General features: G+C 37.7%; 2 protein-coding genes across 2 annotated transcripts; one reads left to right on the top strand and one right to left on the bottom strand.

Moving 5' to 3' along the window:
• Nucleotides 1–76184: 76184 nt before the first annotated feature.
• On the bottom strand, nt 76185–182635 carry NLN (neurolysin). The gene is made up of 13 exons (XM_063086787.1): nt 182441–182635; nt 141798–142057; nt 138111–138259; nt 128376–128483; nt 125919–126021; nt 125110–125270; nt 118719–118854; nt 116136–116502; nt 108806–109007; nt 96066–96252; nt 95452–95580; nt 94142–94278; nt 76185–78124 (listed from the first exon to the last, which is right to left on the bottom strand). The coding sequence occupies exons 1-13, from the start codon at nt 182479–182481 to the stop codon at nt 77990–77992; spliced, it is 2115 nt and encodes a 704-aa protein (XP_062942857.1). The 5' UTR covers nt 182482–182635; the 3' UTR covers nt 76185–77989.
• A 134-nt stretch (nt 182636–182769) lies between these two features.
• Nucleotides 182770–224141, top strand: SGTB (small glutamine rich tetratricopeptide repeat co-chaperone beta). The gene is made up of 11 exons (XM_063086009.1): nt 182770–182916; nt 184050–184171; nt 194680–194783; nt 198149–198218; nt 201909–202008; nt 212172–212276; nt 216357–216495; nt 216598–216660; nt 220159–220196; nt 220438–220521; nt 222070–224141. Exons 2-11 carry the CDS (start codon nt 184072–184074, stop codon nt 222179–222181), a joined length of 915 nt encoding a protein of 304 aa, XP_062942079.1. The 5' UTR covers nt 182770–182916; nt 184050–184071; the 3' UTR covers nt 222182–224141.
• The last annotated feature ends 1366 nt before the right edge of the window (nt 224142–225507 follow it).

Here is a 225507-nt window from a genome sequence, read left to right as displayed (position 1 = left end):
CCTGCCGCGCCCTTCGCCCGCGTAGCCTCCGTCGCCGCCGCCACCACCGCCCGGAGCCGAAGGGCCGGGCAGGCTCGATGGCGGCCCCCTCCCCGGGCCGTCCGTCGGGCCGTCCGTCCTTCGAGCCGTCCCTCTCCGCCTTCGCTACTCGTTCTCAAACCCTCTTCTCCCTTTCCCGTTTTCCCGCCGCCGTCCCTCGGCTCCCCTCCTCGTTCTTCTTCCCTAGCGGCGGTGGCTCCCCGGAGAAGCGCAGGGGGTGGGGGCTGGCGGCAGCTTCGTCTCCTCACAAGCTGCGGGGCCGCGGCAGGGGCCAAGGCTGCGTCCCGCGCCGCCGCGCCACATTCACTCCAGCGAGAGACAGCGAGGGGAGGAGACGAGAGGGAGGGAGAGAGAGGAGAGAACGGAGGAGGAACGGGGCAGGGGCGGAGGGGAGTTACTGCCTCACAGGCCTCGGCGGCAACAGCGCCACCGCCCCGGCGGCGAGGGGGGAAGAGGCTGCGCGCGGCGACTCCGCGGCGGGGGCGGGGCGGCCTCCCGCCGGCTTCACCCCAACCGCCAACAGCCGGGCTGGAGGCTGGCGCGAGCCAGTCAGCGCGCGCGGGGGCGGCGCGGGCCGACGTCGCCGGCGGCGGGGGGTGACGGGGGGAGGGGCGCCCGTGGCCGCGGGTTCGCAGGCGAGGCAGTGCGTGAGGCCCCTTCTGGTGCAGGCCCCCGTACGGGCCCCAGCCGGCTGCTCCGCACATACCTGCTCCTGAGCCGTCCGAGGTGGGACCGCTGACGACGCCGACCCCGGCTGGTTCCTCGCTGCCCTGCTCCCAGCTGGGGAGGACAGGGTGCACAGGCCTCCACCGCCCTAACGGGTTGAGTTCTTTGTACGACAGTGGTCGGTGCAAAGGGGTTGTTGGAGTCCAGCCCCGATTTTAAGGCGGCAGGTATCTCTTTCAGCTGCAGCAGTCCAACTTCCTCTGATGGCACGCTCAGGTTGCAGGAAACCACAGCGCTAGCTCAGGGAGCTTCCCACGCTGGCCCTTACTCCGAGCTTGCTGGCACAGCAACGCAGCTGGGGCTTCTCCAAGTTTCAGCCTCACACCGGCGAGGAGACAAAGCTGGCGCTGGGACGGGAAAATGGGCCGCGAAATTGCATCCAGATAGTGCCTTTGTTAGAGGAAACGTTAGATACATTCCGAATGCGACGTAGGCTTCCAACCCCAGAGGTTTCAGTGGTGCAGTCATTGAATCCTGCTGGCCCTAATAATTCAGCCTGGCAGGGTTTGCGTTTATTGCAGAGAGAGACTCTTAAGCATTCTGTCAACACATATGGTATATAGAAAGCCTCAACCATAACATTGAACAGTTTTTGCAGTTACTGCTTTAAATATGTTAACAGACAAGACAGCCTTGTTTTACCCGGAGAAGGAACGTAATAGATACGGAGCAAACCATCCTCCACCCCTACTCTTTGCTGTACTTAACTGTGTACAGTGATAGTAATTAGCCTCTGGGTTTGATGGTAATTAGCCTCCGGGTCCCTAAAGTCACTGGTTCAGTACTTCCGTCTGTATTCCAGAGATAATTATTACCAAGTTTGAATAAAAAGCTATATGCCCTACAGATGATTTTTGGCTTGCATCCAAAGGAAAGAGTTCACAAAGTCCACCAAAGAATTATTTACCAAAGTGAGTTGTACACTAATAATAAACACTTGAAATAACTCCAGAGATATTCAAGTCATTTTATTAGGGGTGGAAGAATTTTAACTACTTCCAGAACTGCTGGAATTAACACAGGTATTAGTTCCTTAGCAGAACTAATTCAGTGCTGAATTAGAGGTAAGAGCATTAACTGGAAGCTAAAAAACGGCAGGTAGGTTTACTGGTAATACCAAGCCATTTTATGTGAATACGAATCTTAACCATTGCATAAAAAGCTAAAGTTAGAATACTGTACAAGTTATTTTTAGTCTTCGGGAGAAAGATTTCTTACTGCACTTTCACAAACTGTTTTGAGTCTGATCAGAACTCAGCGGCATAGCTCTGAGCTGAAAGGGCCACACTCCTAAAGCATCCTAGGATAAACTATCTCCCATACCAGTGGAAAAACAGCTGGATTCTGGAATTCCAGTGTTGCATGTAATCTCAGGTTGATTCAAGACCTCTTTAAATGTGGTACCATAGATTCAAGTAAGCCTTACCCTCCCCTCCAAGCCAAAGTAAGTAGGACCAGACCACCTCTCTAGGCTAGGACTTGCCCTGGTCCTAGCCTTTTTGGATGTGAACTAATACTCAGGACCAATCTGGCTGACTACCATTCAGACTAGAAAAGTCCCTATAACTAGAAACTCCTTTTCCAACTCACCTGATGTTCTGACATTAGAGTTTTATCCTTTAAGTAGTTTATTTCTCTAGCAAAAAAAAAAAAAAAAAAAAAAAAAAACCATAATCCTAGGAAAGGTAGTATTTTAAGCCTCAGTAGTCATTTATACCTAGCTCATCGGATTGTTTCCGTAAATCAGCTTTTGATGGAAGGGGGAAATGGAGATAACATATGCTGATGCTGAGTAGATAGGTGAGGGAAATGGGATCTCATTCCTTGGAGCAATACATTATCAGAGCAGTACAGATGATAAAATGACCCCCATTTGATGTTAAATAAGTCCTGCTTACTCATACTGTGAGAATGAGTCCCAAAGCACTGGCCTTAAGAGGGTGGAAGCCAGGATTCACTTCAATAGTTAACTTTTGCCACATATTTATTTAATAATCCCTTTATAAAGTACCTTCCCAGGAATTCTGCATCTATCCTCATACAGAAGGGTAAGATGACAGCTCTACGATCAGGGTATTAAATAATCGGAAAGAATGATTCATCTTTGTTATTCATTGCTGACTGCTTAGTTCTAACTCATATGAGCAGCACACACATACACAGACAAATCTTCCATTTGTTCTTTTTTACAAAGCATTCTGTTCCATGCTTTACAGATTAGTTTCCTTTGCAAATCTTCCCACAGGACCTTGAACTAAGATGGACTTAACTTTTCAATTATAATTAAAGGAAGAACTAAAACCACACCTTAAACAAGGCTGCCTAACTGTGATTCTGTAATGATTAACTGAATTCCAGGACTGCCTTACAGAGTAAGCTAATAAATGTTTATTGATAGTATAACTTCATCTTCCCCATTGTGATTTATTGTGAAAGACAGGGAATCTTGCAATTCTCCTCAATAGTTGGGCTCAGGAAAGAAATCACTGTCTGCTGGACAGAAGCCACTACATCTGAAGGAAAGCCTTAGGACCTTAAGCATTCCAGGGATTGTACACAGCTTCCATCAGAAAAAAGTGCCCTAAGAGAGAGTCTATCCACTGTTTTAAAAAGGGTGCCCCTATCATTTCCCGGTGTCAGCCAAGCAGCTGCACAAAAGCATTGGAGAGATAAAGATAGCAGAGGGCAAGGAAAAGTTTAGGATGATAATTCTGTTCTCCTTTTCTCATCCCCTGGTAAATAATTGGTCCCCAAAACCAAAATTTTTATCCGAAAAATGAATCTTCTGGCTAAAATAGGATTAAATTCAAAAGAAGGCTAGAAACATTACGTCAATTAGGTCAAAATGCACTATAACATGTATTTTTAATAGGATTTGACTTCCCTAATTTCACTTCCGCCTTATCCCCTTGATAGAGAAAGCAGGAGATTAGGGTGGCAAGTCTATGGGAAGGTGATGCTTGGGCTCAAAAGAGTCAGTATGTGCAGGAACCAATATTAGGGATTTTATAATATTTGGGAATGGAATCGCCCCTTCCATAACATGTTTCTACCTTTCAAGCATATGTTCAGTAATATTTTATAAATCACAGGGAAGGTCTGCCTCTATTTGTGAAAAGCTTTCTGAAAATATTTGAAGTCCTTTCCTGCTAGTATATGCTTGATAATCTTTTTATCTGTCCTACATATTTTGTAAACTATCAAAGTTAAATTTCTTTCAAATGTCTTATGAATTTTTTTTTTTGGTGACCGGTAAGGGGATCGTAACCCTTGGCTTGGTGTCGCCCACACCGCGCTCAGCCAGTGAGCACACCGGCCATCCCTATATAGGATCCGAACCCACGGCCTCAGCACTCCCAGCACCACTGTGTTCCCAGCGCCACACTCACCCGAGTGAGCCACAGGGCTGGCCCCTTATGAATTTTTAAAATGTGGGAGAAAACAAATAATACATGGTATGGCTTCTGAAACAAGACTGCTTGAATGAGAACTTGGCTAATGACTGACCTTGGACAAGTTCCTGAACATCTATAAACGTAAACTTAAGCTTCCTCATCTCTAGAATGGGGACTGTAATACTAAATGCTTTATACATTATACGGAGGACTAAATGGGATAATGCTTGTAACACATTTAACACATTGCTTGGCAGACTGAAAAGTGTTCGCTATTATAAGTAGTGCACTTTTAAGTGCACTGCTAATACATACCATGCTTCCTTCATTTCTGTAGTGACTATATCATCCAAATAGGACACTTTGAGAATGAAAGAAAACTATTAATAATTACACATGGACAACACATGTAAAACCAGGACTGTACTGGAATAAATGGTCACCCTAATAATTTCCAACTCTGTTGCCTTCTTCTGATCCACTTCCCCTCTCCAATCCTCCCTAGTGTGAATCATAATCTATTTCCATCATATTACAATATGCATACCTCTTTCCAAATCAGAGTGGTATTAAAGCAAGAAAAGAAGTTTAAATACTGGCTTTTATTGCCCTTCAATGCAGATTTTCACTTAAGAATCTTACCTTTCTCTGTGTAACAAAATTATTCTTTTCCTAGTTACTTAAGCCCACATTTAATAAGTTTATTTTTTATAGTATTTTATTTTTAAAAACTGTTTAGAATAAAAAATTCTGTGAAAATAGCCAATACATGGGTATTAAACATAAATTGAAGTATAGTAAGAGGCTAAGTGCCCTGCTCTAAGATGCCAGCTTTGTTACATAAAAACTTCATTTTTTAGGGCCAAGCCCGTGGCGCACTAGGGAGAGTGCGGCGCTGGGAGCGCAGCGACGCTCCCGCCGCGGGTTCGGAATGGCCGGTGTGAGCGCCAGTCACGAAAAAGACAAAAAAAAAAAAAAAAAAAAACTTCATTTTTACATAAGCATCATATCATTCTATTTTGACAAAGACTACCATATCTAATTAGAATACTGGATAAATCTCACCTAAATCTAGTTTATCAGTATCTGGAAAATGATATTTCTCAATTGGATTTTCTAAAATAATTCCGAATACACCTTAACACTCATGCTTTCTTCCCTTGGAAAGAAATTTATTTTCTAGGAATTGAATGTAAATTTTCCTCAAAAATCCTGGCCTAAATAATAACGTAATGCTTCCTCTCTCTTGTTTTTCCCCAGTCCAATCCCTTTGTTTTTATGACATCAAATTAATGTCAACCATCAGATCGATTTATGATATTTTAGTTTTCTTAGTTTTTAATTACTTCTAATTTTCTTGTTCTAGCTTTCCTCTAAGATGGATACTGAATTTCTCTTCTTTCTACTTCTTGAAAATCCCTTTGAGGCTTTTTGTTTTATTATACAAAACTTTATATAGTATATCTTTCATATTTCCTACTATAAATCATACCAAATTATTAATAGAAATACCACTTTCCTTCCAAAGGATATTTATTTGTACTTCTTTAAGGAGAAATAAATGTATAAAAAGAAATCGTTATCATAGTTTTCAAGTATTTTATTCTATAATTTTTCAAGATAATTTTTCTTTTTTCTTTTTGATATTTTATTTACCTGATTTCTAGCTACTGTATCTCATAGATAACTGGTATTTTTATTTTGTCTTCTGTAGTGTGAAACCTAATCAATAAATTCTTTCTAATCAGTGTAGTCATCTTTCAGAGAAGTTCAGGCACTGGCATTAGCATTTAGTAGCCGATGACCTTTGATAAATCATTTAATCTTTCCATGCAATAGTTCATGATCTATAAAATGGAAAAAGAAATCTTATCTTGTCTAGCTCATAGGGCTATTGTGGGCACCAAATGAGATGATGAACAAGAAAGCACACTATAAACACTGTATAAATAAAAGCTATCCTTTTTTCTCTTACGTCAGCAGGAATACAATTCATTGTTTTCATCAGTAAAAGATCATGAGCCAGATTAAATGTCTATTGACTAGCTGCATAATATGTATATTTTAGATTACATATTAAATGCAGTGTCTATTCTCCATAAAGTATATAACCTAAAAGAGAAGGTGGGTATAAACTCATGAAATTTTATGTAAAAAGTGATTAATCTAGATGCCAAAGATTCAAGAAGTTTTGATAATTAGGATACTAACTAGATTTTACACTATGAAAATGTTGCTAGACAAATGAGAAGTGTTAGTTTTAGAAAGAATATTTGACCTTCTTAAAGAAAATAAGCTTTCAAAATTCTAGTCCGAGAATTTTCAGTAGTGGTTGAATATGCAGGAAGAAACCTTAGAGATTTTCTTGTTTCTAGTTCAATTGCATTTTACAGGTGAGTGAACTTAGGTTTGAAGACTTGCCCAAAGTCACAGTACTGCTTAATGGCAAAACCATAATTAGAATACAGTTCTCTCCCATTTCAGTATGTGTTCAACGATATCACATTGCCACCACACAACAATTCAAACATGGAACAACCCAAAAACCACCAAAGAAAAGTTTGTCAGATAGAACTACTTAAATTTTTTAAACTCCTGTAGGCAAAAGACACCATAAACAAAATTAAAAGATACACAGCAGTCTAAGAGAAAAGAAACAATATAAGAAAAAGTAGTTAATATCCATAATATGTAGAGTGCCTATAAGTCCAGAAGAAAATAACAATTCAATTGAACTATTACAAAAGACTTAAACCATCAGTTCACAAAAAAGAAATATAAACAGCCAATAAACATTTGAAACATGTAAGGGCTTTAAAAATTCAAGGAGGAAGTAACCCCATTTTATTTATTTATTTATTTATTTTGTCTTTTTGTGGCCGGTAAGGGGATCGCAACCCTTGGCTTGGTGTCGCCTGCACCGCGCTCAGCCAGTGAGCGCAACGGCCATTCCTATATAGGATCCGAACCAGTGGCAGGAGCGCCGCTGCGCTCCCAAGTGCTGCACTCTCCCAAGTTCGCCATGGGGCCGGCCCGAAGTAACCCCATTTTAAAACCAGAATAACAGAAACTCTAGCCAGCTTTTGCTGCTTTTATTGTAGTTGGGGTGGTGATTGCTTTTCAGTTCTCTCAAGCAAAAAGAACTCCACTGGGCTATAATCAAAGGATGCTCCTGTGACCTAGACAGAAAGGGAAGTGAACCAATCTGATAACAGTAGGTTGGAATTAAACCGGTTTTAACATACTCCCAGAAACTAGACACAGAGTCTTTCTGGTGACCCTCTTCATGATCATCTGTAGGGAAGTCCAATGGCACCACCTTAAACAGGTCAGGCCTGTGCATATACTAGTGAGCCCCTCCTGTGCATATTCCTCTAGGCCAGACCACCAGGCTTCTGGGTATGTATTTGCCAGAGTTTGCCCAAATTCCAGTGACTATATATTTTGGAAACCATGGATTGTAAGACACTAGTTTTCCTCAAATAAAGGCTGAACAGTGTAAGATGGTAGCAAATTGTTCTGGCAAATCAAAAGTGCTGTTTGTGTAAAGAGTTTAAGGCCCCATGGAGAAGGGGACCAGACACACTCCACAACTAGGCACACTGCCATCGCCAAGTAGCATGCCAAAGGCATCGCCTCCATGTGGGTGACCCACTACAGCCACCACAATAACCATGGCTGCCGCAAAAGCAGCTAGACACCACAACCACCACTCAGATGGTCTGCCAACCACTGGAGTGCATTGATACAAGGAGAGTCACCAGCAGAGATAAAGAAAAGAAGAGGATGTCTCTCTCCACAAAGCCCATTCCAGAGTGACAGAAGAAACATCTGCTCTGTGATAATATTGGGGGACCTGATCACACCTCTCAGCATTGGACAGACCATCTAGGCAACAAATCAACAGAGTAACCATTTTTTCTTTCAGAAGGAGAGAAGAAATCTAGGGTAATTAGAGAGGCGAGGAGGGAGGGAGTGGGAGTTGGGGAGAGATTGGACAAAGGGCATAAAGAATAATTACAATTAGTGGGCCGGCCCGTGGCTCACTTAGGAGAGTGTAGTACTGATGACACCAAGGCCACAGGTTCAGATTCCTATATAGGGATGGCCGGTTGGCTCACATAGGAGAGCACGGTGCTGACAACACCAAGACAGAGATTAGGATCCCCATACCAGTCATCTTTTTACAATTTGTAACTCTATATGCTAGTAATATTGATTTGATCAACATATCTCAATGTTGAACCCCAAAAATATGTATAATCAATTTTGACTCAATAAATAAAATAAGTTGAAAAAAAAAAAAAGAGTTTAAGGCCCTGAAGGGCATTAACTTTCAAATTCCCCAGGCTAATGGATTAAGTTTCTGTTGGAGCTGGAGAATTGTGTGGAAGAATCCAAGGAGGCAAGGGCAGGAGAACTGCAGGAGTTGAAGAGGAGGAGGAAGTAAGGCTCTTTCTGCCTTTGTTTATGACATGGACTTTCTCCACTCTACACTTCTTTGGATTTGCTTTCTGCCAACTACTATAGACACAAGTAATAGAGAAAGAATATGGGATCGGGTATAAGAAGAGGAAAAACTAGGCTTAACATCATTTTTTAAAAGATAGGTTTTAACAGACCTAAAACTAGGAATTGAAATATTTTTAAAAGATTGAAATACATTTGTAGAAAACAACAGATGAGAAGAGAGAGAAAGTGAGAATTAAAAATCACTAAAAAAAACAAACAAACCCAAAAAACAAAAAAAACAAGTGGAGAAAAAAGATTTAGGGTTAAACTCTCTTAAAAGTCAGGAAATGAGATAGATTTCAATATATTGTATATATGAGAAAAATTAAGTAAAAAAATTAAAAATGAATGACATTGACATTAAGAGAAGTATGGATAAAAAATGTTTTTAGATCTATAATATAAAAAAATAAAAGAGTAATAGCTCTGAATTAGTTAAAAAGAAAGAAAACAGCTAGAGGTTATTTAGTTTCTGAGTAAGTCTGATTTCCCCAGGAAACAGGGTCCTGCTGCCCAGGAGCCTCCTGGATAGAAAATGAATGAAACAGAAGGCCATTCTTCTGAAACTGCCTTGGACCTTAGGCTCAGAGTTCCCAATGTCCTTCTAAGCTCCCCGTGGAAGCAAGTATCTGACTTCTGAGAGCCAAAACTTCTGTAGCTTATCCAAACAGCCAGCCTGGCCTCTATAAACTTCTCTCAAGTTCTCCATTCCCTTCTCTTTGATACATCCTTATCAGAGTAATAAATTATGATGCTAGTTAATAGATAACCTGCTTGTAAGATCATGTCACTAGGAAGTTGCAAAGCTGGAATATGAGCCCAGCAACCTGAGCTCAGAGCAAAAGTGCCAACCATTTAATTATATGTAATCCTGTAACTATTTTTAATGCCTATACAAGTAGATTTTCCACACCATATATAAGCCAACATTTTCACTTTTAATCATTGGAGATTTTTTTCATAATCCACAATCTGCTGTCAAATAAAAACAAAAATAGTTTTAATTTCATCTTGAAATACTTCCTGTTTCTTTATCTTCCTCTCTGCTTTAAAACAAAGCTGGTCTCTTTTCTTTTTTCTCTCTCTTTATATTATAAAGGTAATATGTGTGCATTGTAGAAAATAAAGAGTTTACAAATCATACAAAGGAGGACAAAACAATTCCACTAAGTACAAAAAGCTAAAAATAGAACCCTGTAATGGTGTTATTCGAGTGCCTGAGTATAACTGTATAAAACTAGGTGATTTCAAGGCCTTTTCTCCAGAACATAATGCTCATTTTTGGGTGGCAGCAATAAATGATTGTGCTAGGTCCGTTACTAGAGTCACATCTTCTTTTCTCATGGAACTAAATTAAAATGAGCCACTCCAATTAGGTTCTACAGAAGTTCACCTTGATGTAAAGATATGTTTTCTTGTAACTTCATTTATAATCATTCCATTATATTTTACCAAAAACCATTTGTATTGGAATCTTGCTGGTAACTATTCTTCACGTGCATATGGAGTATAATCAAAATAGGGTGAGCGCGGCTCAGTCAGTACTGATTTTCAGTACTGATATACTAAGTGGTCTCTAAGATCATGGTGTTCTCTTTTCCTGTAACGTATGTAGAACTCATGATGCTTCTCAGCCACTGGTGGAGAAGGTAGTTTAAAAATGATTACCAACATAAATTTCCCTTCACAGACTCTACCTTTTACTTTCTCACACCACCTCATTTTAAGTCTTTTGTGTTTAAAAGTATGTATTAGCCTTAAAAGAAGGTATTATGTGTTTCATTTGTTATTCCAAAAGAAGCAAAAAACTAGATTATTAACCCGCTGTGTAATCCCTGCATAGACTACAACGCTTTTCAGTGGGAAGCCAGGCTCTGCCAAGAGTAGGGAGGATTGCAGTCTAAACATTACAGGGTCAAGTTCAACATTTGTTCCATTCACAGAACTCCTACTGACATCAATGGGAGTTTTGTACAGAGTAGAATTTCTTTCTCAGTTAAATGATTTCTATAATGCCTTCTATTTTGCTATAACGTATTTCACAAAGAATGTAATAAAACATATGTAGTATTCCTCTTTATTTTTTAGGCCTTTTTTTTTAAAAAAAGTAAAATTATATTTAATGTTTTATTCAATATTCACTAAATGTCATAACATTTTAAAAACTATAATTGCAATAAATTTTCTTAATGAAATTTACTTTGAAATGCTTTAAATTATTGTTAGATGTTGGGCTTTAATCTGTGTTTTTTGGGGGGGTGTTTTCTTATTTAGGATAATTAATATATTCAACATTACATAATATAATCATTTTTTGTAGCCCTTTACCAGTTTCTCACTAACCTTCCTTCATCTCCCCCTTTCTCACCTCTGGTGGCCTCAGTTCTGTTTACTCTTTGAAAGTTCAATGAATTATTGTGATTGTTGTGTCTTTCTTCCCTTCTTGTTTTTATTTGTTTATTTTTTTTAGCTCCCACTTATGAGTGAGGACATGCAGTATTTCTCTTCCTGTGCCTGGCTTATTTTACTTAACATAATTTTCTCTAAGTTCATCCATGTTGCTGCCAATGACAGAATTTCATTGTTTTTTATGGCAGAGTAGTATTCCATGGTGTATGTATACCACAATTTCCTTATCCAGTCATCCACCAATGGACATTTAGGTTGGTTCCAACTCTTGGCTATTATAAATAGACCTGCAATAAACATGGGAATGCTGGTATCCCTCCAAACATGATGATTTCCATTCTTTGGGGTATATATGCAGCAGTGGAATTGCTGAATCATATGGCAGTACTATCTGTAGTTGTTTCAGGAATCTCCATACTGTTTTACATAATGGTTGCACTAATTTACAGTTCCACCAACAGTGTAGAAGGATTCCCCTTTCTCCACATCCCCTGCAGCATTTGTTTTTCTATCTTTTTTTTTTTTTTTTTTTTTGTCGTTTTTGTGACCGGCACTCAGTGAGTGCACCGGTCATTCCCATATAGGATCCGAACCCGCAGCGGGAGAGTCGCCGCGCTCCCAGCGCCGCACACTACCAAGTGCGCCACGGGCTCGGCCCTTGTTTTTCTATCTTTGATAATGGCCAGTCTCACTGGGGTGAGATGATATCTCAATGTGGATTTGATTTGCATTTCCCTGATGCTGAGCAATGCTGAGCATTTTTTCATGTGTCTGTTGGCCATTTGTATCTTCCTTTGAGAAATGCCTGTTAAGCTCCTTTGCTCACTTTTTAACCAAGTTACTTGGGGGTTTTTTTATTGTTAAGTTGTTTGAGTTCTTTGTGTATTCTGGATATTAATCCCTTGGCAGAAGCACAGTTTACAAATACTTTCTCCCATTCTGTAGGTTGTGTTTTTGCTCTGTTAATTGTTTCTTTTGTGTACAGAAGATTTTTAGCTTGATATAATTCCATTCATTTATTTTTTTTCTTTTGTTGCCTGTGCTTTTACCTTATTCATAAAGTCTTTGTCCAGTCCTGCTTCCTGAAGTGTTTCCTCTATACTTTCTTTTAGGAGTTTTATAGTTTCAGGTCTATATTTTATTCTTATTCCATTTTGAGTTGACTTTGATATACAGTGAGAGGTATAGGCCTAGTTTCATTCAGTCTAGTTTCATTCTTCTGCTTATGGATATCCAGTTTTCCCAGCACCATTTATTAAAGAGGCAGCCTTTTCCCCAATGTATGTTCTTGTTGTCTTTGTCAAAGATCAATTGGCTGTAAATATGTGTGTTGATTTCTGAGTTCTCTATTCTGTTCCATTGGTCCAAGTGTTTTTATGCCAGTGCCATGCTGTTTTGGTTACTATACCTTTGTAGTGTAACTTGAAGTCAGGTAGTGTTATGCCTCTGGTTTTATTTATTTATTTATTTATTGCTCATGACTGCTTTGGCTATTCAGGGTCTTTTGTTGTTCCATATGAATGTTAGGATTGTTTTTCTATTTTTGTGAAGAATGTCATTGGTATTTTGATGGGGATTTCATTGAGTCTATAGATTGCTTTGGATAGTATTTTAGACCTATTCTTAATTTCAATAAAATGCCATCTACAAAAAAGCATTTTTCTCATAGGACATGATTTAGAAGGTAAATAAGTTATTTTGTAGAGAATGTGAAGAAATTTTACATCATTCTAGACTCATCTGTTCACAGTTTTTGAGGTTTTGTGTTTGTTTTTTGGGGGGTTTTTTGCCTGTGATGTGAAAAGCACAATTGAATTTCGTCAATAGCCTTTGAAACTCTGAAATTTCATGCCCTATGATATATCATAATTGACAATTGGGAAAATGGAGTTCTTAAGCTTATTAGACCAAGATATGTGGAATAAATATCAATGCCACAAATATTCCTCAGTAAATGAAGGTTGCTAAATAGGATAAGTGAAAGCACTAAAATTTATATAATTGCTGGAAGGATAGGTAATCTGTATTAGGGAAGAGTTGGAATATTATGTTGCTATTTTATTGATGTTAAGTAATATAGTATCATCAATGAAAATTAATAAAGTGCTTCAATAAAATTAGTAAGAGTATTTTAATAACTCAATCTATAATTAGCCCATTATTTATGTGACTTGTAATTTTAAAGAAACTTTTAGTTTGATGTAATATTAGATTTTCTTTCTTTGAATAGCTATAGGTATTATCTGATTAACATTTTTATCAGATTGGGAAATTACACATTAATTTCCATTACAAATGCATTGCAGTGTCTAACACCATAATTTAAGGTCATCTTTGATTTTTAAGGTTTAGAAAGAAAATCTGAGGTTTCTTATAGGCCAAAGAAATACTCTAGACCCCAAAATCTGGTGTGTGTTTCACTTAATCTCCAGAAATATTTTAAAACAGATTAGATTCTAAACATCATTAGTATTCTCTAAAAAGCTTTGGTATGATTCATTCATACTTAATGTTAAGAAGATGCTCCCATTTTTCTGTTGCTCAGGAAAGTTTTTCAAAAGGCAATCTGGGAAAGAAGAAAGCCGATAGAAAGGAAAAACAAAATAGAAAACAAAATAGGCACTCTGGCCTATGCAATGATTCACTCCCTGTTATCACCAAACATTGCCCCACTACAACATTTTATGATAAATTTTAGTTTTCTAGAAAGGTTCCATTCTTCTTTCAAACTGTAACTGTGTCAGGTCTTTTGGAGAATCATGACTTCACATCAACTACTATTAATGGTATGCTCAATTAGTAAAAACTTCTGAGGAATTCAAACAAGTATCAGCTATCACCAATATTTACAGAGTATCTATTATGGACCCAGTACTAGGCTGGGCATTTCACATGTGATTATCTCATAAAGCAATTTAAGAGATACCCAGTTATGAAGTTTTAGATAAATCTGCAAGGTATACAGCAATTCTAGGAGGAATCAATTGTTCCATGGGCCTGGGAATCAGGAAAGTCCCATTTTGGTAACCATGATAGGTAGACTGTCAATTCTTTTGTGGCCCTTTGAGTTGGGAACTGATCACCAGATGTGTGAGGTTATTAAGGACGGTGTGGCAGTTTTAAAATATGTCCATAAATTATTTGGCCTCACCAAGAGGTGCAATCTATGAACTCTCTCCTTGAACATGGGCTGGCTTTTGATTCTGCTTTAACCAGTAGAACACAGAGGAAATGACACTGTGTGACTTCTCAGGTAAGGGAATAAAAGGCAATACAGCTTCCCCTTTGTTCACTGGAATAGTTGCTCTTGAAGATGTCACCTGCCAAGTGAGCATTCTTTCTGGCCTGAAGCCATTGTGTATGAGAAAGGCCGTATTAGCCCACATGGAAAGATCACATGAGAGGTCCTGTGACCACAAAAGGCCTTGTGGCTACATACAGGAATTGAGAGAGGGAGAGAGGGAGGGAGGGAGAGAGAGAGAGAGAGAGAGAGAAGAGAGGAGAGAGTGCTGCCTGGCCAGCCTCCAGCTGCTCCAGCCTCCCCTTCCCATCTGCCTTCCCCTTCCCCAAAATATTAACAGCTCCAGCCACTATCACATGAGAAACTTCAAGATCTAGAACTGCCCAACCAAGCCCTTCCAAATTCATGACCCAGATAAAATATGAGATATAATGAAATGATTATTGCAGTGTAAGCCAGTAAGTTTCGGGGTGATTTGTTACACAGCAGTAGTAACCAAAACAGATATCAATTTTTTAGTTCAGAGAATTTTTTATTGAAAAATTTCAAATATATTCTAGAGAGACTATACAATGAACTCTCATGTACGTTACCTAGATTCAGCACTTATAAAAATGTTTGCCACATTGGCTCATCTGTTCCTCCTTTTTTTCTTTGCTGAAATATTTTAAACTGAATCCCAGATATTTTGTCATGTTATATCATATTTTGTTATGAATATCTAAAAAATACAGACATTTTCTTATATAACCAAAATATCATTGCCATACTTAAAATTATAATTCTCTGACATCATCTAATATCAAGGCCATATAAAATTTCCTGATTGTCTCAAAAACATGTATTTACCTTTGTTAGAATCAGGATCCTAATAACATCCACACACAGCATTTGGCTGTTGTGCTTCTTATCCTCTTTTAGTCTAAAACAGTCATTCCCTCTCCTTCCATCTTTACCCTGCCATTAACTAGCAGTAGAATGTAATGCCCGAGGAATGTTTGCTTTCTTGTGGTGTCATTTAACTTGCTCCTTTATCCCCTGTAACTCCTATAAATGAAAGTTGGCTCTAAAGAATTGGTTAGATTCAGGGCCAACTTCTTCCCCCCACAAGGATACTTGATAAATTCTGTGTGGTTCATAATGCATCACATCAGGAGGCACACATTGTTCTATTTGTCTGGATGCGAAGATTAATCAGTCACATGTTGACAGCCTTACCTCATGCTAACGTTCCCATCAGCATTTCAACTGTCTCATCCAACGACGATTATTGCCTGCATCAATTATTTCATCATTGCTACTGTGTTGTCATTGCTTCTAGGTCTTTTCAGTTGTTAGTGCCAGGAAAATCGCATATTTGGAAAGAAAGAAAATGACTACAGTAATGATATTTCCAGCTCAAAATTATAACATTGTAACAGTGTAATCCTACAGGATTTTTAAACTTACATTCTTTGACTTTCTACTTGTTTCCCTTATGCTGAAAATCTTTGTTCCTAATATCAATATAATCACTTATTTGCATTAACCCGCAGTATAGTTTAAATAGTTTTGAAATAATAATTTAGCAATATTACCTCTAACTATTAGACTACAGGATACAGTTTATGATTTCTTTGTACCTGTATTTGTTCTTAGAATATGTTCTACTTAAGGTATATCCTGAAGTAATTATTTTCTTTGTATCTTTTTAATTGTATCTTTTTGTGTTACTAGCTTAATAGTTAAGTTTATTTGTTTCAGTTCTCTCGCTTCACTTCAAGTGAGGTCCATTTATTTCAGTTTGTTTAAAATTTTTATAGATTGCTTTTAAACATTTTTATTTAATATGTGAAACAATTATGTACATGGCCAAACTATACTCATATAACAAGATATATTCAAAGAAGTCTCATTTCATTCCTTTTCCCACCACCCTGTTCCCCGCCTTTAGAGACAGTCATTTTTATTAATTTTGTTTTGCATGTTACAATTTTAAAAGATTTTCACTTATGTTCATTTTGAGACACCATGAGGGAGGACAATTAGGCTTTAGACTGAGTTGCCACAGTAAGTCTTAGGATTGTGACAGTTGTAGATTGAGGAAGAATTAGTCTTCAGATGAAGGGGTCTTAGTAAAATAAATCATTTTGGTTTTTCTCCTCTCATTTCTTCCCCACCACAGCCTTCTTAAAAGAGAGAAGTAGTTCTCTGCTGCTCTTCTTTATGGTTATTTACCACTTCTACTGAAATGTGCTTACCTAGTGAAAAAAATGTTTAAATGGTTAGAAAGTAGAATTCATAATAGGATTCCATTTTACGTGCATATGTTTATGAGAGGAAAACTAGTACTGGTGCTATTTATTTGTGGAGAGTGAAACTATAGATGATTTCATTTTCATTTTTATTTTTATCTGTATTTTCTTTCTTTCTTTTTTGGGGTGGGGGGCGGCTGGCAGTACAGGGATCTGAACCTTTGACCATTTATATTTTCTAATTTTCTATGTGATGATATATGTGCATAATATTAAAAAGGAAATATGCTTTCCTTTATATAAAAAGATGAAATAATCCTTTTTAAATAACTACATGAATGTAGAATTATTGTTTAATGGGTACAGAGTTTCTGTTTGGGATGATGAAAAAGTTCTAGAAAGGAATGGTGGTGAAAGTTTCACAACATTGTAAGTGTATTAATGCCACTGAATTCTACACTTGAAAGTGGTTAAAATGGTCATTTATGTTATGAATATTTTACCACAATAAAAAAATAGATTAAAAAAATTACTATAGATTATTCCCAGTATTAAATGAAATTATTAAATTATTTATTATTGCTTAATTATTAAGTTATTAAGAACCATGACCTTGACATGTTTCAATTATGTTCTTTAGACAGGTGTTCAAAACATTATTACTGCTTGGTATATAAGACTAATAAATAGAAACTAATATTTATTTAGGGGCTGAGTTTTTACACAAAAAAAGTGTATACATTTTATACACAATATGTTATTTAATATTCACCCAAATCCATAAGATAAGTACCATTATTATTTCCATTTTGAACATGAAGAAACTGAGGCTAAGAAAGTTTAAGTAATTTGCAGAGGCCACTTGGCTAGTAAGTGGCAAAACCAGGATTTGACCCAAGGTCTGTTTGACACCAGATCACTGCTCAGCACCACCTTGTCATAGCAGTTTGCCTACACCAGCTGTATACACTATTGCCATATAGAGACTTGTTACACAACATCCCTGTGGTTATAAAAAATTCTTTCATCACTTTCTAGCTATAAGTTTACTTAAGATGTCTGCCACGTTTACTTTTTAACTTTTGTGTTTCCACTGTTTTAAAAACTGGTTAATAGAGTTTTCATGGAAATCATTTCTATGATTATCATTATTATTGAAAAAAATCCAGCAACTTCAGAGTCTACAGGGTCTGGTCAGAGGACCAGGGTTTGGGTTAGGCCTTAGTTTAAGAAACATAGTCAGCTCACATATTTTTTCTATTTGGAAGCAAAAAATGCATACTTTGTTAGTATACTTGAAGGGTAGCACGCTGGCTCTAAGACCCACTCCTTACTTCTTCCTCATACTCCAAGGATCTCAGGACTGAGTGCTGGTTAAGGGTTGATGGAATTTAGACCCATTATGATCTTCTGGCATGGCTTAGAGCTCCTCAAGTAGAACCAATCCACTCCCTTAGATGCCATTATGAGTTTTAATTCTGAACCAGACATGTTGCCACACTCTTAGATGGACAATTAATAGGAGCATGTTTCTTTGAGCCCCCTGAACTGACCCTTCAGACACCAAAGGCTCAAGTCTGGGATGCAGTTAGCTACTCAGGGTTTTAAGTGCGGGTAACCAGCCATGAAATGGAAAAGTGTTTGTATAGAAAGTCTGCTTATAACTTTGCATGGTATTGACTTAATTTTACCAAATAAAATATAACAATGAATTCATTGAAAATAAGGAATGCTGTTTCAAGAGCTGTCAAGACAAATGGAAATTTAGGGGCTTTGCAAACTCACTACTGAAAGAAATGTGAAAAGCAATTAAAAATTATCAATATTAACCATACTTTTAGTATGAGGATGAGAAAGTAAATTTCGTGCCAAGAATTTGTCCAGTCATGCAGAACCGAAGTTTGAACATGCAAGTAACTCAGTTAATAAGAATCAAAGGAGTAATGAAATAGGCCTATGAGAGATATAATGAATATATAAAGCTCAGACGAATACGCAGAAATCAAAAAATCCATAGGCTTGACCCACTTAGAATCCAAAAGATTTGAAATTGAAAATATCTTCTACACTCCTAGTTAAGCCTCTAAGAGAATTTCTTCACATGAATGTCTACTGCCTGTAAATGTGTCCCAGCCATTGTACAAATGACCAGCATTGGACATTCCCATTTGAAAAGAAGGAGTGTCTACCACCCTAATATGAAGGCTACAAACTCTTAAAAGAAAGGCACTCACAGGGAATAATAAATGCATTATTATTAATGCATTTATTAATAATGCATTGATTATATTAATGCATTAATTGATTAATTAATTATAATTAATGTCCATCATCCTCGTTCATGGAGGGAAGCTGAGGAATAGAGAACCCAAAACAGAAGATATACTCCAATTAGTCATTCTTCAATTTAAAATATATTCATTAAAAAAAAACGGTTAGAGCATGGTACCAACAATACAAAGGTCCGGGGCTTGATCTCAGTACCAGCCAGTAAAAAAATATATACATATTTGTTAACTGTAAAGTACTTCCATATTTTACCTTTTTTTAGGCCAGAGTTTTGCAACTGCAACACTACTGACATTTTGTACCAGAAAATTCTTTGTTGTGGGGGCTGTACTGTGCATTGTAGGATGTTACCAGCATCTCTGGCTTCTGCCACTAGATGCCAAAAGCATCCCCCATTTGTGGCAATCAGACATGTCTACAGACATTGTCAAATGTTCCCTGGAGAGGCAAAATCGCTCCTAGTTGAAAACCACCGATTTACGCCAATATCAAAATTAGTTTGCCTTTTCTGCTGGGCGCACACCAGCTGGATGGTAGGGAAATTGGCCTAAAGGAGGAGAAGAAGCTAGCCCAGGGCAAAGAAAATTTATTGCAGGTAATCTGCAGTGTGGATAATCAACAAGTAATTCATGGAATTAAATATAGGGATGGGAACATCTTATTAGAGTCAATTGGTAGACAGTGAGTGACTGAGATTGATATAAATACCGGACATAGTTATAATCACCTCCTGGCCATCAGATCCTGGCTACTAATGATCAAATCAAGTATTCCTTTTATAGAACTGGATGACTTGATACATATTGTGCAATTGGGAGCTTGCTTGTTTTTCAGTCATTGACAGCTGGTCTAGCAGAAATTCTGCCAGACTCTTGGGTCATGCAACTAACCTCAAAAATCATATTGGGTCTGAGCAGATATAGAGGTGATGACTAAGAATTTTAAGAAGGAAGATGTAATCACTTTTAACTTAAACATAAATTTGATGGTGTTTCTGCCACATTTAGGCAAACTATGTTTTAGCCCCCTTTCTGTGTTTGTATACATTTTATGGACAAAAATCTTAATTTCTACAAATAAGTCTTAAGTTGTGATAGCAAAGGTTTTATGAGTTGGTACTCTGAAGACCAGTACTACAAAATACAGGCTAAATCTCATGCCCCCTTCCAGTCACTACCTCCCCAAGGATAATTATTAAACTGACTTTTAACAACAAAGATAACTTTTGCTTACTTTTGTGTTTCATATAAGTGGAATAACATAATGTTTGATTGTGTCTGGCTTCTTTCACTTGACATTATATCATCAAATTGTTGTGTGCACACAGGTATTGATATTCAACTCTGTACCCCACAGATATGGACAACCGTTTCAGTAAAATAAAAAACATTGTTGTGTGCAACAGTAATTTGTTCTTTTTCATTGCAATATATTATTCTAATGAGCAAATAAAACACAATTAATTTCTCTACTGTTGGGTTGTTTTCAGTTTTAGATGATTAAAAATAGTAATTTTATAAAAAAAATACAAGCTAAAAAGGTACATTCTTTAGGAGAGTACATATATTGACTGCATTTCTTCTTGTTCTTCTATTGATCATACTGACTAGGTCCTGAGTTCTGCTGTCTGGCCAGTGTGAGGCATTTAACAGAAGAGTTGTACAGATGTGCCGGTGGACTGGGAAATAAATACTCAGATGTATTTATATAAGGTTCAACAATCATAATGCGTTTTCATTAATAGATTTCTATCTATTTATTCACTTAGAGAAAAAGGTAGAGTTAAGAGATGTGTCCAGAGGTCGATCCTTGAGTCTAGTTTGTGTAACAGTTTTATTAGTGAATTTAATGAAGACCGTAGGCCCATTTGCTGCATATATAACACAGTGCCTAGCACTTAGAAGGCACCCATTTTTTAAAAATAAATGAGTAAATGAGTGAATGGATTTTTAAAAATGACTAAGTTAGGGGCAATGTCAATATGATTAGTTTTTTAAAAGTTATTTAAGAAAATAATATTAAAAAGGTAAAGCAGTTTTCCCAAGCTTACACAGCAAGAAAATGGATGAACTGGGTTACAAGCTCAGGCTAACTACAAAGCACTTAATGTCTAAACTAGGTAGGATACTCAGAAAAGAAATGCTATAAGGAATGAAAGTAAATTCCTGCTCTTAGAAGTCAAAAAGAAGTTGCACAACTGCAGAATTGTGTACTGCAAATAAACATGGTTCATATAAAAGTGACCTAATGGCTTTGGTAGACAACAATCTCAGCTGAACCCACAGTACCATACACGACTAAAAAAGCTAATGCTGTCTGAGGCTGCATTATTAAACCTATTAAAGTAATAAAAGTCCTGTTCAACCCATCCCAGCTCCTTTCACTTTGATCTCTCTGACCACTGTCTTGGACAGGATGTTGTAAAAAAGATTCAGCTCCTTGTCCCTGTGTCCCTGTGTTTTATTATCACAGGAAATATGTAGGCTTCACCTCACACAGAAAAGTATCCAGGAACAGATTAAGACACTCCAGTTTTGTATTGTTTTTTTCTTTTTAGGGAAGACACTCCAATTTTAACCATACTTGATTACTAATCCTCTGCTTCAGGTCCATTTTTGTCCTCTTACTGTTCCCCTTATTTGGCATTTTGGATTGTCCCCTTCTTCTGGACTACCTTTACTTGGTGTACAAGAGTACTGCAAAAAGTTCATGGAAGGATTAATATTACCTTAAAAGATTCTATTTTTCCATGAACTTTTTGAAGTATGCTGGTATTAGTCAATGCTTCTTCAAAGAGACAGAACCAGTAGGAAATAGATAGATAAGTAGATAGATATTATATAGATAGAATATAGATAGATGGATGGAAGATAGATAGATAGATAGCTGAGAGGGGTTTTATTAGGAGAACTGGCTCATGCCATGATGGAGCCTGAGAAGTCCCACAACAGGCCATCTGCAAGCTGGAGACCCTGGGATGCCAGCAGTGGCTCAGTCAGTCCAAGTTTGAAGGCCTCAGAACCAGGGAAGCAGATGGTGTAACTCTCAGTTTGAGGCCAAAGGTCTGAGAACCTGGGGGGCCACTGGTGTAGGTCCTAGAGTCCAAAGGCTGGAGTACATGGAATTTTAATGTCCAAAGACAAGAGAGGAAGAACGTATCCCAGCTATCACAGATAGATCAACCCATTTACCTTTCTTCTGTTTTTGTTTTCTCTGAGCCCCCAGCTGATTTGACGGTGCCTGCTCACACTGAGGTCAGATCTTCCCCACCTAGTGCACCCAGGCTCACGTGCTAGACTCCTCTGGAAATTCCCTCACAGACACTCCCCAAAATAAATCTTTACCAGGTTTCTAGGTACTTCTTAATCCAGTCAATTTGACACCCAAAATTAGCCATCACACCTGGGAAGTAGCCACCAACTGTCATTGCTTTATACTCCAGGGACCCAAGACAGCAAGATCCACTCCCACAACCACCCTAAAAAGTCTGGCCTGGATTAAGCCTGGGACCCAGTAACTTGGAAAGAGGATTGGGCAAGTTTACTCTATGAGGGAACATTGTTTCTGGTTATGAGAGTCTTGTTCAGACAGATATTGATGAGCTAAGGGCAACCAAAAGGATAAAAAGTCTAGAAACCATACCGCACATATATTTTAGCCACAAGACAGAGAAAGAATATGTTATACAAGGAAAAGTTGGAGAAACTGGAGGAGTTTAACCTGGACAAGAAAAGGCAATAGTATGTGGTAGGCATGATGGTATTCTGTATGTGAACAGCTGTTATGCAGAAGAGGGAAGAGTCATGATCTCATTTCATAAGTAGGAAATGCAGAGGGATGTAAGCATTAAGGGGCTGTTTTGGGTCTCATGGGAGGAAGAACATAACCATAAAAAGGCATCTATATTAGTCACGTTGCAACCAAACTCACGCCAGTTTACACACTGAAGAAAATGTACTGCCTTTTGAAACAGAAAATTTCAGAGGGAAGATTGTCTGCAGACCTGAGGGGGAAGTGGGGTGAAGACACAACAGAGATAAAGAATCCATGACGTTCTTGAGTCATTCTACGTTATCTCCAAAGGTTGGAGTATTTTAGAGTCAATCTCTTGGAAGAGGTTTTTTAAAAAAAACATTCGAGAATAGAATGGTGATGATTTTCAGAGAAACAATGAAAGATTGTTCTGCACAATACAGCCGGGATTGAGAGAAGAGAATAATGGGTGTAGTGAGAGGTTCTCTGTTTGACTAGACTGGAACAAGAAGCATGCAGAAGAGTGGAAGGGCAGGAAATTTGAGATAGTGGCAGAATGATTGATGAGTTAGACTTATTCTAGCTTTGATGGTATTTATGAAACACTTTAGGTCACAGACTCCTAAAATTTCTTAAATGTTTACTTAAATGTAAAATGAAATCTGCTTATCTAGAAAAGAATTATGACATTTACTTACAGAAATATATTGATGTTATTAGACTATCATATGTCATTGGATAATTTGCTAAGTTTATGACAATATTTATAGGCTTGACATTTCTAAAAAAAAAATCAAAGTAGTACATAAAGTATCAAGATAATATGTTTTAATATATGATTCTATATTCATAGTATATCTTTCGAAGAAGATACAAGAAATTGGTAGTAATTGCCTCTAGGAAGAAACCTAAAGGATAGGGTTGGGGTTGGAGGAAAAATTTTTATTTTATGCCTTTTGGTACTATTTGAAATTTTATATCATATGTACTACTTACTCAAGATTAACTAAATAATTAACAAAAATGGTAATCTTTTATTCCTGTTTTGATCAATACCAAAGTTTGAAAGACTCTACATGCATTTTCCCATTGAACTGACCATTGGTTTTAGTCCTCACTTCCCACATAATTTGAACTTTGTTTTAACATCGTTGACCAATATAGCTATTTGATCTGTCTGTTGTTTGAGGACAAGACTGTAAGCCAGACTTTTTTTTACCTTGCTATTGGTCATTGTGGCACCTTGACAAAAAAATTCCTGAGGCAGAATTGCTAGAAGTAATTGAGATGATCACCTCTCAAACGACTTACCCTGGGACATCGTATGCATTCTCCTGGCTACCTTCACAGCCTCCTCAATGGCCTCTCTCTCTTTAGTCCTGTCTCCCTCTAGGTTTTTCTCCCCACGGTAGCCAGCAGCCCTTGGTTGTCTTTTCATTGCCCTCAGGCAGAAGTCTAGACTCCTTCATACAGCTTACAAAGCCTTCAGCATGTGGCTCCTGCCTCTTCACCATCATCTCTTGTCACCTCCTTCTCGCTCCAGCCTCTCCATTCCTGGAACTCATCACACCCTCTCTTACTCCTGCAAAATCCTGCTGCCCCATCTTTGCCTGGTTAACTGCTCTTCATCCTCTAGTTCACTTAGGTATCACATCCCTTGGAAAGCCTGTCAGCACTCCCCCATCCCCCAAAATCTGGGTTAAGAAACCCTCCTATGTGCTCCCAAAGCACCCTGTGCTTCCTTTCATTGTCTGCTTCAGTACACTGTACTTTACTTCCCTGAGTCCCACGCCAGACTCTCAGTTCCATGAAGACAGGGACCAGATAACGTGTGTTCAGTTAGCACAGGTCCTGGAATGGATAAGCACTTAAGTTAACTGGAAGTATGCTCAGGAGAGAGGAACTATTCTTTCTTCTGTGTCAAAAAATAAGACTGTCATCCTGGGTGATGGAGACTCCCCTGACAGGAACCATGGAAAAGAGAGATCTTATCAGTTTAATTTATTGAATTGTGTTAATATAGTTTTGTTCATGAATGCTGTCTTTACTGAATTCCTGGAAGGAAGACATTAGAATGTTTCCTTTGGATTGAGGGTATATTTATATCCAGGATACACTTTAGTAAGGCTGGCTCTGATGTTAGAAAGTTCTGTAGCATTGTACACCCAGACTAGGTATACAATGATTAGGACTTTATTAAGTTTTCAGAAAGTCACCTTTCCTTGCCACCACTCTTTCTCTTAAGGCTCCTACCTCTGCACAAAATACTCCTAAATAACTTCTTTCCAGTTCATAGTATTTTATCCTACTATGAGCACATTGCTTTTATTTCTGAAGAAAATTACATGAAATTCAATTCTTAGAAAATCATACATTGTAATTCCTCAATTCTAAGATGCCAAAGTTTTTTTCCTTTTCAGCTAAAAAACAAATATGAAACTAAATGTAGCCAACAATGTTGACTCAGACCAATTTCAGATACATTATAATATAAAAGAATCTGTGTCTTAAATATACACATATACACACACACATACATGTATTTGGAGAAAAGAATGGTAGTAAATAACAGCAAAATATTAAGATTGGTGGGATGTGGGATTATGATTAATTTTTGCTTTCATCTTTCATATTTTTTCTAATGTTCTTCAAGAGAAAGACTTGTATTTTTACAAAATCAACAAAAATTAATAAACTGTAAAAATAGGTATTATGTATTTAACATGTCTTTTGCTTCTCTTCCAGATGCTTGAGGTTCCTGAGTTCCTAATTTATGAAATGAATTAACACACTCTTGTCTTAACTTTGGGCTACGTGCTCTATCCATTTGACCCTAATATTAATGGCTTCACTTCTATTTTTTGCACAGGAATGCTGTTCTTCTGGATGTAATCCCATAGAAAGCTTTTGCAGTCCTCAGCTCATTATTCCTTGCATGACTGCCAATTTTTATCTCCATCGCCTCTTGTATGCTTTAGGACATTCAGAAAATGAATTAGGGCCTTTGACATAATAATGGTACATTCCAATACAAATGGGACATTAACAGAAATCAGTTTCCAAGATCTTGCAGATGGTACTAGAATTTGTGACTATTCAATTAAATTAGTTAATGATGGAGAAAGTGCTTAGAAGGTGTCTGTCAATGCTCTTTCCTTCTCGTGCTCATGATGCCTGAGAAAAGAACAAAGCAGCTCAAGAACAGCTTTTTTTCCTTCTATTTCTTTTGCCTGTAGTATTTCTTACCCAAACAAAAAGTTTAGTTCTTTTATGGATCTCTTTCCTTTATAAAAATAAACCTCTTAGAAAATGGCACTTCCTAAAACAAAGTTACCTTCAGTTCTCGACAGTTTGGATGAGAGCTGCTACACGGGTTCACAGAGACAGGATAGAGGAATTACCTTGGGGGAAATAACCAGTACAGGCAGCGTTTGTACATCTCAAAGCACTTTTTGAAAAAGCTCACTAGGTAGAGGAAACATGGGGAGAAGCAAGAGCTCCCTCAGTTAGTAGTGTAGGGTCCCCCCAAAAGAAAATTTTCTTACCTACTCTTACCTTGTTTGTTCAAACTTCTGAGCCATGGTGGGCCCTCTAAATTCCGATAGTAATAATGATACACTGCTTCAGTGTTCTCCTTTGTCTTTTTGATAGCACATTTCTATTTTACTTTAGCTGTTCTTATTGAAGAAATCACTTCCTTTTATAAAAAACTATTATTTTTTCAAACATTCCCCACATAGATCAATAGATCTTATCCATTCCCATGGCTCCAGTTGCCATTTCTATGCCAGGGGCTCCCAGCTTTACATCTCTTGCCCCAACCCCTTTCCTGAGCCCCAGATGACCAACTCCAACCTAGATGTCTCAATTTAAACATACTAAAAGCATGTGCATTGTATTCAAAATGTACCATCTTCTATATCTTTCTCTCATCTTTAATTTCCTACCTAGGTGAATGGCCTCACCATCTACCTAGTTTCCCAAGCCAGCAACCTGTCATCTTTGACCCATCCATGTCCATCATCCCCTACATCCAAATGCCAAGTCTTATTGATTCTACTTGCTAGATGTATTTCAAATAATTTCTCTTCATCACCACTGACACTAACAGTCCAGGCTACTATTGTTTCTCACCTCAATTACTGCAAAAGACCCTTAAATCACATCCTTGCCTCCAGTCTCTGTCCACAAGGGTCCAATCTGCACATTGCAGTTGGAGTGATTGTTCTAAAACACAAACCTAACCTTATCAATATCCTGCTACAAAAAATATGCTAGATGCCCACCCCCCTCAGGATTAAGTCCAAATTTCTCAACCCAGCTTTACAAGATTTTCATGATCTGATCCCTCCTTATTTATAACCTCACCCCCTCCCAACACCCTTTCTCTCAAACCTTGCATAGCCAAAATAAGCTTCTTTCTGTGTGCTCTATTATTTCCTGGTCACTACGCATACTACACTTAGCACTTGGAACACTCTGGCTTCTCTGCGTCATCTGATACTGGTTATCAAGCACACTCAGTTTCAGATCTCAGTGTAAATACCATGTCCCCTGGGAAGCCTTCCCAGCATCCGTCCCACCCTAGATTAAGATGTCCCCTCTATATGCCCATAACACCCCATACTTACTCCTGTCAAAGTATATTGCACACTGTATTTTAATTTTTTATTTACTTGTCTGTCTCCCCCTTATTAGATTGTTGCTCCCTAAGGACAAATACAATATCTTGTTTACTTTTGTATCTCTTGTAAAAGACTTAGTAAAAGACTTGTATCTCTTGTAAAAGACTGGAACCAGTAAGCTCTCCATTACCATTGGCTGAACTAATAAATGAAGTTATAGAAGTGACCATTCCCTGGCTGCTAGAACATTTACAAATAAAGGCTGAGTTACTCTGACTGGATTAGCAAGTAAATCTTCAGACCTAGGCCAGACTGGAGAAAATCAGGACTCTTACTTTTGGTGGAGGGCCTGGTCTAGACTGAGCTGACTCCATGGTCAGCTGTTTCTTTACCAATCTGACACATGTAAATTATAAAAGGCCCTGAACCTCTAACTCTGACAGAGGTAACTTTATCCTTAAGATAAATTATAAACTAGGCAAAGTGAATTTCCTATTCTTTTCTTCATTGGTGCATTCATCTAGGGATTAGATGGTTTCAACCTTAGATTCCAGAAAAACAGATAGGCATGAGAAAATGAAGATTAGTACTGGAGAACAATGCAGGGACAGGGTTTTTGAATGAATGGGTTGAATAGTTGGAGTTTTTGGGTTTTTTTTAAAGATGACCGGTAAGGGGATCTTAACCCTTGACTTGGTGTTGTCAGCACCAGGCTCTCCCAAGTGAGCCACGGGCTGGCCCTTAGTTGGAATATTTTTATGGGACTATGCCAGAAACAGGTGAACAAGAGACAATGGCTTTACTATGTAGAAGGGAAGAGCAAACAAATAAATTAATGTGATAAAATCAGAATGCGATCAATGTTATGATGTCAAAACAGGGTGATGTGATAGAGGGTGGGGGTGGGGAGGTGGCTGCTTACAATAGGGGGTCAGGGAAGGCCTCTTTGAAGAGGTGACATTTGAGCTGAGACCTGAATGGTGAAAAGGGGACAGACATGTAAAGAAACAAAGAATAATAATCCCTTTGGAATGAATAGCAAGCGCAAAGAATAAATTTGTAAGTTCAAGGAACAGAGAAAAGAGCGGTGTGAACAAGGGGAGAAAAGTCGCAGATGCAGGCAGGGGTGGGCTGGGGTTTAACCATCAGTGCACCGGGAAGCCACTGAAGGCTTCTAAGCAAGTGATTGACTTTACCTAAATATCCTTGAATTTATAGATGGAGGAGGTAGGGGCCAAAAGTGAAAAAAAATAAAAAGGTATTTTTAACTTCTACTTAAACTAAAACCATGTGTTGTGCTTTTCAGCTGTTCTCAGAAGGAACTGCTGACACATTAAAATGTATTTATTATACATTTTATTTCCATAATTGAAGGATAACTTAGAAATATCACTGCCATTAGTGATTCTAGGTGAAGAATGAACATTCCCGGCACATTTTAATTTTTTTACTGTTCCTACCCAATGGGAGATTAGAAAGTAATTTTGTTTAAGAACTAAAATTAAAGCAATTACTAATTTTAACCTATTCTGTTCCCATGTGGTTATCACAATTAAAATCAGAGCTTATTACAGTTACATCCAACCAGAATGCAGGGTTTTAAAACCTTACGTTGTAGACCTTTAAGTGTGTGCAGAAATCTTGCAAATCTTCTCTGTTTAAGTGCAATTTACACAGCCTTTCTAGTGAAACTATGAGGTTTAAAGGTGAATTGAATCTGGGTATAATTAAAAAGTTATTTGGACAGGATTCCTTGCTAGGAAATGTTATGTACTCAGTATTTGTTAATGATTATAAAGTTTGGTTTAATATCCATAATTCAGAAACTTTATGTGGTTCTCTGTCAAAATAAAAAGTTAATATACTGTAGTACTGAAAAAAAATTTTTTTTCCTGAGGAGCTCAAAGCACTTCAGTAATATTTTCTCCTTAGTCCTCATCATTTCCCCAAGGTAAGTAGAGAAAAAGTGTTATGAACATTCAATAGATGGGGGAACAAGGCCAAGAGAAATGAATGAACATGCCCAAGGTCATATAATACGTCAGTGGCAGAGGAGGGATGAGTCTCAGTTCTTCTGATTCCCAGGGATCTGGCATTTTGTAATGTTGGGCAGGTACAAACCGGTTCTTGTTGGATTTGGTACATTTGAGTCCTCATGTATACAATAACAATGAACTACTAAGATATCTGTTCTAGGGCATATCTCTATGTTTGGTGTTTACATCGCCATGATTGTTAGCTGTTATTTTTAAATGAAGACATTTGGAAGGTTTAAAATGTACAGTAAGGTTAAAATATTTATGTCACATATTGCATGTGGATTGTCTAAAAACCTATACTGGCTATAGGAACTTTACTGTTTTGCTAAAGACTAGATTTTTTGCCTGTTGTTTAAGGAATTAGAAATTTAAACACACACACAAAAAACCAAAAAACCTTCATTGTATCATTTTCCCATCAAATGCTTTTCTTCCATAACAGGATATTTGAAACCTGTAGACTCCTGTAAAAAGTTAAAGTTGTTTAGGCTTTGGTTCTTAGGTTTTAGAGTGTTTACATTCCTCTCATGTTAGTGTACATTCTTGGTTTTGGGTTTTTTTTTTTTTTTTTTTGGTCTTCTCCTCTCTGTCTCCCATGCCTGAATCTTTGTTGTAAAAAATTCCAAACACACACAGGCATAGCAAGAATAGTACAATAAACCTCCATATACCTATCACCCTGATGATAATTACATGTAATTATAATTATATAATTATAAAGATTCAGCCATGCTTATTTCATTTGTCCCTGTTTTGCCTTTGCCCAACTTTTAAAAAGTAAATCCCAGACATCAAGTCATCTCATCCCTGTATACTTGACCTATGAGCTTCTAAAAATAAGACCTTTTAAATCAAAGCCATAATGCCATTACCACACAAAAAATTTAACAATAATGCCTCTGTATCATCTAAAATAAATCTAAAATAATGCCTCTGTATCATCCTTAAGAAAATTTATCAGATTGCTTAAAAAAAATCTTTTCATAGTTGGTGTGTTCAAATCAGGATCCAAACGTGGCATTTGGTGGTCGTGTCACTCTTGTGCTCTGGAGCAGCTCTCTCGCTTTCCCTGCTGTTGACTAGTCACAGAAACCAGTGCCCTGAAGAAGGGCCCACATTTTGGAATTCTCTGTTTGCTTCTTTGTGGTATCATTTAACTTATTTCTCTATTTCCCCATGTTTTCTATGAATGGAAGTTAGCTGTAGAGGCTTGATTAGGTTCAAGGTCAATCTTTGTTTTATTGTTGCTGCAAGAGCACGTCATAGGAAGTGCTGTGAGCTTCCTATTACATCCTGTGAGCAGGCCACAGTGTCAGATGGTTCCACTCTTAGTGATGCTAAGATTGATCAGAGGGTCCATATGGTAACAGCCTGATCCCTCTATTGTAAAGTTCCCCATCAGCCTTTCGACTCATAGTGTCAACCATTAATGATCTTTGCCCGAAGCAGTTATTTCAGGGTTATTTCAAATCATTATTTATTTATTTATTTTTAAAAAGATGACCAGTAAGGGGATCTTAACCCTTGACTTGGTGTTGTCAGCACCACGCTCAGCCAGCGAGCTAACCGGCCATCCCTATATGGGATCCGAACCTGGGCCCTTGGTGTTCTCAACACCGCACTCTCCCGAGTGAGCCACGGGCCGGCCCAAAAATCATTATTTTGTAATTCAATCATTCCTTACACACTTATTAGCTGAAATTCTATAAAGACAAACTTTCCTTATCAACTAAGCCTATTTGGTTAAAGAGAGAATAAATGCTTAATTCTTTTCTTCTATATGACAAGGAGTTGGTATCCTCGTTACATTCAACTGTGCCCAATGAGGTAGGTTTCAATCTACTGCATTCATGATTCTTCTTCAGACTCAAATTCCTGCACTGATTGTTTGCTTCTAACAATAGCACACAGTGGAAGAATATAATACAGGTGGAGTACTTGCTACACATTGGTTTTTGAGGAAAACACACAGACCTCTGTCTCGGATATTTCCCCATCTGCATTGAATCTTTTCTTCTGATTCCTTTGGTTTTACTCCACTTCCTAGAAGAACCAAAGGGGAAGAGAAAGAGAACAAAAGGACAGGTAGAAACAAGACGGGGAGTATTATGACTCATTATCTGAAGCCAAGCATCCTAGAAAAAAGAAATGAAATTAAACACTTATTTCAAAGGAATCAAAAAATACTTCTATACCATTTCCAGCCTTGAAGGAAAGGAACAAACTATAGAAAGTTCTTTACATCTCTGTTCAAGGCATTTAACTCTGAGTCTTTTACTTTAATAATTATATAATTAATTGGTGAGGGTAGCTAAAATGGGGAGATGCTAATGACCAGGACTTCTTTAGCAATGCCAAAATCTTTCGTACTATACATCAGAAAAAGATCACTAGGGAGAAATACTCTTAACCTATAAGCCAAGGTGGACCATGCTTTGGGCTTACGTACGAGCCCACAGGGTTCGTGAGATACTAACACCCACAGTGAACATGGCCCTATTTATGTAGCTACCACAGCCCTAACTGGTTGGATAACTTGTTTCTAATAACAGCCTTTCATTCAACAACAATATATTTTTTATTGTAAGTGTCAGAAATAATTTCGTCCTTTAGTCATGTACAAAATGAGGTTGGAAGACTAGCTTTCAGCAGTACAATTTATAATAACATTTAATATATTTTAGTGTAAGAGAGAACATAAGGATCATTACTACAAAATGAGAATGGTTAGCCAAAGTCTTGTTTCCTTTGCAAAATATAAAAAAAGATAAAGTTAATTCATAACATTTTTTGAATGGGCCAAAAATTCATGTGGAAAACAGCTCAGAATAAGAAGGCTTTGTTTTCCATTCACCTTCCTGTAATGAATATTAATTCTTTAAGGTGTAAAATATTCTCTGACCCGCCAAGTTACACATTCTAAAAATCAAATTTTATAATATAGCCTGAAATTCTTCAAAGACAAACAACATTAGGGATAGAGGTCTTAGAATATTTGAAGACAAGGTGGAAGCAATAAATTACTGACCTTTTATAGAAAACAAGCTTAAATGGTGTCTTTTACCAAATACAATTGAAAAGAATCTTGACACTCAATCCTGCTATCAAGTTAATGGTAGTCATTGTAGGGAAAAGTTATCCAAAGGTTAGATTGGTAAAGTTTGAGTAATGAGTGCCCAGAAGTTAACGTGGAGATAATTGATTTGGGGTGTCTTGGCAATATTTCTCATTAAGTGGCATATGTATTTGTGTGTGGACATATAAGAGTTGGCATGAAGTGTGAAGATCTTTGTATCACATTAACACCCACTAGATATAACCACCATGAAAGAGACACTAAAAAACCAATAGACAAAATGACTTGGCTGATTGATGTGAGCCAGCCTATGTCATCGGCCATCTCAGTGCTGTCATCATGGGCACATGAACAGAGGCCACGGGGAAAGAAGGAGGCTGTGCAGTAGCGCAAACCACTTCCCAAATCTGGCCTAACAAATAACCAACATGTCAGCAACAGAAACCAGTGTTGAGCCACCACTACAACAACATCCCCTAAAGAGACCAAACAGCCACTTGGTGAGAAGGTTAATACAGTGGGCTCCTTCCACTCAATGTTTTCTGACAATAATAGACAAATGTTCTGGCTATATGTTAGCTTTTGTTGCCTACAGAGCCTCTGCTACTATCCTAGAGTCTATGGAGTGTTTGATCCACCAACATGGAATCTCACACAAAATTCATCAGACCAGGGACCCACTTTACAGCAAAGGAAAGGTAAGAGTGGGCTCATGACCATGGAATTCCCCTGGCTCTCTCACATGACACACCAACCAGAAGCTCCTGGCCAGGCAGAGAATTGGAATGCTTTGCTGAAAATGTGCTTAAGCACCACATTATATAGGCCAAGAGCTGTGTCAGTTTACATCTGAGCTCCTCTTCCTCGGGAAATGGAGTACAAGGAGGGGACACCTTGCATTTCCCCTGCTGGTTGGAGGGTGCCACGAAGGCAGCAGCACATAACATAGTCCTAGACAAGGGGCTAAGTACATGGGTGGAACCTCATTTCCTGAAATTTGGGAGAGGAGTGAGCCAGTCTGGAACCCTAAAGGAAAGGGGATTTATAGGGATAAGACTAGGGTACTTATAGGGACTAAAGAGACTTGGCCACAAAAAGTAAGGCCAGAGTTCTTTCCTCCCTGGAAGACTCAAGGACAGAAGGAGGCCAGAAACAGCAATGACCTTGCTGAACACCATGGAACTAACAGCCCAGCATCCGGGATTCCCCTGGTCTAAGAACAGGATTAGCTTCAGAATCTGCAGTGGGATTGAATTACAGGTAAGGACTGTTGTGTGGCCCCAGTTTTGTGAAAGGAGCCAGAACAATCATTAGAAATAACATCTGAGGCTGTAGAAACCAAGGGAAACCAGCTCTCATCAAGGGATTAACCTGAAACCTTAGACCTATTTGCATCATATTTTAATCAAGTGTCCCACAAAGAGGTAACAGGCACTATAACAAAAACAATATTGAACCATCTCAGGATATGAGACCATGTCCAGTACCTGCATGGCTTTCAGCTTTAAGATAAATATAAGGCATCACTGGCATAGTACACATAACAGAATGGCAAGACGGAATCTCTAATTGTAAATAATATTTCCATGAATATAAGTGTGGCTTGTCTATGACCAGACATAGATGCTATTGTAATTGGAAGGACAGAGTGCCTTTCCGTGCAGTCATTTCAGGATAACATTAACCATTTTAGTATACAAAGATAACAGTGCTGTCAGAAACAACAACTGGATCTGAGGATACACTGTTGTCACCAGAGACCAACAACAAACTAGGCAATCAAATAGAAGTCCAGTTATTAATTAGGTTTAGAGATCATTCCAAGCTAGCTACTGGTTCTATTCTCCAATGCCATTTACTAAAAGCAACTTTTTTTTTCAGTCAGAACTAAAGCATGTGTTTATGAAGGTGAAAATGCTATTCCCAGGAACAGGAACTGCTGCTAAAGTCACCTTCCTGAAAGACCTCTTCTAGAATACTCTTCCTCTGCTTGAAACTGTTCATGGCTCTTCTTTCCAATGTGCCAATTATGCAGCATTTTAGTCAGCTTTCAAGACAGTCCATTGTCTGGCCTCATTCTGTGTAGCAAAAATTCTTTCTTACTACTTGTATGAGTTCTTTGCTTTGGCCAGTCTAGAAAGCCTTTGCTGGTACTGTTCTGCTTACCTGGACCACCTTCTCAAATTCCCTCCCACCTATTCAAACCCTGAGCAGACTTAGAGCCCAGTTCTAGATTCCCCTTTACAGACATGCACCTGTCCTTGATCCAATCAACCTTCAGTGAGCTCATTCTCAGTCCCTAGCACTTAGCCAGCCTCCCCAGGCAAGTTAGCCCTTCATTCTATGGGAACAATCTTTTGTATTTTGTTCTTATTTGAGGTAATTTAGTCTTTGCTAGTACCTTTGAAGTCCCAGTATCCCTCCAGACAGACGACACTCTCATCTTTTCCCTCAAGAACCGCTACTGTGAATTTTGTGTGAGAGGCTTTCTAGAATGCATGCCCAGGTATGGAACTGTAAATTGTTGAACATCTTCAACTTTACCAGGTAATTCCAAACAGTTTTATAAGATGCTCATATCAATTAATATTCCCAACAGCAGTGGGTGTATTGTAAGGAGGGTGCCCCCAGGGAAGTAAACCATGAGGCAGAGATTAACATGCAGAAAGATTATTAGGGAATATCTTGAGATCAACTGCTGTGGAGGGGGGGAGAATAAAGCAGGACTGGACAGAGAAATGGGTTGGACTGTGATGCAATCTCAAGGAGAGCCTTAGCTCACCCCACTGAGCGCTCTGAAGCTGAGATATCGCTTCCAAATTGCCCCTATTGGGGTAAGGAGGAGGCTAGGCCTTTATATCCCCTCAATACCAGTCATTAGATGCAGGCTGTCCCCGGGAAGGTGCACAACCTTGGACAAGACAGTTCTCTTTAGCTGATTTATCACACTGTCATAAATCAAGTTTGCATAATGTGTAGTTTTGTTTCTGGGCTGTGAATTCCGTTCCGCTGATCTGTTTGTATATCCTACCAATACCACACTGTCAGAATCACTTTACCTGCATTGTAGCCATGGACCAATTTTGTGAGAATTGAAATCTTTCATATTTTGAGTCTTTCTGTCTATGAAGATGGCTTATCTCCAGATACCAAAGTGTTCTTTTTTTTTTTTTTTTAAAGATGACTGGTAACGGGATCTTAACCCTTGACATGGTGTTGTCAGCACCATGATCTCCCAAGTGAGCCACGGGCCGGCTCTACTGAAGTGTTCTTTAATGTCATTCAATGCAGTTTATAATCATCTCCATGCAGATCATGTTTTGTTGGATTTATTTCCAGGTACTTTACACTTTTCATTGCCATTATAAATGGTATTTTCCATGAGCTTGTTGCTGGTCTTTAGAAATACAATGAATTTTGATTTTTATGCAGCAATCTTACTAAATTCTTATATTAATTCTAATAATTTTCCTGTAGAATTCAGTTTGCCAGTAATCACAATACCTATTTCATATTACCAAATGGACAACATGCTTCTGTAATAATTCATTACAAATAAAAATAATCATTTTCCTTCTTCCCTGCCACATTTCACATTCTATGTCTTCATCTTCCTGAGCTGACTTGTGTTCCCTTCCACACTTTTCTCCTTTTTCATTCAGTGTATATACCAATATGCAGGGGTGTTAGGTTGTTTGCTTTTACCAGAACAGCACTATACCAAGCACATTATTCAGCAAACTGCTTTTTTCACTTGCTTATTATCATGAAGTTCCCTAACTCCATCTTTTTTTCTAATATCTTTATTCGTTTTACTTAAATGAACTCGTATCATATATACTGGTTGGGTTTTTTTTTTTTTTTTTTTTTTTGGCTTGTCAGTTTGAATGTCTTCCTCTTTAAAAATCCCAAATAACTATGTAAATTAGTACAACCATTATGAAAAATAGCATGAAGGGTCTTCAAAAAACTGAAAATACTTATAGAACTACCATATGACCCAGCAATCCACTACTGGGTATTTATCAAGGAAAGGAAATCAGTATATTGAAGCGATATTTGCACCCTCATGTTTATTGCAGAATTATTCGCAATAGCCAAGATATGGAATCAACCTAGATGTCCATCAACACATGAATGAATAAAGAAAATGTGGTATCTACATACAATGGAATATATTCAGCCATAAAAAAGAATGAAATTCTGTCATTTGTGGCAATATTGATGAGCCTGAAGGACATTAGATTAGGGGAAATAAGTCAGGCACAGAAAAATAAATACATGTTCTCACTCATATGTGAAAGATAAAAAAGTTGAGCTCATAGAAGTAGAGAGTAGAATTGGGGTTACTAGAGGCAGGGAAGGGGAGGTGGAGGGGTGGATAGGGAAAGGTTGGTTAACGGATAAAAAATTACAGCTATGTAGGAGGAATAAATTCTAGTGTTTTGTAGCACTGTAGGGTGACTACAGATAACAGTATTGTATACTTTCAAATGGCTAGAAGAGAGGATTCTAAATGTTCCCAACGCAAAGAAATGATAAATGTTTGAGGTGATGGATATCTAATTACCCTGATTTAATAATTACATATTGTATATATGTATCAAAATATCGCTCTGTACCCCATAAATACGTACAATTATGTGTCAATTAAAAATAAAAATTGAAAACAAAAAACTGCAGATAGTCAGGAGATGAAATGTAAAGGCCTTGACCCTCCATCAAAAGGTTGTTAAATTAGTTACATTTACAGGTTGTAAATTTAAATGAAACATTTACAGTATCTATGTATCTTTTCCTTTTCTTTTCTCCTTCTTCCTTCCTTCCTTCCTTCCTTCCTTCCTTCCTTCCTTCCTTCCTTCCTTCCTTCCTTCCTTCCTTCCTTTTCTTTCTTTCTTTCTTTCTCTTTTGCAGCTGGCCAGTATATGTATCTTTTCTCAATGACTCACACTTCGATCAACTTTTTTGATTAACTAACTGGCTTAGATGCACAGTACTGAGGGACAAAGTGTTAAACTGTAAAGTGGTATACAGAAACACAAACCAAAAAAGAAGATGCCATGCTCAGCAAAATATTTGGTAGACCTTCAAAGATAAAATAACAATCTGACTTTATTTATCCTAGGGTAATGTACTGTATCAGGTGACGCCAGTTGTTTCAATGGCACTGTGCCATGCCACTGAGATCATTTCTGTCTGGTGGGATTAAATGTGAACAGAAACTGTTCCAATCAGGCAGCCAATAACTTTACTGAGATTTTAAACCTGTAGTCTAGTAGTGATTTTAAACTAGAACAATGTGAGGAACTAAACATGTCAAGATGTGGTCATTCTTTCTATGGACTTTGGAGTAAAGCATTCTATTTCTATGGCAGCATACAAAGTCCCATATGTTAAAATTCTAGAACACATGGAGCTTTCTTCCAAAGCACGGTGTGTTATCTGCCAAAAAGATATTAGACAAACCAAATTCATCTGGTGTTTTCTGTAAATAATTCACTGTTCTTGTCTAGCATCTTGTAAGTATTGACTATGTTTATGAAAATAGAATTCTAGGAATGACTTACCCTATTTTTCTGTGATTTCACTAACGAAAGAGCATATTGTGTTATTTTTATATTTCATGTCAGCAATGTTTTAATATTATAATTCCATGTTAATATTTTATTCTTGGCACCATGAAGTCATAATATTGTCCAAACTAAGTGATTTGCTATTTCTTTAAAAGTTAGTCGTATGTGTATTTCATAATCTTCATTATCATCATTAACAACAAATATTAAGTGTGTATCATATACAAGGCCCTACTGCACAGAGTTTGGAGAAGGATGCTAGAATATACGATATGCAGTTTTTGTTGTACAGAGAGTGAGTGTGTAGATGAGGATATAAGATGCCAATAAATTAAAAAATTATTACCCCAGCTTTTTTTGAACTATAAATTACTATGCTCTGATATTTTGCTAAGTGTTTTTCATAGTTATCTTATTCAATCTTCAAAATAACCCAACGTGATAGGTAGTATATTCTCATTTTATAAATGAGAAAACTAAACAAAACCTTGAACTTGGCTGTGAGGATTCATTCCTTCATTTGACAATGATCATTTATTGAATATCAGATATCACATAATATAGAAATTAAAGGCGGAGAGAGCTCCGCTTGGTAGTGCTCTGTCTGCACTTCACAGCTCAGTTAGATTTTAGTGAATAGGGAGGAAGACGGAGAGCAGTCCAGGCAAAGGGAAGGGCATTCCCCAAAGGTCAAACGCACGAAAGCAAATTTTGTGAGAATAATTGAGCTCAAGAGAGTATAAGTAGGAGAGCCAAAGGCGAAACTCAGTTTTATCAACAAACATTTCTAAGGGACCGGCAAAAGGTAGTTCAGGGACAAAATGTTGAGTGCTTTAGGTATAGAGCTAAGTTTAGACTTTAGTCTGCAGAAAGTCTCCAGTAAAAAAAAATGATTTAACACGTTTGAATTATGTAAATTATAATAGTAACATATGTGCACTTAAAAAAATTCAAATAACAAAAAAAGAAAAGGAAATAAACAAACAAACAAAAATTTAAATAATACACAAGTGTAGAAAGAAGAAGGTGAAGGTTCCCCTGCCTTCACGTCCTTTTACTCCTCAGACATAATCACTGTTAATAGTTTGGGTACAACCTTTCAACCTTTTAAAATTCATAAAAATATAGATCTACTTTTTTAATATAAATGAAATTATACTAGACATGCTTTTTGGCAACCTATATATTTTTTTACCCCCTAATGAATTGTGAACACCTTTGCATGTCAATATATACTATGAAGGCTTTTGAACACACTCCAGCATTTCAAAGCTTGGATATACTAAAATGAAAAAATCTAGAAAATATATAATAACATAACCAATGTTGCAATAAATATATTTGTATGAATATCTTTGTAAACTGTCCAATTATTTCTTTAGGTTAAATTCTTAAATGTGGAATTGGAGTTAGCCGGTTAGCTCAGCTGGTTAGAGCACAGTATTATAACACCAAGGTCAAGGGTTCAGATCCCTGTACTGGCCAGCTACCAAAAAAAAAAAAAAAGTGGAATTGGATATATACATATTAAAATTTGACATATACTTTCAAATTGCTCTCTTGGAAAATTTGTATCAATTCATGGTCTTAAAGAAGATGTTCAAATGCTTTTTTCTCTATAAATTTACCAATATCAGATCTCATTATCAAAGAAGCTTTCTGAGGAAGTATGTGACATGATCAGAGCTGTGGTACGTCAGGTAGTTGGCCTATTCCAGGTCATTGTTTTTAATGCATGATTCATTGCCTATTTAAAGTCTTAAGACCAACAACTGGGTAATCAGACACTAAGGAAATGAAGATTTCTAATATACTAGGAAGGGCAAGTAAACACAGACTAAATCTCACCTGGAAGAAAACTAATTTTATTGCTTTCAGTCAGAGGTTCTCAAGCTTTATGCTCAAACACTGAAATCATCTAGGGAGCTTTAAAAACTGTCAGTGTGTGGGTCCAACCCCCCAGATTCTCATTTAATTGGTCTGTTGTGTGGCATGAGTATTGAGATTTTTTTAAAAGCCTCTTAGGTGATTCTAATGTGAGCCATGATTGAGAACTCCTGTTTTATTTATTTTTTTAATTTAATTTTATTTTTTTAAAAGATGACCGGTAAGGGGATCTTAACCCTTGACTTGGTGTTGTCAGCACCATGCTCACCCAGTGAGCTAACCAGCCATCCCTATATGGGATCCGAACCCATGGCCTTGGTGTTATCAGCACCACGCTCTCCCAAGTGAGCCACAGGCCGGCCTGAGAACTCCTGTTTTAGATGTTAGTATTAAAAGCTCCTGAACTCCAGGCCCGCTTATCTCATGAAGATGCCTAATATAGCTTCCTTTTCCTGAGGTACTCTTAAAAGAATGAGGATTGAGGGCCGGCCCGTGGCTCACTCGGGAGAGTACGGTGCTGATAACACCAAGGCCCTGGGTTCGGATCCCATATACGGATGGCCGGTTCGCTCACTGGCTGAGCATGGTGCTCACAACACCAAGTCAAGGGTTAAGATCCCCTTACCGGTCATCTTTAAAAAAAAAAAAAAAAAAAAAAAGAATGAGGATTGAAAGTATGATATGAATTCCACATTTGGGGGAGATCTCACTAGATTCAAACCAGGTGCTGTATAGTAATAGGAAAAAATAAGAAAATATATATATTTCCTTTCTTGGCAAAGACCCTAAATTGTTTTCCAGGGTTTAATTTCATTTCTATATCATGAGCCACAAAGACTAAGAAACATAAGTATTCACAGGCTTGAGTCAGACATTATGTTACACATCAGGTGAGTTAAATAGAGGCCTGGTAAATCTGCAGAAACAAACAAAATAAACAAACTTGGTACTTAGAACATTCCCCGGGAAGATGAAATGTACAAGTTAGAACAGCTCTGGCCTGGCTGGCAGAGAAGGCAGGATTTACACAAGGCAACGTTAGTAGAATAATGAATGATGCAGTCCAATGGAGAACTGTTCTTCAGGTATTTTAATTGCATAAGACCTAATTTCTTCCATCCTGTTACTATATAATCTTCAAACATATTCGTTGTGATTAATGATATTGGAAGGAAATTCTCATCATGTTTTGAGGGATCGATGTCCCCTCACTCTGCTCATCAGGAGAATGAGTCACTCACTTTCCAAAGACCTTAGGATATTTTGGTGCTCCATGTCAGCCTATCACTGCCAAGCAGCAGCTGACATTTTAAAGTGAACTACTAACCTTTGGAGATGAAAACAGTGCTCTAAACGTCGGTGTTCTGAGTTTCACATTTGCCTGGATTGGTGACCAAGGCTGCAAGCATTGCCACTTTCTAGGTATGATGAGAAGCAGGTTGCTAATCACTGGTATTCATTTTCTGACATTTCATTGGAAAGAGGATGGCTCTACCCAGGTGTGGGCTGGTAAATCTGTTCCTGGGGACGGGGGAGCGTGTGCAGAGGAATGGAAGGGTGGGTGGGTGGAGGGCCTGATTTGTACTATTACGTTTGTTTGTGGCATAAATACTCCCATCATGTCTGATTTCAAGCTACCAAGGTTTAACAATCAGCTCACAAAATTTCTGAATATTTAACAATCAACTTTCTCCACCTATATGAGCTGGCTCCAGCACACTACTGGCTCTCCTTCATTAAGAATCAACAGTCTTAGTCTTCTGGTGTGTAATTATAAATCAACAGCCAAGATAAAATGTAATCATTAGAGCTGAGGCCATTTTGTTGCTCAAAATTCAGCTTAAGTGAGAAGTGAAGCCCAGCTTATTGCCTAGACCGCAAGTTTCTCAACACCTTTCAGAGGTCCTACAGGTCTAATAAGGAACAAGCTCAGTTATTAACACTTCAAAGAGGTTTATTTATAAGAATCTTTATCTATAATTAAGGAAAATAATTATTTTGGGCCAGGACCATGGAACAGATTGAAATTTAAAAGATGTATAATGTAATAACTAAACCAGAGTAATGGACACTGCTCCTCTTTTCTCATAAAGTTCAAATGCTCTTTTAGGAGTGAGCAGCTGTTCCAGATCCCATTTTATTTGACCCAAATATGAGTTGTAATCTCTTTGAAAGAAAGGACTTCTCTATATTTCTTGTGAAGTCCTAGGTCTGCCACGTGGACGGCTTCTAGAATGGAAAGAGACACAAAATGGTTATTTTCTATATACTTGTTTATAGGAGGCAGCAGTTTTGGGGTTTTTTTTTTTTAGCACTGTTCCCTTAAAAATGTCAGAAATGGGCCGAGCCCGTGGCGCACTCGGGAGAGTGCGGTGCTGGGAGCACAGCGATGCTCCCGCCACGGGTTCGGATCCTATATAGGAATGGCTGGTGCACTCACTGACTGAGTGCCAGTCACGAAAAAGACACACACACACAAAAAAGTCAGAAATGTGTGACTAAAACATGTTAGTAAATTATTATTGGAAATAATCACCTGTATGTGTTTCCCGTATCACCATGTCATGAAAACTGCTTATTATATTATCACACAAAAATAACAACTTGCATTTGTATAGTAGAAAAGTTGAGAGTAATCTGGAGTCAGAACAGATGTTAGTTTGCACATTTAATATGCAATGTAACTTTGTTATACAACATCTCTAAGTCTTAGGATTCTCATTTGCAGAATGGACAAAAAATAGTACCTACTGCATGGGGCTGTCATGAGGATTAAATGAGATAATATAAATACAGCACTTCGTGTAGGCTTTGAATTTAGTAGAGGCACAAAAAATATGAAATTATTGGCATATTGTTATTCTTTTGATTCTTTACAGGGTTCTTCAATTCAATCTCATATGATCTTTTGTTATAATCATGGGCAGTATGTAAGGTAAGTATTATGGCCCTTTTAAAGATGAATTAATGAAGGCTTAGAAAAATTAAGAATTTTCCCAAGAAGATGGAATAGCTGATAGATAACAGATCTGGGGTGTGCTTTTCACTGTAATATGATTTATATATAATTAACCATAGCACTACTTTGCTGATTGAAAATGGGGTTAAATGGTTAAACAACAGTAAAACTGGTATTCTAGTGAGTGGATTTTTTTCATTCATGAGTAAGGTAATGTTGCTAGCTACTGATTTTGGAAATACAATAGTATTTCCTGAAAAACAACCACAAGTTTCTTCTATTGGCAGCAGCAACAGAAACTATTTCTAAATGTTTCCTGTGTGCCAAGCACCATGTTAAACACCTTATATGCTTATATATATGTTCTATATATGTGTTTCATAGACATGTTAAACACTTGATATCCCTTTTGATCCTCAGAAAAACTCTCTGAGGTAAGTATTATATTCTTTTTATAGATGATAATGATAGCTAACATTTATGACCATTTAGTCTCTGCCAAACATTGCGCCAAGTATTTTACATGCATTATCTCATTGTAATCACCCAACAACCTTCTGAGATAGGAAGCCACCATTATTATCTCAGTTTGCTAATGAAGATAATATATAGATTAATTTGCTATTAGAATCATAGAGCAGGAAACTTTTGATTAGACATTATCTTAACCTGTTTAATTATATTATTTAAAAGTCCTACCAGGATTATCTCACCAGAGCCAGTCCCATTAAAAATAATCACTGAAGTAGAGATTGGAGAGAAAATAGTTGTTGGGGCAAAATTATACTCAAAGTATGTTTATACATTCTTTTGATACTGTCTTCTCCCCCCAGAGCTGTAGAATAAGAAGACATACTGCAAAAAAGTTTAATTTGGGAGAGTCATTGTATTATCAGGTCCTATCCAGTTTGAGTAAAAATAAATTCAGTTTAGCAACTGCACACTGAAGAGTAAACTATTCTTAACACCCAGTAACACATCATAGCCTTTCCAAAGATAAAAATGGTGATGGGGTCAAAGAAGTATGTGGTTTCAGGGCGTACGTTGCTATTAATAAAACAGTCACTCTGCAGGAAGTATGCACAGACAGCTCACAAAAACAGGAAAGTCACTCAGGAACCTGTTTTAAAGGTCCTAATCTGAACTCATGAAATTGCCTGCCTTAGTCTGTTTTCTGTTGCTACAACTGAATGCCTGAGACTGGGAAATTTATAAAGAAAAGAAATTTATTTCTTACAGTTCTGGAGGCTGAGAAGTCCATGGTCAATGGGCCATATCTGGTGAGGGCCTCGTGCTGTGTCATAAAATGGTGGAAGACATCACAGGGCAAGAAAGCACACACTGAGAGCCAAGCTGGCTTTTGTAACAGACCCACTCTTGTGTTAACTAACCCACTCCTGTGATAACCCATTAATCCATTAACCCATTAATCCATTCATTCATTCTTTGATGAATAGATTAATCCATTCATGAAGGCTCTGCCCTCATGACCCAATCACCCCTTAAAGGCCCCACCTCTTAATACTGTTACATTGGGGATTAAGTTTCAATGTGAATTTTGGAATGGACAAACATCCAAACCACAGCAGTGACCTAAAGTCATAAGGAGTGGACATCAGAAATTAGATGTCAAAGGAAGAACAGTTTTTCTCACACTTTAACTCAGACAATCTGTATTTTCAGCCCTATGAAGACTGATCTAGAGAGACTAAGAGTAGAACTTTTTACACCTCCTTTATACAGATAAAGAAACTAAGAGCAAAGTTGGATATGGTTGACATCTACTGTTTTGACCTGCTCAGGATCCATTTCCCCTTCTGGTAACAACCCATCCTGTGACATTTTCTTTGAGGACCCCTTTCTGACTCATGGTCTTTTTAGTTTGGAGAGGGCTAATCTCATCTGCAGCTCCAGGGGTGGGCATGGATCAGGCACGGACAAGCAGGAGCACATTAAAGTATTTACTGTCAAGCATAAGGCAGAATATGAATTGATTTAACACAGAAGTGAAAGGAAGTCCAATAGACTACACTGTTAAGGCCGCAGCCAGGACTGTATCCCAAGTCTTCCACATCTCAGCCCAGTGCTATTTTCATACTACCATGCCACAAAACACACATAATTCAAAAAATGTTCTTACTAATTTAAAAAGTAGATAGATGTTCCAGTTCAGTGCTAATAAGCAGACTTTCCAGGGTCTATGAGACTTCCTGTTTGTACATTTGGTACCTGGAACATATGCACACATTTCCTTCTATGTCCTTAAAGAGAGTAATAATTTATATCAGGGTAAAGAGGGGACAATAATAATTTACTTTATATTTAATGTTACTCTAAAGCCATTTAAAAAAATTATGCCACTAGGATACCATTATATATATTAGACAATGGTTGCAGTATGATGTATAGCCATGTGAAAAGGGGGTTAGGAAAGAAATGAGAAGGAGTACAGTATTCCATAATGTTTAGAGTTATATTGGAATGACAGATGATAGTTAATTTCCCTCATTCCTTTATTTTCCCATTTTTAGGGTAATACATTTCCAAAATACAAGCTTATACTTTTCTAAAAATCTTATTATTCAGCGATCAATTTTCTCTGCTTCAAATTATTCAACCCCTTTGCCACTCTCTCAAAACTCCTCCTTGCTGTTTCTGTTTGGCCGTTAATCTCCTTAATTCTGCCTAGGACAAAAAGCTGTGAGACTCAAAGCAGGTGATATTCTGCTTATCTAGGGTGTAATTTTCTGTGCGAAAGTGTGGCTGGATCAGGGCCAGTGCATCAGGGCTCCCAGGAAAGCAGCTAACACCCAGGAAAACAGTAAGCAATAAAGAGGAGGAGGTTTAGAAATTACCCATATCAATTGCAATGAACTATATCAACATGGTCTGTCATGACCTCAGGAAAGTTGGAGTTGGCAGTACTTAAAATTATATGTGGTTCTCATACCAGATCTCGAGCACATTCTCTTCCCCTTTCTGAGACAGTTACGCGTGTATCACTCTGAGTGATTTCCATCATCCACGCAGCAGAAACCTGGAACTTACCCCAACTCTTCCTCACCGCCTGCATTTAGTAGTCATCAAGTCCCTAAAGTGTTTTCTTCACCATTCTCTTGATTGCTACCTCATCAATTCTTAAACTAATGTAATGAATATTTTCTCAGCCACCAGTCTTCTCCTTTCTTCATCCTCCACAATGATCTTTCAAGTCGAAAATCCAATTGTGCCACTCTCCCACCCCACCTCCATCCCTACTCAAAACCATTCAACAGTTCCTGATTTCCTTCAAAATAATATCCAAACATCTCAGCATGGCATTCAAAGCCTTTTAGGATCTGGACTCTGCCTATCATTTTAGCATCATCTCTCACCAGCCCTTATACACTCATAGCCTCACTCCAGTTTCATCAAACTACTTCAATTACTTATCTGCAGTTTTACAGTCAACTTTGCTCAGATTATCACCTCTGTCTGGAATACCTTGGCTCCTATATCTGGGGTTGATTAATTCACTCTTGTTATTGTTATTAATTTAGGATCCACTGGACCTCCAGGTGAGACATGATGATGCTTTAGACTATGGTAGTGGTTGTAGGGATGGAAAAAGGGGATCGGTTCAAGAGACACTTCAGAATTATTGGGCCTTGGTGAGAGTGAAAAAGAGAAAAAAGTCAAGGATCACTCCAAGATTTTTGTACAAAGCAGCTAAATTACCAATGATGCCATTTACTGAGATTTGGACCCATGGAAAAAGAGGTCCTAGAAGAAAATAAATTCAGTTTTAAACATGTTGCATTTAAAATGCATGTAATGCACACATCTATCCTATAATATAACCTACCAAATGGCGAAGTAATGATCCGTTTCGTGGTATGTTTCTTTTCTTAGATTGTGAGTGTTTTAAGGGTAGAAATTAATCTCTATTATACATTCAGCACTTAGCATAGTGCCTGGCACAATATATACTTGTTGAGTTGCAACCTTTTTTTAATTAATGTGTGTGGGAGCTTGAATTAAATTGTTTTCATTAAAAATATCTGCAACTCATATGACAGACCAAGAGCTAATTTCCTTAACGTAGAAATAGTTGTTATAAAACAGTAAGAAAAAAGATGATCAATCTTAGAAAAATGAATAAACAATATAAACAGTTTACAGGCCAGGAAATAAAAGTGAATTTTTATGTATGAAAAGATTTTTCTCATATTAAGAGAAACTTAAGATGTAAGGCTACAATGAGATTCCATTTTCCACCTAAAGACTAGCAAAGATTAAAAACTTTGCTAACTCATCGCATTGGTGAGAATGTGGGGTAACAGGCATTTTCACATAGTTAAGGCAAAATTTAAAATGCCCAAAGCTGTTTTTATCCTAAAGATATACTCTTAGATGTGCAAAATATTATACTGTGCAGTCATTTAATGGAAGGAAGCAGTTCTGTGTTATTGATATAGCCTCATCCCAAAGCTAAATTGTTTAGTGAAAGAAGCAAGATGCAAAAGAATTTGTATTGTGGTAGATTTGGTGTAAAACATGAAACTATATATACATATGCTTCTATATGCACAGTGTGTTTCTGTAAGAATGCACAGGAAACTGGTAGTATTTGTTGCCTCTGGAGAAGAGAACTGTAGGATTGAGATGTATAATGGGAGAGAAACTTTTCACTCTACACTCTTTTGTGTCTTCTGAATTTGTGCCATGTTAACAATCTGACTAATGCTGAAGATAGGTCTACTCTCTGACCCAGCAATTCCACTCCTTGGTATATACCCAAGAGAAACGAGTGCATATGTCCACCAGAAGACATGTATAAGAATATTCATAGCATCTTTTTTCATAATAGACATGCCAAAAACTATCCAAAAGTCCATCAATAGAAGAAGAGATATAAAAATTGAAGTATATTTAATGGAATACCACTTAGCAATAAAAAGAACAAACTATGGTACAATTGATCAGGAAAATAATGCTAAGCTAAAGAAGCCAACACAAAAGAGTAAATATTGGATAATTCTATTATTTCAAATTCAAAAACAGGCACAATTCATAAATGTTGACAGAAGTCAGAATAGCGGTTTTCTCAGGCAAGGGTGGGGCTTAAAAAGCTAGGAAGGTGGGCAGGTGAATGTTGACTGGAGAGGGTTAAGAGAAGTTTTTGGGTTGCTAGGAATGTTCTAGATCTTGAGCTGGTGGTGGTTAAATGGGTATATGCATATATAAAAATTGAGATTTACACTAGAGATTAATATATTTTACTATATGTTATACCTCAATAAAAAGTTTTTAAAAAGTGTGAAAAATATATATATCTTACCAATTTGACAAAAATGAGTTCATTTTTTAAAAATTTCACTCAAATGTCAAGTGACTTATTGCATTGATAAAAGGCAACACAACTTCCACATTAAGAATTGATTGGGGGAAAAAAAGCAATAGGGAAAATACTAAGAATTTCTTTACACTAAAGAGAGAGGAAAAAAGAAAAAGAAAACAAAAAAATAAACTAAAGAGAGCAAAAAGTGAAGCAATTGTTGATCATAAGAATAAAATTCTGATTAAACCAGTTACAAAGAATAAAACCAAACAGCTTTCTATGATGACACTAAGGTCCCAAAGACTATAACATAATGCTGGAGCCCACCAAGGGCAGGAAAGCTTCTTTTACAAATTTGTTAAACAGCTTTTGGAAATGTGAGTGAATAAGAGCGAGCTTTGATGGACATTTGATCAGGGGGTACCATGGTAACCAGGAGAGAGAGTTCAGTTTATGGAAAAGTGGCAGCTAGGGAAGAGACAAGGGCAACGCTGAGTAAACAAGGTTTATCTGGTCCACAGAGAGGCAGAACAATGGTGACCTTTGTAGGTAAAAGGACAGAAGAACCAGCAAGTCAGGAGGAAAAGAGAGGCAAAAAAGAGACCAGGCTCTTGGCTCCCAGAATATTTAAAAGTGAGGGAAAAAAGGTATGTGAAACTGTAAAATAAGTTGCTTTAGAATCTATCAGAAGAGCTCAAGAATAAGATAAGGGAGCAGAAGAGTCACCCAAAGGGAAAGCAACATGTGCTGCTTTTTAAAAAGACTTTTCCAGTTCAGGAGAGGCAGGAAAGGGCGACAGCGGGTGTTTGGTCAGCCCTCCACACTGAGGCTTTGAACGTCTTCTAGTTTGTCAGGTTTGTTTCTTTCTCTCTCTTTTTTTAAAAGAGAACGATAAGGCAGGCTTTATTCAATGGGTGGCTACTACAACAGGGTTTTGTAGTAGGAGAGAGAGAGATCAGGTTCAACTCAAGGTTTTTTTTGTTTTTTGTTTTTTTAATTTTATTTTGTCGATATACATTGTGGTTGATTATTGTTGCCCCTTACCAAAAGTTCCCTCCCTCCTCCCTCTCCTCCCTCCCCCTCAAGGTTTTTTTTTCTAAAGTTCTTTTTCTGATTAAAATATGTAGTAGTCCATTTTTGTTGCTTATAACAAAATACCTGAAACTGAGTGATTTATAAAGAAAAACAAAATTTATTGGGCTGAGCCTGTGGCGCACTCGGGAGAGTGCGGCGCTGGGAGCGTGGCGACGCTCCCGCCGCGGGTTCGGATCCTATATAGGAATGGCCGGTGCACTCACTGGCTGAGTGCCGGTCACGGAAAAAAAAAAAAAAAAGAAAAAAGAAATTTATTGCTTACAGTGGCTGAGGCTGGGAAGTCCAAAGTCCATCTGGCGGTGGCAACAGTGACCCAGGGGTCTCACATTGTAAGATGGTGGAAGCAGAGACGGCAGCAGAGAAAGACAGACTCTTCTCTTTTAAAGCCCTCAGAACCATGCCCTGACCCCCATTTTTAATCCATTTACTGCTGCATGGTCCTACAATCCAATCACCTCTTCAAGGCCCCACCTCTCAATTACCATAATAGCATTTCCCACCCTCTTAACAGTCACAGTGGGGGCTAAGTTTCCAATACATAAAACTTGGGGGACACAATTCAAGCTTCAGGGAGTTTGGGGGGACATAATTTAATCTACTACAAAATGTAAAAGAGACTCATTGTAGAAAATTTGGAAAATACAGAAAAATTCTAAATTGCTCTGAAATGACCACTGTAACAGGCATCAAAACAAGGAGCAGGTCACAGGCACTCTTGCCCCAGGGAACCCTGATGTTGTTTACTACTGGAGAGTTGTCATTTTTATGATATTGGTGAATTTTTCTGCTAGAGGCTCCATGAGGGCAGAAATTTTTGCCCATGTTGTTCACTGCTGTATCCCCAGTGCCTGGCACATGATAGGTGGTCCAGAAATATTCATTTAATTAGCTTTTTTTCCCTGCATTTACTTATGAAGATTAGTGAGTACTTCCTATATTTCCCTTCTATAATTAAAGCATTTAGAATCATTTTTATATTCTATTTCATGACTTTTCTTATTTACTAGATCAATCTAGTCATTAAGTAAACATGTCTGTTGAAGTTAGGAAAATGTCAAATATAAACAAAAGTTTTGTGATTTGTGTTAGTGTTCCATTATATATCTTCTGTGATGCCTTTTCACGCCCTCTCTCTGAATACTCACAGAAACAATTCCTTATGTTAATCTATTGCCCATATAACTTATCAAACAGAATTTGAAAATCAATTTAACATCTAGGGCATGGCAGCTCATTATTAAAAAAAACCAGGATTTATTTTTAAAATTTATGTTGGGATACTAATTTTTTCTCCCCAAATCAGGACTTGCCTTTGAATAGTGAAAAATGATCAAGGAGATTCCATGATGCTTAGAAGTCTAGTGAAGAATATTGAATATTCTTGCCATAAAAATTTTCAGGGAGGGCAGATGAGTTACCCAAGCTTGAAATATAGCCAGAATTCAGTAGTTAACATTCTCACCATTGGAGCTAAAACAGGACTTGGAATTGTTCACAGTCAGAGGTGGCCAGGGTCCTTCAAACATCCCCACCCAGCAAGGCCCCAGGGGCCACACTGTAGTTATCTGGGGAATAATACAAAACCACCACACAGTTAAGCAAAGGAGGGTTTTACTGGTTTGCATGACTGAAATCTAGAGGTGATGCTAAGCTGGTGATGGCCGAGTCCATGGGATTAAAAATGTCAGAGTCCACTCTCCCAGCATCTGTGTGATTAAATCTCAGGAGAGACCCATTGGTCCTGCTTGTATCATCTGCCTTTTGCTGGACCATGCATACTTAGCAGAAGATCAGATATTTGAGTCGGCAAGGCCTGGGCCACATGTCCATCTATATGAGTAGGGAAGTTGAATCAACCTCACTCTAAACAAGCAAGGTGGCTTTTCAGCAAGAAAGAGGGGTTCTGTTGCCACATGGAGTGGCAAAGGGTATTGGTGACAATGTTGAACTTTACTTGATCCCCGTACTCCTGGAAAATGATGAGGGTCAGAAACCCCTGCAACCCCCACCCACTCTTTTGTGTTCTAAGAAATGGCTTACTGAAAAGAAACGCCTTTCCCCACACGACTTAGGTAAGACTTGTGGTGACCCCTTGTCTATCTCTGACAAAGCCATACATAGATGCTCTAAATTCCCATTCTTTGTTTCATAAATGATTAGCCGAACTGTTTGTCCTCACTGGCCAATCTGGACAAAATGCCTGCTAACTTGACTAAACTTTAGTCAGGCTCGTGTCCTTCCGGGTCCCTGAACTTGGCCCACTCTTAAGCATTAGAACTAGGAACAAGCTCTCCTTAATGGCCCCTACTGGGACTCAGCGGACTTCAGGGGAAACATTCCCTGATCAACTGCCTGATAACTCACCCGCTCACCCTGATCCCCCTCACTGGCCTCCTTCTAGGCTGGTTTACTCCTTCCTCTAAAAGAAAAACTCTTTTCTGCCTGACCCTTGTGATGCTTGCAGTTCTTATGTCTACTACCTGAACACTCTCCCTATTATAATAGTCCTCCTCCCCTTATTGGAGTACTCTTTTTGAATATTTTGACTTACCTTAGTCCAGATTTGTTTTCTATTTGACCCTGGCCAGACAAGACAATAGATGTCTACCAGAACTCACTATTATCCAGTCTGATGGGGCTTCAGGGGATGGAAATTAATTATACCCTCCCTCCCACTCTCAGCTTTGAATCAACTGAGAAGTGGAAGTGGGACTCAGGAAGATGGAGTTCAAAATGTCAGCTTTATCAGTCTTAAAAAAAGAAGGAAATTCTGACACATGCTGCAACATGGATGAACTTAAGGACATTATGCTTGGTGAAATAGGCCAGTCACAAAAAGACAAATGTTATGTGATTCCACTTATAGGTGGAGTAGTCAAATTCTTAGAGACAGAAAGTAGAATGGTGGTTGTCAGGGGCTGGAGGGAGGGGAAATTGGAGACGTGCTGATTAATGGTTATAGAGTTTCAGTTTTGCAAGATGAAAAAGTTCTGAAGATTGGTGGAGACCGGTTGCACAACAATGTGAATATAATTAACACTACTGAACTGTACACTTGGAAATGGTAAGAGGGTAAATTTTATGTTACATATTTTTTACCACAATAAAAAGTAATTTAAAAAAGTTAGCTTCATTGCTAATAAAGCTGGTTGGAGAATGTGTCATAGGTCTGTGGCCAAACAGACTTACTAATACTTATTTCTCCCAATTAAAATAAACCTCTTCAAACTTCAGTCCTTGCAGGGCAGGGCTTACTCCAGTCATCACAAGGTAAGTCCTTAAGGTCAGGTCACTTTAAAAGAAAGAAGGGTTAAGTCACACATTAACAGTTCCTTACCTTAATCTTACCAAAGAAGGTGCTTTTGTCCAAGGAGAGAGTGAGAGAAAAGGAGAGACCTGAGCCTCCCAAGCCGTGCCTCCTGAGGGCTGCGGGGGTGAGCATTCACCCCTGACCAGTCTGTTAAAAGAAAAACACATTAGAATGTAGACTGGGAAAGAATTCTAGTCACATTGTTGGTAGGGTAATAGAATTTGGAGCTATCTTCTTTTTTCTAAATTAAAACAAATATTTTTTTATGCCTCTTATAAGATCATTCTGCTAACATTGAAAGTACTACATTTACAATAATTTGACACACTCAATTTAAGTGGCTAAAAGGGAAAAAATAAAGGGGATTGTTAATGTACAGTTCACATTTTATAATTATCCTAACTGTTTTCTGGCCTTTTGTCATGTAAGTTTAGTTAATACTTTTAGTGAAACTGAACAATTAATATTAATGCCAAAACAAGAGGATAACGTTCCATAGTAAAACATACATCTGATTTACATGTTTTCATTTGAAAAAGAAATACACCCCCTCAGGCACAAAAACTTTAATGTCAGGCACAAGTAGATTAGATATATTTGACCAGATACACTTTTTTTTTTGATGGCTGGTCAGTACAGGATCCAAACCATTGAACTTGGTGTTATTAGCACTGCACTCTAACCAACTGAGCTAACTGGTCAACCCCTGGACACACATTTTTTAAGAAGGTGTAATTCATGGCTGGCCGGTTAGCTCAGCTGGTTACAGTGCAGTGTTAACAACACCAAGGTCAATGGCTTGGATCCCAGTACTGGCCAGCAGCCAAAAAAAAAAGTATAATTCAATATCCTATAGTACTATGGTTCTTCTTGGTACATTTCATTTTCAAAAAGAAGCATATTGTGTTAAATTCTGTGCTTTGGACCATACCTCCAAAGAGTGAAATAGCTGAATTGAAAACTCTATTCTCTTTTCTTTGTGCTTTCCAAAAAGAGTATGTTTAAATATAAGCTTTTCTTCTCTCTCATCTCATTAATTTGTGGTGAAGATTGCCTTAAAAAGTTGCAATCAGATTTTATTTGCAATCAGATTTTAAAGAGAAAAACTTATACACATTGTATGTAAGTTATATCTTAATTTTTAAAATTTAAAAAGTTGGGTAAAAAATTCCTCTGCGGGAATGTCTGAGAAATAAACAAAAGTTGGGAAAGTTGGGTAAAAAATTCCTCTGTGGGAACTTCAGAGAAATAAATGAGTACATTCAGAGTAGGCTGTGGTATGACACTTTTGATAGTGCAGAGTAAAACACTTTGCATCTTTACAAAAGAGGTCAGATGGATACTTTTATGTCAAAAAATGTATATCCTCTATCAGCTCAAAGCACATTTGGTTTGAATAATTTCTACATCCTCAAAGACATTCTCTCTCTAAGGAATTAATCCATTTAAGAAATTACTTCCTAGAACTTTTACTAAAAAAAATAAAGAGGTGTTATCTATCACATTTGTTTTGAGGGGAAAATGGTGCACTTTAGATAAAACATTACAGTGACCAAAATACCTCCCATCTGTCAACTGTATATTCCTCTCATTTAGTTTCACATCATGCTCTTTGGCAGGACTCATAGGAGAAAAGCAGACAAGAACCTATTTTTACCATTGTTGAAAGCATGCCACTTTGGCAAGAGTGTGGGGCCCTTGGTACTCTCACACACAGCAAGAGGATAAATTGGTTCTGCCTTTCTGGAAGGTAATTTGGCAATATACAGGTTATCAAATTTTTAAATATGCATATCCTTTGGCCCAGAAATTCAACTTCTTGGAATTTATCCCAGTGAATGAATTGGACAAACATGCAAACGTATACATAAAGGGCCTTCGTGAAGCATGGTTTACAATAAGGATAAACTAGAAACCAACTAAATCCTTATCACTAGGGGACTGATTAAATATGTTATGGTATATCTACTCAGTGGAGTACTTTGTATGGCATTAAAACAATTTTGTATGCTTGTGTTTATTGCTAAAGAAAGGTTACAAAATGGCATCTATATTCTGTGCTGTGAAAGAGTTTCTACATGCGTAGGAAGAAGCCAGGAAGGATATACAACAAAATAATGTGATTATCTCTGAGTTTTGGGGTTTCAAGTGGTTTTTACTTCTTCATTCCTTTTACGTTTTTTAAAACTATCCCATAATCAGCTTGGGCTGCCATAACAGAATACCACAGACAAGGTGGCTTAAACAACAGAAATTTATTTCTCACATTTCTGGAGACTGGGAAGTTCAAGATCAAGGAACCAGCTGATTTGATTCCTGGCAAGGGCTCTCTTCCTGGCTTGCAGATGGCCTCCTTCTCACTGCGTCCTCACAGGCAGAGAAAGCAAGGTCTCTGCTCTCTCCGCCTCTTCTTATATGGGCATCAGTCCTATCGGATTAAGGTCCCACCCTTATGACCTCATTTAACCTTTATCCCTTCCTCAGAGTCCCTATCTCCAGAAACAGTGACACCAGGTGTCAGGACTTCCATATATGCATTTGGGGGTGAGGAGGGCACAAAACATTTAGTTTGTAACACCTGTCTTTTGGCATGAAAAAAATTAAGACATGCCAACTTAAATAATTGTTTTCAGGAGAAAATATTTGCAAATCATATATCTGATAAGGGATTAATATCCAGAATATATAAATAAATTTTACAACTCAATAACAACAACAGAAAACCACAATCTAATTTTTAAAATGGGCAAAGGATTTGAATAGACATTTCTTCAAAGAAGATATGTAAATGGCCTATAAACACATGATCTTTAGGGAAATGAAGATCAAACCAATAATGGGATTCCACTTAACACCCATGAAGATAGCTATTATTTTTTTAAAAGACAGAAAATAACAAGTGTTGATAAGGATGTGGAGAAACTGGCACCCTTGTGCATTGCTGGTGGAGATGTAAAATGGTGTAGCTGCTGTCGAAGACAATACAGTGGTTCCTCAAAACATAGAATTAGTACATGTGATGGATGGGGTGGTTAATTTTATGTGTCAACTTGACTGGGCTGTGAAGTGCCCAGATATTTGGTTTGATATTATCCTGAGTGTGTCTGTGAGGGTATTTCTGGATGAGATTAACAAATGAATCAGACTGAGTAAAGCAGATTGCGTTCCTCAGTGTGTGTGGGCCTCATCCAATCCACTGAAGGCTCTGAATAAAGCAAAAGTCTGAGTAAGGGAGGATTTGCTCTTTCTGCCAGACTATCTTTGAACTGGGACATTGGTCTCCTGCCTTTGGACTTGGACTTGGACTGGAATGCCACACACCATCACCTCTCCTGGTTCTCAGGCCTGGTTCTCACGCTCAGACCGGAACTATGTAATCAGCTCTCTTGGTTCCTTAGCTTGCTGACTGCAGATCGTGGGACTTCTGCTTTTGGGTATAAACCCAAAAGAATTGAAATCATGGACATAAGCAGATATTTGCACACCAATGTTCAAAACAGCAATATTCAAAAGAGCCGAAAAGTGGAAACAACCCAAATGCCCACTGACAGATGAGTGGTTAAAGAAAATGTGTTGGTGAGTGGTGGTGGTGTGTGTTTGTGCACGTATGCATATATGTATATGCATATTTAAAATAGACATACCACATTACTCAGCCTTAAAAAGGAAGGAAATTCTGACACATGCTATAACATGGATGAGCCTTGAGGACATTATGCTAAGTGAAATAAGCCAGAAACAAAAAGACAAATACTATATGGTTCCACTTGGATGTTTGCCTAGAGTAGTCAAATTCATAGAGAAGAAAGTAGAATGGTGATTCCCAGGGAAGTTGTTGTGTGACACGTACAGAGTTTCAGTTTTGCAAGACGGAAGGAGTTCTGGAGATAGATAGTGGGGATGATTGCACAACCACGTGAATGTATTTAACGCCACTGAACACTATATTTAAAAGTGATTAAAATGGTAAATTTTATGTTATATATAGCTTACTTCAATTTTTTAAAAATGCTTTCTACATAGAGATATCTATTTCTTTCATGGCTAAGGAAGATCTAACTTCTTGTCAGAAAACTATAGACTTTAGAAAACAGAAATCTTATATTCATCTCAACTCATATTCTCTTACTCATGGACTGGCCCACATTGGAAGGTATTAGTGCAATAATCCAAATTAATGGGAATTAATTCTTATCCTAATCCCCCTTTATCCAATTAGGTTTATTTATATGTGACGCTTACTTCTCCAGATCATACCAGAGACCTCACAGACGTGGAGAGAGCGTGGGATGATGACAGGCAGATGTTTACTCTAGACATGTCAGCTCTCTCAACCAACCTGAAATAGTCTGGCTTGCAAGAGTACGGCTCTACAGGTTTTCAGAAATACTCTGACTTACAGTGCTTATCTTAGTTAGAGACTAGGCTAGTGTGATTGTGGAGGGTGTCACTACTGCTGAGACCCCAGTCTGTGCCACTCTCTTAGTCATGCTCAACAACCTTGGCTAATGACTTTAGAAGGAACATGCACCCCTCTCTTCAATCTGATGGTAAATTTTAGTCCTTTTTGGGGACCCTCTCCCCAGGGGTGAGAGCTTTATTCTCAGTCCCAAAGTCCCTCTTGCTGTTTGCAGCAACCAGGGTGTAACTAAGGTGGACAGATAGTATTTGGGTTGGGGCTGGGGTAAGGGTGGAGTGGTTCTCACACCAAAGAGAGCTGGGTCACTGCAGACTTGGGCTGGTACTGGGAGGGCAGGAGGGGCTTTGGCCTTTGCTCTGTCAGACCCAGGCAATCCAGCAGCTGCCCAATTGTATAAGACTCATGGCAGCACCCAGAACTTAGAAATCTACCTTAAGCATCTTCATTCTTTGGCAATTTCCCTTCTACCACCATGAGAAAAATAAAATAAAAACAAACACTGTTTCACTTCTTTTTCACTACTCAAAACCCCATTCTTGCTTAAAATCACTTTCTCTTCTGGAAAGTGAAAGAGCTCTTTCTGTTGTTCTACACAGTGGCTCTCACTTTGTACTGGACACATTTTCATTGATAGCCCACTGCCAACTATCTGTGCAGCTTAGGAGAACCTCATGCAAATAGGTATTCTGATTGCATACCCCATATCTCCTCCTTCCTTAGGTGAACGGGCTTATCAACACTACACTGATTCTCGAAAGAGAGCACACAGGTTCATGGGGCTTTAGAACTAAAAGGGATTTTGAAAAACAATTTTTGCTTCAATTTTTGGATGAAGTTCAAGGACAATGAGCAATCTGGCCAAGAATACAACCATTGCCTGTGGAAATCTCCACCACTCATCTAGAAATGATTAGGACTATGCCTTCTTGTGGTTTGTGTTCAATCATTGTTTTAAGTACCTTCGTCAGAGGAGAAGTGAGGAGAGAAAAGGAATCTTAAATTAGTCATTCTTGGTAGTTGTTCACAACTTGGATGTAAGTTTTTATGGTTGAAGGAAGTAAAAATTCGTGACTAAGATGAATAATTTTTTAAAAACTCAGTATCTGCGTAATGCTCTCCCATTCTCATTTAAGAGTTTACAGAACTTAGCATATACTTCAATTAGCTACACAGACAAAATGGTTAAGAACTATACATAATAAAGAAAAACAACTAGTTGAAAAATGATTTTGATTTCTGAAAATACTCAAAATTACAAAGTTAGGTGTGTACACACACACATGCCGAATACTTTCAAGCTCAGCTTTGCAAAACTGAGTCCTACTTGCTTTTGGAAAATGTCCTATTCTCCATGACTGAGTCACTCATGGTTAATTGGAATAAGTCTTTCTAACCATCTTTTATAGTTTATGCCATGATTAGGAAGCATGATGCTCTGCTGGGGGCTGCACGGAGTTGGTGAGATGGGGAAGGTTCAAGATCTGCCCATCAAGGTTGGACAGCAAGATGAACCTGGTTGCTAGGGTTGATTCCAGAAGCCCAGCCAGCTGGGACAGGCAGAGTGATCCATGAAGTGCCCAAAGGACATGCATTTTTCATTTACAGAAATGGTAACCCCTGGGTTTCCAATAAAACAGGCCTGGCATAGTAGTTGGAAGTCCAGATGGTACTTACTGCTCAGGACTCCTTCAAGGGTGAACTACAGGGCAAGGGTTAAAGGGATATGGCAGGGTTTAAGACTGGGATAATTTGGGCATAGGGATCGATACAAAACCCACTCTATCATAGGCAGGGAGAGGGAAGAGATGGTAACATATCCATTATCGTTCAGGGCTCATCCCTGCAGACACCCTAAGTCTGGTTAACTATATGAATACGTGGGAACTAATTAGCTCCGTGGGTTATCATCAGAACACTGATAGTTCAGCACTCCTGGGTGCTTTTCATATCAAACACACACACAGAGGAGAGAGATTTATTATGCGGAAACAGTTTGTGGGATTGTGAGGGCTAGGTAAGCAAGTCTGAAATCTGAAGGGCAGGCTGTAAACTCTTAGGCAGCAGCTGACACTCCAGTCCACAAGCAGAATTTCTTCTTCCTCAGGAAAACCTCAATTTGGCTTTTAAGGCCTTTCTGCTGACTGAATATGGCCCACTCAGGTTATTGAGGGTAACCTCCTTCCCTTAAAGTCAACTGGTTTATGATAATTTATCATGTCCATGAAAACGGAGTTGGTCTTTGAGACATGAGTCCACCGTTTCCCAAGGCTGCCGGAAAAACCTTCACAGGAACACTTTGATTAGTGTTTGATTGAAAAAAGTTCAAGGATATTAAGTGACCTGGCCAAGAATTTCTACAGGCATTAACCGTTGCCTGTAGAAATCTCCACCATTCATCTAGAAATAATTATATAGGTACTATATAGCCCAGCCAAGTTGACAAATAAAACTGATCATCACACCAGTTAAGTATCTTTAGTATTAGTTAAGTATCTGATTTTAGATTTGGAATCCAAGCCTCCAGGAGGTAATGACTCTTGCCCTAAGAAAACAGTCTGTATCGCTTGTGTTGTACTGTTCCTCCCACAGGGAGACAAATGCATCCCAACCATTTACATGATTTAATGCTCCCAAGATCTTGAAAATGGGAGAGAGACATACCAAGAAGTATTTCCTGGCCCAGGGCATCAAGCTGGGGATGGACCCCCCCCCACAACCAGGCACACCACCAGTGCTAAGGAGCATGCCAAAAAGAACACCTCCATGTGGGTGGCCCACCACAGCCACAACCACCGCACAGATGGTCTGCCAGCCACTGGAGTGCATTGACACAAGGAGAATCACCAGCAGAGATAAAGAATAGAAGAGGAGGTCTCTCTCCACAAAACCCATTCCAGAGTGACAGAAGAAGCATCTGCTCTATGATAATATTGGGGGACCTGAACACACCTTTCAGCATTGGACAGATCATCTAGGCAACAAATCAACAGAGTAACCATTACTCTTTCAGAGGGAGAGAAGAAATCTAGGGTTATCAGAGGTGGGAGGGTTGAGGGAGAGAAGGATAGGGAGAGATTGGCCAAGGGGCATAAAGAATAAGTACAATTTGTAAAAATATACATACTAGTAACATTGATTTGATCAACATATGTCAACATTGACTCCCAAAAATATGTATAATCAATTATGATTCAATAAAAAAGAAAAAAAAAGAAGAAAAAAAAAAAACACCAAAAAGTATTGCCTGTCTCAGAGATGTATACATCTCAAAACAAGTGAGACTGAGTCATCTGGTAAAGAACTAAGTCAGGCCAGTTGTGGAAACCAGGTAGGGCAGAGGTTAGCAGAGGCGGCTTAACCTCGTACAAAGATGATAGGCTTGGAAATCAGACACACCTGGGTTTGAATTATAGCTTTGCCACTTTGCAAATATTAGGACCTTAGGCAAATTGCTAAAGTTTTTAAAAAATTCCCTTTATTGAGTTATAATTTATATACAATATAATGCACTAATTTAAGTGTATGTGTCAATGAGTTTTTAACAAATTTATACACCTGTGTAAAAATCTTGATTATACTTATAATCAAGATAGAGAACAAGTTCCTCGTGCCCTTCCTAGTCAATTCCTCCCACTCACCAGCCCAAGGCAACACTGACTTGCTTTCTGTTGCTATATGTTAATTCATTCATTTAAAACAAATGTTTATTGAGCACGTACTGTGTGTCATAGTTGTGGGTGCTGGGATATAGTAGAGAATAAAACAGACAAAAATTGCTGCAATTATGTAGAGGGAAACAGAAAATAAACAAAATCTATAAGTGAAATATATGGTAGGTCAAATGGTGATTAGTTCTATAGTAAAGATAGTGGGAAGTGATTAGGGAGAACCCGAGTGGGGTGGGACACATGTTGCTGTTTTGAATAGGATTGTCAGGGATCACCTCACTGGTAAGATGATATCTAAACAAAGATCTGGTGGAAGTGTGGGCACGAGCAATGTAGGTATTATGGTAAGAATAAAACAGCAAGTGCAGTGGCCCCATGGTAGGTCCTGCTGGAATGTTTGAGACACTGCAAACAATCCAGTGTAGCTGGAGTGAAGGGACAGAGATGGAAAGCAGAAAAAGATAAGAGAGGGAAGGGGGTCCAGGACAAGGCCTTATAGTCTGCTGTGAAGACTCTGATTTTTAATCCAAGTGTAGTAGAGAGTCATTGCAGACTTTGAGCAGAGTAGTGCTATCATTTGACATGTTTAAAAAGATACTCTGGCTGCTGTGTTGGGAATTAACTGTAGGGACTAAGTGCAGAATTAATGTAAAGTGCTTGGTACATAGTAAATGTTTAATACATTTCAGTTATTTGGAGAGTATTGACTCCTTAGTACAAAAGAAGCTGTGACATCTTTTTATTTGCTTTTTTTTTCTTTGTCTATAGCTCAAATACAGATTCATATATTCACTCAACAAATACTTACGGAGCATGACTATAGTAGGTGCTGGGAATAAAGCCAACTTAAAAAAAGATAAGACAGATACAGATTCATAGAAACAGAAAGTAGAATGGTAGTTACCAGTGTTAAGTATATTCACACTGTTATGCAGCGGATCTCCAGAACTTTTTCATCTTGCAATCTGCTGCTTAACAGTGTGAATATACTTAACACTATTGAACTGTACACATAAAAAGGCTTAAGATGGTAAATTTTATATGTGTTTTTTTTTTTACCACAATTTAAAATGAAAACAACAACAACAAAACCCATGAGGCTTGTTAGGAGGAATAATAAATAGATAAACAAGAGAAATATTGGGTAGGAATAAGTACTTATGCTGAAAAAATTCCTGGTGATGTGCTGTGTAACTGAAGGGCTACTTTTAAACTTAAAAAAACTAAGAGGGCTGTCCAGTTAGCTCAGTTGATTCGAGAGCAGCCTTGTAATGCCAGGGTCAAGGGTTTGGATCCCAGTACCAGCCAGCAACCATAAATAAATAAATAAATAAAATTAAAACCGTTTAGAAAAAGAAAGCACAACCCTTTCTACGGAAATGTGTAATTAGGTGTCTGCTGCCTGACTAGATCCTACCCATTTACAAGCAATATTCTAAAATATATGAAAAAATGTTTCTTCTTTTATCTCCTAGGATGTGGAATCAACTATAGTTTTTAACATAATGCCATTCTTTCCTCTTGTCCTATTAAAAATAGATGTGTAGGGCCGAGCCCGTGGCGCACTCGGGAGAGTGCGGCGCTGGGAGCGCAGTGACGCTCCCGCCGCAGGTTCGGATCCTATATAGGAATGGCCGGTGCGCTCACTGGCTGAGTGCCGGTCACGAAAAAGACCAAAAAAATAAATAAATAAAAATAAATAAAAATAAATAAAAAATAAAAAATAAAAATAGATGTGTATATATACATATATAACTTACGTAGGCATATGTATGTATATACATGTACACAATACCTACCAAGCATATATAATATTAACATATTATATTATATTAATATATTAATATAATAATATATCTATATTAGCTTTGTGTGCCTTTCATTTCATTTTCATACTTTTCTGTATTGTTTGAATTTGTTAAATAAAAAGAATGTGACATTTTCCCTAAAACAATAAAGCTATCTTAAAAATAAGAAATACAACAATGCAAGAATACAGTTCTGCCGTATCAGTTGACAAATGTGAAGTGCTTAGAACATGTCTGGAATATAGTAAGTGCTAAATAACCTTTAGCTGTTACTATTCTGCTCGTAACTATGTTGTAGGTCCTGCTCTACATACTTTATGTGTATTTTCTCCTTTAATCCATATGAAAACCCTCTTTACAAATGCAGATCCAGTACTGAGACACAGAGAGGTTATGCCAAAGATCACACAATTTTTAAGCAAGAAAACCACATTTTATAGGTAAACATCTTTTAACCCCTTTAGTGTAATAGCTATTCAAAAAGCCTTGCCCCTGTACTTGCATAAAAACTTGCTGCTGATGATATCCTCAACCGGTACTATAAATATATAACTGCCTTATATAACGTAAAAGAATAATCTGTAAATTCTCATAAGGCTTCTGGAAGTGTCAGTTTAAAATAAATGAGTTAAATAACTATACATTCTAAGACATATAATTTATATAGTGAACTAGAATTTGTAGCTTGGACTTGGTAGCAAACATATTAATAATAGTAACAGCTTGCCCTTTAATAGCAATTTATAGTTTACAAAGCTCTTCACATTTGACTTCCACAACCACCCAGTAAAGTAGGAGGGCAGACATTAATATCCCTGCTTGCACCAGTTAGAATGTCTTTGGCCACAGGTAACAAAACCCACCTCTAATTGATTTAAACAATACAGAAATATATTAGCTCGCATATCTGAATGTCCAGAGGTGGGGTGGTCTTTAGGGTTGACATAATCTAGCTGAACTGGCTGTTTCTCTGCAATTCTCTTGGGTCTACCATTCCTTACCAAGTGTTGCCTTCATCTTCAGCTTGTTAGTTAAGAGGCTGGTACAGTTCTGGGCCTCAAATCTATACACAATAATACCAGAGAAAGCGACCATTTCTTTCTGTAGCTTTACCTTGAAAACTAGGAAACTTTCCTTGGAAGTCTCTTGGCAAACTTCTTACTTATTGCTGGTCCATGTTAATTCACATGCCTATTTCTAAATCAGTTACTGGGAAAGGGCACAAGATTACCCTTAAATGGATCAGGATACTTGATGAAAAATAGGACTCTATTAGGAAGGAGGACAAGGGGAAAGATAATGAATGCTGGTGGCATTATCTACCCCAACTCTTGAGGCTAAGCTTGGGATCTCCCTATACCCAGGAATCTCCCTCCACTCCAAGTACTGTGATGCCAAGAGCTGGCAACAGTGGTTCAGTATAACTATGTACCATTGACCAAGATGGCAGGACTCAGGCCACCTACCTTCTGTTTTCCATATAATGACCTCTACTATTTCAGATTTTCAGTGGATTAGGATGCTAATTTTTGGCTTTTATGAGGGCATCCAAGGGGTATTCTAAAACAAAAAGTTTGTGTGTGGGAATTCCATATGCCTGGGTTTTGCATGATTGAAGTTAGATGGACTTCTAGTAAAAATTTGCTTTGAAAGCCCATTCTGACAAATCCCTCAGAAGCATTTTTATTTTTTAATTATAAAATATTTCAAACAATAAAAAAATAAAGCTTTATAAAATCTTTAACATTATGCCCTATTTACATCACATTTTTTGTTTGTTTTGGCAGCTGGCTGGTATGGGGACTGAACCTTTCACCTTGGTGTTATCAGCATCACACTCTCCCAGGTGAGCTAACCAGCTAGCTCTACACCAGGCTCTTAAAGAAAAAAATTATTGCAACTGTACTTGCAGCTGCTCTCTGTGTATCTCTCCTGGATTCTATTCTCCTTTCTCCTTTACCAGAGGAAACCATAGTCTTGAATTTGATGTCTGCTATGTTTGAATGACCACCCCTCTAAACTTATGTTAAAACTTAAAATCCAATGTGGCAGTGTTTGAGAGGTGGGGCCTTTAAGACATGATTGGATCATGAGGGCTCTGCCTTAATGAATGGATTAATTCATTCATAGATTAATGGATTAATAGGTAACATGGGAGTGGAACTGGTGGCTTTATAGGAAAAGGGAGACCTAAGCAAGCATATGAACACACTCTTGTCCTCTTGCCATGTGTGCTGCCTCAGAACTCTGCAGAAGGTACCTGTGGGAAAATAGCCTGTGATTCATATTCAAGAATAGCATAACAAGGGTTGCTTGACTAACTCATGGTGTGATGACCCCTGAAAGTACACTTTCCCAAGGGTGACTTCTCAAGATGATGGCTGGTCACCTTGTCCTTTTTACTTCCTGGTTCTTGTTCCTCCTCGGGACTTCTGGCGGGCCTTTTTCACGGGCTTGTCCTGAGCCCACCCCTTTCCTCCAGAGGGAAGGGGACAATAAATGCCTTATAAGGAAGTAATAAAATTTAAGCGAAGTCCGGGAAGATTGTATACCCTGTAGTACTCAGCCAGTGAGGAACCAGGGAGGGACTCACGCACATGTAACCATTTCCGGCGTGCCTGCCCAACAGACACCTGATCTTGCAAGACTGCCATTAAAGTCCTGTTTTGCTGTACCTTGTGTCTCCATGTCAATCCTTTGGCATTGGATGGGTGAGGGCATTTCTCACAGTACCCACCAGTAAGAAGACTCTCACCAGATGCATCCCCTCAGCCTTCCCAGCCTCCAAAACTGTAAGAAATAAATCGTTTTTTTTATTTTTTCTGTTTCTTTATAAATTACCCAGTATCAGCTATTCTGTTCTAAGCCACAGAAAATGGACTAAGATAGTGTCCATTTTATGTGGATTTTTTTATACTACTATGTGTATATCCATAAAAGTTACATAGTATTGTTTTGAATATATATTTACTTAACTTTATTTATTTTTTGGCCCCTGGCCGGCACGGGGATCTTAACCTGTGATCTTGGTGTTATAAGGCCATTCTCTAACCAACTCAGCTAACTGCCCAGCCCCTATTTAACCTTCTATATAGGGTAATCCAAACATATCCTTCTGCAGTGGCACTTTTTATTCAACATTGCTCTTGAGTTATATCTATATTGACACATGTAGCTGTAGTTTACTCATCCTAATTGCAATATGACCCAGTGTTCAAATATACCCCAATCCATTATCCACTCTTCTGATGATGGATGCTTTGGTGGTTTTCAGTGTTTTTCTATTATAAACAAAGCTCCTGTGAACATTCTAGTAGATGTCTCGTGGTATACATGTAGAAGAGTTTGTCTGGTGGCCCATTATCTTGGAATGGAATTACAGAGTGTGATCATCTTCAACCTTAGACAGGTTGCTGCAAATCTGACGGGTGTGAAATGGAATCACATTGTTGGTTTCAGAAGTATAATCATTTCCTTTTTCCTGTTTCTATTTCCTATGCATTTGAAACTCTCCAGTCTGTTGAACTTATCCCATTTTAGTGAATTGGAAAATTAATTTTTTTCTTTCCTTTATCATGGAAAATCATGGTAGTTATTATGAATATCTTAAGTCAGCCTGTTTTCTCCTTTGAAACATATTTTATTATGTATTGGACGTAGAGAAATGACAACAGAGAAAAGAAATATACATACATAGATACTTGTTTTCTCTCCAAATTGTTATTTGAGACAAGATATTTTTTTCTTCATAATTTCTTACTCACTTGATGAGTATATAACGTAATCAGAATTTCTGCATTTTATATGGGGAATGAAACATATCACCTTTTCTTCTCACTGTAGAAATCCCAAGATCAGAAGAGTTAAGAATAGCATCAATAACCAATTAATCAGTACGTGGCAACCCTGTCTAGTACAATTCTTGGACTTGCACTGGAGTGCAGAGACACTATTGAAGGAAGCACTTTGCATCTTAAAAGAGTCTTTTTATGCAGAGTCTACCTATGAGACTCAGCTGCATCTGGATACACTTACCGCAAGCTCCCCGCAGAGTTTCCCCGTGTTTGGCTGAAGAAGGTACATATAATAAACAAATATGAGATCATATTTCCATTTTGGTTGAGGACAAGAGGAACATTTAATCTGAGCATAGTGAGAGAGGGACAGGAGGAAGTAAGATGCATGCTGACTGAGATTGTACTGTTTTCCTTGTAGTTTGCTTTGCAAAACCCAAATGGGAAAGGAATAAGCATTTATTTCTTTCACTTTCCACACTTATCTTTTAAGCGTCTTAGCATCAAAAGAAACACTCAGCCTGAAAGTGTATTTTCTTTGCTCAAGGAATATGGTATACGTGAGAATGTGTATAAGATGGTAAAGGGTGAGCTTTGTGGGCACAAAGAAATATTCAAGATAGAAAGTATGATAGAAATGATAATTTCCAAGATTTAAGACAGAAACCACTGCTGGGGGAGTTATTTATGTTGGTTCCTTGAAAGTTGAGCCATACAGTTTGTCCTGCTGATTATTGACGAGGCTGTTTCGAACGGTTATAAACTGCTGTCAGGTCTGCCCAACAGCTCCTTTTACCTCTTCCTCTAGAGTCTCAGCATGACAGCCGGATTTTTCTGGCATGCACAATTAAAACATGACTGCAAATGTTTTTATACATAAGAGGTAATAGTATTTAGGAGCTTTCTTCTAACTTACACCTTCTTTTTTTTTTTATTCAGGGTTAATAAGTCCCGAAAAATTTTTGGAAGCAGTTAGACATTCTCTTATAGTATTTTTGAAAAGTAAAACTTCAAAACCCTTGAATTAAATAACTGTTCATCAAGCAGATCCTTGAAACTAAACACGTTCTTCTCTCGAATATTAGTGCTAATCTAAGAGATTCCTGCAATTGCCCTTGTCTGCAGCCAGCACTTGCCGGCTGTCAAGTTCTCGGCCCTCTGTTCTGACACTTCCCTCCAGTGTTTACCTTCTGATAGGCACATTTGCACTTCAGCCACCACGCCAACCCCTGTCATTGCCATCTCAAATATCATAAAACCTCAATGTTCCCTAAGTGGCTTTTCTGTCTCACCCTCTCCTGGCTACTTGAACATACAACAGCAGGATCAGTGACCTTAACCTGGTATGGTGTCACTGTGTTCAAGGTAAGAGAAGTGGGCACATGATTCACTTTCTGATGTAATGACTTCATTTCTATGATCCCAGAGGAATGCAGCAGGCGTATTGACATTTTGTCTTCCGGCTCCAGAGAAAACTGTGTGTTGCTGTGCTAACATGCCCCAGCTGAATTCTGGGAGGGTACTGAGAAACTTGTTTGGTAGACAGAGGAACTAATCAGGTCTTTGTAGGCTTTAATACAAATATACACCACCCTTATAAAACAAATTTGGTTTAATAGTCCCCCCCCCTTTAACATGAACTTTAGTAGGTAAAAGTCACCAGGTAGCAGTCTGGCTTTCCTAGAACAAGTTCCTAATCTTACTTAAAATTTGGCTGATGAGTTAAGAAGAAACCAAATCTTTGACAGCTCTTCTATATTCTGCACAGATATTTTTAAAAAGATATTTCATCTTTATTGAATGGCAATAGCTTTTATATAGTAAAGACTGATGAAAAATTATTCTTATTTTTGAAATTGAAAAGAACAGTTATCAGGGGGGAGAGTTTAATCAAAAGAACCAGACTACCATGTTCCTGAGTAGATTCACATTTAACTGCTGACATTATGGTTTTATTTTGGTTTTGATGTTTTTTTTCTTGGTGGCTGGCCAGTGCAGGGATCTGAACCCTTGACTTTAGTGTTATACCATGCTGTAACCAACTGAGCCATGGCATTACATTTTGCTTCTACTTTATTCGGTATGTGTCATAAATCTAACGTTTCAACTAATAAAATTTAATGTTTTTTCTTAAAAAAATTTTAAAAGGCATTTGCTTTTAGGAGTGGTGGTATATAATTTACTCTTATTCTAATCCTTCCAAACCTCTCATTTAGTCTGCTGGCATTAGAATATTGGCTGCAATTTAAAACCAGGGTGTTGTGCAGAAAAGCCCTCCACGTCCTCACTTCCAAATTAAAAAGCTCCTAAATCCGTTGTCCAGGGCCGCACTGACCATGTTTTCTGCAGCAGACTTCTGTCATATTCCTGCTGGGATCTGGAGATATTTGCGCAGAATTTTCTATTCATCTAATTGGACTTTTGGGAGAAAGAAAGATGAAAGGAAGGAAGGGCAGGAGGGAAAGAGATGCTTCATGTGGCTGGTTAGGCCACAGGATGTAGCTTATCTACTAAAGAATTAATGCCATGAAAATAATGAAACAGAAGGATGGAACTCTGTGAATTTAGGGCTTCTGTGTCTTCATTTAGATAAAGACTTCATTAAGCTACTCCTCTATCCCTACCCTTAACTAGGGTGGAATTAGGAAAGGACCACAAAGTTGGGTCACTTTCCCAAATGACTTCAGAAAAATCTCCCTGATCAGGGGCCCCCCCAAAGGAGGAAATAAGGTGGGGCGCTTGAGGTCTTGATAGACGAAGTGTGAGAAATTTCTCTCTTGCCACCTGATCCCAGCTGGAAATTCACTGGCTAACTGAGTTGCTGACTGAACAAAACAGAGGATAATAGCCTCTGGCTGAGGGTTTTATAATTGAAGCTGAGACAGAGTGGGCCATGTGCATGTTTAGAACAGTGATTGCATTGTGAATTACAACAGAAGTCCCACTTGTCAGTCACACAAATGTTTAAGACCATAGAAAGGCATCTGATTTGGGACAGGGATGACAAAATAGATCTTTTGGTTTTTCCCACTTTGCCCTGAATACAAAGGGACTGATGACTGCTTTGTTCTGGGATGAAGGCTACATTCCTTTTAGGATCCATCCAATCGTGAAAAGAGAATGAAAATTCTTGTCTGGAATCACTCCTACCACTTTCTGAAAGAAGGAACATTTACTCCTCATCGCCCAGTGGGAAAAGAAAGCAATATAAATGATATCATGCCAGGTTTTTTGCTTTTTTTGTTAATCATCTTTCCCCCATTTATGTTTAGTAACTGCCTCTGTGTTAAACAATTGTCATAAACAGCATTAAGAAATATGGCTCTAATTTGACAATATCTGTAAATATTTAAAATGCTTCTACCTTTGAACCAGGAATTAGATTTTAAAAAATTTATTTAACAGATAAACTGTCAGATGTGGAAAACAACATATTTACGAAGCTAATATGTTGGCAGCGTGGTTTGTAATGACCAAAGAGTGAAAACGACCTAAATGTTCAAGAGGAGATTGATTAAATAAATTACTGTACATTTATGCAGTGCAATTCTGAACAATCATTAATTAAAATGCAGCAGATCTCTAAATATTGATTACTGATAAAGAAGATACAGAACAATGTGGACAGGGTGCTGCTATGGGAGGTGAGTGGGAGGGCGTATTCTTGTATACGTGTAACATATCTCTGGTGCTGATAACACCAAGGCTGGAGGTTCGGATCCTATACAGGGATGGCCGGTTAGTTCACTTGGGAGAGCGTGGTGCTGACAACACCAAGTCAAGGGTTAAAATCCCCTTACTGGTCATCTTTAAAAAAAATAAAAATAAAATAAAATATCTCTGGAAAGGTATACAAGACACTGGTAACAGTGGCTGCTTCTGGGAAGGGAAATTTGGTACCTAAGAGACGAGAGCTGGGGGCAGACTTTTCACTGCACCCCTTTTTTGTACCCTTTGAATTGTGTAATGTACAAAGGTACTTCAAAAAATTTGTGGGAAGATTCTTATTTTATTTCAATTCTATTTTCCATGAGCTTTTTGAAGTAACCCCATATGTATGTATTATCTTATTAAAAATTTAAATAATTACATGAGTAAATAAAAGAAAATAAAATACATAGGTCTGATAGAAAAAATAAGAAGTTCTGTGAAGCATTTGATTATTAGTTTTTTTTTTTGGTTTGGGTTTTTTGGAAACTGGCTGGTACAGGGATTGAACCCTGGACCTTGGTGTTATTAGCACTAAGCTCTAACCAACTGAGCTAACCAGGAAACTGATTATTTAAAGAAATAGAACAAAATGAAGTGTAAGTTTAAAGTCCAGTCCCAGTTCTTGTCATGAACCCTAGAACTCTGAAGTTTCCTTAGTCTTTCATGGATCTGTTTCATTAGTTTCTATACCTATATAAAGAAGTCACAGATAACAGGCAGTGTGGTATGGGGATGCTTTTCCTTTGGCTCTTATTAGTAGTACTGGAAATTATTAACACCGATAGTAGAAGGAGGTAAGGAATCTTGACTAATTCTGGACCATTTTCAAACAACTCAGTCATCTTAACAACCTGTTTTATAGATTTATAGGATGTACCAGAGCCTCTTGGGTATATAATTCTTATCAGGTCAACAGGGGTCCCATATCATTCTTCTATCGATTTATAACCATTTGATAACAAAAATGGTTAAAGTGAATATTTTCGTTTCTTGTGATGTCCTTTAACCACAGGGTCTAAGAAACTTCTGGATATAACAGAGATGGACGAACACCATTTAGTCTCACTGCTGGAATGCTCAAAAGAGAAAAGCAACCATTTTCTTAGCCTGTGGTGGCAGATAGCATGGCAACCATATAAAAATTTATGGCATAATAGTCTAATTGTATAGCGGAGTCAACCAGGGTTGGTGGAAAAACACAGAAAGGCTTTTTTTTATTGCCTACCTCTCTACTTAATTTATCTTAACATATTATGAACTTATTTGCTTTCTCCACTATACTGTAAGGAACTTGAGTTCAGGGTTATCATTTTTGTATTCTCAGTGCCAAGAACAGTGCCTGATACATAACAGGTACTTTATAGTCTCTGAAATAAATTAAAAAACAAAAGCTTGAGAAAGCATATTGTTTAAGACAGTAGTTCTTAATTTTTTCTGATTCAATCTAGGGACCCTTTACCCAGAAAAATACACATATCCATGTACACAAAAACTTTTACTAGAGGGGGCTGGCCAGTTAGTTCAGATGGTTAGAGCACACCCTCATAACACCAAGGCCATGGGTTTGAATCCCTGTACCGGCGAGCCACCAGGAAAGAAAAAATTTTTTTAAAAATATAATTTCAGGGCAATCATGGGATGTCTACTCTCTCTGCCCTTTCAAAGACTGCCAAGGGAACTAGAGATTCTAGATTAAGGAACTCCTAGGTTTAGAATACATAATCATAGAGAGAAGTGGAGGAATCTTTAGAATTTTCCATCCCCCCATTTTTCTTTAACAAAAGCCATGTCTCTTTCATCTATTTTACGCAGAAACTTTCAGTACAGTAAGGAGAAGCGTCCTTTCATGTAGAAATCTGTCCCCGAAGGTGTAAAAAGAACTTACCTACATAGTTTTAGATTCAATTACACATTAGGTATATTGCAGTTATTGTAGAAAAATGCATCTTTATAGCAAAAGGTAATTCTAAAGAAGATATGTTTATTGAACAAAAACTTATGAACTATTCATTAACAGTCAATGACTGTGGAGGACAAGGAGCAGAAACAATGACTCAAAGAGGTCACAATTTGGTGGAATGCGTGCATGATAAACCTGGATATCTGAATCAGATTTTTGCTTCTGTGTATGTGTGATGAAGATAGTGGGTAGAATGGGCAGAGAGCAACTGTGAATTCTGTAAGGGAAGAAAACAAACCTTTATTCATTCTATAAGAATCTTTGGCTTTACTGTGGTCATATTCAACCATTAGTCTCCCATCCTCGGTTCCCAGATTACCCACAAGAAGACAGATAACTAACCTCTGGATAAACACTGGTGAAGAGCAAGGCAATGCTTAAAGTATAAACGATGTCCCTGCAGTGTAAGGGAGTTGCAACCAACTCAACGCCATTTCTAAGATCCGGCATGTGAACGTTCCACCTGATTGACGTTAATCATCACATAATTGTTGCATTTTAAGCTTTGGAGGGACCTCAGAGCTAATCTTGTATAACTATCCACTCAAGGGAGGAATCTTTTCTGTAATACTTCTGGCAGCTACAAGCTTTTTTTGGGAATACTCATTAACAGCAGCAGAATGTATTTTTAATCAACAATATTTATTAGAAACCACCTCCTCATATTTTCCAACCATTTCTCTAAGTTTTGGCTTCTAAAGCAAATGAAAAATTAGCCTAGTCTCTCTCCCATATCCTTCAAGTATTTGAAAACAATTATCAGTTGTATTTCTGAATTCATCTCCAGATTGAACTGCCCTATTCTTTATGTATTCCTCTTGAGAACTATTTTCAAAGTCATCACCATCTCGTTCCTGCTCCTCCAAATACTATTAACACTTGGCCAAAGTCTGCTTAAAATGGGACACCTAGAATGGAACACAATATCCCAGCTGTGATGGATCTTACATCAGAGTCCAGAGGGATTATTTTTTCCATCTGGACACATACTTTCATCAATACATTTTTAAAAGACTTTAATTCTCTGCCCCCCACCATTCCCCTCCCCAGGTGATCTGTACTGTGGGCTTATACTAAAATTTGGTCAGATAAAACTGCCACATCTTTTTTCCTGAGTACCACTATCAATCTGGTTTCCCCTCCTTTTACCTTGGCTATAAGAATATGTCTAATTTCATTTTAAGTTTGCCTCAGCACTGAAATAATTTTAAATGTTATTAACACCATCATATGTAATCATTCCAGCTGTTATCGGTAAATTTCATATCTTTTAACAAAATTTCTTGTGTTTTTCAGCTAAAGAACTTGAGATTTCCCTCAGTTTAATGTAAATCATTATTCAACTTTTTAAGTCTGTTTCAAAAGCGAGGAATCTATTATCCAGTCACATCTTCTACCTTAGCCACAAAGAGGTCAAGATGTCAATAGAGATGCCAAATGTTGTGTCAGATTCAGTGAACACTGCTCCTTTAAACCATTTTTAGCCATATAATGCAAGAGGAATTTTACCACGGGAATAAAATTTTAGGTCAGCTCTTAGGTTCCATGAAACAAGCAGCTAGAATAGGTGTCAGCTGATGTGAGTAGAACCAGAGCCTATTATATAATTCACCCCTTCCCTTTCCGTGGGCTACATGTATCAAACCTGTATTTTATCAGTAAAGGGAACTAGGGGACTATAAGACAACCAAATAAAAACTCAAGTATTACTTGGTGTGTGCATGTGTGTCTGTAGGTATGCATATGGTTGTATTCATTACCTTCAGTTTTCAAAATTTCTATTTACAGCATTATTGAGAGTATGTTGGAAAAGGCTACTTTCGTCTAGTATTTGGATTTTATAATCTTTACCCTTTGTCTTGATATAGTTGGTACTAACCACTTAGGTAGATCTATTTTCAGGGGAAATAAAATTTGGTCACCGTTTTTCAAAGAAAATTAAAGTATGCACTGTACATAGTTTTTTTTTTTTAAAAGATGTCCGGTAAGGGGATGACCCTTGACTTGGTGTTGTCAGCACCACACTCACCCAGTGAGCCAACCGGCCATCCCTATATGGGATCCGAACCCGGGGCCTTGGTATTATCAGCACCACACTCTCCCGAGTGAGCCACAGGCCAGCTCTGTACATAGTTTTTGATCGGTGGTTGGTTGAATCTGCAGACAAGAAGGGCCAACTGTACTATGCCATTTTGAGGTACTTGAACATCTGTGGATTTTGGTATCTGTGGCGTCTTGGCACTAAACCTCTGTGAATATGGAGGGCCAACTTATGCCTTTTTAGCTATTATTCTCACCAAACATTTGTAAGAGAAGGCATATTCAATTTCAAGGGGCAATCCAGTTTCAGATGGGAGACACATAACTGTAATAATGCTATGCTGAGGGAAGAAAGAAGTCTTGGTCATTGAATCTTTTCAGATGAGATAGTTTTTCTTTTAACAGTCTTTGGGGCTCAGTCAACTGTCCTTAAACCTGATTTGAGGGATTAGTATTTGTTATGGACTGAACGTTTGTGTCTCCTCCAAATTCAGATGTTGAAGCCCTAACCCCCATTGTGATGGTATTAGAAGGTGGAGTCTCTGGAAGGCAATTAGGTTTAGATGAAGTCGTGAGGGTGGAATCCTCATGGTGGGATTAGTGCCTGCCATAGGTTGAATTTCCACCTAAAACTTAGGCCCCACTGTGACAGTGTAAAGATGGTGGGGAATCCTATTATGGTTATTGAAAGGTGGGGCCTTTAAGAGAGGTGATTAGATTGGAGGACCATGCCATAGTGAATGAATTAATAATGGTGTTGGGGGTGTGGTTCTGAGGGTTTTAAAGGAGAGCATGCGAGAGTCTCCCTCTCTCTGTTCTTCCATTTTTCTGCCATGTGAGACCCCTGGGTCAGTCACCACCACGAAAACCTTCACCAGCTGTGTTCCCTGGACTTTGGACTTCTCAGCTTCTGAAATGTAAGCAATAAATTTCATTTTCTTACAAATTACCCAGTTCCATATATTTTGTTATAAACAATAGAAACAGACTAATACAGTGCCCTTATAAAAAGAGATACCATAGGGCTTGCTCCCATGTGGCTGGCCATCTGCGAGAACCGAAAGAAGGCCCTCACCAAGAACCGAATCTACCAGCCCCTAGATTGTGGAACTTTCCAGCTTCCAGAAATGTGAGAAATAAATGTCTGTTTTTGAAGCCATCCAGTCTATGGTATTTTGTTATAGCAGCTTGAACTAAAACAGTATCTTAATGTAATTTCCTTGGAGCATGAAAAATTCTTTTTGTGTACGATAGAAAAACTGGTCATATGGGCCGAGCCCGTGGCGCACCCGGGAGAGTGCGGCGCTGGGAGCGCGGCGACGCTCCCGCCGCGGGTTCGGATCCTATATAGGAATGGCTGGTGCACTCACTGGCTGAGTACCGGTCACGAAAAGGACAAAAAAAAAAAAAAAAGAAAAACTGGTCATATAAAAACCAGCTGACCCAGTGGGGAGGCAGAATTTCTAGAGTCCTTTAATTCATACGCAAAGGCTAAAGGCAAAATGGTAGAGCAGAAAGTTAAGCCATTCCCTGCTAGCTAAGGCATGTACAATTGCAAAATCATATCACTATTTTTTCTTTGAAGAGCTATTTACTCAATTTTGTTTGGCCTCTTGTACAGTGCAGTTTGTTGCTTAAAGAGCTACAGATATTACCTTTCATCAAATTAACTTTAGAAAGGCAAGACCTTGGCATAGGTAGTTCAGGTGGTAACTCCTCAAGACAATTTTTACTTAATTATCCAGGTAACATACAACGTTTATGCTAGAGGGGCAAAAAAATTCTGTATCAGGTGGCATAACATCAGGACTTTTCTTTCTCTTCTCTGTGGCATCCTAAACTTTTAGGAGTCATGCCTTATACATAGCATAAGATGTTTAAAAACTTTTCCCCAGCAATATAACAATGCCTGAAAAAAACCCTGAAACAGGCCTACATTTCCTGAATCAATAACCAAGAGAGACTTTATTATATATGGCTCAGTCCATAAATCTGAAGTATAAGTTTTCCCAATTACAATTTTGATAGTTATCCACCATTCGGAGCATATCAGTGACACTATTCTCTGATCTGCAAAAAAGAATAAGTGGATGGATGGCCACATTCAAAAATGCTTTAAAAAGTAAGACCTTAGTTTTGAATTATGCTCGAGAATTTTTTTGTTTATTTGATTTTGTTGCTGTTCTTTGGTAGATTTTAAATATTAGAGGCAGACTCTGAATAAAAAGAACACCATTATTGCTTTTGCTCTCTTAACGCATTTCAGTTTTAATATTAAAGTATGAAAGAAATGTGAGTTCATTCTTGTGGATAATAACATCACTTTATTGTGTTCAGCCTTTTCCACACCAATTATTAGTTCTCCATGTGAAATAAGATTTAAAATGGTAAAGTTATTGTTAAGGAGACACTCTGGGCAACAGGAAAAGCTGAAGAGAGTTTTTTGTCTGAGACTAGAAAACAGAAGAGTCCGAGGGAAGAAAAGATATAAGAAAACTACCACAGATTATTAAGATCACAAAAACAGCTTTGGGGACCAGATGACGCGACTATCAATGTGTGGGAGAGAGAAGGGCTGGGTACATTGTCTTAGAAGGGAGTGTAGATTTCATGTAGATGTTTAGGGTATTGGCTTAACAATTATAATCTTAGAATTTCCTTCTGTGTCACTATAGCTCTTGATTTTCCCTGGTGTCTGTAATTTTGTTATGTAGCATAATAATTTTTTTATTTAGCTCAAAGATCATTTGGACTAGAGAATGGAAAGGTTCAAATTTTGTCCCTGACCAGCAAAGTCACATCTCAGGTATGCAACGCGAAACAACTGGAAGACCTTTGCAGCATACATGCAAAGTTTTGGTTGTTTAAAAAATTTTATTGTCCTGTTTGGGTTTCCTTACTGAATAGACTCCTGGAGGGAAAATAAATACTGTGAGTTTACTGGTTTGCTGCAGAACTGGAATTTAGGCTCCAATAAAGAGAGTTAAAGAGAGATCCAAAGGTTCACTTGAAATAAAAATAACTAGACAAAACAGGCTACTGAAGAGCCTCTTCTCCATGGTTGAGTTTAAGCACACACATAACACTTTGCAGCAGCTGTCCTCAGACGCTCTGTCCAGAGCCCACTCCTCTTCTAGAGTTTCTGAGCTCTTTATGCTCCACATCAGCTTCAGCTCTCTGCCTGGGTACTCTACACAGCCATTTGTGATGTGTCTACCTGCTACTTTGGGTGAGGTGGTCAGTAAAGGAGGCGAAGTCCCTACCACTTAATAGAAATATGAGATTAGAAAAATATGCTTGGACTAGGTTTATTGTTCTAACTGGCAAATATGCCAAAAGACTGACAATCTTGTATGCTGAAGCAGAAATGAACCTCTCATACAAGATACAAAATTTTCTAATATAACATACAAAAACTTACAATATACATTAGGCCAATCCAGTTAAAACTCATAATTTTTTTTGATACTACCTGACTGGACTTTAGCCAGAAAAGACAAACCCAAATGGAGGAACATAATTTCAGTGTGGCAGAAAGTTGGGAATCATGAGGCCTGAAATACAAAGATAAATGCATTACTGAGTCATATTCCCCCGGCCTTGAGGTACGCAGGCAAAGGAGAGGTCACACCTTACTGTGAGACAGAGGATCAAAGTTGACACAGGGCTCCAAGAAAATATTTACCAGAGGAATGTGATGATTCATTTATCGGTTCAGAAATCCCAAGTACAAAACGTCAAGATATAAGGAGGATCAAATTATACCATGTATATGATTCAATTTAAAAATTCATAGCCCTCTTACATTATATTATGTAGATTATAATAGTAAAAAATCAAATTACATTCATATGAAACTTTTATAAAAAGAAATCAAATCCATTTTTATGAAATTTTATAGTACAATTACTTTCTTGTGGGTCTTTTCTTAGGTCACAGTATTTATAATCCAATTTACATCTGTATAATTTTTAAAATTAAATAACAATAGGAAGTCAATAGAAATCAAAAATGTCATTTGTAAAACTCCCTTCAGTTTCCAGGCCAGTAACACATGGTGACTTGACTTGTCCTCCAGACATGGACTGCTACCAAAGATCCCCAGTTTATGGAGCATGCAGGCCTCGACTCATTAGGAAGGCTTTTTGGTTTGGCTCACGTTTCAAGAAATTCTGGAGCATGTCCATGCCGTCCAGAGATCCCCCAGGTTTCAGGATTAGGTTTCTGTATTTCATTCCAACCTAATAAAATAAAACATCATGCCTAATAATTCATGGTTATAGCAATTTCGCAAATCTCTAGATACAAAAGAGAAAAAGGTAAGGGGTGAAGAAAAAGGGATTTTAGCTTTATTCTGTCTAGATGTTCTCTTCTGCCTACACTACAGCTCTGTATATTTATTTATTTATTTTGGTAGCTAAGAGATTTGGAGCTTAAAACCTCAGGTCTTCTATGCTGTCCTTTATTATTGTTTTGTTTCCTTAGATTCTCAGTAGTGAGCTTACGACATGAGCAAACAGACAGACAAAAAATAGCCAAATGAAATATATAACTTGTTCCTATTTGTTACTCCACCTCAAACGTGATTTCAAAAGGATTAGCAAATCAAGTATTCAAGAAGGCTACAAATAAGGGCTCTGTGTACCTAGAAACAGTAGCACAGTAACTGCCAAACGGCTTCTGCTGCTTTTATGAGGGGCTCATAAACAAACCTCTCTTCCTTATGGATGGGGGTGGAGTACAGCACATGCCCAATGGTGTAGGGTAAGAAATGTCTGTGGGCCCGGTGCTAGAAAGGAGGGCCTTTGTAAAATTTTCCTTGGGGATGGAGGTCTGGAATTAAAAAACATATCACATTTCTTCTGCCTTTATTCACATAAACACATGAGCAGATAAAGAAAACAGTTGCTATTCAGTATCAGCATTATCAATATTTTCACTTCCCTTTCAGGAAAAGAAGAAAGGCAAGACAATTCGATGAAGACTAATTCTAAATATACACATAAAATAAATAGAGTCATCTCTTAGTATCTGTGAGGGATTGGTTCCAGGAGCCTTCAAGGATACCAAAATTAGAGGATGCTCAAATCGCTGATATAAAATGGGATAGTAGAGAGAGGCATCCAGCTGGAGGGGCCCAAGATCTGCAGACACCACGTGCTCTGCGGTGCCAGCATGTGACCCAGCAGGTATGCCTTGCTGCCACCGCCCAACTCCATCTCCAGCCCAGCCGAGAGCGTGCCGATCAGAGAGGCGCCCAACGGGAGGGGCCCAGGATCTGTGGAGAACACGCGCCCTGCGGTACCAGTGCGCGACCCATCAGGTAGGCCTTGCCGCTGCAACCCGACTTCATCCCCAGCCTGGCCAAGGGTGCGCTGACTAGAAAGGCGCCTCCCCGGAGAGGCCCAAGACCCAAGGCTCCAGTGGGCAAGCGAGCAGACACTGAGGCAGCCGTGCCAAATTGGCAGCCCCAGCAGCATCCTAGCCAGACAATAGTGTTGAACCAGTGGACCGTGAAATCCCCTGCCACAATGACTAAACATCAAAGGAAAGATACCAGAAATATGAAAAATCAAGAAAGTACACCATCAAAGGGTAATAACTCTCAAGCTCTAGATCCTATAGAACAAGAATCCCTTGAAATGTCTGAATTTCGAGTGATAATTCTAAGGAAACTAAATGAGATACAAGAAAACTCAGCTAGACAACATGATGAAACGAGGAAAAGTATACAGGACCTGAAAGAAGAAATGTACAAGGAAATCAATGCCCTGAAAAAGAATGCAGCAGAGCTTGCTGAGCTGAAGAATTCATTCAACGAAATAAAAAACACAAGAGAGATTAACCAACAGGCTTGCAGAAGCAGAAGAGAAAATGTCTGACCTTGAAGATGGGCTGTTTGAAATAACACAAGCAGACAAAAAAAAAGAAAAAAGAATTAAAAATCTTGAAGAAAATCTAATGGAGATATCAGACAACCTTAAGCACTCAAATATCTGAGTCAGGGGTATTCCACAAGGGGAGGAAAAAGGAGATTGCACTGAAAACATATTCAACAAAATAGTGGCAGAAAACTTCCCAGGTATAGGAAAAGACACAGATCTTCAGATTCAGGAAGCTCAAAGATCCCCAACTATATTAAACCCAAAAAGGTCTTCACCAAGACATGTTATAGTCAAACTGGCAAAACTCAAAGACAAAGAGAGAATTTTAAAAGCTGCAAGAGAGAAGTGTCAAATCACCTATAAGGGAGCCCCAATCAGACTAACATCAGACTTTTCATCGCAAACCCTAAAAGCCAGAAAGGAATGGGATGATATATTCAAAATACTAAAAGACAGAGATTTGCAGCCAAGAATACTCTAGCCTGCAAGGCTATCCTTCTGAAATGAAGGGCAAATAGTATATTTCTCAGATAAACAAAAGTTGCAGGAGTTCACTACCACACAACCACCCTTACAAAAAATTCTCAAGGGAGTACTGGGTTTGGCAACTAAAAAATAACTACCACTGCCATGAAAACTAAAGAAAAATCAAAACCCACTAGTAAAATAAAAATGCCAACAATGAAGAGAAAAAAAAAGTTTATCTACAACCCAAGGAACCAACAAATACAGAAGACAAACAGTACATAAAAAAGGGGGCTGGCCCCGTGGCTCACTCAGGAGAGTGCAGCGCTGGGAGCGCAGCGGTGCTCCTGCCGTGGACTTGGATCCTATATAGGGATGGCTGGTGCGCTCAATGGCTGAGAGCAGTGCGGACGACACCAAGCCAAGGGTTGCGATCCCCTTACAGGTCACATAAAAAAAAAAAAAGAAAAGAAAGAAAAGAAAGAAAAGAAAGGAAAGAAAGAAAAGAAAAGAAAGAAAGAAAGAAAGAAAGAAAGAAAGAAAGAAAGAAAGAAAGAAAGAAAGAAAGAAAGAAAGAAAGAAAGAAAAAGAAAGGAACAAAGGACTTTTAAGACATCCAAACAAAAATCAATAAAATGCTAGGAGTAAATCAACACTTTTCAATAACAACTCAATGTAAAAAGATTAAATTCCCCAATTAAAAGACACAGACTGGCTGACTGGATTAAAAAGGAGGACCCAACTATATGCTGCCTTCATGAGGCCCACCTCACCCATAAAGACTCACATAGACTAAGAGTAAAAGGATGGAAAAAGATTTACCATGCAAACAGAAATGAAAAACGAGCTGGAAAAGCTATTGTTATATCTGATAAAATAGACTTTAAACTAAAAACCATAAAAAGAGATAATGAGGGCCACTACATAATGATAAAAGGATTCATCCATCAAGAAGACATAACAATCATAAATATATACACACCCAATGTCGCAGCAGCTAGATTTATAAAGCAAACTCTATTAGACCTAAAGAAGGAAACAGACACTAATACCATACTAGCAGGGGACCTGAACACCCCACTATCAATACTGGACAGATCATCTAGGCAAAGAATCAGCAGAGAAACACAAGATCTAAACAACACTCTAGACCAATTGGACTTGGCAGATATCTACAGAACATTCCATTCAACAACCTCAGAATATTCATTCTTCTCATCAGCACTGAATCATTCTTCAGGATATATCACATGTTAGGTCACAAATCAAGTCTCAACAAATTCAAGAAAATTGGAATTATCCCATGTATTTGTTCAGACCACAATGGATTAAAATTAGAAATCAAAAACAAATGAAATTCTGGAAACTATACAAACACATGGAAATTAAACAGCATTCTACTTAATGACATATGGGTCCAAGAAAAAATCAAACAGGAAATCAAAAAATGTCTTGAAACTAATGAAAAAAATGATACGTCATACCAAAACCTGTGGGATACTGCAAAAGCAGTACTAATGGGGAAATTTATCACATTAAATGCTTACTTCAGAAGGATGGAAAGATGGCAAGTGAACAGCCTAATACTTCACCTTAAAGAACTAGAAAAACAAGAACAATCCAAACCTAAAGTTAGCAGATTGAAAGAAATCATTAAGATCAGAGCAGAACTTAATGAAACTGAAACCCCCAAAATGATACAAAAGATCAATGAATCAAAAAGTTGGTTTTTTGAAAAGATAAATAAAATAGACAAACCATTAGCATGGCTAACAAAAAAAAGAAGAGAGAAGACCCAAATAACAAAAATTAGAAATGAAAAAGGTGATATTACAACTGATACCTCTGAAATACAAGGAATCATTAGAGACTACTATAAACAACAATATGCCAACAAATTCAAAAATGTGGAGGAAATGGATAAATTTCTGGACACACACAAACTACCAAAACTGAGCCAAGAAGACGTAGAAAATCTGAAGAGACCAATAACAATAAAGGAGATTGAAGCGGTTATCAGAAGGCTCTCAACAAAGAAAAGCCCAGGACCAGATGGATTCACAGCAGAATTTTACCAAACATTCAGAGGAATTGACCCAATTCTCTACAAACTATTCCAAAAGATTGAAACCGAGGCAATTCTCCCAAACTCATTCTATGAAACAAACACCACCCTGATACCAAAACCAGGTAAAGATACAATGAAAAAACAAAAAAAACAAAAAACCAACTACAGGCCAATATCCTTGATGAATATACATACAAAAATCCTCAATAAAATACTAAGTAACAGAATACAGCAACACACATGCAAAATTAAACACCATGATCAAGTGGGATTCATCCCAGGGATGCAAGGTTGGTTCAACATATGCAAATCAATAAATGTTATACACCATATCAATAAAATAAAACACAAGGACCATATGATCATCTCTATCAACGCTGAAAACGCATTTGATAAAATTCAACACTCATTCATGATAAAGTCCCTCTATAAGTTAGGTATAGATGGAAAGTATCTGAACATAATTAAAGCCATATATGATAAACCCAGTGCCAATATCATCTTGAATGGAGAAAAGCTGAAAGCTTTTCCTTTAAGAACAGGAACTAGACAAGGATGCCCACTCTCATACTCCTATTCAACATAGTGTTGGAAGTACTAGCCAGAGTAATCAGAGAAGAGAAGGAAATAAAGGGCATCCAGATTGGAAAAGATGAATTCAAGCTGTCCCTGTTTGCAGATGACATGATCCTATATATCAAACAGCCTAAAGCCTCTACAAAAAAACTCTTGGAGTTGATAAATGATTTCAGCAAAGTTGCAGGATACAAAATCAACACATGAAAATCAGTAGCACTTCTATTCTCCAATAGTGAACATGCAGAAAGAGAAATCAAGAAAGCTTGCCCATTTACAATAGCCACCAAAAAAAATAAAATACTTAGGAATAGAGTTAACCAAGATGTGAAAAATCTCTATAATGAGAACTACAAACCACTGCTGATAGAATTTAAAGAAGACACAAGAAGATGGAAAGATATCCCATGTTCTTGGATTGGAAGAATCAACATTGTGAAAATGTCCATACTACCCAAAGTGATATACAAATTTAATGCAATCCTCATTAAATTCCAATGACATTTTTCTCAGAAATGGAAAAAATTATCCAGACATTTATATGGAATAACAAAAGACCATGCACAGCCAAAGCAATTCTGAACAAAATAAATAAATAAATAAAGCTGGAGGCATAATACAACCTGACTTTAAACTATACTACAAAACCATAATAACCAAAACAGCATGCTCCTGGCATAAAAACAGATACACTGATCAATGGAATAGAATAGAGCATCCAGAAATCAACCCACACACCTACAGCCATCTGATCTTTGACAAAGGCACCAAGCCTATACACTGGGGAAGAGACTGCCTCTTCAGCAAATGATGCTGGGATAACTGGATATCCATATGCAGGAGAATGAAACTAGACCCATACTGCTCACCATATACCAAAATCAACTCAAAATGGATTAAATTATTAAATATACACCCTGAAAAAATAAAACTTCTTAAAGAAAACATAAGAGAAACACTTTAGGAAGTAGGACTGGGCATAGACTTCATGAATACGACCCCCAAAGCACGGGCAACCAAAGGAAAAATAAACAAATGGGATTATATCAAACTAAAAAGCTTCTGCACAGGAAAAGAAACAATTAACAGAGTTAAAAGACAACCAACAGAGTGGGAGAAAATATTTGCAAAATATACATCTGACAGGGCCGGCCCGTGGCTCACTCGGGAGAGCGTGGTGCTGACAACACCAAGTCAAGGGTTAAGATCCCCTTACCGGTCATGTTTAAAAAAAAAAAATTAAAAAAAAATATATATATACACACACATCTGACAAAGGATTAATATCCAGAATATACAAGGAACTGAAACAACTTTACAAGAAAAAAAACAAGTAACCCAATTAAAAAATGGGCAAAAGAGCTAAATAGGCATTTCTCAAAGGAAGATATACAAATGGCCAACAAACACATGAGAAAATGCTCAACATCACTCAGCATTTGGGAAATGCAAATCAAAACCACACTGAGATACCATCTCACACCAGTTAGGATGGCTAATATCCAAAAGACTGTGAATGATAAATGCTGGTGAGATTGCAGAGAAAAAGGAACTCTCTCTCATACACTGTTGGTGGGACTGCAAAATGGTGCAGCCTCTATGGAAAATGGTATGGAGGTTCCTCAAACAACTGCAGATAGATCTACCATATGACCCAGCTATCCCACTGCTGGTAATATACCCAGAGGAATGGAAATCATCAAGTTGAAGGTATACCTATTCTCCAGTGTTAATTACAGCACTCTTTACAATAGCTAAGAGCTGGAACGAGCCCAAATGTCCATCATCAGATGAGTGGATATGGAAAATGTGGTATATCCACACAATGGAATACTACTCTGCTATCAGAAAGAATGAAATACTGCCATTTGCAATGACATGGATGGACCTAGAGAGAATTATATTAAGTGAAACAAGTCAGGCACAGAAAGAGACATATCACATGTTCTCACTTACTTGTGGGAGCTAAAAATAAATAAATAACACAAATAAACTGGGGGTGGGGGGGAGGGAAGAAGACACAACAATCACAATTCCTTGAAGTTGATATGACAAGTCAACAGAAAGGAGGTTGTTGGGAGGGAGTGGGGAGAAGGAGGAGGGAAGGAGGTTTCGGTAATGGGCTACAATAATCAATCACATTGTATATTCGCAAAATAAAATAAAATTAAAAAAATAAAAAAATAAAAAAATAAAATAAATAAAAAATAAAATAAATGGTAGTATAACAGTTCACAACAAGAACAAAAAATAAAAATAAAAAATAAAATGGCGTAGTATTTGCATATAATCTGTGCACATCAAGTATACTTAATACTGTACACTTTAAGTAATCTGTAGATTACTTATAATACCTGGTATAATATTAATGCTCTGTAAAAAGTTGTTATACCATATTTTTAAATTTGTGTTATTTTTATTGTTGTATTGTTTTTTTAAAATTTACTTTTTCAAATATTTTTGACTTGCAGTTGGTTAAATCTGTGGATGTAGAACCAGCAGATATGAAGGGTCAACTGTTGTGCACAGACTAACAAACACTTACATTTATATCTATTATATCATTTGATCCATAGAACTAATCATCTTTTTGAGTACAAGAAAAGCTAGAGAATTTCCAGAGACTGAGGTAATTTATCTTTTGACTTATAATAAGATTCTGCTTGGTACAACCATCAGAGATAAGACTAGTTAGTTAGACTGTTATGAAAAACAAAACATAAATGAAATCTACCAAGTTAGATATAAAACGAATGTCCTATAGGGACATATAATCAAAACTTTTGGAGTTACCTTTTGGTTATGACAAATCATTTGCAACTTCTTAATTATCTACAGGTAAACATCTAACTTCACATTCTGGACCCTAATCAGGAGTAAATAATTAGTCAAAAAAGTTACCTTCTCATAAACTCTATAGTGTCACTGTCCAATAGAAATACGAGACACATATATAACTTAAAATTTTCTACTAACCACATTAAAAAGGTTTTTAAAAAAATAGATGGAATTAATTTTAATAAAATTTTATTTAAACCCCTGTATCTACAATATTATCATCTTAACATGCATCAGTTTACAAATTATGGAGATTTATTTTTTTGTTGCACGTCCTCGAAGTCCCAGGTGCTTTTTACATTTGACACATCTCAGTTCAGTTCTCTAGTGGTACTAGCCTCACTGCAAGTGCTCAATGGCCGCATGTGGCTACCATATTGGACAGGGCTGGGGCCTAGAGCACAAGAGGATCTTAAGAAGTTACAAAGTGTTCTAGCATGACATTTGAGAAGGCACACAGCAATCTTGTTGCCTTATTCACAAGTTTTGGATACATTTTCTTAAAAAGAGAGGGCCGGTAATCACTGATATTGTACTTCCTGAAAACTTGTGTTGACGGCTTGGAGGTAGATTCAATTTGCTTTAGAAAAAAAATGACGTGTCATTTCTTACTTGGTCTGCAGCAGTTCATTACTGTTAACAATAGCAATCTGGAACCTAAAATGTGAATGATGGCTATTCTTGTTATAAACGTTATTCAAGAAGGAGCATATTAGAACTCTTAATTCCAACCACAATTTACCTCCTTTTTCTTTCATTGCCCAATGTACTTAAATTTGACCAGTTTTAAATTGGTGAGTGAAGCAAGTTAAGATTGTGCTGTCTGGGTGCAGTGGCATAGGAAGAACTTTTAAAATGTGAGTTTAATTTATCTGCAGAATTAAAAATATTTAAAAAATTTTACTATAGAAAACTTAACATGTATACCCTACAGTAGAGACAACAGTATAATGAACCCTCAGGTACTCATCACCCAACCTCAATAATGAACATTTATCTGCAGAAATTCTAAATGCTCAAGATCTGTGTATTGTGTATCTTTTATTTATTAAAAAGACATTCATTCCACAAATATTACAGGAACATCAATGAAAATCTAAATAAAAGTTTTAAAAATCACCCAAAATGCTAATTTCTGACAAAATATTCTCACTTTATACAGAGAACTGTAATTTTAGGAAGTGGAGAAAAGCAATCATTTGAGGAGCAACATGGTGTTGTAAAGAGACAGCTCATGATTCTTCTGAATGGTAAAGTCATTTTAGAGCAGGATACTGTTTAGTCTCATACTATGTGGCTCAGTACACCTCAAGTCTTCCTCTGCTTATAGCTCCAAACAAGTTGATTCAATTTCCTGAATTACAGAGCAATGGTCTTTTAATAGTGTCATTTCCTTTGCAATGAAGTTTTGAGAAGAGTTCAAGAGTCGTTTTGGAAACAAGATCTTGTTTTTCTTAAGGAAAAAAAAATAATTAAGTGAATTTTTGTGTTTTAGGAAGGTACCAGGTTCTCTGGGAGACACAGGTGGAGCTTTTTTTTTTTTTTACAATAAAGAAACTTTTACTGTGAGGAAAGCAGGAAGAGAAGCTCTAAGATAAGTGTTAAAACTTCTCATGTTACAAACATCCTTCAGAAGGGTGTGCATATATTAAGAACTCTTATTAGCTCTCCTACGAAGGAAAATCTGTGCCAGTCACCTCTGTGATTTTTGATCCTGGAAGACTGGCATGTATACTTTGGGAATTATGCAAGTCAGATAACTGGTGGTTTCTAAAGTAAGATCAGGAGCTCTGGAGTTAGGACGAGGCTTAAATCTTGGCTTGATCCTCAGCTATGTGACCTTGGGTCTTTGGTTTCCTTGTCTGTAAAATGGAAATATGCCTACCTCATTCAGTTTCTGGGCAATTAGAGAAGATGATTTTGGTATGTTGCTCACTCCCTAGTATAATGCTTGGTATATGGTAGTATTCAATAAGTCTTATCCCTCCTTTCATTTCCCTTCCTCTCAAATTGTCCCCAAGTTCAGTTACTCATATACAGTTCGGGGGAACAAATGTATTCCTGGTTTGACATTTCCTTCAAATTAGTTCTTTCTCCTAATAAAGCGAGAGAAGAGCAAGGAGACTTTATTTCTACTATTAGGTAGAAAGAGAATATATAATCAGCAGGAATATTAAGTAGGAGAGACATATTTTATCCAAGAACATGAAACTTTGATGTAATATGTTAATAGCAATCACAATTACCCCAATGAAGGACGCCCATCATCTGTCAGCAATAAAAGTACATAAACGGGAAACAGACTGTCTCCTGCGATCTCTGGCATCTCTGAGGCAGCACATACAAGCTCGCACTGCCTTTCAACCCTCCCTTTCTCCTTCCCATCCTGATTGATTCTGGGGCGCAAAGCTGGCGTTGTCTCCTTCCTACACCGAGTAACAGGCATCAGGCCAGACAGCACCCAGCCAAGGACAGGTGCTGATGATCAGGCCCCTAACAAGCTTGCCAGTCTGCTTCAAAACTGGACTTTAAAACCTTTCCTTCCACAGCCCATCATTCCCTCCCAACAGCACACCCTTTGTTTTCTATGAGGGTGGAGAGATCGTGGGTGGGAAAAACAGAATACCTCTGACAACAACAAAGGAGGAGGAAGAGAATGAAAGATTGCTGCTAGTAAAAAGGGAGCTGAAAACAGAATAGTAGTCGGATTTGTTGTCTGATTAGAAGAGGCCTTCTGGAAACCTTACGCAGAGTTCCAGTTTGTGAGGCTAGAAGCATAAACCTTTATTTATGCAGAGGGAGGAGATCAGGAGAAGAAAAAGTACCGAGCAGTACTATGTATTGGGGTGGGGGGTGCGTAGATGAGTAGAAGCAAACGGGGAAACCACCATTTAGGTCCAAGGAGGCACACATGTATAAAATAACGATTGAATTTAAACAGGAGGGAACACAAAGCTGAATAAAAGAGTTCCTTTTACGAGAGTCTTATGATCTAGAAGGGGAGATAAAGAAATAGACACTTAACACGGCAGATTATTGGGGCTCTAAGAGAAACACAGAGAAGGGCTGTAAGAACACAAAGCAAAGGAAGAAAAACTGCTTCCAGCTGCTTGGGATTCATGACTTAGACAGTCTGGCCTTGTAAATATTCAAGAAGCAGGTTGGACATCAATTCCATTTCCTTCCTTTGTCCCTTAAATCAGGTAAAACCTAAGGCTGTTTGAAAAGGTTGAGGCATAAGAAAAATCAGCTGTCGGGTGGTAGATCAGGAGAGCTAAAGGAAAGAAGAGAATTGAATCCATTTGTAAGGACCTCAGGAGAGGAAATTCCATATTCTCCCTTATAACATATGATAGCAAGAACTGGGCCTCGGATTCTGTTTGAAGAGCACTGGAATACTTGGCTTTATATTACAGACCCTCTGTCAGGCAATTCTTTTTCATGTTTAACCATGATTCTTCATATCACTGCATGTAAGAACTGGCTAGTTCCTTATGGCATTACAGACTAACACACAGTTACATTTAACTCTCTTGATTTTCTTGGTATTCCTTTCAGAAGTGACACTTAGTTGAATTTCTCCTTCGCTGATGGAAGAAACAAAGCTTAGCAAATTCTCTAAATGCAAAAGAAGAGGGTGATAATTTTGGCTTAACAATATAATAGCCTTTGAATCCACAATGTCTATTACCTCTTAGGAAATTTTCCCATAATGAAGTTGCCTTATAAAAAGAAATGGCCCTAGTTAAAATGCCCCCATTCTTTCAACCATATAATTAGCTGCTGGATTTTGAAATTACATTCAGTGAACTTAAAGATACCCTTAAAGAGCTTCTAGAACTTGCTGGAAAAAGTGTTAATCCCAAACAGTTCCCTTCCATAGTTTTTTTTAAGAAAAAAGCTATGTGTGATCATGAGATAACTTCTCCATGTTCTACTAAAAACAAAGGCTTTAGGTAATACTTGACAAACTAATTAAGCAGTTAAAATGTGATGTCTGTTTACTGTACATAATATAAAAAACTACAGATAAAACCAGAGGTAGCAAACTTTTAGGCTATTATAGGTAAGCGGCCAATTCTAATATTTTGATAGAGGTCCTCAAAACAAAATGAAAACAAGTGCACCACAGATCATTCTACTGTTACCATTTGGTATTCAGAAGGCTGCAGGTTTGTATTTGACCTTTCCTAGTATTGTTTTCTCAGCGAGCAACACACTTACTACAACTCTGCTTGCTAAGTTCTGAGATGGTTCTTAGAGCAGACCCTGGGCTTTGCAAGATGTCAAGAGGTTACAGAGAGAAGGCCTGGAGACATTCTTCTGTACTGCATGACCAATAGTGTCACCAGTATACTATCTCTCAGCCCCCAGCCTCTCTAGTGCTTGAGGACTCACAATAGCAGACACTGACTCCTTTAAGGGACATCCCACTACCTTCTCAAAATGATCAAACACATATTGATTGCTCTGACACCCAGGACTTCAGACCAAATTGAATATTACTTTATACCATAAAAATTCCTATTTTTATCCTGTTTACATACCTGGCAAAGTAACCACCCACTGACATGTAAGATTAAAGCAAATGCACGGAATCTGAAACAACCCAAGGTAATACCATCTTCTTCAGCGTTGGCTAATAACAAGGCTCTGATTATGGCACAAAATAAGTAGTATATGGTTTACTGGTCTCAAGAATGTGTGGCTGCTCTGTTAGCTCAGTTGGTTAAAGCATGGTGCTGATAACACCAAGGTGCAGGGTTCAATTTCTATACTGGCCAGCAAACAAAAAAAGGAAAAAAAAAAAAGAATGTTATTTATTTTTCTAGTCATCACAACATAGTTGTAATAACTATTTAAGCTTTTTGTAGAACAAGATTGTTGCCCCAAAGTCTGTATTAATTTTTAGTAAGTAGGTATTTAAATTTTGTAAGTCAGGTGTTATTTTAGAGCAAATATTTGTAAAAACCAAAACCAAAACCAAAATCCAATGAAAACAAACAATACACTGTAGGAGGGAATAAAATGGCTATTTAAAAAGCTGGTTTTAGGGCCGGCCTGTGGCTCACTCGGGAGAGTGCGGTGCTGATAACGCCAAGGCCACGGGTTCGGATCCCATATAGGGATGGCTGGTTAGCTCACTGGGTGAGCATGGTGCTGACAACACCAAGTCAAGGGTTAAGATCCCCTTACCGGTCATCTTTAAAAAAAAAAAAAGCTGGTTTTAGTATTTGTCACTGCAGCAAGGAGTGTGAGGGTAGGGTGCAAACAGATTTTTGTTGGCTTTTGAAGCCAGGTCCACTATTTGCTGTGAGAACAGGGAAATGAGAAATGACATGATACTCCAGAGCATTTGCTAGAAAAGCAAGAGGAAATCAAAAGGGGGGGGGAATTAAAGCCTGCTTCATTGTGTAAGATGTCTAATAAAATATAGCACTGTTGAATCTAGAATTTTGGTAAAACTGAAAACTGTTTTTTGTGGGGTTTTTTTTGGCAGCTGGCCAGTACAGGGATTGAACCCTGGACCCTGGTGTCATCAGCACCATGCTCTACCCAACTGAGTTAACCGGCCAGCCATGAAAACTGTTTTTAACATCATGAGGAAACAATTCCAAGTTTGTTGGGATCTTGCTTTCTCCAAGTTCAACCCAGCCCCTTTATCTAAATTAAGAGTAGCATGGCTGTCTGCCAAGCTGTGAAGTTTGCAAATAAGAAGTACAGAGGAGGATAATGGCAGGGATTTTTTCTGCTGGACTTGCAAGTTGCTTGGGATCCACTGGGATCAATTATTTGGCGGCTACCTTGCCAGCTGGAAAAGAGGTAAGGGCAGAGGGCAGTGTGGATGTGGTCATATGAGTGGAAGCCAGAGAGTCAACAAGGGAGGCCTACCTGAGAGAGGCAGTGCATGCTTACGCCAGGAAGTCTCACCAACCAGCAAGTGCCAGTAAGATGTAACTGTACCTGTATATATCTAGACATCTTGTCACTTTAAAACACCGATTTATAAAATAATCCATGTACTATTTAAAAATAAGGGCTGGCTGGTTAGCTCAGTTGGCTAGTATATGGTATTATAACCAAAGTAAAGGATTTGGATCCCCTTACTGGCCAGCCACCAAAAAAAAAAAAAAAAAAAAAAAAAAAACCACAAAAAAAAACTAAAGCAAAAGTTCCATAAAAAGTACAAAAAAATTTAATAATCAGATGAAATTTATGTTCTAAAGATAACCACTGACAACATTTTGATGTGCTTTTTTCTAAACACACTTTAAAATAAAAATTTGCATTCTATGGGATAACATATTTAATAAAATGATGTTTTCCACTTTATGCAGTGGTTACATTAAACCTTCCAGACATAAGAAACAGCTTTTTGAAGCCCTTCCTCATGCCCAAGTCCACTCTTATGTTGGAGGATGAAAAGATCACTTTTGGTTTGGATGACCTGGAAGATTTTATAAATGAGTGGTTATCTGAGTGAGGACTTTAGGGATGGTGGGATTTTTGAGAGGCACAGATGAGGAAGGCATACATTTTAGGTGGAAGAAATAGAATGAACACATTTGTGAAGGTGGAAAGACCCAAGGGCACACATAAACTTGTCTGACTCACAGGGAGTACTGGGAAGGAAGGAAGAAGGTGGACTGCTAAGCTAAGGGCTGTGAGCAAAGAGAGGAATAACAAGAAGCAGGGAGTAAGGAAAAAGGTGTCCCCAGAAATACTAGGCAGTTAAAAAGAAAAGAAAAGAAAAAAAAAAAAAAGGTGGATGAGGGCCTTTGGAGCTGGCAACTGGGTCATCCATTCATCAGTAGTAACTCTGGAGGCAGGGTAACTTTCAGTTCAGCTGGTGGGGGCAAAGGCCAGGAAACAGAGGTTTGCAAAGACTGTTTCTTACATGGAGAAATCAGGCTGTGAAAAGCACAACAGAGTATTAGCACTGACTAGGATCAGAGTCGGCAGCAATCTGCTTTCCAAGATGGCAAACTGGTAAGGCTGGAGTTAAGAGACCTCTCCTCTCTGACAGGAGAAAGAAGTTATGTACTGCACTATAGAGAAGGAAAGATGAAGGTCCTCACTCTCAATGGTCTTAATTTCGTTGATAAAGAGAAGAGATCGTCTGCTGACAGAGGGAAGAGGTGGTGGGGACTTGGAGGAAACTGATAAGGGGAATAGAGTAGAACTACAGAGTAAGACTGGACATCTAGTTCAGTGGAGAGCATGACTTCATAGTGGGGCATGTTAAAGGAGTCATACAGTCTTCCCCAGAACACTCTCAGTCCTGAGGGTCCCGGCTGAAAGTCCACCGGAGTCGGGATATCTGTGAGAACAATCAGCAGTTGATCTTTGCAATGCATTGGCCAGGTAAGGAAGGAGGCTTAAAGGGATCTAGCAGATGGGGTGGGGTGGGGTGGGCTGGAAGACAGAGTGCTTGGGAAGAATAGCAAGTATATAGAGTGTGGGTACCCTGGCGGTGTTTTTTTAGGGGGAAAGTGCAGAGGCAATGGCATTCTAAATTACATCAACATATTTCAATACATATGTGTAAGGCACTATGCAATCCAGAAACAAAATGTTTTGGGGAACAAAGCAGTTGGCTGAAAGAAGCATGGGGAGCCTGATTTTGATAATTTGCTCTTCTAATTTCTGAATCAAACAGAATTTAAAAACACACCGGAAAATGCATCAGCCTTAGAAATAATCTGACAGCTGAATCCAATGAGAGCGGAGACGGGTGCTGTAACTCAGGAAGGTTTGTGTGGTAGCCACTTGGCAGTCAATTCACTGTACAGGGAAAGGAATGGCTCAGGTTAATAAAGCAGCTTAAATTACTTAAAGGTGGTTAGGTTGCAAACTATGTATATGCCAGCCACGGAAAAAGAGTGCCTCCCACAGAAAACGTTCAAAGAAAGTGTGTAGATAATAGGAAAACATAAGGAGACATTTTTTCTTTTTTTTAAAAAGATGACCGGTAAGGGGATCTTAACCCTGGACTTGGTGTTGTCAGCACCACGCTCTCCCAAGTGAGCCACAGGACGGCCCCCCAGGAAGACATTTAAATCAGGAAGGAGTTTACCTTTCTTTCCCAACCTCCTATAAAACTAAAATGTTGTATGGCACATGTCAAAACTAGCAGCTATAAATTCTCAAATGCATAAACAAAGCTTTGAATTTGTAATTATGCAGTATATTATAATGTTAATAGGCAAGAAAATGCAGTCGGTTTTAAAAAAAACCTATAGAATTAGGGTTAATCACTTGTACCCTGCAATTTAATGATGTATGATTATTTGAGAAGATGTGAGACCTTAAAGTTAAAAGCAGTCACCAACCTCTTATTCTAAAATCTAGGTGTAATAAATAAATCTAGTTAAAGGGAAGGGAGCAACTACAAAATTAACAAAAGGAGGAAAAAAATACAGTACCTCTGGATTCATTATCCCTTCTTTTTTAAAACAGCTGTAAAACATGTCCATGGAAAATACTTCACTCCAAAGATATCCATAATATTGGCCATCATATCCCCCTGCCAAATGTCCAAAGGTAGCTGGCATATTTGTGCCTTTAAAAAAAGATACATTTCAATCAATGTGATGGCAAATGTTAATTATCAGGTTATCAGCCAGCTAAAGTTTCCCTCTGGGGAGCCCAGCTGTGGGAGGAGAGTGAATGATAGGATCTCACCTTTAGTTCTCTCTGGGTTTACGTGTGCCCTTGGCCAAGATGTTTACAAACTTCTCTCCTATCAATGTCTCAACATCAAAGCTGGTTTCGGCTCTAAGCTCTGGAATGCCTAACAATAGTTTCAGAGGCTTTGTCTACACCCATTAGCCAGCTCAGTGTTTAGAACTGAAGCCAGTCCTTTCTTCTTCCTTAGGCTCCAATGTGTCTTAAAATACTCTAATTACTAACCCTACTCTTTGCCATACCTCTTCATATCTAAAAGGTCTCAGAATGGCACCTATTTTAGGTTGATAATTACTGAAAAGAACTCTTGGAAAGTGATAAAGGCTTTACCAATGCCATCTGCTTGTAGGGCTGCTCTATTTTATTTATTTATGTATATATTTGTTAAGTTAGAAAGGATTTTTTCATAGTGGCTTGAGGCACAAAATTGCTCTACAGTTTACTATAAACAGATCACCAAAGATGTGAGGAGCCTAGACTGACTCAACTGACCATTCTTATCTTTACTGTCTTTACAAATGGAGATGATTCATTTTAATACTAATTTCCTTGGTGAAAAAAATTCACCTTACCAACTATATGTTGCCTTAAAATATATGCATATAAATATATTCTCTCTAATGAATCCCATAAATCTCAGGTTAGAAACTGCTAGTCAAATGCTTTAACTGACCTCAGAATCAGAAACAAGGTAGAAGTTGGGGCTTCTCTCTAAAAATGCTCCTTCTGCCAATTTCTTACTGAAAATCATAGCAAAGTCACGGTGCATCTAGGGAGGGTGCTGCCAAACGTGAATGGCTGTCTCAGCTCTGGGGCGGAGGCCAATTGCTCATGCCTAATTACACTAAAATGCTGTGAATCTGGAGCCACCTTTCCTTCAAGCACATTTGGACAGCATAACTCTTAAGGACATGGTATGCTTATCTGAAAGTCTTGGCCTGATTACAGAAATCAGAAACAAATTAGGTAATCCCCCCCCCACTGCAGTGCTAGGAGTATGCCCTGTGCTTCACAGGAAAAGTCAACTCAAGTCATATTGTTTACGTACCTGGAGTAGCTGCAACACCTAAAATTTCTGTGCAATATTTGGCATATTCACTTGCAGCATCCAGCGATGTACTGGTATGGAGAGACTGATCAACTTTGCTCAAAACAATCTGACGTAGGGTCAGAAGACCTAATAACAAAAGAACGTTTGAACATGTTTTGGAGAAGAGAGAACCATGTATTCTTTTTTTTTTTTTGACCGGTAAGGGGATCTTAACCCTTGGCTTGGTGTTGTCAGTACCACGCTCAGCCAGTGAGCGAACTGGCCATCCCTATATAGGATCCGAACCCGTCGCCTTGGTGTTATCAGCACTGCACTCTCCCAAGTGAGCCACGGGCCGGCCCTAGAACCATGTATTCTTAAACCATAAAACCACAGACTTCAAAAACTGATTCCAGTAGTATCACAAAATGGGAGCAAGACATCTCATTCTACTTAAGATTTAAAAGATGTGTTTTTTTTTCTTAGACATAATCCCAGGGTGCCCTATTCCAATATAGTATTCTTCTATCCTCATATTAGCACTCTTGGAGTACCATTATTATAAAAGGGAAAATAAGTTCTAAAGAAGAAGATGCCAGCAGTTCTTCCTTTTCTAAAATTACAAGTCATACCTGTGTTGACCAGTCTAGAAGCAACAAGTTTTTCAAGCAGATTATCTGCAATAGGGCTTCCATCTTTATAATGTTTTGATAATCTTCGGAGGGAATCAGTGTCCCACACCCAATTTTCAAGCATTTGTGATGGTACTTCTACAAAGTCAGTTTCCACATTTGTTCCGCTAAATCGTGCAAAATCAGTCTAGAAAGCAAACAGAGGTTTTTTTTTTAAAGCACTCAGTGGAAACTATATATGTGATGAATTATAATTAAGACTCACCAAAACTTCTGAAGGCAGAATCAGAGTCAACTGCCTCTTTGAATGAAGAGTTAGAATAACCTCAAACTTAAGTGAAAATAAAATACAGAAGCCAAGAAGCATGAAAAATAACCCCCAAATACTCTATATTAAAGTAATATTTCATTCCTTTGAATTATAGATAAACTTGGAACAATCATCAGGAAATCATAACTGAAAAAAAAAAATCAGTTTAAGGTAAAATCAAGCTTTAAGCTTCGAAAGTAAAAATGTTTTTAAAGAATTTTCCATTAAAAACAAGGAGATCCATGAAACAAGCAATTTCTCCCTAGCTTTTCCTTTCAATTGCTTAGTTCTGTTTATTCTATACATACCTTTCCAGGGCATGTGTCACTTTATTGCTTAACAACTCAAATTTTATTTTATTTTTTTAATTTTTAATTTTTAAGTTTTTTGTGGCAGCTGGCCAGTACAGGGATCGAACCCCAGATCTTCGTGTTATCAGTACCATGCTCTAATCACCTGAGCTAACCTAACTACTTAAATTTTAATAAAAATCAATTAAAGAGTTAAATTACAACATTACAAACTGATACCCTTTGAGTGTATGATGTCTTGTTTTAAATTTTAAATAAGTGATTCTGAGATAACTGAGTTGTAGAAAGCCTGAGTTGTACTCTCATTGGGTAAAAGATGTTACCTTAAAATAAGAAGCCACTTCAGTGGGAGTTAGGTCTGTAAATTAGTGGGCAAGTGGGCTGAGTTAAATGCTACAGAAAAAGAAAAACAATGGATCTATTCAAAAATTAAAGCACCCCTGGCAAAAATAAAAAACTTATTCTGAGAGCCTGGTCTAAAAGTAAAAAAAAAAAAAAAAAAAAAAAAGTTTAAAAGAGTTTAGTAAATTATTGGGTCAGATGTCAGAAAAGCTCTTGAGCAGAAAGATGATGGAGATTCAGTGGAACAGGCTAGTATTTTTTAAATCTTTATGCTGTCCACAGAACACCTGTAAAATTGCCATTGGCAGGGAAAACTTAGCCTTTACCAGATGGGTCATCTGCAGAATGGGGGTCATTACTCTGTTGTGTTTCCCTGAACCTCTGTCCTGTTTTCCTTTTCAGATGCTTTACATTCCAACCTTCTCTCCCTGACTTCATCCCTGGGGCTCTGAGTGGAGGGGAAAGGGAAGAGAGACTTAACCATGGAAAAGGCAGCAGATGGGATGCCAAATCAGCAGCAAACAACCGTTCTGCTTTGGCCCAGGGCAGAGGCACAGATGTCAACGCCACCTCACATTCTGCCTTCTTCTCTTCATGCAGAGAAAACAAAAACAAAAACAAAAATGTTTTGCTTGACTTCACATTATAATTGTGCTGATTTGAGATATGAAGAGCTGCAAATACTGAAGGGCCAAGGGAAACTAAATTCACGAGGCACTGGAATTAGGCCACCCCTGTTGAGGACATCCCCCCAAAAAATTCTTGTAAAGGAAGAGGCAAGGGTATATTTTACCTCATTCTGATATATAATATTGTAAGATTATATCCTACATTATGGATCAAACAATCTTCTGCAATAATTATAATGCATAGAGACTTTACCATGTCAGGCATTATGCTGGGCTTTTTACATGGATTATCTGGTTTAAATCCCAAAACAATTGTATGAAGTACTATTAGCTCCACTTTCCAGATAAGGAAATTGAGGTATACAGAGATTAGTGGAAGAACTAGGATTTGAAACCAAGCAGTTTGTCTCCATAACCCATAATCTTAACCACAAATGCTATAGTGCCTCTCTATCTCATTGAAAAATGAAAAAAAGGGTTAAATTATGATATTACAAAATGACTAAGTCCTCTTGGAAGGGATATAAAATAGAAAAGTCTTACATCAAATGTCCCTTTATATGAAGAGTTAAAGTGAGATTTCACTGTGCTTCCTTAGAAATTTGACTCCCTTAATATACTGATAGATTTTTCAAAGATTAGACATCAGGCTGAGGTATAAAGGTTAGCCTTTGTAACCATTTATCCTGAATTTGGGATTCTGCAATACTAACTGCATAATTTTCTAAGGATTATGAGTGTTAAACAGATACTAACAGAGCAAATAAAGGCAAAATCACACCATCAGCTACCACTATATATTGACAAATATATAAAATTTGTATATCCTGCTTATGTGAAGATTTTTCAAAGTCAGTATTTGCAGATAAGGGGGAAAATCACCCCAAATAAGAACAAAAAAGTGTGTGTGTGGAGGAACAGTGTCAGTACTCAGAAAAAACATGAACAAATGAGTAACTCATGAGTTAGAGTTAAAATTGAATAAAATACGAATCAACACAGTTATGTCATGCAGAGTAAAGAAGAGAGGGCCTATTCTATCCAAAAGCCATGTTGTAGTGGGGGAGAGAGCACAGAGCAGAAATAAATAAATGAGCAGATCAACATCATCATCTAAAAAACAAAAGGAAGTGTTTGCAAGGAGTAAAAGCTAAAAATAACCCTACTGCTTACTAATTTCCCGAAAGTCAGTCACGCTGTTTCTCTGTGAGCCCGTTGGGCAACATCGTTTAAATATTTTTCAAATGAGGAGGAGAAAGAACCTTACAAAATTCAAAAGCTCAATTTCCTTGGTAAATGGACACAAAGAATGATTACATTTTGTAATAATGAATATACTAATTATCCTGATTTGATCATCACATATTGTACACAAATATTGATAGTCAACTCTATCCTACAAATATGTATAATCAATTATGTTTCAGTTAACAACAACAACAAAAGCTTAATTTCCAGCAAACAACTAACTTCTCAAGAGAAAGGAATCCATAGTCGGTCACTATGTATGTCTGCACAGAATCCATGGGCAAGAATTATATGTAGCAGTCTGATGGGACCCCACATACAAAACATCATGGCTGCTGAATTACTACCCTCTGCTGACAAGCCAGCAGATATCACTCCCCAGTTTTTAAACTATAATCCAAAGAACCCTAAAAAGTACCTTATATAGTTTTCAATACTAACAATTTGAGGGTGTTGGAAATAGTAATTTATGGGCCATGATAATTATTGATGCTAATATACCTCCCAGATAAAGCAGAGTATTGTAAAAAAACACACTAAATAATTTAATTAACAAATCCTTTTGCAGGTGACACTTCAAAAAGTTTTTGAGCATTTTTGCCAGAGGAAATATTTTGACACTAAAAGTCTAGAAAAGAATGGAAACTTAGATTCCTGTTTGGTTAACAGTTCTTGAGAGGAAGAAAGTTGTCTAAATGTGAGATTTTTCTTTACTATCTTTTAATCAGATAATAGTATAGAATAATATTATATTCTACTACAGATTTTTACAGCAGGTGACTTAATGCTATAGAGATGACCTTCTTAATTCATACAGTGAAGTGAGAGCTGGAGCAAAATTATACAAACTGAAGCTCAAAAAGACATGTGAGCTTTTGCTGTACTCATACTCATATTTAAAGGCTGAAGTCTTACGGGTTATTGTTCTAATTAAGAGACCAGTTGCTTTGGGCCGGCCCGTGGCTCACTCGGGAGAGTGTGGTGCTGAGAACACCAAGGCCCCGGGTTCGGATCCCATATATGGATGGCCGGTTCGCTCACTGGCTGAGCGTGGTGCTGACAACACCAAATCAAGGGTTAAGATCCCCTTACCGGTCATCTTTAAAAAAAAAAAAAAAAAAAGAGACCAGTTGCTTTAAGTGGTTACAACTAAGTGTTATTTTCATAATAGCAAATCCCAACTCAAAGAAAAGGCAGTTGCTGAAATCAGTAAGTGTATTGTGTTCAGGAAAAAAAGACAGCCCTCAGGAGAACTGACCTTGGCTGTCTGAGGTGATCTACTATTGATTTCTTAGCGGCCATTCCATATCCTGATCTGTCTGGACCATGCCTAAATTCAGGGATGTTGAAGAAGTTTATATAACAAGGCATGGCATTTAAAGAATAAAAGTGGCCACTATCTACTAGACTTTGCCATACATAAATTATTAAAAGGACATAGTTTTAACTTCACATTTACCTAGTGATCACTGGAAGTAAAACTAGTAATGAAGAGAATATGTTAACTTTCTTATTAATCTTTACAACAGATTATACAATCTTTACAGCATTATATTATATATTATATTAACCTTCACAATAGACCTATAGTTTAACAGGTCAGTATTATCACCATCATTTGAAGGATGTGAAAATGACACATAATCTGGAGAAGTCTTGAATACTGCATATTAGATTCACAGGCTTGCCCCCCAAACTAGCTATACCCTCCTGCGTAGGTACTTCTTATTTAAATTGCTTCTTTTCAGATGAAAACAAATAAAAGTACTATTCAAATGCAAATGCTAAGAAGGTTAGGGAGTATGCCTTATTTACCATTGTATTTCCAAAACCCAGCACATGCCTGAAAGTAGGAGATACTCAATAAATATTTGTGAAATAAATGAAGCTGTGAGGAGAATGTTTCTGCACGAAAACTCGAACATAAACTCTAGGATGTTTTCTCTTATTTTCATGTTTGACCTGACCTCATAGCCTTCACCCTAACATTACCTCTCTACTCTGTCCTGCTTTGATACTTCACATTTTATTTTTTATCATTTTACTTAATAATATTAAGTAAATATTTTCTTAATAATATTACTTAATAATAAGTAATACTTCTCAATTAAAAGCATAATAATATGCTTTTAATTGAAAAAACTTTTTGCCTTTCACATTGTCAAGCTAAACTACAAACATTCAAGATATTATAACTTTTCTTTCACTTAAAACTCCACCCTACCATATCTAGTATCACATGTCAGATACCATAGAAAATCAATCATGCTGCTTCTGAAGAAATCAACTACACATTTCTCTCTCTTTAAAAAATATTTTTCTAAATATTTAAAAATAGTATATGTAGAAGATACAATAAGCAAATGAAAAAAATAAGCACATTCCCAAACAGAAATAAACATTATGTAGATTCACGTTTTGGCTTATGACTCTAGCATTTATTCTATGTACACATGTATGTAAGTGCTTGTGTATGTACAAACAAATAAAATAACAAAAATGAGATCCTAAAAGAAACCACGTCTGACATTAAAGTCAAACTGTAACAGAGTACAGGAATTGGGGCTAGGGAGCTAGGATGATAGCCATTGCAGGCCACAGGTTGTATTTCTGGACTGAAACCTCAATGGTCAATTTACACAGAGGGAAACGTGGAACTAGATAAACTCATTCATTCCACATTATTAAACAGAGCATCATTTAATAAGCTTAGGAGAAAGGGCTGGGCTGGCCAGTTGGCTCACATGGTTAGAGCATGGTGCAGATAACACCAAGGTCAAGGGTTCGGATCCCTGTACCGGCCATCCGCCAGAAAATAAATAAATAAAATAAACTTAGGAGAAAGAAGTCTATTCAACAGGAATACATACTTGGGAGACCAAATTCAGGCCACATGAAATAATGCTCTCTCTAGTACATGGAATGGGAGTGCAAAGAATAGTCAAAGTTGAGCAGTTAAGAGCATGTTTGTCAGATCTTGGGCAAGTCCCTCTAAGTCTCAGATTTTTTCAACTGGAAAATGGGGAAAACAACAGTACCCATCCACTTCAGAGAGTACTGTGAGGATAAAATGAACGAGTGAATGCAAGGCACTGAATGCAATGTCCCTGGCACGCAGCATGAGCTCAGTAAGTCTGGCTGCCATTCTTCTTAGCCAGCAGTGGTCTGGGCTGGTCTGACCAAGCTTGTCCTCGGCTTCCTCCAAGTTATTATTCCTTTGCGTAAATGCTGACGATGAATATACCCACATTTCTCTTCAACTAATCCTCCACCACCTCCAGTACTCTGAGCTGCTCATCCTGTTCCTGCTTCAGGAATCAAACTTCTAAGTAGGCAGTAATCATCAAAAGAAAACAAAACAAAAACAAATGCAAATTTGATGGTTTCCAATCACCTTCCATAGATCTTCACCCAAAATCCATGGAAGGTAAGCATTTGTGAATTCTCTTGAACGTGAAGTGACAGTAAATTGCTTCATGGCAATTGGTCTTTTTTCCTTTCCAGTTTTGAGTTGCGTACTGCTTACCGATCCCAAAGGGCTGAATTATACATAAGCATAGTTTTAAGAATACTTCAAGTACGGATAGCACTTTATGCATTTCCAAGTGTCTTTTCACATATTACTACTTAACTTCCACAACGCCTCAGGGAAGTAGACAGGAGAATTCTGTGGTCCCATATTATGAATAAGAAAAACGAGATGGTTCAAAGAGGTCAAATAACTTGCCAAAAGTCACACAGCCAGGCCCACAAATACACAGATGATTTTTAATCCAGTGCTTTTATCATAACACCAGGGTGTCTTCTTGACTATTACAGGGTATACTAACAATCTAATTCAAATATTTAGAATAGGCATGATGCTCTATTAATCTTTTGACCAAATTAACAGATTATTTGAAATCACATAATTTGAATTTTCTGTCCATCATCCCTTTCACTTTTTTTGTTACATAAAGTTTATTTATAAAAATTTATCTCATTTTTAAAATTAATATTATTTTCTTACATTCTATGATGTTGTTGCAGAGCAGCTGGGAGGGAGGGGGAGAGGGAAACGGGAAGGACATGTGCTGGAAGAAGAAAGAAGAAGGAGGAGCAGAATTGAGGCCTGTGGCACCGCCCTCATTCCCACAGGGGAGACCAGGGGGCTTCCAGTGGTGGCTTGGTCATTGCCGGGCTGGGTGCAGATGTCAGGGGTGTGTGAAAAAAGCCCTCGCCCCCAACCACCCCAGTGCAGGAACACGGGGCCTTTCCTGCAGTGGCTTGGTGGTTGTCACTGGGCTGGTTCTGGGTGTCAGGGGTGTGTGGCTGAGGCCTGAGGCCCCCACCCTCATGACTGGTTGCAGGTGTCAGGAGGGCATGGCTGAGGTCACTGGCTCTTGTCCCTTTCTGGCTTGGTAGCTCAGGGGACTTCCGGTCCTTCTAGGTGTTGTAGGTGTTCTTTGGTGAAATGAGACCTTTACTAGTTAATATCAAACTTTGTCTCTGGTTCTGGGTACTCTGATTTTTCTTTCAGTTCTGTGTTGGGTTATTCACTGTTCCCACCACTTAAACTCTATGCTGGAACTAATTTGTTGTCCTTTGCTTACTTCTAAAATGGGGGAACTTCCTGTGGGGACTAGTACTTGAGCTCTGTGGTTGAGCTAAATTGCTGCTTTGTTGCTGGTTCCCTAGGGAAGGCTTTTTGTGCAGCTCGGGTTTTAATGGTTGACTTTGTAGGAACTTGCAGGTCTAGTGAAATCCGGTGCACCCGGGTTGTGTAGAAACTCTGGTCTGGGCCTAAGTCCTTTCATCATCTGCACCCCATTCAATTCTACATTCCTGACCAGTCTCCTCTGAGTGGTCCTATGCTGACTGGAGGGCAGATCAGCTCTCCTTGCTTTTTGCCTCAGTTTTCCCCTGGCTACCACTCATGCTCCAAACACCTCCCATGGGACGGGCCATGCTCTGGTCCCTTGTGATGACTCACCAGCCTCTGAGTGGCTCCTTTTTTTCAGTTGTTGTGGCTCCTCCCTCCTATGTGGGTCCACAGGAACCCTGTTAGTGGTCTTGCTGGCCTGGGGGCCACTAAGGACCTCTTCTCCCCTGCCGCCTCCAAGCAACTTCATCTGAAGGGCACAGCTGCAGCTTCTGCCAGCTCCTGCTCCATGTGCTCAGCAGCTCCGGCTGGGAAGCAGCCGGGGCTTGAAACAAAACGGTCAGAGTAGTTTTCTCTCTCTCTCATTGTGGCTTATCCTGCCTTCATGCACTCTGTAGGTCTCCCTTCCTCTTCCACTCAGCTCTAGTGGTCCCAGCTTGGCTGTCATTGCCTTTTTATAGCTGTAAATTGGTTGATTTGTGGGTGAGTGAAACTGGGGGCTGTCTATTCTGCCATCTTGATCAGAAGTCCCTTTCACTTTTAATTAAGAAGGCTTTATTGTGATTCTGATGTGTTTCCTTAAAATGATCTCTTTCTAGTTTAAAACTCATCACTGCCCTTCATATACAATCCAAGGCAGCATCACAATGGAGGCTGTTAAGAGGCATTACTCTTCTAGCCTACGGAGGTTCAAAAGGCCAGTGATTACTGACAGCCCAAGCCACAATGAAGCCACGAAACAGGAACAGGCACTAGAGATACCACCTCTTGATTGCTATCTTTAAAATTACCTACCCTGCAGTATAAATACAAGAAAATACGAGTGAAACTCGTCTCCTGAATGATGAGATCGTAGCCATATTGAACTAGTACATCTACTTGCTTGAAAACTGGATGGAACCTGCCAACACATTTGAATATTACTATGACAAGCTCAAACAAGCTTTACTGGTCATAAACCTGTAGGCTGCCACGGTGGAGAACTCAAACACTGAGCTGCCATATCTTAGAACCAATCTGCTGAATATGTATGGCAATTTTTTTATTCAGTGTATATTTCTCAGATAAGTCAGAAGTATACTGAACACAGAACTTATGAATCTGCTTATTCACTACCATGCATTTTAGGTCAATACAAAGGTTTTGAAGTTATTATAAACTGCAAATATATGGGTCTGTATCTACTAAAGACAAAAGCAGTGATCACTGGTTCCAAATACAACTACCTTAAAAATTCTTAAAACATTACAAGACATCTGAAAGGATTAATAGACAGAGAAGAGAGTTTTCAAAGATAATCTCATGAGGAGATGGCCAAGCAAATGATTATACCAACATACTATTCACAAGTATGACACATTCTGTGCTCATAAATGAGATTAGGCAAGACTTTAAGAATTGAATATAGTCTACTGTTTCAAGAGAGACACATCAAACTGGCAAACACTATATATATAGTTCAGTGACGAGTCAAACAGCTCTAAAATGTCAAAGTACCAAAAGAACATTTTCCAGTACTAAACTGGCTATTTCAAAGGATCAAAAACAATGTAAGAAATAACGAGAACAACAAACATTATGAGTTGTGGAGAACTGCACTATGAATACATGGTAAGCATACGATACTAAGGTTATGAGGAATGTGACTGAAAAATGAACATGCATCAAGAACATTGAAAACCCTATTTGAAGATGACTATTGTTTTAATAAATGTGATGAAAACACCAAATTACTCCCTTGTGAAATCAGCTAATAACCAACATCCACATGAGGGAACTGCTGTACTCCAGGAGTTCTTAACTTGAGATTCATTGTGGTCTAGGCTTCAATAGGTCTGTGAGCCCTTTGGAATTCCATACATATTTTTGGGCATATGGTATACGTGCATTTTTCTGGAAAAAGTACCCACAAGTTAAAGGAGAATTTCATATGGTCCTCAGCTGCAAAAAAGTGAGGATCCACTGTTCTAAAAGCAGTAGATCCACTGTACCTAATTCATCTAGATACAAATATATAACTGGATCTTATATAATCTAAATAATATCCTATTAGTCTAAAATTAAGTATTTGACTTTTCTAAATTACTCATAAAAATATTTTAGAAAAATGGAAACTGGAGTTACTCTAATTAAAGGAAATGTCAGCCACAGAACAGACACTCATGGAAGGTTCATATAATATTTCAGAAACCACAGTGCTATGATAATAGACTTTAAAATCATCTAAGAAAGAAAAGTTAGATTATTTTGAAAGATTTCTTTTCCTTGTATCAAAGAGAGGTTAGAAATGGCTATATCAGGATTTATTTATCTGGACATATTCATATCCCATTCCCCTCTGTTTTTTTTTTTTTTTAAAGATGGAAGCACCAGAATATAAAGATAAAATGTTGAAGGAACTAAACAGTTTTAAACAAAGGTGATAGTAGTATTTTGGAAATGCATGGGTACATTTTTGTTTATTATAGTCACTAGGGGCTGCTCTGGGAGCTACAACTGCTGGATGTCCAGGACTGATCCTGCACCTGTCAAGACAAAAAAAAAATAAAAAAACCCCAAAAAACAAAAAAACAACCCTTCCATATCCTGCTTGTCATTCATATGCCTTCCTGGACATTCATATAAATGAAAAAAGTATAATTAAGTGAGCTTAGAAACTAACTCTATTGTACATATTTTTGTAAAACATGTTTTACACTTTTAATTTTCCAAGACTACAACTACTAGCACCTACTATGTAAAAATCAAAGTTAGATTACTTTTTTTTTTTAACTTTCCCGGGAGGTGTTTATCATTTTTGAAAATCATGATATCACTGGGAGTACCATTCTTGGACTTGAGTTGACAACACAAACCACTTCTATCAGTCTGCAGTGGTTGCTTTATTCAGGATTATTAACATATAGTGCAAACCCCCTGAATACTTTATTATGACGTCCTGCATAGCCATGACCAAGCATTACCACTTGAAAAACGAAAAATTTCTTTCTTTTATGTGCAGTGATTTGCAAAGATTCTTTGATTGAAGAAAGACCATGCTATGGGTCAAATGTGTCCCCCAAAAGTTCATGTATTGGAAACTTGATCTCCATTGTAACAGTGTTAAGAGGGTAGGAAATCCGATTATGGTATTTGAAAAGTTCAGCCTTTGAGGGGTGATTGGAACTTGAGGACTGTGCCCTTGTAATGGATTAATCCATTTAAACAGTTATGAGTTATCATGGGTGTGGTTCTGATGGCTTTATAAGGAGAGTGAGTGAGAAGGTTAGCTCTTGCTCAGGCCATCCTTACCATGTGACATCCTGCATTGCTATAGAGAGTCACTACCAAGAAGAAGGTCCTCACCAGATACGCCCCTCTGGACTGTGGACTTTCCAGCCTCCAAAACTGTAAGAAATAAATTCTATTTCTTTATAAATTACCCAGTTTCAGGTATTGTGTTACAAGCAAAAAACAAAACAAAACAAAAAAAACAGACTAATACAGACTATTAGGGAAAAACTAGTAAGATCCAGATAAAGTGTGGTGTTTAGTTAGGAGTACTGTACCAGTGTTGGCTTCTTAGTTGGTGCAAGTGTACAAATGCTCAAAGGAGGGGAAAGAAGGGTACATGGGCAATCTTTGTTCTATCTTTGCAGCTTTTCTGTAGATATAAAACTAATCTTAAAGAAATTATTTTTGTAAAAGTTTACCTTTAGAGACACATTGAAATTTCAAATTTGGAAAACTGTTAATATCAATATATTTAAACTATAAGGTTGAACTACTGAGCTAGACATTAATAATGGTTAAATATCAGCAAGCTAACATGGTTCTAGCTAGTGCCTAAATGGACTGTGTTACAAAGTTGAGAATGTACTTTTCATTTTCAGAAATAAATCAGTTTTAATCCACTATACACACACACCTCCTTTCTAGCAAATTCTCTACATGGTTACACTATATTATTGATTATTTTAATTTGAGGTTAGTAAAGGGAGGTGTTACAAAATATTTATTATTAAAAAAGGAATAAATGATCTGAGAGGGCTTTTTTTTTTTTGCAGCTGGCTGGTATATGGATCTAAACCTGTGACCTTGGTGTTACCAGCACCACCCTCTCCCAAGTAAGCTAACTGGCCAGCCCCTTCTTTAAAGAATTAATAACGCCACCATCCGGGGACCCCGTCAGAGTCCTGAGGCATGGAGCCGGGGGAAGCCGAACCCAGCTGCAACCAGGTAAAGAGCACACCAAAAACACCATTTTCACACAGGCAGCTCTCCACAGCCACCGCAATTGCCATGGCTGCCGCAAAAGCAGCTAGTCTCTATAGCAGCAGTCACAGCCACCACACAGATGCCGCACCAGACTCTCAACTACACTGACACAAGGAGAGGTACCAGCAGAGACCAAAAGAAAAAATAAAAAAGAAGAGGTCCCCTCTCTCCACAAAGCACACTCCAGAGTAATAGAAGCAGCATCTGATTTACGATAAGAAGGGAAGACCCGATCACACCTGTCTCAGTACTGGACAGATCATCTAGGCAACAAACCAATAGAGGAACAGTTACTCTATCAGATGGAGAGAACAAATCTATGGTTATTTGAGGGGGGAGGGGAAAGAGGAGAGATTGGATATAAGGGAAATAAAGAATAAGTATGATTTATAACAATGAATATGCTAATGAAAATTTTTTTAAAAAAGCATTAATCAGCAGAAGAGACAGATTACAGTACAGTTTATCTGTGACAATTACATCAAATTCCTATGGAGAAGAAAAGAATTAAAAGGACAAAGCATAGTATTTGTAACCCTTCCTTAATCATAGTCTTATTTCTTTTCTCATATGCTGGTATTAAACAAAGCTCTTTCACTGATGGATTAACCTCTGAGTAAAAATATGTTGTGAAAGAGGACATGATAAGGAAAGTCTTGTGTTTTTGCAGAAGACCTATGAAATTCTTGAACATGCTGAGCTTCTGAAAAAATATGTCACGGGCAGAATCCTGACAGCAGCAGGAAAAAAAAAAAAAAAACCAGAACAAAAAAATCACTCACCTGTGCACAAATCTGATGCATAACATGACCAAATTCATGGAAGTAAGTCCTCACCTCATCGTGCCTCAGGAGAGAGGGACGGCCTGCTACTGGCTGTGAGAAGTTGACCACAAGGGCAGCCACAGACATCATCCGGCTGCCATCAGGGAGAAGGCAGCCAGGCTGGAGACCAAAGCAGGCGGCATGATTATATTTTCCTTCCCTAGGAACCAGAAACATATATCGGTAAGAGATGAAAACTCTTTTCCAGCAACAACACAGGCATGGTCTCTCTCAGTCATTAAGCCATATTTGATATCAAAAGAACATAGAAGTTATGAATCTTCTTATTCGTTCTTCATGCACTACCATTTAATTTTAGTTAAACATTTTACATTTAATCCACCTTTTAGAAAGGAGGTCATTTTGCTAAAATGGAAAAACTAAAATTAAACAAACAAAAACCCCATTATCACTTTGCATGAGTTATACCTCTAAGGTTTCTTTCGTTAGAAAATCTTAATGTAAGAATTAAGAATGTACACCACAGCTAGTGTACAGCTGAGTGTCCAAGTTATTCTTTTTCCTTTTTAACGTTTTTTTGGCAGTTGGCCGGTACAGGGATTGAACTCTGGACCTTGATGTCATCAGCACCATGCTCTAACCATCTGAGCTAACCAGCCAGCCCCCATCCAACTTATTTTAATTAGCTCTGATTACTTTTTCAAAGATGGAATCACTAAACACTAAATAGTGTTGAAGTAAATTTGAAATAAAAGATAGTTTGACTTATTAGGTACTTTTGCTTTAAAATTAGAATTGATAGGGCCAGCCCGTGGCTCACTCGGGAGAGTGCGGTGCTGATAACACCAAGGCCCCGGGTTCGGATCCCATATACGGATGGCCGGTTCGCTCACTGGCTGAGCGTGGTGCTGACAACACCAAGTCAAGGGTTAAGATCCCCTTACCGGTCATCTTTAAAAAAAAAAAAAAAAAGAGAAAAATTAGAATTGATAAAAAACTAAATTCCAGAAAATAGTACAATTTTCCTTTCATTTGAGGAGGGAAGAATCAGCATTCACCATCAAATAAGCTTCTTTTATAAACCAGACAGGCCTTTATGAAAAGGAAAGCTTTTAGTTAGCCTGGGAAAAAGCATAAATTATAGTATAAAGTCATCTATTCTTGGACAATGTGGTATCGGTGATGGTCTCTCCCAAAGCTATTAGGCTTCATTCTTGAAGTAGGCTTCCTTTTTTTTTTTTTTTTTGCTCAGACTAACAGTACATTCACGTTTAAAGTAGACTGTTTTTAGTTTTGTTTTTATTTGTATGTATTTGTTCTATATTATTGTTTCTTGGTGACTCTTATTACCCCTCCCCCCTTTTTCTTCCTGCTGATGCTAATCTAATTTAAAAAAAAACTAGTATTTTTCCAGCTTTCCATTAAGATGTATAACTGGAAGGGACATTGCTCCTGTCTACTACAACACCATGCTGGACAATCTATAAATCACAACTTTTCTTAGACCCATCAGAGAGCTGACATTGAAGAACAGTCATAACCCACAATCTAAGATAGGTGCCTCTGAGGACAGAGAGCAAGGAAAGCAATCCTTTTTTTCAACCTGGGGCAGACACTGAAGGCATCGGTAAGAAGAATTTTTAATGAATTGCTAAACGCTGGTGGTGAGCCAGCAAAAATCGAAAACCACTAGTGGCTATAACCAGGGGAATTCTGCATTCATATGCAAGGTCTTCTACACTGACCTCACTGGGTGCACACAAAAAAGACTGAAGGCAGGGTGAGAGTCCTGAGAAAGTATCAGTGGGGGGAAAGAAGCAGCTGCTGGGATTAGGGCACAGAGCATTGCCTAGATCCTTTATACTTCTCTCCCACAGAACAAAAACCTTAAACTTCTGGGGTAAGGGCAATAAGCCTGGTTATCTTTAGAACTCTGGTGAAAACCCACTGCCACTGGGGAAAGAAAACAGAAAAAACACTCTACCCCTGGAGGAAGGACAGAAATAGATCCTAGACTCAGAATTACAGCTGACGGTGGGGCAGGATCAATGAATAGGGCCCACTCCTAAGACTCAATGACACAGAGCCTACTCTGTGATTAAGACTGATGCTCAATCAGAACAACAGAGAATTCCCTCTCCCTAATCAGGTTAACAAGCATCTAGTAACAAATAACAGCAGTCTACTGCTGGGAAGGGAGCAACAGCTTGAAAGGAGACTTGCTCTGAGGCAGAGCACAAAGGGAAGACCTACAGTTGAGGGTGAAACAGACAGAGAAAAACTCCCTGGCAAATCAGCTCCTCTCCTAAACATAAGATACAGGAATCTAAAGCTTGTAGTGTATTCAGGTAAATCACAGCAGCAATAGACCCCAAACCCAGCTCAACTACTAAATGGATAAAATCCCCACACTAAAGTCCTCACAGAAGTAAATGTGTGGCCATTTTCAACTATAAAACTATTTACCTCATTCTTTACTGTCCTATACAAGATGTCTGGCTTTCAAAAAAAATTGTGAGGTATACAAAGATATAAGGAAAAAAAGACTACACTATCAAGAGGCAAAGCAAGCACAAGAACCAGATACCACAAAGATGTTGGAGTTATCATCAGAGTATTTAAAACAACCAAAATTAATATGTTAGACAGTCTAGATGGAAAAGTGGACAGAATGCATGGTCAAATGAGTAATTCTGGCAGAGAGTTGGAAACTATAAGAAAGAATCAAATGCAAATGCTAGAAATAAAAAAATTGCAGTAACACAGATGAAGAATGCCTTTGAAAGGCTCATTAGCAGACCTGACACAACCAAGAAAAGACTCACTGAACCAAAAGACAGGCCAAAAGAAATTACCCTTTCTAAAACACAAAAGTTTTTAAAAGAGAGGGGGGAGGGAGGAGAAGAACAGAGCATCAACAGCTGTAGGGCAATATCAAATGATATATAACATGTGTAACTGGAATCTCAGAAGAATATGGAGAACAGGAGGATAGAAGAAATATTTGAAGAAATAATAGCTGAGAATTTTCTGAAATGACACCAAACCACAGATCCAAGAAGCTCAAAGAACACCAGGAAAGATAAATACAAAACAAACAAAAAAAGAAGGAAAAAAGTACCCCACATGCCTAGGTATATTAAAACTGCTGAAGACAAGAGGTAAAGAGAGATCTTGAAGGCAGATAGAAGAAAAGAACACATTACATACAGAGGAACAAAGATAAGATTTACAACAGACTTCTTGCCAGAAACTACACAGGTCAGAAGACAATGGAGTAATACCTTTAGAGAGGAAAGAAAACACCTGCAAACCCAGAATTTTACATAAAGAAAAAATAAACAAAAATAGAATCTCTCAGACAAAGAAAAACTTAGAGAATACACTGCCAACAGACTTGAGCTGTAAGAAATTTTAAAGAAGTTCTTCAGGCAGAGGGGATATGATACCAGCCCCAAACCTGGATCTACAAAGAAATGAGTAGTGCTGAGAATGTAATAAATGAAGCAAATGTAAAATCTATTTATGTGAATTGCTCTAGATAATAACTGACTACTTAAAACAATAATATTAACAATGCATTGGGGATTTATAGCTTATGTAAAAGTAATATGTAGGCCAACAATCGCACAAATGATGAGGAAGAAATTGGGACTATACTGTTCAGCTTCTTATGTTACACATGAAATGGTATAATGTTATTTGAAAGTAGACCTGATTACTTAAATATTTATATTGTAAACCCTTGGTCAGTCATTAACAAAAATTTTAAAAGTGATGTAAATAATAAGCCAATTGTGGAGATAAACTAAATCATAAAAAAGCCCTCAAATAATTCCAAAGAAGGTAGAAAATAGGGGGCAAAAGTAGATTTACTTCTTCCTGTAAATAGAAACAGCTTGTAAGTTGTTAGATTGTGATGCAATCATATCAATAATTATACTAAATGCAAATGGTCTAAGCACACCAATTAAAAGAGATTATCAGAGTGGATTTTAAAAAAGCAAGCTCCAACTACACGTTATCTCTAACCTTGTCTAAAAAGACAAGGTTAAAAATAAAAGGATGAAAAAAGATACATCATGCAAACACTAATCAAAAGAAAGCTGCATGGCTATAGTAACAGCAGATGAAGTAGACACCAGAACATGAAACATTACAAAAGATAATGAGGGGCTGTACATAATGATAAAGGGGTCAATTTCTAATAAGATGTACCAATCCTAAATGTGTATGCATCTAAGGACAGAGCTTTAAAATACGTGAAACAAAAACTGATAGAACTGAAAAAGAAATAGACAAATCTGCAATTACAGTTAGGGACTTGATTCCTCCCTTAGTAACTGATATAACAGGCAAACAAATAATCAGTTAGGATACAGTAGACCTGAACAACACTATTGATCAATTGACATTTATAGAATCCTTCATTCGACAATGCCAAAATAAACAATCTTTTCAAGTGCACATGAAACATTCACAAAGACTGACCATATGCTGGCCATAAAATAAATCATATGAATTTAAAAGAATTGAAAAGATTCAAAGTATGTTTTCCAACAATAACAAAACCAAACTTGAAATGACAGAAAAGATATCTGCAAAATCTCCAAATATTTGGAACGTAAAAGCATACTTTTATATGGTAATCCATAGTTCTGAGAGAAAGTCACAAGGGAAAGTAAAATATGTATTTCTTGAATGAAAATGAAAGTGCAACACATCAAAATTTGTGGAATGCATCTTAAGTATCTGTTAAGAAAAAAATGTATTGCTTATATTGAACACTTATATTAAAAAAGAACTGTGCCAAGGCTGAGCTAGGAGTGAACAGAGGCATGAGAAAAGAAGGCAGGCAGAGAAGGGGAAAAAGGGGAGAGAACCCATGGATATATATTCCAGAAACTGTGCACTGAATTTGTTAAAATTTTCAGCTGGCACAGCCTCTGGGTATTCAATGAGCCCATCAGTGCTTCTGGAAAGATTTCATGTAATTAGTTGGAAATCTGTAAGCAGATCTAAAAATGTTATTTTTAACAGGGGAAAACTACAGAAATCTGGGAACTCTTAATTCTGTTATTTTTTATACCTCTTGGGTGAATTATGAAATACTATGTATACCTGGTTTAAGGGTAATATGGGTATTACTACACTGGCAAGACAACAGGTGAGTAGTTTTCTTCCAAAAATATTGGAATTATTTTAAAACTTAAGAATAGCTTAAAATCAAAGACTTTCTACTTATTTAAAAATCAGTGACATTTTGAAGGATTTTAATCTTTCCTTCTTAAAAATAAACTTGATTTATTTAATTTCAAATGTTTCCTTATTCTGAGATTACACATTTTCACATTTTTAAAAATAAAATAATGGTGATTTCAATAAGTCTTTACCTGGCAATCTTATGGTGGAACCATCTGAGTTTTTTTTTTTTTATTTGAGAATCTCAGTATTTAGTGAATAATAAAAACTGAAATGTCATTAAAAAACAAAAACAAGGGCCGGCCCCGTGGCTCAGTTGGTTGAGTATGGCGCTGGGAGAGCCGAGGCCACAGGTTCGGATCCTATATAGGGATGGCCGGTGTGCTCACTGGCTGAGCGTGGTGCAGACCACACCATACAGAGGGTTGCAATCCCCTTACCAGTCAAAAAAAAGAAAAACAAAAAACCCCAGAATCAACAACAACAACAACAAAAAAACAAAAACAAAAACAAAATGGTCTTTTAAAAACCTACTCCAGAGGCTGGCCAGTTAGTTCAGTTGGTTAGTATATGGTGTTATAATACCAAGGATAAGGGTATGGATCCCCATACTGGCCAGCTGCCAAAAACAAAAGCATAAACAAATAAAAACATACTCTGAATACCCTTTTTTGAGTCAGTTAGACAAATAAAACAACTTAATCCCTCTTTACCTTTATAAAGAGAGCATGTAAAGTGACAGGAAATGAATGTGAACTAGGTCTCTCTCACAAAAGATTACCCTCTGGTATCCATACCAGAGTGCTGGCAGCAATGACCTAATCTCTGAGTACAAAAGAAACCAATCTTATCTTGGCAGAGACATAGCAGGATAAGAGAATCTAGGGACAGTTATAGGAGACACCAATGTTGAAGGATTACCCCTCAAAGAATTCTTGGCTCAAAATTGTATCCTGACACTTTGACACTTTTTTGGGGGGATTGGGGGCAGCTAGCCAGTAAGGGGATTTGAACCCTTGACCTTGGTGTTACCAGCAGCATCCTCTAACCAAGTGAGCTAACCAGCCAATCCCCTGCAACTTTTTAATTAAAAATAGAGCAATCTAAATTTGACACATGGTTTTATTTTTAGTTCATACCATAAGTGAAATTAAGTCCATAAAACATTGGGATAATCATCTAGGTGCTAAAAGACACCTCTGCCCATCAACTGGATAACAAAGTTACCCAGCCCCCTTCCCAGCACCCAAAGTCAGTAGATTACAAACCTGTACGTGTTATTGAACTACGGGGCTACTATAATTTCCTTTGGTCTATATAGTAAAATGGATTAATAATTGCAACAGGTTGGCTTTGTTTTAGAAAGTAGCCTAGGGAGAAAGAGATACAAATTCTTTTGTGTTGATGAAACACTGTGGACTCCATGGTTACATGCTACAGAGACAATGATAATATTTTTGATTCTTATCACTGATTGATGCCCGGGCTAAGTGAATTGCATATATAGTCTTTAAATGCACAAAACAATCCTGTAAAGGGATTATTGGTCTCATATTACAGAAGAAGAAACAGTCTCAAAAGGTTATGTCACTCAAGCATTCAAAGTCAAGTTTGACTTACTGCAAAGGTTTTGCTATTCCTACTACACTGTGCTGCCTCAGCCAGACTGAGGAGAGTGATTATAGATTTAAGAGTGCCGATAGACGATTTTGTCTGAACAATAAACATTTTGGGGGTCAATTTTAAATTAAGTAAACGCAGTTCACAAACTACATGATAATGATGATGGTAGCAAGCTAACATTTATTAAGTACTTGTTATGTGCTGGGCAGTGTTCTAAATGCTTTGCATGTAAGTAACCAATTTAATCCTTACAATAACCCTACAAAGGAGGTACTATTAGTATTCCTATTTTATAAGGCCTATAATATAGGTAGGGAAACTCAGGCACAGAAAAATTAAGTAACTTGTCTAGCAAGTGATGAAGCCAGACATTCTGGCTTCAGAGCCTACATTTTTAACCCTAATACTAAGAACTACACACAGGAAATATAAAAGAAAAGAGTCTTAAACTGGGTAGGAGTTAAGTCCCTAACGTCCCTTCCAACAATGTGATCCTCGGTACCTTGGATAGAGGTCCAAGTAGAACTGTCCCAATACTTCTCCTGTAGCTTTATCCTTCACAGTGTAAAGTGTAACACTCTTATTCCAAACATGAGCATCTGACACTTGCTCGAATGAAAGTCCCAACAACTCCTGGTAGATATTCAGCAAACCGTCAGTGACCACATCAATTGGGAAGTATTCCTTGAGGAACTCTTGGTCTATGGAGTACTTGAGTTCTTCTGTCTGAGTCATGTAATAATACAGATCCCAGGCATTAATTTTCCCATCGTATTCAAAACCTCTCACTTCACATTCCTTTTTCTTCAAATTCAAAATAAACTCTCGTTCCGCTTCACCCAACGGTTTTAATTTCTGGCTTAAATCATCTGTGAAGGAAGTGGGAAAAGTTAGGGATCTATTGCTCTTGGGAGCAAGCACATTCATACATCCTGCCAATGTTTTAGCGTGGTGCTTCCTCCTTTAGCTTTATCTAGTACTTAAGACAGATAATTTAGGAGGAAAGGGAAGGAGTGGGGGAAAGCAGGCTCTATTAGGACAGCATGACTTTTCTCTTCAGGGTGATTTATTTCGTGGCTCTTTGCCCCTTTTTCTTTGAGCACCACCAAAACCAGGCCTCAACTTCCTCACAGCATCAACAAGGCTGAAGTTTATCTCAGAGAATTCTGACTCAAGAATGTTATAATTCAGGGAACAATTGTGAAACTAATCTCATGTACACAATTATTCTTCAATGGGGTTAGGCTCCTAAGAAAGCCAGATGATAAATCAGATGTGACTTGCAGTCAAAATTATCTAGAAATGTGCTTAACACATTTGATAGCCATGGGTTTAGTTTCTCACTACCTCATTCCTATGAAGAACGTATATTTTGACACAGCCATTTCAGTTTTTAGCTAAAGAAACTTCTGGGTACCACTATTTATATACTGTGGTCAATTTTTGACCTTTCCTCTATTTGGTTAAATGAGTACACTCTTATCCATTTATTTTTCACAATTTGTTACATATGTTAAGGTAAACATGCGATCAGCTCTGTAAGGGAGATAGCAGTTCAGGAGGCAGCCCCACAGAGTGAGATGGAGGCAGCAGCATGAAGGACACTGTGAGAGAGAGGAGGAGTCTCACGGAGAATACAAAGAGATACAGTTTCCACTAGGCCAGCAAGAGAATATGTGTTTTGTTTTGTTTTGTTTTGTTGGTGGCTGGCTGGTTGGGGGATCTGAACCCATGACCTTAGTGTTAGAATGCTGCACCCTAATCAATTGAGCTAACTGGCCAGACCTCAAGAGAACACGTGAATACAGGTAGGAAGAAGATAATTTGCATGGGAACAACTCAATTTCAAATTAGAGGGAAAAGTACTTTAAAGGAATTAAGTTAATCAGGTGGTTACAAAGGAGAAATTTCAGTACATGCAGTCACCACTAAAGGACACATTCTCAACAAACCTGTTAACTCCCTGAGCCATGCTCTTGTATAACATGCATCAGACTACATGACAATTAGCTGTATACAACTCTGCTGCTTAAACTAAGTGGAAAATCCACTGAGGAAAGAACCTTGTCTTATTCCTTTCTATAACCCTACTATTTAGCTTACTGCCTAATTCTGTGAAGTTATTTCATAAGTGCCTCATGAATGAATAAATGAGTTATATAATAATAAATAATTGCCATTTATGGAGCACCTGTTACATGTCATATACGATTCCAGCACATACATTAATAAGTCAACGTATGGCTATTGAGGACAAAGTGGAGTAAATTTTAGGCTAATAGCTGATTTTAATACATTATTAATTATCTCCAACTTAATTAAGCTAATAAAAAGATATCAAAGCAATAGAATAAATACTTTGACAAGTTGTTGAAGGTAAATAAAGTTTGAAAGGGGTTAGTGAAGAAAGTAAAAGAAAACCATACTTTGGTCGACTGTGATTAGAGATGATTACAACAAAAATTAGTATCTTTATCATGGCTAAGGTATTCAACCATTTTCACTAAAATGAATCAGAAAACAGAGGGACTGTTGGAATAGTGACACCTAGATTGAGAGAAGGATGGGGAAGAGTACCAATGACCAAATGTCATGAACATAAAAACCATGATTTATGTAAAAATGTGGTTTCTGGAGTATAAAATGTTTAATTTTCATTTATACATGTTCTGTCTCATTTACGTCATATTGATCAGTTTATTTCATAAGAATTCACAAGTAGCCATGCTATAACTACCAAATACCAGGTGACAGTGAATAAAGCCAATGGGCTGGCTAATACTCTGTTAGGACCCTAGATGCCATGTTAGGCATTATTATAAACATCCCAAACAAGATATACAAGACAGAATGAAGCAAGGACTATAATAGCAATATAAACAATAAGCAGCCCCTAGAACCAAGCACACTATCCAACACATAATAGGTGGTCAACAAATTTCTCTGGAATGAATGTAAAACAGGATGTTCTCAAAGGCATATGAGGTACTGAGGCCCTGTGTCAAGTTGACTGACACAGCAAAACAGTCATAGACAAAAAATGGAAACCATACAACTGATTTTAAAAAAAAAAGGGAGAACTAACCTAGAAAGACTGTTACGTGGCTTGTGCTCTTCGCAGTGTTCATTTCAAGGACAAAGTCAGCGTGTGTGCTATAGCCAAGAAGTTTGGCTACTTGGGCCCGCAGAGGGAGCAGTTCCTGCAGAATTATGGTGTTTTCCTAGTGATAAACAACAACAAAAACAAAAGTTAACCAGTAATTGGATCCGAAGCACTAAAAAGAAGAGTTATTACATTTTTAGGTTTGTAAAACTGTCAAATATTTTTAGACCATCTTAACTATTAGTGCCATTTCAGTGTGTTATAGACTTTAAGAGTAAAATATATTCTTAGGGACTATAGTGATTCCACATTTATCCTCACTGGCAGAACTGTCCAAATATTGGTACTTAAATTTTGCGGGGATGTTTTTATTGTGGCAAAATGCACATAACATAAAATTTACTATTTTAACTTCACGACCATTTCTAAAACTATTATACACATATAAAAAAAAAACCTGGAAAATAATGTGTTGGCAAGGATGTGGAGAAATTGGAACACTTGTACATTGCTGACAGGAATGTCAAGTGGTGCAGCTGCTACAGAAAATGGTATGGCGATTCCTCGAAAAATTAAACACCAAATTACCATATGATCCACAATTCCACTTCTGGGTATATACCCAGAAGAACTGAAAGCAGAAACTTGAAGACACATTTGTACATCCATGTTCACAGCAGCATTATTCAAAATAGCCAAAAGATAGATGAAAACCAAGTATCCATCAACAGATGAGCAGATAAGCAAAATAAGGTATACACATACAATATAATTCAGCCTTAAAAAGAAATGAAATTCTGACGCAGGCTACAGCATGGATGAACCTTTAGGACATTATGAGGGAGGAATGGGGACTTAGTATTTAATGGGTACAGAGTTTTAGTTCAGGAAGATGAAAAAGTTCTACACATGGATAACAGTGAAGGTTGCAGAACAATACGAATATACTTACTGAGACATGCTATGGACTGAATGTTCCCCAAAATTCTTGTGTTGAAACTTAATCCCTATTGTGGTGGTATTAAAAGGTGGGGCACTTGGGGAAGTGATTAAGTCATGAGGGCTCTGCCCTCATGAATGAATTAGTGCCTTATAAAAGGGCTGAGGGAGCTAGCTTAGGCTCTTTTTGCCCTTCCACCTTCTACCATGTGGTCACACAGCAAGAAGGCCATCTGCAGACACTGAATGCTACAGCCTTAACCTTGGACTTCCCAGCCTCCAGAACTGTGAGAAATAAATTTCTATTGTTTATGTCACCCGGTCTGTTGTATCTTGTATAGCAGCACGAATGGACTAAGACACCACAGAACTCTACATTTAAAAATGTTTCAGAGATTTCCTCCAAATTAATACTACAAATATTTTCTACATTTTATTTGTATTAAGGATACAAATAATAATATTATTTTCTTTTCTTAACAATAAAAGGAAAAGTAATTCTTCTACAGGAAGTAAATAAATGTCAAAGTAAAACAAAAACTAGTCCTAATAATCAAATCAGCAAATTATTTATACATCAAATTCTAAGGAAGATCACACACTGAAGTTAGATTACCTGGGTTCAAAAATCTGGCTTCATCACTTAATAGTTTGATATTGAGCAAATCCTTTAACCTTTCTGAGCCCCAGTTTTCTTATCTTTCAGTTTTCTCATCACATCTCATAAAGTAGCTATGTCATAGGTTGGTCACAAAGCTTCAAGTGAGAAAATATGTAAGGTGCTTAGAAAAATGCCAGGTACAAGAGATAATGCTGTATTATATCTGTTACTATATTATCTGTTATAATTATCATTTTAAAACTAGGATAACGTGGATAAGAGAAACACACCTAACATAATTCTCCAAGTTCTAAAATTAACTAATTTAAATTTTTCTTTAATCTTTTCTAGTTACCCCAGATCTTCTCTCTAGACTGCCAACATTCTCCCAGTATCTATTCTCCATTCTTCCTATTGGTAATAGAACTCTCTGAGTTTTTGCTGGATACATAGTTGTCTAGCTACCTTTCCCAGCCTTCCTTAAAGCTAGTGTGGCCTTGTGATATACAGTGACAATGGGAGTGAATGAAGTGATCAGTAAAACTCCTGGGTCATCTCTTTATAGATCCCTGTGCCTTGCTAGCTGTAAACTGAGGACAACAACAATACTCTGGGTGCCACTGAGGGTGGCAGAGCTGTCCTCCAGCTCTAGACCACTCACCTCTCAACTGTTAGTTGCAAGAGAAATAAACCTTAAAAAAAAAACCGTGGTAAAATATATAACATAAAATATGCCATTTTAACCACTTTAAAATGTACAATTCAGTGGCATTAATTATACTCACACTGTTGTGCAATCACTACCACAGTCTGCCTCCAAAACTTTTCCATTACCCAGACAGTAACCATTAACAATAATTCCCTCATTCCCTGGAAACCTTTAATCTACATTCTGAAAAGAAATAACTTTTGTCTTGAGTCACTGTGCTTTTGGTTGACATTTTTAAATTTTATTTTTAACTGCACATAATAGTTGTACATATATATGGGGTACATGTGGTATTTGAATTCATGCATACAATGTGCAATGGTCAAATCAAGATAATTAAGATATCCGTTACCTTAAACATTTGTCATTTCTTTGTGTTGGGAACATTCAACTTTCTTTCTTCTAGCCGTTTGAAATTATATACAATAGACTGTTGTTAACTACAGTCACCCTACAGGGCTATACGACATTAAAAGTTATTCCTCATTTTTAGTTGTATTTTGTATTCTCCTTATTCTCCCTTCCCCTCACCCTTTCCAGCCCCTAGTAACTATATACAGAGACTGGCACCAGGAATTGGGTGCTACCATACAAAAATGAAAAATGTACAGGAATGGAAGGTGAGAACGGACACTGCAGGCTGAGAAACTAGTGATCCTCATTATACTACGGATAACATTTGTTAAAACCATTGCTTGCCATAACTTAGAAGGCAGACCATGTATCTACTGAGTCTTAGCTCAAGAAGAATTGTATGTAAAAATCAATAATGTTGGTATGAGTTTGTTGGTATACGTTGCTTTTTTTTTTAATTAAAAAAAAAATTATTATTATTAATATTTTTTACAAAGGTGTTGTTGCAGAGAAGCTGGGGGGAGGGCGAGAGGGTGGGGGATAAAGAAAAGGGGCACATGGTCGAGGACCATGGCACCCCCCTCATTCTGGCAGAAGAGCCCAGGGAGCTTCTGGCCGTGGCTTGGTCATGGCTTGGTTGGATGTGGACTTCAGAGGGGTGTGGCTTAGGCCTTTGGCCCCCCACCAACCCGGGAGCCCGGGGCACTTCTGGACATGGCTTGGTGGTTGTTGCAGGGCTGGATGTGGACATTGGGGCAGTGGGTGGGGGGGCATGGCTGAGGCCCTCAGCCCCCCACTGCCCAGGCTCAGAAGCCCACGGTGCTTCTGCTGGCAGCCTGGTGGTTGTTGCTGGGATGGATGTGGATGAAAGGGGGGTGTGGCTGAGTCTCACGGCCCTCCATCACCCTGGCTTGGGAGCCCAGTGAGCTTCCAGCAGCTGCCTGGTAGTCATTGCTGGGCTGGATGTGGACATGGGGGGCACAGCTGAGGCCCTTGGCCCCCATCGCCCTGGCTCGGGTGCCTAGGGTATTTCTGGTGATGACCTGGTTGTCACAGAACTGGATGTGGATGTCAGAGGAGTGTGGCTGGGGTCCACGGCCTGCTACTGCTCCAGTGGGAGCCCAGGGTGCTTCTGGTGGCGGCCTGGTGGTCATCACTGGGCTGGATGTGGATGTCAGGTAGGTGCAGCTGAGGTCCTTGGCCCTCTCCACACTCTGGCTTGGGAACCCAAGGGGCTTCCAGTCCTTCTAGGTTTATAGGTGTTCTTTGGTGGTGTTAAATCTTTACTGGTTAATGTCAGAACTGTGTCTCTGATCTGTGGGGTTTTTGTTTTCTCTTTCAGTTCCGTGTTGGATTATTTGCTACTCCCACCACTTAAACTCTGCACTGGAACTAATTTGTTGTCCTTTGGTTACTTCTAAAATGGGGGAACTTCCTGTGGGAACCAGCATTTGTGCTCTGTGGCTGAGCTAAATTGCTGCTTTGCTGCTGATTCTCTGTGCAGCTCAGGTTTTAATTGCTGACCTTGTAAGTACTTCTGGGTCTTGTGAGGTCCAATACACCTGGGTTGTGTGGAAACTCTGGTCTGGGCCTGTGTCTTTTTCAGCAAACTGCACCCCTGCAGATCTATATTCCTGACCAGTCTCCACTGAGTGAGTCTGTGCTGACTGTAGGGCAGATCAGCTGTCCATGCTGTGCCCCTGGTGGGCCTGTCTCCACCACCGCCCATATTCCAAACACTTCCCATGGGATGGGCCATGTGCCAGTCCCTTGTGGTGACTCACCAGCCTCTGAATGGCTCCTTTTTCAGATGTCTGTGGCCTCTTGCTCCAATGTGAGTCCACAGGAACCACATTAGTGGTCTTGCTGGGCTAGGGGCCACCAAGGCCTTCTTCTCCCTTGCATCCTCCAAGCAACTTCACACAAAGGGCACAGCAGCAGCTTTTGCCAACTCTTGCTCCATCTGCTCACCAGGGCCAGCCTTGAAATGGTCGGGGCTCGAAATAGTTGGAGCAGTCCTTTCCTTCTCTCATCGTTGCTTTTCCTGCCGTCATGAACTCCATAGGTCTCTCCTCCTCTTCCCCTGAGCTCTAGCGGCCCCAGCTTGGCAGTTTGTTGCTTTTTAATAGTTGTAAATTGGTTGACCATGGGAGAGGGTGATGCTGGGGACTGTCTATTCTGCCATCTTGATTGGAAATCAGTATATGTTGCTTTTAAGAAAGATTTACATGAGAGAGATGAGCTCAGGTAAGAAATGGCCAGTTTTGCAAAGAAGGAAGAAGAATTCTGCTAAGGGAGGTTCTGTTTGTGGTCTACAATCCGGGGCTTCAGATGGTTGGAAACGCCAATTGCTCTGTACTCTTCACATCAGGAGAAAAGTATGTTACTCAGAGTTATTGAACTGCAGGGATTAGTTTGAGAATGCTGACTTTCTCCTCAAGCCTACTATTTCAGAGTGTTTGAAAGCAGACTCCCATTATATTGAGGAAGAGTAGAAAGGACAAAATACAGAAGCCAGTATATAAGATCTGGCAGGTTTAAGAATTATAACAAACAGCAATATTTGGGTGTAGTGCACCTGACTGGAAACAAAGAAACAAGAAACCTGTTTCTGAGGAAATTTTATTACCAAAGATATGTCTGGTCTACAAAAGACTGTGATTATTTGAGCCCTACAGCAACCCTCAGATTTCAAACTGGCATCAGCACAAATCCAGCAGTCCCCCAAGATATGGTCATGGAGGATAATGTACAAGAAAGAACTCCCTGCAGGCAAAGCAAGGGGCCATGGAGTACAACTGATGAAGAATTTCTTGCCAGAAAGCAGGCCCAGTTAAATTCAATGGGCCTCCAAGGAACTCCAGCAGATCACGGAAGCCTGCCAAACAGTTTTTGATAATTGCTATGGGTTCGCTACATTTCCCATTCTTTTCTTTTCCAAATGGGAGTTTTTAATGTGGTTTTTCCTTTCCTGTTCCACCACTGGGGGTGGATTGGGGGTGAGGGGACTGATAACTTACCTTTACTTTCATAGGTTGCTAGGTCATGAGAAACTATAGCTGGGGAGGACCATGTATTACCCACAGATCCTGGTCTTAGAGCTCAAAGCAGTAACTGGTTGAAAACTGCCAAATGGTGAATGGTTTCTATGTGTGGAAAAAAGGATGCTCATGCTTACTTGGATAGCCAGAGAGGGAGACTATGGTGGAGCCAGCTAGTTGACTCTGAGAATCCATTTCTAATTTTTCCTTTTTTTCCTTTCAGTAACAGAACCCCCTAAGCTGAGCAAATGGCTGGCAATTAAAGACTACACTTCCCAGCCTCCCTTGCAGCTAGATATGGCTATATGAGGGAATCTGGGTTGATGGGATGTGAGTGGAGTTGATGTATGTCATTCCAGGTCTTCTCCTTAAAGATGCTTGCTCTGTGCTTTTTCTCCCTCTTCCCCACAGGCTAGGAAATGGGCATTCTAAGGAATGACCTTGGAAGTTACTCATTGAGGAGGGAGAGATGCCTTACTAGCCCTGGACTGTTGACTTAGAAGTTTATTTAACCCATTCTATTTTTATTAGAACAGCTCAGCCTGTGGCTATGCGAAGCAGATTGCCAATGAGCAAAAAAATCTAAGCCTTGGAGATCTGAGGAATCAGGAAGCACAATGCACACACAAATATATCAGTCTTAGAGCTGAATTCAACATTGGTAAATAAACCAACCTTTTTCTTCAAATCTTCCATTAAAAACAAAAGGAAGACAAACATGCATAGTACCTCTTTGCACCTTGTATTAAAAGCCATTTCCATTTTCCTTCTGGTTTCTGGGACACAACATTTCTTCATGACAGGAAAATAGTGTGGGTATTTTAAGGTAATTTTATATTTGTCATCATCTGTCTTTTCTAAGCTGTCAATGAAATCATCAGGAAGAGCACCTGCAAAGAATCATTTTCTCATACATCAATTTTTCCACTCATTATTGGTTTATTTAGCATTGGCATACTGCGTTTAAGTACTCTAGGAATTTTGTGGAGTAACTGAAATTCAAGTAAAAGAATGACAATCCTTATAACATCATTTTGATGTTGCAGGAATGGGGGTGGCAGTTAGAGGCTAGGTGGCTCAGGAGATAATAATTCAAAATATGAATAGGCTCCAGTGCACTTGTGCAGATGATGTTTCAATAGAAAACAGGCAAAATTAAGCCAAGACCTAGTTTAAGTTACAATGCAAGGGACATTGCAAGGCAGAAAAACTTTCAAAGCTCTAAATGCTGTTAAACTCCAGCATGAATTACCAAGATAGATTATGAAGAGAAAAAAAAAAAAAAAAGATTATGAAATCTCCTCTGGATTGTCTCCAGAAAAATATAGACTTAGATTCTTGTTAGCCTAAAATCTAATTTTGACTGGTTTGATTGTCTTTTCTGTAGAAGGGTTGGTGGGGTTAGGTACTAGATCATTTTTTTAAAGAATTTTTTGAAATTTGATTTAGATTTTGTATCTGGAAAGTGAAGTAAACTGTGATGTGACATTATTTGCCTAAATCACATGATTTAATCTAGAAAAATAACAAAATTTTACCAAGTTCATCCTTGGAAAATACAAGGAAAGTATCATCCTCATTGAGGTTTTTGTTAAAGTCAATACATAGCTCACTCATTCTTTTCTTCATTGATTTAATTTCCTGAAACAAAGATAAAAACACAGGTCATTAACAATAAAAATAAAGTTTCATTTTTATTGCCGTCAGTCAAGTAAGTTCCACTTTTATATGAAAACTGGCTTCTGTACACATACGCAGGCAGTACTTTCTTAGAGATGTGTTTGATAAAATATCTTCCTAAAGTCTTCTATATTTTGTACATGTGTGTCTGTGTGTAGCACTTACAGCAAGGCAAGCCTGGTCATGTATTAGAAATTAGTTGTAAATTTGAAGAACTAAATAAATTTAGGAGGTAAAGTAAAAGCAGTATCTGGAACATAGTACACACACAGTAAATATTTGCTAAGTGAATGAACCAATCTAGTAGACCATAACCAATCAGCATATTTCTAATGCTTTTCAATAGAAAATTTTAATTTAGTAATCAGTATCTGGTGCTGAAGTAAAACAAGAAATAAGAACTGAGTCATTAATTCTACGACTGCTTATGGTCTTAGTTTTACAGAGCTCTTGCAAACAAAGGTGATTTATGGACCCCAACATTTGTATAAATAAGTACTACATGGAAGATCAAAGGATGCAATAAGACCACAAAAAAAAAAAAAAAAAAAAACCCAGAAAATAATTTTATTAATCTGTCCCATTCTTCTAACAATGTTGGATAATGAACTTTACTTAAACCACACTGGTTCTCAAAGTGTGGCCCTGACCAGAAGTATCAGAATCAGCTGGGAACTTGTTAGAAACGCAGCTTCTTGAGACTCCACACTAAACCTGCTGAAACGTAAACTCCGGAGTACGGCACTGTAATCAGAATTTTAACAAGGCCTCCAGGTAATTTTGATGCATACTGAATGTGAGACTACTGACTTAACACATATTGTTCAGGAGATGGTAATTTAAAATATGAAAAGCTTCAGTGCACTTGTGCAGATGGTGTTTTAGTGGTGAACAGGCGAAACTAAGCCAAGAAAGACCCAGAACAGAAAATGAAGAGTTACAATGTAAGGGACAAAGCAGAAACTATTCGGTGTTGTTTTCAGACACTTTGGTTGTCACCCTAACTCCCTTCCCACCTGTGCCCCACTCTCCAGCAGCCATGTAGTTCAGATAGGACCTGATTCTACCTGAAGCTCCAGGGGTGTGACCACTACTTGGTTAGATAATTATTCCATTCCCATTGCTGTAGTGACCAGTTCAGAAAATCCAGGCCTGGCATGCCCCTGACTAAAGGGAGATTTAGGATTAGGCATAGGATCTACTCTTGAGCATTAAGACATGAAGGAGGTTTGATGAGGGCTTCTCTCTATGTCCTTCTGGATGATGGGTATTTATATTTATAGCCATTTTAGTAATGGAAGGAAGCCAGCCTTTGGATAACACTAACACTGAAGAAGAAAGAGTAGAGAGATAAAATCGAGTGGGTGACCAATGACACCACCATCTGTCTAGATCAAACTAACCACCTACCTCTGGACCTTCCAGTTATACAAGCAAATGAATCTCTCCTATTGCTTAAATGCGGTTTTGTCGGCTGCAACCAAACACAACACAGTGTTCATGCCCCCAAACAGAACTGAGAATTGAAAGGAAGGGAAAAGGTCAGGTAAGTGAGATCAGTCACATTTCTCCTCTCACTAGGATGAAGGGGATACAAGGTGATCAAAGGGAATGTAGGTGGGGAAAGGTGCTCAAATCTCAGTGTTACCTTCAGTTATATCTATAATGCTGACATCACTTGGTTTGGATTTCTTTCTAACTTATTTCCAGTTCTGCTGCCTAGCACAATGACCTGGAAATAAATCATGGAATATATTTCCTGTCCAAGAAGAATGAGGTTAATTCTGCAGCCAAGTTTACTTCTGAATCTGGAAGATTTGACCAGCATTAGACATTAGAAAAAGTCTGAGAAAAAGAGATTAGCTCTTTTCAGTAGCTAATCTCTCTTCCTTTAAGGGGTATATACTAATCAGAGAGTGTGTCATTCCAAAGTGCCAGTTTTAAAACTCTCCATCAATAAAGATTTTAGTACCAGTGCCCTATCTCTGTATGACCAAAGGAGTGAGACTATAAATAAACTATTAAGACCTGGAACTAGTTTATAAAGAATGTAAAAGTAGAACAGGGAAAATAAGCCCAACGCACATGAAATAAATAAAACTTGGACAGGATAAAGAACAGTTATCAGATGTATGTCAGTCACCATTAAGTTAATAGGAGTTGGAAAACTTAAAACCACTGAATACCAATACATTGTAAATGTATTTGTATTATGGGTTGTTTTATTACAACCCATGTGTTTCCTTATTTCCTGGTTTTTGTTGTATTTTATTTATTGACTTTTTTTCCAATAAGAAAAGGAAATGTAAACTCACATTCTGTACTTGTTCTGGAAGATGGAGCCCATTCCTCTTTCCCATTTTAACTGACTTTTCCAAGTATCGTTTAGCTTCAGGCTTTATCTTCTCTAGATCACAGGTTTCCTGGAATTAAAGAGCATGACAACCATTTCTGTCTCAACAGTGCATCGGTAAATTATAAACTGTGAGGCCAAGGCCAATTTATTCATCATCTCTGTTGGGCTATGAAGCACACAGGTGATTATGAGGCAGACCTATTAAAGACCTAAGTTCTTTTATGCTTTAGTGAGCTTCTGCTTGTGCAAAACAGAAACATTAAATAAATAAAAACCTAACCAGAATTTCTTTGCCTTGCATCAGAATCAATAGTGCCTGTACAACTTTAAAGTGTGATAACAGGAGCATTTGCATAATCTCATTCTGAGCATTCTTTATGACTGAGTGGTCTTTTTCACAAAACATATTTCTTATCACAAATCATCTGGATTTAATTTTCCATCATTTGCTAACCTGGTTCCACTTGAAAGGCAGGAATAGAAATAATGGGTAGATTCTACACAAATGCAGACTGGGACTCTTTTGCCAATGTACCAAACAAGGACAGCTGGATAAAACCCCAGCAAGAGGATTCCAACACTTCAAAAATGCCTTGCTGTCCTTTGCCAAAAGAGATCAAGGAACTATAGCAAGCTGCATATGAACAAGTATCTGGGGAAAATGAGTCAGCTCTGCACCAAGAAAAGGAGAGCTGGAAGGTAAATTTGAATCTGTATGCAGCAACACACTTGCTCACTCAAAAGAACAGAGGGCCCTAGAGGGGAATGGAAAATTCCCCCAGCCACAGCAAGGTAATAAAAACACCAGATGTTTCCCCAAAGCAGGTGGCAAAATACACATGGCACATCTGGATGGCCAGTTAGTGGTCCCCAGGAGGAAATGGACTCCAGACAGATTCAACAGGTATAATGGATTCAGTTTGGTGGTAAGCGAATGAGAGACTTCTGTCTCCAGAGCTTTACAGACCTCCCACTGGTTGGACATTCTGTCCATGAAAGACCTGGGCTGTCCATTCCTAAGCATTCCTAATTTCCCCACTAATTAGATCTGTAAAAGGATTGTGTTTAGCTTTAGAAACTGCATTTAGATTGTTGGTGCTAGGCTCATGCTGCAATAATTTAGTAATGTTTTGCATTTTGTTGCAGCAGGTAAATAGTTATATTTTAACTAGGGGTACCACTTAATACAGCAAACTGTACCTCACTTTGCCTAGCAATAAAAATGTTGTGTAACAGTACTAAAGCACTCACTGTGCACACATTACTCATAGTTTCCTCTGAATTTATCCTTAGTGGAGGCAGAGTTAGACTTCTTTTTCTATAATCACCTCCTTTTGTGTCCCTGGAGAATTTTGTGAGTGAGCTGGCATGACTGGAGTTGAAACCTTCCCTAGCTGGTACTGGCACATACTGGGATCCTATCAGAAGGTGCCTGCAATAGGAAGAAACCCAGAATGGCCAGGGAGATAACTGGGCTATGGGCTGGTTCCTGCAGGGATGGCCAGCAGTTCAAATCACAGTGCTCGTGCAGATGTGATTAACTTGGGTTCATCTAGGCTGGCTTTAATAGTGCCAGGAAGTCTGTACTGAAGTGTGAGGCATGGCAACAGGAGTCTCTAGGCAGTACAATACTGCATGCAAGTTGTAAGGCTGGGGAGAATCCAGGTACTAGCTATGTGTAGCAGGGGTGGGGGTTAGGGGTAGGGGTCCCTGGTGAGAAGGACCGGGCAAGAGCTGGACAAATTGTTAAGGACCCAGGTAAGCAGGTTGCAATCCAGAGCAGGGGCCAATCCCAGCAAAGAAGTGAGCCAGTGGGAAGCTGATGCACACAGCTGGACAGCTGCATGGGCACTTGAGTTCCTGGACCACATTTGGCCCTGAGCTTAGGCAGGGGCTCATCACAAAGCCTCACCCACTGACGTAAGCAGAATCCCTAATCTATGGCTATGCTTGATGAGGATGGGCTATCAAACTAGGTAGGCTTGAATTTGCCATATGTGTAGGTAGCAGGGCTGCTATTTCAGAAAGCCTGAATGTATACTCAAAATTCATGGTCTAGATTAAAACTATAATTACTTACTCCCCAAATAGGTGATGCAAGTGCAAACAGGTAGAAGGATATTCTAAGAAAAATCGGCCCTGAATTAGGTCTAATTAAAATATAATTAATTAACTATACTGAAATATTTAACTGACCACAAAAATCATAACCTCGACTATAACCAGATACCTGTTGCCAGTCAGACTCTGAGGTCTTGGGAAATCTCCGGTCTCTGGTAGGAGGAAGGCACGTCTAAAATATACTTCTTAAGCACATTCCTGTTCCAGAGCTGATCATAATAATATTCTCCTTTATAATGCCCAGGCAAGGTCAGAATTACCTCCCAAGGATTTTCTCAGAAGGAATCAGCTAGCACTTTAGACTGTTTTGCTGTAATTGCACCTTCCTTTCCTGAATAACTTCTCCCCTTGAATCTGAACCAGGCCTCAGGCTCTTTGGGTGAAGTTTCTCCTCTTCAAAGGGGGAGGACTAAAGTTCTCTGAACTAATTTAAAAAATTATATAACCTCACAGTAGGGGCCCTTATTTTAATCCCTGTGGTGATAAGATTTAGTTTCCCCCTAACATCCTCCTGTAAAAAAGAGCTGTTTACAAAGAGAGTGCTTTGTCTCTCACACGCACACAGGTGTGCTTATATACTCATTTTACAGACAAGAGGACTGAAGTTAAATGATCTTCCTAAGATCATACACCTTTCTAATGGTAAAAATGGTAGAGAAATAAATTCTTCAAATTCTTAGCTTAGTGCTTTTCTCAATGTGTCTGCCATACTACCACATTGCTATCCTTAATTCATTATCATTCTTTGAAATTTCATATAAAAAAATGAGAAAAATCTTAAAAATTTCCTCCAAATCCTCCCCACCTTCCGTCCTATGACTTTGTCCTTTTCTTCATAAGACCTTCATATTTCCAGTTTCTAAAATATGTAAATAAAAAATTATTTCAATGGGATTTCTGTATTGTGCACGCTGAGTATACAAAGCAGAAATCACAATGCTGTTAAAAGAACTCTGAAAATTAAGACAGTATATTCCTTTGAATATCATTTTAAAAACGATTCATAAACTTTGAATTGGCTAAGGAAATATAAGACGTCAGAGTATATTATTGGAGCCTATTTCAAAAGCTAAAACAGAGAAATTACTCAATTGTATTATATTTGCAGTTGAGTCCTATTTTTCTTCTTTTTTTTTGTCCTAGTCCATGACATTTACTATTAGGTTTTTTATCCTAATACTAATAAAAAGGACATTCTTAGGCAGCTGCCAAGCTGCCAGCATTCCTGGGCTAGAGGGATGCAAAGAGGCCTACTTGCTGACTACTAATTCAATATGCCATCACAAAATTCTGCTTTTGTGTGAGCCACAGTGTGAGGACACTAAAGTGGAGCCCCACACTGCATGAAGAACACATTTTAATTGAGGCCAGTTCAGTTCCATTCAACATATGTTTAATGAACTCCTACTTATGCCAGGCACTAGGGGAAAAAAGATAAATATCCTTAAGAAGCTTTAAGTCGTATGAAGGAAAAAAAGGATATATTAACAGGTAATGTCAATATCATATAATGATATGTATGAAAAAGAGGTAAGGACTTGGACAAAAGAGTGGCACTAAGGAGGGGTGCCTGGCCAATGGGGAAACTAAGCCAAGGTAGCAATGCTTTATATCTGGATCTCTAGGCAATTAAGAGCCCAACAACGTTAAAAGTTTCAGTAGTATTGGTTATGACCAATGCCTAGGCATATATTTCGAAATCAAGAAGGCATGGTCATTAAGGCAATTAAATTATAAATTTTGAACTTTTGTTTTGTTTTGTTTTAGTTATAGTTTAAAGGCACTGGTTCTTGTATTTTAATTTTGCATTGGGTTTCCATGGCTGGTTGAGTAGGAGAGATTACATAATGCTTAAAAGCATCTATATTTAATCCCATGACCTATTTGCACTGCAACATTAAAACTTTCCCATTTAAATCACTGATTCTCTAAGATAAATTGGCAAGACGAAAGCCCATAGCTCTGAAAAAATATAAACGATATTACAATAGATGATTGTATTTCTCAAATTTAGTTTGCATAATTCAGCCTCAATTTCACTAAACAATTCTTCTTGTGCATTTATTACTTAGCAGGCCACTGGAATAAAATATGCCTGAATGTTTTAACATGAAGACACTGTATTTCTCATACCAATATGGCTGGAAAGAGCATGTATAAACCTTCTCTGATCTCTGGTGGCTCTTTAGCCAATGCTTGAGAAGGCTCTGTCAAGACTGAAAAATACCAAAACCTCTGGTCATAATTGCTGGCTTTTGATACTTGGCCATTTTTTAGCTAAAGGGATGAGGAAATCCTTTTCATTGCTTCTTCTTTTTTCTTTTGGTGGAATTTAGGATACATTTAATATATTCAATTTGTAATATTTGATATCTACAAATATAACTATATATGTAAGTTATGAAGAAAAATTAAATCCACCCTTCAACTTATTTGGCAGCTGGCCGGAACAGGATCCGACCCTTGACCTTGGTTTTATTTATTTATTTTTTTATGGAAGTGGGTATTTTATTTTATTTTATTTTATTTTATTTTATTTATTTTATTTATTTATTTTTTTTTTCGTGACAGTGCACCTATATAGGATCCGAACCCGCGGCGGGAGCGTCGCCGCGCTGCCAGCGCAGCACTCTACCAAGTGCACCACGGGCTCGGCCCAGACCTTGGTTTTATAACACGTGCTCTAACCAACTGAGTTAACCACTCAGCTCACATTCTTCAAGTTATAAAACAGGATATCAATAACACTGTTGTACTTATTTACTCAACAGGTAACCTGTGCAAAAGATGATTATTCTCTTGAATTTTGTGATAAATGTTTTTTCCAGTTTTACCACTGTCTTAGTCTATTTTGTGTTGCTATAACAGAATACCTGAGACTAGATATTTTATAAGAAAAGGGGTTTATTTAGATCATGAGTCTGGTGGCTGGAAGTCCAAGACTGGGTAGCTGCATGTGGCAAGAACCTCAGGTTGCTTCCACTCATGGTGGAAAATAGAAGGGGAGCCCAATTATGCAAAGAGATCACATGGCGGGAGAGGAAGCAAGACAGAGAGAGGGGAGGTGCCAGGCTCTTTTTAACAACCAGCTCTTGCAGGAAATAGTAGAGTGAGAACTTACTCACACCTGAGGGAGGGCATTAATATATTTATGAAGGATACGCCCATATGACCCAAACACTTCCCACTAGGCCACCTCCAAACACTGCCACATTGGGGATCAAATTTCAACATGAGTTTTGGAGGGGACAAACATCCAAACCATAGCAACCTCCTATAAATATGTTGTTGAGTTTTGCTTCTTTTTGAGCTTTATAAAATGATACCATGTTGTATGCAGCATTCTGCAATTTCTTTCTTTTATTATTACTAACATTCAGCCATATTGTTCCATGTTGCTATAGTTTATATATTTATTTCAATGCTATAAAATATTCCATTGCATAAATGTACCACAATTTAGTGATGCATTTTCTTGCTGATGGAAATCTGGTTTGTTTCAGTGTTTTGCTGTTATAATGTTGCTATGAACAACTGTCCAATTTCACCTTTGCACAAATGCAGAAGTATCTCTAGGTAAATACTGAGGTGGGGACAGGGAAGATGTACTAGGTTATGTAAAATGTAAAATCCAGCTTTATAGCAATAGGTTTTTCTCCAACTTAATCATTATTTTTAATCAATTACACTCTTACTAGTAGTGAATGAACATTCCTGTTGATCCATATCCACAAAGACATTTGGCATCATAATACTTAATTTTTGTCAATCTCATGAATGAAAAATGGTAACTTATGATGGTCTTCATTTGCCTTTCCCTAGTTACTAATGAGATTGAGCATCTTTTCATATGTTTAATTGCCATTTATGTTTCTTTTGAAATATCTCTTCATGTCATTGGCCCGTTTTTCTATTGGGGTGTTTCTTTGCTATTGATTGCAGTAGTTCTTCATATATCCTAGAATGCTTTCCTAGTTTAATGTTTTACAAATTTCTTTTCTCAGTATTTGATTTTCATTTTTTTAAATAAAAAGTTTTCTTTTTGATGTAGTCAAGTTTATTAGGTTTATATTTGAAAGTTAGCACTTTTTGTGTCTTGTTTAAGAACTATACTCTGCCTAGATGTCATGGGGATGTAGTCCTGTATATAAACTTCTAGAAGCTTTAAACTTTAGTCTTTTAAGACTTGAATCCATTAGGAATTGTCTTTCATTTCGGTTGTGAGAAGGAGATCCAATTTTTTTTTTTTTTTCACTTGGATTACTCATGTTCCAGCACCAATACTGAAGGCCTATCTTCTGGATCTCCCACCTTAGTTTGATGAACATTTACTGAATGCTTACTTTGTACCAGGCACTTTGCCAGAGGTGCAAAATACAATCAAACATGACACCCCCCTCCCTTGAGGGTTTTAATGTAAAGTTTATATGGTTTCTGACAAGCACTTACTAACCAGTTCTTTTGCTCTTGGAAAGTTAGCATTTCTGAGCTTCAGTTTCTCCCCTTATAAAAAGGGCTACCTCATAAGGTTGGTATAAGTGTTACATTAGATAGCTCTATTGTTGTATAAATGTAAGGGAGTGTTACTAGCCACACATTTGGAGGGAGGGAGGAAGATTGGTTAGTCTTATGCTCTACTATAATTTCTTCCATACATTTAGTCAACAAATTACTTATTTTGGAGGTTTTGAAACATGAGTGCAAATTAATTGATATTCCCCAGACTGAGATGTGGTGTTCCTTGAATATGCGCATATAGCGGTGACTGGTCAGCTAACACAGTATGGCAGAAGTGATGCTATGTGACTTCTGAGACAGGTCAGAAAATGCAAAGCAGCTTGTGTGGTTTGCCGGAACCCTGAGTATCCATGAAAGTCCTACCACTTGGTGCTGCCATGCTGCCAGGAAGCCCCAATTAACCCACATGAAGGGACTACACAGAGATGCCCTGTGCTATGGAATGAATTGCATCCTCTCATTTGTTGAAGCCCTAACCCCCAATGTGACTCTATTTGGAGATAGGACTTTTCGGAGGTAATTAAGGTTAAATGAAGACAGAAGGGTGAGGTCCTAATCGGACAGGATTGGTGGCCTTTTAAGAAGAGTAGGAGATCTCTCTCTTTCTCCCTGCACATGCACTGATGAAAGGCCATGTGCATATCAGCGAGAAGGGGCTGTCTGCAAGGCAGGAAGAGAGCTCTCACAAGAACCCAACCATGTTGGCAATCTGATCTCAAACTTCAGCCTCCACAACTGGGAAAAAATAAATTTTTGTTGTTTGAACCACCCTGTCTATGGGATTTTGTTATGGCAGCCCAAGCAGACTAAGATATTCTGAGACTACACAAAAAAAGAGAGATGCCTCGTTAGCTCCTACCCACTTTTACCCCAGCCACCACTGCCAGAAACCACATGTAAGGCTCCAAGTCACAACTGCCCGACTGATTCCTTCCTGAATTCCTGATCCCCAGAAACTGTGAGAGAAAATAAAATGATTCTTGCTATTTCTGGCCACTAAGTTTTAGGGTAATATGTCATGTATCATTAGATAGCTGGAACCCTTATTGAGCACAGATTTGCAAAAAGAACTCTGAAAAGTAATTTCACATTTCTACTAATTAATCCTAAGTGAAAATGACACGAGAGCTAAAATAGAATTTTATATCCAATTTGAGTAATATTATATTTGATTATTGTCTACATTGGTGGTATCTTGGGAACTCAATATTATTCAGAACACCCTCAGTACAGTATGCCTAAAATTGCTGATTTCATATTAATTTAACATCCTATTTATCCAGCTTAATTAAGCTTTATGTGTTACATCATGGTTGTCCTATTTCACTTACACTATTATAGAGAAAAATAAACAGAATATTTGGATTATATCTAATTTTGTCCTTTAGGTATGAATGGGATGAGATTTACCATTTATTAAAGTGTCCAGCTCTAGCAGAAAACTGATACAGATAATTCTAGATTTTTAAAAATACTACCTAAATAAACATAACTATTTGCAAGGAAGGTGTTTAAAGGTATACATAAATTTACCTAATGAGCTTCAGTGCAAAAAGAAACAAAAAAGTTATTTTTTATTATTCTGAGGTAGTCTTAACAGACATTGTAGTAGACCCTAAAAAGGTTGGCACAAGAATCTACATTTATGAGAGGAAAAATTATGAAACCAAATCTAAAACTACCTTAAATTGCTACAATAAAACCCTAAAATGAACCAGCCCAAATGAATACACAAATATGATGACTACATTGATGTTTATGAGCTTACTATGGTGTGCTAATCTACTCTACAGGCAGCAATTTGTTCTCAAATATATTTCCCAAAATTTAAAAGTATGACAAGGAAATCTAAAGTAACCAATCTTACATATCTTAATAACATTCATAAGAATCAGAGAAGGTGGAATAGTAACAAAAACATTATTCCAAATGAGAACTTAGAAGTCACAATGAAAACAGGGTTGATCAAAGGAAATTAGAAATTCTAGCAAAAAAATTCTAAAATACATATAAAATATAGAGCTAGAAAGATTAGATTATTTTGGGATGAAATAAAACCAGAAGACTATAAACGTCATGATTCAAGTCACACAGAATAACAACTGTAGCCAAAAGGAGAAAAGAGAACAAACAATTCAGCTAGCAAATTTGTATTATTTTTATAGTGCCAAAGATGAACTCTTATGAACCATATATATTACCAATTATAGGGTGAAAATTGCTTGTCTGACACGAAGAAATAAATAGCATGTACATCTTATGTAACTAAAGTCTGGATTATATATCCTATAATCAGTTATGAGTTACAAAGCAATTTCATTTAAAATGTTTTATTTTGACTTGTCATAATTTGCTAAAAAGGAACAAAAATTTTTGAAGTTTTGCAGTAAGAAACATGCAAAATTAAGCAAAAAATGTCTAGGATTGTAAAACATTGGTTGTTTTCAAACAATTATTGGGGTGTCATGAAAATAAAACTTAAAGCAAGGTTGCAATTGAAAACGCTAGGAGGCAAATCAACAGTGGTGATAAAAAGATCCAAAACATTTAAGACAGACCCACTTAGAGCACTCATTATCCATAATTTCCATGAGTCCTGAAAAACGTAAGGATGACGGACAGGAATGACTCTGGCATGCAGCCTCAACATATGTCATCAATATTATGGCCCAAACCATAAAATATTTACAGACAAATAACTTGATTTCATTTGCTTCTAATTGATTTAGTCTAATATAAATCTTGCAAAATTCTGAAAATTCAAAGAGGATTTTACATTGAACCATCAAACTCATGATGGTTAAAAGGGTTAGATTTACAGATGTGCACTCTTCTACACTTGGACTTTAATTTCAAGTGAATGGAATTAGCAGTTCAACATAACCTCAATGATGTAATATAACATTATATAGTACTGTTATGCTTCACCCATTATTATAATCATGGTAAACATAATCTAGGAAAATTCAATACTTACTGCTGGCCAATGGTTCTTACTTTTTTGTTGTAGGCCCCCCCTCCCATCCCTTTTAAAGGGATTTATAACACCATTTACCTGTAAATGAACAATTCTTTGAAATATATCTTCTCTCATGCTCATCTCAATATCAAAACGAGAAAGTCTTTTATCTGCTTCTGTACTTGCTGCCCGTACTTCTTTGTCAGAGGATACGTGCTGAGGAAAGTCTAGCATGGTCCTTTCCACTGTTGATAGAGAAAAAAACTATGACTACTATAGGACTTGTCAAATTAGTATTAAGCCAAATATCTCCTACCTGGATGAATGATTGTGTTGGTATAAGTTTTTCATTTTACGCTTTCTGTAAAGGTCCCTATGTCTATCAAGAAATAGTATCTAATGCAGCACTTGGCTGTTCGAGTTGGCATCATTATGAACAATAAGGATGTACACTGAGCACTTTTCAAAGTATGTTTAGGGTGTAATTTGTTAACTGGGAATGTAGGGAGATAAAGATATGGTGCCTGTAATGAGGCATCTTCTGACCTGGGATGGAGAGGATTGGGTACATAAAAAGATAAACAACAATACAGGACAGAGCATGTTGGTTGTCAAAGGAATGGGATACTAATTCAGAGGCAGCGGCTATCAAGGGCCGGAGTGCTAGGCAACATGTCATGGAGAATGTTGGACCTAAGAGGATGAGGGGCTCAGTAAGTGGCTGGAAAAATAGACTACAAGCATGGGGACTGGCAGAGACAAAGAACGTTCAAGAAACACGCAGACCAACATAGTGGAATGGGATGTGTTTAGAAAAGAACTTCTTAACCTTTTTAAAAACTACAGATTCCTCTCAGAGAATCTAATCAAAGTTATGGACCCTATCCCAAATGCACATATGCATATAAACATAAGACATTCCACACAGTTTCAGAGGATTCTCAGAAATCTAAGTGGAAACATCCAGTAAGCAGCTAGATATTGGGGGATATTCCTGTTAAAGGATGATGGCAATTTAGTCTGTTCTAATCTTCACATATTAAAGTTGGTTCTTGGGTTTTCCCAGACATTTGTATTTTGATTTTAATTGGGCAAAAATCTCTGATGTCAGTGAAATAACCAGTACTATAGAATGAAAATGAGTATGGTTTATAATGATGGTTGTGGCTATGCTGTGATGGTGAATACATTTTTATTATCTTCACTATTTTGAAGGTATTGTAAACTGGTAAAATTTACAAACGTGATATATAGAAGACAGTAGAGCTATCATTTACATACCAAGAAATTGTACTGCCTCACTCATATCACATTGTCCTCATAAAACACTGTTACAAATAAAGTTGCTAAAAAAATCTACCACAAATATCAGAATACATTACATACATATGTATATTGTTAAGAAACCAAATTATGTAACTACGCTTTTAGGATTTGATTCAACGGATAATTTTATGTCTATTGGTTAAGGAAAGAATGGAATAGAAGATTTAAAATTTAATACTTAAGTGATATAGTTAACTATATAATTGCAATTTCTACTTACTTAAAAAAGTTAGCTCAAAAAGATATTAAGAAGAAATCAAAATTGCTCAAGAACTTAAATGAGCAAAATAAAACGCAAGCGCCTAAAACTGGAAACATATTCTTAAACAAACAGTAATGCTAAACCATTTCCTTCCTTATTTTGCCACAAAGACTTGGAACCAGACTTATGCTCTCACTGCCCAGCTATAAACAGTGCTGATGCCCAGTACCTGACACTAGACAAACAAGGTTTTAACAGCTACTGCAGGAAACATAATGAACTCTGAGAACATGCACAGATAAGAGAAAGTTAGTTTTCAAGAGATCTATTCCCCAACTCAAAAATTTTTTATCATTAACGAACAAGACAAATTTATGCAAGAGCAAGAACAAATGTCACCAGCCTAAAAGTATGTTTAAAAGATATATTATTGGGGAGAAAACAGATTTAAAAATAACTCTTTAGAAGAGAATTTGTTTTTTTCCCCCCACTGTCGAATGTGTAAGTTACTGGGCAGGCACCATCTTGGCTGTAATTTGATGAAGAAGTGAGCACCTGAACAAAGGACAAACCACACCTATGAAGCTGCCTGCTGGAAAGCCTTTGCCGAATAGGAACCAACTCCATCCCTTTGACTTTGACTAATGAAACCAACCAGATCCTTTTTTTGAGAAGCTTAAACTTAACACTTGTAGCAAGATTTAGTGGCCATAAATGAGAGTGGAGTAGTTGGTAACAGGAACAGAAACTGAAACAAAAGTAGTGATAATAGAAAACAGACAAGTCCTTATTACAGTGGAACATAGGGTAGGGAACTCTTGGTGATGAAGGGTTAGTGGTGGGAAACAGATGACCAAGTCTAGGCCTATGCTGGATCCTGACAACCATCCAAATTCCAGAAATGCATACAAATGTTTATGATGCTCTGCAGCTATCTTATGCTCTTATGAAGCCTGGATACACAGCCAAGGTTGTTTAGTCATAATTGTCTCACAAAATATGTCCAACATTTAAAGGTAACTAAAGTGAGTCTTCATTCCTTTTAACTCAAAGGGTCTAGTAAATTGTAAAAATAATGTAAGTTCAGTGTAGAAAATATGGAAAATGGAGACATGCATAAAAAGACCAGTAAAAATCAACTGTAAACCCACTGCCCAAGATATTAATCATCATCATGGTTAATTATATGGGTTAATTTGGAGGGTGCTTTTTGATGAGATTAACATTTAAATCAGTGAACTTAGAGGAAAGTAGATTGCCCTCCACAATGTGAGTGGGTCTCAACCAATCAGTTGAGGGCCTGAATAGAACAAAAAGACCAGCCTTCCTGAGCAAGGGAGAATTATGGAGCAGACTGCCTTAAAATTTCATCTGCACCATTGGCTTTTCTGGGTCTCCAGCCTCCTGGCCTTCGGACTGGAACTGGAACATCAGTTCTCGTGGATCTTGAGCCTGCCAGCCCACACTGCAGATTTTGGACTTGTCAGCCTCCATAATTATGTGAGCCAATTCCCTATAATCAATCAATCAATCAATCAATCAATCAATCAAACAATCTCTCTACACACACACACACACACACACACACACACACATCCTACTGGTTCTGTTTCTCTGGAGAAACCTTACTAATGTAACCACTATTAAAATTAGTTTTCTTCCAGTTTTCCTTCTGTGTCCTTTTCTCTTATATACTGCTTCTAAACATGATTTTAATGGCTACACAGTGTTAGAGGATGAATGTTTCATAATTTATTTAACCATTCCTTTTTTTTTTTCTTAAAACAATGACTGGTAAGGGGATCTTAGGATCTTAACCCTTGAGTTGGTGTTGTCAGCACCACACTCTCCTAAGTGAGCCACAGGCTGGCCCTTATTTAGCTGTTCTATTGGTTGAAATTAAGAGGTTGTTTCTAGGCCTTTGCTACAGTAAAGAGTGCTTATTTATACATAAATTAATATATGAATTTTTGCTGTGTCTGATTATTTCCTTAGAATAAACTCCTAGATGTGGAATTACTTGGTTAGGGTACAAACTTCTTGAAAGTTTTGATGTATATTGTCAAAATGCTCTCCAAACAGCAGTGTAATGACAGTGTACATTTTATAGCAACTTTGCCAACATAATAACATTTTAAAATTTTAGGTAATTTAATTCTAAGTCACGTAAAAATCAATCTGCCAAGATAAAAAGCATAAAATGACTGAAGATGTCCACAAAATCAAATATTTTTGAGCTTTTGCATCATACCCACCTATATACTTCACTTCTACATCTGCCAGTGCCTGCAAACAGTTTTCATAAGTTACTTCCTCAACACTGAGCATTCCAATGGCATCATACACCTGTTTGGTCTGCACAATGAGCTCCTCAGTTCTTGTTTTAATTTGCTCTGGTGAAAGATCCCATCTTAAAACATTTCTGCCCGCAGCAGTACAGGAAGACATTGCCTGAAGGGGAGGTATCACTTCTCTTCCTAATGTCATCCTGAATAAAATCCTGGAACCACCAACTCTAAAAAGAATCAGAAAAAGAGTAAAAAATTAGGGATTTCTGTGGATCCAAAGTCAACATACAAATATGTATTATAAAATTAAATTTTAAATTAAAAAGAAAATTTCAAAAAACTGAGCAACTCTCTCAGGTGAACACATATCACAAAACAAAATGCCCTTGTATTTTCTATTTTTCTTATATAGTTATAATTTTAACGGAATTCATACTTTCCAAACACTGAACTGTTTATTAAATTAAATCACAGAAAAACAAAGTTAGGTGTTGGAGACATAATACCTGTCCTTTATAAATTAAACCTGTAATTGCTCTGATTTTCATATTTTTCCTGTGCTAACTTCCACCTACTATGTTTATAGACTCAAAAATATTTTGCAGATTTAGCAAGGAAACATTTTCAGAATTCTTTTTTTTTACACCAAACACCAATTTTTAAAATGAAAATTTCATACAAATCAAGAATGATTATTTGAATTTAAGACTTGGAAAATAAGTTCTGGTATAGCTATGGTATTACTCTAAAAGAAAACAGAAATTGTTAAGAATAATGATACCAATCCCTTACTCCCTTAAAACATTCAAGCTAATAATACTGATGCTGTGTGTGTCTTTCCCCCTCTCTATATGTATATGATACATATATATATATATATATAATTTTAGAGTTATAAATAAAATATGTTATATTTAATAGCTAACATTTATTATGTGTTTAGGTATTATTCAAATGCTTTCCGCATAGTAACTCACTCAGTCCTCCAACAATCCTATGTGTTACACACTGTGGTTATTCTCATTTTACTGAAGAGAAAACTAAAACACAGAAAAGTTAAGTAACTTGGTCAAGGCCATGCAGCTAGTTTTATGGTGGGAGCTAGGATTAAAAACCAGACAGTATAGATCCAGAACCCACACTCTTAACCACTTAACCACTATGCTAAACCTCACTTCTCTTATCTTACAGGACACAGAAACAACCTTATAAGTTAGGCAGGGCATTATTCCCTTTTAATAGATGAGGCAACTGAGGTTCAGAGAAGTTAAGTGACTTGTTTAAGGTCATTCACTCAACAATCATTTATAAACATATACTATACTATATGACTGTGATAGGCACTGGGGATGCAATGGCCAACTGACTGTGACCCTGTTATTCTAATATAGTGGAGAAGACAAAACAGATAAACAGGCAATGATGCTACACTGAGATGAATGCTATGATAGGGGTAAGCACAGGGAACTCTTAAAAACCACAGAAGGGGCATCCATTCTGGTGTTGGAGAGGGGGAAGGTGTCAAGGAAAATTTTCTAGAAGGAGGAAGGAGCAAGCCAAGATCTAAACAATGTGTAGGAATTATCCAAAGGCCAAAGGCCAAAGGCTGTAACAAGGAGAAAGAGGGACTAGAAAATGAAGAATCTTGGGAATCATTAAAGCATTCAACTTTATTCTGTAGTCAATGGGAGAGCCATTGAAGGGTTTTAATCAGGTGAGAGATGTGATAAGATTTGCCTTTTAAAGAAATCACTCAAATTACAGTGAGTTGAAAGGTTTGTAAAAGAGAGATTATTCTAGAAGAAAGCTGTTACCATAATTGGGGCATACAATTAAGATATATGAACATAGGGGGAATTGGAGTGATTTAAAAGATATTCAGGAGGTAGAATCAATATGGCTTGGTACTGAGTGGCCATACAGGGGCCGAGGTGAGAGTCAAGGATGATGTCCAGGTTTCTGTCTTGGAACTGGATGGATGGGTGGTGGTGCCGTTCACTGATATAGTGAACACAGAAGGAGAGGAGGCTTTGGGGAGAAAAGAGAAGCCTGACTTTGGATATGCCAAGTTTAAAGTGGCTATGGCACATGCAAGTGGAATTTATTAATATTAAATGGTAATTATACCTACAGAAGTAGTTGAACTGACCCAAGGGAGTCTGCAGAGGGAGAAGAAAAAAACATCCAGGCTTGAAACTTTAGTATAATCAGCGAGGTAGAAGGAAAATCAGGCCAAGATGGGTTCTAAGAAGTTGTGAAAAATAAGCAGTGGAAGGGGGAGGCGGTGCACAACAGCATCAAATGTTGTTCGTAAGTCAAGAAAGACCAAATAGTCTCTGTTGAATTTAACAACAGGAATGTCACCGATGACTCTGTCAAGAGCAATGCCAGTACAGCAGTAGAAGTGTAGGTCAGATTACAAAGACTGAGGAGTGAGTGAGAAGGTGGTAAAGGACTGGAGAGAGTGTACCTAAGCAATTCCCTATAGATTACACTGTAAAAATAAGGAGAGCCAAATCAGTGTAGCTGGAAGTGGCTGAGGCATGGAAGAGACACATTTTTTGAGACAGGAGAGACATGAATGCTGATCTCCCCAACTGCCACTCCACAGTAACTGATGTCTCTCTTACATGAAACATACTGGTTGATGCTTATACTCAAGGTGGCAGACTATTTTCTAATATATTTCACATTTCTTCTTTTACCAGTAGTTATATACTAACCAAGGGGTAAGTCTATTCCAAAACCTGTTTATGCCTGTTACACTTATTTTAGCGTAACTTAAATATTTGACTGCTTAAATGTATGCAAAATGAGTATTTCTGGGAGAGGTAAAAAAAAACTTTGGAAATTCTTAAAAAGAGACAGTTACTAAAAAAATCAACCCTTCCAAAAACTTGTCACTATAAAAGTTTGGGAAAAAAAGAATTGTGAAGATACAAAAGGCTTCCAAATTTAGATTGCTTATGTATATTTTTAAATTCTTGTTCTACTTTAAGGAAACCAAAATTGAAAGTCAAAGATGATGCATTCCAGGTGTAGTTTATGCAAGAAGGTTAGTGAGGAATGCCAACACGGGCTAGGCCCATGTTGTTCATACTTAACAAAAAGGTCTTGGTCTTAGATCAAAAAATTTAGGAATAAATATACACTTAAGTTTGACTATAATATTTAAGAAATTTATCTTTTTTAATGATTCTACGTGAAGCTGATTTTTTCAATTAATTGTTAAAAGATACAAGGATACTTCAAAAAGTTTGTGGAAAAATAAAATTAAAAGATAATATGAATCTTTCCATAAACTTCTTGAAGTGCCCTTGTATATAGAGAGCAAGATCCTTACAGAGGTAGGAAGAAATGGGATATATAAAGTGGGCAGAGCAATTTATTCTACATCGGAAGAGAATCTATAGTCTCCTAAACTCAATGAAAAAGTAAAATGGGAGTACCCAAGTTACAGTAAAAATGGAAGATACCGAATTTAAGATCTCAAAGGTTAAGCAGCATAGCAAAATCCAGGATATTTTCCTGGAAACAGATGGTTGATATAAAAGAGTGCAAAGAACTGAGAGTTTATCTCGTTTGGATAAACTGTCTATGTAAACACTGGAGTTAGCATCTTGATGGTTGGGCAACACTGGACCAGGAACCACAGTCTCTGAAGAAAAAAGTGGACCAACCAGGTGGTCGGGAGAGGATATCATGAGCAGGGTATAGCATGGTAAAACCAGATCATGAGCCTCAAAGGTGTTTTTATACAATGGTGGAGAAGTGTATCTGGGCACATCATTACTTTTTCACCTGGGAGAAGGTGCAAAAGAGTAGGGCTTGTGCATGCAAACAAAATTAAATTATCAGATTAAAATAGCATGTTATAAGTATAAGAAGTTTTGTGTAAGCCTCATGGTAACCATGAAGCAAAACCCCATATAGTAGATATAGAAAAGACAAAAAAAAAAAAAAAAAAAAAAAAAAAAAGACTGAAAGTATACCACTACAAAAATTCATCAAACCACAAAGGAAGAAAATAAGAGAGGAAAAACAAAAAACAAAAAATTACCCCCAAAGGATCTATAAAACTATAAAACAACCAGAAAACAATGAACAAAATGACACTAATAAGTCCTTACTTATCAATAATGACTTTGAATGTAAATGGATAAATTCTTGAATCAAAAGGCACAGAGTGGCTGCATATATAAAAAAAAAATCAAGAATCAACTATATGCTGCATACAGAGACTCACTTCACCCTAAAGGACATTCATAGACTAAAAGTAAAGGGATAAAAAATATATTTCACGCAAATGGAAACCAAAAAAATTAATGAGTAGCTATACATATATTAGACAAAATAGACTTTAGATTAAAACTGTAAAGAGACCAAGAAGGGTCATTATAGTAATAAAGGGGTCAATTCATCAAGAGGACATAATAACTGTAAATATATATGCACCCAACATCAGAACACCTAAATGCCTGAAGAAAACATTAAGAGATTCGAAGGGAGACATACACTATAACACAATAATAGTAGGAGATTTTAATACCCCACTTTCAATAATAGATCATCCAGACAAAAAACCAGTAAGGGAATATTGGACTTGAACAACCCTTTAGATCAAGTAGAGCTAACAGACATATATAGAATATTCCACCCAAAAGCAACAGAATACACATTCTTCTCAAGTGAATATGGAACATTCTCCAGGACAGATCATGTGTTAGGCCACAAATCAAGTCTTAACAAATTTGAAGACTGAAAAGTGTTTTTTCCGGCTGCAATGGTATGAAATTAAAAATAACAGGAGGAATCATGGAAAATTCACAAATAAGTGGAAATTAAACTATACACTCTGAACAACTACTGGGTCAAATAAGAAATTAAAAGGGAAATTAAAAGATATCTTGAGACAAAGGAAAATGGAAACACAATATACCAAACCTTTTGTGATGCAGCAAAAGCAGTTCTAAGAGGGAAGTTTATAGCATTAAATGCCTACATAAAAAAAAGAAGAAAGGTATCAAATAAATGACCTAACATTACATCTCAAAGAACTATAAAAACAACAAACAACCCAAAGTTAGGAGAAGGAAGCAAAGAACAAAGTTCAGAGCAGAAATAAATAAAATAGAGACTAGAAAAACAACAAAAAAAGATCAATGAAGCTGAGTTGGTTTTTTGAAAAGCTAAACAAAATTGACAAACCTTTAGCTAGACTAAGAAAAAAAAAGAGAGAAGACTCAAATAAATAAAATTGGAAATGAAAGAGGAGACATTACAACTAATAACAAGGAAGTACAAAGGATCATAACAGACTACTATGAACAATTATATACCAACAAATTGGATAACCTAGAAGAAATGGATGAATTCGTATAAACATATAACCTACCAAGACTGAATTATAAAGAAATCAATAACCTGAACAGACCAATAACGAGTAAGGAGACTGAATCAGGAATAAAAAGTCTCCCATCGAAGAAAAGCCTAGGGGCCGAGCCCGTGGCGCACTTGGTGGAGTGCTGCGCTGGGAGCGCGGCGACTCGCTGCGGGTTCGGATCCCGTATAGGAGTGACCGGTGCGCTCACTGGCTGAGTGCTGGTCACGAAAAAGACAAAAAAAAAAAAAAAAAAAAAAAAAAAGAAGAAAAGCCTAGGACCAGGTGGCTTCATGTCTGATTTCTACCAAACATTTGAAAAAGAACTAATACTAATCCTTCTCAAATTCTTCCAAAAAAATCGAAGGGGAAGGAATACTTCCAAACTCACTTTATGAGGCCAGCATTATTACCTTGATACCAAATCCAGACAAAGACACTACAAGAAAGAAAAACTAAAAGCCAATATACCTGATGAACGTAGATGCAAAAATATTAGCAAACTGTATTCAACCGTACATTAAAAAGGTCGTTCATCATGATCAAGTGAGGTTTATTGCTGGAATCCTTCAACACACACAAATCTATTAATGTGATTCACCATATCAACAGAATGAAGGACAAAAGTCATATGATGATCATAATAGATTCAGAAAAAGCATCTGACAACATTCAACATGCTTTCATGATCAAAAGTTCTCAACAAAATAGGAGTAGAAGGAATGTACCTCAACAAAAAGGCCGTATCTGACAAGTCAAAGGCTAATATCCTATTCAATTGTGACAAGTTGAAGACTTTTCCTCTATGATCAGGAAAAAGACAAGGATGCATACTCTCACCATTTCTATTCAATATAGTATTCAAAGTCTTAGAGCAGAAAAAGAAATAAAAGGCATTCAAATAGGAAAGGAAGAAGTGAAATTATCTGTTTGCTGAGTACATGATCCTTGTTTTAGTCCGTTTTGTGTTGCTATAACAGAATTACCTGAGACTGGGTAATTTATAAAGAAGAGAGGTTTATTTGGCTTATGATTCTGGGACAGCTGCATCTGGCACGGGCCTCAGGCTGCTTCTACTTATGGTGTAAAAGCGGCAGGCAGCTGGCGGGTACAAGTAGATCACGTGGTGAGAGGAAGCAAGAGAGAGGAGGTGCTAGGGTCTTTTAAACAACAAGATATTGTGGGAAGCAATAGAGTGAGAACTCACTCATTTATCCCCCCTCCCCCAGGGAGAGCATTAATACATTAATGAGAGATCCGACCCCATTACTCAATCAGTTTCCAACACTGCCACATTGGGGATCAAAATTCCATATGAGTTTTGGAGGGGACAACACATCCAAACTCCATCAATCTTATATATAGAAAACGCTGGAGCCGGCCCTGTGGCGCACTCGGGGGAGTGCAGCGCTTGGGAGTGCAGCGGCGCTCCCGCCACGGGTTCGGATCCCATATAGGAATGGCCCGTGCGCTCACTGGCTGAGCGCGGTTCGGGCAACACCAAGCCAAGGGTTGCGATCCCCTTACCGGTCACAAAAAGACAAAAAAAAAAACCAAAAAAACAAACCCATAAACATGTCATTATCTTTGACAAAGGCACCAAGCCTATTCACTGGGGAAGGGACTGCCTCTTCAGCAAATGGAGCTGGGATAACTGGATATCCATATGCAGGAGAATGAAACTAGACCCATACCTCTCACCATATACTAAAATCAACTCAAAATGGATTAAGGATTTAAATATACACCCTGAAACAATAATACTTCTTAAAGAAAACATAGGAGAAACACTTCAGGAAATAGGACTGGACACAGACTTCATGAATACGACCCCAAAAGCACGGGCAACCAAAGGAAAAATAAACAAATGGGATTATATCAAACTAAAAAGCTTCTGCACAGCAAAAGAAACAACAGAGTTAAAAGACAACCAACAGAGTGGGAGAAAATATTTGCAAAATATACATCTGACAAGGGATTAATATCCAGAATATATAAGGAACTCAAACAACTTTACAAGAAAAAAACAAGCAACCCAATTAAAAAATGGGCAAAAGAGCTAAGTAGGCATTTCTCTAAGGAAGATATACAAATGGCCAACAGACATATGAAAAAATGCTCAACATCACCCAGCATCCGGGAAATGCAAATCAAAACCACACTGAGATACCATCTAACCCCAGTTAGGATGGCTAAAATCCAAAAGACTCTGAACGATAAATGCTGGCGAGGTTGCGGAGAAAAAGGAACTCTCATACATTATTGGTGGGACTGCAAAATGGTGCAGCCTCTATGGAAAATGGTATGGAGGTTCCTCAAACAATTGCAGATAGATCTACCATACGACCCAGCTATCCCACTGTTGGGAATATACCCAGAAGAATGGAAATCATCAAGTCGAAGGTATACCTGTTCCCCAATGTTCATCGCAGCACTCTTTACAATAGCCAAGAGTTGGAACCAGCCCAAATGTCCATCATCAGATGAGTGGATACGGAAAATGTGGTACATCTACACAATGGAATACTACTCAGCTATAAAAACGAATGAAATACTGCCATTTGCAACAACATGGATGGACCTTGAGAGAATTATATTAAGTGAAACGAGTCAGGCACAGAAAGAGAAATACCACATGTTCTCACTTATTGGTGGGAGCTAAAAATTAATATATAAATTCACACACACACACAAAAAAAAAAAAACCGGGGGGTGGGGGGAAGAAGATATAACAACCACAATTACTTGAAGTTGATACGACAAGCAAACAGAGGGGACATTGGTGGGGGGGGGAGGGGGGAGGGAGGAGGGAGGGAGGTTTTGGTGAGGGGCAACAATAATCAGCCACAATGTATATTGACAAAATAAAATTTAAAAAAAAAAAAAGAAAAGAAGAAAAAAAGAAAAAAAGAAAACCCTGAAGACTCAATGAAAGAATTGTCAGAATTGATAAACAAATTCAGCAAAGTTGCAGGTTACAAAATCAACAAACAAAAATCAGCAGCATTTCTATACACTAACAATGAACTATCTGAAAAAGAAATTAACAAAATAATAATGCCATTTACAGTAGCACACCCTCTCCCCACAAATACTTAGAGGTAAATTTAGCCAAGGGGGTGAAAGATCTGCACACTGAAAACTATAAAACATTGATTGAAAAAAAAAGTAAGATGACACAAATAAATAGAGATATACTCCATGTTCCTGGAGTAGAAGAATTAATATTGTTAAAATGTCCATACTATCTGAAGCAATCTATAGATTCAGTGCAATTGCTATCAAAATCCCAATGTCATTCTCTGCAGGAAAAAAACTGATATGGAACCAAAAAAGACTCCAAATAGCCAAAGCAATATTGAGGAAAAAAAAAAAAAAGCTGGAGGCATCATATTACCTGACCTCAAAATATACTACAAAGCTATAGTGATTAAAACAGCATGGTACTGGTTTAAGTGAAATAAGCCTGGCACAGAAAGACAAACATCGCATAATCTCACTTCCATGTGAAATCTAAAAATAAGAACTCACTGAAGTAGACAGTAGAATGGTGGTTAAGAGGTTGGCAAGGAGTTGGGGGGTGGAAGGGTGGCTGGGAAAGGGGAAAGGTCGGTCAACAGGTACAAAGTTTCAGTTAGAAGGAACATATTCTGGTTGTCTGTTGCACAGCATGGTGTGTATAGGTAATAATATTGTGTTGCCTATTTCAAAACTGCTAAAAGAGTAGATTTTAAATGTTCTTGCCACAAAAAAAGGTAAGTATGTGAGGTGATGGATATACTAATTAGCTGGATTTGATCAATCCACAATGCATACATGTATTGAAGCATCACATTGTACTTCATAAATACATACTATTATTATTTGTCAATAAAAATAAAAGAACTCCTGCTTGGAATGCTGTGAGAGAAGGGGGTCTCAGTCCCATTGAATAAGTGTATGTCTTTGATTATGGTTGGCAGCTGTCCTGTCAGAAAGAGTGGAATTGATGATGAATAAATACTGTGAATGGCAGAATAAAAGAAGGAAACCAAGTATTTAATGATATCAGCAAGCCCCTAGATCAACTAATTTTCAAGCCTGACTAGAGCCAGACTTCCTAGTTATGTGATTCAATAAGTCCCTGCTATTGTTTAAGTCAATTTGAATGTGGTTGTATATTATTTGGCTCATATAGGACCCTAACTAATAAAGGATTAATCACAGGGGGAAAAACAATATGAAGGTCAGAGTACAAGAAATGACAGATGACTAGAAGGTCTTATATACATGGTGCTGGCATAAAGTAATATGGATGGGAAGTTCAGTGTGCGGAGTTGGCTGAAAATTTCCAAAATAATTATTCCTGCAATCCCTCCCTCACGGATACACAGAACAGTGGCCTCTAAGAAAGCGTCAGCCAGGACCATGACCATGTTTCCAAGGAAGTTCCAGAACAGGTGAAAAGGATGGCCCTGGGGTTACCAAGTTATATGAACAGTGAGCAGAAAACAATGACTAAAGCACAAGACTTCCGCATCTTCCTGCTCTTTTCACAGCTCTTCTTAGTACAAACTGATGACTACAGACACATTTTCATTATCGTTAAAACAGCTCTAAAATAAAATTACTTCAAGCATTTCTCTGATAAGATGACCTCCACTGGTTTTCATTCATTTCCTAACATTTACCAAAAGGTCACAGTGTATCTGATTTCAACTCAGATAAAGATGTCAGTACCTCCACCTTGGCTGAATGGATACATCCTTTTACAGTTTCCACTGCAACTAAGGAAAAGCTATCCCTTCCTTAATGTCTTCCTTAATGTAATATTATTCCCTGAACATGGAAGGGCTAGAAAAAAAGGTACAAAAGTGAAAAATCATGATGTCATGGGTCAACAGAACACATCAAAATTTTTATCTTACTACCTTATTCTCTCACCTTCTGGGATTTTACCTTAATTCCTACTGGGATTTATAATTCTTGTTACCAAAGAAAAGGAATGGAGACAGAGGGATTCCTTATACTGCTAACTAAAACATTTTAACTGATTGAGTATTTTCCTCCTGCATCATCTCTGCTTTTCCTCTTCCACCTTCACATTGCTGAGTATCCCTCCTCTTTCCCGTTATCTGTTTTCAAGTTCATCTAGTGCTTCGGATCCTGGCACATTGATTTCTTCTGCCCCTCAGTGCTTCTGCAGCTCTGGAGAACTGCACCTGGGTGGGAAAATTAATGCACCTGCAGTCATTGTAGCAGCTGTGCTCGTACTTTTGAGAATCTGGTGAAGATTTTTCATTGACTTTTTGCAACTGAGAGCTACAAAAGTCGAAGGCAGGCAACACAGCGTGATCCTGTCATTCTCTACAGTAATTATGTGCAATTACTTGAAAATGAAAATCTAGATCAAATCTGACATTCCTACTGTTTATTTAAACACTAGTTTTTTTTTTTTTTCTACAAACTCAGGCTTTTTATTATGTCTCAAGCACACCTTCTGCATTGTCTCCTCTTAAAGCACTTTTCAAAACACAACCTGCGAAATCTCTAACCAAGAAAGAATAGAGAACACCATATTGGAATTGGCAGGAAGGTGTATTTGTTAGTCTGTAATCTCCTGTGTCCAAAAAATAAATGAAGTGCTGAGGCAAAGGAGGCAAGCTGCATAGATTTTGACAGAGACCATCAGATTGCAGAATTTCATTTGGACAAATGAGCATGCCGCAGTTATTCTGAGTTAATTATTGCCTTGAAACTTTTGTAAAACATTTTATGGAATGTACTTTCAGAAATGTTCTGACTTACTGAATTCATTTTCTTTTGAAGCATAATTTAAAGGCCTCCATTTCCTTCCATCAAGGCTTTGACCATTCCAGTTCAACCAGATCTGAGCTTCTATCACCTTTCATCTGTGCCATTCATTTCAGACATTTAAATTACTGTCATCACCTGTTCAATTAGTTTGTCTTGTATTTTAAATGAGACTGGGACTTTCTCAAGCACAAAGACCACTGCACATTTCTTTCATCACAAATCCCCATCCCAATACACTGCACACTGCTGAGCAAACAGTAGACGCTCATTATATACTTCAAAGGAGATGGGACTGATATGGCTAAAACATTTCAGCAGCATCATCTTCCTTCATGATCACGAATAAACATTCATACAGAGAAATATTTTATTTATTAGAGCCAAGACTAGATTGAAACTCCATTATGTAAAATGTCACAACTTCCACTTCCACACAATTTACATTTTCTCCATCCCTTTGCCTATTGTGTTATTCTGTTGTATCACATGGTTTGCATGACATTTCCTGAAATTTACCCAAATTCTTTGAAACCCTTTGCAAATATTCCCAGTATTTGCTTTGGAACTAATGTTTCTCTATAAGCTGCTATTGAGGTCTGTATTAAATCAATCTCTCCATACTGGAATTCCTGTATAAGTTTATTTTAATTATTTCTCTTGTCTGGCTATTTCATCAGAAACACTTCCCTCTAATCTTAATTTCTACCATTCACAAAGTTGTCTTTTCCAACCATTGCTTTGACTGAATCACCCTTCTCCTTACAACTTATCAAGCAATAGCTCAAGTCCAGGTTCCTGTCACCAGAGCACATAGGGCTCCTTTACTTTTTACTTCCCCAATACCAAAGTCCAACCCCGCCACCTCAACAAGGCTTACCTGTTCCTCTGGGCACTTGGCCCACTTCTCACTTGAAGCCTTTGGCCAAGCAGCACCTTATCCACTAGACAGACCTGTGCTGTCCAACACAGTAGCCACATATGGTTGTCTTCCTTTTTCCATTTTTTAAATTGTGGAAAAACATATAACAAATGGATTGCCATTTTAAGCATTTTTAAAATATACAACTGTGTGGAATTAAATACATTCACAATGCTGTACAACTACTGCCTCTGTCTTTTCCCCAAACTGTTCTGTCATCCTAAATATAAGCTCAGTGCCCATTAAGCAATAACTTATTCCTTCCCTCTATTTCTGGTAACTTCTAAACTACTTCTGTTTCTGAAATTTTTTTTCTTTTTAATTTTTTCTTAATTGACCCATGATAATTGTATATATTTATGGAGTACAATATGATATTTGGGTACATTTACACAATGTGCAATGATCATATGAGAGTATTTAGCATATCCATCACCTGAAACAATCGTCACCTCTTTGTATTGGGAACATTCAGTGTCCTCTCAATTAGCCAACTGAAGTTATACAGGAATTTGTTGTTGTTATCTATGTCTTCCTATATTGCTATAGAACACTAGATCTTACTCTTCCTATCTCTCTACAGTTCAGTATCCATTGACCACCCACTCCCCAAATGTGGTTATTTAAATTTAAATTAATTAAGAGTAAATAAAATTACAAATTCAGTTCCTCAGTTGCACTAGGCACATTTCAAATACTCAACAGCCACTCGTGGCTGCCATATTTGATAGTACAGATAGAGAACATTTTCACCACTGCAGAAGGGTCTAATGGACGGTGCTGACCAGATGATCTCATTCCTGAAATCCCACCTGACAGCACATGCATGCCAAGCAGCCCTGCCTGTACTCTCCCATGTGGATCCTTTCTCCTTTCCACTTGCAAAACAGTTTCCTAGATGACTTTTTTGGAAGGAAGAAAGGACAGAGAGAGGAAGGGAGAAAATATAACACTGAGAAAAAAAGTATGAGTAAGCACTATTTTCAAGAGCACAGTGTGGTAGAAAAGACTTTCAGTTCTTTCTAGAAGAAAAGGTACTGACGATATCATTAGAATATAAAAATGGCTTTTCCACCAGATTTTTTAAATTTTATGTCCTTTATTTTACAAATGAGAGTTAATCTTATGTATTAACTGTGCTCACCAAGACAGAAGGTCAAGTTAAAAATTTTTACCTAAAGGTTTTTGGTACTAGACCTTTGATATATCAAACATTTGTGAACTTACTGTTTTCTCTCTGCTCTGAGTATCCTTTCATACCACACATCCGCCATTGTCTGAAATGCTCAGCATCACCAGCAGATGAATCTCTCCCAATGTCCAGATTTCTCTGTGGTACTCAAACTTCCCTACATCCTCAACCTGTCACAGAGCCCTATCTTTCCACTTTGTCTTCATTGAAACCTGGATTCCTGAAGAATGCACTGCCTCCCCCATGAAGTGTGCTCATTCTCTCAAACTCTGACTCAAGGTTAACTTTCTTCTAGATCCCCAAAGGATATCCAAATCATTACTGCACTACAGATTTAATCCCCTGAGGCTGCTGCCTTCTTGCCATATCACTCACTAGCTCTCTTGATGTCATCAACTGATCTCTTTTCCATTTCCTCACATTTATTAAAGACTTGGCTATACAGTCTTCTCCCTCTTAAGCTCCATGATCATCTGGGGGAGACTCTTAGGGTAGATGCCATACGACTTGCTATAGTTTGAATGTTTGTCTCCTCTGAAACTCATGTTGAAACTTAATTCTCTATATAATAGTATGAAGAGGTGGGGCCTTTAAGATGTAACTGGGTCACGAAGGCTCTGCCCTCATGAATAGATTAATCCATTCATGGGTCAATGGACTAATGGGTTAACAGATCAATAGGTTATCACAGAAGCAGGTTAGTTATCATAAGAATGGTTCTGTTAAAAAAGCCAGGCTGGCTCTCTTACCATGGGATACCCTGTGTTACCTCAGTACTCTGCAGAGTCCCCACCAGCAATAAGGCCCTCACCAAATGCGTCCCCTGACCTTGTACTCCCCAGCTTCCAGAAGTGTATGAAATACATTTCTTTTCTTTATAAATTGCCCAGTTTCAGGTATTCATTTATAGCAACAAAAAACAGACTAAGACACCACTTACTTAACCAGTTTCTTGACCTACTTCACTCCAAGAACCTTCATGTCTATTCTTTTTACCACCATTTGGAGATGTTCCTCAAAGATGATAAAATCAAACATTCCACTCTCTGACCACAACTTTCTACCTTTTCAGCTCCCACTTCTTCACTCCCATGATTCTTAGTTTCCCAACTCCCTTAGACCTCTAGTCCTTTAATCCCTCTATTTTCTCACTCTAACAGGCTCTTCCTATAGCTCCATCCTTAGATCTGGGCAATTACTGCACTTTAGAGGGCCCCACTTTGGCCCTCCTATCTTTGCGTTCAGCTCAAAGAGTTAAGGGGATGTGCCTGTGTAGAACCTGCCACCCCCCATCGTGCAAATATGCCTTGAGTACCTAGGACTCCAGAACTCCTTGCACAAATGGCTCCCAGAGCCTGTGTGGGCCTCATCTCTGGATCCATCCTACTGGGGTAAACTACACCATTTGTGTGTACACGTCTTGGACTGAGGGGTGGCCATTAGTAGAAAAGAGTGTGGTGGGAGCTTGGACATATAGGTAGTGACATCCATCCACAGATGAGGCTTTTTATGGTACATGAGGGGATCAGGGATGGGCTTGCAATTGTACTCTCACCCCAGGCTGCACGAATGTTAGAAGTGAGCCTCATCTATCAATTCAACCACCTTTCACTGAAATCCCAACCACCCAGCTTCTAGTACTTCTGCTATATCCACCTTAAAAACACCTGCCCAGGGCCATTGTAACCAGCTACCTTCTCTATTCTTACATCCCGGTTCTGAGTAGAGCTATGGGTTTTGATACAATTATACCATAATCTCTAATTTGAGCTAGACTCTCAAGGCTTCAGGAAAATCTATTTATACCAATCACATACCATTCTCCATACCAATTACTTCAAACTGTGACCAGCCGAGACCAGCCTCCCAAAATTACTCCTCTCACTGTCAGTTGCTAACCTTGCTGCCTACCTTTCTAAGGCCACCAGACAGAAATTCCCTTAACTTACTACCTACAAAACACAGCTGCATCAGCACCAGCCTTTCCTCTTCACTCCTAATTATTATAAGAGATATGTCCTGTCTCAAGCCAATTTCTTGCTCTGTACTTGGGTCTCATCAGATCTCTTCCAAGACATCACTTCATGAAATATCATCTCAGCAAACTCTTAAATGTCTCACTTGTACTGCATCTATTTACACATACAAGTGCTTGAGTGCTTACTTTCTTCATCTAAATAAAACAAAACAAAAAATTCCTTGATCCTGGATCCCTCAAGATTTTTCAGAGTGGTCTACCCAGCTTGCCATTTTCATGTCTTCATCTCTCATTGACTACTCAACCTACTTCAATCTGGGTCCTGGCCTCATAAAAAATGGAAACTGTTCTCACCAAGGTCCTCAATGATCTCCACTAAATCCAACTGATATTCTCTAGTATTTAGCTGTCTTGACTTTTTATGATATACGATAGTGTTTTCCACTCCTTTTTCTCCCTCTCTTTTGAAACTTTTCTTTCTCTCGGCTTCTGTGATAATGATTCCTCTTTTTACTCTATGCCTCTGGATATTCTTTCATAATTTCTATTGCCTACTGTCTATTTACTTATTTATTTATTTAATTTATTTTTAGTCCCTTCTTCAGGATTCCTTACTGTTCCTCAAGATTCTGTTCTATTTCCTCTTTTCTTCTCTTTTAATTTTGCACTATTCCTGGGGTGTTCTGTTCTACTTGTATGGCTATACATGTCACCATGGCTAAAGACTTATAAATCTGTACCTTCAGCACAAATCTCCTGAGTTCTAGACCCATATATCTAACTGTCTGTTGGATAGCTCCACTTGGTTGTTAATTGTCACCTCAAATCCAGTGTGTCTAAAATTAAACTGACCATCTGCCTTGACCCCCAGAACCAACCTGTCCTCCTCCTTTATTCCTTATCTCAGTGAAGAGCACCATTATGTACTCAGTTGTCCAAGCCAGAAAACCAGGAGACTTTCTGGACCCCTTCCAATCTATTCTCCAGATTGCCTGCAGAGTAATTTTCCTAAAATGTAAACCTGATCACGGCACTCCCTTTTGGTGGTATGGTTCCCCAATGACTTCAAGATACTTAGCTTAACATATAAGGGTCTTGTGGATGGCCCCAAACTGCTTCACTGGCTTTCTCAATGCTACGCTTTTCTCCTCAAATCTATGTTCCAGGCATAATGAACTACTTTCACAACTCCCTCAAATTGCTAAGCTCTCTTCAGGCCTTTGCCTGCAACATCTTTCCTCTCCCTCACCTGAGCAAGAAAATCTCTTTCATCCCTTACTTACCTTCCAGATCTCAGTTTGGGCTTCACTTTCACCAGGAAGCCTTCTTTGACTACCTTAGACTGTTTCAGGAATTGGAATTCTTCCTTTGTGCTTCTACAGCACATTATGTATTCACTGACCAAAGCACTTACTACGCTGAGTAGTATTCTATTTACTTGTCTGTGTCTGCAGAAGACCTTGAGCAGTTGACTAGGTCTTAGAGATATTTGCAGATGCTGAAACTAACATAGTCTGTGGTGCATGTATACTTAAACTGAGACAAGTCTACAGAACAAATTCTGCTTAACCTTATTTAAATACTTTTCTTCTATTATTTACATTTCCAATATACATCTGAGAGTGTTTAGTTTCCATAGAGCATTATATAAAGAGCCCCAATCTGCAATTAGTGAAGATGATGCAGCCTGGATATAAGGGCATACATTGGATACTCAAGCATCCTGAATGTTGCTAATAATTTTTCTTCTGAATGGACTGCTGCATTGGGGAATTTTTAAATTTTTTTTAATTTTTTTTTTTTTAAAGATGACTGGTAAGGGGATCTCAACCCTTGGCTTGGTGTTGTCAGCACCACACTCAGCCAGTGAGCTAACTGACCATCCCTATATAGGATCCAAACCCGTGGCCTTGGTGTTATCAGCACTGAACTCTCCTGACTGAGCCACGGGCTGGCCCTGCATTGGGGAATTTGTTTTAAGAGGAGTGCTCAACAGTGATTGAGCCCTCTAGTTTGGGTACTTATAGACCCCTAGCAAAGGTAACCATCCGGTACTTAAGTGTTCCAGTCAATGGACTTTTTCATTTAAGGACATTTAACTTGGTTTAGGACCAAATTCTTTTATGAACAGAATGTTCTAGAATTAAATGTCTCCACATAAGCCAACTTTTACTAGTAAACAGAGACACATCCTTATCCTTAGCCAGAATTGTTACTTTTGATAATCTTTAGTAGACTATGAAGAATTAATGTCCAGAGAGGCCACTTTAGCTTGGTTTCTGAGTTCACAGAAAATGTAAACACAGAATGAGTTGACATTTTCATACAGTTAAGTATAATAAACGTACCCATTCCTGCCTTCTTTCTCTTAGTTTTAGAGAGAAATGTATCCCCCAACCTATGGTTTTCAGCTTTTGCACTCTGCAAATTTCCCACTTACTGTCTCTACCTCCTTGCCTATCACTAATTCTTCCATACTATTCCACTAAAAGTGCTTTGGCAAGGTCATTTTGCCTCTTTCTTGCTACCTCTTCCACTTTTCTGATCACTTTTTCTCAGTCCCCTTTGCTGACTTCTCTTCCTGTAATCACCCACAAAAGTTGATGTCTCCCATGATTCTGTGCTTGCTGTTCTCTTTTCACTTTACTTATTCATTTTTTGAGATGCCTTCCACTCCCAAGGCTTCAATGGCCAAATATAGTCATCTATAGCCATCATCCATATCTCTAGCTGGAGTTCTAGAACTACAGACATCTCAAATGCAACATGTTCAACATTTGATCTTTTTCATGAATTCCCAAGTTCAGTAAGCCACACTCCACTCAGGCACCTGAGCTAGAAACCTGTCACACATGACTGATGTGTATCATCATCAACCCTAATATTTTTTAAGAGGCTATGAACATGCCAGGCACTACACTAAGCATTTACATGCATTTTCTTATTTAATCCTCCCAACAAGCCACCCAACTTTACTGTCTATGGAGAAATATAGTAGCATGCTCAAGGCCTTACAGCAGGGTGTGAAGTTGGGATTCAAACCCAGGCCTGACTCCAGAGCTCATACTCTTTACTACGCTATACTGATGTGGCAGCTACATCCCAGAAAAGAACAACCTCAAATTTCTCGCCAATTACACTTCCCTGATTTTCTACCCTGCTTTTAATGAGGAGAGAATAAGGTGGATTAAAGCATATAAACTTACATCACTTGTCTAATTTGTTATCTGTACCACTCCTTGGGAGCTTGCTGCAAGGGCTGTGGAGGCGCGCCCCACTTTAGCTTTCATTCAGCTCTGAAAAACAGGCCACGTAGGCTTGGGCAGCTTTTAGTCACCCATTTCCAAAGAGTAAAACATCTCAAACTGGGACTACCTGGATGGCTGCCCTTTGCACCCAGGTCTTTCTTCTCCATAGCCCTTTAATTAGCTGTTCTTAAGTAATTAATAAACCACTTGAAAAAGTCTACTCCCAGGAAGTAGCAAACTCAAAGTACTCAGGAAACAAATAATCTACATTTCTCATTGATAAGGTTCAGCTGAGGTATTCTAAGAAAACTTTCTATGCAATAAATGCTGGTTCTTTATTCCTTTGTGATTTCTCAAATAAGAGATAGTGACTTGTTACCATCATATGGAACTATGCCTACAATGTAGACTAGGTTAAAAAAAAAAAAAGGTCATTATAAAGGGATATTCCATGAAATAAGTAAGTTGATTCAGTCATTCCTTCAGCAAATATTTACTGAAGTTACAAAGGTGAATAAGACATAGTTATTACCCTTCAGGAGCTTACAGACCTGTGAAGGAGAAACATAAAAAGAGAAAGGTTAGAATAACAGATAGCAAATTCTGTATGAATAAAGCAATGGGGATCATGCAGGACAGAGCAAGTAACTCTTATAGACTTGTGAGGGAGAAACATAGAAAGAGACAGGTTAGAATAACAGGTAGCAAATTCTGTATGAATAAAGTGATGGGGCACGTGAAGGACAGAGAAAGTAACTCTGCCTTGGAGAGTCTAGGAAAGACTTCAGTGAGGATGAGACTTAGAAGCTGCCTGAGTCTTATAAGATAGCTGTTTGAGGTATTGTGGGTGCATGGATTTAATAGTGTGTGCAGGGATGGGAGGTAGGGTTAAAATAGGTTAGATTCAGACTGTAACTTCTCAGTGATTTTCATAACCAAGCCAGTGATGAAAACAAAATCCTTCAGTTGAGTTTTAAATTTCTAATGTACAATGGATTAAGATGATGGACAGGTGGGGCTTAAGGACAGTACTGAATACTGGTGACTGCTAAATCCTGCAAGACACTCTGGGGTCATTCTTTTTTGTTTTCCATAATCATAAGGTTCTTCTCTCTCACTCTATACATACACATATGTATATATAACCTTAGAACTTGGATCTTCTCTTTCTTTTACACCCTTTGTCTAAAAAGGTTATTTTATTATTTTTATTGGCTACTAATAAACAGATAATAGAATTGATCTAGAGTATCATATTCTTATTTTATTTCAACCAGAATTTGTGGAAGTCTTCTAAGCACGTTCCAGGAAACATTACTGACATTAGCTGCTTCTAACTAAAAATTCCTTGAGTTTGATATTTTAGGGTCTAGAAGTCAATTGTTGTTCAATACAACCTGTATTAAAATCTTTTAAAATGAATGACCCTTTTCCTGAAGATTGTTTTGGCCTTTTTTATCTGCAAAGAAAAAAGCATACAGTTATAAATTAAGTCCCTATATAGTGACTGGTACTCAGTAAATATTTGTTGAATGAATTAGTCTGTGTGAATACTGAAACTTATCATTACACAATGTGAGCCATAGCTTGGTTGGAGATACACCAGCAAGGCTGACTGATCTGCTCTGCCAGGTCAGGGGAGGAATGAAAACGTTTTCCTTCTAATTTTATTAGAATATAAATAAGCTCTTTGGAAATGTGTCCACATCTTAGTCATTTTTGTATCTATTGGCAAAGGGAAGATTGTGTTCAGCATATACCATATGTGTTTTAACTGTTGAATCAGTGAGTATAGAAAAGTTATGAAAAATTAGTATGTCCTAGAACAACTACTAAGTTCAGTATAAAACACCAAGTAAATAAGGCAAGTGATAAAGCAATCAAAAGAAGGTGCCACAACTATAGAGTAGCTGAAGAAAAGTAATTAAGTAAGAGATATATCATAAAGATATTCTGAGTCATGGAAAGATAATCTACAGAACATACCAATGCACTTGGAAAGCAAAGTACTACAATTCGACTGCTCTTGCTTCCACCTGCTGGTGTAGGAAAGAAATATTTTGGATCGGGCAGAAATTGTTTAGTAGAACTAGAAAAAAAAATTAAGAAAACACTGAGCTTTCAAACTTCTCTTGCATAGTACAGTTCCTATAAACAGCTATTTACAACAACAACAACAAAATACACTGAACTCAGCTACAACTATTTTGAGTACAGAGAACTGCCCTAAACAGAATGCAGACATTCTGGTCTTTATTCTGAGTACCCTCTATTGTCTGATAAAGCCAAAAGCATTACCAATTTTCTTTCATTGTACAGTTCCTTTTTTTGTACTGACAAAAGTAGCATTTAAATTTGATGACCTGAGTGACCAGTGCAACTGGTCTACTCTTGCTCTTACATAGTGAAAATATACTATGTGCCACATATTAGTATAGCCTCAATGTGTTCAACTTCCTCTATTAGTAAGACTTAAAAGTCGAACAAATTACAGAGACTCCCCTAGGAATAAACAATAATTTACTTCCAACTCTTCCTAAAAATGTTCATGCTTTGTTTAAAAAAAGAAAAACATAGTTCACTTTACATTTTGTAATGTAATAGAAATATATTTTTGTTTCCAAATTTCATGGTAAATGAATGAAAAGGGACTCTTCAAAATTGTCTCTTCTGAGAAATATGAGTAAAAATAAAAAATGTTAGAGTACTCTAAGGTGATATGAATAACTGTGTGACACTAGAAATATTTGTAATATTTCTACCTTTGACAAATAGATCTTTTAGAAAAGGTTCGTATTACGAAGTTATAATGAATGAAACAGAAAAATCTCAGGTCCTAAAAAATAAGTAACAAAAGATATAATCTAATTAATTTCCTCCTAATTTTGTGTACAACAGAATGGTTTAATAATTACGGGTTCTAAATACATTTATTATAAATGAAGATTAAAAGATTTCTCTTCTTAAATCCTATAGTTGGCTTAACAAAAGCCATTTGAGACCACAGGGCCATCTAAAATCAAGCACTCCTTCATAAAAGAAATCAAAAGTTCTTTAATAATTCATTAGTAAAGGGCCTAAACACACACACGGAAAACCACAACTCAAAAAAGACATTCTACTCTTACTTTTCACTAGAAGCATGAACAAATTGCTTTTGGCACATTTAACTGGTGTTTGGGGCATACTTTTCAGAATTGAAATCCTTATTAAATTACTCAGAAAAGAGACTCTCCTTTTTCAGCACATTATTTAATACAGTACACATGCTCTGTTTTTTTTTTTATATCTACTCATGGATATTTTGTTGTGTGAATGATGAAAGGCCTGGCTCATAACTAATTTGCTTTTCAAGACTGGCTCAATCACAAACAAATGCTTATTTTCTTTACATGTGACAATAGTATTGTGATTATGTGTTTTTGAAAAAATTCTTTACAAAGTGATCTACAGATTCAATGCAATCCCTATCAAAATACCAGTGATATTCTTCACAGAAATACAAAAAAATCTTAAAATTCGTATGGAACCACAAAAGACTCCAAAAAGCCAAAGGAATCTTGAGCTGAAAGAACAAAGCTGGAGGCATCACACTACCTGACTTCAAAATATGAGGATACTTCAAAAAGTTCATGGTAAGGGCTGGCTAGTTAGCTCAATTGGTGCTGATAACATCAGGGTCAAGAGTTTGGATCCCCTTACCAGGCCAGCTGCCAAAGAAAAAAAGATAAGAAAAATACAGCTCATAGAAAAACAGAATTAAAACATACTACAAATCTTTCCATAAACTTTTTGAAGTGCTCTCATATACTACAAAGCTATAGTAACTAAAACAGCACGGTATTCGCATAAAAACAGACACATACAGGGCCGACCCTGTGGCGCACTCGGGAGAGTGCGGCGCTGGGAGTGCAAAGGCGCTCCCACCGCGGGTTCGGATCCTATATAGGGATGGCCGATGCACTCACTGGCTGAGCGTGGTGTGGGCGACACCAACCAAGGGTTGTGATCCCCTTACCGGTCACAAAAAAAAAAAAAAAAAACCAGACACATACATAAATGGAACAGAATAGAGAGCCCCCAAATCCACCCATTTACAGCCAATTGATTTTTGACAGAGGGGCCAAGAACACACATATAGGGAAAGGATAGTCTCTTCAGCAGATGGTGATGGGAAAACTGGATATCCACAGGCAGAATAATGTAATTAAATCCTTGTCTCCCCCTATATATACAGAAATCAACTCAAAATGGATTAAAGTGGGCTGGTCAGTTAGCTCAGTTGGTTAGAGCACAGTGCTAACACCAAGGTTATGGGTTGTCTTAGTACTGGCCAGACACACACACACACACACACACACACACACACACACACACTCACACACTCACACACACTCTCTCTCTCTCTCTCTCTCTCTCTAAAGACTTAAAGGACCCCAAAATATGAAACTACCAGAAGAAAACATAGGGGAAAAGCTCCATTACATTGGTCTGGGCAATGATTTTTTGGATATGACTCCCAAAGCACAGGGAACAAAAGCAAAAATAGACAAGCAGGATTATATAAAACTAAAAAGCACAGCAAAGGAAATAATCAACAGAGTGAAAGGACAACCTACGGAATGGAAGAAAATATCTGCAAACCATATACCTAACAAGGGGTTAATATGTAAAATATATAAGGAACTCAAACAATTCATTAGCAAGAAAATAACCAAATTAAAAAATGGTTAAAAGATCTGAACATGTATTTCTCAAAAGACGATATACAGATGGCCATAGGTATATGAAAAAATGCTCAAAACCAGTAATCGTCAGGGAAATGCAGATTAAAACCACAATGAGAGATCACCTCACACCTCTTAAAATAGCTGTTGTCAAAATGAAGAAAGATAAATATAGGCGAGGATGTGGAGAAAAGGGAACCCTCACTCTCTGTTGGTAAGAATGTAAACTAATACAGCCATTATGGAACACAGTATGGAGGTTTCTCAAAAAATTAAAAATAGAACTACTAAACGATCCAGCAATTCCACTATTGAGTATATACCTAAAAGAAATGAAATCAGTACATCAAAGAGATATCTGCACTCTATTGCGGCGCTATTCACAACAGCCAAGGTATCAATCAACCTAAGTGCCCATCAATTGATAAATGGATAAAGAAAATGTGGTGTATATACACAATGAAATATTATTCAGCCATGAAAAAGAAGGAAGTCCTATTATTTGCAACAACATGGATGACCCTGGAGGACATTAAGTGAAATAAGCCAGGCATAGAAAGACAAACACTGGGGCCGAGCCCGTGGTGCACTGGGGAGAGTGCGGCGCTGGGAGCGCGGCGATGCTCTCGCCATGGGTTCGGATCCTATATAGGAATGGCTGGTGCACTCACTGGCTGAGTGCTGGTCACGAAAAAAGACAAAAAAAAAAAAAAAAAAAGAAAAAAAAAAAGAAACACTGCATGATCTCACTCATATGTGGAATGTAAAAATGTTGATCTCACAGAAATAGAGAGAAAAATGGTGGATACCAGGGGTTGCGGTGATAGGGAGAGGGGTTGCGGTGATAGGGGGAGGGGTGGGGAAGGGGAGGGGTGGGGAAGGGGAGGGGTGGGGAAGGGGAGGGGTGGGGAGGGGGGAGGGGGTGGGGAGGGGGAGGGAGGGGTGGGAAGATGTTGGTGAAACGATACAAAATTTCAGCTAAATAGGAGGAATAAGTTCAAGAGATGTATTGTACAACATGGTGATTATATTTGTCAATATATTGTATTTTTAAAAAGCTTTATTTTATTTTTAATTGACAAATTATAATTGTACATATTTATGGGATACAATATAATTGTATATATTTATGGGATACAATATGATGTTTCGATACATGTATACACTAGAATGATCAAATCAGGCTAATTAACATATCCATCACCTCAAATACTTATTTCTTTGTGGTAAGATTATTTAAAATCCGTTCTTTTAGGTGTTTTGAAATATACATTATTATTAACCATAGTCACTATGCTATGTAATCGATCTTCAGATCCTATCCCTCAGGTCTAATTGGAATTTTGTAGCCTCTGACCAACATCTCCCTTTTCCCTGTCCATACCCCTCCACCCCCCAATATACTGTATTCTTGAAAAATGCTGAGAGAGTAGATGTAAAGTGTTCTTACCACAAAAATAACTATGTAAGGTAATGCCTATGTTACTCTGCTAGATTTAGTCATCCACAGTGTATGAACACATCAAAACATCATGGTGTATACAATAAATACATATAACTTATCTGTCAATTAAAAAAATAAAAATACATTTATTTAAATAAAAAAAGAAAAAAATGCTTTATCTGTAAGAATTACATACTGAAATACTTAAGATTAAAATAATACAGTGCTCGGTATATGTTTCAAAATAACTGGGGTGAAGAAGTAGATGAAAAAAGACTGGCCATCAGCTGACAATTTTGAAGCTTGGTGATGAAGAGGTTCACTATATAACTTCTCTACTTTTGTTTATGATTGAAAATTTACTTGGTGGGCTGGCCGGTGGGCTCAGTTGGTTACAGAGCAGTGTTATATAATATCAAGGTCCAGGGTTCAGATCCCCATACCAGCCAGCTGTCAAAAAAAAGGAAAGAAAATTTACATAATAAAAAAATTTTAAATGTATTTAATAACTGTTTATATGCCTAGCTCTAGTTGCTATTCTAAATTCGAACATGTGGTCTGAAATATGTATGAACTCAACACTAAAAACTCATGCTGACAAGCTTATTAAAAAAGATAATAAATGGAGAAAACCCCAACGGGAAAACTAGAGCAGAAGTAAGAAAAAATGTACTTGACCAGTAAATGAAGATTCACAAATTCACAGTTGGAAAGTGTCTTAAAATCTAGGTCGTTCAAATCCTTTACTGTAGGATGTACCCAGTGATATTAAGTCACAGATGACTATGGGCCCAGACTTAAGCATTTTACTAAACTACAGAGATAGTGAATACTACACTGGAAATAGATGGTTAGAGAAGATTCAAGTAATACCATTCTCCAGCACATCTAGAACTTGAGCTTGGCAGCTTTGAGTGTAGCAATCACGTAGCTGGTGAGCTACTTCCCTTAGTTACCAGATAGGCCTCCTTGGCTCTGTTTGGCCACTGCCAACCACCACTACCACTGCCATCAAAAATAATAATAAGGATGATGTCAAACATTCACGTAACAGGCACTGTTCTAAGTGCTTTACATATACTACTTCATTTAGTCCTTCCAACAACACTGTGACATAGACTCTATTATTATTCCCATTTTCAGAGATGATGAAATTGAGGCACAGAGTTTAAATAACTTACTCAAGGTCACACAGATAGAAAGGGCTAGTAACCCAGGCAGTGTTGCTCCAGAGTCAAATGCTGTTAAATACTATACAATCACACTATCACATTGGCAACTCTGCCATTCTCTTCAAGTTGCCCACAGCTATGAACCTAACATATCATCAGTTCCTGCTACTTTTCTTTATTCTCTCCTGTTCTTGTTGAGACAGGCAGGGGCACAATGAAAAGATACGGCCTTTGTGGCACCATGTTGATTCGTGCCATGTCCCAATTCTCTTGTTGGCTTGGCACAGCAAACCCTAGAAGCCAACAATTGTCATTACTTATGTGAGAATGATATCAACAGTATATGTTAGAAAGAAATATAACCATGACACCTTCTATTTCTATAGTACATGAAGATACTGAGTAAGGTTACTCTTTAAAGCAGGGAGGAGAGCTTCCTCACCTTATAAAAGATAAAAGGCAGCCTTTTAAGAAAATTTCCTAACAAAGATGAAAGATGAATAATTACCAACCTTAGGTCCTTTAGATTTGGATGTCTCATTGAAACCAAAGGAACTAACTTGAATACAATACAAGGTCATTCACTTACTTATGAAGGGCTTATTACGCTCATGCACTGTGCTTTTATACATAATCTCACTTATTCCTTACTCTACACATGAAGAAACTTAGGTGGAGAAATTTGAGTTAATCATCCCCAAGTCACATAGCTAAGTGGTAGATCTGGGATGTTAACCAGAAAATCTCATTCCAGAGCCTGAAATCTTTACTACTTACTAAGCTGCCTCTTTCTACATAAAAATGTTGTATTGATTTATGTAAGTCAAGCTTTTGGTTACCAACAGAATAATCGAATTTTAGACCTGGAGGCCATCTAGCCTGATACTACTTTCCACAGCGGCTCCAACATGACTTAGAGTGAAGGTGGGAAGAGAGGGGACTGCAAGATGATGCCCACGTTTCTGCTCTGCATGGACATGAGTGCTAGAGCCAATCACCAAGCTAGAAGAGTCAGGAGAAGCAGGTGAGAATGTTTCTTTCTTTTTACCTTTTTGTGGGGGAGGGTGAGAGTCTGGGGGAAATAAGAACCTTACATGCATTGAATTTTAGATGTATTGAGTTTGTGATGCCAGTGAGAGACCCAAGTGGAGATAGTTAGTAGGCATTAGGATCACAGAAGAAAGTTATCAGCACTGAGCTAGTTGCTAAAGAGAAAAGATGAACAAGGCCTCAAGGAACTTACTGGTTAGTATGGCAGAGAAACACAATGGAATTTATTTAACAAATACTTACTGATCACTTACATGTATCAGACACGGATAATGACAATATAGTGTTGTAAATGCAATTATAGAATTATTTTACACAAGTCCTTATGGTCAGATAAAGGAAAATAGTCAACTTAAACTGGGGAATCAGAGAAACCTTGGAGGGGGGCATAATAGGAATTATCCAGAAAAGGATGGGGTGGGGTAGAAAAGCAAGAGAGTAAACCTGGAAGAGTGGATAAGACTAGCAAAGCTGCAATTTCCATTACTGGCATAGTGCATTCTACGAATTACAACCAATTTAGAATTTAGAAGTGAGAAGAGGACAGAGATGAGGTTGGAGAGGTTGACTGGCCAGATTCCATGGTGTCTTTTCACGTCATGCTAGAGAGCTTAAGCTTTATACTGTATGCAACAGAGAGTGTCAGTGAGGGGCTGAGATCTTATTTTAGGTAGGCACTCCGGTAGCAGTGGGAGGTGTGGAAGGTCAATTTTAGGGGCAAAGGAGATCAGATAGGAGGCTGCAGTGATACAGATGAACAATGAGAATGAAAAGTGGTAGTAGGAGAGGGAGAGAAAACAATGGATTCAAGAAATATTCAAGACGTCAAACTGGCAGGTCTTTGTGAAACAAAAGACACCAGAGAGTAGAATTTCTAGCTTGGGTGCAAAGTGGATGATGGTATTACTGACGAAACGAATTTGCCACCGGACAATAGAAAACACAGGAGCAAGCAAGGTCAGGTTTGGGGAAATGTTATTAGTTAAGTTTCAGACATTGATTTTTAGTGCCTTGAGATATCTCAGGGTATGGAAATGTGTTGATTTGGCAATTGGATATATTAACCTGAAGATTAGGAGAGGATTCTAGGTGGGAGACATAGATATAGATGTGTTCAGCTGTACAATTGTTAAAATAGACTGGGTGGCCTAAGGAGAATATGTAAATAACAGCGGAGGAGTCTGAAAAAGAAAAGACTGCATTGTATATGGACTGAGGGAATGTTTCAGACAGGAGGGTGTGTGGAAGAGACTTGAGCATGAATGCAGGCTCAAGGAGAGGAGACAGAAAAGAGATTTACAGCAGAAATTGAGAACAGAAACTTGAGAAAAGCCAGCAATTGAAGGGCAGATGTCAGGAAGCTTAAAAGAAATTTGAAGAATGCCCAGAGGAGAGAAAAATTAAGAATTTGTTTTTCTGGAAGTCAAGCAAGAAGGTAGAGCTGACAGTGTAAATGTTACACGGAGACCATGAAAAATTAGGACTGGAAAGTGTCCACTGAATCTGGCAACTAACACCCCTAAAGTGTCATCTGATCAGTGACTCTTCTCTTGTTCTTTGGCAGCCATATCAATCTGCTAAATCATACTAAATTTGGAAACAACTCAAGGTTCTAAGTTTTTTCCTAGGTGCTGCTCTTACATTATCCTGCTCTTAGACAAAGGTGGTTTGTTTCTTAAATACAAGATTTCATATTTAATATTATTAAATGTCACCTTACTGGATTGGTGTTCTAGTGAGTAGAGATCCTCTGGAACTTTAATTTTTCAACTTTACTTAGACTTTACTAGGAGTAAACTGAAAATTTTATCGGTAGGTCATTTATATGCTTCCCCTTGTCAGTGATAAAGCATTTGTACTTTCAACAGCCACACAAAGCCAGTTCTTTATATCCAGGTCCTTAGGACTACTTTTTTCTACTTGAATGAAAAAGGGGAAATTATAATTTATAACATATTTATGTGACATCAAGCAGTGCACTAGATATTTCCACATGTGAGTTCCTGCAATCTTTATAAAAATTATGGGAGGTATTTGATGTTATCTCTATTTTAGGGATGAAGAGATAGACTTAGTGGGACTACAAAAGCACTTGAACCCAGGTCTGCCTTCAAAGTCCACATGGTTTGCAGTACAGCATGTTCCCTTTCTTGGAGTTATTTTCATTAGTTTTGTGCACCTTTGCCTTGGGCACTCAGCTTACTCTGTTTGCTATTTTTAAGTTCTAGAAATTAGTCAGGTGATTAGAGAACACCCTCTCCCTGATCTTCACATGTCCAAATCTTGCCATCCTTCAAGGCCCAGTTGCAACACATAATTATGTCCTTGTCCTTTCTTTCTATCCTGGAAGTAATCTCTCTCCCCTGAACTCCCATACCAACTTCTCTATTACCTTCTGTGGTACTTATCACCTTCTTCCTTGTATTCTAATTACTTATGTATGTGACTTATAATCCTTACTAGGCTGTATTGCCTTGGCCTTTTATCAAACAAACAAACAAAAAATAGCCCTATGAAATCTACTTCTGCATTTGTTACGATTTTTAGGCAATTATTCATTGCATTACTCAATTTCCCCTATACAATGCACCCATGTGACAAATTTATCTCACAAACACAGAAAAAACAATGTTCCTGACAATTCTTAACAATATGTTTTCCTTTGCCCATATTGCCAGAAAGCTCATAGTAAAATTTTGGATGCAGTCAAAGCAACTAGATTGACCCTAATATTCCTATTACTTTTTTGTCTAATATTCTTTTCCCTTTACAATATTTTATTAATTTTACTGTATATTTTTTTTAGGCAAGCAATCCCAAACTAATTTTGGTAAAAAGGGGAACATAAAATAAATTTCAACAAACAAATAATACTAACCTAAGTGCCTTGCAAATAGGATCTAAGTTTTCTTTATACATCCATCCTTGTGATACTTATTTAGCACAGTCCCTTGCATACAGTAACTGTACTCAGTCACTGTTTGTGTTATGAGTGAATGACAATATAACCGACAATACCGAAATGTTAAATCTAGGTCTATACTCCTTAGATGTCAGTAGCGAACACTGAATTTTCAGTTCTTATTACTGATAACATCTTTTTATCCACTCAGTCAGTAATGTATTTACTGAGCATCTACTATGTAATGACACCATGCTAAGTGCTAGAGATACAGAAATGAACAACAAAAAATAGGCTTCTGATCTTAGAAAACTTGTCAACTAGTGGGGAAGACAAACACTATAAATAATAATGTTTGTGCTATGAAGTACTTAAGATTCAGAGACCAAATTTAGGAGGAATCAAGTAAGTTCACCCTGAGGAAGTGTAAGTTAAGCTGATATTGACAGCATCTCTAATAATCTTACTATTTTAGAGATTTGTTTGTTTACTCTTTGACTCCCTGACTAGAGTGAGGGCATAATCCTGGAAGGGCAGGGATAATTTCTGTCTTGTCCACAGCTGTATTTCAAGAGTTTAGCTCAGTGGCTGGTACAGATATATATCTAGAATATATAAATAGTGCTTAAATTCAACATGAAAAAGATAACCCAAGAAGAAAATGGACAAAAGACAAGAACAGGCATAAAATACAAATTGCAAATAAATATGAAAACATGCTCAAACTCATTAATAAACACGACAATATATATAAAAACCAAGAGATACCATCTTTCAACCATTGGATTGGCAAAAGACAAGAGCTGCTGAGGACAGTGGGTCAATGGCTGCTCATCAACACTATACGAGCAGAGGTAGTAAATTAGTATCACCGTTTTGGAAAAAATTGGGCATTATTTGGTAAAGCTGAGAATGTATACATCCAAAAACCCAGTAATTTTTCTCTTAGGTTTCTATCCTTGCATATATGTATCTGGAGACATTACAAGAATATTCATGGCAATATTGCTTGTAATTGCAAAAAAATGGAAACAATCCAAATACTCATTGACAAGAAAATCAATACTAAATTTTGGAATAGTCATACTATGAAAGATCTTCCAACAGTAAAAATGAACCATGATCATGCGAAACTAGTTTCATCATGTGAAACAAATTCATATGTTGCTTAGGGAAACCTACATTTGTGGTAACATTTATAAAGAAAAGCAAGAGGACAATGAATGCAAAATTCAGGACAGCAGTTATCTCTGGGATGAAGAAAAGCGATATGGCTGGAGATGGGTAATGAAGGGACTTCAAAGATGCTAGATGATGGGGAGCAATAATCAGCCACAATGTATATGGACAAAATTAAAAAAAAATTAATTAATTAAAAAAAAAAAGATGCTAGAAATACCCTTTTAAATATATACTTTTTTCATTCTTGAACCACATCTCTCTCTATATATATACATTACATTTTTTGTGTTTAATATTTCATAATAACTTTTAAGATAAATTAATAACTATTAGTCAGGCTCTGGAAAGGTGGGGAAAAGAAGAATGTTTCAAATAAGAGATGGGCATGTGTTAATTTAAGGCCAGGGGACGAGGACATAAACGCCCTGGCTGAAGCAGTGAGTTCACTGAGTGAGAGGGGAAACTGGAAGAGCTAAGGAGGAGTCAGACTGTCTAGGGATTTATAAACCATATGAAAGAATTTTGATTTTATCCTAAGGTTAATGACAAGCTTAATTTTAAACTGGAGTGTGACATGTCACATTTGCATTTCATAAAGATCTCTGTTTTCATAAGAAAAATATATTAGTGGGAAGCAAGAGGCTGGAATTTATGATCAGGGTTTGGAATATGATAGTGGTGCTGGGAATAGAGAGAAGAGAAAGAATCTGAAGACTATTTAGGACATGGTAGTTGGTGGAAAAAGTAAAGGAAATAGAGAAAAAAGCAAGGAATGGCTCCCAGGCTTCTGATGGTGACATTGAGATAGAGAACAATGGCTAAAGAGCAGGTTGTAGTGGATTGAATTACGTCCCACCAAAACTCACTGAAGCTTGAATTGTGTCCCCCGAGTTTTATGTATTAGAAACTTAGCCCCCACTGTGACTGTTAAAGAGGGTGGGAAATCCTATTACGGTAATTGAAAGGTGGAGCCTTGAAGAGGTGATTGGATTGTAGGACTGTGCAGTAGCAGATGGATTAAAAATGGTGGTCAGGGGTGTGGTTCTGAGGACTTCAAAAGAAGAGGAGAGTCTGTCTGTCTCTCTCTCTGCTTCCACCATCTTGCAATAGGAGACCCCTGGGTCACTGTCACCACCACCAGATGGACTTTGGACTTTCCAGCCTCAGAAACTGTAAGCAATGTCATTTTTCTTTATAAATCACCCACTTCCAGGTTTTTTGTTATAAGTAACAGAAACAGACTAATACACAGGTTTACAGGGCAATGCTGTAAATTTAGTTTAGTACAAGGTAATATTGAGATTTTTATATCATAATAAAACAATATAATAGGTGTTCAATAAATATTTGTAAAATGAAAAAGTGACTGTGAGAACTCCAGAAGCTGTCCAATTGGTAATTAGAATCTAATATCATTCATCTATTACTTTTTAAAATAAATAATGTGTGTTTCTCTATTTTGTACCTTGGCAGAGAAGAAAGCTATAAGACCTTAAAAAGAATGGTATGAAAACCTAAAAGATGTATAGATGTATAAACCTCAGTGTTAGAATGATAAGACCTAACTAACTATGTAGCCCTTACAGTACGGATGTCATACACTGTAGCAAGCAGGTTTCACTGGAAAGCTGTGATTGTTTTAGTCACTACAACTCTCCTAAGATGTGAAGTAGAAACAGAATTTTCCTCTTGGTCTTGATCACAAATGGGATTAGATATACCAGCAAGCATGGCTGGGAAACATGAGGGTTTCCTTTTGAATGCCAAGCAGGAGGTATAGATAATCTCAGAGTGGGTAGAACGAGACAGTCTTCCAGAGTAAATTATGGCAAATTAGAAACCCATATTTCATAAACTGGACTTTGTTTTATACTTCTTGAGTTTCTGTGTTGATTTTCTTTTTGTTTCACTTAATCAGAAGAAATCTTTTTAAAAAATGTCAGCCTTCATGACAGGTAAAAGGGTTTAAATGTGAAAAATGAAATATAAAAGTACCAGAAGAAAATGTAGGTGATTTAAAAAATTTATAATCTTTGAGTGAGGAAGGGCTTTCTAGGCATGAGACCAAAGGCAGAAGTCATAAAGGAAAAGACTGATATACCTAAATACATAAAACATTTAAACTTTTGAAGGGCAAAAACAGAAAAGCAAAAAGCAATAATAATCTGGGCCGAGCCCGTGGCGCACTAGGGAGAGTGCAGCGCTGGGAGCGCAGCGATGCTCCCGCCGCAGGTTCGGATCCTATATAGGAATGGCCGGTGCACTCACTGGCTGAGTACCGGTCACGAAAAAGACAAAATAAATAAATAAATAAAATAAATATGGTTTATTAAAAAAAAAAAAAAAAAAAAGCAATAATAATCTACCCTGACAAAGACAAAGAAAAATTGCAACATCTATGAGAGCTCTTACGAATTAATAATCCCAATTTAAAACCCCCCAAAATAAAACTAGGCAATTCACAAAAGTAAAAATAACAGCTAATAGTTTTGAGATTTTATTATGTGCCAAGGTGGTAGAATGATTGTTAAAATGGCCTTAATTCTCCACTCCTCTACATAGTTATGCTTCTTACAATGTGAGTTTGCTATTCCTGTCATCAAGAGACAAGTCTGTTTTCCCATTTCTTGAATATGGGCTAGCCTTGTAACTTGCATTAGCCAACAGAATGTGGCAGAATTGATGGTATCCAGCTTCAAGGGTTTAAGTTCTAGAGGGCTTATATATTTCCACTCTCTCTCATGAAACCCTGCCACCAACATGAGAACAAGCCAGAAGTAGTTTCCTGGAGGATGACAGATCACATGCAAGACAGACAAATAGTCCCAGCTTTGGTCTTCCTACACCCTCACTTTACAAAGGTGAGTACAATTTTCCCTTGTCTCTCTCTCATCTCCTACTTACCAGCCTGACATCTATTCCATTATATATAGGCCTCACTTTCTCAAACACACCAGGCACACTCCTGCTTTCAGAGCCTTGGTATTTGCTGTTTTTTCCTCCTACTTGGAAAGCTCTGCCTCAGGTATTCACATGACACAATCCCTCATCTCTGTCAGATCATTACTCAAATATCACCTTCTCAGTGAGTCTTTCCTATTGACTCTATCTACAATTTCATTCCCATCCATACTGAGTGTCCCCCTTTCATGTTTTACTTTTTTTCCTTAGCACATTTTCTATATTTCCTTAGTTATCTCTCCCACTAGAATGTAAGTTTCATCAACACAAGGATTTTTGTGTGCTTTGTCCATTGCTGTATCCCTAGGCCTGCAATACTGTTTGGCACATAATAGACACTCAATAAATATTTGGCAAATGAAGAAATTAGCCAGTCAATCCCCAATTTACTGATGAGGAAATGGACACAGAGGAGTTAAGCATCTTTGCTTACAATCACAGTGCTGGCCAGCGGCACAGCCAGCATTCAAACTCAGGTAAACTGGATCCAGATTTCTATAATCTAGTCTACTATGCCACATACCCTTTCTAATGCAGAGCTTGACATATATGTACACGTGGGTACTTCAAAATTTTCGTGAAAAATGGAATAAAAGATAATATCAATCCTTCCATGAACTTTTTGAAGACCCCGTCATCAATAAACATCAATTTCCTTGGTTCTTCATATCTTTAATTTATGTGCTTCTTTCTCCCCAAGGAATTTCTGTGCTTTGTCTTAACCAAAAAGATGGTAATATTTAAGTGTGAGGAAGTACCACGATGTTTCTGACCAAAACCAGGGGTGAGGAACAACCAAAAAAAAAATCCTTTTATAACTTTTAAATCCATTTTAACAAATAATCTCTGACTAGCTTTTGATATTTGTAACTTAAAACCCTTTATTAGACTATTTTTTTCCCCTAGTACCATTGTCCTAAAACTTTGGAGGTTATACCTACTGGATTTAGTGGGACAATCTTAATTTTATCTAATTACAGTCAGATATATAAATATTGTTAAATTTATGAATATAATTTGCCTGACCTTTTTTTTGGGGGGGGGGGAGTGTCTGACTGGTAAGGCAATCCGAATCCTTGACCTTGGTGTTAAAACACGTTGCTCTAATCAACTGAGCTAACAGCCAGCCCTCTCTGACTTTCTAAGATTTTTCCATATGAATACATTTTCAAATCAGAAAACAATTAACTTCTTTGGTTTCTAGGCCACAAGTCCTAAATTTTTGTTAAGGAATTATACTCACTGAATATAACCTCACAAAAATGTAAGGAAATGCAAATTATATTATAAGTTTCCACTTATGAAACTGGTAAAGGCAAAAAACATTAATGTGCTCAGTCTTGGTAAGGGTTTGGGAAACTGGCATTTACATACTCAGTAAGAGTATAATTTGGGAGAAACTTCTTCGAGTGGAATATGGTAATAAGTACCAAGGGACTGGATGATATGCATGCCTTTTGATGTACAGATTCTATTTCTAAAGAATTTATATTAAGAAAATAATTAAGAATTTGGAAAAAAACTAATAAAAATGTTTATCCAGGCACTGTTACTCACAGCAAGGAGTTGGAAACAGCTGGCATGGGCGAAAGTGGGATTAATCAAATTATACACATCCCCAACTGGACTATGTTGTAGCTACTTATATGATAGAAGGATGTTTATATCAAAATTACATAAAGTATGGCAATCTTATATTCATAAAATAATGTCTACATTGAAGAGATTTTGGAAGCTCTTAACAACTGGCTCTTCTGGATGTATTATGTGTATTTTTAATATTTTCTTCTGCTTGTCACTATTTTCTAAGTTTCCTAAAATGAATGTGCATTGCTATAATAATTTTGAAAACCAAGCTATTCTTTTTTAATTGAACGGGGAAACTAGGGCTAATAAAGCTGTAATCTGGGCTAAATACTATTGAATCACCCTTCCCATTTACTTCTTTGACCCATGTCATCTATCCCTCACTTTATAACACGCATTAGATTTTGCTTAACTTACATGCTGTGCAATCTGAGATAAGAGGAGGAACTTTCCTGGTTTGATTGCTATGGCAACACAGAGTTGAAAGAAACCTTAGATGTTATTTAGCCTAGTCCTTTTCACTTTACCAAATAAGGAACCTGTGAGAGACCCAAGGGAGTGAGTGATTTACTTAAGGTCACAAAGTAGTTGAACAGCAACTATAATCCAATCTACAGATTCCTGGTCCACTTATTCCTAATAAATTGGCTTAATAATCCTGCTGTGGATTGACTGAATTGTGTCACGGAAGTTCATACATTAGAAGCTGAATTCCCACTGGGACTGTTGAGGGTTGGGGATTACATAATCCTATTAAGGTAACTGAAAGGTGGGGCCTTGAAGAGGTGATTAGATTGTAGGACCATGCAGTAGTGAATGGATTAATAATGGTGGTCAGGGGCATGGTTCTTAGCACTTTAAAAGAAGAGCACATGAGAGGTTAGTCTCTCTCTGCTCCATCATCTTCTGCCATATGAGACCCCTGTGTCACTGTCACCACAACTAAGGCCTTCACCAAATGTGTTCCTTGGACTTTGGACTTCCTAGCTTCCAAAACTGTAAGCAATAAATTTTGTTTTCTTTAAATCATCCAGTTCCAGGTATTTTGTTATAAGCAACAGAAAGACTAATACATCCCCCTCAATGATCCTGGCTGCCATGCTGACCTTGGGAAGTGGGTATAGTAGCTCTGCCAACAGGAAAACCCAAGGGAAAACATAGGTCAGTTAAGCAAAAGCCTAGTTGCTCCTATAACACCAAAATGAACTTCCTAATGTCAGAGGAAAGAGGAAAAACACATCAGGAGAACACAGAGGGCCCTCCACATTGTCTAGTATTAACTCTTTTGGGGGAGGATATAGAGTTTGAAACAAAGAGCAGATTCTGTGATTAAGTCACTTAAGCCTTAGGTTAAGGACTACTACTGTATACGATGACTAATTGCAATATATGCCCTTAAGCAACAAAATAGTTGATACATAAGCTGGTAGATTGCCAGCTTCTAACAAGGTAACAATTGTATGGCTTTTTATATATTTATTTTCTTCCTTGCATAAACGAAGAATCTGGATACCACATATCAGCATTTCTCAAAATGGGGTCCACAGCCTTGGGCATAGAGGTATGGGTAGGGGTTCCTGAGACTTTCAAAAAATCTGTGAGTTTAAAAATCTTTCATGGGCCGGCCCGTGGCTCACTCGGGAGAGTGCGGTGCTGATAACACCAAGGCCCCGGGTTCGGATCCCATATAGGGATGGCCGGTTCGCTCACTGGCTGAGCGTGGTGCTGACAACACCAAGTCAAGGGTTAAGATCCCCTTACCGGTCATCTTTAAAAAAATAAAAAAATAAAAAATAAATAAATAAATAAAAATCTTTCATAATAATACTAAGATACTATTTCTCTTTTTCACGTTGTTGACATTTGTACTGAGGGTGAAAAGCAATTGTGGATAAAATTGTTGGCACCTTAGCACAAATCAAGGCAGTGGCACCAAACGGTTTTAGTAGTTGTATTCTTCACCGCCCTGCACTCATGCTAAAAATAATGTTAATTTCACTTTAGACTGTCCTTGATGAAATAGTAAAAGTGATGAATTTTATTAAGTCTCTAACCTTGAGTATATATGTGTGGCCAGGTGTGCATAAAGCCCTTCTGCTGCATACCTGAGTACAATGGCTGTCCAGAGCCACAATAATCAACCACATTGTATATCGACAAAATAAAATTAAAAATAAATAAATAAATAAATAAATAAAATAAAATAAAATAAAGTATAGATAGTGTGAAAAAAAGAAAAAAACAATGGCTGTCCAGGGAATTTGGTTGCCCAAATCAAAAGCACCTGTGCAACTGATTGAATTGTGAGCTGAAAATAACTGCTTTTTTCATGGAACACCATTTTTACTTGAAAAAAACTGACAGACAAACCAGGGTTATTCAGACCTAAGTATCTGGCAGAAATTCTGTCAAAGATATAACAAAGTAAGAAACAAAGAAACAAAAATGTAACAAAGTGACCCTGTCACTTCAAGGAAAACAACCGACAGTATGCATTGCCAATGATAAAATTCCAGCTTTCAGTGAAACTTAGAATTTTGGAAAACCGTATCTGCCACTGTGAACTTGACAGCTTCCTAATACTTGAAGACTTTTCTGATGAGATGGCTGAGAACATTAAGGAATGTGTTGTTTGATATTATATAATGAAATATGTTAACATTAGGAAGACCTGTATTACATGTGAACCATAATTTCCAGAAGACCTATGTTCTACCCCCAAGAAGATCTATTCAAAGTGTAAGATATACCAGTAGATTTTAATGTAACAAAGTAAGAAAAATACATTGATATAGTTTCAGATTCCACTTTGCAACTAACCTTTAAAAAACTATCACTTGTCAAACTTTGGTGTGATATCAAAGAATATCCATGCTTATCTTTAAAAAGTTATTAAAATATTCTTCTCGTTCCTGCTACATATGAGAGTGTGAGGTACAATTTTCTTCATTTCCTTAAACTAAAACAGAACAGTGCAACAAGATTAAATGCAGAAGCAAATGTAGGAATCCAGCTATCCTATGAAATCACACATTAGTTTTCCAAAAAATACAAGACAATGTCACTCCTAGGATGATTATTAAAAAACAAGAAAATAAGTGTTGGTGAAGATATGGAGAAATTGGAATATGTGGGCATTGCTGGTGGGAAAGTAAAACGGCACGGCCATTTTACATAAAAATAGTATGGTGGTTCCTCAAAAAATTAAACATAGTATTACCATATGAACCAGGAATTTCCACTTCTATTCATCCCAAAGAATTGAAAGCAGAGACTCAAAAAGATATGTGCACACCAATGATCACAGCAGCATTATTCACAGTAGCCAAAAGTTGGAAGCAACTCAAGTGTTCATCAAGAGAGGAATGGACAAAATGTGGTATATATGTATGATGGAATATTATTCGTCTTTAAAAAGGAAGGAAATTCTGACACATCTTCAACATGGATGAACTATATAAAACACAATACTAAGTGAAATAAGCCAGACACAAAAGGACAAATATTGTATAATTCCACTTATGTGAGGTACCTGGAACAGTCAAATTCATAGAGACAGAAAAAATAGTGGTTACCACAGGAGGAGGTGATAGGGAGTCACTGTGTAATAGGTTCAGAGTTTCAGTCTGGAATGATGAAAAAGTTCTGAATAGTGCTGATGGCTGCCACAGAACCGTACACTTAAAAATGATTAAAATGGTAAATTGTTATATTTTATCACAATTAGAAAACAGCCAAAAAAAAAAAAAAAAAAAAAGGAAAAAACTATAATGCCAATCTTCTCACTGATTTGGGGTGGGGAAGGATGAAAAACAGGTAGTTATTTTTTATTAAAAACATTATTTATGCATGTCATGCATTTACTACTGTTTTGTAAATAAACTAATACTTAAAAATTTTCCCCGTTGCAAATTCTACTGTGGTAAATATGGACAGATATAACACACATAAACAGAACCTCTCAGTCCTCAGTAATTTTTGAGAGAGTCTTAAATCTAAAAAGTTTGAGAACTGCTGTCATATGAATATTAATCCCCTCTTCTCACACCTGCGTTGTCTGCATTTAGATAGCAATACCACTTCAGCATGGAGACTAGCAAGAAAGGACAGCATGAAATATGTCACAATCATCAGATTAACTCTTTATAATTACTATTGTCCCCTGGATGCACCATAACTGCAAGGACAGAGCAACACAAAGCTCCACACAGATGAGAGGGAAGGTACAATAGAAAACTGTAAAAAAGCGTAAATGCTGAAATGTTCTAAAGTAGTTTTGGAGATATCTAGCAAAAAGCACACATTTCCTTTTTTTCTATTGGATCTTCATTTGGATGTACAGCTCTGGTCAGATTTGGGAATGGGGTGGTGGTGGCATTGTTTCCGAAAACCAGCGAATCCATGCCGAGAACTTAAGGCTCTCAGAGAGGGGCGGGGCTAGGGAGCTAGGCGGCGATCCAACGAGCGGGAGCTGCCCCAAACCGGGCCCGAGCAACAATTTTCTCCATGGTGGGCCAAGCCAATTTGCCCCAGCAAGTGGCAGAATGTTTGTTTTATGGAGAGGAGGAACATAAAGAGGAAATTAGAAAGCAGGGACAGAAATAAGCAGCGAAACCAAATTGGTTTCATCTTGTGTGGATGTTAAACGGCTGGAATGCTAATGACGTGCGCGACCGGCAGATAAGAATTATTCGAGTCTACAGCTGCAGCACTTTTAAAGACAGCTCTGCAGTTCTGCAGGAGGGCGAAAGTGAAATGATCTTCTCATCCGGACCATCTTTCTGCATTCATTTTGGGCCGGGAAATTCATTTTGTGATCAGTATCGCTGACCGTGGCTGAGGCAGTCCCAAACAAAGGGGAATGGAAGCCCTCCCGAGGGAGCGGAAGAGGGAGAGGTGGCCCCAGGGTGACACGCCTGGTGTCCCCTCAGGGGTCGACCATGCGGGGAAGGAGGGTCCCAGGAGCGTCGTAGGGGTGCGGCCGGGAAAGGCCCGGCCGGGGCGTCTAGCACGGCCCAAGCAGAAGCCCCCGCCCTGCCCACGGTCAAGGTTAACTCGCGCCCGGGGGGTACCTGTGGAGGCCTCGCACAGCCGAAAGGCACCGGGCGACCATGGGAGCGCCGAGAGGCGGGCGGCGGCGGGCGCGCAGTCCTTCGGCGTAGGGGTTAGGGGGGCAGGCGGCGGGATCTGGGCGCGCGGGAGCGGCGAGTGATCCCAGTGCAGGAGGCCACCGCGGCGGCAGCGGCGACTGCCAGCCCTGCCGCGCCCTCCCACGTGCGCCAGCCGCACGCCGGCGCCCAGTTCGGCCCCGCCCCGCGCGTCCGGCACCGCCCCTGGGGCGGTTCTGGCGAGACCCGGGAGCTGGAGCCAAGCCCAGCACCGCCCGCTGGGCTGAGGGGGCGGCGGCGGGGTGCGAGCCGGGGAAGTTTGGGCGACCGCTGCCGCTGCTGCGATCCGAGCCAGGCTCGAGCCCTGAGGACGAGGGGACGGGAGGACCGGCTCACGGACGCCCCGGGCCCGCAGTTGTCGTCTCGCGTCCTCCTGCCTGGTAAGGGGCAGGGTGCGTCTGGGAAGGGTGCGTCTCCCGCCGCTCCCGATGGAGGCCTGCACCCCGCGCCCGTCACAAACCCCGTCAGGGCGGAGGCGAGGCCCTTGTACCGGAGAGAGGGAGAGGGAGGGCGATGTGTTCTGGGGAGAGCAACGGGGAAACCTCCCGGGGGAGGTTGGACATCTTTCCCCTCCGCACCCCTTTACCCCCATTCTGTTTTCATCTTCTGCCCTGGGGCCTTATTTAATGCGTGTAACCCCATGGCCTAGTGGCTGGGCTGGCCTTTAAGGTAACTATTCAAATAATAAACATCCTAACGGCGGGTACCACACCCTGGCTTTGAATTAGGGAAACTGAGGAGCAGATGGATGATGCGATTTAGTGGAAATAAGCATTAAAGCCGGCTGGCCCTGCGCCACTGTTTAGATGCGATAGTATTCCATGTGAATGAACATGACCGGGAGCGTCCAGCCTGTGCACGAGAGCACAGCTACTGCAGAGACCGCTGGGCGGTTTGTAGTATCCATCGACTCAAGCAGTGGTTTCCTGACATGTCTGTTGATTAAACAGAAATGCCATTTTTATTAAGAACCACACTCAACAGCTGAACAACCTTTCATGAATGTATTTCCTCATCAAATAACCTACAAAAGTAGATGGAGCGTAAATTATTAATATATCTTTAAAAAATCTCATGAAATTAGAAGTTGCTCAGTGTGGATCAGCTTCTTAGTCAGCAGGAGGAAATCTCCCTCAACTCAGTAAGGAGGCCTTTGGGTGTATTTCTGTATCTGTATCTGCTCAGTACCATATATACTGTTAAGAGAGAGTGACACATTCAGTGAGAGTCTAAACTTATGTTATACAAGTTTTGAAAAAAAATTTACTTAAGCAAGATTTAACATAGTCTAATACTAGTGGATATAAATAAAATATGCAATACATTACCATAACAATACTTTGTGCTCTCCTGCTCCTTAAAAAGGGAAAGATTGAAGGTAATACAGGTTTCTTGTTTTTTAATCTTAATGTAATTTATAACCCTTGTTCTTTATTAACTTTGTAATTCATAACTTTTCTTACCAATTCTTTAAAATAATTTAGCTCAGTGTTTTCATTTTTTTTTTATCAAGGAAAAGTGTTTAAGCTTCTAAAATGTCATCAATCAAGCACCTCGTTTATGCAGTTATTCGTTTCTTACGAGAACAAAGTCAGATGGATGCTTATACTTCGGATGAACAAGAAAGTTTAGAAGGTAGTCACCTGTTCTTTGTGTTTGTGTTATAAGTAAAGACTAAAATAGCTATAAGTGCAACTTTATGATGTACTGTAATAAAATTAAGAGATTTTGTTTATGATCTATTGTAATAAAATCAAAAATATTTTCTCATTTCAAGGAGAGGCCTAACCATAAGGTTATCTCATTTCCTTTCTCTGAAGCTTGTTTAGTTTGTTTTAATTAACAACAAATAAGAGGACTATTGTTCATTTATTGAACAACTACCATATATTAGAACTATGCTATTCTTATTATAGGGATTTTTTTCTTCACAGTGACTGTTAAGTTAGTATTATCCTCATTTAAAAAATGAGAAAATAAAGCCAGATAGGTTAAGTAACATGGTACAGCTAGTATGTGACAAAACTGAGATTTGAATCCTGGTTCTTACTCTGAAGATCTTGTCTTCTTTTTCTAACAGGAAAGCATCTAGTTTAGATATAGTATGTGGGCCAGCCCATGGCTCACTCGGGAGAGTGTGGTGCTGATAACACCAAGGGCATGGGTTTGGATTCCATATAGGGATGGCCGGTTGCTCACTGGGTGAGCGTGGTGCTTACAATGCCACGTCAAGGGTTAAGATCCCCTTACCGGTCATCTTTAAAAAAAAAAAAAAAAGAAATAATATATGACAATACCTTAGTCATTGTAATAGCCCTGTGTAAAAGTCTATAATTACACCATTAATGAGCTCTGGTAAGTTCCTGTTTTGGGGCTTGAAATGAGAGGATTTTTTCCCTTGTTTTATGTAAACTTTAAATGCTGGATTTGGTGACTTGTATGATCACATCATGAGTTTCCTTGACACCATCTTTGTGCTTCATGTTTATGCATTATAAAATTTAAATTCAGTGTAACCATAACAAGATAGAATTCTGCAGATGGGCTTGTGGAGGTTCAGTGAGCCTACCTTCCTTGTGGCCTAAATACTTAATTATTGCAATGAGAGTACATATGAATTTCCTGTCTTTAAGCTGCTACTTCTATAAAGGGGGCACATCTATTAATGTCAATGAGAGTTCTCTTGCAAATATGCTTTTAGGAGGTGGGGATGAAAATTGGGCATTTGTTCTAAATCTGCTTGCAGTCTGGTGAGATGATGTCTTTCCAGGTGGCTGTGAGAGGAGCAGGTGATGCACAGTTGGAAAATGTTGCAATCAGTCCATTTATTATTAAGGTCTATTCGTCCTCCTTGATTGTTGAACTATGTGAAGATAAAGGTGATTGGTTATCTGAGAAAAATGTTGGTTATGATTGCTCTGCAGCAACCAGATAAATGTAGTCATTTAATAAAAGATATTTCTTTTCTAATCAAAGACAGTTTAATACTTTTAAGGATCAGAAAGAAAATTGAGAGTTTTTTAAAAACCAGGATGTTATGTCCTATTTTTAGGATGTTATTCGGCCAAAAATATGTGCATTCAGCTGTTTGTTATATATGCCAGTAAGAAATGGTGCCAATTGTTTTTAACTGACCCCTATTTTTGACTCTGTGAGTCTAATTTAATTGAACATGAAATCATGCAGAGGTTTCTGCCCACCTTCTAGACATTTTAAAAAGCCCTAGGAAAGGAACCTCAGTTCTAATACCAGTTTTATCATTATTGTGAAGTTGGTGTATCATCAGCTTTGAGTGTTGTCATCAAATTATGTCACCCACTCGTAATTGTTGTCATCTACTGACAGTTGCTTCAGTTTTTGATTGTTTGGTTCTTGCTCACTGTCGCTCTGTGTAGCACTACTTGTCTTAAGTCTTGGCAATTACAATAGTCTCATAGAGGATTTCTCCAGTTTCCTTGGCTCTCAGTTCTTGACCTTCTGTCCTCCAGTGTTACCTTAGGTATGATAGTGATCTAAGGTATAACCAAGTGGTTACATCAGTGGTTCTCAACTTGGGGGCGATTTTTCAATGTCTGGAAACATTTTTGATTCTCACAACTGGGGGGCTTGTATTACAGGCATCTCGTGAGTGGGCAGAGGCCATGAATCCTGCTAAACATAATACAGTGCACAGGACAGCCCGTGACAACAAGGAATTATCTGGTCCGAAATGTCAGAATGCAGAGACTAAAAATCTTTTCCTAGTCCTTATCATTACCAAAATTGCATTCTTCCCATAATCTCTGTCTTAAACATTCTTCCCATAATCTCTATCTTGATTACTACTGCCTGTCTTTCTAGCCCAATCCCTGTAGAATCCCTACTCCAACAATTCTTTAATCCCACCAATACCTCCAGTCTGTTCATCTTCATCTTTTCCCACTCCTCTTCTTATCCATCTTAAATTCCATTATTGATCCTTATAATTATTTCCTTGTATCTTCCTCCCTTCTCCCTTTCTTGCAAAACCAACCTTGTGTAAGTCCAATTATCCACCTACTATGTACCCACATCCATGTGGCTGTATATCGATGGAGCGAAACACAGCTTTGTTGACTAGTTCCACTTTAAATTCATGACCATGAAGCTCAAGGAGAACTTCAGTGCGGACAGGCAATTGCACTGTCTGTTCCAAGTTCATTCATACTTTCCTGGATGACCATTTTAACACTTTCTCATGCTTTCTCAAAACCCCAAACCTCTTCTCCTATCCTCACTTTTAGTTGATGACTTTGCCTCATACTCCACCAAGGAAACTGAAATAATAGGAAAACAACTTCCACAGACTCCCATTGTCCATCAACCCACCCACCAGCATCAACACCCACATACTCTGCTTGCCTGTCTGACTTTTACCACGGATGGACCATCCATGTTCCTTTCTAAATGGAACCCCTTTACTGGTATGCTGGATCCCATCCTGTCTCACCTACTCCAGTATATCATTGTAGTTATTCTACCCTCTTTGTCTTATATCATCAAATTTTCACTCTCTACTGGATCATTTCCATCAGAGTATAATCACCATTATTTCTCCCTTCTTAAAAAAAGCAAACAAAAACAAATAATTATTCTTGCCCTACTACCCCCTCAACTCCTGTATTAGTTTTTGTTGCTTATAACAAAATACTTCAAACTGGGTAATTTATAAAGAAAACAAAATTTATTGCTTATAGTTTCTGAAGGTGGGAAGTCCAAAGTGCATCTGGTGGTGGCAACAGTGACCCAGGAGTCTCATTGCAAGATGGTGGAAGCAGAGAGAGCAAAGAAAGAGACAGACAGACTCTCCTCTTCTTTTAAAGCCCTCAGAACCACATCCCTGACCACCATTTTTAATCCATTCACTAGTGCACGTCCTACAATCCAAACACCCCTTCAGAGCCCTACCTTTCAATTACTGTAATAGGATTTCCCACCCTCTTAACAGTCATAGCAGGGGCCAAGTTTCTAATACATAAAACTTGGGGGATGGACACAATTCAAGTTCCAGTGAGTTTTGGGGGGACATAATTCAATCCATTGCATTCCGCCCCAGCCCCCCCCCCCAAGCTCATGTCCTTTTCACATGCAAATACATTCATTTCATCGCCAAAGCCTTAACTTGTTTCAACTAAAAACTCCAAAGTTCAGGGGCCGGCCCGTGGCTCACCTAGGAGAGTGTGGTGCTGATAACACCAAGGCCACAGGTTTGGATCCCTATATAGGGATGGCCGGTTAGCTCATTTGGGAGAGCGTGGTGCTGACAATACCAAGTCAAGGGTTAAGATCCCCTTACCAGTCATCTTTTGAAAAAAAAAATAAAATAAATAAAATAAAATAAAAACTCCAAAGTTCAAAGTCCTATCCGTGAAATCAATATAAGTCATCTACTTCCAAGATACAATGGTGGGACAAGCATAGGGTATATATTTCCATTCCAAAAGGGACAAATAGGCCAAAAGAAAGGTGTAACAGGTCCTAAGCAAGTCTGAAACCCAGCAGGGCAAGCATTAAATCTGAAAGCTGGCAAATTGTGTACCTTGACTCCATGTTCCACCTCCTCCACATGCTGGTGTGGGGGTTGGGTCCCCAACTCCTTGGGCAGCTCTGCTTCTGTGGCTTTCCTGACCTTAGGCTATACTTCAGCTCTCCCAGGCTGGTGTTCCACTCCGGTAGCTCCACAGGTCTGGGGTCTCCATGGCGGTCCCTTTCTCATGGCTCACTAGGCATGGGACTGTTAGGGTTTCTCTGCTGCAGCTATGACCCCATGTTTCTGCTCAGCATTGCTCTAGTGATTACTCTATGTGGTGAATACGCTCCTGCGGCAGATCTCTTCCTGGGCCCCCAGGCTTTTCCATATGTTCTTTGAAATCGTTATGGAGGATCCCAAGTCTTCACAGCTCTGGCATTCTGCAAGCCTGCAGAACTAACACCACATGGATGCCACAAAGGCTTCCAGCTTTTTTTTTCCAAAGCTGCATGTCCAGTCAATTTACCCACAGCTAGAGTAGCTAAAGCAGCTGGGGGTACTGGTGCTGGAAGCAGCTTTCCAAAGTGGTCCTGGGCAGTGAGCCCCTGGAGGGCTCCTCAAGCCTGTTCCCCAAGACCATTCTGTCTCCCTAGGTCTTTGGGCCAGAAATGGAAGAGTTGGCCCCAGAGACTTTTGCAGTGCCTTCAGGTCCTTTTTCTCCTTCTCTTGATAATCCCTTTCCTTTGTACTAATTTTCTTAGCTAATAGTCACTGGGCTGCACCACTGCATGCTCTCTGCTTCTCTACCACATGGCCAGGCTGCACATTTTCCAAATCTTTATGCTCTGCTTCCCTTTTAAATTCTGGCTTTATGTCATGCCTTTGCCACCATAATTCAGAGTAGGCTGTTGCAAGTAGCCATGCAGCTTGCTTAATACTTTGCTGCTTAGAAATTTCTTCCACCAGATACTCTGGTTCACAACACCTAAGTTCCAACTTCCACAAATTCCTAGGGAATGGACACAATGCAGCCAAATTCCTTCCCAGTTCACACCAAGGGTGATCTTTGCCCTAGTTTCTGATCAACTTCTTATTTCTATATGAGGCCTCCTTAGAAGGGTCTTTACAGTCCATATTTCTATCAGCCTTCTTCTCGCCACCATGTAACCAGTCTCTAAGATATTCCAACCTTACGGTTGTCTCTTTGTCTTCTGCTGCTGCTTCCCCATTTTCGAGTATTTGTTATAAACAGCACCCCACTTTTCTGGTACCAATTTTCTGTATTAGTTCATTTTTGTTGCTTATAACAAAGTACACTGAACTGGGTGATTTATAAAGAAAATGAAATTTATTGCTTACAGTTGCTGAGGCTGGGAAGTCCAAAGTCCATCTGGTGGTGGTGACAGTGACCCAGGGGTCTCACATTGCAAGATGGTGGAAGCAGAGAGAGCACAGAGAGAGACAGACTCTCCGCTTCTTTCCTCAGAACCACGCCCCTGACCACCATTTTTAATCCATTCACTAGTGCATGATCCTACAATCCAATCACCCCTTCAGGGCTCCACCTTTCAATTATCCTAACAGGATTTCCCACCTTCTTAACAGTCACAGTGGGGGCCGAGTTTCTAATACATAAAACTTGGGGCACACAGTTCAAGTTTCAGTGAGTTTTGGGGGGACATAATTCAATCCACTACACCTCCCCCCCCACTGAACCATCGCCTAATATTCTGTCTCCCTTTGCAGCAAAACTATTTGAAAGCGTTGTCTATACAGTTGACCCTTGAACAATGTGGGGGATGGGGCACTGACCCCCAGTGCTGTCAAAAATCCACATGTAACTTTTGACTCCCCCCAAATTTAATAGCCTACTGTTGAACGGAAGCCTTAACAGTTGATTAACACATATTTTGTATGTTATATGTATTATTTACTGTATTCTTACAATAAAGTAAGCTAGAGAAAAGAAAATGTTATTAAGAAAATCATAAGGAAGAGAAAATACATTTATAGTACTGTATGCATATTTACTGGAAAAAATCCACATACAAAGTGGACTCTCACAGCTCAGATCTCTGTTGTTTAAGGGTCAACCGTATTTGCTTTCTCCAACTCCTCTCCTTCTCTTCTTTCCTAAACCCATTCCAGTTAGGCCTTGGCCTCCATCTCACCATGCACATCGCTCTCTTCAAGGTCATTAGTGATTTCTGTGTCGTTTATTTCAATGGTCAGTTCCCAATCTTTATCTGACTTATTAGCTGCCATTGGTAAAGTTGAGGATGGCTCCCTCACATCCTCCTACCCCATATACTTCATTCATTTAACTTTCAGGACACCTCATTCTTTCTTGCTTGTCTTCTTATCTCATTGTTTACTTCTTCTCTGTCTCCTTTGCTGGTTCTTCTTCTTTTTCCTGACCCGGAGTGCCCAGGGTCCACTGTTTGATCCTCTTCTCTTCATTATCTACACTCATTTCTTTGGTGACATCATTCAGCTTCTTGGCCTTAAATACCCTTTACTTATAGCTGATATTTCTCAAATTTATACGCAGAGCCCAGACCTTCCTTCTGAACTGCAGAATTGTATATCCAACTGCCTACTTTCATCCCTACTTGCATGTCTAAATAGGCATCCCAAATTTAACATTGCTGAAACTGAACTCCTGATCCTCCCACCCAAAATCTGTTCTATCTGCGACTTCCCTATCTCATTTGATGGCAACTCCATCTTTTCTGTTGTTCAGCCCAAAAACTTGGGTATCATTTTGTACTCCTTTCTTTCTCTCATACTCTACAGCTAATCTTTGAATACATCTTGTTGGCTGTACCTTTAAAACATATGTACAGTCTGACCACCTCTTCCAACCTCCACTGATATCACCCCTGGTTAGAACTAAGTATTTCTCACCTGTTTTACGGTGATAGTCCCTAACTGGTCTCTGTGCTTCTATTTTTGCCCCTCCATTGACTATTCCAAACACAGCCATTAGTGATGCTTTAAAACAGGGTATATCAGATCCCATGGTTTCTCTTCTCAAAATCTTGCAGTGACTCCTCATGTTACTTAGTTACTTAATGGATCTACATAATTTGGACTTCTGCAACGTATTGTTCACCTACTCTTCTCCTTTCTCATTCGGCTTCAGCCAAATTAGCTTCCTCTCTATGAAGCACTAAATCCTCTTGCCTAAGGGCTATTTCTTTAGCTGGTTCCTCTGCTTGGAGTGGTCTTTCCCAGAAGGTGGTAACACTCACTATCCTTCAAGTCTTTGTCAAATCCCTTTTCTCAATGAGGCCTATGCTGAACTCTGTTAAATCTACAGTCTGCTTCCCTGCTCAGCTCCCTAAAGTCCCCATCCTCCTTACCCTCTGCTACTTGTTTATTGTCTATAATCCATCTTTCCATCCCCTACTAAGACATAAGCTTCAAGAGGTTAGGAATCTTTTCTGTTTGATTCACTGATATACTGAAATTATCTAGAAAAGTACCTGACACATGGTAGGTGCTCAATAAATATTTCTTTTTCTTTTCTTTTTTTTATTTTGGTGACCGGTTGGTACAGGGATCAGAACCCTGGACCTTGCTGTTACCAGTACCATGCTCTAACCAAGTGAGCTAACTGGCCAGCCTCAATATTTCTTGAATTGAATTGATGAATTGAATCCAGTGATCCTGAACATATCACTCAGTTGGTCTGTATCTTAGTTTCTAAGTGTATTAGGTGGAGATATCTGCCCCCTCACCATCTGATATGTCAGGTTGGCTGGTTAGCTGAGTTGGTTACAGGGACACCAAGGTCAAGGATTTGGATCCCTGTAATGGCCAGCTGCCAAAATAATAATAATAATAATAATACCACCACCACCACCAAGGTCAAGAATTCAGATCCCGGGCCGGCCCGTGGCTCACTCGGGAGAGTGTGGTGCTGATAATACCAAGGCCCCGGGTTCGGATCCCATATAGGGATGGCCGGTTCGCTCACTGGCTGAGCGTAGTACTGACAACACCAAGACAAGGGTTAAGATCCCCTTACCGGTCATCTTTAAAAAAAAAAAAAAAGAATTCAGATCCCCATACAGCCACTGCCAAAAATAAAAGATAAAATAAATAAATAATAATAGATGTCAAGAAAATCAGAATCAGTGAATCAGTGAATGGCAGGTACATAGCATGTGAAAACTTTTAAACTAAATGCTATATAGATGGGATATGGTGTTTTTGAATAGATTTCTTCACTTGACTTTCTCTTCGTCACTGCCAAACACATTGTATTTGTTTGGTGTTAAAGTGGAACAATAAGAACATGTAGCATTTCTTTACATTTTTATAACTTATTCCTGAGTGTTCCTCCTGAAAGGAGAAACAAATATCATAATCTCTGTTTCATAAGTGAGAATGTTGAAGTAAAAGTAAGTTAAATTATTACACCCAGGTTATTTACCTATTTATTTTACCTGGTTTAATAATGATAATGAGATAGTCTGAGTTCCAGGCTGTGGTAGCTTATTCACTAAACCATATGTCTTTCTAAATAGGTGTTAGTGAAAGTATATTTACTTATCAAAACAGAATTGTGTTAAAAAAAAAAGCCACATCCTTTACTATTAATCATGTCTAGTATGTGCTAGCTCTGTGTTTTAAGGTTAGTGGCAGCAGAGATAAAGAAGTTGGACTGGATTGCCTCAACAAGATGGGGCATAAAATCCCTCAGAGTCATCACATGGACTTTTCACCTGTCAGTGTTTAGCTCTGAAGTTCCATACTCTGATTTTTAGCTAAGGGCTTGGTTTGTTATTATCCATCTTTCACGTGGCTATGAATTAATGGTTTTTTTGTTTTTTGGGTTTTTTTTTTCATGGAGAAATGCTCTTTTCCACGGATAATTTTTATTTCCTCTGAAATTAAAATATGACTTCCATCGCAAACAAAGAAGCTAGTAGATTAAATTTATTGAGCACCTACTATTTGCCAGACTGTTAAAGTCAAAGATGAATAAGATATAGGCCCTGTCCTCAAGGAGACAGTATAATATGGAAGACATACATTTAAGTGCATGTAATATAGTGTGATAAGTGCAATAATAGAAACATGTACAAGCTACATGGAACAGTAAAGGAAATGACTACTATGATCAAGGAGGGAGGATGTACATCAAGATATATACATATATATGCATTTAATATTATTATTATTATTTTAAATAAATGTCTTCATGGCAATGAGAGCCTATTTTCTTGTTGTTCAATGTTTTAAGTGCAAGTACAACTGCTTGGCAGGAATAGAAAGGGAGAGAATGGGGGATGGGTAAATAGGTTATTTTATATCTACAAGACACTTTGACTTATTATCATTGTTAACTTAGTTGTTTATTTCAGTCCCTTTCTAAGGAGAATTATTCTGTGGCTAGTGAAAGTAATAGTTTCTTTTATGACAGATAATTTTCTCAGGACCATATCTTTTAAAAGTCACATACAAATGTAAGCAAATCTGTTCCACACTGTCTGGAAGTACACTGGACATTTTGGCTACACTCTCATCTTGTCAAGGGAGGAGAGAATTCCTTTCAAACTAGAGCAGTATCAGGATGAGAATCTGCCTCCATTTCCCTCGGAGGTACATGTAGAGAGGAGAGATGATGCACTCTTCACTGTTATTACCCTAGTTAGGGTTGCTGGTTTGTTTATTGTCATTTAAGTAGGAATTCACCTGGTTTTCAGCTTCCATTTTCTTACCCAGCTTTCCTCTCTAATCCATTCTCAATGTTCCTACCAGAATTTTACTTCTAAACCCAAATCCAGTTGTGTTATTCTCTTTCACTAAATTCTTGTGGTTCTCCATTTGCCCATTCCATGAAGTCCAAATCTTTTAAAAATGCCATTTAAGCTGCCTTGTATGTGATGACAGACTTCCTTTCTATCATGACCTCACACCATGTCCTCCCACCCAGTTCATACCCCAGCCATACCAATCTGTTATCTTGTCATACACCAAAAATAGACGAGGTACCTATCACCATTTAACATGCTATATATTTTACTTATTGTGTTTGTCTTCCTCTTTCTATTAAATATGAGCTTCATCATGCAGACAGTGATTTTTTTCTGTTAGGTTTGCTGCTGTTTTTCTATCACTGTACAATGCCACCTTACACATACTAAGCGCTTGGTACACTGGCATGCATGAATTAATTTTTTAAAACTAACCTATCTTCACATAAGTACACCAGGATTAATACTTAGTGCTTCCTATGTGTTAGGGATGGTGTTTTTCTTACTGTTTTTAGTCAGATTGAGAATTCTATTTCTCACATTAAAAAAAAAAAGATAATATTTTAGGTTTGTAGTGGGGAGTAAATTGTTAATGGCTTGCTCTTTCTTTCTGGTAGCCTTCAACAACAATATGATGTCATACATATATTGAGAAACTACATTCTAAATAATATTTTCTTTAAGTAAGGAATAAGAAATCAAGTCATCTTCCCTCAGTAGCTGGTTTATAAACAAATCTCTATGCAGCTGAACCAATTAGTTTGCCTTATGTTCTGTGATCATAAATACTGAATCACCACAGATTGCTGTCCTATGAGGGGGAAAAGAAAGGTTGTTTCTTTTTTTAAGTTGTTAATTTCTTTTTCACTATTGAAATTTATTTCAAGTTGCAATTCAGTGCTTGGAGACAGTTTTTAAGATCAGCCCAGAAGATACACACCTAGCAGTTTCACAGCCTTTGACAGAAATGTTCACGAATTCCTTCTGTAAGGTATGTTGTCATTGTTTTCTTATTGGTATCTGATCTAAGTATGACTACAATTTTATGTTGGGTTGTTAATCGTTGACCGGCCAAGCCTATAAGTAATTAACGTCTTCCTGGGTATAAGATAGATATACTATATGGATATAATTTGGGATCTAAAATATAACTCATTTAATGTGTTTCATATTTTCATATTAGTAGCTATTCTCATCCTTTACCTTCTTTTATATTTAATAATATGTCTTAGTGAGCTTTTAAGTCCATTACAGTATCTGAGTATTTGTAAATTTCTGACATCTGAATTGATGTTACTCTAAAACATGGAATACAAATGAAAAACAAAAGTTTTAAAGTCTAGAAAGCAACTATGCAGAAATAGATTCATTTGGAATTGAAACCATCATTTCTGAAGCTGATTTCATCAAATTTGGCCATTGACGGGTCTTTTTAAAACAGGGAAAGGTTCAGAGTCAATATACAAAACCAAGACTGAAATCCAAGTTTTCTGATCCTGTTCCCAAAGTTTGTTTGCTTGGTCTCTGATTTCTGCTCTTTTCAGTAAAGTGCGACCATAAGATTGTCTGAAATATTTTAAGATTAGTGAGTTGGTTAGTGAGTTTAGTTTACCTCTCATATATTTTTTCATTACATTTTGGTGCCTCATGGACTCATTTTATTTTTCTAACTCTGTATTTGAGCTTTAATACATAATGAAGAATTCAGGAGTGAAGCTGAAACATGTAGTGTATACTTCAGCCTGGAAGGTATACTGTTGACAATACCACATTTGACTGGATTCTCCAGGCTCTGTTTGTAGAAATTGTTGGGAAGAAGTTCTTAGAGTTGCTATGAAGGACCGGCCTGTGGCTCACTCGGGAGAGTGCGGTGCTGATAACACCAAGGCCCCGGGTTCGGATCCCATATAGAGATGGCCGGTTGGCTCACTGGGTGAGTGTGGTGCTGACAACACCAAGTCAAGGGTTAAGATCCCCTTACCGGTCATCTTTAAAAAAAAAAAAAAAAAAATAGAGTCGCTATGATGACGGTAATTTGGGAGTGACTTCCTCTTTTAATACTTGGAAAAAGAATAATGCAATTACACATTAATTCATCAAACAGGTGAATTCTAATTATATGACAAGACGTAAATAGACAGTGACATGTCTCTCTGTTCCTCATTAGGGAACTAAGATGGGCTTTGGTTCTTTCATGGTCTGGGCTTGTGGCCTCCCCTTAGGGAACCCAGTTTCAGTGGCTGCTTATGGCTATGGTGAAGCAGATGTTCTTTACTCTTAGGTGCCAAGGCCTGTACTTGAGACAGAACTTGGATTTGCTCACTCTAGCTGCTGTTACCATTGACTTAGTACTTTAGTACTGAAGAGACCAGAACTTACTTTTTTTTTTGGCGGCTGGCTGGGATCTGAATCCTTGACCTTCGTGTTATCAGCACCATGCTCTTCCAAGTGAGCTAACCAGCCAGACTTGAACCTTTTTTTTTTAAACCTCTCAGGAAGCTCCAGCTGACTTTTACACTCTGTTTGAATGAAGCTCTTTTTGTTCTTTTTGTTGTATCTCTTTGATTGCATTTAATTCTAAGAAATTTGTTGCTTACTATTTTAAAAATATGGTTTATTGAAAGTGGTTTCATAGTATATCTGCAATAGTGTTATTTGTGGTATCATAATCCTTTATTAGTCCTATTGTACAGCTCTGGCTTCATTCCATATGTGTTTGTGTTAGAGTACAGCAGAAAAAGTCTAAAACTTATCTGAAATGGCATCAAGATTGTTAAAACTGGAGAAATTATTTGTGTCACCAAGTGTACTTGGTTGTTTAATCAGTCATTTTATTTTTAGGAAACTGCTTTTCTTTTTTTCCCCCTAATTAAATTTATATACTAAATGGATTCATTCCCTTTATTTGAAGTAGGTAATGCTTTCCCCCACATTATGAGCTGCTCAAATCTATTCAATAATGATGAGAATTAGTTTTCAAAGTGTGAAATGATAGCACTTTAAAATAATTCAGAATGATTTGGAAAACTTAATGGATTATTTTCCATTTTTCAACATGTCATGTTTCTGATTCCCAAAATTTATTATTTTCTCCATGTATAAACTGCCTAGGGTTGCTGGAAGATTTAAAATAGAAGGAACCCTAGAAGCAAGTACTGTAGGGCAGTAAAGTGTCTTTGAACTACATTATACCCTAAATAGCTACAGTCAGTTTTAAGTAGTGTCCTCTACCTATGAAGGTTTCCATTTTGTTTCTATATATTTTTTATTCCAATATTTTATGCTTAGGAAAACTGATTAGTAGAGAAAGATTTTTTTAAAACATAAGGACAAGACCCATATACTTTATCAGTGATTTTATACTTCTGAGTATTTATGTCTGATTAGCAAAGTACATGTTTAATGTTTGATCTATCAATTTTATTGAAATTTTAGTCTTAGTCAAGATAAAGGTAATGGAGGATATATCTTAAATATAATATGTAGGCATAATGGCCACAAATTATGCTTTTTTTGAAAATTGTAGACTTATTTATGAACTTCAGAGTCAAGTTTAAAAGCAATGCTATTAAATCAAGGTCTTTCAAAAATGGAAAAACACATTGTATTCCTAGTGCCACTCGAGATATTTCAAGAATTTTCAATTTAGTTTTTGTAAGAACCTTTGGTTTGAACCTTATTAATGCAAAAGAGGTTTGAGGATGACAGTAGGTGCTAAAAATAGAAATTTTATACTTTAAAAATATCTCATGATGCAGTTAATATGTGCTCATTCTTTTAAAAATTTGGACAATGTGGAAAAATAGAAGACTGAAACTTTTACTTCCAAAAATTACTGTTAATATCTTTTGATATCCACCATTCCAGCCTTTGATTTTCAATCTGTTTGTGTGTGTGCGTGTGTGCGTGTGCATGCACACACGTACTTAAATAATATCATAATATAAATGCTTTTTTGTAAACTGTGGTTTTGACTTACAAGGGTATCTTTTAGATAGAATATTAAACATTTTGTTTCAAAGTTGTCGGTAATATAAACAATCCCTTGATCATATGATTTTTTGTTCACAAAGTGGGATTGCTGGGTGTGGGGAAAGCAAATTAAAATAAAATTGGTTCACAGTTGCCTATTATTCTCTAGAAAAATTCCACATATTCATATTTTGAATAAAAGTATGTGAGAGGACTTTTCCCCTATTTCTTGTTAACACTGTTATTTATATGTTAGATTTCATAACATGGAATTACAGATGATTTACTAAAATATGGGTAATTTATGACTACTTTATTTATAGTACTCTGGGATGAGTTTTTATGTAGTTAAATGCAAGTACACTGATTTTTATTTAATTTCAGAATGACATTCTGCCCCTCTCAAACACAGTGCCTGAAGATGTGGGAAAAGCTGACCAATTAAAAGATGAAGGTGAATATTAAAAAAATTTTTTTTAATTAAACACTGCTAAATTTAAGGTGAATATTTCATACAAAAATTACTTATTTAGCAAAGCTTTCTGAAGCTCTAGAGAAAGTAACTGTCAACTGATATAATTCTGGTTTACACTGCCATGACTGTATTGTCATAGGTCCACATGGCATTTGTGAAACAAAAATGAACGTGATGAGTAAGATGCCTGGGAATACAAAATGACTTGTGGACAATATAGGTATGGCTTGCTTTAAGAGAAGCAGATCTGTTGCGAGTAGAACTTGCAGAATAAATAACTTAAGGGCTGGTTACTTGTAACTGTATTTGCTACTTGTATTCTAGAATCCTAAAGTTTTCTTTATGCTTAATCAAAGAGAGGAAAGTAATTGTTAGTGTTATTTTAACTTTCATATATTTAGTGTTTTTGAGTTCTTTGAAATTTGTTAATGCACGCATATGGCACTTGACTGTTTATTAGCTTGCACATTTGATTACTACATTCCTGAATTTTCTAATACCTGGCTATTGAAGCATTCTTGGTTTTAATAAGTAACTCACTGTTGAGGATCTGTGTTCAATTTTACCACTTTAAACTATAGAGGAGAGCTAGGTCAGGCCTACAAGAATTGTACTAAGAAGCTTAGGGCATGGTCCTTATCTTTAGCAGTGAGTGAGAGCCAGTAAATTCCTGGTTCTGTATGTAGGCAGAGAGTTATTACAGATCATGCTGTATTCCGAAGCTGTACATAGGCCATTTTATGGCCTTTTCTTTAATTCATACTCTGAAAAAGACAGCTGAATTTTTTAAAAAAATCACTCGGTGTCTGAAAAAGTAGATATGGAAAAGGAGCAGGCTCTTTCTGTCCTTTGGGCCTGGTCATCTCCTTACGACTATAAATATATACTGTTTTAAAAGGCTGCATAGTGTTACATGGTACTGTTTGACAGACTTGCCTAGACATATCATTTTGTAATCCTAAATAACACTGTCCTTAATATCTTTGTCTATATTTTTTTTCACTACTTTGTAATTATCTTCTTAGGATGACATTATAAAGTGCTGTGTTTCCAACAAATAGACTGATCTCAGTTTTCATTTTTTATTTCCTCCAAGAAATGATATCACCAGAGTGTCTTAAAATCTTAGAATAGTCTGATTTTCATAAATTACATGCAAAATAAAGCAACAACCAGATCCTCATTATCATTTGAGTTATAATATCCCCCAAAGAATTTGGATTTAAACTGTCCAAATATAAATGCATTTTTCATATTTTAGTTTCTAATTGGAATAGTTTAATATGATGGATTTTCTTCCCACCCAGATTTTTGTAGTGTGTGAAATCTTTAGTGTTGCACTATATTCTCTACTAACATTTTACTTTTGCAGCTCTCTTGATTTAGCTCCGGTGATAACGTTAAGTAAATGGCAAATTGAGATTTTATTTTTATCCCTCATGTTTACTTCCTCTGCATGGCAGAACACTGGGAGATTGCATTCCATGCTGAGTCTGACATAATAAATGTTAGGAAGATGAGGGTGGGAGAGATGTGCAGGGTGAGATTCATTTACTGTGGTAGCATGGGTAGACTGAGTTACTTACTGCTTTTGCCTTAACCAAAAGCTTTTATTCTTTGTTTTCACTGACATGTCACATCTAAGACATGTTACATATAAAGTTCAAGTAACTGTTCATTTTATCCAGATTTTGCTATTTGTGTGAAAACAAATGGCCACAGTAGATCACCAAGCATAGAGTTATTTCAGACTACATGTTGCATTTACCTACTGTGTTATTCAAGGCTTCTAGCCAGATAGTAACCCCCTGGAACACTGCTTTCAAATATTTTGTGCACTTTGCTTCTGAAGAGCTGCAGTAAGATTAGAAGAAATTAAGAAGAGTTCTTTGCTGTCATTCCCTGACACATCACAGAAGTATAGCTATTTATCTTAGGGTTGTGAAAACTAAAGGAGACAATTTTACAGGAGAGTGCCATGTAACTATAAAGTGCTGTACCAGTGCTTCATTGTTAATATTTATGTCCTTTCTTCACAAATTTCTTCACTTGTGGCCTGAATTTTTATATATTGAATATTTTGTGACTTGAAGCTTTTTATCATTGTCTTTATTATAGTATACATATATATTTGTGGTAAGTATATATACATTATAGAATATACACATTTGATGTGGTTTACAGGTAAAGATATGTAATAAAATTTTAATAATAATAATAATAGAAATAAAATGCTACCCCAATATAAAAAGGCCCAACAGCAACAACAAAATCTCAATAACCCAGAAAATTAAAATCTCTGACATAGAAATCTATATAAGTACTTGGACTAATGTTGTTAACTTTTTGCTTAATCATAAAAACTATGTTATCTTCTCAGCTTCTTTACAGGCTTTATATTTATTTCTTTTGGTGGGGAAGGGAATCCAATTTAATTTTTTTTATTACAAAACAGATTCTGAGATGTAGTTTATATACCATACACTTTACTCCTTTAAAGTAAACAATTTATTGGCTTTTAGTATATTCACAGAGTTGTACAGCCACTACCATAATCAATTATGGAACATTTTTATCACCTCTAAAAGAAACTATGTACCCATTAGCAGTCCCTTTTTTTTTTTAAAGGCTAGTCAAGTGAAGCAAGCAGTCACTATTTATATTCATTTCTGATTCTTAATTTGTGGTAATTTTGTATGATTTTTAGATGCTTTTATCTACCTGCCTTTCTTTTAACCTTCCTGTTCCCTGCAAATTTATACCCCCCTCCTCTCATTAAATAGCTAATAATCATCTATTAAGAAGAAGGTTAATAGTAGAGCTTCTGGTATACAGAAAGCTGGAAGGAATATAGAAGCCTTTGAGATATAAATCCTTCCTCCTAATACCAATTGTTCTAATATTTTTAATTATGGACACTGATTTTTATAAGTGGTCAGGACACTTTTCTTTCCACCCATTTAATGGAATACAAAAGATAGCCACAGGAAATCCCTTATTTTGCTGACCAGTTGTTAACTTAGCTAAATTATTGCCAGATGTATCTGCAGATGCCCTTCCTGAAAGTCAGTAATCTGGAGGCTAGTTATGGTATCTGAAATAATATCTTTTTAGAAATTAATCTCCCCAAATCCCCTTTTAAAACGACTGTCTCTGGAAGGAATAGCACATAAGAATATTATCTGCCAGTAGCATGTTAGCATGATTAGTTTTACCAGCTTACCCACAACAGAGTTCTAAGACCTTGATTATTCAGCAAATGTGTATTTTGACAGGGAAGGAGGGGAAAACCAGGTCCTGAATGAGATGCTGGTTAGGGAGGGTGTTGCATCTGGAATGGGGTGGGGCAGCTATAAAAGAGAGATGAAGGTAAGGAAGGTGAGAAGAGGTTCAGTTTTGCCATGGGATAGTCCTAATTGTTGCATTTCCCTCGATTTGATAAGGTATATAAACAGTAATTTTTAAAGACTCTGCATTGTTAAAATCGTTCAAACACAATGAAAGCTAAGGAATATCAATTCTATAGTATAATATAGAATTTATCTCCAGTGTGACTGAAAAATCATGTGGCTGACCTTCATGTTATTGTTGTTTCTATGATTAAAATTTATGTCAGACTTTTTTTTTGGTATATCATACTTACTGTACATGTTGATTACTTTGTTTTAGGTAATAACCACATGAAAGAAGAAAATTATGCCGCTGCAGTGGATTGTTACACGCAAGCAATAGAATTGGATCCCAGTAATGCAGTTTATTATTGCAACAGGTAAACTGGCACTTTTGTGGCAGGTTTACAGTTCTTAAACATTTGGATCCATAGCTCTAAAGGAAAACTGTAAAAGTTATTTACTTATTTATTTAGAAAATTTGGGAAGTTCAGAAAAATACAAAGGAGGAGGAAAAAATAAACCCATACACTTATCACTCAGAGACAATCACTGTTATTTACATTTTGGCATATTTTTGTTTTATATAAGTTTACGCAATTTAGATTTAGCTTTGTTCACTGGGCATATCATAAACATGTCCTTATTTTATTGAAATCCTTCATAAACTTTATTTAAATGGTCACAAATTAGTCTATTGCTACCTCGTTCTTTTTTATATTTCCAGCACCTATCATTGTGGCTGGCAATCAAGTATTCAGTGGTGTTATTTTTGAATAAGTGGATAGATGTACCTTAATTTACTTAACTATTGACCTACAGGTGGACATTGAGGTTGTTTCCATTTTTTTCCCCAGTAGTATTATAAAGCTACAGTGAATATCCATGTTTCTGTAATTTTTTTGTGCTTCAGATTTTCTGGACTTTGGATTTATCCCTGGAAATGCACTTAGTAGGTCTAACACAATAAACATCTAAAAAGTTGTTGATATTCCACCTTCCTTGTAAATATTTTGAAAATTAATTTCTAGGAGTTTATGAATGTATCTGTTTTTGTTGCACCCTTTATCAGCACTAAGTACACAAATTATTAATTGTTAATTTATTATTATTGTTACTTTCATATTAATTGTTCTACTTTATATTTAATTTCTGGTGAGGTTGGACATTTTTCAGATGTTGGCCATTTGTGGTTTTTTCTCCTAAATTTTCTATTTATAACTTCTATACACTGAATGTTTATATTCCCTCAAAATTCATACGTTGAAGCCTAATCTCTTAATCCCATTTGGAGGGGGACCTTTGGGAGGTGATTAGGTCATGAGGACAGAGCCATCATGAATAGGATTTATGCCATCATAAAAAGACTCCAGAGAACTGCCTTCTTTTTTTTTGGCAGCTGGCCAGTATAGGCATCCAAACCTGTAACCTTGGTGTTATGAGGCTGTGCTCTAACCAACTGGGCTAACCGGCCAGTCCACCAGAGAACTGCCTTCTGAGATAGTCCCCTTTTCCCTACCTTATCTTTTGTGGTTATATCCGTTACAGTAGTTAATATATGTAATATGCCAGGAAAGTGTCTAGTAAAGAGGTTGTACACAATAAGTAATAGCTATTATCTTCCTTATACTGACAATGAATTTGTTTTCCTGTAGCTTCTATCAATTGGCTTTATTTAATTTTTAAGGGCAGTTACAGAATAAATATGATTCTTTTTCATGATAGCACCTTACATTTTGAAGTTTGCTACCATGTTCATTTGAATTCTTTTCTCCACATTAAATGTTAGAAATTTCTTCCATTATACCTCAGGTAGTACGTACAACTTTCAGTTCTGCACCTTCACGTGAAACTTGTTCTACTTTACCTATATCTGTTAAAGTGTAGGTCCCAGCGGTTAACACAGTATACCTGGCATTGGTCTGACCAGTCTTGTAGGGCTCTCATTTAACCTACTGCTAAGTAACATAATTATATATCAGCATATTGTAGCATTATTTGTTAAATTCATATTTTGTTTTTGGTTGATTAAAGCCCTGCTTTTTCACACATTCTTCCTATCTTATCATTCAATCATATATTCATTTGACAAATTCTTATTAAATACCAGCTATGTACTAGGTATTTGTAGGTATCCGGAAGTACAGCTGGTTGTTTGACTCAAATGCAGGATATTATTATATTCTATCTGTATAGAATTTTATCTTGTTACATTCTCCTATTTATCTGTCCTTTAATCTTTTTGGATGATTAATCTGTAAAGTAATGTATTTGCTTTTGCTCCCAGTTTCATGTCCTCCACAAACTTGAGAAGAGTACCATGTCTTACCTTATGTCAGTTACAAGTCAACTAAAGAGTTTACAGGGAAGTGGTTAAAAGCAGGAGTTCTGAAACCAGACTCTTTGGATTTTAATTTCTGGCTCTGCTGCTTTCTAACTATATGACCTTAAGCAAATTACCTAAGTATCTATGCCTTAGTTTCCCTTTCTGTAAAACATGGATAATAATAGTATTTATCTCATAGGGTTGTTGTGGTGAACAAATACAGTAGTTATACATGAAATATTCCAGGAAAGTATCTAGTAAGAGGTTGTATGCAATGAGTAAAAGCTATTATCATGGCTATTTATGCAGCCTGTTTTTCTGCCCTGATCAGGTTATGAAGAGAGATACAAATTTATCAGCGTCCAAATATGTTGTCAATTATCTTTCTCTGATTTACCATTCTAGTAATAACCCTGTTAAAATAAAAAAGACATGATGTTAGTCTGATATGACTTTTTCTGAATTAATCCAGTGTCATTTCCTTTTTTTCCTAATATTTTATTGTGAAAATTTTGGAAGTTGAAAGAATTTTACAGTAAATCGTCATATAGCCATACTTAGATGTTGCCATTAATATTTTAGTAATTTGCTATATCATGTATTTATCCATGTATCTGTGCCTCTATCCATTCATTACTCCATCTTATTTTTGATGCATTTTGAAGCAGCCATCAGTATACTTCCCCCTAAATACACAGCACTAGTATCATTAAGTAAAGTTTGGTATTTGTTTACTTTCTTTTCTTTTGAGGTAAAATTTGCATACAACAAAACGCACAAATCTTTTTTTTTTTTTTTTTTCCGTCCTTTTCATGACCGGCACTCAGCCAGTGAGTGCACTGGTCAGTCCTATATAGGATCCGAACCCGTGGCGGGAGCGTCGCAGCGCTCCCAGCGCCGCACTCTACCAAGTGCGCCACGGGCTCGGCCCCAAACGCACAAATCTTAACTGCACTTTCACTGCATTTTGACAAATACACACACCTGTGCAACCTAAACTGCTATCACGATATTGAAAATTACCATCAGATGTCCAGTAAGTTCCTTATGCCATTTCACAGTCAGTTGCCTTCAACACACACCAGAGGCAACCACTGTTTTGTTTTGTTTTTCCACCATAGATTAGATCTGTCTCTTCTAGAGTATTATATGAAAATAATCATATGTATTTTTCTGTGTAAGACTCTTTTTTACTTGGCATGATGGTTTTGAGATTCAATCATGTTTAAATATATTGCAGTTTACTTAGCCATTTTCCTATTCATGTTCACCTGGGATGCTTCCAGTTTTTTTTAAAAAAATATTTGTATATTGCCCAGAATTTATAATTGTTTTTTGTGGAAGGGTTGGATCCATGAGGAATTTAGTTGGCCATACTGGAAACCTTCATTTTCTTTCGTTACAAAAAATCCCTATATTAATCTGTTCTAATAATCTAGCCCAGAAAAATAGAAAATCCAAATAATTGGTGAAGAGTAAATTCTCCAAGCTGTGGCTTGATATTTGAGTTTTATTCTCTACAAGTTTTATTCATCTGATCGATGAGTATATTTTTTAATTTAGCACATGAAATCTTGAAATACATACATTTAGTGTGTCACAAAATGTTATGACCAGATGTAAATGTTATCAGAAAATTGCTTATGTATAGAGCACAATAAGCCATATACTATTAACTATGAATATGGAAAATGTGAGTCTAAATAAATAATTTGTTTTTAATGAGATTGGGGTTCACAAATAGTTATATATTCACTAGTGTATTGGAAGAGATTCTAGGCAATACCTATGTTTGCTTTTTATTTAATAATTGGTTTTTTTTGTGTGTGTGTATGACTGGTAAGGGGACCATAACCCTTGGCTTGGTGTCATCCGCACCGCGCTCAGCCAGTGAGCGCACCAACCATCCCTATATAGGATCTGAACCCGCGGCCTCGGCGCTCCCAGCGCTGCTGCACTCCCAGCGCCGCTGCACTCCCAGCGCCGCACTCTCCTGAGTGAGCCACGGGGTCGGCCCTATTTAATAATTGTTAAAATGAAATCAGTAATTATGCTTCTCTTTTGCACTTAAATAGTATCTTTTTCCTTGAGGAGTTTAGTAATAGAGCATGCTACTTAATAATGAGTAATGAGAAAAGTTTATTTGTATATTTAATACAAATACTGAATAAAGCTTTAGGATCATTTTGGGTTTTTTTTTTTTTTTTTTTGGGGACTTTAGCAGCTATAATCATCTCAATAGACTATAGTCTTGTCAACTACCCCTTGCCTTTTTTCTCAGCCAACTGGCTGCCAAGTGTTGGAAGCTCAGAATAGCAATCTAAATCTTTCTTCTAGTTTTTACAGTTTTATTACTAATGAAAATATTTTTCGCATACTAAACTCACTAGGATGAAGTAAAGTTAACTTTTTATAGAAGTGACACTTTTATTTGTTAGGAAATGATCTGTTGGCACATTTCTTAAGCATGAGTCTTTCTTTTCTAGTATTGATCTTCTATTTTGGCCTTTAAGGATCCTACTGATGCTATAGGATCAGCTTAGATGCAAGGAAAATCTGAGTCCTTCCTTGAAAGCCTATTATGTATTTTTGCCTTTTTTCTATACTTCTAGCACTTACCACAATGTATAACATTTTATAGGTTTATCATTTGCCTTATCATATGTTTATCATATGTTCTGCCTTATCTTACATACATATTTGTTTTATATCTTCAGGTGAATGGCAGATATTTGTGTTTGTATCTATTTGTATCCCTTATAGCACCTAGTGCTGTGCCTTATAGAAATTCAGTCAATTTTTTTTTTGTTGGATGAATGGAGGGCTACAGAATACAAGAAATTTCCAGTGATGCTGAAACAACCAGACATTCACGTTAACATTTGCGTACGTAAAACAACAAATGATTGAGTGTAGGTCTAAAATACTTCCAAGTACTTATAATATGAAATAAACAGTAGCTTTCTATGTCTTCTGTCCCTACACAAACATGATGTTCTTAATTCTTTTGTATGACTTCAGTGCTGAGTACATTACTTTACCCATACATGGAAGGTTCATGCTTCTGGGATGGCTGGATGGTTGAATGACACAAGATATTAAATGGGATAAAAGATGCACAAGAAGGAGGAAGAGCATGATGGAATTTCTCTGAAAGGCCTCTCAGGTGATAGGAAACTTGAGTTGGAGCTGGATTTGAAGGACAGGTAGAACTTGTATGGGTAGTGGAGAGGGAAAGGTATTTTAGGTTGAAGAACATAGTTTAAAAGGGAAAATCAAGAAGCATCAGGCCATTGTAACAAGGAATGCTGAGAAAGATGGGAACAGAAACCTCATTATTTTGCATTTGTTTTCTTCCTCTTCTATGAGCAGCATGTAGTCAGTCAGTTCACTAGCATTGTAACTTGGTTTGTTGAACTTGGAGTTGAATCTCAGTTCTGCCACTTACTAGCTATGTGACCTTGGGCAGTCACTTAATCTTTTTAATGCCTCCATTTCCTCACATGTAAATAAGGATACTAACCACTTCAACAGGTAGTTGTGAGGAGTGATAATATATATAAAGTCCCCAGCATAGTACTAGACTTTCATTGTTTATTTCAAAAACAATGTAAGATTGTTTTTATTTGTAGGAATAGATTTTTGCTGTAACTTATTTATACATGATATGAGAAATATGAGGTAGCTGTGCTTTTTTTCTGCCCTATCTTCTATAAAAATAGAACACAAATTATATTCATGCTTTTGCTCTAATAAGGTAAAGAAAGTGAGGGTGTCTGAAAACAGGGAGACTCTGACTGTATTGTTCTACTGGAATTTCATTAGTTATGCTCTGATAACCAGACGGCAGAGGCAGAGAGCGCAGACCACATTGTTATTTAGTTCAGACACTGGCATGTTTGGCTTCATCTCACAGAAGATTCAGATACGGCCTGGCTTCTCTTTTCTTTCCTGGCCTCTGAGGCTCAGACACCTCCTCTCTTCCTTTAGCGAGCTGCACAAAACCTTTTTGCCCTAGCTTGCCGGTTGTAATCTAAAGCTGTCCAGAAGGGAACACAGTTATCCACTTTCCTTCCACCCACACTTCTTTCTGAGTCTGTCCTCCCTACTTTATTCATTTATTGTCAACATCTCAAACCAGAGATCAGGGCATCTTCCTGTATACTTCGCTTTTCCATAAACCTCCCGAATAGCTAATTTGTTCTCTACTCCCTTGGTCTGGTTTCTTAACTTCTGCTAAACTAGTACAGAGGGACATAAAGCAGCCTTTCATTTCTACTTGCACTCCGCACCCATCTTCTGCCAAAAGGATCTTTCTAAAATGTAAAACTGATCATCTGACTCTTGCTTTCTGTTCAGTAGTTCCAGATACCTGCATGATCAAATTTAAGCTCTTCTTTTCTCTTAACTTTATTATCTTCACTTTTCCTCTTACCCTGTTCTTTTCTCTATGCACATGTAATGTGAAACTTGCTGAGTTCTTTAAAAATACCATTTTGGGACATCTCTCAGTGCTTTGTATGTGTTCCCCCACTTCTGTCTAGACTACCTTCCACTTTCTCTAATTGGTGAACTGCTAGTCATCCTTCAAAACTCCATTGGGTGTTGCCTTGTTTTGGGAACTTTCTTAATTTCTTCTCTTTTCAGCCTCCTGACTATGCCCTTATGTCCTTTCCCTCCCTGCCCTATGGAGTGATGCTGTCCAATATGGTAGCTCCTAGCCACATGTGGCTATTTAAATGTAATTAAAATGTAATAGAATTAAAAATTCAGTTCCTCAGTTGCACTAGACATTTCAAGTGCTTAGTAGTCACATGTGGCTAGGGACTACAGTACAGATAAGGAACTTTTCTATCACAGAGTTCTACTGGACAGCTCTGTATAGGGCTCACCACAGCTTTCTCTGTGCTTCCTCTTCCTTTGATACTTGCATTGTTGTACTTATCATACTATTTATTTATTTACATACCTATTTCTCTATTAGACTATGAAAGGTTGGGGAGCCAGGAGCTATCCTCTTCATCTCTATATAGTGGTTTCGAGTTCAGGGTCTATTTTATTATAGGTGTTCAACAAAAGTTTGAGTTGAATTGATTCAGTGATTTTTTGAAGGGAAAATTCTCTTTATCTGAAGACTTCTAATGATGAAACAGTCACATGGCTGCATGTGTGTGTATGTATTTTTTAAAACAAATTTAAACCTATTTAAAATCTGTTTATACTTATTATTATTATTTTTTTTAGTGGCTGGCCAGTAAAGGGATCCCTGTTTAAAATTATTGAGAGAGCAGTACAAAGAACATCCACATACATTTACCCAAGAATTCAACAGTCAACATTTTGCCACGTTTCCTTCCTTTCTCTCTCTCTCTGTCTCTGTTGGGGTGTGAATGTGTGTGTGCATATATACATACATACGTAACTTTCTTGCTGATCCTAAATGCTTCAGCTATATCTCCTAAAAATAAGGATACACACCACATAACTATCATAACATTCACACATGAGAAATCAACATCAATACTGAATTTTCTCCAATTGTCCCCAAAATATCTTTCATAGCTATGTTTTTGATCCAGAATCCAACCATGGCGCATGCATTGCATTTTATTATGTCACTTTAGTGTCTTTTAATCTAAAAAGTATCCCTGTCTTTTTTTAGTGTCTTTCATGACAGACATATTTGAAGAGTTCAGGCCAACTGTTTTTTATTTTATTTTATTATTTTATTTTTTATTTTTTTTAAAAAGATGACTGGTAAGGGGATCTTAACCCTTGACTTGGTGTGGTCAGCACCACGCTCACCCAGTGAGCGAACCAGCCATCCGTATATGGGATCCGAACCCGGGGCCTTGGTGTTATTAGCACCGCACTCTCCCGAGTAAGCCACGGGCCGGCCCAAGGCCAACTGTTTTTTAGAATGAGCCATATTCTGTTTGTTTTTTGGTCGCTGGCTGGTGACTTTGGTGTTATGAGGCTGCACTCTAACCAACTGAGCTGACAGGCCAGCCCATATTCTGGATTTGTGTGATTGCTTCCCCATGATTAAATTTAGGTTTAATTTTGGTATGAAGTCTACATAAATAATTAAGTGCACCATTTATTGCATTATATTGGGCACATATTTTCATACTGTCCCACTGATGGAGATTTTAAGTTTGATATCTTAAGGTGGTGACCATCAGATCTATTATTCCCTTTGTAATTAATAAGCAATCTGTGGGGTCAGATCATGTGAATAAAAGATTGTTCCCTAACAGTTTTTTACCAAATGGTTTATTTCCCATTATGATCTTTCCCCAAATCATAAATACCTTGATGGTTGCAAAATGGTGATTTTTCTAATTCTCTTTCCCTCTACATATATTTCCTCATGTATTCCTGTAAAGAAGAGCTTTCCTCCCTTTTCCACCTTTGCTGCTTTCCCCTTCCTCCACCTGCCGTTTTTTCAATGTCACTTGGACTCATGAACTTTTAAAAAATACAGTATTCAGTATATTATAATCAATTACCATAATAGTTATTTTCAGCACTTAAATTACCCACATTTGGCTAGTGGGAACCCTCCAAACTGGCTGTGTATACTTTTATGTAACTTCATGTTTTAAAAACTTTCTTGCTTTCTGAGACAACAAGGTGTTCCAGATTAGCCTCATACGTTCCCTGCCTTAGGCCTGAGCTGTTTCTCCAAGGAGCCTCTGTTCCTTTCAGTGGAGAAAAATATTAAGAAACTAAGATCTGATTGTAAGACCTGATCATTGCTACTAAGGTGATATTGCTTCTTGGTCTTTTTAGTTGACCGAGCTAGGAGATATTATTTGAAAAGTCATCATTTTATACAGATTCCTTCAATTCACATTCCAGTGTCACAGAGTTCTCCTCATCTCCCCCCATTAATATTTGTGTGTTCCTTCTCCCACAGTGAGAACCCTACTTTCCAACAATACCTGTAAATATATTCATTTGCTCTCTCAATATCACCCAGTTGGTATCAGACTAACTAACTTGTTAGTGGATACACCACTAACAAGCCTACTAAGGAAACATCAGGATTTCTTTGCAATTTTTCTTTTTGTACTTAGAATACATCTCACTAAGGATATATACTCAGAATATTGTGCTCGGAAGTTACTTGAATTCTTTCTTTTTGATATACCTGTTTCTGTTTTATCTTGTTTGAAGAATTGCTTTTTCATCTTTTTGAAGTCTTACTCCCATTTCTGTCCAATTTACTCCATTCCCACCCATCTGCTATAGAGACAATATAGATTTGATTTCTGAGCCATATAAATGTCTTACATAAAATTAAATTAAAAAGGATGATCAATAAATAACGACTATACATCCTCTATTTTAATTGTTTTTTTTTTGGCAGCTGTCTGGTACAGGAATCGATCTCAATTTCCTTCATGATGTTTTTTGCCTGTGTCTGATATTAATGTTTCTACATCAGCTTTCCTTTGCTTGGTTTTGTTTGCCTGATTGTCTTTTTCTCTCCGTTTAACTTCAACCTGTTTGTGATTATGTTTTGGGTGATATTTTTTGTGTCCAAGTTGGGAATCTCCTTTCCTGTTTCTCCTCTGAGTTAATTTTTCCTACTTGGAAACATTACAGAAGAGAGGTCATAATTACGAGGACTTTGGTCTGGGGAAATGCTTTTTTTACAAAGTTGGCTTTTTCAACCTTTTGCTGGGGGACTAGATTATGAGAACTTCTGGGAGACCAAAAGAAATAAAAGTTTACTCTTCCTCAGAAGTGGATGAATGGGAGAAAGTGCCAGAGGACTGTAATGTTACTTTTATTTGTACTTTAATCCTGTTATTAAAGTGATCAGTTAACAAACAGCACAATACTCTGTGCAGCCATTCACACAATCACTCACTGTGCACCTTGCTAGTAGCCCACATGTCCTAGGATTTTCAGTTTTCCATTTGGGCAAATTAGGAAGGCAGTAAGTAGGTAGATCGGTTGTATGACTTGCATATTTTTCTTTTCTACAGCAAAGCAAACAGCGATAGGCAACCTGTGTACTTTTTCTGAGCAGCAGTTTCTGAGCTTTTTGTCACTTGATTGTATAATTATCTTAGTTAGATTTAGAAATTTACTGGGAGTAATCTACAAATTCTGATAAGGAAAATGTAGTTTCACTAGTACCTGAAAATCTAAATTAGTGCCTTAGAAACTGTTTATAATAAAAATCTCTTCTCTTTCTCTTAGGGCTGCTGCTCAAAGCAAATTAGGTCACTACACAGATGCAATAAAGGATTGTGAAAAAGCAATAGCAATTGATTCAAAGTACAGCAAAGCCTATGGGAGAATGGGGTAAGTACTGGGAGAATGTTCAAAATAGTACCAAGTGGTATTAGATCTACTGTTCTTAATGGCTCGGTTTTTAATTCCCTGCTTAATATTATTGCACCCTGTGAACTAAGAAGACAAACGTAACTAACATAAGGGAGGAAATGAATATAATTTCTGTGACTTGGAAGTGAGATGATTAGCTGTTTGATGACATTGGCTATTGGAGAAAATCATAGAACCATATTGAGTAGACTCATTTCATGTCCATGACCAGAAATCTCAGATGAGCACTCAGTCCTACTATACTTGGCAGACAGTCCTACTATATACTTCCTTTTAAATTCACCATTCCACTCTCTGATGTGACTCTTGCACACCTCTTCCTCTCCCTTGAGATTTCCACTACCTGCTCCATGGTGACTCTCAGCTGATGATATTGTGTTCCACTATAATTGAGAAAATAGATCCATTTTGATGAAAAGCAATTCATCTTACTTCCAAATCCAGTAGTCTACCTGCATTTGCATCTACATAGACTGCTCTTCTTCCTGTTAAAACGGAAGGGTTCTTACTTGTATATCAGACCATTGACTCCACTAATGCTTTAAGATCTCATCCCTTTTATCTTCTCCAAAACTTCAAACTTGTAATTTTCCCCTTTATTTTATACCACACTAGTTTTCCCATTTCTAATAGATGACAATGGTTGGCATGCGAAAAGGTCATAAAAAATCATCCACTGAACTATCCTTTTACCCAGTGTTCCCCACCAGCTGCCATCTCATTTCAGTTTATCTTTCTTTGCAAAGCCCCTGATAGTCGTCTCTACTTGCTGTCTCATCTTCATCATCTCTCATTCTCTCTTCTGCTTACTCCAGTAGGGCCTTTGTCTCTATCACTGTGATGGTTAATTTTATTTATCAATTTGACTGGGCCAAGGGATGCCCAAATAGCTGATGAAATGTTATTTCTAGGTGTGTCTGTGAAGGTGTCTCTGGAAGGGATTAGCATTTAAATCTGTAGGCTGAATAAAGATCACTTCACCAATGTGGGTGGGCATCATCCAATCCTTTGATTGCTCAAATAGATCAAAAAGGTGAAAGGAGGGTGAATTCACTCTCTTCTTAAGCTGGGGCATCTGCCTTCTATTTCCTTTGACCTTGGCATTCCTGGTTTGGACTTGGGCCTGGACCTACACCATTGGCTTCCGTGGTTCTCAGATCTTCTGGTTTGGATTTGAACTACACTAGTTTTTCTGTGCCTCCACCTTGCTGACAGCAGATGTTGAACCTCTCAGCCTCCATAATTGTGTGAGCTAATTCCTCATAATCTCTTTCTATATATCTCTATACACTGTTGGTTCTGTTTCTCTGAAGAACCCTGATTAATACTCTACTGAGATAGCTCTATTTGAGGTCACCAGTTTTCCATATTTGACCAAGGCCAGTGTTCAGTTCTGTATCCTCATCCTACCTGGTCTTTTAGAGTTTGATGCAATTAACTTATTTTCTAAATACTTTATCTTTTAAGATTCTGTGACACCACACTTGATGCTCTTTTCCAGTCTCCCTTGCTGGTTCTTCCTCCTCTATTACTTCTAAACAATGGTGTGCTTTTGGGCTTTATCCTCTGCTGCTGCTGTTTTTCTATTCTCTCTTCTGATTTCTTCTTGCACTGTGCTTTTAAATTCCATCTGCAGTTGATACTCATTATTAGTGACTCTGTATTTCTGACTTGCTAAAATTTATTTGTAATCCCCAAATCAGTATTTCTGGTGCTTTTGTGGTCATTCATGGATATGCACAAGTGGAAAAAAATTTTGAGTCTCTTGATGTGCATTATCTCAGCTGAGGTGAATATGATGCTCTGCCTTGTTTTTTTGTTCTTTTAAAATTTTTTTTGCCTTCTTGTTTTTAACTCTCATGCTGAAACGGTTAGTCCTACATTTTTGTATTTTTGTGCCTTCTGTTTGTGATTTTGCTGTTTATAATGGGCACCAAGTAAAGGCTGAAGTGTTGTCTATTGTTCCTAAACACAAGAAGGCTGTGATGTGTTTTATGGAGAAAATACATGTGTGAGATAAGCTTCACACAGGCATCAGTTAGTGCTGTTGGCCATGAGTTCAGTGCTAATGAATCAACAATTTATTTTCAATAAGGTTTCTTTAAACAGAAACACACGTAAAACAATTTTATGTATTGATTGGTTGATGAAATGTGACCAGAAGTTCACAGGAACCTAACTCTGTATTTTCCCTAAGATCAATCATTCAGTATTTGCTAATTCAGTGTTCATGATGACTTTCTAGACCATAGTTACTGTGAATGAGAATCAACTGTGCATGTTGTTGGATCTCTTAAATTGTATGTCTGAACTCCTATATTCATATATTCAACTACTTCTCATCTCCATGTTTGGATATTTAATTGGCATTTTAAACTTAACATCCCACAAACTAAAGTCTTGTTTGCATCATAAATCTTTCCCATCTCAGTAAATTGTACCATTATTTATCTACCCAGACCTCAGGACAAAAGCCTAGGAGTCAACCTTCATTCTTATTATACCTGGCACATCTAACCTATCAACACATCCTGTCAATTTTAGTTTCATGTATACCTTGAATCACGTGTTGATTGCTATCTTGCTTATAGCCCTAGTCCAAACTACCATCTCTTACCTAGGCTACTACAATAACTTCCTAACTAGTCTCTCTGCCTCCATTCCACTCCCTGCCCATGTCAATCCTCTCATGTCACTCCACTGCAAACAAAATAAAATCCAAACTCCAAACAGTGGTGCTATATGATCTGGCATCTGACTGCTCTCTGACATCATCTCTTCACACTTTGTTTTCTGTGCTCCCTTCTCATCAGCCTTTGTCCTGTACCTTAAGCATACCAAGCTTGCATTTTTCTCAGGGCCTTTGTGTTTACTGATGCTTGTATTTAGAATGCTTCTCTCCTGATTTTCATATGACTGCTTTCTTTACATTATTCAGGTCTTTTCAATGTGGCCACTTTTGAGCAGCTCCCTATTCATTCTCTTTAATATTGCCCTTTTTATTTGCATGTTTGTTGCCTGTTTTCCCAAGGTAGAATGAAATTTTCTTAAAGTCAGGAACTTTATCTTTTTGATTGTGGAATCCTCAGTATCTAAAATACTGTCTCATATATGGTAGAGTTTCAGTAAATATTTATGGACTGACTGTTGATTAACTAGGGACTCTGCTGATGTATCTTTCATGGTTGATTGGCAGAACTAATTAGATTGTGAGAATTTTTCTGTAGTTAGGTACTGTGTTTTATCCAGATCAGAAGTCTGTGAGGTAAATCAGAAAGAACTGGAGTAATTTAAGACAAACCTAGAACAAACAAAAAAACCCCAATACTATTTCTCTATATATACCATTATTGTTTAGTTCTGAAGTAATTTTCCAATAAATAAATTACTAGGTGGAGATAAACATTAAAATTTCATAACTAACTCTTTCACTTGTGCCTGGGATGATAATTTATTTGAGGTGTAAAGGATGCTAATTTTATCTATTTAACAACTAAAGTATCTTATTTGGGAATAGACATCTGATACCCCATAGCTTTTTTTTTTTTAAACTGGCAAATTGATATTTATTGTTCCTCAAAGTCTGTGTTAGGAAGAAGAAAGAAGGTGGGACATTCTGAAGCACAAATATAGTCGAGTCCTTGCAAGTGGTGTTAGCATCATGGATTTATTTATATGACCACAGGATATTTAGTTGTCTCCCATCTTTATGGAGCTCACTTTCGGCATTCATTATAAAGCAAATTAGTTCACATATTAGGTTTAAAAAATGGAAGGGCAGGCAAGGTTCATCTCTAAGCATTACTCATGATCCACATAGGACAATCAAGGTTGTTAGCAGGCAGAATGGAGAAAGTTTAGACTTACAGAATCTTGGAATTAGAGGGAATATTAATGATACTCCTGTGTAAACCTTAGTACAGTGAATAAATTTAGTTTACTCTGGATTATAACTGAACATCAAGACAGACATTTGACCATGTTTGTGATGTCCTGATGTTCTTTAATCATGTATCTCATACTCCGTATTCCCTTCAGGCTGGCCCTCACTGCCATGAATAAATTTGAAGAAGCAGTAACAAGTTATCAAAAGGCACTAGATCTTGATCCTGAAAATGATTCCTATAAGTCAAATCTGAAAATAGCAGAACAGAAGTTAAGAGAGGTATCCAGTCCTGTAAGTTGTTAATGCCAAATGAGTGAAATGTTTTGTCATTCACAATTTATTGTAATTAAATTGTAGCTGTTGGAACGTTTCTCAGATATAATTGTTTTACAGATAGGAACTGGATTGAGCTTTGACATGGCTAGCTTGATAAATAATCCAGCCTTCATTAGTATGGTGAGTATATTTCCTTTTCTGCTCTACTGGCTCTGTTTTCCACAGAGCTATATGAGTATAGTTCTAGAACTTTTTAGAAACAAAAGGGAGCTTTTATGGTGGTGGTGGTATGGAGTGTCGACATAAGGTTATGGCAGAGGTTCTTAACCTGTCGAGGTTCATGCACCTCTTTGTGGGAAAGCCATGGGTGGACTTCAGGAAGCCCATGGATTCCCCAAAATTGTATATACAAATTTGTGTACATGTGGATATGTGTGTTTTTCTAGGGAAAGAACCATATTTTTCATTAGATTGGCACCAGGGTCTGAAAATATATGAAAGGTTAAAAACCACTCTCTTGCATGCAAGTAGCCCTAGGAAGACACCTAACAACTTAGGTCTCAGGATTTTGGCTATAGTGGTTCACTCAGCTTGCCCCTTAGCCTTGTCTGCCTTCTTTTCCAAAGAGTTTCTTTCAGCTTTTAATTGTAAGTCTCATATTTATGTACTGTATTCTTGAAACCAACAATATAACTTATATATCTTTTTGAAAACATACATGCTCTGGTTCAATATGTGGTAACTTTGCTTTAGGGGTCTAGGATGTTATCTGGGCATATAAGCTCTTTGAGTGACTTTATACTTTCGATGAGAACTATTCACCATATTCTATGCCCTTGGAAGGCAGGAATCAGTTCTTATTCATCTTTGTTTCCTTCAAAAAATGTCTTGCATCCATTAAATCTTCAGTTGAATTGAAATGCACAGATGATACATTACCAATGAGGTTAAGAAGTCTTGAGCAATTGGTGGGTTCTCCCTACCACCCATCAAATTTAAGTCGACTTTCCTACCTATGAGAGTACTTCAAAAAGTTCATGGAAAAATACAATTAAAAGATAATATTAATCTTTCCGTGAACTTTTTGAAGTACCCTCATCCATGCTAGCAAATGTGGGGGTTTTTTTTGTAGGTTTTGAGACATTTTTTAACATGGTTACCCATTTCCAGGACTCAGGTTATGCTATTGTAATAGGATGTGAAAATGGAAATCTTTTAGTTTCAGATTTGGCTTAGACTCTAAGCTGCTATGAACTAAAATAAGGTATGAGACCACCATGTAGGTAGGAGCTGTAAAAGGTGGGGGGTTTAAAACATTTTTTGTGACTCTTTAAAAAGGGTCAGGTTGACAGACATTACAAGAGGATTTTTGGAGAGAGCTATTGCAGTTCCAGAGCCCTGTTCCATGTGTGAAGGAAGTAGGGAGGCCTGCTCTCATCTCAAGCCCACCGAGAAAAGGCTTTTCTCATCCACTCAAAGAGCTTTTCGGCTGGCTGGTTAGCTCAGTTAGTTTGAGCACTGCCTTGTAACACCAACGTCAAGGGTTTGGTTCCCTGTACTAGCCAGAGGCCAAAAAAAAAAAAAGAAAAAGATTTCTATCTGGCCTTCAGTTGGGAAGCCAGTGGACTGGTGCTTGACTTGCCAGCTAAAGAAGCCAGTGACAGAATTAGCTATGTGGTTTGGGCAGTTAATGTAAATGACGGTAGCAGTGGGGCAGAGGTGTATTTCCTATGGACAAGGTTTATAAGACAGTGTGTCTATATATGCCCAAGAGGGCTTCCTGGACAGGACACCAACACAGAGAATCTCTGCAGGACTCCTAAGAATCTGAGACCAAAGGGACAGTCATAGCATCCATCCAGAGAATAAATTACCCTTTTCAGAGAACAGATGAGAAATCCTCAGAGGTGTGGAGATGTGACAAGTATCTGAACAACCTCAGAAAGTGCTCCATGACAGAACAAGAGAAGTTTTATATACCTTGCAAACCCAATGTGCACCAATGCAAAACCAGTAAGACAGTACCAGTCATCAAACAGATGCTTTCCTGCTCCCTTTACCTCTCTTCCCTCCATGTAATTCTGACTCTGGAGGGCCAGAACTCTTGGTCATCAAGGTAGAGGAAGAGGAATAGAAGCACCATAGGAAAAAGAACAACCAATCATGCCCCACTTTTTTACTACAACTGGCTAATGTGTAGCAGGTCCATGGTGGGAAAGGGAAAGTTTTATGTATTTGGTTATTACACTGAGACACTGATTACTGAACTGAAGGACTTCTTAAAAGTGACAAGAAAAGTCATAGAACCTGTTCTAAATTTGTTCTAGGTCCTAGATTCTAGCAGAAGGGGAAGAACTACTTTTGCAGCACTAGTTTAAAGGGATTCTGAAACAAATGCCTTATGTTTACAGCTCATAAATCGTGTTTTTCCTGTGTAATGCCCATAGTACTCATAGGTTGGCTCAGAGGCACCAGTCCTGACTGAGACTTGTGAGCCAGTCAAACAGTTGTTATTTTTCATAATAAAAGCAAGTGGTGGTTTTTCCTGACAACTCATTTAATGTTCAATGAATAAAAATTAACTACTGCCTACACAGATTTAGGCTGAATTCAAATTTAACATGAATATTGTTGACAGTATCAATTTCAGGCAAAAAAAATATATACTATTATGTTTTCAAAATAGAAAGTTTAAAAAGTGTGTATGTGTATAAATATACCCTGTCGCACTTTAGGCATGGGAAAGATTGCAACTACCGTGCCCCTACTCACTGGGAAGATAGACTTGAATAACAATTCCTTGAAGACAAAGGCCCAGGTCCAGATGGTGCTTACTAGCTGGTCCCAAGTGGCTGCTGGATGTGACTTGGCAAGGAAGACAGCAAAAACAACTGCATTGTGTACAGTAAACGTGCTGTGCAGGAAGATCTACACTATTCCTCATATTCCTACCATATTTGCTCATGCACAAAGAAACCCCCAAAAGTTTTCAGAGAAAGGCACCCATAACTTATAAATTCTATTATGTGCACTACTCAACTGTCAAGAATTTCAACACTACTGGATTTGAATTCATTATAAAATTTGTATTAAGCAATGTGGCTATGTGTAGATACTGTGTTAATGTCTAAACATTGAGATCTAGGCAATAACACGTGATGCTGAAATGGGTCAATTATTTCGCTTTTTGGAATTTTTCTGACCAATTGCGTTCCAGTTATGAAAAAAAAAATTCAGGAAGCATCATATGAGATTTTCTAATTATTTAGTAAAAATAAAAGTTAATGACCAAAACCAACCAACCAAACAAAAACCCAAAAAACTACCAGGCCCCATGGAGCAAAGTCACATCTCTTAAGAATACTCTTTTGAAGTGGTCCCTCTCAAGTGTAGTTTCTATTTTTCCTTTTGGTTTAATTGATCTGATCAGTAGTAGTAAGTAAACTGCTGTCAATATCCTTCGTTTATAGTGTTGTTTGTAATCACTTTATCCTTGCTATGTCTTTAATGCTGTTTTTTCCAGTACCTCTTTTTCACATTCCCATTTATTTTGTACAGCATACTAAAATTTTAGCAAATGTTATTACAGACATGGTTTAGCTTTCATTAAAAAAAATCTTTGTTAAAGACCCTAAATATTAACTGCCATTAATGAGAGATGCTATTTTTCAATTCCAGGCAGCAAGTTTAATGCAGAACCCTCAAGTTCAACAGTTGTAAGTATACAGAAAGAGCTTATTACATTTTTTCCCTTCTACTTGCTGGGCTCCTAATTTGAGCACATCATCTCAAAAATGATAAAACTGCCCTGAATGCCAGTCAGTTGGAACTTAAAGCCATGCATATTTGGCCTAACCTTTTACATAACACGGGTATATTTAACTGACTTTTCCTTGGCCAGTTATCCTTGTTAGGAATATATGCCAATCCCAGTGATAAATCTCTTGCATAATCTAGAATGTCAGGAATGATGACCAATGCCATTGGGGGACCTGCTGCTGGAGTTGGGGGCCTAACTGACCTGTCCAGCCTCATCCAAGCGTAAGTGTTATTTGAAACAGAAATAGTAAAAATGTATTTTATGTTTTACAGTTTGTCCCTGAGATAGGGAACCTGGGCTTTGTTTTTCAATTTTTATCTTTTACTGTTAGTATCGTTGGCCTCCTTAAAGTTATTAAATCTGAAAGAAGTTTATAAATTAGAATCACCTTTCAGACTGAAGGGCAGGAACCCAGTAGGGTCCTGGAGTAGACCTGGGTCATCTCTCTAGCTCTGTAGCTTGAGAAAACCAATCATGTGTATTCAATATGCTTTTTTTTAAAGGAATCTTCAAGTAACAGCAGAGTTTTGGTTTTCTTTCTTTCTTTTTTTTTTGGTACCACCTTAATAAGGCAGGTGATTGACAGATATTAGTGGAAAAAGAGTAGGTAACTTACATCCCTATTCAATAGCTAGAGAAAGCGATGTGACTTTTTAAGGGTGTCAAAGCATCCATGGCAGAGCTAGGTCCACATTACTCTTTTGCTCTGCAGCCTAATTCTTCATTACTTTATTGTTTGTCAGTATGAAATTAGGGTCCTCAGTTTCTTAAGTGGGGATATCAATACTCTCATCTTTATTTACAGAGGGCCCTAAAGATTGGTAACCTGGTATTTTTGAGGTCACAGAAACAGTAAACATCTTATGTTCAAATATATTACGATCTCATATATAAAGCAATTAACTCTCTATTTTCCTTCCCATTTAAGATCTAAGAAAAAGTTTTTTGGCAGACTCAGGGATGTAGAAGTAAATAAAATATCTTCTTAAAATAGGTATTTATTTAGGTACAAATATATATTTTAAAATCACATGTTACATATATTTATGTTCAGACAATTTAGGAAACTTTTAAAAAAACTTCTTCAGTGCCATCACTTAGAAGAACTCAATTGCATCTTCTCATTACTTGAGCATATTACCTTCACTTCCATCCAAATTGCTTAAGATACTTTGCTTTTTGAATCTAGGTCTGATGCTGTCACTGGAAATTTGCTGTTTGTACCATTTGCTGTTTGTGATCACCATGTAACCTCTTAGAATATTTTTAGACTGATAGTTAAGTGGCACGATTATAGTGATGTCTAACACTTGCACTTGAGGGTCATACATTCAGGAATTTGTGTTAAACTTTTTTGTACTTTTGAAAATCAGTTGTTAAGTGACCTATATAATCATCCCGAACTGGGTGTTACACCCTATCACATGAAAGATTAAGACGATATACAAGCATCATATTTGAGCACATATAAGCATTTACTTCTTAGCCCTTTGCTTATTTGTGATTAAGTACCAGAGGGGTAGATTTCACCCAACTCAGGCACAGATCTTTTAGCTTGGGTGTTTTGTTTCATATAAAGAATACTGCACTATAATAATGGTATACGGAGGCATTGGTAAACTTGAACATACTATAGCCATGGTTCCAAAACCTGTTTTTATAGAAAAAGTTCCCTGTGGGTAGTCCCCACATCTTCTGAAGTTCTTTCTGCATGGATATTGTGTGACTGGCAATTCCCTAATTCACATTTCTTTCACTCTTTACTACAGGGGACAGCAGTTTGCTCAGCAGATACAACAACAAAATCCTGAACTTATAGAGCAACTACGAAATCACATCCGGAGCAGATCTTTCAGCAGCAGCACTGAAGAACATTCCTGATTTGCAAATGGTTTATGGCTCTGAAGTATTCACTGTAGATAGTGGCCAAACAAAACAAAACAAAACACCACACCTGATGTTTGAAAATAATGGAGAAAAGCCTCTTGTGTATATTCTTAAAGAATAAATCTGTTTAGATAATAGGTTTATCACAAACAGACTTGAACATAACATGACTCCTTTGGAAATGAATAATCAGTAGCCTTGTTAAGTGCCAATACAGTACTTGGACAAGGTGCCATTTCCAAAGTTTTATCGTCATAACTGTATATTAGACTTAATAGCAGAGTATATTTATTGAACAGTGGAGCTGTTTATTGGTGAGTTCTTTAGCTCCAAATTCCCTTAAGCAAATTTTTTTGAGAGGAGAGATAACCAACAAGAAAGGTTTCCCATGCTGGTTTAGAAGAAATATACTTGCCACTGAGCAGCATGTCATGAGAGAGGAAATTTGTTATCTAGGTTTAGCTTTGAAAATTGCTATCAGTAATGAATATTATAACATAGTACCAATACTGTCTTTAATGCTGCTTGTCTGATGAGTGACAGGGATTCTGAAGAGCTGGTGGAAAGCAGCATTTGGAGCAAGGGATGTTTTGAAAAGAAAAAAATGGATAATGTGTGAATGTATAGAAAGCGAAGGTAGGATGCTCAGGTTTTCTGCATAGTTCTTAACTAATCTTGTCTGTGGTTTGGTATTGATAACATTAGCATGGCCAATTATGCTAAGTACATAATAAAATACTTAAAAAAATCCTTAATGGCACTGGTTAGGTCAGTGATATAACTGTTTGACTTAATTATCACAATTTCCCTGTTGGTAATCTTACCTTGGAAACTATAACATATATCTATATTTAAGTAAGCCAATGGCTTGGCCCTAAGTTAAGGATTTTCTAAGTGGCGTTTAGTTATGTACCCATAAACATTGATTTAAAAAAAAAAATTCAGTAATTATTTGATGGATAACAAAAAGCATCTATCACCAACATTGCTTGTTTATGTAATGCTCTGCTATAATTTGGCTTGCCATGCCAATCTTATGCTTAACTTTAATTTGATGCAATTTAAATATAGCAGGAAGCAAAATATTTTATTATGAAATAAATGCCATATTAGTTAGTGGAGAGAAGTGGCATTAGCTATTAATGGCATGGCTCTAACTACAGTAATGGATGAGACAGTTCTAATTCCAAGTGTAATTTCTTTTTTGTTTATTAATCATGAAAATGGTGAAGTGGGGCTGACATGTAATGTTTTCACAAGTGATGTGAGGGAAAACTGAAAAAGAAAGTAATATAAAGTTAAATCAGTAATAATGGTGATGATGAGGGATGTACTATAACTATTCTCAAGACTATTTGGTATCATGAAGTTTAAAAACTAACTTTTTCTTTCTTTCTCTTTGTGACATTAGGACAAGGGTTCTATAATTTCACTGTAAGAATCACCTGGGGAATTCATTAAAAGTGCAGATTCGGGATGGCCAGTTAGCTCACTTGGGAAAGTGTGGTCCTGATAACACCAAAGTCAAGAGTTCAGATCCCTGCACAGGGCCAGCCACCATAAAAACCCCAAAACAAACAAATGCACATTCAGGGCCATGCCTTCAATTTTGATTTAGTAGGTCCTATAATAAAGCCTATGAATTGCCATTTTAAGCAGTATACAAGGTAGTTCTGATGTAGGTCCAAGGATTCTAATTTACAGCAACACTAGGTTATAGGTTTCTCCTCAATTAGACCAGCAAATACCTAAGCATCTGGGCTCAGACTAAAATAAAGGCCTATATGAACCTAGACCTCTGGTCAGAGAAGAACAGGACTTATATCTTCATCCTCTGAAATTAAATCTGCTATACTCCATCTAAACTAACTTAATTTTTCATGAAGTTAGACAAGTGTTATACAGAATGAAGTACTGCTACCAATCATATAAAATTTATGACTGTGATTTAAAGAAAAAGCAAACAATCCTTAATTAAAAATTAGTTACGCTTATTCAGTGTTAAATAAGTTAAAATTTCTAGCAAAACTATCTTAATACATTAAAAATACTTTCAGATCAATAAAATTGAAAATCCTCTAGCTGACAGACTAGGAAAATAGAGAGAAAATACAAATTAACAGTATCAGAAATGAAAGAGGGGATACACTACAGACCCTGTAGACATTAAAAGAGTAATTTGAAAACACTACGACCAACTGTAGGTGTATATATTTAACAACTCAGATAAAACAGACAAATTCCTTATAAAATACAAACCACCAAAGCTCACTGAAGAAATAGATAACCTGAATAGACCTGTATTTATCGAGGAAATTGAATTTGTAGCTAAAAACCTTCCAGAAAAGAAAAAAACTACAGGCCCAGATGACTTCAATGGTGAATTCTACTAAACACTTAAGGGAGAAATAATATCAGTCTACAGTCTCTTCCAGAAAATAGAAGAGGAAAACACTTCCCAACTCATTTTATTTGGCCAGCATTACCCTGATAAAATCAGACAGACATCATTAAGAAAAACACTTTAAAGCAATGTCTTCATGTGCTAATATCTGTAATTAGCCATTTTTTTTTACATGAAATAATGGGAATTGGTCTATTTCTTCCATTTCACTTTTTAGTTTGTTTCATTGCTAATATACCACCAATAACAAATTCAATCTAGAAGACTTCTGTCCACTTACCTGGATTTCCATTCTATTCAAGCTGTTCTTGCTCTTCAGGTACCTTGATCACTTTGGAATCATTACATTGAAAGCTATTTCAAGAAAGTTTTTTATATGGTTGGATTTTGCTAGCTACTCTTAAAATTATAAGGAATGCCCCATATATTTTCTTGCTTGTCTGGAAAATACAGACACTATCTAGAGAAACAAGAGGTCATTAAAGTAAATCTTTACATACATTCTACTTAGGAATGCTTGACTTCCATTAACTACATTTCATTGTGTAGCTGTAGTTGGTACAATGCTATGTAAAACTGAACATGTCTTTTTTATGCAGATGACATTTTCATTTACTGTATCAAATTATCTAATTTTTATAATACAGTTTAAACAGATCCTTTCTAAGATGGCATTATCTAACTTTTACTTCAAAGTATGAAGAATATGTGTTTAGGTTATTTCTATAAACAGAAGAGACTTTGTATTTAAATCAAAGTATATATCAAATTCCAAGTGACCATTATACATTACTTCTTAAATCTGAGGTCTGGCTGGTTAGCTCAGCTCAGTTGGTTAGAGCACAGTGTGATAACACCAAGGTTAAGGTTTCAGATCCCCATACCTGCCAGCCACCAAAAAGAAAAAAGAAAAGCC

The sequence above is a fragment of the Cynocephalus volans genome, chromosome 2 (assembly GCF_027409185.1).
Source record: "Cynocephalus volans isolate mCynVol1 chromosome 2, mCynVol1.pri, whole genome shotgun sequence".
NCBI classification, from domain to species: domain Eukaryota; kingdom Metazoa; phylum Chordata; class Mammalia; order Dermoptera; family Cynocephalidae; genus Cynocephalus; species Cynocephalus volans.
Note: the sequence above shows the minus strand (reverse complement) of the source record. Positions and strands in the feature narration are given on the sequence as shown.

Bases quoted from the DNA above. Each gene is read 5' to 3' on its own strand.
- SGTB (XM_063086009.1), top strand. From the start codon at position 184,072: ATGTCATCAATCAAGCACCTCGTTTATGCAGTTATTCGTTTCTTACGA. The intron at 184,172-194,679 runs GTAGTCACCTGT...ATTTATTTCAAG, and splicing joins TGAACAAGAAAGTTTAGAAG to TTGCAATTCAGTGCTTGGAG. The intron at 216,496-216,597 runs GTAAGTTGTTAA...ATTGTTTTACAG, and splicing joins TAAGAGAGGTATCCAGTCCT to ATAGGAACTGGATTGAGCTT.
- NLN (XM_063086787.1), bottom strand. From the start codon at position 182,481: ATGGTCGCCCGGTGCCTTTCGGCTGTGCGAGGCCTCCACAG. The intron at 118,855-125,109 runs GTACTATGCATG...GTTTATCACTAG, and splicing joins TTAATACAAGGTGCAAAGAG to GAAAACACCATAATTCTGCA. The intron at 109,008-116,135 runs GTACCGAGGATC...TCTGGTTCCTAG, and splicing joins TACTTGGACCTCTATCCAAG to GGAAGGAAAATATAATCATG.